General features: G+C 37.8%; 2 protein-coding genes across 2 annotated transcripts; both read left to right on the top strand.

Moving 5' to 3' along the window:
* Window positions 1-44,484: 44,484 nt before the first annotated feature.
* ASZ1 (ankyrin repeat, SAM and basic leucine zipper domain containing 1) lies at window positions 44,485-156,171 on the top strand. Its single transcript, XM_090286769.1, has 13 exons — window positions 44,485-44,591; window positions 44,991-45,090; window positions 49,822-49,944; window positions 51,784-51,895; window positions 116,570-116,681; window positions 117,182-117,316; window positions 124,170-124,294; window positions 125,265-125,340; window positions 126,387-126,443; window positions 127,413-127,522; window positions 147,827-147,932; window positions 152,346-152,459; window positions 155,637-156,171. Exons 1-13 carry the CDS (start codon window positions 44,487-44,489, stop codon window positions 155,787-155,789), a joined length of 1,428 nt encoding a protein of 475 aa, XP_090142895.1. The 5' UTR covers window positions 44,485-44,486; the 3' UTR covers window positions 155,790-156,171.
* Window positions 156,172-198,538: 42,367 nt separating this feature from the next.
* On the top strand, window positions 198,539-252,272 carry WNT2 (Wnt family member 2). Its single transcript, XM_090286768.1, has 5 exons — window positions 198,539-198,624; window positions 200,721-200,947; window positions 211,096-211,373; window positions 225,749-226,013; window positions 251,638-252,272. Exons 1-5 carry the CDS (start codon window positions 198,542-198,544, stop codon window positions 251,865-251,867), a joined length of 1,083 nt encoding a protein of 360 aa, XP_090142894.1. The 5' UTR covers window positions 198,539-198,541; the 3' UTR covers window positions 251,868-252,272.
* Window positions 252,273-253,758: the final 1,486 nt, after the last annotated feature.

Genomic DNA, 253,758 nt, shown 5'->3' with positions numbered 1-253,758 from the left:
CAGGAATATAAAGCAGGTAGGCATCCATGGGGAGGGAAGACGAGAACTAGACCTTTCTCTACTCTTTTTTTTTTGAAATTCAACATAGTTAAAATCTATCTGTTGAATTGAGATGACCCTAAATGAAATGCTCAAATATGAACTCAAACGATCCCCAAAGAGCATGTGACACACCATGATAGGAAAAGTTTTGACCATGCCTACAACTTGGTGGGAGATTGGCCACTTTGCAACTAAAACTGTAAGTTTGCTGTGGACCAGGGTGCATCAGACTCCATCGAAGGACCTATTTTCATCAGTGACAATGGTGTGGTGACAGGCTCCTGTAGCAGAAAATGGATAGAGACATGTAACAAGTCAATTGGTAAAATCCTCCTATTCTCCATCTCTCTGGTGTGTCAGGATGATGAAAACCCTGGAGTTCTTGGATAGTTCGGGGGTGAAGGAAGAACTTAAAAAAAGTTTCTTGACTTCTTACTAACTTCAACATTTAAACATTAAAAAGAGTTTTGACCTTATTTGTATTCCAAGAATTAGGTGAAAGGAGACATACAGGTTGCAAACATACAGATGTTTGCAAAAGAGGCCTGGAAGGATTATGCCATAATCAGGCCATATTCTTTTTTACTGTTTAAATATTTTTTTAAGCAAAACAAAAATATGCACCCTGTGAAGTAAAGTGACTTTGACTCAATTTCACAAATGTTTTTTAATTGAATATTTTATTGTTGTTTTATTACATTTGTCCTAATTTTCCTCCTTTGCTATCTTCCATCCAGCCCACCATCTGCTCTCACATTCAATCCTCACCCTGTTGCCCATGTCCATGGGTCGTTTACACATGTTCCTTGACTAGTCCCTTCCACTTCTTTCCACCCTTATCCCCCTACCCCTATCCCTCTGTTCGATGTCACTATGTTCCTTATTTCCATGCTTCTGGTTCTACTTGGCTCATTTGTTTGTTTTGTTTATTAGGTTCCTCTTATAGGTGAGATCATATGGTATTTGTCTTTCACTGCCTGGCTTATTTCACTTAGAATAATATTCTCTAGTTCCACCCACGCTGTCCTGAGAGGTGGGAGTTCCTTCTTTCTTTCTGCTGCATGGTATTCCATTGTGTAAATGTACCATGGTTTTTTGATCCACTCATTTACTGATGGGCACTTGGGATGTTTCCAGCACTTGGCTAATTGTAAATAATGCTCCTATGAACATAGGAGTGCATAGGTTCTTTTGAATTGGTGTTTCAGGATTCTTAGGGTATATTCCCAGAAGTGGAATTGCTGAGTCAAAAGGCAGTTCCATTTTTAGTTTTTCAAAGAAATTCCATACTGTTTTCCACAGTGGCTGCACCTGTCTGCATTCCCACCAACATTGCACTAGGGTTCTCTTTTCTCCACATCCTCACCAGCACTTGTTGTTTATTGGTTTATTAATGATGGCCATTCTGACTGGTATGACATGGTATCTCACTGTCATTTTAATTTACATCTCTCTGATGGCTAGTAATGTTGATCATCTTTTCATATGTCTATAGGCCATCTATATGCGCTCCTTGAAGAAGTAAGTGTCTGTTCAGGTCCTTTGCCCAATTTTTAATTGGATTGTCTTCCTGGTGTTGAGTCATATGAGTTCTTTATATGTTTTAGAGATCAAACCCTTGTGCGAGGTATCATTGGCAAATATGTTTTCCCATGTGGTTGGATCCCTTTTCATTTTGATGTTTCCTTTGGCCATGCAGAAGCTTTTTAATTTGATGTAGCCCTGTTCGTTTATTCTTTCCTTTATTTCCTTGTTCTAGGAGATATCATAAAAAATATTGCTGCATGGGATATCAAAAACTTTATTGCCTGTGTTTTCCTCTAGGACTTTCATGATGTCATGATTTATATTTAAGTCTTTTATACATCTTGACTTTAGTCTAATGTGTGGTGTAAATTGGTGGTCTAGCTTCATTTTTTTGCATGTACCTTTCAGGTTCTCCAAACACCATTTATTTAAGAGGTTGCTATTACTCTATTATGTGCTTCTGCCCCCTTTGTCAAAAATTAACTGACCATAGAGACATGGGTTTATTTCTGGGCTCTCTATTCTGTTCCATTGATCTGTATGTCTGTTCTTATGCCATTACCAGACTGTTTTGATTACAGTAGCTTTGTAGTATAGTTTGATATCAGGTATTGTGATCCCGCCTACTTTGTTTTTCTACCTCAAGATTGCTGAGGCTATTTGGGGTTGTTTTTGGTTCCATATAAATTTTTAAAATATTTTTCCTATATCTGTGAAATATGTCATTTGTATTTTAATAGGTATTGCATTGAATCTATAGATTGTTTTGGGTAGTATGGATATTTTAATGATGTTGATTCTTACAATCCCTAAAGATGTTATATGCTTCCATTTATTTGTATCTTCCTCAAATTCTTCAGTGTTCTGTAGTTTTCCAAGTACAGGTTTTTTACCTCTTGGTTAAGTTTATTCCAAGGTACTTTATTTTCCTTGTTGCTATTCTAAATGGGATTTTTTATTAATTTTTGTTTCTGATATTTCATCGTTGGTATACAAAAATGCTGTAGATTTCTGAATGTTGACTTTGTATTGCTCTATTTTGACAAATTCACTTATTAAGTCTAGTAGTTTTTTGGTGGAAACTATAGGGTTTTCTATGTACATTATTATGTGATCTACAAATAATGAGAATTTTACCTCCTCCTTTCCAATTTGAATGTCTTTTGTTTATTTTTCTTGTCTGATTGCTATGGATAGAAATTCCAGTACTATGTGAATAAAAGGGTGAAAGCAGATGCCTTTTCTCTTGGTCTCGATTGTAAGGGGAAAGCTTTTAGTTTTTGCTCATTGAGTACGATGTTCGCTGTAGGTTTCTCATATACAGTCTTTATTATGTGGAGATATGCTCCTTTTTTTCCCACTTTGCTGAATGTTTTATCATAAATGGGTGCTGGGCTTTATGAAAAGCCTTCTCAGCATCTATTGATATGATCACGTGCTTTCTGTCCTTGATTTTGTTTATGTGATGTATTACATTTATTGATTGGCAAATATTGTACCATCTTTGCATCCCTGCGGTGAATCCCATTTTATTATGGTGTATACTTTTTAAAAATAATTTATTTATTTGTTTGTTTGTTTGTTTATTTTTAGAGAGAGGGGAAAGGAGAAAGAAAGAGAGAGAAACATCACTGTGTGGTTGCCTCTCACTCGCACCCCCAACTGGGGACCTGACATGCAACCTAGCCATGTGCCCTGACTGGGAATTAAACCAGAGACACTTGGTTCACAGGCCAACACTCAATCCACTGAGCCACAGCAGCCATGGCCTGTTGTATCTTTTTAATCTATTGTTGGATCTGGATTGCCAATATATTATTGGAAATTTTAGCATCTATGTTCATCAGTGATATTGACCTGTAGTTTTCTTTGTTTTGTCTTTACATGGTTTTGGAATTAGGATAATGCTCACCTTGTAGAAAGAGGTTGGGAGTCTTCCCTCTTCTTGTATTTTCTGCAATTGTTTGAGAAGGGTAGGAGTTAGTTCTTCTTTAAATGTTTGGTAAAATTCACTAGTAAGCTGTCTGGTTCAGAACTTTTGTGTGCTGGGAGTTTTTTTTATTACAGCTTCAATATCACGAGTTGTTTTTGCACTATTCAGGCTCTCTGTTACTTCTTGATTCAGTTTTGCAAGATTGTCTGTTTCTAGAAATCTGTCCACTTTTCCCATGTCAAGTTTCTTGGCATATAGCTGTTCATAGCATTTTCTTACAATCCTTTGTATTTGTATTTCTGTGGTATCAGTTGTAACCTCTCTTTTATTTCTAATTTTACTTATTTGGGTCATCTCTATTTTTTTCTTGATGAGTCTTATTAAAATCTTGTCAATTTTTTTATCTTTCAAAGAAATATGTCCTAACTTTATTGATTTATTGTATTATTATTTTAATATTATGTCATTTAATTTTGCTCTGATCTGGATTATTTTCTTCCTTCTACTTGCTCTGGGCTCTGTTTGTTGTTCCTCTAGTTCTTTTAGATCATGGTTAGGTTGCTTATTTGAGATTTTTCTGTCTTTTTAAGGTAGGCCTGTATTGCTATGAATTTACTTCTCAGGATTGCCTTCACTATGTCCAATAAGTTTTGGGCTGTTGTGTTCATCTTCATTTGTTTCAAAAAATTTTTTGATTTCTTCCTTGGTCTCATTGTGGACCCATTCATTATAATAGCATGTTATTCATTGTCCATAAATCTGAGTGTTTTTGAGTTTTATCCTTGAGGTTGGCTTCTAGTTTTAAGCCATTGTGATCCAAGAGGATACTTGATATGATTTCAATTTTCTTGAATTTGTTGAGGCTTGTTTTGTTTCCTACCATGTAGTCTATCTCTGAAAATGTTCCATGTGCATTTAAAAATAATGTATACTTTGCTTCCTTGGGATGAAAAGTTCAGTATATATCAATTAAGTCCAACTGATCTAGGGTGTTGTTCAATACCAAAATGTCCTTGTTGTTTCTTTGCTTGGAAGATATGTCCTTTGTTGACAGTGAGGTGTTAATACCCCCTTGAGGAGTGAGTTGCTATCAATATTTTTCTTGAAGTCCTCCAAGATTTTCCTTATCTATTTAGCTGCTCCAGTGTTGTGTGCATATATGTTATTAATATATATGTTATATAATAACAAGGGTTATTATATCTTATTAGGGACTACTCCCTTAAGTATACTGTAGTGTTCTTCTTTGTGTCTTTTTATGGCCTTTGCTTTTAAATCTATTTTATCTGATATACATATTGCTATCCTAGTTTTTTTACATGTTCATTGGATTGAGTATTTTTTTCCATCCCTTCACTTTCAGTTTTTGTAAGTCTTTTGTTCTGAGGTGGGTCTCTTGTAGAGAGTATATATATGGGTCATGTTTTCTTATCCATCCAGCTAGCCTATATCTTTGTATCTTTTGATCTGTGCAGTTAATTCACTTACATTTAAGGTTGTTATTGATAGGTATTTATTCATTGCAATTTTTCCCTTTGTACCTGTGTTGTTCTCCCCCCAACACACATTTTCTTCTCCTTAAAGTAGTCCCTTTAGCATCTCTTGTAATGCTGGTTTGATGAAGATGTACTATCTTAGTCTTTTTTGTCAGGAAATCTCTTTATTTCATCTTCTATTTAAATGAGAGCCTTCCTGGGTAGAATAGTCTTGGTTGCAGGCCTTTGATTTTCTTCATTTGGAATATTTCTTGCCATTCCCTTCTGGCTTGTAGTATATCTGTTGAGAAATCAGCTGACAGCCTTATCAGAGATCCCTTGTCTCACCTTTGCTGCCTTTAAGATACTCTCTTTGTCTTTAATTTTTGCCATTTTAATTATGATATATCTTGTTGTGAGCCTCTTTGTGTTCATCTTGATTGGAATCCTCTGTGCCTCCTGGATTTGTGTGACTTTTTTCCTCATCAAATTAGGGTAGTTTTCTGTTATTACTTATTCAAACATGTTTTCTATCCTTTGCTCTTCTTTTTCTCCTTCTAGTATCTCTATAATATGGATATTATTGTGTTTCATGTTGTTCTGCAGCTCTTGGAAACCCCCTTCTTTCTTTTTGAGTCCTATTTGTTTGTTTTTGTTTGTTTTGTTGCTCTGTGTGGGAGTGTTTTTCTACCTTGTACTCTAGCTCACTGGTTCAATCCTCTGCTTCATCTAGCCTGCTTTTAACTTCCTGTAAGGTATTCATCACTTCAGACATTGTATTCTTCATATCGTCCTGGCTCTTTTTTATAGTCTCTATGTTTTTTTTTTTAATGCTGATGTAGTTCCTAGTTAGTTCCTTGTAGCCGCCACAGAGTTTCTTGTAGTTTTCACTGAGATCCTTGAGCATCTTTATAACCATTATTTTGAACTCAATGTCTGATAGTTTGCTTGCCTCAATTTCACTTATTTGTCTTTCTGGGGATTCTCCTTTCCTTTCAATTGAGGGTTGTTTCTTTGTCTCCCCATTTTAAGTGACTCTTTTTGTTTGTTTCTGTGAATTAGATTGATCTGCTTTGACTCCCTATTTTCATGGTTTGACCTTCTGTGGTAAGAGAGTCAGGTACTCAGTGGTACAGTTGCTTATATCTCCAGAGCTGAATGCTCTTGGGATGCACTTTATGTTGTTTATGTGGGCTCTTTGTTTGTAATTGAATTTTGATTATTGTTGGGTCATTTTTTGGTGGGTCCTTCCCTCTGGCTTACTGACTCAGGGTCACACAACCACATCTTGTATGATGTTGTGCAGGTCCTTCCAGAACAAAACAAAACAACTTAAGAAGCAAATCCTACAAATATAACCCCTAAACACAACTACAATATCAACAGCAAATGAGCAAATATTAATAAAGGTTAAAGATATTAAGACGATCATAAGAAAAAAATGAATATGAGATGACCAACTGAAAGATAAATGACTTTGAGGGGTAGAAGGAGTAGAAATAATAAGTGTAATGAATAGAAACAAAATGAAGAAAGAATTTACATCATAAAAAATGGGAGGAAGAAGGCAAAATAAAGTAAGAAAATGGAAAAGTATAGTATGAGATTTATATAAAAATTTAAAGAATATAGTAAAAAACAAGTAACCATTTTGGAGGAAAAGACCCACCACAGCACAATCAACAACAAATGAGGAAATGTTAATATTGGTGGAATGGAAATAAGAAGGCATTAAGAAAGAAAGAATAAGTTATGATATGTCTAGAGGAAAGGACATTGATTTTGGGAGGATAGAGAGAGAAGAAATACTAAGAGTGAAAATGAAAACCAGACTGAAACAGGAAATATTTAAATTTGAAACAAAAAGAAAAATAAAAGGCAGGAGGAAGGCAAAATGGACTAGGAGGGAGGAATAGTAAAATTGGGATCTGAAATACAAAAATAGTTAAGATCTGGAAATAAAATTGAAGAAATGCAACAATCACCATCATATCAACAACCAATGAGCAAAGACTGATAATGGTGGGGAGAGAATAAGGGTATTCTAAGAAAAGGAAAAAGAATGTAAGATGATAATGACAAGAAAAATCATTTTGAAAGGCTGGAGAGGGGAGAAATAGTAAAAGTACAGAATAGAAACAAGTTGTAGCAAGAGAGAAATAAAATGTAAAACAAAAATAAAATGAAGGAAGAAGGTAATATATAGTAAAAGAATAGAAGAGCAAAATATGAGGTTTGAAATAAACTGAAATATAAAAGCTTGTGAAATAATAGGCACAAACTTGAAGAGAAAGAAATGAATGTCAAAAAACTATGCCAGAGAGAAAATAAGGCAAATCATGAAAAAGACCAAGGAGGAATTTGTTTCAGTAGAATCCAATGTTTACCATTGTTTAATCTTTCTGGGTCCACTTCTGGTAATGTCAGATGATGTCCTAATCTGGCCCTGGGTAGCCTGTTTGAGACTACAAGCGATCCACAGTCTGTGGCTGTCTCCTTCAGATTTGGCTGGTCCCCACTGTTCTGCCCTGCCAGCTTTCCTTCAGCCCAACACCCTGGTGTGGTCCATTTAATGACCCAAGAGGACCAGAAGTACCTTCACCACCTGCCTCCAGAGGAGGACTCTGGTGCTGCCAGGAGGCTAGGAATCCTGGGTCATCCCTGGAGGGTACTGTCCAGTGTTCAGAAAAGGTGGTGGGAGTGTTTCCCTGCCTCCTCACCACACATCTTGGTCTGTCCCAAGCTCTTTCGAATAATGTATGGTTTCTGGTAAATTAGCTGTCCATTTCCTGTGACAGGCCAATCAGTGTAAAGGGGGCAGATCTTTCTTGCTTGGTGTACACGTCAGCTCTCCCTAGGTGCTGAGGCTGGGTGGGGTCCTAAGTACTCCTTGTTGTGCTTGTCTCTAATCTCTCTCTTCTGCTATTTTCAGTTGATCTGGGCCCAAGGAACAATTTAGTGTCTGGCAGAAACGGCCCTTTCAGAATTTTTTCTTCTTTACCCTACAGAAATGCACCCAGCATTGGGCTCCTGAGCCTGGCCTCACTGATCCATAATCCTACAGGTGGGGGTTGGGCTTGCCTGTCTGTGATGGGTCCTGTCTGGCTGCAGCAAATCTCAGGTGTTCAGCTCCTGGCTGTCCAGTCTCCAGCCTGCTGTTCTCTTGCAGGAGACTTGGGCCAGAACTCTCCACTTTATACAGTCCCCTGCTTGCCAGCCATGCTTGGTTGGGTCCCAGTCCCTTCAGCCTGACTCTACCCCTCTTGAGTTCTTTGTTGGCAGAGCCACTACACAGATGTACACATTCTTGCTAGTACTGGGTCCCTGCTGAGTCTCAGATCTCACCTCAGCTCCCCTTTTAAAAGTTTTCTGTGTGGCCTCCATACTGCAGCACCAGTCCCTGGGGGGCCTGTTCTCCATGTACTCTTCCTCTCCCAAAATCACAAAGTCTCTCAGTGGGGGCTGGCCACAGCCTGCAAGAGCCTCTGACAGGTTTAGATAAGGTTTCTGTCTGGATCTGTCCCAGATGGTGCTGGGAAGAGTCCTGCAGTGATACTGTAACATGGGGCAGTCGCAGGGTACTCTCCATGATCCCCCCAGTGATTCTCAGCCTTGGGCAAGCCAGCACACTTTCTGCAGCCAGCACTTCCCCGGCCATCTCTCTCTGCACCCAGAGTTCATGGCTCCTGAGCCTATCCACAGCTGCCCTGAATCTGCATAGCTCAAAGTGCAGGGCTGGGCAGCAGTGGTGGCAGTTGCTCCACTAGAAGAGCCCAGACCTCCCCACTCCTGAGTGCTCTGCAGGCAGACTGGTTCTTGTCCATTCCAGCACACTCCTTGCACTCTCATCTGTACATGTACTCACACGTGCTCTCACTCACTCTGAGCTGGATTTTGAGGTGATTGCTCTGTGGTTTATCTGCAAGAAACTCTGGAGGTCCTGGGGCTGGGAGCAAGGGTATGGAGCTTCCAGCAACTCTGCAGGCATCTTGGATCTCCCACAAATATTTTTGGAAAGCCGATAGTGTTCCCGGAAAAGGAAAAAGTAAACAAAGTAGAATTCTGCTAAAATTTTCAGGGGGCTTCTTAGATCTAAACTGTTAATAAAACTGACAAAACAAAGCCCGAAGGATTCTCCTTGGCCCTGCAAAATCTACAGTTACTGCTTCAGTATCCTTCAACTCTTTTTCTTTTGCCCCACCTCAGGCTTATATTCCTGATTTTAGGACTGAAAACAAAATCTTCTCAGGAGATCCTTATAAATTGTCACAAATATGTCCTGTTGGGAGTAGAAGAAAGAAACTTCCATCAGGTAACTTTAAACATTTGACCCATAACCAGCTCCTCGACTACAACTTTTTTAGAAGTTAATGTTCTTGTAAACCCTATGTAACTTATATAAGTGCCACAGTTACACTACATTCCATTTTTGGTGTGTTAAAAGCATTAATTTTTTAAAATGTAAAACAAAACACAATTTTCGCATTATTTTTTGGCAATTTTTTCTTAAAGAACACTAGAAACCTCCAAAATGGAAGTGCCTCAGTCTTCTATTTGTCCAGAGGACTCTAACAACTCGACACTCATCTGAGTCCAGCTCAGGCTTGTGAGGAGCAGCAGCAGGTTCTCACAACCCTCCACCCCAGTCAATGACCTCCCGCAAAGCAGAGCAGGAGCTCTGTTCCCCATGCCTGTCAAGGCCCGTTGGGTACTCTGGGTACTGGTCTTGTTTCCTGTCAGATGACCTGCATTCCCTCAACGGAAACTTTGAGCCTTTGTGCACCTGCCTAGTGCTTGGCACTGGTGGGAACCCAGCACTGACAGCTCCCTGGAAAAGAGCCAGGCAGGGTGGAACACCCAGTCCCATGCCTCCAGCTCATCCACCAAGTTCAGAGCCAGCTACCAGCTGTGATTGCACTGCTTTGTTTTTCACGTCTCAATTTAGACATGATTCTAATTGCCCTTAGGAATTCTTTCTGTTAGTAACTATTGAATAATAGAACAAATGACTCCTGAAAATTATTTGTCTGGTCCAAAACAGGGTAGGGGAAAAACAGCCAATTTAATTATTATGTTATATCTTGCTTTCTTTTAAGAAAGTGAAGGTTTTTTTTAATGATGCAAAATAAATTTAGATTTAAATACCTGCAAAAAATGTAGACCTCTGTTCAATCACCTGAAAAAACTCATACAAACTTGAGGGTTATCATTTGAATAATTCAAGAAAACGGACTTTTTTCTGGAATCTGTTTCTATGCTCACTTATAGTTAAAATATACTTTCATTTGGCTGTATAAGAAAACAGACTTTATCATCACATTTTAAAATTTATTGACTATCATACAGCATAGCATAGGGAGTTAGAGCCCCTTAACTGGGAGCTGAGATTTCCTCATTTGTAAAATGGAGACAAGAATTTTCTATTACATAGTTGTAACAATTAAATGAATTGATAAAAGTAAAAAAAAATAACAAATTATCTGGCATAGGATAAATGCTCAATTAAATGGTGTGTGTGTGTGGTTGGGGTAGGGGGGTTGTGTACATACACCCATACTTCAGATTTCACATCCTCACATTAGTGGTTCACTGAATGCTGAACTAGTTCTTCTATGATTTTTTTTACAATAAAGAATGAAATACATATTTGATAATCCTTTATTGTTTTTTAAATGCACATCTTCTCAATCAGTTTTATTTTTTGCTTATGTCCTTCAAAAGTAAGGGGAAATAAAACTTAACAATAAGAAAACAAAAAACCCAAATTTTTTAAAAGCCAAGCCTATGAACAGATACTGTAGCACAGAAGATATGCAGACAGCAAATAAGCATATGAAAATATGCTCATCATGACTTGTCATTAGGGAATTGCAAATGAAAACAACAATAAGATACTACTGCTCACCCTGTAGAATTACTAAAATCTAAAATTCTGATTATACCAATCACTGGTGAGGACTGATGGTTAGAAATGCAAAATGGTGCAACCACTTTGGAATATAGTGGTGGTTTCTTTCAAAGCATAATATAGTCTTACTATAGAATCTAACAGTCAAACTTCTAGGTATTTACCCAACTGATCTGAAAACTTACACACACAAAAATCTGCATGCAAATGTTTATAGCTGTTTTATGCATAATTTCCAAAACCAGCAAATAAACAAGATAGACTTCAGCAGTGAATGAATACACAAACTGTGGTATATGTACATGATGAAATACTACTCAGCAATAAAAAGGAATAAACTATCAAGCCACAAAAAGACATGGATAAATCTTAAATGCATATTGTTTGTGAAAGATGCCAGTGTGGAAAAATATACATACTGTATGATTTCAATTATATGCAACTATATAGAAATGGTAAAAGATCAGTGGTTACCAGGAATTTGGGGTAAGGAGAATGGTTAAATAGGCAAAGCATGAGGAATTTTTGTAGGTCAGTGAAACTATTCAGTATGACACACAACACTATTTATTTGTCAAAACCCATAGAACTTTACAGCACAAAGAGTGAACTTTAATATGTGTGAATTTTTCAGAAAAAAATCAGGGTTGGGGGAGGGAACTTCAAGGTGGAATATAGAATATGACAAGCAAATATAACTGTATTATAATATATCAAGCAACTTTATTGAAAGGAGTGGGTGAAGGTGGGAGGAAGGTTCTGGACTAAGTAACTTTAGATATGAGTGGAGTTTGTAAAACTGAAGATCAAACTAAAGATATAAGCACTCCTCTAGTTGTTAAACTTGTACCCCATAGGGGTAGAAGTTAACAATTCTGAAACCACTATACATGTATAAATGGAAATAAAAATTTTTAGAGTGTGGATGGTGGAAGTCAGGTTTCTCACTGTTGGATGGGGAAGTTACAGATAACCAAGGGGGAAAAGTTAGAATGATCCATGTGGTCACGGATTAGAATTAGAAACAACATATGAACTCATGTTTAGCTAATAAAGATACAGAGGGTTTCATATAGAAGTATTTACAGATATATGTATATGTAAGTTATTATACATGCATATATTTTTTTGCTCTGTCAGCTGGGATGGCTTAAAAGCAATGACATCTCAATAGCAACCAAAACAGCCTCGCACCCAGAACTTGGTTTCTAACAACATTCTCCAACAAAAGGAACCAGGGTTCCTTTTAGGACTGGGATAATAAATATAAAAAATATGTAAGATGAGCCTGGAGCATCTTGTAGTGCCAGAAAATAAGGAAGTGCTAAAATACATACATACATACATACTACAATGATGGGGTATTTCAAAGGAACACAAGAGCAAGGTGAAAGAGCCCCCTAATGGCCAAAGTTGGAACAATTTCAGCATAAAATATAATCCAAGTATAAAATAAATATCCATGAATCCATACTGACATAAATAAATGTTTGAATAAATTAATGGGAGAAGAGACAAATTTCCTATACAGAATAGTTCCAAACAATTTATTTAAATATTTCACTCTCAAAGAGGTAGAACTCAACTCTCCACTCCTTAAGTGTGGGTTGACTTCCTCCCAAAGAGTACATACAGTCTAGAGGGTAGAAAGAGTACTTTCACAGAAGAGGAATCTGACAAACATTATCTTAGCCAAATAAATCAAGGTAAAAATGAACAGCAATAGGTCACTGTTAGTATGTACCATTAATTTTATATGATGAAAATGGCACTTTATATCTTTGATCCTTTGCTAGTCTAATCTCCCCCCACTCAAAATCAGACAAATCCCAGTTAACAGGCGTTCTACAAAATATCTGAACAGTAGTCATCAAAACTGTCAAGGTCAGACCCTGACCAGGTAGCTCAGTTGGTTAGAGTGTCCTCCAGATACACCAAGGTTGCAGGTTCAATCCTGGGTCATGGCACCTAGAAGAAAGAGCCAATGGATGCATAAATAAGTGAAAAAACAGATCAATGTTTCTCTGTCTCCTCTATCTCCCTCTCTCTCTAACCCCCCCCCTTCTTTTCTCTCTCTTAAATCAGTTTTTAAAACTTGAGGTCATTATAAATAAGGAAAGTCTTACAAGTTATCATAACCAAGAAGAGCTTAAACAGAGAGGACTAAGTATAATGTGCTGTCTTAGATGAAATCTAGAGCAGAAAAAAATTATTACATAAAAATTGGGGAAATTTGAATACAGACTTCAGCTGACAATAACATATCAATATTGACTCATTAATTGTGACAAATATTCCATACTAATGTTAATAATAGAAGAAACTGAGTATGGGGTGTACTGAATCTCTGTAGTATCTACAAAATTTTTCTGTAAATCTAAAACTATTTTAAAATTAAAATTTTTACTGATCTTTGGTACATTTTCCATACAACAACAAATTACTAACAATTTGAAACTCCAGCAATCTTTAAAATTCAATAATAATATCTCATGCCTAGTCAGATCCTTTTATGTCATGTTTAGCATTTTCAGAATTATTGTATTTATTTTTCTCAATTAATGATTTCTCTTATAAGGGTGACCGTGGAATCTAGGGCTTAGGACATGAACTGCATAAGCTTGGAAAACTGGCTTCAAATTAGGTTACTTTTAATGACCACAAAAATCTTTCTACCCCAGTGGGAAATGTCATGTACAAAGCAATAGTTAATGAATATTGCTTTAAATAAATCAAAACAAAATAAAATTACTGAATATCTTGGTCCCAAGAAAACTTACAAGAAAAATAAAATCTTCATGTTCTCTTGTCAACTCAGCACCATCGAACTGGGTTGTAGTACTCAATAATCTGGAGCTGTATTAATATAAGGAATTCATTAACCATGTCAAAGTTTCAAGGTAATATTAACTACTCTATGAGAATTGTGTGATTTAAAAATAAAAATGAATTTGGCCACAGAGTGGTGGCAAATTTTTACTCCCATTGTATTATATAAATAACACTGGATTCTAAAAAACAAATTGCATTAAAACAGATTTAACTTTAAGATTCTATTATTTATTTTCTCTAGGAAAATATTTTCCTTAAATAATTATATTCTATCTGTGTGATTCCCTTTCCATTCCTACTCACTCTGTTCTCTCATTCTTCTATATTTAATATCACTGACTTACAGCTTTTTTATGCGATATTACTATGAACAAAAAAAAAAGCGCTCACATTTCATGAAAAAAAAAATCATGGAAATAGTTGAGGTTTCCAGTTATCTTTATTGGAAAGTGTATAGTTAAACGTGTTTTGAAAATAAAATATTTTTTGTTCAACAATAAGTTAAGACATTGAAGCATAAAACACGTATTTTTTGCCTCACTTGATTGTTCCTGTTTTGTTTTTCAGTCTGCGTCAAAACCACAGTGTATCCAAGATAAACTAAATGCAGGAAATTCATTAGTACTGAGTTCCTAATGTGTTAAGCCTTTTATATGCTTTCCGTCATTTAATTCTCTCAATACCCTTATGAGATAATTACTATGCCATTTTACACTTGGGGAAAATAGGATTCAAAAGAATTTTTAATATACTTATCTAAAGCCTTACATCTAGTACAGATTGTCCTGGATTAGATCTAACTGATCCCAAAACTATTCTCTTTTACTACATTGATGTGGGATAAAATGTCATTCAGTGAACTAAAACCATTGAGAATAAAAATTGTAGAATTAATTTTCTTTATATTTTTAATGAGACCTTAAATGGAGAAAATAATTAAGTTTTTATTTGAACTGAAAAATTCAACCATCAATAGCTTCTTTTGGCATTTAGCAAAGGAGATTCTGTGGTTGTTCCCTTGAGTTCCAAGGGGTCCATGCTACAGAGCAAAGGGTAAGAAAAGAGAGAAGTAAGGAGAAATATCTTCTTCTTACCCTTCCCATACTCAGAAGAAGCTCAGTTGTTGGGGCATCTCCCATCCAAAAATTCAGGCCAGAGTTCAAACCAATGTCCACTGGCAAAAAGTTATGAATTTGGAGAGTAATACAAATTTTGTGGACTGAACATGGAATTCTATGTGGTTATCTGTAAATAAGGGCACATAGTGGGTTTTGTTTTGTAACATTGTACAGAAATATTTAAACTTACAGTTTAAAAAAAAAAGACAAATTCTAAATTCTTATTGGGATCTTTGAAATGTTTGGAACTACATTGCATGTTTTACAACTACTCAATTAACAGAGTTTTGTACACAAATAAATGCTATTTTCAGATGCCTGTTGGCCATACATACGCCAACTCAACTGGAAACTGTTGGTCATTAGGTTTTTATTAGAACAATCTATTTCCATATTTTCATATGTGCAAATTATACTCTTGACATCTGTCCTTAAGTTTTATAAAACTATCTTCATTTTTTTCATAAATCTTACATTAATAACGTTTGCATGTTAATGCTTAGTTTTCCTAAGTTTAAGTTCTATTGAAATTTATTTAAGTGTTTTCATGTGAGATTCACAGCCAAGATGGGGGCATAGGTAAACATGTCTAGCCTCCTTGCATAACTACAGAAAAAATTACAACTAGACTACAGAACAAATATTACTCAGAAGTGTCAGAAAATTGAGCTGTATGAAAGTCCAGCAAACAAGGACTTAAAGAAACCACATTCATCCAATGGGTAGGAGAGGCAGAGACAGAGAGATGTGTGGAGATGCATGGAGAGGCACAGAGACACGGAATGTGCAGCTGCACATCCACATATCGTGGATAAAAATTGGGAGGGATCCCAGCCTCAGACCAGACCACCCAGCCCAGGATTCCAGTGCCAGGAAGTTAAGTTCCCATAACTTCTGACGGTAAAAACCAGTGGGGGTTAGGGTGGCAGAAGAAACTGCAGACCTCACAGGAGACTCCTCTTAAAGAGCCCGCAAGGGACTTAAGACTTATGCAGACACACTCCCTATGGATTTCAACACAGGGTAACAGCTGGAAGGGTACCAGTGGCATACAGAGAGAAAGTGAAGTGACTGGCATCAGGGCAAGTGCCAGGATACAGCTTCCTTCTAGGCAAAACTCCAGAGGCTAGGAAGCAGCATTGTCCCTTTCCCAGCCCTCCTCCACAGAGCTACATAGCAGTCACACAAGTTGTCCCACCCTAGCCATTACCTAAGGCTCTGCCCCATATTACTTATAGGTGCACTTTTCTATAATAGGCAACACTACTAAGACAAAGAGTCAAAGCAGCTTTACTTAATACACAAAAACAAACACAGGGAGGCTGCCAAAATGAGAAGACAAAGAAATATGGCCCAGATGAAAGTATAGAACAAAACACCAGAAAAAGAAATAAACAAAAGAGAGATAAGCAACCTGTCAGATAACACTGGTTATCAGGATGTTCCAGGAACTCATTGGGTACTTCAACAGCATAAAAAAGACCCAGGTAGAAATGAAGGTTACATTAAGTGAAATAAAGAAAAATCTGTAGGGAACCAACAGTGGAAGAGATGAAACCAAGAATAAAATCAACGATTTGAAACATAAGAAAGAAAAATACATTCAATCAGAACACCAAGAAGGAAAAAGGCTTTTAAAAAATGAGGATAAGCTAAGGAGCCTCTGGGACATTTTCAAACATACCAACATCCAAATCATAGGGGTGCCAGAAGGAGAAGAGAAAGAATGAGAAATTGAAAACTTATTTAAAAAATAATGAAAGAAAACTTCCCTAATTTGGTGAAGGGAATAAACATGGAAGTCCAGGAAGCACAGAGAGTCTCAGACAAGATGGACATTCGTTGGCAGCCGTCCGTCTCGAGAGACGATGGTGTAGCTTCTTAAGAGTCTATCTGCACCGCCGAGAATGGCTGTGCAGTCCGACTCGGGAGTGACACGGTATCTGTCTCCTCCCGTGTTGAATCGACATCTTGCGATGACGCTGGAGTGTCCTCTCCAGTGAAGCTGAAGCTACAGAGCCTGGGCAGGGTGATATGGAGGGTCTGCTGTTGCCCATGCAGCAGACCCCCCCTCTCTTCGCAGCTGAAGGGTCCAAGGGAAAGACGGAGTCAATACAGCTTGGCTTCAGGTGCGCCGCAGGAGTTGCCGGTGTTGACTACAATGTCAAACCGCCTTAGGGACTCCGGCTCCGGATTTTCTGTCGGGGTTTACTCCCTTAGCCTTTCCCCTGAAGAGGTATGCCGCAAGGCAGCGGAGGTTTTTTGGAGTCAGAGTTTTCCTTCTCTGATAGATGGACATTAAGACACACCATAATTAAAATGCCAAAGGTTAAAGATAAAGAGAGAATCTAAAAAGCAGCAAGAGGAAAGCTGAGAGTTACCTACAAAGGAGTTCCCATAAGATTGTCAGCTAATTTCCCAAAGAAACTTTGCAGACTAGAAAGGACTGGCAAGAAATAGTCAAAGTGATGAAAAGTAAGGACCTACAACCTAGATTACTCTATCCAGCAAAGCTATCATTTAGAATGGAAGGGCAGATAAAGTGCTTCCCAGACAAGCTAAAGGTAAAGGAGTACATCATCACATCACAAAGTCATTATTATATGAAATGTTAAAGGGAATTATATAAGAAAAAGATCAAAACTATGAACATTAAAAGGGCAATAGATTTACAACTATCAACAACTGAATCTAAAACTAAGCAATTAGAACAGGAACAGGATCATAGATATGGAGATCATTTAGAGGGTTATCAGTTGGGAGGAGGAGCAGAATGGGGAAAAAGGTGCAGGAATTAAGAAGTAAAAGATAGACAGGAGGATGTTAAGAACCCTATAGGAAATGGAGAAGCCAAAGAACTTATATGTATGACCCATGGACATGAACTAAGGTGGTGGGGGCAGGGAAGGGGGTGGTAATGCTAGAGGGAATGGGAGTACTGGGTAGAGAGGGGTAAAGGAGGAAAAATGGGACAACTATAATAGCATAATCAATAAAACCTATTTAAAAATAAATGTTTTCACGTGCTACCCTTAAAAACAAAATGTAGGTTCACAAAATGCTTTTAACTTTTAATTAATTAAAAAATTTATAGGTCAAAAATGAGAATATGAAAGACATGCCAGTCTTAAAATCCTTTAGTGCTATTATAGATTTTTAAATGTTTTTAATGTATAATAAAGTTCAACTAAGTGTAAATAAATTAATATATTTAAAATAAGTAAATCAATAAATTTGACAATGTTATCCTTTAAGTTTTTATATACTTAATTATCTACCTTTTAGAAATGATTTTTATGAATGATATTTCAAAATCACCTGCATTTAGTATAAATTAGTCACTTCTATTTTTACCACTCCTGTGTTCCCAGTCCATCTCCACCCTTGCTATTTGAACTATTAATATTTATGGGAATGTATCAAATTTATCAGGTACCAGGATTAGGGAAAAATGCTGATGCCTAATGCTTAAATAACCAAATTTTGTTTTTTATTAGTGAATTATCACAAGTAACTGGGTCCTCTTATATCCTTTCTCCTTTTAAAAATAAAATACTTTTCTAGAAAAGGTTGGGTTTATATTAATCTAATGAAGTAAGACTTAAAACACATCATTCTATAAGTTAGTCTAAGAGAAGAAAATTTTATCAGAAAAGAATACCTCAATACATATAACAAAAAATAAAAAAACAGTAATTCTAGTAATGAGATCATGCTTCTAAGTGGGCCTGATTTTATGCACTATATTAGAAAGAGAATCACATAGATAAACAGTTCACCTCAGAGTGGTAATATCTCTAAGTGGGCAAATTTAAGTTGTTGTGTCTAATAGCAGAGAATGATTTAGAATTGATATCAACATTAACCCATATGGCAATGAATTCTAAACAGTTTGGAGTCTTCATTACTTTTTTGTTTCTTAGTTTCAAGGAATTAATCTTGCTAATTCTGATTAAGTGTTCATCATTGTTTCTAACTTAGGAGTCACAGAGAACATGATTCTCCTCTTTATATGCTTCAGAGTACACACGACATTAGTCAATCAGTCAGTAAGAATCAGTACTTTTTCTCCTCCCCAGTGTCTAGGTCTTTAATCTGACAAGTGTAAAACAAGTAAAATTTAAACTATAGGCATTAAGTTAAAAGTTAATAATGACTTTCTATCTTATTTCTCAATAATATTCTGACCAAATAAAGAGGAATTAATGTATTATATTTATATACAGCACCCTTTTTAATACAATTAAATTTAACTTACTCCAGTGAACATTTATTAGGTATCGACCATGTGCCCTTCACACAGAAAGTCGGGGGGTCCTTTGGCCGAGGTCTCAGATGATGCACGAGCCCAGAGATAAAGTGACAAGACTGCATCAACTGAAGTGTACTATTAGTTAAATGTTTCAGAAATCCTATGATTATCTTACAGATAAAAAAATTACTTTGGTGATTATTGTGTGCATGTTTGTGTTTTAATCACATCCATTTGCCTAATGTAACATTTGAAATATAGTACAATTTTGTAACCCTGGCATTTCCTCAGTTGTTAATATACTAAGGACCTCAAAAATGCAAATGACCTTCTGAATATCTGACAGGTTCTGTTCAGCAAGGCACCAATCTACTCTCTGGCGACAACAAGACTTAATCCCTGCTCTCAAGGAGAATATTGTCAAAAAAACAACAACAACCAGAATTACCTACTATAGATGAAAGAATAAGATGAGGGCCATTCTAGAATGCAAAGAACCATGAGATTCAATAGCATCAAAGATCATTTCCAGTTAAGAATTCGAATATCTCTCTGACCGGTGTGGCTCAGTTGGTTGGAGATCATTCCTTGAAGTGAAAAGTAACTGGTTTGATTTCTGGTCAGGGCATATGCTTGGGTTGCAGGTTCAGTCCCCAATTGGGGTACATATGGAAGGCAATCAATCTATGTTTCTCTCTCACACCAATGTTTCTCTTGCTCTCTTTCTCCTTTCCTTCCATTCTCTCCGAAAGTAAATTAATTAATTAATTAACTTTTAGAAGAATTATAATATCTTCAAGAGGAGGTGTAGTTGAAGATGATCTTGGAAGACAAGTATCCATTGACAGTGAAAGATTAATAGGAAAGACATCAACAGAGAGAGGCATATTTGGAAAGAGCACCTTTTGGTTGCCATGTGAAAAGTAGTGGAGGAAGTGAACATGCAAAATCAGATTGGGACCATGTAGTTCATAGTCACAAATGGCAAAGTAGGAGTCCCTCTTCTACTATTGTTGGCAAAATAAAACGAGTATAGGATGTTGAACAAGGAAGTAGCATCATCATATTGCATTTTAGGGAGATAAAATTGGAATAAATATGCATGGTGACTTAGAGGAGCAGGAAGAGATGATATGGGAAATAAGTGAGGAGGTTGCCACAGAAATCTTAAGGCTGAAAATTTCATCACTCTTTACTTTACCAAAAGAATTTCCTTTTTCCTCAGTCCTGAAGCCCCTTTTCTTGTATTCTCTCTTAATCTGTTTCCCAAGCTATAAGCTTACCTTCCTTTAGTGGGTGATCAGAAGTTCTCTTCTGTTCAATGTTTTGAAAAACTCAAATACTCATTAAATGTAAAACTTTTCTTCCTCATACAGCTTCGTTCCTTCAAAAGAACTAGATCTTATTCTATCACATACATATACCCAGGAAATTCAATACCAATTCACTATATCAGCAAGCATTCAGTCTAAGATATCTAAGTGACAAACAAAAGTGCTCCCCCTTTTGCTCAATAAAGTTAGTGTTAAGAATCAATCAAGTCAAGGTTTTTCTCCCCTTAAATAAATGAAGAACAGAATTAGCGCTTCTGAGAATGAGATTTTTCTAGTTTTTCCTTCTATTGAAGAATAAATTTTTTTCAACTATACATGATTCTTCAGGCTAGTTCAATAAATGGATTATTATATGATTTTATAATAATAGCTAACACTTATAAAGCACTTACTATGTGCCAGTAGTGTTCTTAGTACTATATATAATTTTGCTTGATGATTTAAAAAAAAAGAGTTCTTCAGATGAGGTTCATAGTAAGAAGAGGAGGGAAGGAATTCCCAGCACTTGGAATAAGCAGTATGGAGAGTTATCTTCCCAGGAACAGAACTGATTCAGTTTCTCCCTGCTCCTGTACTTCCAGGACAATTGTATTATACAAGTGGAGAAGGCAAAAGACCAAGCTGCCACTTGACTTTTTATTTAACAAAGCTTACATGCAAGCTGTCATGAGCTGTTGAATTACATAGTTTATCATATCATTTAATGCTTTGAAAGGATCTTTTATTATTGATTAAACAAATGTAAAGTTGCAAGAGAAAATATCTTAATATACCTACCAAAACTGCATTTAAACATTCCTGTGGAGTACACTATTGCAAAAAAAAAAAAAAAATTTCTATGGAACTGCTTTTGAGTTTCTTTCAATTATGTTATAAAAGACACATTACTTGATTAATGAAACTTTGAATTATGCTTAACAACTCTGTATATTAAAGTAATGACCAAATGGCTGTATTAAGATATTTATGGAAAATATACACGGACTTCCGGCCAAGATGGAGGCTTAGACGGACACGCTAGGTCTCCCTCTACAACTATAGTGGAATACAACTACTTCAAAACAAAGGATAACTAGAAATTCCAGAAAATAAAGCTACACGGAAGCCCAACATATGAAGTTATAAACCAGCGGTGCCATTTGGGCAGGTAAGAGTTAAAGAAGGCAAAGCTGTTTGCGGAGCGGCGGGGCGGGGCGGCGAATCAAGCCCCTGGCGTGCGCGACTCCAATCAAGCCCCTGGCGTGCCCGACTCCGGCGCTGGGGAGCAGCCGCAGCATCGCCTTGAACAGTGAGGCCCAGGGGGGCGGGAGGACGGATCCCGGTCTCCTAGCTGAATAACTGTGTGAATCCATCTTGGACCCCCGCCCCCACAGAAAGCACCACAGGGCTGCGAAATAGGTCGCGCGCCTGCCGGTCGCTGATTTGTGACGCGTACGCAGGCACTGCCCCCTACCCCCGACAGCCAGCCCAGGAAAACAAAACGCATCTGTCAAAATGTGGCAGACAAATATAGAGATCCCGGTGGTGCAGCTCACCAGACAGCAGATAGAGAACCTGACAGATGAACAGATAAGAAACCTGTCAGAGGCTCAGTTCTGGGCCATTGTTATCAGGTGGCTTACAGAATTCACAAAAGAGCAGGAAAAAGATATGAAAGAAGCGAAAAACTTTCATAACGAAAGGAACAAAACCACATATGAGACAGATGGTGAGGAATCCAGAGTCCATTTCAACAAACTGGAATATGGAGAAGGAACAAGCAGTCAACCAATGCAGCGAGAGGAAATGGCAAGCAACAATGAGAGGATCAGAAACCTCTGGGACAGCTATAAAAGGCCCAACATAAGAATCATTGGTTTGCCAGAGAGTGAGGAAGATGAACTAGAACTTGAAAAATTGAGTGAAAATATAATAAAGGAGAACTTCCCAGACTTGGGGAAGGGAATAGACTTGCAGGTCCAAGAAGCAAGGAGAGTTCCCAAGAGACTGGACCCAGGGAGAACCACTCCAAGACACATTATAATCAAAATGTCAAAAATTAAAGATAAAGAGAGAATCTTAAAAGCAGCAAGAGAGAAGAAAAGAATTATGTACAAAGGGGTCCCAATTAGACTATCAGCTGACTTCTCAAGGGAAACCCTACAGACAAGAAGGAACTGGCAAGAAATATTCAAAGTAATGAAAATCCAAAACCTACAACCACGAATACTCTATCCAGCGAAATTGTCATTCAGAATAGAAGGACAGAGAAAGTGTTTCCAGGACAAAATAAAACTGAAAGAGTTCATTAGATCCAAACCACTGTTATATGAGAAGTTAAAGGGACTGGTTTAAAAAACAGAAGCTAGGGAGATGAAACAAAGGCAAACGAAACAGGCAACGAGAGTGGAAAAGGAACTGTGGGTAAGGGAAATATAGTGGGGGGAGGTCAACAGGGAGGGGGAGTGGGGAGAGGGAGGGAGATGATATAGGAATTGGGGATCATGGTAGGAGGGAATGGAATAGACGGAGAGAGGTTGGGAGGAACTGTAAGCACAACTAATGGACATAATCTAAAAGGGGGGGACAACTGGAGGGAGGGGGCCACCGGGTGGAGGGGAGCAGAGGGAAGGGAAAGTGGCACAAATGTAATATTTTAATCAATAAAACACATTAAATCTTAAAAAAAAAAAAAAAAAAAAAAGAAAATATACACATGAACATATTCATAATTGAATTTAAAAATCTATACAATCAGTATTATCCAAAATAAGAGGGATATTTCAGACATATGATCTTGAAATATAAATAATATTTATATTTTAATATATCACTGAGTTATAAACTGAATTAAAAATTCAAAGTACTAATTTCATTTGAAATTCATTAATTAATCCAAATGTATCCATAAAAATTAAAATTTATTCTTAGATAAATTATTTTCAAAATAGAATAATTAAAAAGAAAACAAAATAAATTGCTTTATAAACATTTCAGAGAAGTCTTTAAAAAGTTAGACTCAATACTAAGAAGAAATGCAACTTCTTTCTTCTCACCTTCCCTCTGTTAGCAGAGAAAAGTGAAAAGTTAAGGAAGCTTCACACACAGCATAGTGAGAAAACATATTTTTAAACAAGAAGTGTACAGCGTTAAAAAAATTTTTATAAGGCCGCATTAATTTGCCATCATATATTTTTGCTTTGTTCTATTTATGTCCTTTCATGGGGCGGGTGGTAAAGAAGTTTTATTTTTGCTTCAGAGAGTTTCCCAGAGTGGTGATTCATTTCCATTATGTATCCTTATAATGAACACTGTCCTCCTGGCTTTCATAATAGTGTGAATTCAAGGCCATGTGTATAACCTGTTTTTCTGAAATCCAGTGCATTCATTTTAATTTGTCATCATATTATTCCTCCACTTATATGTGCATTAATACAGGAGTAAAAATTAATATTTAGAACTGGAAATAGTTTGCTTTAACATAGTTCAGGTAAATAACTATGTTAAAATAAGAATACAAACATCTAAAAATGTCAAAATGAAAGACATTTTGTGTCATTTCTATATTTACTGACAAATTAAACATGAACTGAGAGTTTCATTAGCAATATTAATAACTGAATGATGACCATATCCAAAAAGATTTGATTACTGTATCACTGTGAGCCAGAATAGTTAATGAGGATGGTTTGCAGGGCTTTATCTGTAGTCCTCCCTGAGTAATATTCCCATCAACACTGAGAATGAAGACTAGTGAATCCCAATCCATAAAGATCTCAACAGAATGGACACTGAACAATTGTATCAAGGTAAAATAAAACAGGAATTCCTACAGTGCTCTGAAAGTTGCACAAGCATGAGGTCATAGAGGTACCTTTTGTGAAACGGCCTTGAATGGTTTAGTTATTAGCAAACTCAATAATAAGTCTGCAGTGTGATACAAGTGCCAAAAAAAGTTAACAATACCTTCATTGAGTGTTTACTGTGTATCAGATCAACATGGAGTTCTACACATATATTATAAAACCCCAGAAAAATGCAAATTTGAGTTTGTGATTGTCCCATTTATTGTCCAGCTCGCACTCTCAAAAGGCGATAAGCTAGAAGAACTCTTTTTCTAGGGAAAAGGAATTGGGAAATGATAGTTTCTCAATATTTTCAAACTTTCTCAATACAAAATTTAATTTGTGTGTACAACAAAAGTTTCAGTATCTTATTGTGCTTATAATGAAAATTCAGACTTATTAATCACAATATGACAGCATGCATTTTAAGTAACTGGAATTTTTAGACCATTTATGGCAATTTTTAAAAAGTTAACTTTTTAAAATTTAATACCCATACAGAGAATTTCACAATATGTATAAAATTTGAAGAATTTTTATAAAGTGAATATACAGAATAATTACTGCCAGATCAAGAAATAAACAAAACAGAAGCATCCCTTTTGTGACCTCTCAATCTTACCTTCTCCCCAAAGAAATTGTCCTGACTTCTACAACCATAGATTTATTTTGCCTGTTTTTGAATTCCACATAAGTGGAATTCTACAATACGTCCTCTTTAGAATCTGACTTCTTTCACTTAAATTTTGTTTGTGAGAAAATTTATCCACATCATTGTATGTAAAAGCAGTCCACTCATTTTCATTGCTATATAGTATCTTACTAAATGTGTATTCTTAATAAATTTGTGCATTCTATTTTCAATGAACATTTGGATTTTCAGTACTTTAAGGAATATCTAAGAAGGAAAAACCTGGGTTCTGGGTTTTGCATATGTCCATAAGTCATTTATATAATTATGAACTCAAAATTTTAATTTAAGTGCCTAATTTATAAATATTTTAAATATCAGGACTTCCGAGAGAACTAACTACCAAACTTTTCTTTTTAAATAAGTGACTGTCCCAACGTTTTGTTACTTGTTTCCAAGTTAGTTCCTAAGCAAAACAAACTTTTTCTCCAACTCTATAGATGTCTTAAGAAATAGTTTGTGTGTTTCTGCATGTGTGTGTGTGTGTGTGTGTGTGTGTGTTGGTCTATGTGTGGGAAAAAGAAAACTTTGTCAAAGGTATTTTTTTCTAATGTTAATAAGTTACATATACTTGTTCCCTTTTTTGAGATAGTTATTTTTCATTTCTTTGAACTTAATTTGATGGAGTGGCATGTATTCCAATTACATAAATCATACTGTTCATCCCAAAATAGATTCTGTTTGCTTAAAGTTTCAACAATTATACTATTCATTACAAATCCTATCAACTTCCCTGGTCTTGAAGTAAAAGCAAGCAATCAAAATGGACCTCCTCTGGAGTGCTTTGTGTGGATTGATTACACTAAAGTGTAATACATTTAGGCTAGGCATTGGTATTACATTAATGTATGCTTGGGCAAATGAATACTTCATGAGCACCACCTAGCTAAGTTATTTTGTTGCTTACTCTTCTTTAGTATTTCCAATTCCTAGTCAGACAATAGATCCTTATTACTACATATATATTTTAAAATCCTGGATTTACAGGCAATTTGCTTCGCAAAAACTATATATTACTTCCAGAAACTAACAGGCACTTGAAAAGGTGAAAACCAATAATATGATGGAATGGAGAAAATATATGCTCTCGCAGGATAATTTCCTGTTATCACAGACTATCCTAATTTTGTTTTTAGTGATGTAGTTTTCATTAACTGCAAGAAATGCAAAATAGTAATCCTAATTCTACCCAGGATACATTGTTAAATTTTCACTGGACTAGCAGTTCACAATGCTGATTAAAAAGACTTATTTATGTTTAGCTTTACAATACTCTCAGGGTTAAGAACATAGTATAAGAGCAACTGAGCCTGCTCACAAAACATTCATCATGGGAATTCAGTCTACTGTCTTATCCATTTACGTGAGCAATTGAGTAGCCTTCTGGGAGAGAACTTATACTAAGGAAAGAGAGAACTAAGTAAACTATTGGTCCAACAACAAAAAAAGTCAGTGTATTGTGCTGGGAATTAGGGGATTATTTTAGGTTAGGTTGCCTAGAAGAGCCAGATATGAGTTTTATCAGGGGTGGGGCGGTCTTCCAATAGTGAAGGAAATAGGAGAGGTCAGGGGAGCAAGAATGTGGTTCAAATGGAGACTGTTTTCAGTTTGCTCCCACAAGAAAGCTCTGGTGCACAAATGGCACCACAGAATTAACTTCAGCTTGAAGCAAGTGGTCAGCCTTTTCTTTTCTAAACACTATAATTCAGTCATTTAACAAGACCTTCTGTTAGGGATAGGAGGAATCATAGTTTCCAAGGTGTGTGGCAAAGCTCTACAAGTAAGAAAATATTTTTTGGGTCCTCTTTCAGCAGAGCATTACACAATAAAGGTATTCTTGCCTGTTTTTACAAATGTTTGGGTAATCAAGTCTCCAGTGACTCAATAGTAGCACTCTGTGAAAAAGCTAAAGTGGTGGGCTTAGGGCTGTGATTCTCATGAGGACAGCAAATTTTCCCAGAAAATATAGAGTAACCAGCAGAAGCTGCAACACCCAGCAGAAGGGAACTAGAATGGGAAGAAAAGAGAAAATGATAGAATCCATGCCTTATCTGACTATATTTATTTGCGAGGAAAAATGAAATACTTGGGGGCTGGGTAGGGGGCATGCCCAGTACAAGACTCAGGTTCTACAATGGGAGAAAGGGGAAAAGTGTTAGCTAAAGAAGAGCAATATACCCCTAGGGACTACTGCTCTGTCATTTTTATTGGTGTTGGGCAAGTCTCACTAGCCTAGGAGAGCACAAGTTCAAGAGTGATGCTTATGATTGGTAACAACTCCAGTCAGCTTGCCAGGAGCAGTATTCTAAGGTCATAGGTTATATCAGAGAATAAAACAGTTGCATGCTATAGGAACTTACACTCCAGTAGGAGATAAACACAGTAAAAAGCAAGTAATATACTGTAGTGTGTTAGAAGGTGGTATCTGTTACAAAATAAAATTTTTAAAAAGAGTCAGGTAAGGCATGTCAGAAGGTAAAAGAAGCAGGTTGCTGTATTAAATAGATTGGCATGATGACTATAGTTAACAATACTGTATTGTATATTTGAAAGTTGCTAAGGCAGTAGATCTTAAAAATTCTTATCACAAAAACAATTGCAACTATGTGTGGTGATGGATATTAACTAAACTTACTGTGGTGACATTTTTAACACATATATATCAAAAACATGTTATACATAAAACAAATACAATATTATATGTTAATTACATCTAAATTTTAAAAATATAGGGTGGCTCCGACCAGAGTGGGTCAGTTGCTTGGGTGTCATCCCATAAAGTGAAGGGTCACCGGCTTGATTCTCGGGCAGGGCACATGCCAAGGTTGCAGGTTCCGTCCCCAGTTGGGGCACATATGAGAGGCCACCCATTGATGTTTCTCTCTCACACTGATGTTTCTCTCCTTTCTTCCTCCCTCCCTTCCCTTCTCTCTAAAAATAAATAAATAAAAATACAGAATGATCACAATAGGCCTTGGGAAGAGGTTAAAATTTAAGTAAAAACATGAAGGAGGTGAAAGAATTAGTCTTGGGGAGAGTATTTCAGACAGAAGAGACAGCTACAGCAAAGGACATAAGTCAGAAAATCGAGTGTGTTTAAGGAAAAGCAAGGAGAGAAATGAGCAACTAGGGAGTGGTATGAAATGAGGTCAGATGGGTAACAAGAAGGGACTTGTGCAGCAGGGGATTAAGGGGGGGGGTACTTTGCAGGGTTGTTGCTGACCCTCGCTTTTGTGGACACACACCTGCCACATTAGATGAAGCCACCACTATTCTGTTGTTCTGTCCTTAATTATCATCTCTTGCCTGCACTTGCCTTTTGTTGTGTTTTGGATTAGACTGGATTAAATTCACAATCTTCCCTCCCATGTCCTAATGTTAATTTTTACTAAAGTTTGTGCCACTATTGGGATTTACCTACAACTAGAACATATTTCTCCTTAACCTTTCACCTCCCCACTCTCCCACCACTTCCACCACCTCCATGTTCCCCTGGCCCAACACTTTCCTTTACTGCATTCTTCATCATGCTACTGAGTGAATCCTGCAGTCTGACTCTGAGGCTACTCTCATTAAAACGTTAATGAGTTAGGACTTCCGACCAAGATGGAGGCATAGACAGACATGCTGCATCTCCCTCCACAACTAAGAAGAAATACAACTACTTCCAAACTAGAAACAACCAGAAGTTCCAGAAAATCAACCTGCATGGAAGCCCAGCAAACAAAGATATAAAGAAGAAATACTAATCCAGACAGGAGAATTTCAATAATACTACAATGACAGCCAGTCCAAATTTCAGCAATATCTGGCTTTATATAAAATAATCAGGAGACTTCCGGCCAAGATGGAGGCGTAGACAGACATGCTGTGTCTCCTTCCACAACTAAGAAGGAATACAACTACCTCAAAACTAGAAACAACCAGAAGTTCCAGAAAATCAAACTGCATGGAAGTCCAGCAAACGAAGATATGAAAAAGAAATACTAATCCAGACAGGTAGGAGGGGCAGAGCTGGGATGGAAAGGACGTGGTGTTATGGTGGCAACAGCAGCAGCAGCAGCAGGTCAGCAGAAAGTGCAGTTACATGTTTTAAAAAGTTGGGAGGGACACCTAAGGAACATTCCCAGCTCCTTACTGGACCACACATTTCATGGTTCCAGCATGGGGGAAAATAAAGCCTCATTGCTTCAACTGTGCAGACCAGTTGGTGTTGGGGTGGAGGCAGAAACTGCCAGTCTCTCAGCAGAGTCCACTTGCTTGAAGGACCCCCACAGTCCTAGAACATCCACAGACCCACCTACTCTGGGAATGATGGCCAGGGCAACAGTTAGAGTGGTGCCAGTCCCATATGGAAGTGGGAGAAGTTCCTGGAAAAGGGGTGAGTGCTGGGCAGGCAGCATTGTTCCCTCTCAGAACCCTCCCCCACATACAGCAGCACAAAGTGGTGAGACAGGTCGCCCTGGACTGATGAATCCCTAAGGCTCTGCCCCATACATTGTAACAGGAGTGACAGCTCTACCTGGGATGTGGAGGCAAATGAACACAGGAGCCTGTCAGAATGAGGAGACAGAGAAGTATGGCCCAAAAGGGGGAATGGATCAAGGTTCCATGGGAAAACTAAGCAATGAGGAGATAGCCAACATAACAGATGAGGAGATAGCCAACCTGAGAGAAGCAGAATTCAAAACACTGGTGATAAAGGTGCTCACAGGCTTGACAGATATGCTTGAGTACAACAAATGCATAAGAGAGGAAGTGAAGGCTATGCTAAGTGAAACGAAGGAAAATCCACACAAAACCAATGGTGAAGGGAAGGGAACCAGGGTTCAGATCAATGATTTGGAACATAAGGAAGAAAAAAAATAGTCAACCAGTGCAGAATGAGGAAGCAAGAGTTGAAAAAAATGAGGAAAACCTCCCAAATTTTGTGAAGGAGATGGACATACAAGTCTGGGAAACATGAAGGGTCCTGGGCGAGCTGGACCCAGAGGGGACCACACCAGGACGAATCATGATTGAGATGCCAAAGGTGAAAGATAAAGACAGAGTCCTGGGGGCAGCAAGAGAGAGGCAGAGAGTTGCCCTCAGAGGGGTGCCTATAGGACTATCAGCTGACTTCTCAGAGAACACTTTGCAGGCAGGGAGGGACTGGCAAGCAGTATTCAACGTGATGAAAGGCAACCTGCAACCAGGATTACTCTATCCAGCAAAGCTATCATTTGGAATGGAAAAGCAGATGAAGTGCTTCCTAGACAAGGTAGCGCTAAGGGATTTCATCATCACCAAGCCATTAGTATATAAAATGTGAAAGGGACTTACTTAAGAAAAAGAAGATCAAAACTATGTACACTAAAATGACAACAAACTCACAACTATCAACAACTGAATCTAAAATATAAAAACAAAATCCAACTAAGCAAACCAGAATAGGAACAGAATCATAGATATGGGGATCATTTGGAGGGTTATCAGCTGCGAGAGGGGACAGAGAGAAATGGGGATATGGTGCAGGAATTAAGAAGCATAATCGGTTGGTACAAAATAGACAGGGGGAAGTTAAGAATAATATAGAAAAGGGTGAAGTCAAAGAACTTATATGCACGACCCATGGACATGAACTAAGGGGGGTGGGATTGCTGGAGGGAAGGGGGTACTGAACAAAGGATATCAAAGGGGAAAAGAATTGAAATTACTCTAACAACACAATCAATAAAATATACTTAAAAAATTAAGGATAAAGAGAGAATCTTAAAAGCAGCAATAGAGAAAAAGAGCATTATGTACAAAGGGGTCCCAATAAGATTCTCAGCTGATTTCTCAAAAGAAACTCTGCAGGCAAGAAGGGACTGGCAACAAATATTCAAAGGAATGAAAAGCAAAAACCTACAACCATGATTACTCGATTCAGTGAGGCTGTCATTCAGAATAGAAGGGCAGAGATAGTGCTTCCAGGACAAAGCAAAACTGAAGGAGTTCATCAGATCCAAACCACTGTTATATGAAATGTTAAAGGACTTGTTTAGGAGGAAGAGGATCAAAACTATGAACATTAAAATGAAAACTGTATCACAACAACCAACAACAGAAGCTAGGGAACCAAAACAAGGGCAAACTAAATAGGCAATGAGAGTGGGAAAAGAATTATAGGTATAGGGAAAATATTGGGGGAGGTCAGTAGGGATGGGGAAAGGGGGAAAGGGAGGGAGATGGTACAGGAATTAAGAAGCATAGTAGGAAGGGGTAGAGTAGACAGGAAGATGTTGAGAAGAACTATATGCACAACCAATGGGCATGGACTAATGGAGGGGACAACTGGAGGGAGGGGTGTCACTGGGTGGAAGGGAACAAAGGGAAAAGAAATTGGGACAACTGTAACAGCATAATCAATAAAGCATATTAAAAAAAAAAAAGTTCGGCCTGCGAATCAAGTGTCGCTGGTTCAATTTTCAGTCAGGGCACATGACTAGGTTGCACATCAGGTCCCAGTTGGGGGCAAGAGTGAGAGGCAACTACACAGTGATATTTCTCTCCCTCTCTTTCTCCTTTCCCCTCTCTCTAAAAATAAAAAACTCAAAAACAAATAAATATATATTTTTAAATGTTGATGAGTTAAACAGGGCTTTTCTGTGTATCTTGACCAGCAAATAATAGTTCACCTTTGCTTTCTAAAAATGGAGAATTTGATGAAATGACTATATTCCAACAGGTAATATTTTAAAGTATAATAGATATATTTACTACAAAATAGTAAACAGTCCTTTGTGTTTCTCAAAGCCTATCGTGGTGTAAGACAATATTTGGACAGCTGCACCAAAAGAAAACTGGGTTTGAATCTAAACTTAGACTTAGTGATTTTGGTCAATGTATTTAAACTTTCTGAGCCCCAGTTTTCTTAAGCAAAATTGTGCTGGCACATAATTCTCTGGGTAATTTTCCAACTTAAATAAAATAGCATGAAAAAAAAACCACATGTTGTAAGTGATCAACGGCACCTTAAATTTCTATCTTAAATATGCCTTCCTTGTTTTGTTGTTGCTTTCAATTTATCTGCTCGTAACACTCAGCCTAAACTTTAAAAGCTTCAAACAATCTATTCTTTAGCTCATTTCATATTAGTGACTAACATAAGTCTGGTCAATTTGGATACTGTAAGAACATCAGAAAAGCAATGGCCATAAAACCAGGTCAGCTATTTCTCTCTCCCAAAATATAAGAAATACCATTCAAATAGTCCCTGTTTGAAGATCTGTTTATTCTCCAAATAACAAATTATGACAGAGATATTTCTGAAATTTTTCTTGGAAGCCAAAAAATTCTATCTATATCAGTGATCCATATACATGTCACAATTCCAAATACAGCTTTAAGCCAAATACATGCAGATTATAGTTAGCTTTAATCACTATTACATATGAGTAAATATAAATATTAAAAAATAACAATATATGTAAGAGATCATATTCTACAATTTCATAACTGTTTTATGAGCATTCTATGGCAGCAACGACTGCATAAATTAATTTTCTAGAGTTAAACGACATCTTGCATATCCTTACAACACTGAAAAAAGAAAGCTATTTGATACAGTAGTATGTGAACAAGTATTTCCTGCATAGAATTTACAATTACTCAGGTAATACATTCTAATAAATAGAACCATAAAATGTATCAAAACTTCAAGTAACCAATGGAACCAGCTTTTATAAAATATGCATACCTTAAAGAACATTGATGAGAAAAATATTTAAGATATATTTAAATGATTGATTTTAAAGTTTTAAGCCTTTGCTATGTGGGAAAAGTTATACTATAATACAGGGTTTAGAGTCTTCCGTAAATTTAACTTAGAATTATACTAAAGTAAAAAACAAAACAAAAACAATCAATTCTTGCAGGTGTCTAATGAAGTAAGAATGGCTTGACTCTATGTAAATATAAGTTTAGGTTTCAGATCTCTTTGACACCTTGATCTAGTATTCCCAATTACTAAATGCAAAATGTCATATTTACTTCTGTTTCTCATAGGATTTATGAAGAAATGACAGGTATGAAAATACTTAGAATTTTTGAGTGGTTTTACAAATTTGAGCTATTGTTTTTTTTTATTGGCTAAATAAGAAAATATAAGAACAATAGCAAATATTTATTTAATTTTTAGGTAATACTTTACCTATTATAACACAAAATGTACCATCCATGAGAATGTTAGGAAGTTTTATAAAAGATCATTTACACAAGAAGGCACAGTGTTAGGTCTAAGGCTTCATTTTCCTACTGTAGTGGAGTGGTTGAGAAGAGGGTGAACCCTGAAGACAGACCACTTAAGTTGACTCTTAGTTCCGTCATCTTTTAGTTGTTTGACCTTAGTCAAGTTTCATAACTTCTCTATGTTTTAGTTCCTCATTGTAAAATGGTGATAATACCAATTTGGTAGAGTTTTCATAAGGAAGGCATGGATTTGTGGCAGTCGCTGTTAGCTGTTTAACACAACACCCATTCTCAACCTTCTTTTACCTTCTCCTGTTCCATTATAAAATCTGGAAAAGCATAATACTTGATTTTCCAATATCCTTTGCAAGTTGGGATGCTAGGTGATAGTGCCAACAAAGGAGACAAAAGCAGAAGTCTTTTGGAACTTCTATGAAAGCTTTGACTTCCTTGATGAAAGGGGACAGATATCGCTGAAACCATCCTTTACTTCCTTCCTTGCCTTCAGTACAAACATGCTGCTTGGACCTGGAGAGACATCTTACAACTGTGGGAAGGATAAGGTCAATGAACTTGTGCCAGGATCCATTGTACAACTGAACTAATGCCATGCTACTTTTAACATAAAAAAAAAAAAAGAAAAGAAAAAGAACCAAGTGTTTTGAAGTGACTGATATTGAATATATTTACTTATAGCTAAAATTATTTCTGATACAGAGTTAATGCATGTAAAATGTTTGGAACAGTTACTAGCCATGCATGGTAAATGCTCAATAAATGTTATTGCTAAGTATTATTTTCCAGTTAATCTCATGCTGTGCGTTATCAACTTGATATTTATTAAATCTGTGATATGTAATTTTCTGGTTTATGTGTCTTGTCTTAAAATTTTACCATAGTTGTAATACTATTTAAAATGCATTGTGTCTTAAACATACGATAAATCTGATAATTTCTTGTAGCAATTAATCTAAAAGCTCTTTTTTTGATAGTTATTTTAAATCAGGAGCCCATTACACTTGTTGAGCTATTCTTCTTGGTGTTCATCAATATGTTACTTATTTAAAAGCACTCTTTAGTTAAGTAAGTTTTGGAAATGATGCTCTGGAATTTCACAATTAGCAACGTTTCAATCTATTTTGTTACTTGTATTTTTTCTACAATATTTTTAACACAAAAATGTTTAGACATTTATGAGCTTCTACTGTTTCCCAGGAGCCCACAACTATAATGTTTTCTTGGAAGTAAGGGTTACCATAGTTTTAGGCACTCTCTTCCACCATGCCTATCTGCAGTGCAGTAGCTTTATGGGTATAAAGTAAAAATACAGGAAGAAAACAATAAAATTACTTAAGTGATAACAAATCCAGAAAGGCTGCCTTTACAAGTGAAGTGAATAACTGAGCACATTTCCTAGTTAATGTAAATAAGAAACAGATATAAAATCAAAGAAAAATATTCCAGGAAACTCATCATTCAACTGTGAACCTATATCTAATTCTCTATTTAATGTCTCATTTCAGAGTTTATTAACACTCTCTACATGAAGTGTAAGCCAATACTCCTGATTTCAATACCCCCACACACCTACACACACACCTCTGCTCTTCTACCCATTTTCCCCCACTAGAATAAATCAACCACCATTCAACCCATTTCTGAAGCCTAAAATTTATCCCTGAGTTCCTCTTTCCATTTCATCCCACCTCCCATCTATCTGCTCTCTCCACAAAACATTTTATGTACATATATAAATATGTATATTTTAGGAGATATATATTTATCTTCTGAATCTGGCCCCTAACCACTTCCAAAGATAACTGCTCTAGACCTGGCTTCCCAGATCCTTCTTCCACAATGATTTTCAAATCTGGGCTACATATTAGAATATTTGAAGAAATAAATATGACAGAAACAAATGTTTCATTAACCATTACTTTCTGGTATTTTTTTTGGTTAATGCTTTTTTAACAGATACCCATTTTTATCATTTCCTGATGATTGTTTTTCCTCTTGAGGATTTTTGTTTTCTGATCCAACCCCATTCCTTAAAGAAATTATAAATCCAGATAAGAATCTATTTTTGTTTTAGTAGCTTAGCCTTAACATTCTGGTTCTTTATTTATCTATTTGTTATATTGGACTGGCCAAAAAGTTTGTGTGGTTTTTTTTTTTAGTAAAATAAAAGACACATCTTTTGTTTTCACCAATAACTTTATTGATTTGATATTTTGAGTATGTAGGCTATCGCCCGTGTAGTATAAAGTTAGTTGTTCTCAATTAATGTCTCAATTTTATCTCTATCAACTTCAACTGATCTACCCACCCATGGAGCATCATCCAGCAAGAAATCTCTAGCACGAAACTTCACAAATTATTTTTGACACATTTGATCAGTCACAGCACCTTCTCCATACACTGCATAAATCTTTTTTTTGCACTTCAGCTGCATTTTTACCTTTATTGAAATAATAAAACATAATATGCCAAAAATGTCGGTTATTTCCTTCCATATTCAATATTAAAATGGCTACACAAAAAAAATCACCAATTCTGATGTTTTTCTTTAAATGCACACTGATGTGACACCTGTCACAATACAATCTAACAAAATTGTTTCAAATGAAGTTAAAGACAACTAAGCACTACTAGAGCCATCATTTGGGAAAAAAACAAACACATTTTTTGATGAATCCAACAAATAACTGCCTAGACATAGCCCCAACGTCTTTCTTCTACAACCTTTTTCAACCCTAGATACATATTAAAATCACCAGAGGAGCCTTGAGAAATATCAGCTCTTAGACCCTAGTCCTTGAAGTTTTGATGTAATTGATTTAGATTGGGGTTAGCGCGAATCATTTCCTGAGGATTCTAATATACAGTCAGGGTTGAGGACCCAGACTGTTGGAATATTAGGATTCTTAACTGGTATTCCTAATTCTACTCTTGCTCTCCTAAAATCTTTTCCCTTTGTAGCCAGAACAACCTTTTAAAATGGGAAATCAAATCCTTTTACCTTTCTATCTTACTAAGAAGCTTTCTCTGAAATTCCTGTTTAAAATTTTCATTTTCCTCCCATTACTATCTATCCCCTTTACCTTATTAATTTCTCCTTATGGAACTTACCCTTACCTGATATTTCATTATATATTTATTTGTTTCTCTGGCTAGACAATAAACATTCTAAGATCAAAAGTCTTATATGTCTTCTTTACAGCTTCATCCTCCATGTTTAGAAAATATAGTTGGAACACAGTACAGTATTTGTGGAATCAATTAATGCTAGATAATTCTTTTAAAAATTGCTTGACTCTCCCACTGACTGTTTTGTGCACATAAATTTTAATTATTGAAAAAAAACCTGTTTGCCATTTTCATGCCTCCAAAATTATCTTTAAAAGAAGTAGTTAACCCAACTGAATCCCAGACATAATTAAGAATTAAGAATCTCAACCGAATTTTTCAAAATTATTGACAGTACTACCACACTTTTGATAGAAAATAAACAAGAATTATAAAAATGTAATAACATTAAGTTTAAAACAAGCTCTCCACAAAATACAGCATTATCATGTGTAATGGTAAAGTGAACCGTATTAGGTTGTCATTACTAATGTCTGAGTCAAAGCTCAAAAGTAAAAAATAAAAGAAATCCAAGAACTAGGGGTTGCCTAAATTCAAGTAATATTTATTTCTCAGATTCACCTGGTTTCCTGCCCTCTTTGTTTTACCAGTCTCCTACCATCAGTGAACCAAGCAGAACACTCTAGTCATTAACAAAATGGGTGGGTGACTTTCTGATCTATTACTTCAGGAAATCACCCTGGGGGAATCCCCAAATCTCTTCAGACAAACCCAAAGTACTGATTTCTCATCTGGCCAGGAATGAAGCTTGTGATTAACCTGTAAATGAATGAAGGTTTATTTCAAGTCTGGTTTACTAGTTAGAAGATGATATCTGCTTTGTAAAGAAGTGCTTCAGAGACAGTGCTATAGTGTGAGTGAAACACACAAGAGAAATAAGCATCCTTCTAAGAGAGAGTGTCCTTTTGTGGGCATCGCACTGAGTTAAACCTGAGCCCCACTCCAGAGCCAGAAGGCCTATGGTGAGTTGTTACCATCCCACTTAGCAATTGTATTATCTTGGGTGGTTTATATAACCTTTGTACTTCAGTTTCCTCATCTGTAAAATGGAGAAAATAATTTTACCTCAAAATGTTACAGTGAAGATTTTGTGAATTAATGGATGTAAGGTGATTAGGGAAGTGCTACATAAGTGTTAGATAGTAGCAACTGAGCATGGACTACAGTGCTGTTTCCTGCCTTTGAATTCCAGCCCTGCCAGGTAGGTGACGTTGGGCAAGTGACTTTACTTTTCTGTGTCTCCATTTCCCTTTCTGTAAAATTGAGATAGTATTTACCTCAATGGGGCTGTGTGAGTATTAAATGATTTAATATAGGTTAAGCCCTTAGAACAGTGGCTGGAATGTAGGAAATATTATAAAATGAATTTACTGTTATTATTATTGATAGTATTATTATCTTAGGTTACAATTCAGTGCAATATTTTTGAGACATTGATCTCTTTCAAGTTTCCTGCTTCTTTCATCTCTGTTTCTCAGGTCCCTTTGTTATTTCCTTTTCTTTGCTGGCTTTCTAAAATAATAGTCATTCTCTAAGGATAGACCCTCTGATCTCATCCTATCCTTTCTCTGTTGGCAATATCATTGCTTTAATATGTTCCTTATTACCTCTTAGAAAGATGATTTCCAAAGCTGAACCGATAGCCCAGGTCTCTCTAGAAGATCCAGATCTTATCTGAACATGGATATTCCTCAGGCATTTCAGACTGTCTCTGTGCAGAACAAAGCTTATCTCTGTTTCCTCAAAATGTTTTCCTTTTCTGGTGTTCTTGTCACATTAGCTTTGACTCCTCTCCCCTTTATACTTCATACACAGCCACCAAATCTTATTGATTCTAATTCATGAGAAATTTTGAAGGTATGCTCTCCCATTCATTTTCCCTGCCACATTCCCAATTCACAATTACAATAGCCCTTCAATGGGTCCTGCCACCTCCTGAAACCACCTTCTAAAATCAATACAGCACATTATCCAGCATAAAAGGAATGGAATATGCTACAATGTTGATTTTGAAAACATTATGCTAAGAGACTTATATGATATACTGGGTTGAACTCTATCCCCCACAAAATTTTTGTCCACTCAGAACCTGTGATTGTAATCTTGTTTGGAAACAGGGTTTTACAGACACGTTTAGATGAGCTCATACTTGTAAGAATTGAGTCATTCAGAAAACCATCAAGACACAGTGAGCAGGAAAAAAAAAGTTTATTGAGGGAATTACCAAGCAGGGAGAAAGCCGTGCTGCAAATGGCTCCAACTCCAGACTCTTAGGGAAGGAGGGGGCTATCTAACAGCTGTAAGCATGACAGGCAGATCAGGGCCAAATGGGGCTTGGCTCGATGTATCCCTCTATCACAGGAAACTCCCAGACAGCTGCAAGCAGGCAGGGGTTGGGGTGGGGAGTGCGTGGGAACCGAGGCTATCAATACTGAATTAGGGTGAACCCTAATTAGAGAGGCAGAGATTAAAGTGATACATCTATGAGCCAAGGAATGCCAAGGATTGTGGCAATCACCAGAAGCTATGAAAAGGCGAGAAAGTATCCTCTCCTAGAGTTTTCAGAGGGTGCATGGTGCTGTTGACAGCCTGACTTCAGACTTCTAGCCTCCAGAATGGTGAGAGAATAAATCTCTATGGTTAAAAGCCATGCAGTTTATAGTAAATTTTTATGGTGGTTCTAGGAAACTAATATAAATGGTATGGATATACCACATTTTGCTTATCCATTCTTCAGTTGATGAACTTTTGGGTAGTTTCCAGTTTTTGGCTAATAACACTGCTGTGAACATTTGTGTACATCTGCGATCCATTTTGAGTGAATTTTTGAAAAAACATAAGGGTTAGGTAGGTTTGTTTTTAATCTATGGATATTCAATTGGTCCAGCAACATTTGTTGTTGTTGTCGTTGTTTAAGATTTTATTTATTTCTTTTTAGAAAGAGGAGAAGGGAGGGAGAAAGAAGGGAGAGAAACATCAATGCATGAGAGAAACATCAATCGGTTGCCTCTTGCACACCCCCAACTGAGGACCTGGCCTGCTACCCAGGCATGTGCCCTGACCAGGAATTGAACCAGTGGTCTTTCAGTTTTCAAGACAATGTCCAACCCACTGAACCACACCAGTCAGGACTGGTCCAGCATCATTTGTTGAAGATGACCCAACCTCCATTGAATTGCTCTTGCATCTTTGTCAAAATTATTTGGATTTACTTGTGTGGGTCTATCTAGGCTCTCTGTCCTGTTCCATTCATTTGTGTATCTATTCCTTCTCCAATACAACACAGTCCTGATTACGATAGCCACATAATAAGTCTTAAAATCAAGTAGAGGAATTTCTCCTACTTGATTCTTCTTTCTCAAAATTATTTTAGCTATCTAGTTTCTTTGTCTTTCCACATAAATTTTAAAATAATCTATTGTCATAGTCTGTTTGGGGCTACTATAAGAGAATATAATAGATTCAGTGGTATATAAATAACAAAAATTTCTCACAGTTCTGGCGGCTAGGAAGTCCAAGACCAAGGTGCTGGCAGATTTGGTGTCCAGTAAGAGGTCACTTCCTGGTTCACAAGGCATCTTCTTGTTATGTCCTCACATGAAGGAAGAGGCAAGGGAGCTCTCTGGAGTCTCTTTCATGAGGGCACTAATCCCATTTATGAGGGCTTCCACTCTAAATAACATCATTTTGGGGATTAGGTTTCCATATATTAAATTTTTTTTTTGTGGGAATACAAACATTCATTCTATAGCATCTGCATTTACAAAACTATCTTGCTGGGTAAATCCCAAAGTCTTAAAAATAAATTATGTATGGATAACTCCTATATTTATACCTCCAAGACCACGCTTTCTCCTAAGATACATACTTGAACATCTAACTAATCACTAGACAGCTATACTTGAGTATTTTGTTTTGAATATGCTAATTCTGAGATGCTCATTTTATCTTCAAGTTTATCCTCTCGTCTTCCTCCATCTTAGTAAATGACACCATTATTTATCCAGATGCCCCCCCAAAAAAACCACCTTCTCTTCAAAAAAGTTTGAGTGTCTTTAAATACACACACACACACACACACACACACACACACACAGAGAGAGAGAGAGAGAGAGAGAGAGAGAGAGAGAGAGAGATATGAACATGCCTTTCATCAGTTTAAAAACATTGCAAGGTTCCAGTCAAGTTGGCAGAGTAGGTAAATGCAGTATTCACAACCTCCCACAACCACATCAAAATAACAACTAAACTGCAGAATGACCACCATTCACAAGTGCCTGAAATATAGATGAACAGGAGTCATAAAACTAAGGAGATACAGAAGAATGCACATCAAGACTGCTAGGAGGGGCCAAGAAGCAAAACATGCTGGTCCTACAATTTTTACCATGTATGGTGGTAAAAATTAGGAGAAATATCTCATTGTTGGAGGTCCCCCATGAAGAGCTGAGGAGGAAGGGGTTCTAACCCCACACCAGATCCCCCATCCCAGGGTCCCAGTGCTGGGAAGAAAAGTTCCCATAACTCCTGATGGTGAAAACCAGCAGGTATTATGAATGAGTGAGATGGAGGGTTTCTAGAATCACAGGTGTTCCTCTTAAATGGCCCATGCCTGATTTACTCGGACTCACTCATTCTGAGCTCCACTGAATGAGGAAGTAGCAGCTCAATAGATTTTGGGGGCAATGGTTGGGGAGCAAGTTTTTCCCCAGAGAGAAGCACTGGCAGAGGCCATTGTTCCTTTGCTGAGCCCTCACCCAACAGAGGAGATGCCATATCTGAGTCTCCATTAACCTGGCTAACACAGTTTGTCCCACCTTGGTGATTCCCTGAGACCCTGCTCCAATGAAAATTTGGGTCCACACAAGCCATTATCAGTGGATATTCCATACGAACAGCCTGTTCATGTTGAAAACTTTTCTAAAATTTCCCAAAGGTTCACAACCCCCCAAAAAGGAGCATCTGGTCACAACATCTTGTACCTCTTTCTTGCTAAACAGTCCCAGGCCCAGCACTAGTGGCATCTGGTCTTGGTTCACAGCTTGGACTCTCATCAGCACCTCCAAGTCCAGCACAAGTAGCAGCCATCTGCAGATCTCTCTGTAGTTCATGCTGAATAAGGCACAGGTGGTGGCTGATCTTGGCCTGCAGCTATTAGAAGGTCCCAGAGGCAGCACATCCAGTAGACAGCTTCAGATCACACCAGAGCACCACCCATCCACCTCTGTGAATGACACACTCAAGGGGTAAATTTGTACAGCACCAGAACCCCTCTGAAGTGAGTCCTGTTCTATGGGGTTGGCCCTTGCACACAAACTCCTTTGTTGCAGTCTTGGCTAGTTAGTTCTCAAATCCAACTGGCCTGTGGGTAAACCCTTTCTATTGACATGCCAACAGCAATCAAGGCTCAACTACAACAGGAAGGTGCACACAGCCTACACACGGTATGCACCTGAAGAACCCAGTTTGAGTGACTTGGGAGGCCACATGTGCCACAGGACACCTACAACATAAGTCCACTGTACCAAGACTAGGAGACATAGAAGCTCTACCCAATACATAGAAACATACAGAGGGGAGCAGCCAAAATGAGACAAGGAAACATATCCCAAATGATAAAACAGAACAAACCTTAAAAAAAAAAAAAAGAAAAGAAAAACTAAATAAAGTGGAGACAAGCAATCTACCAGTGAAGAGTTCAAAACAATAGTTATAAGAATTCTCAATGAATTAGAAGAATACGTGAACTTAGTAATAACTTCAACAAAGAGATAGGAAATATACTAATGGATATAGAAGACATAAAAAAAAGAACCAGTAAGAAATAAAAAATACATTAAAAGAAATTTAGAATACCTTACATGGAATCAACAGTAGAATAGATGAAGCACAGGATCAAATCAGTGATTTATAACATAAGGAAGCAAAAACACCCAATCAGAACAGCAAAAAGAAAAAAGAATCTAAAACAATGAGGACAGTTTAAGGAGCCTCTGGGAAAACTTCAATCATATCAACTTGCATCATGGGGATGCTAGAAGGAGAAGAGAGGGAGCAAGGAATTGAAAACCTATTTGAAAAAAATAATGACTGAAAACTTCACCAAACTGTTGAGAGAAACAGGCCTCTAAGTCCAGGAAGTACAGAGTCTCAAACAAGATGAACCCAAAGAGTTCCACACCAAGACACATCATAATTAAAATGCCAAAGGTTAGCCCTGGCCAATGTGGCTCAGTTGATTGGAGCCCTGTCCCATAGACAAAGAGGTCGTGGGTTTGATTTCCAGTCAGGGTACATGCTTGGGTTAAGGATACAGTTCCTGGTCTGGGTGTATACTGAAAGCAACTGATCAATGTTCTCTCACATCAGTGTTTCTCTCCCTCTCTCTCTCTCTCTTTCAAAAATCAATGAACATATCCTCAGGTGAGGATTTAAAAAAAGAAAGAAAGAAAGAAACTGAGCACTTGTTAATTTCCTTTTGGTTACCTATGATCTGCAATAGTCTTGTTTGTTTACTTGCTTATTGTCTTTCTTCATTAAAATGTGAGCTCCGTGAGGCAGCTTGGTTTGTCTTTGATGTTGTTTCCCCAGACCTAATTGTGCTGGGCTGTGTTCAATGGTCCATAAAATTATTTATTTATTTTTATTTACTTATTTACTTATTTTTAGAGAGAGGGGAAGGGAGGGAGAGACAGAGAAATACATCAATGCGCCAGAGAAACATCCATGGGTTGCCTCTCACATGCCTCCAACTGGGGGACCTGGCCTGCAACCCAGGCATATGCTCTTACTGAGAATCAAACCAGCAATCTTTTGGTTTCTATGACAACACCCAACCGACTGAGCCACACCAGTTGGGGGATGATCAATATCATTTATTGAATAAAGGCATTCAGAAAGATATGCATGGCTCCCAAATAACCAAACTAATTAAAAATAGTTATGTGAAAATTTCTGAACTAAATAACTTCGATCTCTTACATCAGATTCCTTAAGAAAAAAAAATTATTGTGAAACATTCAAAGAATGGTGCATGGCTACATTCCTTTTAAATCAGCTTGAGATACATAAATATTTGCTATTCCTTGATGGATCTACATTTCTGTGGTGGTAAAGATAATTGTAAGAACAGTGTCGCTCAGAGAACCATGAGGAGGCAGCAAGCAGACAAAAAGAAGTTTATTGAGGGAAATTAGCAAGCGGGGAGGAAGACATGAATGGCCCAACTCCAGGTTCCTAGGGAAGGAGGGGGCTGTTTTATAGGGGGGAAGAAAAAAGACACTATTGAACTCAGTTGTTTTTCGTGCAGCTGTGTGTTGGGGGGCTGACCAAGGTCAAACGGAGCTCGGCTTGACACTCCCGGCTATCATGGGAAACTCCCAGACAGCTGCAGGCAGTCAGGGGAAGGAGGAAGGCGTGGGAACCGAGGCTGTCAATAATCACCAAGTCACCAACATTTCACAGACATCAGATGCAGAAGAGAATTTAGAATGTTTTCACCTGGAGTTACTTGTATTTCTTGCTCTCTGAAAATTTAAATCATTTCTTATTCCCAGCTCTTTTGATCGGCTCTCTCCCGTTCCCTTACTTGGCTTAATTTTTCCTTTAGTGCGTCTACACTACCTAGTTGGCAAAGTGTTTTGTTGCTCTTAAGTTTCTGAATCTATGAGATCTGAGATGACACGAACTTTAAACGAAGAATTCTCCTAGCTCCATTTGTCTAATAGCTTCTTGAATGTATGGGCGGTGCTCCTTGGGGATGTCTTCTGATGAACAGTAGCCCCTCCCACATCACACGGTACCATGTTTAACAGTGGATTTGGCGGGGGTCGGGGGGCAGTTTAAGGAGATAGGGATGAAAGCATAGTCTTACTTGGCATAAAATCCCAATTTTGTTCCTGGTACAAGTGGGGCAACCCCTAAACTGTAAGAACTTCATCAAACAAATACCGTGCCAGCCTCACTAGTGCTGCCAGAGACGCGCGTTTCCATTTCCCGCAGCCATGGTGCTGTGGGAAAGCATAAGGAAGGGTAGCAGGGCCAGGCCACGAACCTGCGCCTGGAGGCCCAGACCTCCGGCATGCACGTCGCGCCTTCCCTCGCAGCCCTTCGTGCAACTCCAGTGCGCAGGCGCAGGCGCAGAGGGACGGGCGGGCGCGCGGAGTTCTGTGGGTAGGGAAGGGACAAGGGGCATGGCGGCGGGTACGCTGCGCGGCATGGCAGTGGCCGGTGGAGGCGAGAGTAGCGAGAGCGACGATGATGGATGGGAGATTGGTTATTTCGATCAAGCATCTCAGGTAGCAGAGAAGGCTGTTTCTTCACCGCGCCTAAATCCGCTTCTCCTGGTTCTCAAAGGCCCAGCCTCATGAAATTTACTTCCTCATCCGTTTCCCTAACTTGTTTTTCTAGTGGAAATACAGGCTTTTGGATTTCAAACCGGCGAAGTTTTCGTTTTCTTTCCTTACTGTGTTTTCCATCGACTGCGCTTCTTTAAATTGTCAGTGTAGTAGCTCTTCACTTGGTTTGGACCTGTTCCCCTTTAAAGATAATTTTAGACATAAATTCTTTACAAGTTTTGTATGTTACCCACCCCCATCTCAGTCAAAAAAAAAATTACCTAAAACCAAATATTGTTTACTGCTGCAGTGGAAATGCAAATATGTATAACAATTTTTTAAAACTTTCTGCTTTTTTAGAAATTAAAAAGACTCTTACCTACTGAAGAAAAGAATGAAACATTTAAGAAAGCATTGACCACAGGAGATATTTCATTGGTCCAAGAGCTCCTAAATTCTGGTGAGAAATAAGGCATAGTTTCAACCCAATCCAACTGTCTGAGTTCACAACCGTTTCTGATTTTAAAAGGTTTGAGTTGCCTTTCTAATGGAATCTAATAGAATCACAGTGAATGTTAATATATCTAGTGGCCTACATATGTTTCTCGACTCTCAGTTCTCTTTGCCTTCTCTTCCTCTAATTTGGATTGCCACCCTTTTATCTCCCATTAGTTCTTCCACGTCTTCAAAAGGGTTATTCTGACTAATCCTACCCCTCTATGATAAGTCTTACTTACTTTTCTCAGCATTTTCTTGATGCATGTTTCTCAAATATTTACTCTAGTTATGTACATTTCAGTTATGTTATTTTCCTGTGCTGTGCTGTGCTGTGTGTGTGTGTGTGTGTGTGTGTGTGTGTGTGTATAAAATGAAGCATGAGGTAGGAATCAGAAGACCTGGATATCTGTTCCATTGGCTAGTCTGTGGTTCTATGGAAAAGTCATTTAAACTTCCAGAGCATCAGTTTCTTCATGTAAAGTATCTTAATTCTGGCCTTGGTACCACAACGTTTTTTCTGTGGATCTAATTAAATATATTATTTTTAAAAATTACCTTGACATAGAAATGTGACTTGTTGATAATAGTGATGGAAATTATCCAAATGAATAACAGTCATTTGCTATCTACTTATAGATATGAAACATTTCCACACAAAAATAGTTAAGTGATATTGTATATAGAAAAATGTTTGTCTTCTATGCTAGAGATACTTCATGGTTTAGCAGAAAGTAAATCATTTTGGAAACAGTATAGTTCTGGGTTTTAGTACTAGTCTTGCCATGGATGGCTCTGGAATCTTGACCAACTTACCAAACCTTCATAAGCTTCAATTTCCCCCCCTTTTTAAATGGGATGCATTATATCAAAGGTATTTTCTTGAGTTTAATTAAAATGAGAGAATACATTAATAAAGTTCTTAAGCATTATGTAAATATCAGCTGTTACCACAAAAGAAGAATCTGTGTGACTGTAGACAGTGGAACTTGAGTTTGTAACTGAAGAATGAAATTGGATGAATTTTGAATAATAGAGCCCTAATACCCCATATAAACACATGCAGGAGTGTGCATAGTGTTGGATGTAATGGCAAAATTTGTTTAGAAAAGAGAGTTTGCCTTAAAAATAGTGGTACTAAATGCAACGAAGTGATGGAGGCTCCTGAAGGGTGAGTACTTGAAAAGAGCCTACTGGTAAAGTAAGAATTTAGTCAACCTTTCAAAATAGTTAAAAGATCATTTAAAGCAGCTCATAATAAATGTTATAAAAAGATACCGTTCACCCTTATTACTGCTAAAGTCTCACTTTCACAAGTAATTCCTGTTTTAGTGTTTCCTGGTTTCCTTCCAAATATCAGTACTTAACACCTCTTAAAATATTTTCAGTATTGCCTTTCAAGTCATTCTTGTTTCTGATACATTATTTCTGCACCAGTTGAAAAGTTTAATAAAGAAATGAAAGCTTTCTTTGAGTCAGCCACTCCACTTTTAAGGGTTCAATCAAATATGTCTCAGTTTTTGTTATTCTGCTAAGTACTATTTTCAGTTCTCTTTAAATTATTAAATATTTCAGACATTCAGAAAGGTATGGAAATGTCTCCTTTCTCCTGGAGATTACAACTCGCCTATAGCTGGTATTTATCTTTCCTATGCATATCTTTAGATTTTTACTTTATATGTGTATAACTCAAAACAATATAGTGTTATTTTGAATGTTTTTGAGTTACATAACTATATTATGTTACCTTGGCCACTGTGGCTTAGTTGGTTGAAACAACGTCCCATGCATCAAAAGTCTGGGGATTTGATTGCTGGTCAGGGTGCACATCTAGGTTGTGGGTTTGATCCCCAGTCAGAGAACATATGGGAGGCAACTAATTGGTGGTTCTCTTTCTCTTCCCCACCTCTTTTTCCCCCTTCCTCTCTATCTCAAGTCAATAAACATACATTTTAGAAAATTTTAAAATATATTGGTCTGGCCAAAAAGTTTGTTTGGTTTTTTTCTGTAAGATAACTCTGGTAGCGCTTAGTTGTCTTTAACTTCATTCAAAACAATTTTGTTAGATTGTATTGTGACAGCTGCCATATCAGTGTGCATTTAAAAAAAAACACATCAAATTGGCAAATTATTGTGTAACCATTTTAATACTGAAGGTGGAATAAAGTAAGCAATATTTTTGGCACATTATGCTTTATTATTTCACAAAAGGTAAAAACACAACTGAAATGCAAAAGAAGACTTGTGCAGTGTGTGGAGAAGGTGCTGTGATTGATCGAACGTGTCAAAAGTGGTTTACTAAGTTGATAGAGATCAAATTGAGACATTAATTGAGAGCAATCAGCAACCACCTTGGAGACAGCCAACGTACTCAAAATATCCAAATCAATAAAGTCATTGGTGAAAATGAAAAATGTGTCTTTTATTTTAGAGAAAAAATACTAGATGGAATTTTTGGCCAACCCAATATATATTGTATCAATCTCCTTAAACTTAATGTTTTAAAATTATGTCTCCTTCGCCCAGTGGCTCAGTTGGTTGGAGTGTGTCCTATGCACCAAAAGGTCGTAGTTGATCCCTGGTCAGGGCACACACCTAAGGTTTCAGGTTCAGTCCCTGGTCGGGCGTGTACAGGATCCAACTGATTGATGTTTCTCACACTGATGTCTTCTCTCTCCTCTCCTTCATCTCTCTCTAAAAATCAGGAAATATATCCTCAGTTGAGGATTTAAAAATAAATAAAATAAGCTATACCTACAGCATAGTAAATGCTTTGTTGAATATTAGAGGTGATGATTATTAAGAATTTTTATACTAACATGCTGCATTTGCTTATCTTTTTCTTTACATTTTTTTTTCTTTTTATCTTTTTACAGTTTCAGCAATAATGTCATTAAGGAAAAAATAATGAGAAAAAATAATTTTTTTCTCTGATCTTCTTCATATGCTTTCAGTTGCAGCCATTTAAAGACAAAAATTTGTTGGAGAAGACAGGTTGCACTAACAGTGTATGCATGTACTAAGAAGGTTTTATGTTTTCTCAGTAGTTATCATGCACCTTCTGTCAGTTAAAGTTAGATAGTTGGGAATAATATTTCAGCAAATTAAAGGTGTGGATATGATCTTCTGTGTGAATGGAACCTTTTATAGCCAGAGGCTATAATACTATAAATTAAAAAGTGTTAAAGGCAGGCCTGTATTCAGTGGTCTTCACATACAGGGGTTTCTTCTTTGAAGCAGAAAAACGTTCTATTTTTATTCTTTTCTTAACATTAGCAAATAGTCCTTAGGTTGAAGGGAGAGATTACTACTTAAATCTTGATCTCTTTATAGAAAAGGCTTTACATAATTTTAATAGGTTGTGTTCACTGCCTCATTGTATCCTGGTTTTCATATCACATCTATGCTCTTCCCCAGTCCTAGATCCAAACCTAGATCAGTTCAACCTTTTTTTTAATATGACCAAATCAGTCAGTGCCATGGAATAAAATCAGACGACTCCAATGGTTTTTACTACTAATAACTTGAGTATGTTAAGGTCAGCTGCCTCAGCTGGTTCTTGTTCTTTCTAAGCAGGTTTTTATGTATTCCTTCCTGTCTGATTCTGGACAGTGGCTTTAAAATTCACCCTGCTCCTCAGGCCTGCTATCTCATCTATGCCTCTGCCTGTTCTAGCACACAGCTTGTCATTCATTTGTCTAAGGCAGAACCTGATCGTCATTCTGATATGTTCTTTTTTATCACTTCTCCTTTTCAAAATAATTTTAAATTATGATGATCCTGCCTTTGAAATGTTTTTTTGTATTCTGTCCTCTTTCTCCCCACTGCCCTTGCTGTGACTTGTACATAGGCTTCTAGTCTCATAACTGGTCTCCCTGCGTCCTGTTCACTCTCAATAGTGGTACCTTTGTTGTCATTATAATAAAAAAAAAAATGGTTTCAATTCCTGGATCACATATACAGTTAACATTTCTTTCTTAGAGCTCTCATTATCTAACCCTAACCTATCTTTTTATCCTCATGTTTGGCCAGGCACCCATGGATAAATTTTGTGTTAGAAAGGAAGTTAAGGAAATTTTAAGAATATACATGGTGCTTACCAACTTAGAAATGTATAATATTCTTTATTTTTTATCTTTTAATTTTTATAGACAGAGGGGAAGGGAGGAAGCAAGGGAGAGAAACATCAATGTGAGACAGAAACATTGACCAGTTACTGGGAACTGAACGTGCAACCCAGGCATGTGCCCCAACTGGGGGTTGAACAGGCGATCTTTTCCTTTGGGGAACAATGCCCAACCAACTGAGCCACATTGGTCAGTACAGAAATGTATAATATTCTAATTAAAAAAGACAAATTACCTCTGTGAAACCTTTTCTAGCTCCCCTAGAGAGATCATGGTAGCATGTAAAACCTGTTGTAATATGCATATAGCAATTTTATATAATACATGATAAAATATTTGTCAGGTAAGGTCTCTTGGAACATAGTACCTAGAGTGAAAATGAAGTTAGCTAATTTTATTAAAGTCTATATTTAACAATTTCCCATCTTGTTGAAGACATTATTACCATAAAATTCCTTTCTGTTATAAAGTATATATGGTAATGGCACATGCCCAGTACTTGAAGCATATTAAGGTGACAGTTTGTGTGTGTGTTGGAGGCTTTTAAAAGCTTGTTTTTATTTGGACAGGCATTAGTGTAGATTCCAGTTTTCGGTATGGATGGACTCCCCTTATGTATGCTGCTAGCGTTTCCAGGGTAGAGCTGGTTCGGGTCCTTTTGGACAGAGGTGCTAATGCCAACTTTGATAAGGGTAAGACATTTCGAATATTTAACATACGTGAAAATTTACTTTGTATATTTCTCTGTTTAGAAGCCTAATTATGTTCTGTTAAGGGGTGGTGATATACACTTTTCATGCTCTATTTTCTTATATTCACTTTAAAATAAACTGTTGTCCATGAAAAAAATAATAAGAGTAAGGTGTTTAGATAATGTAACTGATTATGTTCACTGTGATTTTCTTGATTTCCAAGCAGCTGTTATGCAAAGTGAAAAAAAATTAAAGCAGTTAAAGAATTTTTTTTATAGTTATCTTAGGTGAATGACATACAAAATCAAATTAGAAATCATAGAACTTTTGAAAAACTCTTTCCAAAGAGGTAGATTCCATTTATATTATTTTATAACTAGTTGTGGTATTATATATCTTTACTTCTATGCTAAAGGGTTTGGGTTATTTTTACAAAGGAAAAATGCATTGAAAGAAGACATCAAAAGGCTGATAATTTTATTAAAAATTACTTGAAAATAAGTCCTTGGAATTTAAAACTCTAAATTATTCTAAAGTTGTTTCAAAGATAGTTTATTAAATACATATTTTTCTATCTTTGTTATTAAATAATTTCTACTCAGTACTTCTTTGAGGGCTTTTGAAAAATAAGAGTATATGTGCAAGTCCAGTTTAAGAAAAACTGGTTTTTTGTTTTTAATATGTTTCAAATGAGCAATTAAATTCATTTCATAATTCAGGATAGGTTTTATTTTAGAATTAATTTTCACATTAAATTTGTACCTACATTAGATATTTGTAAAACCATTTATGTTTTGTTTTCTCATTTATATATTTTATATAAATTCCCATCTTAACAGTTTTATGTTTAATCAGCTACTCTTATGAATTTTTCTTTTTATAGTGTCATTTTAAAATATCACCTAATGAAAGCTAAATTTAGGAATGAGATTTTTGAGGGAGATTTTTGAAAGTGTATGAAATAGTCTGCTCAAAATATAATTGTTTTCTTTCTCTGCTTCTTGTAATCAGAGGAATACCTTACTGTTAGAGAGAATTTTATATTTTTCATAAAATGTTCACATAAATTCTCTTATGTACTCAACAACAGCCTCATCAGGCAAACTGGGCAGATATAAGCTCCTATCCGCAGATTAGGTCTACTGAGATATTAAGATATCACTGTAGTCCCAGTTTATTTGTGGCAGAACTGGCACTAGAGTCTGTATCTTTATACTTGATAAAGACTATTAATGTAAACCATGTTGCCATGACCTATTTTGAATTTCCCAGTTTTTACTTAAGAGGGGTTTTTGTTTTTTAAATCTACCCTGATCTCTGCTGATGCTGTAGGAGCCAAGGAAAGAAGTAGTTTGGTAAATAGGGTGAGTTCAGAGAGATCAAATAGAAGAGGATTGAGATCATTTTCAGTAGGGTGGTCTGAGCATAAGCCTGATTTCAGTGAGCTGTCAAGTGAATGGAAACTAGTAAAGAAGTGAAATCAGATAATATCAATCATTGTTTTCAACCATGAGTGCTGCAAAGCAAAGTTTAAACTAAAAAGTGTTCAGCTCTGAGCAATATCTCTATATAGAATCCATGCTTTTTCCTACTTTCCTATTCTCTTGAAGAAATAGGAATAGGGAAAGGAAATTGAGAAGTGAATTATAGATATAATTTGAAGATTAAGGCAGTTCATCCCTAATACCATTTTTTGATGAAGGAAGACCTAAAATTATCTACTGAGATAAAGAGATTTAGGAATAGGTGCACTAATTTTTATTATCTTTTGAATGGTAAAAGAAGTCAGATACATTTATTGATGTCAGAAGGGATTTCTCATTTTTTTATTGACTATAGATAAGCAAACTATTTTGATAATCGCATGTTCAGCTCGTGGCTCAGAGGAACAGATCCTGAAGTGTGTAGAACTACTACTTTCAAGAAATGCTGATCCAAATGTTGCTTGTAGGTAAGAGCCTCACTATCTGTTCAGTAATGATGGATACTTTTATTTGATTATCAGACTTAAAAATTTGATAGCATAATTTTTAAAAAATTATAAACAATGTGTATTTACTCATATAGTTGATGAATGAAAATAGGTCTTAAGGTCATGGTTCCAATTGTATAAGGTTATCAAAGGAAGGGTATATTATCAAGGTCATCTTTTAGTTTTTAAGTTTTAGAACAAGTCCTAAGAATTTGAATGAAAGGGAAAGGAAGACATTAAGCTATTTTCTGTGAATCATATACATTAAAAAATATGTATGAGCTATAGTTGTAAGCCACTTAACTTAGTGTTCTCTCTAACACTTAAACTCACTTAATAATTTTATACAAATGTAAAGTATATATCCAAAATAATACATCAAAATGTTTTCATTTTTTACAATGTTCCCAATTGTTTTTTATATATACATATATGCATATATATGTATATATATAATAGTGCCTAGATGCATAGAAAACAAATAGTAAATGTACCTTGCATATTTTGAAATGTCAGTAATTTTTAAAAAATGAACCAGATTACTTAAAATTTCTATCATTGACTTCCTTCTTCTCTGGCTCCATTTTACTGTTAAATCTCTTTCTGTTTTATTTAATATTCAAAATGAAGAGGAAAGTAGCTCATCCAAAAGAAATATGTCTAGCAGGAATAGAATTCAAATAATAATGATCTAGTTCCTAAAATATCAAAATATCTATGCTTGACCAGATGTATTTTTTATTTTTTTGAAATTTAATTTTTATTGTATTTTTTCCATTAGCATTTAGTCTCCTTATATGCCCCTCCCCCCAGCCATCATCACACTATTGTCCATGTCTATGAGTCCTTTTTCCTTTTTGCACAATCCCTCCACTCCTACCTCCTCTCCCCCCATAGCTGTCATTCTGCTCTCCATCTACAAGTCTGTCCCCACTTTCCTGGTTAGCCAAGTTTGTTCATTAGATTCCACATATGAGTGAAATCATATGGTATTTATCTTTCTCTGATTGGCTTATTTCTCTTAGTATAATGTTCTCTAGGTCCATCCATATTGTCACAAAGGGTAAAATTTTCTTTTTTATAGCCGAGTAATATTGCCTTGTGTAAATGTCCCATAGTTGTTTTCTCCACAATCTAGTGATGAACATTTGGGCTGTTTTTATATTTTGGCAATTGTAAATAGTGCTGTAATGAACATAGGGGTGCTTATGTTCTTTCAAATTAGTGTTTTGGGTTCCTTCAGATATATTCCCAGAAGTGGGATCACTGGATCAAAGGCAGATCTGTTTTTAATTTTTTGAGGGACCTCTATACTGTTTTCCACAGTGGATGCACCAGTCTGCATTTCCACCACCAGTGCAAAAGGTTCCCTTTTCTCCACATCCTCGACAACACTTGTTTATTAATTTATTGATGATAGCCATTCTGACAGGTGTGAGGTGATACACTATTGTGGTTTTAATCTACATTTCTCCGATGATTAGTAATATTAACATCTCTTCATATGTCTTCTGGCCATCTGTAGGTCCTCTTGGAAAAGTGTCTATTTAGGCCTTTGCACATTTTTAATTGGGTTGTTTTTTTCGTATTGAGTTTTATAAGTTCTTTATAAATTTTGCATGTTAACTCCTTATGTGATGTAGTGGTGAATATGTTCTCCCATTCTGTGTGTTGTCTTTTTATTTTGTTGATGATTTCCTTTCCTATGCAAAAACTTTTTAGTTTGATGTAGTCCAATTTCTTTATTTTCCTTTTATTTCCCTCACTTGGGGACTTATATCTGATAAAATATTGCTACAAGCAATGTCTGAGATACTGCTGCCTAAACAAAAATTCTATATTTTTCTGGTTTCAGGTCTAACATTTAAGCCTTTGATCCTTCTTGATATTATTCTTCTTTAAAAAATTTAATTTAATTGTCTTTCTATTACAGTTGTCCCATTTTTCCCCCATTTCTCCCCCCAACCGAACCCACCCCTTCTCCCACAGTCATTCCCCACCCGCTTGTCCATGTCCATGGGTTATTTATACTAGTTTCTTTACTAGATCCTTCCCCTAATTTCCCCTTCTCTCCCCGCCCCCAATAACTGTTTTCCTGTTCCTTGCTCAATTTTGTTCATTTGTTCGTGTTGTTCATTAGTCTCCCGTATTTGTGATATCATATGGTATTTTTCTTTTATTGCCTGGCTTATTTCGCTAAGCATAATTCTCTAGTTCCATCCAAGTTGTTGCAAACGGTAGGAGTTCCTTCTTTCTTTCTGCTGCATGGTATTCCATTGTGTAAATGTACTACAATTTTTTTTAATATTGTTTTTTGATTTTTAATTATAGTTGTCCCATTTTATCCTCCTTTGCTCCCCCTCACCGAGCCCACCCCTTCTCCCACAATCATATCCCTCCCCGTTGTCCATGTCCATGAGTCATCCATACACGTTTCTTGACAAAACCCTTCCCTTACTTATCCCCCTTCTCTCCCTCCCCCTCCCCCCTATTGACTGTTATTCTGCTCCTTGTCCTATTTAGTTCATTTGTTTATGTTGTTCTTTAGTTTCCTGTATTAGGTGATATCATGTGGTATTTTTCTTTCTTTGCCTGGCTTATTTCACTGAGCATAATTCTCTCTAGTTCCATCCACGTTGTCGCAAATGGCAGGAGTTCCTTCTTTCTCTCTGCTGCATAGTATTCCATTGTGTAGATGTACCACAGTTTTTTGATCCACTGATCTACAGATGGGCACTTAGGCTGTTTCCAGCACTTACCTATTGTAAAAAGTGTACCACAATTTTTTAATCCACTCATCTACAGATGGGCACTTAGGCTGTTTATAGCACTTGGCTATTGTAAACAGCGCTGCTATGAACATAGGGATGCATAGGTTCTTTTGAATTGGTGTTTCAGGATTCTTCGGGTATAGTCCTAACAGTGGAATTGCTGGTTCAATAGGTAGTTCTACTTTTAGTTTTTTGAGGTAATTGCATACTGTTTTCCATAGTGGCTTCACCAGTCTGCATTCCCACCAACAGTGCACTAGGGTTCCCATTTCTCCACATCCTCGCCAGCACTTGTTGTTTATTGATTTGTTGATAATGGCCATTCTGACTGGTATAAAGTGGTATCTCATTGTGTTTTTTATTTGCATCTCTCTGATGGCTAGTGATGTTGAGCATTCTTTCATATGTCTGTGGACCCTCTGTATATCCTCCATGGAGAAGTTGTTTGTTCAGGTCTTTTGCCCATTTTTTAATTGAGCTGTTTGTCTTCTTGGTGTTGAGATGTGTAAATTCTTTATATATTTTAGAGATCAGTCCCTTGTCTGAGGTATCATTGGCAAATATATTTTACCATTAGGTTGGTTCCCTTTTCATCTTGCTGAAGTTTTCTTTTGCTGAGAAGAAAGTCTTTAGTTTGATGTAGTCCCATTTGTTTATCCTTTCCTTTATTTCCCTTGCCTTAGGAGATGTATCGGTGAAAATATTTCTGCGTGGGATATCTGAAATTTTCCTTCCTATGTTTTCCTCTAGGACTTTTATGGTGTCACGGTTTACACTTAAGTCTTTGATCCATCTTGAGTTTATTCTGGTGTGTGGTGTAAGTTGGTGGTCTAGTTTCATTTTTTTGCACGTCCCTGTCCGGTTCTCCGAGCACCGTTTGTTGAAGAGGCTCTTCTGACTCCATTTTATGTTACTTCCCCCTTTGTCGAATATTAGTTGTCCATGTAGACCTGGGTTTATTTCTGGCTCTCTATTCTGTTCTATTGATCTATATGTCTGTTCTTGTGCCAGTACAGGCTGTCTTCATCACAGTGGTTTGTAGTATAGTTTGATGTCAGGTATTGTGATTCCTCCTGCTGTGTTCTTCTGTCTCAAGGTTGCTGTGGCTATTCGAGGTCTTTTTTGGTTCCATATAAATTTTTGAAGTATTTATTCTAGGTTTGTGAAATAGGTCACTGGTATTTTAATAGGGATTGCGCTGAATCTGTAAATTGCTTTGGGTAGTATGGACATTTTAATGATGTTGATTCTTCCCATCCATGAACATGGTATTTGCTTCCATTTATTTGTATCTTCCTTAATTTCTTTCTTCAGAGAGATGTAGTTCTCCATGTACAAGTCTTTTATCTCTTTGGTTAAGTTTATTCCTAGGTACTTTATTTTTCTTGTTGCTATAGTAAATGGAATTTTTTCTAGCTTCTATCTTAAATTTTTTATCGCCGGTGTACAGAAATGGCTTTGATATCTGAATATTGACTTTGTACCCTGCTATTTTGCCAAATTCACTTATTGTGTCGAGTAATTTATTAGTGGAGTCTATAGGGTTTTCTATGTACACGCTCATGTCATTTGCAAATAGTGACAGTTTTAGTTTCTTTTTTCCATTTGGATACCTTTTATTTCTTTTTCTAGTCTGATTGCTGTGGTTGGAACTTCCAAGATTATGTTGAATAGGAGTGGAGGGAGTGGACATCGTTGTCTTGTTCCTGATCTCAGGTGGAATGCTTTCAGTTTTTGTCCATTGAGAATGATGTTGGCTTCAGGTTTCTTGTATATAGTCTTCATTATTTGAGGTATGCTTCCTCTGTTCCCATTTTGCTGAGAGTTTTCATCATAAATGGGTGTTGAACTTTATCAAATGCTTTTTCTGCATCTATGGATATGATCCTGTGTTTTTGTCTTTCATTTTGTTTAGGTGGTGTATTACATTTGTTGATTAGCGAATATTAAACCATCTTTGCATCCCTGGGATGAATCCCACTTGATCGTGGTGTATGATCTTTTTGATGTGTTGCTGGATCCTGTTTCCCAATATTTTGTTGAGGATTTTAGCATCTATGTCATCAGTGATACTGGCCTGTAGTTTTCTTTCTTTGTTGTGTCTTGACATGGTTTTGGAATTAGGGTAATACTGGCTTCATAGAAAGTTTGGGAGTCTTTCTTCTTCTTGGATTTTTTGGAATAGTCTGAGAAGCATAGGAGTTAGTTCTTCCCTAAATGTTTTGTAAAATTCACCTGTGAAGCCGGCTGGTCCAGGGCTTTTGTGTGCTGGGAGATTTTTAATTACTGTTTTAGTTTCACTCTTTGATATCAGTCTCTTCAGGCATTCTGCTACTTCTTGAGTCAGTTTAGGAAGATTATATGTTTCTAGAAATTTGTCCATGTCATCTAGGTTGTAATGTGTCTTGCTGTATATTTGTTTGTAGTAATTTCTTACAATCGTTAGTATTTCTTTGATGTCGGTTGTGATTTCTCCTCTTTGATTTCTCATTTTGTTTATCTGGGTCTTCTCTCTTTTTTCTTGATGAGCCTGGCTAAAGACTTGTCAATTTTGTTTATCTTTTCAAAGAACCAACTCCGAATTTTGTGGATCTTTTGAATTGTTTGTTTAGTCTCTATGTCATTTAATTCTGCTCTGATCTTGATGATTTCCTTCCTTCTCCTTGCCCTGGGCTTTGTTTGTTGTTGTTGTTCTAAGTTCTTGTAGCTGTAGGGTTAGATTTTTTATTTGAGATTCTCCTGTCTTTTTCAGGTATGCCTGTATTTGCTATGAACTTTCCTCTCAGGACTGCTTTTGCTGTGTCCCCTAGGTTTGGGGTTGTTCTGTGTTCATTATCATTAGTTCCCAGAAACTTCTTGATTTCTTCCTTGAAGTCATTGTTCACCCATTCATTATTTAATATCATGTTATTCATTCTTCATGAGTTTGAATGTCTTTGAGTTTTTTTATTGAGGTTGATTTGTGTCCTACCAAGTGGTCTATCTTTGAAAATGTCCCATTTTCATTTGAAAAGAATGTATATTTTGCTCCTTTGGGGTAAAAAGTTCTTTATATATCAATTAAGTCTATTTGATCTAGTGTGTTGTTCAATGCCTCAATATCATTGGTGTTGCTTTGCTTTGAAGATCTGTCTATTGTTGATAATGGGTTGTTAAAATCCCCTACTCTGAGTGTGTTGCTGTTGATATCCTTCTTGTAGTCTTCTAGTATTTTCCTTATATATTTGGGTGCTCCTATGTTGGGTGCATATATGTTTACCAGGGTTATATCTTCATGGTGGATTGTTCCCTTAAGTATTATGAAATGCCCTTCTTTGTCTCTTTTTATGGCCATTGCTGTGAAATCCATTTTGTCTGATGTAAGTATTGTTACCCCAACTGTTTTTTCAGGTCCATTTGCCTGGAATATTTTTTTCCATCCTTTTATTCTCAGTCTGTGTAAATCTTTTGTTTTGAGGTGTGTCCCTTGTAGACAGCACATATGTGGGTCATGTTTTCGTATCCATTCTGCTACCCTATGTCTTTTGATTGGAGCATTTAAACCATTTACATTTAAGGTTATTCTTCTAGATATTTATTCATTTCCCTTTAAACCTGTGTTCCTCTCCCTCTCTCTGTTTCTTTTTTTCTTAAAGCATTCCCTTTAGCACATCTGGCAATGCTGGTTTGGTGGAGATGTATTCTTTTAGTCTACCTTTGTCTGGGAAACTCCTTATCTCACCTCATATTTTGAATGAGAGCCTTGATGGGTAGAGTAGTCTTGGTTGTAGGCCTTTGTTTTTCATTGCTTGAAATATTTTTTGCCATTCACTTTTGGCTTGTAGTGTTTCTGTTGAGAAATCAATTGATAGCCTTATCGGAGCTCCCTTTTATGTTATTTGCTATTTTTCTCTTGCTGCTTTTAGGATTCTCTCTTTGTCTTTAAATATTGCCATTTTTATTTTGATGTGCTTTGGAGTGGGTCTTTTTGGGTTCATCTTCATTGGGACCCTCTGTGCTTCCTAGACTTAATGACTTTTTCTCTCATCATGGTAGGAAAATGTCCTGTTATTTTTCAATCAGGTTTTCTTTCCCTTGCTCCTCTTCTTCACGTTCTTGTATCCCCATGATTCTAATGTTGTCCTGCAGTTCTCTTAAACCCACTTTATTCTTTTTAAGTCTTTTTCATTTTATTTTATTGTCTTGGAATTTTTTTCTACATTGTCCTCTAACTCACTGATTCAGTCCTCTGCTTCATTTAGCCTGCTTTTGATCGATTCTACTGTGTTCTTCATTTCAGAAATTGTATTATTTGTTTCTTCCTGGTTCTTATTGATAGTTTCTATGTCCTTTTTTATGCTGGTATAGTTTTCTGTAAGTTCCTTGTAGCTTCCCTGAGTTCTTTGTATTTTCCCTGGAGTTCTTCGTAATGCCCCTGGAATTAATTGTAGTTTTCTCTGAGTTTGTCAAGTTCATTGAGCTTCCTTATAACCATTCTTTTGAATTTCATTTCTGATAGTTTGCTTGCTTATGTTTCATCTCTCTCTCTCTGGGGATTCCTTTTTTCCTTTCATTGGGAGTTTGCTTCTGTGCTTCCCCGTGTTGGATGCTTCTTGTTTGTTTTTGTTTCTTAGATTTGTCTGCTTTGATTTCCTGCTTTCATGGTATGAGATTCTGTATAGGAGAGCTGGGGGATTCAGTAGTGCAGTCTCTTTGATCTGAGCTTGATGCTCTAGGGATGCCCTTTATGTCATTTGTTTAAGCTGTCTGGTTATATTTCAGTTACTCTTTGGAGGATCCTTCTCTCTGGCTAGTTGATTGAGAGTCAGTCTGCCCACCTTGTCTTGAGTTCTTTTGTGAAGATGCTTTGGGTGCTGTCCTTTTTCTGGATCCACCCCTGGTCAAAATTCCATGGGTTTCTAATCTTCTTTGAAAGCTTTGGCTGACTGGCTGTGAGGACATCTAGCTGCTATTCTCTCACTCATGGGCCTGCCGCAGCTCCTCACTCCTCTCCATGTTTGTACTCCAAGTTCTTCCACAATGGGAGCAAGCAAACAACACTGCTACCTACTCCTCTGCCATCTTCTTCTCTCTCTTGAATTTAGTCTTTGTATGGTGTAAGAAGGTAGTCCAGTTTCATTTTTTCTGCACGTATCTGTCCAGTTTTCCCAACACCATTTATTGAATAAACTATGCTTAGCCCACTGTATGCGCTTGCTTCCTGTGAAATATTTTTTGACTGTAAAGATTTGGGTTTATTTCTGAGCTCTGTTCTGTTCCATTCATCTGTGTGTCTGGCTTGGTGCTGGTACCAGGCTGTTTTGATTTCTGTGGCCTTGTAGTGTAGCTTGATATTAGGCAGCATAATTCCTCCAACTTTGTTCTTCGTTCTCAGGATCACTCTTGACATGCAGGGACTTTTGTGGTTCCATATAAATTTTTGAAATATATGTTCTAGTTCTATGAAATACCTCATTGGAATCTTGATAGGAATTGCATGGAACCACATGATCATATCATAGATGTAGAAAAAGCATTTGATGAAATCCAGAACCCATTTATGGTTGAAAACTCTCAGCAAAGTGGGATTAAAGGAAACATAACTAAACATAATAAAGGCCATATATGATGAACCCACTGTCAGCATCATACTCAATGGGCAAAAACTACAAGCCTTCCTCTTAAGATCTGGAACAAGACAGGGATGTCTACTTTCACCTCTCTTATTCAACATAGAACTGGAAGTCCTAGCTACAGCAGTCAGACAAAGAAGAAGAAATGAAATTGGAAAGGAAGAATTAAAACTGTCATAATTTGCAGATGACATGATATTGTATATAGAGAACCCAAAAAATTCCACCAAGAAACTATCAGAACTGATAAACGAATTCAGCAAAGTAGCAGGATACAAAATTAATATCCAGAAATCAGTTGTATTTTTATATGCCAATAGCAAACTAACAAAAAAGGAACTTAAGAAAACAATCCCAGGACTTCTGGCCAAGATGGAGGCCTAGAGAGACATGCTGCATCTCTCCCCACAACTAAGAAGGAATACAACTACCTCAAAACTAGAGACAACCAGAAGTTCCAGAAAGTCGAGCTGCATGGAAGTCCAACAAACAAAGATATAAGGAAAAAATACTCACCAGATAGGTAGGAGGGGGCAGAGCCAGGATGGAGAAGATGCAGAGTGGTGGCAGCAGCAGTGGTGGCAGCGACAGGCTGCCAGAAAGCACAGTCACACGTTTCAAAAAGTCAGGAGGGACACCTGTAGAGCACTCACAGCACCAAACCAGACTACGCAGCTCACAGTCCCAACACCAGGGAAAATAAAGCCCCATTGCTTCTGACTGCAAAGCAGTGGGGGTTGGGGTAGAGGAAGGAACTGCCCATCTCTCAGTAGATTCTGCTTGTTTAAAGGGCCCCCACAGTCCTAGAATGTCCACAGACCCACCCACTCTGGGAACGACAGCCAGGGCAACAACTAGAGAGGCGCCAGTCCCATACAAAGTAGGAAAAGTGCCTGGAAAAGGGAGAACTGCTGAGCAAGCAGCATTCTTACCTCTCAGACCCCTCCCCCACATATAGCGCCACGTGGTGAAACAGGTCGCCCTCTACTGATGAGAAACCTAAGGCTTCGCCCCTTACACTGTAACAAGAGTTACAGCTCTACCTAAGACACAAAGGCAAACAAACACAAGAGCCTGTCAAGATGAGGAGACACAGAAATATGGCCTAAAAGGGGGAATGGGTCACGGTTCCAGTGGGAGAACTAAGCAACAAGGAAATAGCCAACCTCGCAAACGAGGAGCTAGCCAACCTAACAGATGAAGAGTTCAAAACACTGGTGATAAAGATGCTGACAGGTTTCACAGATATGCTTAAATACAGCAAATGCATAAGGGAAGAAGTGAAGACTATGCTAAATGAAACGAAGGAAAATCCACATAAAACCAATGGTGAAGAGAAGGAAACCAGGGTTCAAATCAATGATTTGGAACATGAGGAGGAAAACAACAGTTAACTAGTGCAGAATGAGGAAACAAGAATTGAAAAAAATGAGGAGAGGCTTAGGAACCTCTGGGGCAACTTTAAATGTGCCAATGTCCAAATCATAGGGGTGCCAGAAGGAGAAGAGGAAGAGCAAGAAATCGAAAGCTTATGTGAAAAATAATGAAGGAAAACTTCCCTAATTTGGCGAAGGATATAGACATACAAGTTCAGGAAGCACAGAGTCCCAAACAAGCTAGACCCAAAGAGGACCACACCAAGACACATCATAATTAAAATGCCAAAGATTAAAGATAAAGAGATAATCTTAAAAGTAGCAAGAGAAAAGCAGAGAGTTACCTACAAAGGGGTGCCTATAAGACTATCAACTGATTTCTCAAAAGAAACTTTGCAGGCCGAAGGGATTGGCAAGAAGTATTCAAGGTGATGAAAAGCAAGGACTTGCAACCAAGATGAATATCCAGCAAAGCTATCATTTAGAATGGAAGGGCAGATGAAGTATTTCCCAGACAAGGTAAAGCTAAAGGAGCTCATCATCACCAAGCTATTACTATATGAAATGTCAAAAGGACTTACTTAAGGAAAAGAAGATCAAAATTATGAACATTAAAATGACAACAAACTCACGACTATCATCAGCTGAATCTAAAAAATAAGAACAAAATTCAACTAAGCAAACCAGAACAGGAACAGAATCATAGGTGTGAGGATCATTTGGAAGGTTATCAGTTCTGGGAGGGGAAAGGGGAGAAATGGTGAAATGGTTCAGGGATTAAGAAGGATAATTGGTAAATACAAAATAGACAAGGGGGAGTTAAGTATAATATAGGAAAGGGCGAAGCCTAAGAATGTATATGTACGACTCATGGACATGGACTGGCGGGGGGGGGGGGATTGCTGGAGGGAAGGGGGTACTTGGACAGAGGGGAACAAAGGGGAAAAAACTGGAACTACTGTAACAATATATTCAATAAAATATACTTTAAAAAAATCCCATTCATAGTAGCTACAAAAAGAATTAAATACCTAGGAATAAACTTAACCAAGAATGTAAAAGACCTATACTCAGAGAATTTTAAGGCACTGAAGAAATGAATAGAAGATACAAATAAGTGAAAGCACATACCATGTTCATGGACAGGAAGAATTGATATCATTAAAATGTCCACCCAAACTAAGTATAATGGGCAAAAGGGTTTTGGACAGGTGAGATGTGCCTGGCACACCTTCCTCCAAAGAAGCCCCTTTTTTTTCCTCCTAATGTGGGACATTGAAAAATTAATCCCTGCCTTTTGTCATCTAGTAGTTATGGATTGAATGATGTCTTTTAACCCTTTTGTCAAATCTGTTGCCCCCAGAACACAACAAGGATGCCAGCCTGTTAAACCAAGCAGGCTGTTGTCCGGGGACAGCCAACCGACCTGGAGTCTGCACGATCCTTCCCCATGTGGGAAGGCCACCCTCCCCTCCCCACCCCCACTATTAATACGGATTTCTGGACCCAAGGGTAGGTAGGATGACGACCATGTCCAGCTTGAAGCAGCTAGAGGAGCTTGAGACCTTCGCCCATTGTCCTTTATAAGATTATAAAGGGTCTTAATATCTGAGAGGGAGGGATTGTTATTTTTTATTATTAAAATAATTAATCATTTATTTATTTAAAAAAAGAATATATGAAAGGGTGAAGTGGGAGAGCTTGTATGTATGAACCATGGGCATGGATTTGGGGGGATTGCTGGGGGTTGGGGGGTGCTTGGTGGAGGGTAGCAAAGGGGAAAAAATTGGAACTATTGTAACAATATAACCAATAAAATATACTTAAAAAAAAGAGTTGAGATAAAAAAAAATTTCCATACTACCTAGAGGTATTTTTTTCTAATTTAGTTTGGGTTTGCAACACTTGTACAGCAGCGTTGGAAGGTACCCTACAGCTTTAGATAATCCCCAGATCTTTTCTGACATGCACGGGTTTTGATTTAGTGAAGCTGTTCTGAAGCAAGGTCTATTTTGTCTCCCAGTGGATATTTGGCAATGCCTGAAGAAATTGTTGATTGTCACACCTGGGAGAGGCTACTGGCATCTAATGGCTAGAGGCTGGGGATGCTGCTAAACATCCTAAAAATACATAGAATAGGTCCTTGAAACTAAGAATTATTCATTCTAAAACATCAGTAGTGCCAAGATTGAGAGATTGAGTGTGAGAAAAGTCAAAGATTATATATGGAAAATCAGTATTTAACAAATATTTATTTTAGGAAAGGAATTTCCTACAAATTTTTAGCAAATCAATTCACAGGAACTTTTTTCATGTCATCCTAGTTAGGGTTTTATTGTACTTTGGAATTTTGAACTCTAGAACAACTAGCTGAAATAAACTTCAATGAATGTTATAATTTTTGTATCTTTAGACTTATGATAAGATTTGCCTCTGGATTCAATGGAAAATAGTTTCTTGTGGTGCTCTTCAAAAATGTTTTTCTTTTTTACTACTTCTACAAGGTATTACAGAAAGCAAAGCCTTTATCCTCCCAATCACTTACTTTTTTGTGAATACTCTGAAGAAGGCAAGCAAGCCAGTGTCATAGGTTTAGATTATTCTGCTTCCTTAATAATGAGAAGTCATCTTTTACATGTATAGAGTATATCTGGGACAAACATATTTCATTTAAATTAAAGTAATACAAGGGTAACATCTTAAACTAAAACTGTAAGGCAACCACACAATTTCAAAACTGAAAACCCAGAAAAACTGTTGAGTTTGGAAAATCAAAGATTTAGATTAGTATGTTCTCACCTGAAGTAAATAGAGTACTTTTCATCATGGTTGAAGAGCAATCTGCATCTAATTAATGCATCTGAGAAATATCTGAGAAACTATTCAAATGCCTTTATGTTTATGTTCAAAGCATAAAGCAATAAAATGATTGAATTGTGTTTTTTTGTAAAAAAATGAGGATCTTGATAGATCTGAAAAGAGAATAAGTCATGACAAATAGTCCTTTAGGTTGCATATTTTATAAATTGGATGACATCAGTGGGTGTAGGGGGATACCTTGCTGACAACGTAAAAGAAAAAATCTCAGAACACAAGGGGAATGCATTGAGATTGGGGGAATTTTATAGGTAATTCATTAGTAGTGACCAAAATTGAAACCTATTAGAAGATTTCAAGTTTTATTTTCTTGTGCAAAGTGCCAGAACAGAAGAAACCAAGGATACAGAGATAGATGAGGGAACTACTATTCAGGTGTAAAGGAGAAAAACATTAGAGGAATTTATTTTCAACTTGTCATAGCCTCTTTTCTTGAGTAGTTCTGCTGAGAAAAATTACCTCTTAAGAAAAAGAGCAACAGGAGAAGAGTTGGCCATAAAACGTATAAATGGCTAGATGTTACGAAAGCTCAATGGCCAGTTACAAAGGAAGTTGACCTGTAACTTTATTTTTATAAAAAATTGTATCAGTAGTCTTTCATGAAGTGAAAGTAAATAGAAAAGTCTTACAGATCAAACTCTTAAGTCGCAGTTTCATTATACTCTTCTATATTCTGTAGACATAATTCAAAAGACAGGGTCTTAGTTTATATATAAAATGAAAAGGGAAAAGGAGGGTTTTACCTGTATCAGAAGATTATTCTAGATCTTATCATGGAAGTGACTCAGTCAATCAAATGTACTACTTGATTCTGTTAGCAGTAAAATGAAGAGAAGAAAAATTCAGAGGACACTTCTGAATTCCCTATACTTAGAGATCTTGCTGAATAGTACTGAAGAAATTCTGTAATAGTTTAAAATTTTTTATTGTGTATAATTGATATACAGTAGAATATTCAGATACTTTACAGTCAGATCGTTTTTGACAAATGCAGACATTTATGTAACTCAAACCCAAATCAAGATATTTCTCTCATCCCAGAAAGCTCCCATATTCCTCCTTCCCAGTGCTCTGGACCTTATTTCTACCACTACAAATTAGGTTTTGATATTATAAAATGTTGTTTAAGTAGACTTACACAGTATTGTTGTGTTATCTGACTTCTCTCACTCAGGGTAATTGTTATTTGTATCAGTAGTTTGTTACTTTTATTGCTGAGTTCTGTTCCACAGTATGCATATTACATAATAAATTTAAGAGATGTGAGGAAGTCTTTATGACCTCACAAAAGGAACTGACTGACTTGGGAATTGATTGGCCTGAGAATTGAAAGAAAAAAAATAACAGAATAATAATGAAAGACTTTAATATTTTTAGAATACTTCAATAGGCAGAACTGAAAGCATGTTAAGACTCTATGCTAATGCAGCATGAGTGCTGACAACATAGTGCATGTTCCTCTGTCTCTAGCAGCTCTGATTATTAGGTCCAAGCATCTGTAGCCAGCCAGTCCTTTGGCTTGTCTTCCCCAATGGTTTTCATATCACTCCTTTCTTGCACCCTCCCCAAATTTCCTGTCATTTCCTCCAAAGTTTCCATAAAACTTTTAAGTTCTGCCTATCCTTTTCAGTCCCTCGTATAACTGTCTTCTCTTTCTTTTTTGAATTTGTTTATTGCAGTAAAATACATATTACATAAAATTTGCCATTTTAACAATTATTAAGTGTATGATTCAGTGTATTTTTTTACTATAAATTTTTGACCCAGGCATCTGAGGCTTGTAGTCTTTTTGAGCAATGTCTGCTTTTCTAGCTTGAGTTTCCAGTTAAGCTAGAGACAAGAGCCTTGTGGCAATTTTACATATAGTTGTAACTATCTACTTCTTTGTTTTACCTACTGAGTTGTTTTTTGGGTATTGCACTTGGTATTTGTTGTTTGTTTTGCTTCAGCAAGACATAAGTGTTGAACATCAATATCAGTAAGTGCTCTTATGTTATTTTCAGCTTTTATTTAGCCATTATAGTTCATTATTATAGTGACCATTTATAATATTCAAATTTATCAGATAAAGATTATTTAAAAGAGCAACTCTCATTCACTTTGAAGTTTTATGTTGTCCCCAAATTTTGTATATCAGTAGACTTTTCAATCTGCTAATACCATTAGATTCCTAGGTGTCAAGGTTTTTTGCAAAATTTAGGATTTTTTTCCTGTTACAAAATTTAGTTACTTCTGTTTCATCTTGAAAATGGCTAGTGAAAAAATGGTTAGTGGGGTATCATTACAGTATCTCCATGCCATGTCAAGAATCATTATGACAAGCATCTTCTAAATTTCGGATTGGTGCCTTACTTCTGTAGAAGTCTCATTCATTATTTCTTCAAATATTAACTCTGTTCTAGTCTTTCCTCTTTTTCTGGGTCTCTGATTGTATGTCTGTTAGACGATCTCAGTGTATCTTCTTTGTCTTTCTTCTTTTACATTTCTTGGTTTTACTGTGCCACATTCGGGATAGTAGTTTCTAGTCTGCCTTCTAGATCATCGACTCTCACGTCCCCTACTTCTAATTTATTGTTAAACTCATTAATTGAGTTCATAATTTCAGTTACTGTTATTTCTAGAATTTGTTTGATTCTTTTTAAAATTGGCATGTTCACTTTTTATATAGCTTCTTGTTCCCTGAAAATATTATCAAGCTCTAAGTTAAAACTTCTTTAATATGGTAAACATACACTCTAGATGTCACAGTTATAATATCTGAAATCTTTGTAAGTTTGTTTTTGTTAGCAATAGGTTCTCATGCTTCTCATTCATGACTAGATGCTTGTCATTAGATTTCAAAACTTGTAAGAATAATATGAGGCCTAGGTTACTTCATCAGAAAGGATTTCATGTATTTTTAAAAGGTGCCTAGGGCACTATTAGTCCAGGCCTCAATGTAATCTGAGCTTGGGGTTGAAGTTCCCTGGACCATTCTGGTGATGTAAACTTAAAGCACTGGTTTATTTCTGATTTATCCTTCCTCTGATGGTGTAGCCTTAGAGTCTGACTTAATATGTCTTGTGAATGATTTAGTTAACTCTCCACTTTGTTTAGGCCCAGAGCTTTGAATTTTGTTCCTCTTGATGTTCAGCACCACCAAAGCCATGGCTCACTTTTCCATTGGGTTCCTCAGGACTGAAAAAACAACCTAAAGACAAAAGCAACTGGGAATGCTGAGTTTCTTTACTGCTTTAGGTTTTTACCATCTAGATTTTGGTTAAGTAGTTCCTCAATACAGTTGTGTAATTAGTTTTCAGTTTTTGAGAAATCAACAGTTTTTTTATTTAGTTGCCTTCACAATTTTAGTAAAAATTATCTAGCTTGCCATTACTGGAAGTAGAAATCAGCAACATCTAAATTTTTAAAATATTTTTTTATTTTTAAATTATAGTTAACATACAATATTATATTAGTTTCAGGTGTATAACATAGTGATTAGACATTTATATAACTTAGGAAAGTGACCACCCCAATAAATCTAGTACCCATCTGACACCATACATAGTTATTACAATATTATTATTTATATTCCCTATGATATACTTTATATCTCCATGATTTTTTGTAACTGTCAATTTGTACATTCCCCTTTTTCATCCATCCCTCCAACCTCTATCTCATCTGGCAACCATCGAAATGTTCTCTGTATCTATGAATTTATTTCTGTTTTGTTCATTTATTTTTGTTTTTATTTGTATTTTTCTCCAACCAAAATATTTCTTTTTACTAATATTTTAAAGTAAAATTTTATTTTTTAATTATAATTTATATTCAGTATTATTTTGTATTAGTTTCAGATATACAACATAGTGATTAGACAATCATATAATTTACAAAGTGTTCCACCCAATATTTATAGTACCCACCTGTGACCATATATAGTTATTACACTGTTATTGACTATATTCCCTATGCTGTATTTTACAACCCTGTGACTGTTTTGTGATTACAAGTTTGTACTTCTTAATCCCTTTACCTTTTCACTTAGTCCCTCATTCTCCCTCCCCTCTGGCAACCATCAGTCAGTCTGTTCTCTGTGTCTATGAATCTGTTTCTATTTTGCTTGTTCATTTATTTATTTATTTTTAGATTCCACATATAACTGAAATCATATGGTAGTTTTCTTTCTCTGACTGACTTATTTCAGTTAGCATATTACCCTCTAGATCCATCCATGTTTTTCTCAAATCGTAATATTTCACTCTTGTTTATGGGCAAGTAATATTTTGTGTGTGTATGTACCACTGCTTTTTTATCTACTCATCCATTGATAGACACTTGTATTGCTTCCATATCTTGGCTGTTGTAAATAATGCTGCAATGAGCATAGTGTTACCGAACCCAACCAGTAGCAGGGGGTCTGACTGCTCACTGCCTACCAAGCAAATCTCCAAAGACAGAGTTCAGTGGAAAAGAAATGAATCTTTTATTTAATGGCTAGTTTCTGCCTAAAATATCGGGGTGACAAAAGTAAGAAGAAAGGAAAAGTCAGAGTGTGACATCAAAAATAGCTCTTTAAATATTTGTCATTACAACTACTGTATAGGTTCAAGAATGGCAAATAACATAAGAACAAAAATCTGTTCACAGTGTTGACTATTATCCCCAAGGTCTTTGGAAATAATGGCAAGTTTCTGCCTCAAAGCCCATTCCCTATAAGACACCCAAAGAAAAATCACCCTGTCACCCTCTGCCAGTTCAGTTCAAGGTTGAGCCAGGAACCTCTTCCAACCAAAAATATCATGAACATATGTGGTTTAGCTGGTCTGTAGTCGCTGTCCAGCTCTAGGCATCTTTTGGAGTCTGTGCATGCAGGCCTCTGCTCACTGGCCCACTGGTGACTGTTCACAAGCCCCCCGCCAGGGAAGGGGAAAGAATCAACTGACTTGTCACTTACCAGCACTCTCAGATTCAAAAGTCCTCTCCTAGAATTCCGTGTGTGCAAAAAGCCAGTAGGAGTGTCCAGCTTTTTAACCAATGAAAACCAGTGTTGATGATGTTTGCCATTCTCCTCTTCTGGCTGCTATGTTTGGCAAGGGGGCAAAGTCTCCAGTCACACATGCGCAGCTCAAATCCCTCCCCCATTTCTGGGGGGGGGGTATCCCCCATTACAATAGGGGAATATATATTCATTTGAATTAGTGTTTTGGATTTCTTCAGATATATTCCCAGAAGTGGATTTGCTGGGTCATAAGGCAGTCCATTTTTAATTTATAGAGGTAACTATACTGCCTTCCACAGGGGCTGCATCAGTCTGCATTTCCACCAACAGTGCACGAGGGTTCCCTTTTCTCCACATCCTTGCCAACACTTGTTGTTTGTTGATTTTTAGGCGATAGTCGTTCTGACAGGTGTGAGGTGATATCTCATTGTGCTTTCAGTTTGCATTTCTCTGATTTTAATGACATTGAACATCTTTTCATACGCTTATTGGCCATCTGTATGTCCTCTTTGGAGAGGTGTCTATGCAGGTCCTTTGCCCATTTTTTAATTGGAGGGTTAAATTTTTTGGTGTCTAGTAGTATGAGTTTTTTATACATTTTGGATATTAACCCCTTATCAGATGTATCATTGGCAAATATTTTCTTCCATTCAGTAGGTTTTCTTTTGTTGATGATTTTCTTTGCTGTGTAAAAACTTTTGTTTGATGTAGTCCCATTTGTTTATTTTTCTTTTTGTTTCTCTTTCCCAAGGAGATATATCAGAAAAAAATTACTGAGAGAAATGTTCAAGATATTACTGCCAATGTTTTCTTCTAGGAGTTTATGATTTCGAGTCTTACATTTAAGTCTTCAATCTATTTTAAATTACCTTTGTATATGGTGTAAGAAGATGGTTTAGTTTATTTTTTTTTTCATGTATCTGCCCAATTTTCCCAACAGCATTATTGAATAGACTGTGTTTACCACATTGTATGTTCTTGCCTCCTTTGTCAAGTATTAATTGACCATGTAGGTGTGGATTTATTTCTGGGCTCTCTATTCTGCTCCATTGATCTCTGTGTCTTTTTTATGCTAGTACCATGCTGTTTTGATTTCTATAGCCTTACAGTATAGGTTGATGTTAGGTATCATGATACCTCCAAAGTTATTCTTCTTTTTCAAGATTGCTGTGGCCATTTGGGGTCTTTTGTGGTTCTTTATAGATTTTTTTGGAGTATTTGTTTTAGTTCTGTGATAAGCATCATTGGTATTTTGATAGGACTTGCATCAAACCTATAGATTGCTTTCTGTAGTATGTACATTTTAATTATGTTAATTCTTCCTGGCTATAGCATGGTATATACTTCCATTTATTTGTGTCTTCTTCAATTTCTGTCTTCAATGTCTTATAATTTTTTGAGTGCAGGTCCTTTACCTCTTTGGTTAAATTTATTCCTAGGGTTTTTTTTTTTTCTTTTTGTTTTTTTTTTTTTTTTTTGGTTTCTTTTTTTGATACAATTGTAAATGTGATTGTTTACTTAGTTTCTCTTTCTGATATTTCATCATTGGTGTATAAAAATGCAACCAAGTTCTGAATATTTTTTTATCCTACTACTTTACTGAGTTTATTTATCAATTCTAGTAGTTTTTTAGTGGAATCTTTAGGGTTTTCTATATACAGTGTCACATCATCTGCAAATAATGACAGTTTTACTTCTTCCTTTCCAATTTGGCTGCTTTTTATTTCTTCTTTTTGTTTGATTGCTGTTGAATAAGAGTAGTAAAACTGGACATCCCCTTTTTGTTCCTGACTTTAAGGGAAATGCTTTTAGTTTTTCCCCATTGACTATGATGTTAGCTGTGGGTTTGTCATATATACTTTTTCTTTATTTTGAGGTATATTCTCTCTATTCCTACTTTGCTGGATTTTGTCATGATTTTTGTACAATACATCTATTGATATGGTCATATGATTTTTAGCCTTTCATTTTGTTTATGCGGTATATTACAGTAATTTATCTGTGGATATTATATCCACCTTGCATCTCAGGAACAAATTTCACTTAATCACGTTGTAAGATCTTTTTAAAAATATTGCTGAATTAAGTTTTACAAATAATTTCTTGAGGGTTATTACTGCTATATTCATCAAGGATATTTTATTTTGTTTTTTAAATTTCACATGTAAGTGAAATTCTGTGCTGTGTTTCTTTCTTTGACTTATTTTACTTAGCATAATACCTCCAAGGTATATTCATATTGTTGCAGAAGGCAACAATATTACTCAGTTTATAACTGAGTAATATTCCATTTTTTGTATATGTACCACTTTCTCTTTATTCATGCATCTGTTGAGGGACACTTAGGTTGCTTCCATATCTTGGCTGTCGTAAATAATGGTGCAGTGAAAATATGGGTGCATATGTGGTTTTGAATTAGTTTTGGGATTTCTTCATATAAACACCCAGAGTGGAATTGCTAAGTCCTTCTTTGTTTCTTGTTATAGCCTTTGTTTTAAAGTGTCTTTTGTCTAGTATAAGTATTACTACTCCTACTTTGTGTTTGTTCCCATTTCATGAAATATTTTTTCCACCCCTTTACTTTCTGATCTTTGTGTGTCTTTTGATCTGAAGTGAGTCTGTTGTAGGCAGCATATGTAATGGTCTTTCTTGTTTTGTGAGCCATTCAGCCACCCCATGTCTTTTGATTAGAGCATTTAACCCATTTATGTTTAAAGTAATTGTTGATAGAAATGTAATTATTGCTATTTTATTACTCATTTTTTGATATTTTTCATTCTTAATGAAGTCCCTTTAATATTTCTTATAATACTGGTTTGGTGGTGATGTACTTCTTTAGCTTTTTCTTGTTTGGGAAGCACTTTCTGTCTCCTTAGATTCTAAATGATAGCCTTGCTGGTTAGTGTAATCTTGGTTTTAAATCTTGCTTTTCATCACTTTGAATATTTCATGTCAAGCCTTTCTGGCTGTCAAAATTTCTGTTGAGAAGTCAGTTGGCACGCGTGGGAGCTCCCTTGTAGATAACTAACTGCTTTAGTTTTGCTGGTTTTAAGATTCTCTCTTTGCCTTTAACCTTTGGCCTTTAAATTATATGCCTTGGTGTGGGCCTCTTTGGGTTCATCTTGTTTGGGATTCTTTGCTCTTCCTGGACTTGTATGTCTATTTTTTCACCATTTTAAGGAAGTTTTCCATCATTATTTTTTCAAATAATTTTTCAATCCCTTGCTCTCTCTCTTCTCCTGCTACCCTGTAATGTGAATGTTGTTATGCTTGATGTTGTTCCAGAGGACCCTCAAACTACCCTCATTTTTATTTGTTTATTTATTTATTTATTTTGCTGCTCCAAGTGAGTGTTTTCTACTACCTTATCTTCCAAATTTCTAATCTGATCCTCTGCTTCATCTAATCTGCTAGTAATTCCATCTAATATATTTATTTCAGTTATTGTAGTCTTCATTTCTGACTGGTTCTTTTTAAAAATATTTTCTATCATTTTTTTTTATGTTTCCTATCTCTTTGTTGAAGTTCTACTCTTTTCCTAACTTCACTGAGCATTCTTACACACAGTGTTTGAACTCTGCATCTGGTAGATTGCTTACCTTGGTTTGTTTAGTTCTTTTTCTAGAGTTTTGTGCTGTTACTTCATTTGGAACATGTTTCCTTGTCTCCTCTTTCTGTCTGCATTCCTGTGTTTGTTCTTATGTATTAAGAAGAGCTGCTACATCTCCCATTCTTGGTAGAGTGGCCTTATGTATTAGGTGTCCTATGAGGCCCAATGGCACAGTCTCCCTGGTCACTTGGTCTGGGTGCTCCAGGGATTTCACTTTTGTTGCTTGTGTGTGCACTTCTCGATTGAGATTGGCACATTAATGGGAGGGATTGAACTTCAGTCTGATTGGTTGTGAAGGTTGACAGTTACTAAACAGAAGAGCTGTTATGCAGGGACTAACCCTACAGGGCAAGATTTGCTTTAGCAGGGTTCTTGTGTTTGTAAAGTCAGCTCTTTGTGTGTGTGTGTGTGTGTGGTTTGTTGAAGTGTTTGGGTAATGCTTTGGTGTGGTCTGAAGCTGGCCACCCACTATGCTGATTCTGTGTCCTCTTGGGAAGAGTTCTGGGGCAGGCCAAAGTCACGTCTTGCCTGTGCCCTCCTAGAGCCACTTAGTATGAGCTACAAAGTGATCTGAAGATGCTTCCCTCTTGTGCTGGACTTGGAGGTACCTGGGAGAGGGTTAGGCTGTGAAGTGAGGCTGGCTGCCTCTAGTTCTGGGCTTAGGGGTGTTTGTTAAGAAGTATAGGGCACTATGAGACCAGATGCTTTCGTTTTTGGAGTTGTAAACCTTTCAGAGATTTTAGAAAAGACCAGTGCAAGAGCCAAGACAGGCCATTTGTATAGAAAAGCCTCTGCAGTTTTCTTGGATGGGTCTGAAAGTTGAATGAATCAGGTTCTCAGTGAATCATCATGATGGGATGGGTGGTATTTTAGCCAGTTTGATGAAGACTCATATATAGCTAGGTTGCTGGAGACTCAAACAGATATGGTGCCCACCTGTGTGTGCAGGCTGAATTGCCTGAAGCCAGACAATTCAGTTCCTCCATATATGTCTCTGGTGTCTTGAGCTGCTGTCCCAGTGCTAGAGCTCAAAGTGAGTCTGTCAGTGAGTAAGTGTATTGACCCTTTTAGAGGAATACCTGGGACTCTAGAAGCCAGCTGTCTCACTCAGTGAAAGTTTCTGCTGGTTTTCACAGCCAGAAGTTATAATGACTTCTCTTCCCAATATTGGAACCCGGGGCTGGGGATGCCCAGTGTGGTGTTGGAACCCCTTGCTCCTTAAGGGGGCACCTCTACAGCTGAGATATCGTCCTGGATTTTTAACCACCACACGTGTATAGGACTAGCTCTTTCTGCATCTCTGTTTCTTCTACCATGGCTTCTGTATATCTTTAGCATCATCTAAAATTTTTAATTGTTTTTTACTTATATATATTCTATTAGCTCTTTAATTTTTTTTGTATTCCATGTAGACTTTTCTAATCTTGTGGAAAATACCATTGAGTTAATATTTAATGATCCGCTTTCTATATTAGTTTATAAAGATCTATCTTGTTCTTTTTTTAATTTTTAATTTTCCTTCCTGTGGGACTAATGGTCAAAACATAACAACTTGAAAGCCATTTCAAAATTAACACAAGTCATACCTTATGTTTATCTTGGATCTTGCTACTGACAATACTTAGCACATTGTAGTATGTCTAGAAAATATGGAAATTTAATACTCGTTTATTTGGGGCTTAGAATTTGTTTCTGGGGTGAGGTTTTTAATTTTGTTTTTAAAGGAAACATTTATTGAATGTTTCCTGTGTACCGGTTACTGAGGTTTTTAATTTTGTTTTTAAAGGAAACATTTATTGAATGTTTCCTGTGTACTGGTTACTGTGTTAATTGCTCTTAAATGTGTTATCTAATATATTCTTTACAACTAGAGGTAGATACCATGTTAGTTGTACAGAAAATTGGCACTAAAGTATTTAAGCCTCTGCGTGTAGCAGAGGTTTATTCTGAAGAAGATCTACCATTGGAATGTTTTCATATTCCCCATTTTGTCTACATTTGGGATTATGTTATGTCTTTTTCCAATTGTTGTAAACACGTTTGTGTTAAATTGCCTTATATGTTAGTGTTTTTCCTCTCTTTCCCTAAATTATTGTAGGTTGAATATTTTGATTTTAAAAGTCCACAGATTGCAAAGGGAAGTATGTGAACAGAAAAATATTCTCACTTTAATTCAACTTAATAATATTTAGCCCTGAGAACAAGATGGCTTACAATCAACTTAATTGGAACTTGGCAGTTGTATCAAACTATGGACTTCTCATTCCCTTTTGTCTTTTTGTATTGATAGTGTGGTAACAAAAGATATTATTATAAATTATGAAAGTCTAAAAGGTTTGTATTAGATGATTGGATACATGATAAAATTTGAAACCTTCTTCAGTCTTGCCTTGAATATAGAGTTGACATTTTTATTGTTAGGTTAATAAGTCTTTAAAAAGTATGTATATTCAATAATAAACATTTCTGCTTTTTGGAATCATGAGGTTTTTTTTCCCAGTTTGCAAAAAGATTTTCTTAAATTAAAAAAATTTTTCATTACTTTTAGAAGGCGATTTTTCTGGCAGAAGAGTTTGTTCTATTCAGACTGCTCAGTTATGAGATAAATGTTTTATAGAATGATGTTGTTTTATTACTGTTGATAAGACAGCACACATTAACTAATGTCCAAGGTTTTGACGTAATCATTGTGTGATTGTTAACTTATTGAGTATTATTGCCTGTTTTAATAAATAGAAAATATTCTGGGAAAAATGTTGCTTTCTATCTCAGAATATCGATTTAGTTGTAAATGTCATTAAAGCAGTTTGGAAGATTGAGGTACAATTTTGTATTACAATATTAACTTGCTTTAAGTTATAAGGAAATATGTGACATATCTCTGCTGAAGTCGCAAAAATATTTTCAGAAAGGGTTTTTTTTTAACCGTCACCCAAGGACATTTTTTCATTGCTTTTAGAGGAAGAGAGAGAAACATCAATGAGAGAGAACCATCAGTTGGTTATCTCCAGTACACATCCATACCAGGGAACATAAATGCCTGGACCTGGAATGGGGATTAAACTGCAACCTAGATATGTGCCCTGACCAGGAATTGAACCTGCAGTGGGTCAATGCTCCAACCAACTGAGCCACTGGCCAGGGCCAGAAGGACTTTTTTAATAGCTTATTTAGAAAACATTACTAGAAGTTGTTATTGTGTGATCTTTTTTTTCTTCCTGTATTTTTAAAAATTCTCATCCAAGAACATGCTTATTGAATTTAGAAAGAGCGGAAGGGAGGGATAGAGAGGACAGAAACATCCATACAAGAGAGAAACATCGAGTGGTTGCCTTTCATTCATGCCCTGACTGAGGACTGAACTTGCAACCTAGGCATACAGCCTGACAAGGAATGGAACCTGCTACCACTCAGTTTATGGGAAGACACTCCAACCAACTGAGCCACACTAGTCAGGGTCTTGTTTGTTTGTTTGTTTTTAAATAAATTGCCTCTTCATATTCGATGCTTATCATTTTACTTACCTGTCTTTTCTTTATGTACCTATAGGAGATGATCTCATCTTTTTTAGCAGTTTTACATGTATGCAGACACCAATATCTTAGTGTTACCTTACATGAATAGTGCGTAGCATTAATACTGCTCTTCATATACTTGGAAATCTACTTGATCCTTTTGAAAGCACAGAGTGGAGGTGAAGGAGGCCCTTGACACAGGTAGAGAAGCGAAGACTTAAAATTTTAAAAAAGAAACAAAACTTTCTTCCAGATTCTGATTTGACTTTGTCGTAAGTTGTGTGCTGGCAACTAAAATTTCCACCTTGAAGAGACCCATGCCATTTTTTTTCCGATTAACTGTGGTCACATGGATATATCTAACTTCAAGGGACTGAGGAACTATAATCTTACTGTTTTCACAGAAGGGAAATTAGCAATGATGGGGGATAGCCCTTATTATTTACCACCTAAATATATTTTCTCCATGGCCACACTAATTATATTTTATCTTAAAACAATAACTAATTTAAAATTTTGAACATAAATTTGTACCAAGAAAAATTGTTACTTACCTCAAATTTTTTCATTCAGTTTTATATATACCTTGTCCCTAATTGGTTCTTTCTTTGTAATGTCTCTTAGATTCATTGCAGTTTTGATATTTATAATCCCACTTTAGGGCTACTTTCATTGCCTTCTAATTTATATTTTTGACTGCACTACTGTATTTTAGTCAGTCCTACATGCTACTACTACCTGTAGAACACATTTCCTTTTGTCTATTAGGTGAAGTCCAAACCTCTCCATAATTTGATTCCACCTTATACTCCCTAACTTCTAAAATTTATTTCATTTATACAATTTCAGCATCATTCCTTAGATACATGCTCATTTCTGCCTCTATGTTTTTGTTTTTCTTCAATTTGAAATATCTTCCCCTCCCCTCACTATGCATTTAAATTATTACTTCTAGGACCAAATTAATAGTCTATTAAGCTTTTCCATAAGAGGGCCATTTGTAAGTATTTATAGTGGGTGGTTAGTTTGTTTAGCACATTTTTATAGATTTCATGTATGAAAGTCTTGATTTCACTGCAAGCTACTTGACTACCATTGTACAATACATATTTTTTGGTTCCTTCACAGTTCTTTCATGCAAAATTTATCAAGTTCTTACTGAACTTAATAGATTTGAACTAGAATGATCATTTGTCTATTTTTTAAAAGATTTTATTTCTTTATTTGGGGGGAGGAGGAGAGGGAGAGAAACATCAATGTGTGGTTGCCTCTTGTGCACCCCAGTTGGGGACCTGGCCTGCAACCCAGGCATGAGCCATGACTGGGAATCGAAACAGTGACCCTTTGGTTCACAGGCCAGTACTCAATCCACTGAGCCAAACCAGCGAGGACCATTGGTCTACTTAATTGCATATCTTAACTGAAACACAGAATTTGTGAAATAATTAATACATTAATCCATTTATACCACAGAAGTATAAAGCAGGACTTAGAGTCTAAAGATCTCAGTTCAAATACTATCTCTACAACTTATCCAAACTAATACAACTATTGAGGCTTTTTGTAATCTTTGTGGCTTAGTGTTTTTCAGTAATTGATAGATGTGATACCTAGCTAGCCAAAAGGGAGGCTGTGAGAATTAAAACAAAATAATGAATGTGAAGGTACTTAACATACTGCCATTTTATAATTGGTGTTTACCAAATGTTACATTTACTAAAATTGATATTTTTGTGTTGTGTTATACAGTCACGATTTCTAAGAATACACATTTCTGATTAATTTATGAAACTAAACTAATATGTTATATTTTTATTTAAACATTTATTATTTTAATGGTACCGTTAACCATTTACATAACTATGTATATATAAAATCATCTATCCACATATTCATACATATAATCATCCATCTATAAACATTATATAATTTGGCATATTTTTTATTCCACTTTTTAATTGAGATCTGATTTACAAAATGAAATGTACATATTTTAAGTGTATAGTTTGAAGTATGACAAATACACCCACGTAGCTCACATCTCTTTCTCCCTAGGAAGTTTCTGTAGGGCCCTTCCAGGGCAATCCCCTGGACCCTAGAGGCAACTACTCCTGTTTATATTTTCTATCCTGGATTACTGTTTTAATACATCATCACTCAGCCTAGTATTTTGAGGCACATCCACATTTTTGTATCAGTAATTTACTTTTTTATTGCTGAGAAATATTCGAGTGTTTGAATATGTCACAGTTTTTTATTCTCCTATTTTTCTTCTTTTTCTTTTATTTTTTGGTTTTTCAATTACAGTTGTCCCATTTTTCCCCCATTGCTCCCCCCACCCAGCCCATCCCTTCTCCCACAATCATATCCCCTATTTTTCTTTTTGTTACTGATTTCTAGCTTAAATCCACTGTAGTGTGAGAACATATTCATATATTTCAGATGTTTGAAATTGGTTGAGATTTTCTTTATGACCCAGCCTGTGGTCAGTTTTCACAAATGTTCCATATACATGAGAAGAGAATGTAACTCGGCAATAGTTATATCTATGTGTATTAATTAAGCCACATTTATTAGTTCTATTCAAATCTTCTAAATGACTACTAATTTTTTTTGCTTGCTTTTTCTATCAGTTACTGTGATTTGTATTTTGGTCAACTTTTGCTTATATGTTTTAAGCCACCATATTACTGATGCAGTTACCTTTTTATTTTTATGAAGCATGATTCTCTGTATGTTTAATAATACCTCTTTATTGGAATACAGTTTGTGTAATACTAGAATGGCTATATCAGCTTTCTTTTAGTTTAGTTTTTTGTATAACACTTTCCATCTTTTTGTTTTTAATCTTTCTTGTTGCATTTGTTTAAAGTACGCAACACATAAATTCCTTTTAAAAATTGAAATTGATTAACAATAGTTTCTTTTAATTGGAATATTTAGTCCACTTGTACTTAGGGTACATACTAATAATATCTCTTTTAGTTAGTGCTCTTTTTTCTAAGGTTGTTTTGTTTTGTTTTGTTTTTGTTGTTTTATTTTATTTTATTTTTCTTTTATTTTTTGGTTTTTCAATTACAGTTGTCCCATTTTTCCCCCATTGCTCCCCCCCCAAACCACCCCTTCTCCCGCAATTATATCCCTCCCCGTAGTCCATGTCCATGAGACATTTATGCACATTCCTTGACTAGACCCTTCCCTTATTTATCCCCCTTCTCTCCCTCCCCCATCCGCCCTATTGACTGCTATTCTGCTCTTTGTCCTATTTAGTTCGTTTGTTTGTGTTGTTCTTTAGTTTCCTGTATTAGGTGATATCATATGGTATTTTGCTTTCTTTGCCAGGATTATTTCACTAAGCATAATTCTCTCTAGTTCCATCCATGTTGTCGCAAATGGCAGGAGTTCCTTCTTTCTTTCTGCTACATAGTATTCCATTGTGTAAATGTACCACAGTTTTTTGATCCACTCATCTAGAGATGGGCACTTAGGCTGTTTCCAGCACTTAGCTATTGTAAACAGCGCTGCTATGAACATAGGGGTGCATAAGTTTTTTTGAATTAGGGTTTTAAGATTCATCGGGTATAATCCTAGCAGTGGAATTGCTGGTTCAAAAGGCAGTTCCATTTTTAGTTTTTTGAGGTAATTCCATACAGTTTTCCATAGTGGCTGCACTAGTCTGCATTCCCACCAACAGTGCAGTAGGGTTCCCGTTTCTCCACATCCTCGCCAGCATTTGTTGTTTGTTGATTTGTTGATGATGGCCATTCTGACTGGTGTAAAGTGGTATCTCATTGTGGTTTTTATTTCCATCTCTCTGATGGCCAATGATGTTGAGCATTTTTTCATGTGTCTATGGACCTTCTGTATGTCCTCTTCAGAGAAGTGTTTGTTCAGGTCCTTTGCCCATTTTTTAATTGGGTTCTTTGTTTTCTGGATGTTGAGTCGTATAAGCTCTTTATATATTTTGGAGATCAGTCCCCTGTCTGTGATATCACTGGCAAATATGTTTTCCCATATGGTTGGTTTCCTTTTCCTCTTGCTGATGTTTTCTTTTGCTGAGCAGAAACTCTTTAGTTTGACGTAGTCCCATTTGTTTATTTTTTTCCTTTATTTCTCTTGCCTTAGGAGATGTATCTGTGAAAATATCGTTACGTGGGATGTCTGAAAGTTTCCTGCCTATGTTTTCCTCTAGGACTTTTATGGTGTCACAGCTTACATTTAAGTCTTTGATCCATCTTGAGTTTATTCTGGTGTGTGGTGTAAGTTGGTGGTCTAGTTTCATTTTTTTGCACGTCCCTGTCCAGTTCTCCCAGCACCATTTGTTAAAGAGGCTCTTCTCAATCCATTTTATGTTCCTTCCTCCTTTATCAAATATTAGTTGACCATAGAGGCCTGGGTTTATTTCTGGGCTCTCTATTCTGTTCCACTGATCTATATGTCTGTTCTTATGCCAGTACCAGACTGTTTTGATCACAGTGGCTTTGTAGTATTGTTTTATGTCTGGTATTGTGATTCATCCTGCTGTGTTCTTCTGTTTCAAGATTGCTTTTGCTATTCGGGGTCTTTTTTGGTTCCATGTGAATTTTTGGAGTATTTGTTCTAGGTCAGTGAAATATGTCATTTGTATTTTAATAGGGATTGCATTGAATCTGTAAATTGCTGTGAGTAGTATGGCCATTTTGATGATGTTGATTCTTCCCATCCGAGAACATGATATTTGCTTCCATTTATTTGTATCTCCCTTAATTTCTTTCTTCAATGTCGCATAATTTTCAGTGTGCAGGTCTTTTTATCTCTTTGGTTAAGTTTATTCCTAGGTACTTTATTTTTCTTGTTGCTATAGTAAATGGTATTTTCTTTTTTTGTCTCTGTCTCTGATATTTTATTGTTGGTGTACAGAAATGCTTTAGATTTCTGTATATATATTTTGTACCCTGCTATTTTGCCAAATTCACTTATTATATCGAGTAGTCTTTTAGTGGAGTTTATAGGGTTTTCTAGGTATACTATCATGTCATCTGCATATAGTGATAGTTTTATTCCTTCTTTCCCAATTTGGATGCCTTTTATTTCTTTTTCTTGTCTGATTGCTGTGGTTAGGAGTTCCAACACTATGTTGAATAGAAGTGAGAGAGTGGACAGCCTTGTCTAGTTCCTGATTTCAAGGGGAATGCTTTCAGTTTTTGTCCATTGAGTATGATGTTGGCTTCAGGCTTCTCATATATAGCCTTAATTATGTTAAGGTATGCTCCCTCTATTCCCATTTTGCTGAGTGTTTTCATCATAAATGGGTGTTGTACTTTATCAAATGCTTTTTCTGCATCTGTTAATATGATCATGTGATTTTTGTCTTTCATTTTGTTTAGGTGATTATTGATTTGCGAATATTCAACCATCCTTGCATCCCTTGGATGAATCTCACTTGATCGTGGTGTATGATCTTTTTTATATATTGCTGGATCCTGTTTGCCAATATTTTATTGAGGATTTTAGCATCTATGTTCATCAGTGATATTGGCCTGTAGTTTTCTTTCTTTGTTGTGTCTTGAACTGGTTTTGTGATTAGGGTAATACTGGCTTCATAGAGTTTGGAATTTTTTCCTCTTCTTGGATTTTTTGGAATAGTTTGAGGAGAGTAGGAGTTAGTTCTTCCCTAAATGTTTTGTAAAATTCACCTGTGAAGCCATCCGGTCCAGGGCTTTTGTGTGCAGGGAGATTTTTGATTACTGTTTCAATTTCCTTCTTTGTTATTGGTCTGTTGAGACTTTCTACTTCTTCTTGATTCAGTTTTGGAAGGTTATATGTTTCTAGAAATTTGTCCATTTCTTCTAGGTTGTCAAATTTCTTGCCATACAGTTGTTCGTAGTAATTTCTTACAATTGTTTGTGTATCTGTGGTATCAGTCATTATTTCTCCTCTTTGATTTCTGATTTTGTTTATTTGGGTCTTCCCTCTTTTTTTCTTGATGAGCCTCGCTAGAGGCTTGTCGATTTTGTTTATTTTTTCAAAGAACCAGCTCCTAGTTTTGTTGATTTTTTGGATTGTTTGTTTAGTCTCTATGTCATTTAATTCTGCTCTGATCTTGGTGATTTCCTTCCTTCTTTTTGCCCTAGACTTTGTTTGTTTTTGTTGTTCTAGTTCTTGTAGCTTTAGGATTAGATTTTTTATTTGAGCTTCTTCTATCCTTTTCAGATATGCCCGTATTGCTATGAACTTCCCTCTTAAGACTGCTTTTGCTGTGTCCCATAGGTTTTGGGCTGTTGTGTGTTAATTGTCATTAATTTCTAGAAATTTCTTGATTTCTTTGATGTCATTGTTAACCTATTCATTGTTTAATAGCATGTTATTCATTCTCCATGAGTTTGGGTGTCTTTGATTTTTTTCTCTGAGGTTGATTTCTAGTTTCAAGGCATTGTGTTCTGAAAAGATGCTTGATATGATTTCAATTTTCTTGAATTTGTTGAGGCTTGTTTTGTGTCCTATCATGTGGTGTATCTTTGAAAATGTCCCATGTGCATTTGAAAAGAATGTATATTTTGCTTCTTTGGGGTGAAAAGTTCGATATATATCAGTTAAGTCCATGTGGTTTATTTAGTGTGTTGTTCAGCGCCTGTATATCCTTGATGTTTCTTTGCTTCGATGATCTGTCTATTGTTGATAATGGTGTGTTGAAGTCCCTACTATGAGTGTGTTGTTGTTAATGTCCTTCTTGTGGTCTTCTAGTATTTTTTTTATGTATTTGGGTGCTCCTATGTCGGGTGCATATATGTTTATCAGTGTTATATCTTCTTGATGGATTGTTCCTTTAAGTATTATGAAATGTCCTTCTTTGTCTCTTTTTATTGCCCTTGCTTTGAAATTCGTTTTGTCTGATATGAGGACTGCTACCCCAGCTTTTTTTCCAGGTCCATTTGTTTGGAATATTTTTTTATATCCCTTTACTTTCAGTTTATGTAAATCTTTTGTTTTGAGCTGTGTCTCTTGTAAAGAGCAAATATGTGGGTCCTGTTTTCTTATCCATTCCATTACCCTATGTATTTTAATTGAAGCATTTAATCCATTTACATTTAAAGTTATTATTGACATGTATTTATTCATTTCCCTTTGTACCTCTATTCCTCTCCTCTTTTTTTCTCTTCCTTTTTCTTAGAACATTCCCTTCAGCATCTCTTGCAATGGTGGTTTGGTGGAGATGTATTCTTTTAGTCTTCCTTTGTCTGAGAAACTCCTTATTTCACCTTCTATTTTGAATGAGAGCCTTGCTGGGTAGAGTATTCTTGGTTGTAGGCCTTTGTTTTTCATTGCTTGAAATATTTTTGACCATTCCCTTCTGACTTGTAGTGTTTCTGTTGAGAAATCGGTCGGTAGCCTCATTGGAGCTCCCTTGTATGTTATTTGCTTTTTTTCTTTTGCTGCTTTTAGGATTCTCTCTTTGTCTTGGAGTATTGCCATTTTAACTATGATGTGCCTTCAAGTGGGTTTTTTTTGGTTCCTCTTTATTGGAACTCTCTGCTTCCTGGACTTGCATAACTTTTTCTCTCATCAGGTTGGGAAAATTTTCCGCCACTATTTCTCCTATCAGTTTTTCTATTCCTTGTTCTTCTGAACCTTCTTTGATTCCAATGACTCTGATATTGTTCTTCCTTATGCTATCCTATAATTCCCTTACCTCTTCTTCATAGTTTTTCAATCTTTTTTCATTTTGCTGTATCCTCTGAGAATTTTTTTCCACATTATCTTCTAACTCAGTAATTCGATCCTCTGCTTCGTTTAGTCTGCTTTTGACTGATTCTACTGTGTTTTTCAGTTCAGAGATTGCACTCTTCATTTCTTCCTGGTTCTTGTTGATAGTTTCTATGTCTTTTTCTATGCTGCTGTAGTTCTCTGCAAGTTCCCTGTAATTTTCTTGGAGCTGTTGGTTACTTCCTTGGAGGTTGTCATAGTTGTTTTTAAGGTTGTCGAGTATATTGAGCTTCTTCACCACCATAGTTTTGAATTCCGTGTCTGACATTTGGGCTATGTCTATTCCATCTACCTCTCTTTCTGGGGATTCCTCTTTTCTTTTCATTGAGAGGTTGTTTCTGCGTCTTACCATGTTGGATTCTTCTTCTTTATGTTTGTTTCTTGGGTTTCTCTGCTTTGACTTCCCACCTTTGTGGTATACGATTCTTTATGGGAGATCTGGGGGTTTCAGTGGTGCAGTCTCTTTGATCTCCTGGTCCTGATGTTCTTGGTGTACCCTTTATGTCGTTTCTTTATGCTGTCTGGTTATATTTCAGATGCTCTTTGTTAGGATCTTCCTTCTGGCTAGTTGATTGAGAGTCACTCTATCCACTTTGTCTTGAGTTCTTTTGTGGAGATGCTGTTAAAAACATAAACACACAGCCCGGGCAGGACATCCGCACCCTCAAAAATATCTGCCACCCTCTATCCCGCTATCATCAGCCAACGAGCCAGTATTAATATAAATGTAGAGAGATTAGAGCTTTTATACTTTAGGAAGAATAGATAAGAGTTGTTTTTAGGGAAGAGAAATATTTTTGAGAGAGGGGATAATAGATTAATAATAGTTGAGACTGTGCAAGAAAGTAGGTAATATTTACACTGTATGTTAATAACTATAGAAGAAAAAAGTGAAGAGTGCAGAATATAGTAGGAAAGTGAAATTGTATAGTATTGGGTTTATATAGTAGTTATATTCTATTTATTTAGAGTGAAAGGGAGGCTAAACTAGACCCACAAACAAATAAACAACAATTAAAGAGGAAGGATGAGAAAGATTGTATGAAACAAATTAGAGATATAATTTTTGTTTTCCCTTTCAGGAAGAAAAAGAAAAAGGAAAAAGCAAAAAAAGGAATGTTTTTACTCAATTCAGCCTTTGTTTGTCCTCTTCTTTTTCTGCGTCCACAGCTGGTCTAATGTGGCGGGTCAGAGGTTCCTATTCCTTGCAGCAGCGGTGTGCACACGGTGGCCAGCACGGGGCATTCCTTTGGCGCCCACTGGAGCTAGCTGAGGTGCCCCTGCACGCAAGGCGCCGGAGTGCCCACCTCAGGCCTGCGAAACTGCTCTCCAGGAGTTGGTCTCTCACCTCGCAGTGCTGGGCCCCAGACACTGTGCACAGTGGAAGTGAGCGATTGGCGGGTGCTTTTGCGCTCGGGTGCCTGTGCGCACCCGTGCGCGCCCAAGGTGGCCGGGGAGCTAGCCTCAGGCCTGCCACGCCGTGTTCTGGGAGTTGGTCTCTCGCCTCTTAGGGCGGGGCCCTGGACACTTGTGCTCGCGGGGCCCTGGACACTTGTGCTCGGTAGAAGTGAGTGTCTGTGAGTCGCTGCTGCCCGCTGTTCCCACGCTGCAGCCACCCACCATTCCTGCGCCCACCTGGGCAGGCAGGAGCAGAGCCTGAGCAAGTGCTCTGTGCTCCAGCCTGGGACTCCAGCCTGGTGCCCACTGGAGCTGGCCAGGGGTGACTGCGCACAGTCTTCTGCGCGTCCAGTGGGCCCTCTCTGCATCCATTGGGGCACTGACCTTATGTCTGTTGGGGTGTGTTCAAGGGGCACCTGGACGCGAGGCCCTGCGCACCTGGGCCAGTGAATGAGGGAACTTCCCTATGTGCGCCTGCGAGACCCAAGGGGAGGGTTGGGGAGCGGGCAACGCACTTCTGCGCCTGCGCTCCTTAAGAATGTCCTATCACCCCCAAACTCCCCCCCCCTGCAGTTCACAAGAGAAAAATACAAAGGAAAAATTACGTTTTCACTTGCCCAACAGCACGCTGTGTCCCGTCTTCCAGCGTCAATGCCACCTGGTCGAATCCCGTCTCTGCCAGCGGGCAGAGATCCGCTTTCCTCCTGACTCCCCTCTGGGGAAGCCTGTGGTCGCCAAAAAGCCTTTGTGTCCTTCCAGCTGCAGCTCAGGCAGCCACCCCAGTCAGGAATCCTGTTTCATCCCTTTTTCTTCCACTATCCTCACTAAACAGGTTGTTCCCAGATGGTTTTTCTCTAATCCAGCGGTGCCAGAGCTTGACTCCTGCTAGTGTCCAGCTGCTCACTGAGATGTTCTGTGTGCAATTAGTCCAAACTACAGATGGGTCTTGGGAGTCTGAGAGCACAGCCTTCCCTCACTCCTCTGCCTCTAAGGTTGTTTTGGATTAATGTTTTTACTCAGTTTCCCTCTTTGCTAATTATTCATTCTTCTATTATTCTTTTAGTGGCTACTGTAGAGATTATTACTTGTATGTTTTACTTATTAGAGTCTATTATAAATTATTACTTTTATCAATTCCTGGGAAATAGCAGGAATCTTAGAATATTTTAACTCCATTTAACATCCCACCACTGCCTTTGTGCTATTGTCATATTTTTTAAATTTATATTTATTTTTAACTTCACAACACTTAATCATAATTTTGTTATTATCAATTATGTTGTTATTATCAACTTCTGTTTAGATTCACTTTTGCTCTGCAATCTATTTTATATTGTCATGTTTCAGTTAGGGATTGTCTTCTGAAAACTTTTTGTTAGTGTATTTGCTGGTGACAAAGTCTGTTTTTGTCTGAAACCATTTTTATTAAACAACTGTAGACTTCTCGCTAAGAAAAGCTTTCTTTTGGTATTTTTAAATTACCATTTTGTTGTCTCCTAGCTTACATTGTTTTCTACTGAAAAGTCAGCTGTTAAGTCTTTTATTTATTTTTTGCATGTTTTATTGATTATGCTCTTACAGTTGTCCCAATTTCTTTTCCCTTTCCTCCCCTCCGCCCAGCTCCACCCTCCCTCCATCAGTCCCCACCCTCCTTAGTTCATGTCCGTGGTTCATGCATATAAGTTCCTTGACTTTACCCGTTCCTATACTATTTTTAACATTCACATCTATTCTGCACCCTCCTACTATGTTTCTTAATTCCTGCATCATTTCCCTCCTTCTCCCCATTTCCCCTCCAAGTTGACACCCCTCACCTGCTCCCCATACCTATGATTCTGTTTCTAGTCTGGTTTTATGCTTAGTTTATTTTTGCTTTTATTTTTTAGATTCTGTTGTTGATAGTTGTAATTTTGTTGTCATTTCAGTGCTTATGGTTTTGATCTTCTTTTTCTTAAATAAGTCTGAAGTGTTGATTATGATCAAGGACGCAGAGATAATTCCAGCAAGCAGAATGAAAAAAACAATCGAGGGGCCGCAGCACACTCTGGCAGTCAGCAAAGAGCGAGAAGCCTCACCGTCCTTTTATTAGGATTTCAAAAGTTACAAAAAATAGAATGGGGGGCGGGGGTGAACTCTACAGCCAGCAGTGAAAGAATTTTTACAATGTATCATTAACATGTAAAATACAGCTATGGTAACTTATGGCTTAGATAGCATCTATCAAGGACACATAGCACACACACTAATCCTCAAGGCCTGCTCCAATTAATGACTTTATCTACAAGGAGGCAGATGGAGTACTTAACAGACCTCTTTGTTCTCAGGATTCCATGACCCAGTGGCCTGAACAGCCTAAAGCCACAGGCAGAGACAAGACCAGCTCATCTCCTGAGCCACAGGACACCTGGACGTAGGGGCATGGAAACATGCCCCTACCCAGAGATCTGAGTTCCTGCAACATAAGTTCCTTTAACATTTCATATAATAATGGCTTGGTGATGATGAACTCCTTTAGCTTTACCTTGTCTGGGAAGCACTTTATCTGTCCTTTCATTGTAAATGCTAGCTTTGCTGGAGAGAGTAATCTTGGTTACAGGCCCTTGCTTTTCATCACTTTAAATACTTCTTGACAGTCCCTTCTTGCCTGCAAAGTTTCTTATGAGAAATCAGCTGATAGTCTAATAGGTACACCTTTGTAGGTAACTCTCTTCTCTCTTGCTGCTTTTAAGATTCTCTCTTTATCCTTAATCTTTAGCGTTTTAATTATGATGTGTCTAGGTGTGGTTCTGGTGTGGTCCTCCCTGGGTCTAGCTTGCTTGGTGGTCTCTGTGCTTCCTGGACTTTTATGTCTATTTCCTTCCCCAAGCTAGGGAAGTTTTCCTTCATTACATTTTCACATAATTTTTCAATTTCTTTCTCTTCCTCTTCTCCTTCTGGCACCCCTATGATACAGATGTTGTCATGTTTAAAGTTATCCCAGAGGTTTGTAAGCCTCTCCTCATTTTTTTCAGTACTCTTTTCCTCCTTCTGTACTGGTTGACTGTTTATTTCTTCCTTATGTTCCAAATCATTGATTTGAACCCTGCTTTCCTTTCTTTCTTCACTAGTTTCATGTGGATTTTCCTTCATTTCATTTAGTATAGCCTCCATTTCTTCCTGGTTCTGCTTAATGTGTTCTGTCAAATCTGAGCACCTTTATCACCAGTGCTTTAAAATGCGCATCTGTTAGGTTCGCAATCTTGTCATTTGTTAGGTTCGCTATTTCCTTGTAGCGTAGTCCTCCCACTGGAACCTTGATCTGTCCCCGCTTCTGGGCCATATTCCTCTGTCTCCTCATCTTGACAGCTTTCTGTGTTTGCCTCTGTGACTTAGGTAGAGCTGTAGCACCTGTTACAAGGGGTGGAGCCTTAGGTATTCATTAGTGCTGGTGACCTATTGCACCACGGCTGGGGCGCTGTATGTGGGGTAGGGATCTGAGAGGGAGTAATGCTGGTTGCTACTGCTTTTCCAGGCACTTCTCTCCTTTCTTGTACTAAGCCAGCTGCCTCCTTTAAGAAACTAGCAGTTTCTTCCTCTGGCACAACCCCCAACTGGCTTTTACAGTCAGAAGCGATGTGGCTCTGTTTTCCCTGGCACTGGAACCGTGTGCTGTGCAGTCTGGTTTGGGTCTTGGATCGGTCTGGTCTGGGGCTGAAATTGCTTCCCAAGTTTAAAATGTATGACTGTGCTTTTGACCACAGCTACTGTCTCTGTGCCACTGCCGAGCTTCGCCCCCACAACCAGGAAGCTGCACGCCTTCCTCTCTTCATCCCAGCTCCACCCCTCCTACCTTTCTGGCTGAATATTTCTTCTTTATTTCTTTGTTGAACTTTTATGTAATTTGATTTTCTGGATCTTCTGGGCTTTTTTTAGTTTTGAAGTGATTGTAAATTCCTTCTTAGTTGTGGGGGAGATGCAGCATGTCTGCTTACGCCTCCATTTTGTCGGACCAGCTCTTAAATCTTATTGTTAATCCTCTGAAGGTATTATATTTTATCCTGTGGTTGTTCAGATTTTCTATTTGTCTTGTTTTGAGTAAGTTTGCTATGATATCCCGAGATATAATTTTCTTTGAATTTGTTGAGCTTCGGGTTCATAGAACTTCTTGGATTTATTTCATACGTCTGGGAAATGTTTCAGCTAGTAGGTCTTTAGATACTGCTTTTACCTCATTCTCCCTCTTCTCTCCAACTGGAATTTAGACCATTACACCCCTATCACATACATATAACTTTTCACACTCTTCTCTATTTTCCATCCTTTTCCCTTCCATATTTCATCTGGGTATTTTCTCCTGGCCTATCTCCCAGAATAGTAATCCTTGTTTGCTATAGCTAATCTGTTATTAAACCCAGCTATTAACATCTTAATTTCAGTAATTCTATTTTTCAGTTGTAGAGTTTCTGCTTACCTCTTTTTTCCCCAAAATTCTGGTCTCAAGTTTTTTCATACTTGTTTTTAAGTATGTTTCTGATAACATATGTGGATCTGCACTTACTGTCTTTCTCTTTTCTTTTGGTCACTTGGTTTTGTCTTCTAGAATGCCTAGTCAGTTTTTATGGAATGCTGGATATTAAGTATAAACACTTATACAGGTCTCTTTGCTTCCAGAAAAATATTTAATTTTCCTCTCACTGACAGATTCTTGTTCTAATTAAGGATTATAATGGATCAAGGCTGTGTTTTGGGATTAGTCTATTTTCTCTAGCTTTTCAGTGATCTCAACTCAAAGTGGGGGCATTAACCTGAGCCACTTGGGTAGATGAATGGTCTAAACTTTGGGTGTGAGGTATATTTCAGGTGGCCTAAGTAGGTGAGTCCTTCAGGGGGGCAATTAGAGGGTTATCCAGAGGGCCAACTGTATATCCAGGCATTGATGCAGGACTGACAAGTTCAAAAAACTTTAACTTTCCAGGCAAATTAGATTAAGCATGGAGTCTTTTCTCATGATTCATCTTTCATAATGTTAATTTTAACAGCTTGATTATAGTGATTCCATTTTATATATTCCCTACCTTCACTTTCCTCAGGGTCACAAATGCCACAATTTGTCTCCTCAGCTTTATAAAAATGATGAAAGCCTTCTTAGCTTTTCAGCCTCTTAACAACTGGTTAATAGTCTTCCTGCCTCCCACCCCACACATGCTTTGTGTATTTTAGGAATCTGCAATGCTTGAAGATATTTTTTTTTAAAGCCCAGTTGAAGATCACTTCTCTGCAGGGTCACTTTTCTGCTATTTCCTTTTTCTACACTTAATTCTCTGAGTTCTTGGTTGGTAGCCCTAAACTCCAATTTTTGTGTCTCCAGCCCTAAAAGAAGGCGTAGGGAACAGGCCATAGTTTTCTGCTTATGCTACCCAGGAACTGGCAAATATCTTAAGGGAAGAAGTGGTAGAAAATATAGGACCCAATTCAACAAATGCTTCTTTTCTACCCAGGATCTTGGTTTCTCATGTTCTGACTGCCTTGGATTTTCTATAATGTCCTCAAATATAGTGTATATTTTATCAGCTTTTACAACCTTTGTTAGTGGAAGGGTTGATCCAATAAAACTACTATGTTAGCTGGAAGTAGATGTACTATTTATAGCATTTTACCATTCTCAAAATCTCCTTTGTCATAATTTTCTTTAACCTCCCAGCTAAAAGATGATTAAGTAGACTAAAAACAGATAATACTGAACTATATAGTAAAAATGTGACATGAACACAAACCAACCATTTTTTTCCCCTGTCACATTGAGAATTTTGCTTCTACTGTTTCATGTGTGCCATCTAGTGGAGATTTTATTGAAATGAAATAACAAGAAAGTAATGAATGAAAGAGCTCAGTATCATTCAGAAATAATTTTTTAAATTATGGTAACATACATAAACCTTATTCTTTTTAACCAGTTCCTGGCCATTAACAATTTTGAGGAAATTTGACAGATGAAGGAAAAAACAATTAGTATCACTAATAAATTCATCTGAGTTTTGTTAAACATTATATATTAAGCAATAGAAGATACAAGATTAAAGACCCTGCCTGAAGAATTTGATAGTATAGTAGGTGAGATTACAAAACTTTAAGGTATTTACAACATAGTAAGATTAGAGGTAGTACAGAGTGTCCCTAGAAATAGAAATTAAGAGGATTCAACTTAGATAAAGACAACAAATAGAATAAGCTCCTTAGAGATTTATCCTTTGAACTGAGGTTTAAAGAATGAATAGATGTTAACTCACTAAGTATGGTAGAAAGGAATATTCAATGTATGTTCCTGTTCAGGTAGAGAAAGCAGGTTTCATTCAGGCAGTTATAGGTATGTAACCAGATGGTATGATGTTGGAATAGAAAATGAGCAGAATTCAGCAGTGGCTAGATAATAACCTGTGTAATCTATGCTAAATACATGGATTTCATCCTGAAAGCTATTGAACAATTTTAAGAATGAACATATTATTTTATAAAAGTTATTGGGACACTGGGTTGAGGATAAACTGGAGCCAAAAGGTTTAGTTATAAAACTATTGTTCTAAACAAAGGCATGAACTACATATTCCATATTGAAAATAGCAAGTAATTTTGTCTGAATTTGAAGGACATTAGTTCTGTGGTACCTCAAGATAGTTTTTAAAATTGATTTTTAATTAAATATTTTATTGTTCTATTACAGTTGTCCCAGTTTTTCCCCAGTTGCTCTCCTCTGCCCTGCCCATGCCCCTGCTCCTGTAGTCAGTCCCATTCTGTCGTCCCAGTCCATGGGTCATTCATACATGTTCCTTAATTAGTCCCTTCCCTTTTTTTCACCCTTATCCCCCACCCCAAACCCCTCTGGTCACTGTCAGTATGTTTCTTGTTTCCACGCCTCTGATTCTATTTTACTTGTTTGTTTGTTTTGTTCATTAGGATCCTGTATTAGGTGAGATCATATGGTTTTTGTCTTTCGCTGCCTAGCTTATCTCACTTAGCATAATATTCTCCAGTTCCATCCTTGTTGTCACTAAAGGGAGGAGTTCCTTCTTTCTGCTGCTTAACATTCCATTGTGTAATACCCTACCACTGTTATTTGATCAACTCATCCACTGATGGGCACTTAGGCTCTTTCCAGCACTTGGCTATTGTAAATATCGCCACTATAAACACAGCGGTGCGTAAGTTCTTTGAATTGGTATTTCAGGATTCTTCAAGTATAATCCTAGCAGTGGAATGGCTGGATCAAAAGGCAGTTCCATTTTTAGTTTCTTGGGGAAATTCCATACTGTTTTCCACAGTGGCTGCACCAGTCTGCATTTCTACCAACAGTGCACTAGAGTTCCCTTTTCTCCACATCCTCACCAGCACGTGTTGATTTGTTGATGATGGCCATTCTGACCGCTGTGAAGTTGTATCTCTTGTGGTTTCTATTTGCATCTCTCTGATGGCTAGTGATGATGAGAATTCTCTCATATCCCTATGGACCCTCAGTATGTCCTCTTCAGAGAAGTGTTTGTTTAGGTCCTTTGCACATTTTTTTAATTGGATTGTCTGTCTTCTTGGTATTGAGACATATATGTTCTTTATATATTTTGGAAATCAGTCCCTTGTCTGTTGTATCATTGGCAAATATGTTTTCCCATACAGTTGGTTTTCTTTTCATCTTTTTTTTCCTGTGATTTTTTTTAATTTTTTAAAATTGTTTTTATTTTTATTACATTTTATAGATTATATTGTCACAATAGTTCCATTTTTCCCCTTTGCTACCACCCGCCCAGCACCCCCCTCCCCCAGCAATCCCTCCCCTCCCTAGTCCATGTCCATGGTTCCTGCATGCAATCTCTCCAGTTTCTCCCTTTCCTATGTTACCATTATTTTAGGATTACTTCATTAATTGATTTTTTTTTATACCCATAAAAAAGTAGCATTCCCCCCCTCTCAGACTTTAGACCCTTTGTATCTTATAGAGGACAGTGGGCGATGGTCTCCTGCTCTTCTAGCTGCTTCAAGCTGGGCGTGGTCGTCGTCCTACCTATCCTTGGGTCCAGAAATCCCTAATAAGAGTGGGGGTGTGGAGAGGAGGGTGGCCTTCCCACATGGCGAAGGATCTTGCAGACTCCAGGTCAGCTGGCTGTCCCCAGACAACAGCGTGCTTGGTTTAACAGGCCGGCGTCCTTGTTGTATTCTGGGGGCAACAGATTTGGCAACAGGGTTAGAAGGCATCATTCAATCCATAACCACTAAAGGACAAAAGGCAGGTATTAATTTTTCAATGTCCCCAATTAGGGAAAAAAAGAGGGGCTTCTTTGGAGGAAGGCGTGCCAGGCACATCATATCCATCCAGAACCCTTTTGTCCACTATATTTATATTTAGCTTGGGCTGAGGGAAATATTTTAGGTTTCCCACCTCTTAGACCTCTGGGTCTTTTCTGTACAAGCCATTGGAATAGAAAAGAGAACCTGTTTTAAGGTGAAGCCCACAGACCATCCCGTTCTTCACCAACCCAGCCACTTGGTACAGCCAAACCATTCAGTCTCAGGAGGCAGCGATGCAGACAGGATTAAGTGAGGCCTATATGTACAGACAATCACTCAGTGAGATCCTAGGCTTATAGCCTTTGAAAACAGAAAACATATGTTAATTTATGTAGGATAACCCACAAACCATTCTCTAGTTCTCTAAGCCTGTCTTAATGGGAAGACATCCAGTTGCAAGGTGTTTGACATTCTTCTTGCCTGTAAATTAAGCATCTTTGATGATGTCACAGATCTAGTTTAATTTACAAATGCAAGGTAACTTTAAATTAAGAGACTTTAACAACGGTTAGCTGTATTACTTTATAGTCTACCACTAAGCATTGTGATTCTTTGTTTTTTGAATCACGTTTTTTCTCCCTAAGATTACCCTCCGTGTCATTAAATGGACTGCATTAGGTACATTTTTAACTTATCCTGTTCATTTGCATCAACACAACAAGAGCAGTAAATGATCACTTATGATCTTTAAGTCTGCTTTGCTGGAACTTACACACGGAACATATAGGGTGACCTTCAGTCTGCCCTTCAGGGCGCCGAAGTTGAGCAACGTACATGCCATTCAGCCTTGTCTGTAGACACCTGTCTTTTCCAAGTCCTTCAGGTTTTCCATTGTGCTTTTAGGTCCCTTTTAGCCATCTCTCAGGAAAGCAACCTTCATTTCTTCCCTAAAAAGATTGCCATTGACCGCACATCTAACCTAGGTAACAGGCCTTTTTCCTCATGGGCTTTTATTACCTTCTAAGGTCACCCTTCTTTCTTTAGGGCATTTGGTAGCAACCAGAGCCCAAGCATATCTATTTTAGACATGACATTCCAGTCAAAGTCTTGATTGACAAGACCTCTATTAACAACTGGTCTTATTATTTTCATGCAAAGAACCTTATTTCATTACTTACTTCTTCAGGGTGCCAATTTCTGGAGGGATCAGGTAGGGAGAAAAATATACAGCATGAAGGAGAATCTTTGTCCTTCTAATATTCACTGGAATTGCGTTTCCATTCCTTATATTTTCTTTTTTTTTTTTCTTCTCTCTTCCCCCCACTAGAGAGGGAAAGAGAAAAAAGTAAAAATTGTTTATCTATTACATTTGTCCCACATTTTTTTTCCTATTACTTCCCCTCTTCCTGCCCACTCTTTCTCCCACAGTCATTCCCTACCCAGTTGTCCATATTTATGGGTCACATATACATGTTTTTTGACTAGACCCTTCCCCTTCTTTTTCCCTTCTCTCCCTCCCCTCTTCCCCCTTGTCATTGATAGTCTACACCTTGTTCACATACCTCTGTTACAATTTTTCTCACTTGTTCATGTTGTTCATTAGTGTCCTGTAATAGGTGATAGCATAAGGTATTTTTCTTTCATTGCCTGACTTATTTTGCTAAGCATAATTCTCTCGAGTTCCATCCATGTTGTTGCAAATGGTAGGAGTTCCTTCTTTCTTTCTGCTACGTAGTACTCCATTGTGTAAATGTACCACTGTTTTTTGATCCATTAAACTACAGACGGGCACTTAGGTTGTTTCCAGCACGTGGGTATTGTGAATTGTGCTGCTAGGAGCATAGGAGTGCATAGACTCTTTTGGATTGGTGTTTCAGGATATTTCGGATATAGTCCTAGAAAGGGAATTGTTGGTTCAAAAGGCAGTTCCATTTTTAGTTTTTTGAGGAAGTTCCAAACTGTTTTTCATAGTGGCTGAACCAGTCTGCATTCCCACCAGCAGTGCACCAGGGTTGCCTTCTCTCCGCATCCTCACCAGCACACGTTGTTTGTTGATTTGTTGATGATGGCCATTCTGACTGGTGTGAGGTGGTATCTCATTGTGGTTTTTTTATTTGCATCTCTCTGATGGCTAGTGATGTTGAACATCCTTTCATATGTCTGTGAACCTTCTGTATGTCCTCTTTGGAGAAATGTTTGTTCAGGTCCTTTGCCCATTTTTTAATTGGGTTGTCTGTCTTCTTGGTGTTGGGTTGTATAAATTCTTTATATATTTTAGAGATCAATCCCTTGTCTGAGGTTTCATTGGCAAATACATTTTCCCATACGGTTGGTTCCCTTTTCATCTTGCTGATGTTTTCTTTTGCTGCACAGAAAGTCTTTAGTTTGATGTAGTCCCATTTGTTTATTATTTCCTTTATTTCCTTTGCCTTAGGAGATATAGCAGTGAAAATGGTGCTACGTGGGATATCTGAAATATTCCTCCCTATGTTTTCTTCTAGGACTTTTATGGTGCCACGACTTACATTTAAGTCTTTGATCCATCTTGAGTTTATTCTGGTATACGGTGTAAGTTGGTGATCTAGTTTCATTTTTTTTGCATGTCCCTGTCCAGTTTTCCCAACACTATTTATTGAAGAGGCTCTTCTCACTCCGTTTTATGTTTCTGCCCCCTTTGTTGAATATTAGTTAACCATATAGACCTGCATTTATTTCTGGGCTCTCTATTCTGTTCCATTGATCTATATGTCTGTTCTTATGCCAGTACCAGACTATTTTGATTACCGTGGCCTTGTAGTATTGTTTGATATCTGGTACTGTGATTCCTCCTGCTGTGTTCTTCTTCCTCAAGATTGCTTGGGCTATTCGGGCTCTTTTGGTTCCATATAAATTTTTGAAGTATTTGTTCTAGGTCTGAGAAATATGTCGTTGTGTTTTTAATAGGGATTGCATTGAATCTGTAAATTGCTTAGGGTAGTATGGACATTTTAATGATGTTGATTCTTCCCATGCGTGAACATGGTATTTGCTTCCATTTATTTATATCTTCCTTAATTTCTTTCTTCAGGTTATGTAGTTTTGTGGGTAAAGGTCTTTTACCTCCTTGGTTAAGTTTATTCCTAGGTACTTTATTTTTCTTGTTGCTATGGTAAGTGGAATTTTTTTTTTAGTTTCTATCTGTGATGTTTTATTGTTGGTATACAGAAATGCCTTTGATTTCTGAATATTTACTTTGTACCCTGCTATTTTGCTGAATTCACTTATTAGGTCGAGTAGTTTTTTCATGTAGTCTATAGAGTTTTCTATGTACACTATCATGTCGTCTGCAAATAATGACAGTTTTACTTCCTCTTTTCCAATTTGAATGCCTTTTATTTCTTTTTCTTGTCTGATTGCTGTGGCTGGAACTTCTAAGACTATGTTGAATAGGAATGGAGAGAGTGGACATCCTTGTCTTGTTCCCAATCTCAGGTGGAATTCTTTCAGTTTTTGTCCATTGAGTATGATCTTGGCTTCAGGTTTCTCATATATGGCCTTTATCATGTTGAGATATGCTCCCTCTATTCCCATTTGATGAGTGTTTTTATCATAAATGGGTGTTGTACTTTGTCAAATGCTTTTTCTGCATCTATTGATATTACCATGTGGTTTTTATCTTTCATTTTGTTTATGTGTTGTATTACATTTATTGATTTGCGAATATTAAACCATCGTTGCATCCCTGGGATGAATCCCACTTGATCGTGGTGTATAATCTTTTTAATGTGTTGTTGGATTCAGTTTGCCAGTATTTTGTTGAAGATTTTAGCATCTATGTTCCTCAGTGATATTGGCCTGTAGTTTTCTTTCTTTGTTGTGTCTTGACCTGGTTTAGGAATTAGGATAATACTGGCTTCATAGAACGAGTTTGGGAGTTTTCCCTCTTTTTGGATTTTTTGGAATAGTCTGAGAAGGATAGGAGTTATTTCTTTCCTAAATGTTTTATAAAATTTACCTGTGAAACCATTCGGTCCAGGGCTTTTGTGTGCTGGGAGTTTTTTTATTACTGTTTTAATTTCTCTGGTTGTGATTGGTCAATTCAGGCTTTCTACTTCTTCTTGATTCAGTTTTGGCAGATTATATGTTTCCAGATATTTTTCCATTTCATCTAGGTTGTCACATTTCTTGTGGTACAGTTGTTCTTAATAGTTTCTTACAATTGTTTGTATTTCTATGGTATCAGTTGTGATTTCTCCTCTTTCATTTCTGATTTTATTTATTTGGGCCCTCTCTCTTTTTTTCTTATGAGCCTATTTAAAAGCTTGTCGATTTTGTTTATTTTTTCAAAGAACCAGCTTCTACTTTTGTTGATCTTTTGAATTGTTAGTTTAGTCTCTATGTCATTTAATTCTGCTCTAATCTTGATGATTTCCTTCCTTCTATTTGCTCTGGGCTTTGCTTGTTGTTCTTTCTCTAGTTCTTGTAGCTGTAGGGTTAAATTTTTTATTAGAGATTCTTCTATCCTTTTAAGGTCGGCCTGTATTGGTATGAACTTTCCTCTCAGGACTGCTTTCGCTGTATCCCATAGGTTTTGGGCTGTTGTGTGTTCATTATCATTTGCTTCCAGAAACTTTTTGATTTCTTCCTTGATGTTGTTCTTTACCCACTAATTATTTAATAGCATGTTATTCATTCTCCATGAGTTTGAATGTTTTTGAGTCTTTTCCTTAAAGTTGATTTCCACTTTTAAGGCGTTGTGATCTGAGAAGTTGCTTGATATAATTTCAATTTTCTTGAATTTGTTGAGGCTTGTTTTGTGTCCTATAATGTGGTCTGTCTTTGAAAATGTTCCATGTGCACTTGAAAAGAATGAATTTTTCTTCCTTGGGGTGAAATGTTCTGTATATGTCAACTAAGTCCAATTTGTCCAGGGTGTTGTTTAATACCTCAATATCTTTGGTGTTTCTTTGCTTCAAAGATCTGTCTATTGTTGACATGGTGTGTTAAAGTCTCCTACTATGAATGTGTTGCTGTTGATATCCTTTTTGTAGTCTTCTAGTATTTTCCTTACATATTTGGGTGCTCCTATGTTGGGTGCATATATGTTACTAGGGTTATATTTTCTTGATGGATTGTTCCCTTCAGTATTATGAAATGTCTTTGTCTTCTTTTATGGCCTTTGCTGTGAAATCTGTTTTGTCTGATATAAGTATTGCTACCCCAGCTTTTTTGCGTGACCATTTGCCTGGAATACTTTCTTGCATCCCCTCACTTTCAGTCTGTGTAAATATTTTGTTTTGAGGTGTGTCTTCTGTAGACAGCAGATGTGTGGGTCCTGTTTTCATATCCATTCTTCTACCCTATGTCTTTGTATTAGAGCGTTTAATCCACTTACATTTAAGGTTATTATAGACAGGTATTTATTCATTTCCCTTTGTACTTGTGTTCCTCTTCTCTTGTTTTCTTTTTTTTCTTACAGCATTTCCTTTAGCATCTCTTACAGTGCTGGTTTGTGGAGATGTATTCTTTTAGTCTTCCTTTGTCTGAGAAACTTTTTTTTTCACCTTCCATTTTAAATGAGAACCTTGCTGGGTAGAGTATTCTTGGTTGTAGTCCTTTGTTTTTCATTGCTTGAAATATTTTTTGCCATTCCTGTCTGGCTTGTAGTGTTTCTGTTGAGAAGTCAGTTTCTAGCCTTATCGGAGCTCCCTTGTATGTTATTTGCTGTTTTTCTCTTGCTGCTTCTAGGATTTTCTCTTTGTCTTCGAATGTTGCCATTTTAATTATGATGTGTCTTGGAGTGGGCCTGTTTGGGTTTATCTTCCTTGGGACCCTCTGTGCTTCCTGGATTTACATGACTTTTCCTCTCATCAAGTTAGGAAAATTTTCTATCACTACTTTTTCAATCAGGTTTTTTATCCCTTTTTCTTCCTCTTCTCGGTCTTGTATTTCTATGATTCTAATGTTGTTTTGTCTCATGTTGTCCTGCAGTTCTCTTAAACTCTTTGTTCTTTTTTAAAACTTTTATCATTTTGTTGTATTGTCTGGGAATGTTTTTCTACATTGTCCTCTAATTCACTGATCTGATCTTGTGCTTCATTTAGCCTACTTTTGATTGATTCTACTGTGTTCTTCAGTTCAGAGATTGTATTCTTCATTTCTTCCTTGTTCTTATTAATATTTTCTATTTCCTTTTTTATGCTGGTGTAGTTCTCTTTAAGTTCCTTGTAGCTTCCCTGTAGTTCTTTGTAGTTTCCATGGAGTTGTTGGTAATTTTCCTGAAGTTTGTTGTAGTTTTCTTTGAAGTTGTCAGGGTCATTAAGTTTCATAATAACCATTTTTTTTTGAATTCTGTGTCTAATAGTTGGGTCATGTCTGTTCTATCTAGCTCTCTTTCTGGGGATTCCTCTTTTCCTTTCATTGGGAGGTTTTTTCTGCATCTCCCCATGTTGAATTCTTCTTGTTTGTTTTTGTTTATTAGATTTGTCTGCTTTGATTTCTCACTTTTGTGGTATGAGATTCTTTGTAGGAGACCTGGAGGATTCAGTGGTGCAGTTTCTTTGATCTTCTGAGCCTGATGCACTTGTGTTGCCCTTTAGGCCATTTGTTTAATCTGTCTGGTTGTATTTCAGCTACTCTTTGGTGGGTCTTTTCCTCTGGTTAGTTGATTGAGAGTCACTCTGCCCACCTTGTCTTGAGTTCTTTTGTGGGGGTGCTGTTAAAATGTAATCACACAACCCAGGCAAGAAACCCACTCCCTCCAATATCTCCCCCAACTACAATCTCAGTATCAGCTGCAAACGAGCCAGTATTAATATACCTGTATGTATATTAAGACTCTTATTTCATAGGAGAAACAGGAGTTGTTTTAAATGAAGGAAGGGTGATTTTTGAGAGGGAAAGTGATAGAGTAATAATATTACCACTTGGGGTCAAGACTATGCAAGACAGCAATTAACATTTACACTGTATGTTTGAAAAGGAGGAGAGTGTTGCAGTATGGAGTGAGAAAGTGGAAGTGTATAATACTGTTTATATAGTAGGTATATGCTATATGTTAAGTGTGGAAGGAAGGATAGACACAACAGACATCCAAGCAGACAGACGGCCAAAAATTGAGGCAGAGGGATTTGGGGGTTAGAAGGTAGGAAACAGATTAGAGAAAGAATTTTTCAAGAATAAAAATACAGAATAGAAAATAGCAAGAAAAGAAGAGAGAGAGGAGAGAGAGAACATAGAGAAGAGGAAGGTAGGAAAGAGAAAGAAAGAAGAAGGGGAGGGAGAAGAGGGAGGGGAATAAATTAAAATTAAAATTTTAAAATAAAAGATTAAAAAGTGATATAAAATAGAAAGAAAAAGAATATAGAGAGAGGAATAAGAGATGGGAAAAGGAAGAAAAAAGAAATGAATGGATGAGAGGAGGACAAAATAAAGAAAAAAGTAATAAAATTAAAAGTACTTAGAAGGAAAGAAAGAAGAGGAGGGAGGGAGGAAGAGAATAAGGGGCGGAGGAAATAGAAAGGAAGAGGAGAGAGTAGAGAGGGAGAACAATTGAAATTAAAGAATTTATAAAAGATAGGATGAAGGTTAGAAATACAAGAGAGAGAGAGAAAGTAGAAAAGGGATGGGGAGGAAAGAGAAAAAGGATAACAAGGGGAGAGAAGAGGTGGGGGAATAGATTAAAATTAAAATTTAAAAATTAAAAGATTAGAAAATAAAGTAGAATAGAGAGAAGGAAAGAGTATAGAGAGAGAAGGGAAAGAAGGGAAATGGAAGAAAAAAATGAATGGAGAGGGAAAGGGGATGAAATAAAGAAAGAAATTAATAAAATTGAAAGTACTTAGCATGAAAGAAGGAAAGAGAGAGAAAGGAAAGGAGGGAGGACAAGGGTAAGGGGGAGGGAAGGAAATAAGAAAGGAATAGGAAGGAAAGGGGAAAAAATTAAAATTAAAAATTTAACAAAGAATAGGACGAAGGAGAGACATACTAAAGAGAGAGAAAGGAGGGAAGAGGAGGGGAGAAAAGAAGAGAGAATAGGAAAGGAAGGGAGGGGCAGTAAGAGAGAGAGTAAGAAATAAAAGAATGAAAGGATTTTAATTCAACTTTTAGGCACAGTCTCTCTTTTTTTTTTTTCCCTTCCTTCCTGGGTCCGCCCCTAGTCAAAATTCCATGGGTTTCAAATCTTTTCTGGTTGGTTGGCTGGCTATGGGAAGATCCTGATTGATTCTGAGGTTGCTAGTCTTTTATTCGTGGACCTACCGCTGCTCTGCTGTGAGCTGTGTTTAGTTGTCCTCTCCTGTGGCACCCTCAGCCCTCCTCAGGCTTGTCCAGCTATGCCTTCCTACCCTTGGGCCAGCCTGCGCCTGCCAGCAGTCTCTGCCCTGCCTCCAGTCATGTCTCTATTCCCGAGCTACACCTTCCGCTAGCTTCCGCGTCTATATGCCTGCACGCACTACCTCTCTCCCTACCCCAAGACCATCCCTTTGTTCTGCAGGACTCTGGCGCAATAGGTCAAAGCGCCGGGCCCACTGGCACTCTCCTGCCCAGGAGCTCTCCCCCAGTCTGGAGCTCCTCAGCGGCCTTTCCACGTGGGCCCTTATCCCCACCCCAAAACCGTCTCCACTCTTGAGCCACAGCCTCCGTTCACCTCCTAGCCTATATGCCTGCGCGTGCTTCCTCTCTCCCTGTTCCAAAACCATCCTTCTGCTCCACAGGACTCTAGCGCTACCGGTCGAAGCGCAGTCAAAGCGCTGGGGCCAGCAGCGCTCTCCTGCCCAGGACCTCTCCCCCAGTCTGGAGCTCTGCAGTGGCTTTCCTATGTGGGCTCTTCTCCTTGCCCCAAAACTGTCTCTATTCCTGAGCTACAGATTCTGCTTACTTCCCCATCTATATGCCTGTGCGGGCTACCTCCCTCCCCACCCCAAACCTGTCCCTTTGTTCTGCAGGACTCTAGCATGATCGGTCAATGCGCAGGGTCAAGCAGCGCTCTCCTGCCTAGGAGTTCTCACTCCTTCTGGTGTTCCGCAGTGGTCCTTCTGTGTGGGCCCTTTTCCCCACCCCAAAACTGTCCCCACTCCCATGCCACAGCCTCCGCTCGACTCCCTGCCTACATGCTCTGCACACGCTACTTCTCTTCTTGCCCCCAAACTATCCCTTTGTTCTGTGGGGTTCTAGCGCGATTGCTCAAAGTGCCGGGGGCAAGCGGCGTTCTCCTGCCCAGGAGTTCTCCCCAGTCTGGAGTTCTGCAGTGGCTTTCCTGTGTTGGGCCATCTCCTCACCCCAAAACTGTCCCTTTGTCCTGTAGGGCCCTAGCACAAGCACCCCACATGCCCCGAATGCCGAGCTTTCGGTCGGGGGTTGCAGCTGAGGCGGTTTCTCCCTAGACTCAGATCACACAGTTTCTCCCAGTCCTGGTTGTTCACTGTTCTCCCATGCCTCTTCCTTTTTCAGCCAAATCCTCTCCCTAACTCCCTCTGAGATCTCACTGGTCAGTGCGCCCCTAGCAGGGGGAGCCTCCAAGCAGCTTCAGGCTAACGAGCCCTCCGGCATCATGGTATGGCAGATGCAAGGGTCCTGGAGCGACTCAGCCTGTAGTGCGCGGTAGACCCCTCCACACCCCTCCATGCTGCTCCCACACTCCCTTTCCTGTTCACACTATCCGAGATCCACACTCACTCAGTCACTCCTCTCCACATTCGCTCCTGAAGTCCCTCTGTAACAGGAGCAAGCAGAGAACACTGCCCCTACTCCGCCGCCATCTTTCTATTTCCCTCCCTTTTCATCTTGCTGTTGTTTTCTTTTGCTGAGCAGAAACTCTTCAGTTTTATGTAGTCCCATTTGTTTATTCTTCCCTTTATTTCCTTTACCCTAGGAGATATATTGGTGAAAGTATTGCTATGTAGGATATCTGAGATTTTCCTACCTATGTTTTCCTCTAGGACTTTTATGGTGTCATGGCTTACATTTAATCTTTGATCCATCTTGAGTTTATTCTGGTGTATGGTGTAAGCTGGTGGTCTAGTTTCAGTTTTTTGCATGTCTGTGTCCAGTTCTCCCAGCACCATTTTTTGAAGAGGCTCTTTTTACTCCATTTTATGTTCCTTTCCCCTTTGTCAAATATTAGTTGACCATATAGTGCTTGGTTTATTTCTGGGCTCTCTGTTCTATTCCATTGATCTGTATGTGTTTTCTTATTCCGGGACCAGACTCTTTTGATTACTGTGGCCTTGTAGTATAGTTTGGTATCAGATACTGTGATTCTTCCTACTGTGTTCTTCTTCCTCAAGATTGCTGTGGCTATTCGGGGTCTTTTTGGGTTTCATATAAATTTTTGAAGTATTTATTCTAGGTCTGTGAAACATGTTGTTGGTATTTAAATAGGGATTGCATTGAATCTATAAATTGCTTTGGGTAGTATGGACATTTTAATGATGTTGATTCTTCCCATCCATGAACATGGTATATGCTTCCATTTATTTGTATCTTCAGTGTTATGTAGTTTTCCAAGTACTGGTCTTTTACCTCCTTGGTTAAGTTTATTCCTAAGTACTTCATTTTTCTTGTTGCTATAGTAAATGGATTTTTTTTTTTTTTTAGTTTGTATCTAATATTTTATTGTTGGTGTACAGAAATTCCTTCAATTTCTGAATTTTGACTTTGTACCCTGCGGTTTTGACAAATTCACTTATTAGGTTGAGTAGTTTTTTAGTGGAGTCCATAGGGTTTTCTATGTACACTTGCATGTCATCTGCATATAGTGACAGTTTTATTTCCTCTTTTCCAATTTGAATGCCTTTTATTTCTTTTTCTTGTCTGCTTGCTGTGGCTAGAACTTCCAAGACAATGTTGAATACGAGTGGGACAGTGGACATCTTTGTCTCATTCTTGATCTTAGGGGGAATGCTTTCAGTTTTTGCCCATTGAGTATGATGATCGCTTCAGGTTTCTCATATATGGCCTTTATTATGTTGAGGTATGCTCCCTCTATTCCCATTTGATGAGTGTTTTTATCATAAATGGGTGTTGTACTTTGTCAAATGCTTTTTCTGCATCTATTGATATTACCATGTGGTTTTTATCTTTCATTTTGTTTATGTGTTGTATTACATTTATTGATTTATGAATATTAAAGTTTCCTTTCATCCCTGGGATGAATACCACTTGATCATGGTGTGTGATCTTTTTAATGTGTTTTGGATCCGGTTTCCCAAAATTTTGTTGATGATTTTAGCATCTATGTTCATCAGCAATATTGGCCTGTAGTTTTCTTTCTTTGTTGTGTCTTGACCTGGTTTTGGAATCTGGGTAATATTGGCTTCATAGAAAGAGTTTGGGAGTCTTCCCTTTTGTTGGACTTTTTTGGAATAAATTGAGAAGGATAGTAGTTAGTTCTTCCCTAAATGTTTTATAAAGTTCACCTGTGAATCCATCCCGTCCAGGACTTTTGTGTGCTGAGTTTTTTTTTGTTATTACTGCTTCAATTTCACTAGTTTTTATTGGTCTGTTCAGGCTTTGCTTCTTCTTGATTCAGTTTTGGAAAATTCTATGTTTCCAGAAATTGTCCATTTCATCTAGGTTGTCAAACTTCTTGTTTTACAGTTGTTTGTGGTAATTTCTTACAGTTCTTTGTATTTCTGTGGTATCGGTTGTGATTTCTCCTCTTTCATTTCTGATTTTGTTTGTTTGGGTCCTCTTTTTTTCTTGATGAGCCTGGTTAAAGGTTTGACAATTTTGTTTATCTTTTCAAAGAACCAGCTCCTTCTTTTGTTGATCTTTTGAATTGTTTGTTTCGTCTCTATGTCATTTATTTCCACTCTGCTCTTGAGGATTTCCTTCCTTCTACTTGCTCTGGGCTTTCTTGTTGTTACACTAGTCCTTGTAGCTGTTGGGTTAGATTTTTTTATTTGCGATTCTTCCTTCCTTTTTAGGTAGTACTATTGGTATGAACTTTCCTGTCAGAACTGCTTTCATTGTGTCCCATAGGTTTTGGGCTGTTGTGTATTCGTTATCACTTGTTTCCAGAAACTTTTATTTCTTCCTTGATGTCATTGTTAACCCATTCATTATTTAATAGCGTGTTGTTCAGGCTCCATGAATTTGAATGTTTTTGAGTTTTTTTCTTGAGGTTGGTTTCTAGTTTCATGTCATTGTAATCTGTGCAGATGCTTGATATGCTTTCAATTTTTGGAATTTGCTGAGGCCTGTTTTGTGTCCTACTGTTTGTCTATCTCTTTGAAAATATTCTATGTGCATTAGAAAAGAATGTATATTTTACTTCTTTGGGGTGAAAGGTTCTGTATATGTCAATGAAGTCCATTTGATCTAGAGTGTTGTTCAGTGCATCAATATCCTTGTTGATTCTTTGCTTGGAAGATCTATCCATTGTTGACAATAGGGTGTTAATATTTCCTACGATGAATGTGTCACTGTCGAGGAAGTCCTCCAAGATTTTCCTTATATATTTAGGGATTCCTCTGTTGGGTGCTTATATGTTTACAAGGCTTGTATCTTCTTGATGGACTACTTCTTGAGTTTTATGTAGTGACCTTGTTTGTCTCTTTTTATGGCCTTTGTTTGAAATCTCTTTTGTCTGATGTTAGTGTTGCTATTCCAGCTTTTTTTAACTGTGCTTTTGCTTGGAATATGTTTTTCCATCCCTTCATTTTTAGTCTGTCCAGATATTTCATACTGCAGGGGCTCTCATAGACAGCATATATGCAGGTCATGTTTTCTTATCCATTGAGCTACCCTATACTTTGGATCAGAGTTTCAATCCATTTACATTTAATGTTATTATTGATAGGTACTTATTCCTTGCCATTTTTCCCACTGTACCTGTGTTCTCCCCCCCCCACCCCCCATTTCTTCATCTCCTTAAAGCAGTCTCTTTAGCATTTCTTTCAATGTTGGTTCAGTGGAGATATATTTTTTTAGCCTTTTTTTTTGGTCAGGGAACTTCCTTATATCGCCTTCCATTTTAAATGAGAGCCTTGCTGAGTACAGTAGTCTTGGTTGCAGGCATATCATATGCTTTTCATTACTTGGAATGCTTTTTTCATTCCCTTCTGACTTGTAGTGTGTCTGTTGAGAAGTCAGCTGATAACCTTATTGGAATTACCTTGTATGTTACTGGTTGTTTCACCTTTGCTGCCTTTAATATTCTCTTTGTTTTTATAAATTTTGCCACTTTAATTATGATGTGTCTTATAGTGAGCCTCTTTGACTTCATCTTTTTGGGGACCTTCTGTGCTTCCTGGACTTACATGACTTTTTCCCTCATCAAGTTAGGGATGGTTTCTGTCATTACTTTTTCAGACGGGTTTTCTATTCCTTGTTGCTCTTCTTCTTCTGGTATTCCTCTGATAACAAATACCGTTACATTTCATGTTCTGCAGCTCTTTGAAATGCTCTTCTTTTTGAGTCTTTTCTTTTTTTTTTTTTCATTTTGTTGCTCTGTCTGGGAGTTTTTTCTACCTTGTCCTCCAGTTCACTCATTTGATCCTTTGCTTTATCTAGCCTGCATTTGACTTCTTCTGAGGTATTCTTTATTCCAAGTATTGTATTCTTCATTTCCTCCTGGCTCTTATTGATACTTTCTATGTCCTTTTTCATGCTGATGTAGTTCTCAGTAAGTTCTTGTAGTTTCTATAGAGTTCCTTGTAGTTCTCAGTGAGCTCCATGAGCATCCTTATAACCATTATTTTGAACTCAGTGTCTTAGTTTGCTTGCCTCAATTTCATTAATCCGTGTTTCTGGGGATTCCTCCTTTCCTTTCAATTGGGGGTTGTTTCTTTGTCTCCCATTTTAGGCAACTCCTCTTGTTTGTTTCTGCATATTAGTTGGGATTGCTTTGATTCCCTGTCTTCATGGGGTGGTTTCCATGGTAGGATACCTGTGGGACTCATTGGTGAAATCACCTTGATCTCCTGAGCTGGATGCTCTTTATGACGTTTATGTGGGCTCTCTCTCTGTAATGGAGTTTTAGTTGCTGTTGGGTCATTCTTTGTTTCATTTTTGCTTTCAGCTGGCCTCTGAGAGTCACTCTGCCTGCCATGTCTTGTATGCTGTTGTACAGATGTGCAGTGTGATGTAGGCTAAGGCTGAGTGCAACTCTGAAGTGAGAGCAGCTGCTCTTCTAGAGAGAAACTGGGACTAGTCAGCTATCTGGATCCTTCCCAAGTCCATAGGCTCTCGGCTGAGTAAGAAATCTCCCTCAATGCTTAAGTTCTCCAGAAGAGTGTAGCTTCTCACTACTTCTTCAAAATTGATTTTTATTTAAAATTCTGACCATACAAGATTTTTGTTAAAAAAATTGAAAAACTGTAAATTAGAAAGCGAAAAATCTTCTTTCCCTTCTTTTTAGTTCTTATAGAAGGTTGTTACATATTCTTGCAGAACTTCTTCCATGTGTTAGCATTTTTCTTTTGTTTTTAACTGGTTCATTGGAGCATTGTCCCATACAATTCCCAGTCAGGGCACATGCGTGGGTTGTGGGTTCAATACCTGGTCAGCACATGTACAGGAGGCAACCAATCAATGTTTCTCTCTCACATTGATGTTCTCTCTCTATCTATCTTTTTATCGCTATCACTCTCCCTTCCTTTGTCTCCTAAATCAAAACTCAAGTGAAGATTTAAAAAATTAAATAGAATTATACAGGAAGGAGCAAAAGTAGGTTCAGAGTTTATTCTAGTATTATATTTATTAATTATTGTATTATTTGCCATACAAATAACTGTAAACCTACTTTTGCTTCATCATGCATATACTGTAATGCAACTGGCTTTTGCAACTGAACAGTGTTTTATGGACACTATACTTGCCAGTATGTATAGATATAGTTCTCTTTTTATAATAGATGCATAATATTCCATTGTATTGATGTAAAATCATTGCTTAACCTCATATTTTATTGAAGAACATTTGGATTTTTTTCAGTTTTTAGTATTACAAAATATAATACAGTGAACATCTCTGGCAACTTGTGTAGGTTTTCTATAGAACACATTCCTAAAGCAGAGTTGCTGACTCACAGATATACTCATATGTGTATTTAGAATAGTGATAGGTGCTGCCAAATTATCTTTTGAAAAGATTGAATCACTTTACCTCCAGCATGATTTGCAAGGATCCATACATTCATATCACTGGATATTTTTAATGTTCTAAATTTTTCCATCTGATTTATAAGTAACGACACTTCATTTTAATCTGCATGATTTCCAATAATACTTAATTGATTTGTCTTTCACATTTTTGTTAGTTGTTTATTTTTCTTTGTGTATTAATTGCCTGTGACCTTTACCATTTTTCTATTTGGTGGTCCACCTGTTTCTTAGTGAGTTATAAGACCATTTTGTATATGGATTTTTAGCTTTTTATTCTTATATGTGTTAAACTGTTATTTCTAGATCATTTTTGTTTATGCTGTTTTTGTTGTTTTTTAATTTTTATGTTGTGATTTCTATCTCTTGAGAAAAATTGTGAGAAAGCTAACTCTCCAAAAAAGTCCTGGGCTCACAGGGTTTAACAGGTTACTTCTTTTAAACTTTCAAGGAATAGATTACATGAATATAATTTAAATAGTTACAGAGCATAACGAATGATCAAAGTATAATGAATAAATCAGCAAAATAAATTTCATCAGCATATTATATGAATAATATCCAGTGATTCAAATGGGATGTATGTTAACTGAAAAAATGGCTCAATATTTGAGAAATAAGTTTTATAAATGCATCACGACTTTTTTCTTTTTTTCTTTTTTTTTTACTTAATTTAATAAATATTTATTGAGCATGAAATTTATGCTAAGTACTGGTCATTAAGGATTTCTTTTTTTTAATTATATTTTATTGGTTATATTGTTACAATAGTTCCAATTTTTTCCCCTTTGCTCCCCTCCACCCAGCATCCCCTCTCCCCCAGCAATCCCCCACCAAATCCATGCCCATGGTTGATACATACAAGCTCTCCCACTTCACCCTTTCATATTTTCTTCTTCTTTTAATAAATAAATGATTAATTAATTATTTTAACAGTAAAAAATAACAATCCCTCCCTCTCAGATATTAAGACCCTTTATAATCTTATAAAGGACAATGGGCGAAGGTCTCAAGCTCCTCTAGCTGCTTCAAGCTGGACATGGTCGTCGTCCTACCTACCCTTGGGTCCAGAAATCCCTAATAGTGGGGGATGTGGAGGGGAGGGTGGCCTTTCCACATGGGGAAGGATCATGCAGACTCCAGGTCAGTCGACTGTCCCCGGACAATGGCATGCTTGGTTTAACAGGCTGGCATCCTTGTTGTATTCTGGGGGCAACAGATTTGGAAAAAGCATTAAAAGACATCATTCAATCCATAACTACTAGATGACAAAAGGCAGGGATTAATTTTTCAATGTCCCACATTAGGGAAAAAAAGGGGGGGGAGCTTCTTTGGAGGAAGGTGTGCCAGGCACATCTCACCTGTCCAAAACCCTTTTACCCATTATACTTAGTTTGGGATGAGGGAAATATTTTAGGTTTCCCCCCTCTCAGACCTCTGGGCCCTTTCGGTCCAAGCCATTAGGATAGAAAAGAGGAACCAGTTTTAGAGTGAAGCCCACAGACCACCCCATTCTTCACCAACCCAGCCACTTAATTCAGCCAAACCATTGAGTCTTAGGAGGCAGCGCTACAGACAGGATTAAGTGAGGCCTATATGTACAGACAATCACTCAGGTAATGAGATCATAGGCTTATGCCCTTTAAAAACAGAAAGCACATGTTAATTTATATAACATAACCCACATACAAGTCTCTAAATCTGTAAGACTGTCTTATTGGAAAGACACCCAGTTGCAAGGCATTTAACATTCTTCTTGCCTGTAAATTAAATATCTTTGATGATAGCACAGACATAGTTTAACTTTCAAGTGAAAACATATTTTAAATGAAAATAAACTTTAAACACGGTTAGCTGCACTACTTTATAGTCTACCACTGATCATTGTGATTTTCCTTGAATAATGATTTTTCTTCCTAAGATTACCCTCCTTGTCATTAAAGGGACTGCATTAAATCCATTTTTAATTTATCCTGTTCATTTGTATAAACACAACAAGAGCAGCAAATGATCACTTATGATCTTTAGTTCTGCTTTGCTGGAACTTAGGCAAGGAACATTTAGGGTGACCTTCAGTCTGCCCTTCAGGGCACAGAAGCTGAGCCACATACCTGGCATTCAGCTTTGCCTGTACACACCTGTCTTTTCCAAATCCTTCTAGTTTTTCATTGTGCCTTAAGGTCCCTTCTAGCCATATTTCAGGAAAACAACCTTCATTCCTTCCCTGGAAAGATTGCTGTAGACTGCACAAGCAACCACGGAACCAGGCCTTTTATCTCGTGGGCTTTTATTACCTTTGAAAGTCACTCCCAGTTCATCAGGGCCTTTTGGTAACAGCTGGAGCCCAAGCATGTCTCCTTTAGGCATAACATTCCAGTCAAAGTCTTGGTCAATAAAACCTCTATTAACAACTGGTCTTATTAGTTTTATGCAAAGAACCTTATGTCATTACTTACTTCTTTTGAATGCCAAACTCTGGAGGGATCAGGTAGGGAGAAATATACACAGTGTGAAGGAAAATCCTTGTCCTTCTAATATTCACTGAACTGGCATTTTCATTCTTCATATTTTCATTTCTCCCCCACTAAAATTTTTTTGTTTGTTATTCCATTACAGTTGTCCTACTTTTTTTTCCCCTCTTGCTTCCTTGCACCCTGTCCCCTCCTTCTCCAACATGGGTCACGATTTTTTAAGTGGATTATTGTTCTGATAGGTGCTAGAAGGGTAATTTTATTAAAGTTAAAAGTCTGATTTTTGTATATCTGAAAACAAAACAAGTCATATGCTTAACGGAAAAACACTAGCAGCCTTTGCATTAATTCAAGGACAAGACAGGATACTTGTTCAATGTTCTTTTTTTTGGTTCTTTTTTTGAATTTACATTGTTTTGGGATCTTTAAGACAATTAAGTTATTCAAGAGAAGAAAATAAGACATACAAATAATACTACAAGTAGCTAATAATGCCAGAACATTTACTTTTTGTCTAGTACTATTCTCATTATTGAACATTGTTATCTCATTACCACAGATTATGATAATATCACAAATAGATGCCACTAAAGTAGAAACTGTTATTTTGACCATATAAAGTTGTAGGAATCGAGGCAATAAGAGTTTAAGAAAGTTGCCTAAGGTTGTACAGTCAATAAGTGCTGAAGACTAGGTTTGATTTAGACAGATTGAATTTATGTACACTTACATGAATACCACTTATACTCTAAACTAGGAATTTACAAATCCCTAAAATATGATTAGAACAGAGTCATGCTCATTTGTTTATGCATTATTATGGCTATTTTCATGCTATAATAGAAGAATTGAGTGGTTATGCCACAATACTGTATGCCCCATGAAGCCTATAACATTTACTTTACAGAAAAGAAAAAAAAACTACAGAAAAAGTTTGCCAACCCCTGTTCTAAACCTTTGGGCTATGTTATCCTTGATCCAACTGCTAGGCCCTTTTCATTAGGAAAGAGGGGACAAAATTATGTGAATATATGTTTGGTAAAGCTAAGATAATCAATTAAGAAACTCTTAGCAAAGGAACTAATATAAATAACCCATGAACATGGACAACAGGGTCGGGATGGACCGTGGGAGAAGGGGTGGGCTGGGTGGAGGGGAACAATGAGGGAAAAAGTGGGACAATTGTAACAGAAAAACAATAGAAATAAAATTAAAAGAAAAAAGAAACTCTTAGCTTTACCAAGCATATAGTCATATAAAGTGAGCTAGTTTTTTAATACCAATATGCAAAATTCAGATTGTTTCCAATTTAGAAGTAATAACCAGCTTGATAATACAATGAGATAATAGATCCCAGTCTCAAAAGCAAACAACCTAAATAACTGAAATTGAGTGTACAAGAAATGCAAAGGACCCACATCAAGAGAAGTTTAAAACCACACGGAGTTAATAATAAGAGATTGAATAAATAGACACATTAAGTTCTTGGCTAGGATGACTCAGAATTTTTAAAAAATTTAGAAAAAATTAGTTTGTGAAATTAAACTTCTTATTCAAGTACCAAGGGTATTGTTTTAACTTGATGAAATGATTCTCAAAATTCTGAGAGAAAACTGTGACCAAAAAGACCAGGAATTTTTTGAAAATAGGTTTATAACTTCAAGATATTAAATGGGACATATGCTAAAGTCTTTCCCTTTCACCACAAATTTTAGACATTCATAAAGTTGAAACAGAAAAGGAATTATTTATCTCTGGAATGGAAAAGAAGTAACTTCCTATAGAAAGGAACATAGGAACCCTCTCTAGCGATCTATAAGAATTGTATTACTGATAGGCCTGGCCAGGGTTTCTGGCTTGGGTCTTCCATGCATGGAGGGACTTAACAAGCCAGAAGATGAGTGCACAACCACAAATCACCAAAATCTGGAGAATGTAAAAATTATGAAAGAGAAACAAGTTCAACAAGAGTAACTTACACTAGAGAAACAGAGGGGGAAAAAAAGAACCAGAAGAATCTAAATACAACTTCATTCCTCTGAGCAATAAAAAGAGAGATTTGCCTCCACAAAGTAACAAAGAGGAATTATGAAGCAAAAGTACCAATTAATTATGAAAAATTTAAACTGTTGTTGAATATTAAAACTAAGTATATATGAAAAACAGCAGAGGGGGACTCTACTGAAGAGCTGATTAGTGGACTGGAAAATGGATGTGAGGAAATCTGCAAATACAATACAAAGAGTTACAAAGGAAAAAGTAGGAGACATGGAAACCCTTACCAGAAGTTCTAACATCTGTCAAATAAGAGTTACATTTTGTAAAATACTTGTTCTGCATTTATTGAGATAATCATGTGGTTTTACTTTTTAGTTCAAACGTCAAACTAACCTTCCTAGGATAACTGTGCTAGGTTATGATATATGATATTAACCTTTTAATGTATTCTTGGATTCTATTTGCCAAAATTTGTTTAGAATTTTTGAATATATGTTCATTGAAGATTATTGACCTATAGTTTTCTTTCCTTGTAATGTCTCTCTGCCTTTATTATAGTACTTCTTGACTCAAAGAGTGAATTGGGAAGCATTCTCTCCTTTTCAATTTACTAGAAGAGTTTTTACAGAATTAGTATAATTTTTTCATTAACTGTGCAGTGAATTTACCAGGGAAGCAATCTGGGCCTGCTGTTTTCTTTGTGGGAGTTTTTTAATTACCAATTATTGTGAGTGTTCTTTGATAGTTTGAGTCTTGAGGAATTTGTCCATTTCAAAAAAACTGTTTATTGGCATAAATTTGTTCATAATATTCCCTTATACTTTTAAAATCTGCAGAATCTGTACTAATGTTACCTCTCTTATTCCTGATATTGCTTATTTGTGTCTTCTCTCTTTTTTATCATTATCGATTTGGCTATAGGTTTGTCAATTTTATTGATCTTTTCCTCTTAATAAGAATCTGAATAAGATGAAGTATACAATATGAAGATTTAGGGAATGGTAGAGGGAATAGCACTTGCCATTCCTTGAAAGGAAAATAACTTGGCATTTTCACAGAGAATACACTGGAAGTGGCCAAAAAGGAAGCATGGAGAGCAGTTATGAGACTTTTGTAGTAATATACATCAGAGAAAGATAATGATAGCTTTGACTGCTTATAATGGCTAACAAAGTGGTGAGAAGTGGTTAGATTCATAATAATGAAGGTAAAGCCAGTAGAACTTGCCGATGACTTGTAGATGGAGTGATGGAGAACAGACATGAGTAATGCTTATTAGCCTTAGGTGTAAGTAATACAGTAGTCCCTCTCTATATCGAGGTTCACTTATCACAGCCTCACTGTATCACGGGATTTTTAAAAATGTTATAGTTAATTATCGTGGATTTTTCACTATATTGCAGGATTTTGCAGTACTGTATACGTATGTTGTTAAAGTTACGTAGGTTTAAGAGTGTAGAATATGTTTAAGAACATAAGTAGTGTTTATAAAAGTGTGGAAAAGGTTAATAAGGGAGTGGGAAAGGTTAATAAGGGACTAGGAACGGTTTGTAAGTGTGTGGGAAGGATTTATAAAGCCTTAAAATATATATTAATACTAAAATAAATGTAAGGTTCCTACTTCATGGATTTTCACCTATCGCGGGGGAGGTCTAGAACGTAATACCCACGATAAGTGAGGGAATACTGTTTGGTTAATAGTAGCTTTGTGAAATAGGGAAGATTGGAAGGAGCAGATTTGGGCTATTGTGGGGGAAGTGGGGTGGAAGAGAGGCAATAGAGATTCGATTTATACTTTTGAAAATTTTGAATGATTAGCTGATTCAAATGATTTTTTCTATTGTATATATATTTTCTATATATTTGCTTAAGTTATCCAGGAAATACAATCTTCATCTTGTACAAATTGTCTATCTAATGAAGCCACTGTATAGGAGATATTCAAGGTAAAAGAGGCATGTAATTTCCAATAAAACATTGAAATTGTAACATGCTAGGAAAGAGAAGAAACAGATAAATATGTGAATGTTTTTTGTGCTAAAGACATTGGTGTGGAGTGATAAGAGTCAGGAGAGATTCTGTACCTTATGTTAGTAAGAAAAATATTCTGTTTATAGGTAGCTAATGTAATGTGAGTAACCAAGTTGAACTTCCTTAATGAAATCAAAATGGAGAATTCCGAAATTTGTTATTGTGTGAAGTTCTTTGAATATAAATCGTATATTTGAGGTGACTCGAGAAGATTGGGCCCAGAATACCAGACCTCCTTTAAAATAGACCACAATACCAAGTTCAGTCCAAGTAGAACTGATAGAATCCTTTTTGTGTCCTTTGTAATAGAATCAGGAGATGATTGAATCTCTAATTTGGGAAAATGATAAACTATTCTTTCCCAGAAAATAGTCTCAGAGGATCTAGCTAAACTATTAGATTTATCTCTTTCTTGATTAAAGTAAAATTCTTTGCATCTAAACTAAAGTAGAATTGTAATAGAATACATTAAGAATTAGAGAAAGTTTTAAACTTACATTTTTATTTCAGCAAACTGCTAAATAAAATATAGTAAGCATTTAATATGAGCAGTCCTCAGAGGAGAGGGACGTTTCTTGTGTCATTAATCTCTGTATTTCAAGAATAAGCATAGTATGGGAACTCTGATATTTTTCTACATGAATATGTAAATTAATGAAACCTCAAATTATAAGTATGGTTTATTTAGTGATTTTTTTTTTCTTAAACACGTTTATTCACTAGAGGGTGCTGTGTAAGCATGCTATACTTTAAAGCGTTCATTTCCTTATTTGCTGTGAGATTGGATTTTTAACTCACCTGATTTATTAATTTTTTTCTGTTTTTGCTTTCAAAACAATATTGATGGTGTTGTATATGGTAAAATTCATGAACTTCAGTAACTGTCAATGGCAACATTAACGCTAACATTTTTTTTCTTCCTCCTCTTTAGGAGACTAATGACTCCAGTCATGTATGCTGCACGAGATGGCCACCCTCAGGTTGTTGCTCTCCTTGTTGCTCATGGAGCAGAAGTTAATAGCCAGGATGAGAATGGTTATACTGTGAGAATCAGTTATACAATGTTCCTTTTTATTTCTAAGATATTGATACCTTGTTATTACTAGCAGTAGGCCACACAAATCTTTTTAAGAAAAATAACAGAAGGGATGGGATATAATTTCTGTTTGGTACAGAAAAGCAAAAACCTGACTCTCTTTGTCTTCACTGTTGACACAGAAGACATAACACAGAACAATGCCTGGGCTCTATAATACACTTAGAATTTTTTTTATACAAAACAGTTCAGTGATTGGCAGATAAATTGTGTTATTATATAATGTCACTTGAATGTGTAAAACATTTGGTTTTATAACATCAGTCAGCACTGGAAGTCTGCTTTGCAATTACAACTTTAGAAATATGTTTACATTAAATTGTGAAATGAAGGGATTGCATCATTTTATTAATTAACCATGTTAACTTTATTATGACATAAATACTGTTCTCTCTCTCATATACAGTCTTTCTTTTAAAACAATCTTCTTTTCCCTCACTTATATAGGCTTTAACTTGGGCAGCACGTCAGGGTCATAAAAATGTAGTTTTGAAGTTGCTTGAACTTGGAGCTGATAAAATGCTACAAACCAAAGAGGGAAATACACCAAGCGAGATTGCAAAAAGAAATAAACATCTAGAGGTATTCTTCCGTATATTAAAACAATTTTCTATAGCATGTTATATTGTCATTTGTAGAACTTTTATGTATTTTTTAGAACTCACAACTGTAATAATAGTGTATCTGACTATTAAATATTTAAATGTGTAGTTTTCCTTCAGTCAAGTAAGGAAAACTTTTACTAGGATATGCATCTTGTACGAAATAAGGGATATCTATGATGTGGTAATTTAAAAGCTGTAAAAAGAGATAATGTCATATTTTGGCCCTAGAAATAAAATTGTAATAGACTATATAAACATTTCATAATGGTCTATATTTTTAAAAATGTATTAGTGTATTGAAAAAGCAAATAAAAATTTCAAAATTTGAACATATAATTAAAATGTTTTTATATTTTCACTAATACATATTGGACAATTTAAAAATTAAATCCTTTAAATTGCATTTACTCCTATATGTATGATGAGGGATATAACATACTTGAATATATGATCTACTGTCATTCAGATATTAAAGTCAATGATAAATATTTGTCATACATTAAATTATTGATACAAACTTTTGTTCTGAATATTAAAACTTTTGGCCAAAGGTCTGTAGTATTTCTAAGCAAGGATTAAATACAATACAACTGTAAAACTAAGTTATGTCACTCAAGAACTTCTAAAACTGAGTTTCCAATTTGACAGCATGTGTCATTTCAAATATTCTATCATATGATAATCAAACCATGCCACTTTTAATGCATGCAGAATAACTTTCTGTATTTTTTAAGTTATCTGATAATTATGCCTCTCATTTGCTATATCAAAGGTATATTTCCAAAATTATTCTAGAGTAAATGCTGATCATTAAAGCCTTGAGAAACTTTAAGAAAATATTTGCAGTTTTTTTCTAAGCTTTGAAAATGTAAAGACTTTTAATTAGTTTACTGCATCATTAAATTTATTGTACATGACACTGAATTTTACATATTAAAGAAATTTATCGAATATCCAAGATGGCAGTGGAGTAGGTGGAAGCCACACTAACCTTCTCTCAAGACCAAGCTGGAATTACAGCTAAATTATCGAATAATCAATTGAACACTAGCTGGAAGAAGCCTTATAACCAAGGTCTTACAGAAGAAACGACACCATCATGAGACTAGTAGGATGTGTGGAGGCATAAGAGGGCTGGCTGGACTCCCATGGGAGGCAGCTGAAGTTCTAGAGGTATGCAGGGAGGTTCCCCTTGAGAAGTGTGGGGTCTAAACTCCAAGCTAGGCTGCCCATCCTAGAGGACTAGAACCAGAAAAGGAATGACATTTGGCTATGAAAAGCAGCAGGGTTTCTGTCCACCAGGGAGAGGTGGCTGGAGATGCAGAGAGGTTCTTAAAGAGCCAACACACAAGATTTCATTTGCCACCACTTACCCTGGCCTCCAGCAGAGAGAGGGCAGAGTGGACTAGAAATGCTTGAGGAGAGGCTCGTGGTTCTGGGGAGAGAGCTGAAGGATCAACCACTATGATGATCCCTGTGCTGAGTCTTTCCCTGTACTGCAGAAACATGTCTCTTGGGCAGAGCACTCCCCTCCATGCAGCATCAGCTTGGAGGAAGCAATAGCCCCACCCTCTAGAATTTAACTGGGCTGCTGCGGAGTACAGGTGGAGGCCATTTTAGTGATTAAGCCTAACAGAAAACCTGCCAACAAAGGCAGATCTCTGGGAGCTCTGAGACTTTAGCAGACCTCCCCCAAGTCAGTGCTGGTAAAAGCCATCCTTGGTGCACAGCTTAGTTCTTTCTGTACACACCCAGGCTTAGCAGAGGGAGACACAAGCTGTGGATCACTGATAGCTCCAAACAGGTTGTTCAGGGCCAGTCAAGGGCAGTGTCTGACATAGGGCTACACCAGAACCTTTTCAGATCTTCCTAATTCTTAGAAACAAACACAAGAGGCAGCCAAAATGAGAAGGCAAAGAAACAGGCCTCAAATGAAAGAATAAGAGATTTTTCTTTTTTCAGAAGAAGAACTAAATGAAATGAAGGCAAGCAATTTATCAGATATAGAGTTTAGAGTAATAATTATAAGGATACTTGCTCAACAGCTTGAAAAAGACATAGAAACCATAAAATAGGGGCCAGTCACAAATAAAGAATATAATATCTGAAATAAATAATACACTGGAAAGAATAAACAATAGGTTAGATGAAGTAGAAGATCGAATCAACAATTTGAAAGACAAGGTAGAAAAAAAACTCAATCAGAGAAGCAAAAGAAAAAAAAGACTTTTTCAATGAGGATCATTTAAAAACCTTTGAGAAAATGTGGAGTGAAATAACATCTACTTCATGTGAATAGCAGGAGAAGAGTGAGCAAGGGATTGAGAAACTATTTGAAGAAATGATGATCGAAAACTTCCCCAACTTGGTGAAGGGAAAAGACACACAAGTCCAGGAAGTACAGAAAGTCCCAAACAAGATGAAATGAAAGAGGTCCACACCAAGACACATCATAATTAAAATGACAAGGCTTAAAGACAAGGAGAGAATCTTAGGAGCCACAAGAGGAACACAGTTAACTACAAGGGACCTCCCATTAGAATGCTCTGATTTCTCAACAGAAACATTTCGAGCAAAAGGGCTTGGCATGAAATATTCAGGTTGATGAAAAGCAGGGACCTACAACCAAAGCTAATTTACCCAGCAAGTCTATCCATTTAAAATTGAAGGAGAAATAAGGAGCTTCCCAGAGAAGAAAAAGCTAAAGGAGTATGTTAACACCAAACTAGTATTGCAAGAAATGTTAAAGGGCTTGCTTTAAGAAAAAGAAAACAAAGAAAAGAAAAGAAAATAGTTAAAAATAAAATGGCAATAAATACTTACATATCAACAAGCACTTTAAATGTAAGTGGCTTAAATGCTCCAATCAAAAGACATAGTGTAGCTGAGTAGATAGTAAAACCAGACCCATATATATGCTGTCTCCAAGAGAACCACCTCAGAACAAGAGAACACACAGACTAAACATAAAGGGATGCAAAAAGATATTTTATGCAAATGAAAAGGAAAAATAGCTAGGGTAGGAATACTTATATCTGACAAAATAGACTTTAAAACCAAGGCTATAGTAAGAGACAAAGGACACTACATAATGAGAAGGGAAATAATCCAACAAAAGGATATAATCCTAGTAAACATTTATGCAACTAACATAGGAGCTCCTAAATATGCCAAGCAAATCTTGATGGACGTGAAGGGAGAGATTGACAGAAATATAGTCATAGTAGAGGATTTGATAGCCCATTGACATCAGTGGTTAGATCTTCCAGACAGAAAATCAACAAGGAGACAGTGGTCTTAAATGACATATTAGATCAAATGGATTTAATTAATATTGTTAGAACATTTCACTCAAAGCAGCAGAATATACATTCTATATAAGTGCACATGGAATGTTTTCTAGTATAGACTACATGTTAGGACACAAAACAAGTCTCAGTAAATTTAAGTAGATTGAAGTCATATTAAATATCTTCCCTGACTATGATGTTATAACTAGATATCAGTCACAAAAGAAAACTGAAAAAATACATAAAGACATTGGGTAAATAACATGTTTTTAAACAATGAATGGGTCAACAATGAGATCAAGGAGGAAATCAAAAGTTACCTTGAAACTAATGAAAAGGAGAACACAACATCCAAAAATTTGTAGGACACAGGGAAAGCGATCCTAAGAGGGAAATTAATAGCATTACAGGCCTACCTCAAGAAACAAGAAAAAGCCCAAATAAACAATTTTACTTTACACTTACAAGAACTTGAAAAAGACCAACAACATTGAAAGTGAGTAGAAGGAAGGAACAATAAAAATAGAACAAGAGGCATGTAAACAAGGAACAGACTAACAGTGATCAGGGGGGAAGGGAAGGGGGAAAAGAAGGGGAAGTGTGTAGTCAAGGAACTAGTATGAATGACCCATGGACATGGACAACAGGGTGGGCATTGATTGGGGGAGCAGAATAGAGGAGAGCAATGGGGAAACTATGAGACAACTGTAATTAAAAAACAATTTTAAAAAGTTTTTAAAAAAGGATAAGTAAAATAGAGTCTGAAAAAATTATAGCAAACATCAGTGAATCCAAGAACTGGTTCTTTGAAAAGGTAAATAAAGTTGATAAACTTTTAACCAGACTCATCAAGAAAGACAGAGAAAGGACCCAAATAAATAAAAAATGAAGAGGAGAATTAAGAACAGACATCAAAGAAATACAGAGGATTGTAAGAAAATATTATTAACAACTATATGCCAACAAATTGGATGACCTAAATGAAATGGATAAATTACCAAAAAATTAATAATCTTCCAAAACTAAATCAGGAAGAATCAGAAAATCTGAATAGACAGATTATGCCTAGTGATTGAAGCAGTAATCAAAAAAAAAAAAGCCCAACAAACAAAAGCTCTGGCTTCACAGGTGAATTTTACCAAGCATTCCAAAAAGAACTAACACCTCTCCTTTTCAAACTATTTCAAAAAATTCAAGATAAGGGAAGATTTCCAAGCTCATTTTAGGATCCCAGCACTATCCTAATTCCAAAACCAGCTAAGAACACTACAAAAAAAAGAAATTACAGGCCAAATTACTTGATGAACATAAATGCTAAAATCCTCAACAAAATATTAGGAAACTTATATAGCAGTACATCAGAAAGACCATATCACAATCAAGTGAGATTTATTCCAGGAATGCAAGGTTGGTGCAACATTTGAAAATCGATAAATGTGATACACCACATAAACAAAACGAAGGATAAAAACCACATGATCATGTCAATAGATGCAGACCAAGCTTTTGATAAAATTTAGTTCCTATTTATAATTAAAATCTCTCAGCAAAGTAGGACTAGAAGGAACATATGTAAACATCAAAAGGCCATATGTTACAAGCCTGGGAAGTCCACTTTCACCTCTCTTATTTTACATAGTAGTGGAATTCCTAGACACAGCAATTAGATAAGTAGAAATTAAAGTCATTCAAATGAGAAAGAAGAAGTAAAACTGTTCTTATTTATAGGTGACATAATACTGTATATAGAGAACCATAAAGATTTCACCAAGAAACTATTGGAACTGATAAATTCAGTTTATTAACAAGATACAAAATTAATATCCAGAAATCTGTTGCCAATAATGAACTATCAGAAAGGAAAATTAAAGAAGTAATCCCATTCACAATTGCCTCAAAAATAATAAAATACCTAGGAATAAATCTAACCAAAGATGTAAAAGACCTGTACTCAGAAAATTATAAGACACTGAAGAAAGAAATTTAAGAAGACACAAATAAGTGGAAGCATACACTGTCTTCATGGATAGGAGGAATTAACATTAAAATGGCCCTACTACCCAAAGCAATCTATAGATTCAATGCAATTCCTATCAAGATTCTAATGAGGTATTTCACAGACCTAGATCAGATATTTCAAAAATTTATATGGAACCACAAAAGGCCCCGCATAGCAACAATGATCTTGAAAAAGAACAAAGCTAGAGGAATCACACTACCTAATATCAAATTATACTATAAGGCCACGGTAATCAAAACAGCATGGTACTAGCATAAAAACAGACACATAGATCAATGGAACAGAATAGAAAGCCTAGAAATAAACTCACACCTTTATAGTAAATTAATATTTGACAAAGGTAGCAAGCACATACGATGGGCTAAAGTAGTTTATTCAATAAATGATGTTGGGAAAATTAGATACATGCAGAAAAATGAAAATACATCACCTTATACTACACACAAGAAGAAATTCAAAATGGATTAAAAATTTAAATGTTAGACTCAAAACCACAACAATCTTAGAAGAAAAAAATGCAGTAAAATCTCAGATATTGCTCATAGTGATATTTTATCTAATATATCTCCTCAGGCTAGGAAAACAAAAGAAAAAATAAATGGGACTACATCAAAGTAAAAAGATTTAGCACAGCAAAGAAAACCATCAACAAAATAAAAAGATAACCCACTAAATGGGAAAACATGTGCAACTACATCTGATAAGGGGTTAATATCCAAAATTTATAAAGAACTTATAAAACTCAACATAAAAAAATAATACAATTAAAAATGGGCAAAAGACCTGAATAGACACTTCTCCAAAGAGGACATAACCCTGAGGGGAGGTTAGGGAGTGGAGAAACTGAACAAAAAGGAAAAAGGACTCATGGACAAGGACAGCAGTGTGGTGATTGCAAGGGGGAGGGAGGTATAGGGGAGAGAAATGGTAATAGCAAAAAATGCAATAAAAATAATTTTTAAAAAATTTATGAACATCAATGATTATTTTGAGTTAGAAATTGTTTCTTAAAATGAGATCTAATTTTGTATTTTAGCTGATTATGTAACACAACCTTGACTTACTAAAAGGGTGGATTTTAAAACTTAAGGAGTTTTTCATGATTTCTTTGAAGTGTACAGTCAAGATTTGTATATATTTAGTCATGCTGCTAACTTCCTCCCTTCTTAACAATGTATTTTAAATACTACCTTAGTTCTTAATCTTAGTCACTTACCAAAATGGAATTTTTAGTTTTGTTATAACATATGGAAAATATTATTAATTACTATATTTCTTTAATTTTTACTATATTTAATTATATGTCATGTTTTTCTTTTCTGATTATTATTTTAATCAAATATTTACTTGATTTTTTAAAAACATTATTCTCACGGTAGTAAATTGTGAAAGTTCTACCCTTCTCACCTTGGAAAATTTTTCTTTCTAGATATAAAATAATCACATGTTTAGTTTCCTTTAAATGTAAATGACAGTATATAATATTGTTTACTATATTTGAATGGCTCAACTTTTTTCAGATCTTCAGCTTGCTTTCTTTGAGTTTAAATCCATTGAAAGGAAAGCTTCAACAGCTAACTAAAGAAGAGACTATTTGTAAACTACTGGCAACAGCTTCTGATAAAGAAAAAGATCACATATTTAGGTAACAACTTTTCTTTTGTTCGACAAAACACCTATAAATTAATAGAAGTTCATATTTTTATTCTAGTGAATGTGATAATAATTAAAATATATGCTATTTTAAACTTAAGGCATTTAAAAATACCATCTAGAAATGTCTGAATATTAAGTGTTTTGTTCTCCAGAATTTTAGAAAAATTTTGTATATGTGTACTAACAATAAGAATAATTTGTGAGTTTACAGAAATTATCCACAATAAAATTTATTTCAAAAAGGTTTTAAGATTATGTTTTTGTTAGTGTTCAATTTGTTTGAACACTAATTTTTTTTTAGCAGATATCTGATTTAGTAAGCTAAAATTAAAAAGACATATACACACTGGCTGGTGTGGCTCAGTGGGTTGAGCGCTGGCGTGCGAACCCAAGGGTCACTGGTTCCATTCCCAATCAGGGCACGTGCATGGGTTGCAGGCCTTGTCCCCAGTTGGGTGCACGTGAGAGACAACCACACATAGATGTTTCTTTCCCTTTCTTTCTCCCTTCCTCCCCCTCTCTCTAAAAATAAATAAGTAAAATCTTAAAAATAAATAAAAATGCTTTAAAAAATACACATATTTTTCTCTGAACACTGTTCAGCACAGCCCACATATTTATTCTCTACTCACATTTAAAATTATTATTAAATTCTTACTTCCTATAATTAGATTTTCATGTACAAGATCTCACAAGGAACATACACATTGGCAGATATTTTCATTATTAGGAAAGATGAGCTACATTTTACTATCACGATTTACGATCACACACTTATTTACATCTTCGTTCAAGAAACCTTTCTTGTTCTTGATGTAACAGAGATCTAGTATGTAAATATGCAGATATATTTTACATACATTTATTTTTACTCATTCTTATTCTCTCTGTATTATAAATGTGTTGGTTGTTCATGCATTTATAGTCTTTTTCTGAAATTGACATTGCTCTAAATATAGTTCATTTACACCATTTGGAGATCTGGAAGTATTTTTACATGGTCTTGGACTTGAACATATGACAGACTTATTAAAGGTAAGATATTGTGTAAGCTACAGTAAGTTACGTGTGAATATTTGTTGGCTAACATAACATTAAATATCCATAAACATGCTTATGAAAGAGTCCCAAATATACTTTTCTCTGTAATTTGTAATTATAAGCATTTCATAAATCTTTACTTATAAGTGTTTCAAAAATGTCTACTTATAAGCATTTTGAAAATTTATTATTTTAGAAACTTACATGAATTAGAATCTGGCTGGATTAAGCAGCTTTTACTCACTGCCTAAAGCTTCACAGGACTCCTGCTTGTACATCTAAGCCCTTAGTTTGTTTCTGCAGTTGCTGATCTTAATAGAATATTAGAAGCAGCATGATTTTAAACCATACAAACCTGGCATCAGATTCTTGCTTTAATGATTAGTAACTGAATTATGTTACTTAAATATCTGACTTTTTTTTCATAAGGATGATGATACCTAGTGTGGGGTTGTCATAAAGATTAAATTCATATGCCAAGCACTGTTATTGGTACTTTAGGCGTGCATTATGGGATTTGAGTAGATGACAGTTATCAGCCAATTAGCTGATACTGAAGCATTAAAGCGCTGTTTAAGATCAGTTGTCCTTAGGAATTATGCACATTCTGTTTAGGTAGTTTAGAATTGGACTTCATTTTACAAACTTGAAACTTCTTATTTGAGATATAGTGAGTAAAACTAAATATTAATGATGCTTTAAGGTGATACAGATAGAAATTTTAAACATTCTTAAACAATTTATCCAATTTTATAGAGCTACTTTTCTTTTTATGTAAGCAAATGTAAATTGTAATCATTTTCTTTGAATCTGGAAAACTAGCCGTGTTTATACTTTTTAAGGTAATTATACATATTATGATATTTATTACTTTCTACCCAGTAATGTAATTCTATGTCTGTATATTCTTTCCCCTCTAGAACACTGGAAGTTGTTTAGGAGGGTAGCATGTAACTGACTAACTTAATATACAAATGACTACTTCCTCTTCTGTTTTATTTATATTGAAAGGTGGTGTTTTTTTTTTTCCTTTTCTACAGGAAAGGGATATAACTTTAAGACATCTTTTGACCATGAGAAAAGATGAGTTTACAAAGGTAGTAATAATTTCAAAAACTTTAGATATTATCTTTCATGTTTTTTAAATTGTGGAGCCTTTTATTTACTCTTTTGAAAATCCTAGGGCTGTGAGTGATCTTTTGCTAGGTTCTTTATTAAATATGATTATAGATAACCATATCTGAAATCTTCTTTTACAGTATTAAGTTTCTTTAAGAACACTTAAAGTCTTAAGAGTTGTTTTTTTCTTTAGATTTGGTCATGACATTTCAACTAAAAGTGGTGCTTCATTTCTAAATATGAGTTAAATTTGCAAAACAGGTTACTTAGAAATGAGGTGTATTTTTGCGTATGTGGGCACGAACATGTGTCATCCAAATACTGCCTTTTGCTGAGTTCTTACAATGCTCAAAACCTGATATTTTATCATCTAGTATTATTAAGTAACAATTTGAAAATACTGTGAGAAATATTAGAGATACTTTAATAAATTGGGCTCCTAAAAAGTAATGATTTTTCTGAACATGGAGCACACTGGCATGAACACATTAGAAACTTAAAATCTTTAGTATTGCTAAAAATCAAAACAAACATACTAATTAGCTAAATACAGGATAGAAAACTTAGTTAACACTAAAGGAACAATACATACAAAAAGAAGACATTTCTCCTTTAATCCCTGATACTTTAAATAATATTTTGAATAAAAGATTATATTACTGAGGTTTTTTAGAAAGTCTGTATATTAAAATCTAGTCATTTATTTTTATAATTATCATAACTTTTATGTATTGTAAAAAATTACTCAAGTTACTACATATCTAAATATTTTAATGATGTAAGCTTCTTAGTCACAGTTACAAGCAAATCATATATTTTTCAGTGTTATTTTTCAATATGTACTTTTTTCCAAGATATGAATTAATCAAGTAGAAAATTTATTTAGTAATTTTGAATATTATTCAAGTATGATTATCTTATTGCACCTTGAAATTATTTCTGTTTAGAATGGAATTACCAATAGAGATCAGCAGAAAATTCTGGCTGCTCTTAAAGAACTAGATGTAGAAGAGATCAAATTTGGACAATTACCTGAAGTGGCAAAATTGGAAATCAGGTAAAATTAACTTACTGGTTTACATTAACATCATTAAAGCCAGTTGTTCAATTTTAGTTTAATTTTGATAATGTCTCAGTCATTTTACTTGATGCCATCATTTCTCCAGGGAAACAGTTCATTTTGAAATACCAAGTTCTAAAGTGGGATATACTTTATAAAGTCAATTTTGAAAAAGTTATTTTACCAAGAAGCAAAACAATGCATCTTCTTGTTAACTCCCATAAAAACATGTTTTATTTTTAATTACATTTTATTAAATGAACTATATAAGAGATTCCATGTTTTTCATAGTATAACTCTTAGTCTCTTTAAATCATTTTGTGCCAAATTGAAAATTCAAAGTAGTGATATTTTTACTTATGGCAATAAGAAAGTGTTTCTGAGGTAATTCAACTCTATCTTCAGCTCTATTCTGTAAGAAATTATGTTATCAATATGTAAAGCTCATTTTCAACATTATAAACTTGTCAAGTACTGATTATTAGTAATATTAGTAATTTTAAATTATTTCAAAAAGAATATTTTATTGCTGTATTATGGAGCATTAAAGACTTTTTAACTTTTTATTTGATGTGATTATAGAGTCACAGGAAATTTTACAGGAGGATATACCAGGAAGTCTCCTTCACCCAGTCTCACTCACTGTTAATATCTTGTTTCACAATATATTACAATATCAAAATATCAGAACTAGAAAACTGATATGTACAATCCACACAACTCCTTCATATTTCACCATTTACAGTATTTCCTCACTTATCACGGGTATTACGTTCTAGACACACACACCCCCGCGAAGTAGGAACCTTAAACATATTCTACACTCTAAAACCTACGTAACTTTAACAACATACATATACAGTACCACAAAATCCCGCAATATAGTAAAAAAACCGTAATAAATAATAAAATATATATATATTTTAAGTATATTTTATTATGTTGTTATAGTAGTTTCAACTTTTTTCCCTTTGCTCCCCTCTGCCCAGTACCCCCCTTCCCTCCAGCAATCCCACCCCCCTTAGTTCATTTCCATGGGTCCTGAATATAAGTTATTTGGCTTCACCCTTTCCTACACTATTCTTAACTTCCCCCTGTCTATTTTGTACCAACCGATTATGCTTCTTAATCCCTGCACCATTTCCCTATTTCTCCCCCTCTCCCCTCACAGCTGATAACCCTCCAAATGATCCCCATACCTATAAATCTTTACCTGTTCTGGTTTGCTTAGTTGGATTTTGTTTTTATTACTTAAATTCAGTTGTTGATAGTTGTGAGTTTGTTGGCATTTTAGTGTTCATAATTTTGATCTTCTTTTTCTTATGTAAGTCCCTTTGACATTTCATATAATAACAGCCTGGTGATGAAGAACTCCGTTAGCTTCACCTTGTCTGGGAAGCACTTCATCTGCCCTTTCATTCTAAATGATAGCTTTGCTGGGTAGAGTAATCTTGGTTGTAGGTTGTCTTTCATCACATTGAATACTGCTTGCCAGTCCCTTCCTGCCTGCAAAGTGTCCTCTGAGAAATCAGCTGACAGTCCTATAGGCACCCCCCTGTAGGCAACTCTTCGCCTCTCTCTTGCTGCCCCCAGGACTCTTGTCTTTATCTTTCACCTTTGGCATCTCAATCATGATGCATCCTGGTGTGGTCCCCTCTGGGTCCAGCTTGCACGGGACCCTCTGTGCTTTCCGGGCCTGTATGTCCATCTCTTCTCAAACTTTGGAAAGTTTTCCTCATTTTTTTCAATTCTTGCTTCCTCATTCTGCATGGGTTGACTGTTTTTTTCTTCCTTATGTTCCAAATCATTGATTTGAACCGCGGTTTCCTTCCCTTCACCATTGGTTTTCTGTGGATTTTCCTTCGTTTCACTTAGCATAGTCTTCACTTCTCTTACGTGTTTGCCATACTCAAGCATATCTGTCAAGCCTGTGAGCATCTTTATCATCAGTGTTTTGAATTCTATGTCTCTTAGGTTCTATATCTCCCCATCTGTTAGGTTGGCTATCTCCTCATCGCTTAGTTCTCCCACTAGAACTTTGATCCGTTTCCCATTTTGGGTCATACTTCTTTGTCTTCTCATTCTGACAGGCTCCTGTGTTTGTTTGCCTCTGTGTCTTAGGTAAGGGGCAGAGCCTTAGGGATTCGTCAGTACATGGCGACCTGTTTCACCACGTTATAGTGCTGTATGTGGGGGAGGGGAGGGAACAATGCCGCCTGCCCAGCACTCGCCCCTTTTCCAGGCACCTCTCCCACTTCTGCACCGGAGTGGCGCCCTTCTAGCTGCTGCCCTGGCCGTTGTTCCCAAAGTAGGTGGGTCTGAGGACGTTCTAGGACCATGGGCGTCCTTTAAACAAGCGGACTCTGCTGAGACCGGCAGTTTCTGCCTCCACCCCACCCCCCACTGGTATGCACAGTCAGAGACAATGAGGCTTGATTTTCCCTGGTGCTGGGACTGTGGGCTTCAAGGTCCGGTGAGGAGCTGGGAACGCTCCCCAGGTGTCCCTCCTGACTTTTTAAAACATCGGCTGTACTTTCCACTGGGTTGCCGCTGCTGCCACTGCTTCTGCTGCCACTGCTGCCGCCACCAGACTGCATCCTCTCCACCCCGGCTCCACCCCTCCTACCTGTCTAGATGAATATTTCTGCTTTATATCTTTGTTTGCTGGACTTCCATGCAGTTTGATTTTCTGGAACTTCTGGTTGTTTCTAGTTTTGAGGTAGTTGTATTCCTTCTTAGTTGTGGAGGGAGACACAGCGTGTCTGTCTACACCTCCATCTTGGCCAGAAGAATAATTAAATATATTTTTCAAAATCCCACGATACAGTGAGGCACAATAAGTGAACCATGATATAGAGAGAGACTACTGTATACATGTACTAATTTGTGTGTATGTGTATAGCTCTATGCAATTTTATGACATGTGTAGCATCATGTAACCACTGTCACAATCAATATACCTAACATACCATTATTGCAAGGTTTCCTCATACTATCCCTTTATAGCCACACCTCTCTGTCCCCTCATTCCTACCCGCAAGCAATAAATAATTTGTTATCCATTTTTATAATGTTTTTATTTCATGAATTTTGTATAAATGGAACCATACAGGATATATTTTTTTATTGGCCTTTTCAGTCAGCCTAATTTCCTCAAGGTTCAACTAAGTTGTATTCTACAAAGTATAATACTTACAAATTCAGTAGTATTATCACTAGTTAGCCTGCCTAAAACTAACATTGTAACTATGATAACCATTAAACACATGAATAATAGATTTCCATACTTCTAAAATTTAGAGAAGTCTTCCAGGGAATAATTTAGATGATCCAGATTTTTTAGAAAACTTTATTGCAGAGTTCAGTTATTTCCCTTTCTCTTAATATATCTGCTTATAGCAAGAAGATCTATTTTCAAAATAATGCCTCTTAATTGTTTTAAAATAACATTATAGCTCTTAAATATTTGAACACATTGTGAAGGATTTCTGTTGTGCGGACTTAGAATCGGTGAACCTTGATTACTTTGTTCATTTTCTTGTTTAATTTATTGCTTCTGTGATGAAATATTCTAAGTTTTACATGCTGACTTGCACATTAAATATTTTAATATAACTTAGTTGTATGATGGCAGAACCACCTGTATGAATTCATTTTGTGGATTTAATACACTTAAAGAATGTGCAGAATCCTGATTGGTCCACTTATTAAAACTGCTGAATTTTTTTATAAAGTAAAACTGGCAGACATATATTTCAGGAATTTGACCTTGTTATTAAATCACAGACTTTGTTTACATGCTGTTATGGACAAGGTTTTACTTCCCATTTGTTCAAAATCATTCTTTAAAGAAGAAATTAGTCATTAAGTCATAGGAAAACTAACAGCAAGAAAAGTTGAACTGATTGATTATAGTCTTCTAGTAATGTGATTTTAACAATTTAGCTACCAATTTATTTTAAGATACTTTTCTTCTATGTGTTACATTCTCTAAAATAATCTCTTCTACAAGAACACATGCACAGTACATTTACATTTTTCTATATTTAGTCTTAGTATGTTTATAGATTTATAGATTGCAATTTACAAGTATTAGTAACCATTCTATTACTACTTTGAGATATTTTGAACATCAGTAGTTGTCTCCATTCATGTCTTGACATTTTTAACAGTTTCTGCCCAGACCTTTTCTCTAAACCTATCTGACATCTACTTAAATGTTTCAAAGGTATCTTAAAATTATATCCATTAAGGAAACTTTACCCTCCAAAAGAAAAATTCTGTATAGATACAAAATTTTATGTAAAAAATATATTATTCACATCTATTATTTATAAACATTCTAAAATTAGAAACTAAATATGTAACATTAGAGAAATTATTGAATTATATTACATTAATATAATTATTTTTTTCTGTCACTAAAATTATTTTGAGACTTAATATCATGGGAAAATACCGTGAATATAAAAAGCACAGTATAAAAGGGAGTATGAGGTATAATGCCAGTTGTGTATTTACATAAGAAAAATACTGGAAGAAAATGTCTACTATAAGAAAATATTCTGAAAGAATATAATACCAGTCGTTTAGATGATAAGAGTTTAGTAATTTTATTTTTTTAGATATTCTATAATGAGCACACAGTACATTTATTTGGAATGCCTTAATTTAAAGTATAAATTTTATCCTAATACTTGACTTAACATTTTATTTAATGTGGCCTGTTGTTTTAGTCAGCTTACACTATGTTATGCTGCGGTACCAAATAGCTTTAAATTTAAATGAGTAATAGTAACAAAGTTTATTTCTTGATCACCTCTATTATATGTCAGTTGACAGTGGCCCTCTCCCTTTTTTTTTCTGAAAACAGGGTAGAAAAATAGCTCCAACCAAGACATGCTGCTCTTGTATTGAAGGGAAAAGAGAGCTGGCAGAACTAGTCAGTTGACCTTAAAGTTTCTGTTCAAAACTCTTTCAGTCATATTTTATTTGCCAAAGCAAGTCACATGGCCAACCTTAAGCCACTGTGGCATGAAGTATAGTCCTCTGACAGAGAGAGGTCTTATAGTATTTGGCTAAGTAGAAACTACGTGATAATTTCATGAAGAAATACAGTCTACTATGCATTTGCCATATCTGTGAATTTTTAATTCTTTGAATAGGTACAGAATTATCAGTGTTGCCATGTAAAGGTATATAGGGGGGAATCCTGTACAGCTCTGGGGTGGGGATGGGCAGTCATTCACATAGTGTATGATGTATCACTATAAAGCTGTGTTACTTAAAACTTACCTATCCATAGTCAGTGGCTCTGAACATTTTATCCATCTCAAGAATGGTATATGTTTTGCTTTCATCTGTTAAGACTTTAATGTTCATAATATTACTTGCTTAATTGAACTGAGTTCTTACCATTCTTTCTTCTGAAAAAAAGCTTATAAGTTTATATTCCATCTGTGTAAAGTGCCTGTCTAGAATTATATAACTGCTCTCAGTTTATTTATTTTTAATCCTCACCCGGGAATATGGTTATTGATTTTAGAGAGAGGGGAAGGGAGAAAGAAACACTTATGTGAGAAACATTGATCAGTTGCCTCCCATATGTTTCCTAACCAGAGATCAAATACACAACCTAGGTATGTGTCTTGACCAGGGGTCAAACCCACAACCATTTTGGTGTATGGGATGATGCTCCAACCAACTGTGCCACCTGGCCAGGGCTCAGTTGATATTTTGAATTACAGTTCGAAATGGATTTTAATTTCTTTGAGCTCAAATAAAAAATACACAGGACATTAAGGAATTACTCTCTGAGTAATTACTCATTCTTTTCATTAATAATAAATAAAATTTGAGTATTTAAAGAGCACTAAGTGTATCTTATATAAATATTACATGGAAACAATTGATATAAGTAATTACTACTGTTGTTTTGAGTAAAGATCAGAAAGAAAATGAAATTAAGAATTATATTTATTTTGAAAATACCACTTTTGCTAAATAGAACAAGAACTTATTCAGTTTTTTTTATTTTAATAGGCTTCTATTATTTGAATTTGCTTTTATAAAGCAGCCATGAGACACTTTTGATTGTTGGCAATTTGATTACATATACTATGTTCATCAAGTTTAAACATTTTTTTATTAATTTTATTTTTTTTTCAATTATAGTTTATATTTAATATTATTTTATATTAGTTTCAGGTGTGCTGTATAATGGTTAGACAATCATGTACTTTACAAAGTGTTCCTCCTGATATTTCCAGTACCCACCTTTCAGCACATATTGTTATCACAGTATTATTGACTATGTTTTCTTTTTATTTTTTTAATATGTTTTATTGATTATACTGTTACAGTTGTCCCAATTTCCCTTCCCTCTGATCCCCTACACCCGGTGGCCCCCCACCCTCCAGTTGTCCCCCCCTTTTAGTCCATGTCCATTGGTTGTGCATATAGTTCTTCTCAACCTCTTCCTGTCTACTCCATTCCCTCTTACCATGCTTCTTAATTCCTGTACCATCTCCCTCCCTTCCCCCCTTCCCCCTCCCTGCGGACCTCCCCCCAGTATATTCCCCATACCTATAGTTCTTTTCCCACTCTCGTTGCCTATTTCGTCTGCCTTTGTTTTAATTCCCTAGCTTCTGTTGTTGGTTCTTGTGATGCAGTTTTCATTTTAATGTTCATAGTTTTGATCCTCCTTTTTCTAAACCAGTCCCTTTAACATCTCATATAATAGTGGTTTGGATCTAATGAACTCTTCCAGTTTTATTTTGTCCTGGAAGCACTTTCTCTGCCCTTCTATTCTGAATGACAATTTCTCTGGATAGAGTATTCGTGGTTGTAGGTTTTGGATTTTCATTACTTTGAATGTTTCTTGCCAGTCCCTTCTTGCCTGCAGGGTCTCCCTTGAGAAGTCAACTGGTAGTCTAACTGGGACCCCTTTGTATATGATTCTTTTCTCTTGCTGCTTTTAAGATTCTCTCTTTATCTTTAATTTTTGACAATTTGATTATAATGTGTCTTGGAGTGGTTCTCTCTGGGTCCAGTTTTTCTGGAACTCTCTGTGCTTCCTGGACCTGTAAGTCTATTTCCTTCCCCAAGTTTGGGAAGTTCTGCTTTATTATATTTCACTTAATTTTTCAATTTCTAGTTTTTCTTCTTCACTCTCTGGCAATCCTATAATTTGTATGTTCGATCTCTTATAGCTGTCCCAGAGGTTTCTGATCCTCTTCTCACTTTCCTTGCTTTCTGTTTCCTCTTTCTGCACTGGTTGACTGTTCCTTCTCTATGTTCTGGTTTGTTGATTTAATCTCTGGATTTTATTTCCTCACCACTTGTCTCGTATGTGTTTTTGTTCTTTTCAGTATGAGTGGCTTTCAGTCCTTTCTTGTCTTGTTCCAAATCTTTTGTTCATTCTGTAAGCCACCTAATAACTATAGCTCTGAATTGAGCCTCTGATAGGTTTCTTATTTGTTCATCTATCAGATTCTTCATCTGTTGCCTGGTGAACTGTGTCACTGGGATTTCTATAGTTGTCTGCCTCATTTTGACATTTGCGTTTTGCTTTGCTTCTGGGGCAGGCTATAGGGGGCGGAGCCTGTGTATTCGTCACAGCCCGAAGACCGGTGGCAATCCGCAACCTTTTTCACTGGGCTGTGGTGCTTTGTGTGGGGGCGGGGGTCCAAGGTGGATTCCTGCCGTTATTCTCTGCTGGGAGACCGGGATCCATCCTCCCGCCCTCTGGGCCTCACCATCTGAGGAAATGCGGTGGCTGCTTTTCCCAGCATGGGGGTCAGGAGCTGCTGGGGGCTCGACTGCAGCCAGGATTGCTCTCCCTGCCGCTGTCCCTGGTGCTACCACAAACAGCACCGCCCACTTTTGCTCTTCCTACCTGTCCGACGAGCACTGCTAGTTTATAACTTAGTATGTTGGGCTTCCGTGTAGTTTTATTTTTTGGAATTTCTAGTTATCATTTGTTTTGAGGTAGTTGTATTCCTTTCTAGTTGTAGAGGGAGACCAAGCATGTCAGTCTAAGCCTCCAACTTGGCCGGAAGTTGACTCTGTTTTCTGTGTTGTACTTTATATCCTAGTGACTGTTTTATAACTACCAATCTGTACTTCCCAGGTCCTTCAACTTTTCACTCAGTTTCCCAACCTCCCTTGCTTCTCGCACCCATCAGACTGTTTGCTGTATCTATGAGTCTGTTACTGGTCTGTTTTTGTTGGTTTATATTGTTCTTTAGATTTCACACATAAGTAAAATCAAGTGGTATTTGTTTTTCTCTGACTAACTTAGAGTAATGCCCTCTAGGCCATCCCTATTGTCAGAAATATTAAATTTCATTCTTTTTTATTGCAGAATAATATTCTATTGTATATACATACCACAGTTTTGTTTTGTTTTGTTTTTTATTGATGGGCACTTGTGTTGCTTCCATAGCTTAGCTATTATAAATACTGCTGCAGTGAACATGGAGGTGTATATGCTATATTCTTTTAACTTAGTGTTTTGGGTTTCTTCAGATAACATATGCAGAAGTGAAATTGCTGGGTCAAAAGGCAGTTCCATTATTTAATTTTTTAAAAATAATTTATTTACTGGTTTGTTTACTTATTTTATTTTTAGAGAGAGGGGAAAGGAGAAAGAGAGGGAGAGAAATATCTCTGTGTGGTTGCCTCTCACTCACGCCCCCCAACTGGGGACCTGACATGCAACCTAGTAATGTGCCTTAGCCAGGAATCGAACTGGCGACACTTGGCTCGCAGGCCGACATATTTAATTTTTTTGAGGAACCTCCGTACTGCTGTTCACAGTTGCTGCACCAATCTGTATTGCCCTCAGCAGTGCACAAGGGTTCCCTTTTCTGCACATCCTCACCAACACTTGTTTGATGATTTATTGATGATGGCCATTCTGACCAGTGTGAGGTGACATCTCAGTGTGGTTTTAATTTGCATTTCTCTGATGATTAGTAACGTTGAGCATCTTTCATATGTCTGTTGGGCATTTCTATGTCCTCTTTGAAAAAAGTGTCTGTGCAATCCCTTTGCTCAGTTTGTACTTGTATTGTTCATCTTTTGGGTATTGACTTTTATAAGTTCTTCATAAATTTTGGATATTAACCCCTTATCTTCTCCCATTTAATGGGTTGTCTGTTTATTTTGATGATGGTTTCCTTTGCCAAAGCATTCTATAGAGGCAGCGCAATTCCTATCAAGATACCATTAACATTTCACAGAACTATTTCAGAGATTTACATGGAACCACAAAAGCCCTGCTTAGCAACAGCAATCCTGAGAAAGAAAAGCAAAGTTGGGGGAATTATGCTACCTAACATAAAACTATACTATAAGGCCATAGTAATTAAAACAGCATGGTACTGACATAAAAACAGATACATATATCAGTGGAACAGAATAGCCCAGAAATAAATACACACTTTTATAGTCAATATTCCACACAGGACACAAGTACATCCAATGGGCTAAAGATAGTTTATTCAATAAATAGTGTTGGGAAAATTGGACAGTTATGTGCAGAAAAATGAAACTATACTGCCTTCATACTCCACATGCAAGAATAAATTCAAAATGGATTAAAGACTTACATGTTAGACCTGAATCATAAAAATTCAAAAAGAAAACATAGGCAGTAAAATTTAGGGCATTGTTCATGGCAATATTTTATTTGATATATCTGCTCAGGCAAGGGAAACAAAAGAAGAAAAAGGAACAAATGGGACTATACCAAACTAGTTTTATTTTTAACATGTTATCTAATTTTCCCAACACCATTTATTGAATAGACTGCCTTGACCACATTGTATGTTCCTGCCTTTTTTTTGTCAAATAATAATTGGCCACATAGGCATGGGCTCTATTCCACTGATCTCTGTGTCTGTTTCTATGCCAATACCATCATGGTTTGATTAGAGTGGCTTTGTAGTATAATTTGATATCAGGTAGTGTGATTCCTGGAACTTTATTCTTCTTTCTCAGTATTTTTGTGGTTATTCAGGGTCTTTGTGGTTCCATATAAATTTTAGGATTACTTGTTCTAGTTAAATGAAATATTCTGTTGGTATTTTTATAGGGATTGTGTTGAATCTATAGATAATTTTTGGTAGTATGAACATTTTAACAATGTTAATTCTTCCTATCCGTAAGCATGATATACACTTTCATTTATATGTAGCCTCTTCAGTTTTTCTTCAGTGTCTTATAATTTTCAGAGTACAGGTCTTTTACCTTCTTGGGTAAATGTATTCCTAGGTATTTTGTTTAATTTTTTTTTGATACAGTTGTGAATGAGATTGTTTTCTCAGTTTCCCTTTCTGATAGTTCATTATAGTGTATAAAAATGCAACCAATTCCTGAATATTTATTTTGTATCCTGCTACTTTACTGAATTCATTTATCAGTTGTATAGTTTTCGGTGGAATCCTTAGTTTATATACAGTATTATGTAATCTGCAAATAATGACAGTTTTACTTCTTTCATTCCAATTTGGATGCCTTTTATTTCTTCTTGTTTGATTGCTGTGGCTAAGACTTTCAGTACTATGTTGAATAAGAGTAGTGAAAGTGGCTGTCCCTTTCTTTTTCCTTAAGGTAAATGCCTTTAGTTTTCCCCCACTGAGTATGATGTTAGCTGTGGGTTTGTCATATATGATCTTTATTATGTTGAAGCATGTTCCATCTATTCCCACCTTGCTGAGAGTTTTTGTCATGAATGATGCTCTATTTTGTCAAATGTTTTTTATTTATTGATATGATCATAGATTTTAATCCTTCATTTTGTTTATGTGGTGCATCATGGAAATTGATTTGGATGTTATACCAGCCTAAATCCCACTGGATCATGGTATATGATCTTGTTAATGTCTTGCTGGATCCAGTTTGCTAAAATTTGTTAGGCTTTTTGCATCTTTGTTCAGCAGGGATATGGATCTATATTTTTTTCCATTGTAGTATTTACTAGTGTTGTAATTAGTATAATACTAGCCTTGTAAAATTAGTTTGGGAGTCTTTGCTCTTCTTGAAATTTTTGGAGTAATTTGAGAAGGATAGGAGTTAGTTCTTTGACGGATTGGCAAAATTCACCTGTGAAGCCATCTGTTTTTTGGAAGTTTTGATTACTGCTTCAGTTTTATTAGTTGTACAGTCTGTTCAGATTTTCTGTTTCTTCTTGATTCAGTTTGAAGAAATTGTATATTACTAGAAATTTACACACTTCTTAGAGATTGTCCAATTTGTTGGCTTACAGTTGTTTGTAACATTTTCTTATAATTCTCTTTGTTTCTATGATGTCAGTTGTTACTTCTCTTTCATTTCTTATTTTATTTATTTTGGTCCTCTTCTTTTTTCTTGATGAGTCTAGTTAAAGGTTTGGCTCTCTTGTTTATCTTTTTAAAAAGAACAGCTCTTAGTTTAATTGATCTTCTGTATTTTTTTAACTCTATTTTGTATATTTCTGCTCTAATTGTTATTTCCTTTTTCTACTTTGGGCTTTGTTTGTTGTTTTTTCTCTAGTTCCTTGGACTGTAAGATTAGATTGTTTAGTTGAGATTTTTCTTGTTTCTTGAGATAGGCCTGTAATGATATGAATTTCCCACTTGGGAATGCTCTTGCTGTGTCCCACAGATTTTGGGTTGTTGTGTTTTCATTTTCAGACTCAGTTTGTGTCAAGTTAACTTTTGATATCTTCCTTGAATTTATCATTAACCCATTTATTGTTTAGTAAATGTCATTTAGCTTCCATGTCTTCATGTGTTTTTCAGGTTTTTTTTTTTTTCTCTTGTAATTGATTTCTAGTTTCATACCATTGTGGTCAGAGATGATGGCTTGATATGATTTCAGTCTTCTTAAATTTTTGAAACTAATTTTGTGTTCTAACATGTGGTCTATCCTAGAAAATATTCTTCCATGTGCCCTTGAAAACACTATATATTCTGCTGCTTTGTGATGAAATGCTCTAAAGATATCAATTAAATCCATCTGATTGAGTGTGTTCCTTTGATCATGAAGTGTAAAGTACCTTATATAAATGTTTTAAAATTTATTTATATTTAATTGTCTTTCTATTACAGTTGCCCCACATTTTCACCCATTGCTCCTCCCCACCACACTCCTTCTCCCACAGTCAATCCCCACTTCATTGTCCATGGCCATGGATCATTTATACTAGTTCCTTGACTAGATCCTTCCCCTTCTTACCCCACTTCTTTTTCTCTCCCCTCCCCTCGATCACTGTTAGTCTGCTCCTTGTTGACATGCCTCTGATTCAATTTTGCTTGTTTGCTTGAGTCGTTCATTAGTTTCCTGTATTAGTTTCCTTATTTTGCTAAGCTTAATTCTCTCTAGTTCAATCCATGTTTTTGCATACGGTAGGAGTTCCTTCTTTCTTTCTGTTGCATAGTATTCCATTGTGTAAATGTACCAGTTTTTTGATCCACTCATCTACAGATGGGCACTTAGGCTGTTTCCAGCACTTGGCTGTTGTAAATAGTGCTGCTATGAACATAGGGGTGCATAAGTTCTTTTGAATTGGGGTTTCAGGATTCATCGGGTATAATCCTAGCAGTGGAATTGCTGGTTCAAAAGGCAGTTCCATTTTTAGTTTTTTTGAGGTAATTCCATACTGTTTTTCATAGTGGCTCTACCAGTCAGCATTCCCACCAACAGTGCAGTAGGGTTCCCATTTCTCCACATCCTCACCAGCACTTGTTGTTAGTTGACTTGTTGATGACGGCCATTCTGATAGGTATAAAGTGGTATCTCATTGTGGTTTTTATTTGTTACTCTATGATGGTTAGTGATGTTGAGCATTCTTTCAGGTGTCTATGGACCCTCTGTGTATCCTCCTTGGAGAAGTGTTTGTTCAGGTCCTTTGCCCATTTTTTAATTGGGCTGTCTTCTTGGTGTTGAGATGTGTAAGTTCTTTATATATTTTGGAGATCAATCCCTTGTCTGATGTATCATTGGCAAATATATTTTCCCATATGGTTAGTTTCCTTTTCATCTTGCTAATGTTTTCTTTTGCTGAGCAGAAACTCTTTAGTTTGATGTAGTCCCATTTGTTTATTTTTACCCTTATTTCCCTTGCCTTAGGAGATATATCAGTGAAAATGTTGCCACACGGGATATCTGAAATTTTCCTGCCTATGATTTCCTTTAGGAGTTTTATGGTGTCACGTCTTACATTTAACTCTTTGATCCATCTTCAGTTTATTCTGGTGTGTGGTATAAGTTGGTGGTCTAGTTTCATTTTTTTGCACATCCCTATGCAGTTCTCCCAGCACCATTTGTTGAACAGGCTCTTCTCACTCCATTTTATGCTCCTTCCCCTTTGTCAAATATTAGTTGACCATATAGGGCTGGATTTATTTCTGGGCTCTCTATTTGTTGCATTGATCTATATGTCTGTTCTTATGCCAGTACCAGACTATTTTGATCACATTGGCTTTGTAGTATAGTTTGATGTCTGGTATTGTGATTCCTCCTACTGTGTTCTTCTGTCTCAAGATTGTTTTGGCTATTCAGGGTCTTTTTTGTTTCCATATAAATTTTTGAAGTATTTGTTCTAGGTCTCTGAAATATGTCACTGGCATTTTAATAGGGATTGCATTGAATCTGTAGCTTGCTTTGGGTAGTATGGCCATTTTAATGATGTTGAGTCTTCCCATCCATGCACATGGTATTTGCTTCCATTTATTTGTATCTTCCTTAATTTCTTTCTTCAGCGTTATGTAGTTTTCCAAGTACAGGGCTTTTATCTCTTTGATTAAGTTTATTCCTAGGTACTTTATTTTTCTTGTTGCTATAGTAAACGGGATTTTTTTTCTAGTTCTATCTTATATTTTATTGTTGGTGTACAGAGATGCCTTCGATTTCTGTATATTTACTTTGTACCCTGCTATTTTGCCAAATTCGCTTATTATGTCGAGTAGTTTTTTAGTGGAGTCTATAGAGTGTTCTATGTATACTATCATGTCATCTGCAAATAATGACAGTTTTACTTCCTCTTTTCCAATTTGAATGCCTTTTATTTCTTTTTCTTGTCTGATTGCTGTGGTTGGAACTTCCAAGACTATGTTGAATAGGAGTGGAGCGAGTGGACACCTTTGTCTTGTTCCTGATCTCAGGTGGAATTGTTTCAGTTTTTGTTCATTGAGTATGATGTTGGCTTCATCTTTCTTGTATATGGCCTTTATTATGTTGAGGTATGCTCCCTCTATTCCAGTTTTGCTGAGTGTCTTCATCATAAATGGGTGTTGTACTTTATCAAATGCTTTTTCTGCATCTGTTGATTTGATCATGTGATTTTTTTCTTTCATTTTGTTTATGTGATGTATTATATTTATTGATTTGCAAATATTAACCATCCTTGCATCACTGGGATGAGTCCCACTTGATCGTGCTGTATGATCTTTTTAATGTGTTGCTGGATTGTGTTTGCCAATATTTTATTGGGGATTTTAGCATCTTTGTTCATCAGTGATATTGGCCTGTAGTTTTTTTTCTTTGTTGTGTCTTAACTTGGTTTTGGAGTTAGGGTAATACTGGCTTCATAGAATGAGTTTGGGAGTCTTCCCTATTCTTGGATTTTTTGGAATAGTTTAAAAAGGGTAGGAGTTAGTTCTCCCCCAAGTGTTTTGTAATATTGACCTGTGGAACCATCCTTTTCAGGGCTTTTGTGTATTGGGAGTTTTTTTTATTAGTGTTTCAATTTCACTCTTTGTTATTGGTCTATTCAGGCTTTCTACTTCTTCTTGATTCAGTTTTGGAAGGTTATATATTTCTAGAAATTTGTCCATTGTATCTAGGTTGTCAAGTGTTTTGCCATACAGTTGTTTATAGTAGTTTCTTACAATCCTTTGTATTTCTGTGATATCCATCATGATTTCTCCTCTTTAGTTTCTGATTTTATTTATTTGACTCCTCTCTCTTTTTTCTTGATGAGCCTGGCTAAAGGCTTGTCAATTTTGTTTATTTCTTCAAAGAATCAGCTCCTACATTTGTTGATTTTTTGAATTGTTTGTTTAGTGTCTATGTCACTTAATTCTGCTCTGATCTTGATGATTTCCTTCCTTCTACTCCCCCTGGGCTTTGTTTGTTGTTGTTCTAGTTCTTGTAGCTGTAGGATTATATTTTTTATTCAAGATTTTTCTATCCTTTTCAGGTAGGCCTGTATTGCTATGAACTTCCCTCTTAGGACTGCTTTTGCTGTGTCCCCTAGGTTTTGGGTTGTTCTGTGTTCATTATCATTAGTTTCCAGAAATTTCTTGATTGTTAACCCATTCATTATTTTAATAGCATGTTATTCATTCTCCATGAGTTTGGATGTCTTTGAGTTTTTTTTCCTTGAGGTTGATTTCTAGTTTCAAGGCATTGTGGTCTGAGAAGATGCTAATATAATTTCAGTATTCTTGAATTTATTGAGCCTTGTTTTGTGTCCTATCATGTGGTCTACCTTTGAAAATGTCCCATGTGCATTTGAAAAGAATGTATATTTTGCTTCTTTGGGGTGAAAAGTTCTATATATACCAGTGAAGTCCATTTGGTTAGTGTGTTATTCAGTGCCTCAATATCGTTCGTGTTTCTTTGCTTAAAAGATCTGTCTATTGTTGATAATGGGGGTTAGAGTCCTCTACTATTAGGGTGTTGCTGTTCATATCTCTCTTGTAGTCTTCTAGTATTTTCCTTATATATTTGGTTGCTCCTATGTTGGGTGCATATATGTTTACCAGGGTTATATCTTTTTGATGGATTATTCTCTTAAGTATTATGAAATGTCCTTCTTTGTCTCTTTTTTTATGGCCTTTGCTGTGAAATCCGTTTTGTCTGATATAAATATTGCTAACCCAGCTTTTTTTTTTCATGTCCATTTCCTTGAAATACTTTTTTTCCATCCCTTTACTTTCAGTCTGTTTAAATCTTTTGTTTTGAGGTGTGTCTCTTCTAGACAGCATATATGTGGGTCATGTTTTCGTATTTATTCTGCTTCCCTATGTCTTTTAATTGCAGCATGTAAACCATTTACATTTAAGGTTATTATTGACAGATATTTATTCATTTCTCTTTATTCCTGTGTTCTTCTCCCTCTCTCTTTTTCTTCTTTTTCTTAAAGAATTCCCTTTAGCATGTCTTGCAATGCTGGTTTGGTGGAGATGTATTCTTTCAGTCTTCCTTTGTCTGAGAAGCTCTTTATCTCACCTTACATTTTGAATGAGAGCCTTGCCGGGTAGGCCTTTGTTTTTCATTGCTTGGAATATTTTTTGCCATTCCCTTCTGGCTTGTAGTGTTTCTGTTGAGAAATTAGTTGATAGCCTTATCAGAGCTGCCTTGTATGCTATTTGCTGTTTTTCTCTTGCTACTTTTAGGATTCTCTTGTCTTTAAATATTGCCATTTTTATTATGATGTGCTTTGGAGTGGGCCTTTTTGGGTTCATCTTCATTGAGACCCTCTGTGCTCCTGGACTTACATGACTTTTTTCTCTCATCAAGGTAGGAAAATGTTCTGTTATTTTTCAATCAGGTTTTCTATCCCTTGCTCCCCTTCTTCACGTTCTTGTATCCCCATGATTCTAATGTTGTCATGCAGTTCGCTTAAACCTTATTTATTCTTTTTAAGTCTTTTTCATTTTGTTGTATTGTCTGGGAATTTTTTTCTATATTGTCCTCTAACTCACTGATCCAATTCTCTGCTTTGTTTAGCCTGCTTTTGATTGACTCTACTCTGTTCTTCAGTTCAGACATTGTGTTCTTCATTTCTTTCTGGTTCTTATTAATAGTTTTTATGCTGGTGCAGTTCTCCATAAGTTCCTTGTAGCTTCCCTGCAATTCTTTGTAGCTTCCTTGGAGTTGCTGGTATTTCCCTGGAGTTCATTGTAGTTTTCTTTGAGATTGTCAATGTCATTGAGCATCTTTATAACCATTCTTTTGAAGTCCATGTCTGATAGTTGGCTTATGTCTATAACATCTATCTCTCTTTCTGGGGATTCCTCTTTTCCTTTCATTGGGAGGTTGTTTCTGTGTCTCCCCATGGTGGATTCTTCTTGTTTGTTTTTGCTTATTAGATTTGTCTGCTTTGATTTCCCACCTTCTTGGTATGAGATTTTTTATAGGAGACCTGGGGGATTCAGTGGTGCAGTCTCTTTGATCTTCTGAGTCTGACGCTCTTGGGATGCCCTTTATGCCATTTGTTTAAGCTGTCTGGTTGTATTTCAGTTACTCTTTGGTGGACCCTTCCCTCTGGCTAGTTGATTGAGAGTCACTCTGCCCAACTTGTCTTAAGTTCTTTTGTGGAGATGCTGTTAAATCATAAACACACAACCCAGGCAAGAAACCCACATCCTCAAAGTTATCTCCCACCCACAATCCCACTATCAGCAGTAAATGTGCTAGTATTAATATAAATGTAGAGATGTTAAGACTATTATACTATAGGAGAAACAGATAAGAGTTGTTTTAAATGAAAGACAGATGATTTTTGAGAGGGAAGGTGATAGAATAATAATAGTAGCAAGTAGGGCCAAGGCTATGCGATACAGTAAGTAATATTTACATTGTATGTTTAAAAAGATAGGGAAGAATGCAGAATGAAGTGAGAAAGTGGAAGTATATAGTGTATAGTATTAGGTTTATGTAGCAATTATATGCTCTATGTTTAGTTGAGAGAGGATAAACAAAACAAACAAACAAACAAAAATTAAGAAGGATGAGCATGAGAGAAGGTAGGAAACAGTTTAAAGAAAGAGTTTTAAAAAAAGAAAGAGGGAAAGAAAAAAGAGAGAAAGCGAGGGAGAGAAAGGAAAAACTGGAAGGAAAGAAAAAAGGGAAGGAAAAGAGAAAGAAAAGAAAAAAAAGAAAGTTTTTACTCAGTTCAGTCTTTGGGTACAGTCTTCTTTTTCTGGATGCGCCCCTGGTCAAAATTCCATGGGTTTCAAATCTTCTTTTCTGGCTGGCTGGCTGTGAGGAGATCCAGCTTAATTCTGGGGTTGCTAGTCTCTTACTCGGGGGCCTGCCACTGCTCTGCTCTGAGCTGCACTTAGTTGAGTCCTCTCCGGCGGCACCCTCAGCCCTCCTCAGGCTTGTCTAGCAACGTTGTTCTGTTGGTGGGCCAGTGCGCACCTGCCAATAATCTCTGCTCAGCCTCTAGTCCTACCTCCATTCCCTAGCTGCAGCACCGGCTCATGCACCACCTGCCCACCTGGAGTCCCTACCGAGTCTGCAGTTCCACCGCAGCTTTCCCGTATGGGCCCCTCTCTGTGGCTCAGATCTTCCCCTTTGTTTGGTGGGGCCATGGCGTGAGCGCCCAGAGCGCAGAGCTTTCAGCCCCTGGTTACAGCCAAGGGAGTCCCCACCTAGACTCAATTCATACAGGTTTTCATAGTCCGGGCTGTTCGCTGTCTTCCCATGACTATGGCTATTTCAACCAAACCTTCTCACTGACTCCCTGCGGTACTTTGCTGGTTGGTGCGCCCTTAGCAGGGGGAATCCTTCAAGCAGCTCCCAGCTAATGAGATGGTCAGCAGCTGCCCTAAAGTCTTTGTTCTTAATCATTATGTCATAATGTTTTAACTTTACCCTACTTTTTTCCATACATCCACCCCAAGATTCTGTTCTCTGCTTCATGGTACCAACTTCCATTGAAATCAAACAACAGAATCATCCTAGACTCTTTCTTTTCTTTTACATGCAACCCATCACCAAGTTTTCCAACTTATTATTCAAAATATTTCTTAAACCAACATTTTCCTCCTTCCCTGAGACTACCAGTGCCAGATACTTAGTTTAATCCTTTGAGTGGCCAGTGTTGCTGTGAGCAAAGCTGACAAATTTTCCTAAAAGTGCCAGCATGACTCCCAGCGACTTTTTTCGATAGCTATAAATGTAAATAACAATGGAATAATTTGTATTTTATGTTTTGTTCTCTTTTTTTGTACCCCAGGCTATATATTGATATAATTTTTTCTCATGTTGATCCAAATTTTGAATTACGCATGGCACTCAGAGGATTAAGCTTTTCAAATTGTATCGTATCTTATATCAGTGATGTTCAGCCATTTTCATCTCATGACACACACAAACTAATTACTATAATTTTGCAACACACCAAAAAAATATATATTTTGCCACTCTCACACACAAAAAAAAATAGGTATAATTTTGATTTATTCACATTGGATGGCTATTATTGTGTTAATTACTGTCATTTTTTATTTAACAGTCTGAGGGAGAAGAGGTCAGTGTCCCTGACTAAATAGTCAGGTATTACATGTTTTTTAAATTCTTGCAGCATACCAGATGAAAATTGCTGACACTGTCTTAGATGGATGTTTCCATTAATCTCCTAATTATTCTCTCTACTTTTATTTTTATATTCCTTTAATCCATACCACTTCTCAAGCTTTCTTATATAAAAATCTGATATTCTACTTTTCTGTTTAAATTCCTTGAATAACTTTACATTATCAAAAGGTAAAATTCAGTTCCATAGAACATCACAAAATTTCTTTAAACAAATGGTATGTCAATCCTCCTTTCTTACTATTTTCCATAATTGTGATTTAGTTATATCCTGGTGACCTCCTACTTTCCATACTTTTGCACCTACTATTCTCTCCATCCAGAATTACTTCTCTTCCTTACCCACCTGGCAAACTTACTCTAAAGCTCTAGACTCAGTTCAAGTTATCATCTCTATGAAGCACTATGAATTCCTAGTCCCACTATACTAAATAAACTTATTATTTCTGAGTTTTTAATGCCTCAGCTATAAACTTAGGTTAACAACATCTGTCCTAAAGGAGTTGTTAGGAATAATTAAAATAATAATAAATGTAAAATAACTAGTGCCATGCCTTTAGAGGAATTGAACAAAAAGGAAAAAGAGAAAAAGAACTCATGAACACAGACAACAGTGTAGTGATTGCATGGGCAGGGTGGGGGGGCGACAAGGAGTTATTGGAGGTGGAAGAGGGTATTGTAGGATAAATAGTGATGGAAAACATAAATTAAAAATACTCAAAATCAGTACTTTCATATTCCTTCCTCATATGACTAAATAATGATGTTACAATACAATTGTGTATTTGCCCCACATTGTGAACTTGCAGATCCTCAAGATCAGAGATTTGCTTTACTTTGTATACTCAATGTCTATTTCAGTTGCTGATACATATTAGCTATTCTATAAATACATTTTAGAGATGTTATGTCTAGACATTGAGTAGCCCAGTAGAATGAGTAAATGGCTCCTATGAGTGATTCCTGTTTGTTTCCTCTTTTTAGTGGTGATGAGTTCCTCAACTTTCTTCTGAAATTGAACAAAGAATGTGGCCATTTAATAACAGCGGTACGGAACATCATTACTGAGCTGCCTGTAAATTCTCACAAGGTATTCTACAAAAGTTCATAAATGAAGAAGAGTATGAATGCTGAAGAATATTCCAGATAAGTCAGTGATAATTCAGTAAACAGCAGTGATCTGATAAAATTGTATTTTTCTTTAAAAAATCATATAAGCTCTAAATAAGTAAATATGCTTAATTTACTCCCTTATATACTAGTTAATTGAAAAAAAAATTGTCTTCCGGACCTCCAGAAAAGGAAAATGAGCCAGACTAAAAATTAAACTGATCAGTATATTGAACTTACTATTTGTTTTTAAAGGAAATTAATTGTTTAAAATATAAAGTGACAGGAAACGCAAGTGAAAGTTGAAACAAAACAGAGGGTTGAGTGTTATGAAAAACCCTATCAATATAAGGATTTTTTAATGAAAACAATTTATGTTTTTAATCATTTTTTATTTTTCAATTACATTTGACACACATTATTTTATTAGTTTCAGGAGTACACGCCAGTGATTAGACATTGCAGCACTTACTAAGTGATCATCTATATAAATCTCGCACCCATCCAATATCATACATAATTATTAGAATATTATTGACTATAATTCCTATGCTATACTTTACATCCCCATGACTATTCTGTAACAACTAATATGTACTTCTTAATCCCATCACCATGTTACCATTGTGCCAACACCCCTTTCATCTGGCAGCTGTCAAAATGTTCTCTGTATCTATGATTCTGTTCTGCGTGTTCATTTTTTATTAGATTTAGTTATTGATAGATATGTATTTATGGCTATTTTATTGTTCATTTTTTATCTTTTTTCTTTTTAAAGAAAACTCTTTAATATTTTATATAATACTGATTTGGTGGTGATGAATTCCTTTAGCTTTTTCTTGTCTGGGAAGATCTTTATCTGTCCATAGATTCTAAACAGTAACTTTGCTGGGCTGAGTAATCTTGGTTGTAGGTCCTTGCTTTTTATAATTTTGAATATTTCTTGCCACTCCCTTCTGGCCTGCAAAGTTTCTGTTGAGAAATCAGCTGGCAGTCTTATGGGATCTCCCTTGTAGATAACTAACTGCCTTTGTCTTGCTGGTTTTCAGATTCCCTCTTTGTGTTTAACTTTTGGGATTTTAATTATGATGTGTCCTAATGTGGGCCTCTTTTGGTTCATCTTGTTTGGTACTCTTTGAAATTCCTGTACTTGTATGTCTATTTTCTTCGCCAAGTTAGGGAAGTTTTCTATCATTATTTTTTCAAATCGGTTTTCAATTTCTCGCTTTTTCTCTTCTCCTTCTGATGCCCCCATGAATCAAATGTTAATACACTTGAAGTGGTCTGAAAGGCTCCTTACACTCTTCCCCCATTTTTTGGATTGATTTTTCTTTTTCTGTTCTGATTGGGTGTTTCTTGCTTCCTTATACTCCAAATTACTGATCTGATTTGGCTTCATCCACTACTCTACTGTTAAGTCTCTGTAAATTATTCTTCTTTTCAGTTAGTGTATCCTTTGTATCTCATTGGTCCTTTTTTATGCTGTTGAAGATTTCACTAAGTTCATTGGGCATCCTTATAACCAGTGTTTTGATTTCTGCATCTATTAGATCGCTTGTCTCTATTTTCTTTAGTTCTTTTCCTGGATTTTTGTTTAGTTCTTTCATTTGGGACATGGTTCTTTACCTCCTCACCTTTGTAGCCTCCCTGTGTTTGTTTGTATGTGGTAGGTAGATCTGCTATGTCTCTAAGGCTTGGTACTGTGGCTTAATGTAGTAGGTATCCTGTAGGGTCTAGTGGTACAGCCTTTCCCATCACCCAAGCTGGGTACTCAAGTTGCACCCCCTGTGTGTGCTGTGTACACCTTTCTCTTATAGCTGAGACTTGATTGCTGTTGACCCATCAGTGGGCGTGACTTACCCCCAGGCCAATCAGTTGCAAGGACTGGCTGTAACCACTGACCTCCAACCACCATGGAGGATCAGCTGTACAGGGGCCCACCCCACAGAGCAGGACTTACTTCAGCAAGGCTCTGGTGCCAAGTCCACCCCTTTATTGTGTCGTTTAGGAGGTGGTGGGGTGGTGGTGCTTTGATGTAGTTTGAAGCTGTCCACTAGGTGTGCTGTCTCTGGGGACTCCTGGGTGATGCAGCCCAAGGTCAGCCACAGTCTGTGTTCTGCCCAGGGCCACCCAGCATGGGTTATAAGGTGATTTGCTGACGGCTGCTACTTGTGCTGGACTTGGAGGTGCCCAGGTGAGACCATGCTGTCAACTAAGACCAGCAATGCTAGTACAAGGCCTGCAGCCTCTTAGGGAGAGGTACAGGACATGCTGAGGCTATATGCTGATAGTTTGAGAGATTTTAGGGAAGTCTGAAGCATGAACGAAGACAGGTCATTCATTTGGAAAAGACACTAGATATAGCTTGGGTAGGCCCCAGATTTAGGTGCGGTGGGGCCTCACAGAATCGCCAGGACAGGGCAAACGGTGTTAGTCAGGTTGATGAAGTCTCAGATATGCCACCTGCTGCTGGCTCTTTGTCGGGGAAGGCTTATTAAAAGGACAATGGTCTCTGACAACACTTCTGTCTGGGAGAAAGCTGATGCTACAGTTCTCATCCTGATGCCGGACAACTTGGTTCCTCCTCCTATGTTTCTGGTGCCTTTCAAACTGCTACCCTAGCACTGGAGCTCAAAGGAAGTGTATCTGTGTAAGTTTGTCCATGGGCCCTTTAAGAAGGACTGACTGGAGCACCAGAAGCCCTCCATCTCTCTAAGCCTCAATCTCCACTCGTTTTTACAGCCAGAAGTTATGGGGACTTCTCTTACTGGCATTAGAACCCTGGGCTGAGGCCCCTGGTTTGGGACTGGGACCTCCCATGCCTCACGAGGGGCCTGTACAACTGAAATGCCTCCTGATTTCTGTCTCCCTCCAGTGGGACCAGCTTGTTCTGCATTTCCATCTCTCCTGCCAGTCTTGATGTGGCTTCTTTAATTCCCTAGTTGCAGAACTCATATTCAGATTTCAGGTGGCTCTTTATGATGGTTGTTCTGTGGGTTGTAATTTTGATGTGATTGTCGGAGGAGGCCAGAAATTTTAAATAGAGAAAATATAAGTGACTCATAAAAGCAAACTTATTTTGGAGAATTTTTCATGTGATTTGGCTTTAGCTATTTGTTCTTTTTTTTTTTAATATGTTTTATTGATTATACTGTTACAGTTGTCCCAATTTCCCTTACCTCTGCTCTCCTCCACCCAGTGACCCCCCTCCCTTCAGTTGTCCCCCCCTTTTAGTCCATTTCCATTGGTCGTGCATATAGTTCTTCTCAGCCTCTTCCTGTCTACTCCATTCCCTCCTACTATGCTTCTTAATTCCTATACCATCTCCCTCCCTTACCCCCTTCCCCCTCCCTGCTGACCTCCCCCCAGTATGTTCCCCATACCTATAGTTCTTTTTCCACTCTCGTTACCTATTTAGTTTGCCTTTGTTTCAATTCCCTAGCTTCTGTTGTTGGTTCTTGTGATGCAGTTTTCATTTTAATGTTCATAGTTTTGATCCTCCTTTTCTAAGCCAGTCCCTTTAACAACTCATATAATAGCGGTTTGGATCTAATGAACTCTTTCAGTTTTATTTTGTCCTGGAAGCACTTTCTCTGCCCTTCTATTCTGAATGACAATTTCTCTGGATAGAGTATTCGTGGTTGTAGGTTTTGGATTTTCATTACTTTGAATGTTTCTTGCCAGTCCCTTCTTGCCTGGAGGGTCTCCATTGAGAAGTCAGCTGATAGTCTAACTGGGACCCCTTTGTACATGATTCTTTTCTTCTCTCTTGCTGCTTTTAAGATTCTCTCTTTATCTTTAACTTTTGACATTTTGATTATAATGTGTCTTGGAGTGGTTCTCCCTGGGTCCAGTTTTTCTGGAACTCTCTGTGCTTCCTGGACCTGTAAGTCTATTTCCTTCCCCAAGTTTGGAAAGTTCTGCTTTATTATATTTTCACTTAATTTTTCAATTTCTAGTTCTTCTTCTTTGCCCTCTGGCAATCCTATTATTCTTATGTTCAGTCTCTTATAGCTGTCCCAGCGGTTTCTGATCCTCTAGCTCTTTGTTGATAGTGAGAAAATTTTAATGTACTTGTTTTCCTGTGATTTTATGTAATTAACACAAGAATCATATCATTCTTAAAACTTGCATGAATTTATTTTTCACTATAAATATTATTATTACTAATATTAGTCTCCATAAAGTTATATATGCTATGTATATTTAGTAATTACATTCAGAAAGCTGATTTGACTATTTATATAAAATTGCTGATTTCTTTTTGGTGTCAGGATTTATCCTGAACAAAAAATGCTTTTTAGTTAAATAATATAATGTATAATTTTTGTGGACTTAAAGTTCGAAAGTTGTTTCCCATTCTTGAAAATGCAACTTTTGAAAATATTAACAGATAGTACTTGAATGGGCTTCTCCTCGGAATTTTACTTCAGTTTGCGAAGAACTGGTTAGCAATGTTGAAGATTTGAGTAAAGATGTCTGTAAACTAAAAGATTTAATTCAGAAGGTATGTATTTAACATAAAAAAGGGGGAAATAATTTGCAGCATAGTATATCGGACAATGAAGTAACTCTGACAAAAGCAACTTAAGCTCCCACTAAGCTATTGGAAAGAGGACAGTTTCCAAAGGAAGAAATATACATAGGAAACAAACTTTGTCAGTCATCAAAGAAAGGCATGTGAAAAGAACAATGATATATCATTTTCATCTTTTAAATTAGCAGGGATAAATGTTTCTCTACCCATTTCTGATTAGAGTTCACCACATTGATAATTATCATGTGAGACAGATGTCACAACCCCTTTCAGAAACAGTTTGACAAGATGTGCCAAGAACCATAAAAATATTTGTATCTTTCAGTAGTAGTTAAATGATTCCAAAATTGTATGTACCATGAATATCCTGTACTAGCAGAATGATTAAATAAATTATGGTATACTTTTCTACTATAATGATATGCAGCCAGTTGAGAAAATAATGAAAATAGAATATCAACCTGTTAAAAATATGAACTTATATTTGTAGGTTTTACTTATATGTAAATGTGCAAAACAAAAATTACCAAAATGCAAGTTTATTAGCTGTGTTAATGAGGAAGTATTGTGGATAAAATAATCTATTTTTTAGACTTTCTATAATATCTTTTATAATTTTTTTAAAAGTATGAGCTATTTTAATTCTTGTTTCCATATGCACATGCACGTATAAATCTGGATTCAAAGATAGGTGATTTTTTTTCACCTTTAAGAAAATAGGCTGTAACAAAAGCTAAGTTCCTGAAATAGGGAACTCTTGAAAATAGGTAATAAAGGAGAACACTTTCACCTGACTTAAGAACTCACTTCTGAGGTCTCCAAATCTATTTATAAATAAGTTTAATATATATGAAGTTTTTAACATATATGCATTAAATTTTTACAGCACCAACCCATAAATTATTTAATATTTTATTTTTTTCAAAAAAATTTCCCTCAAAATAAATTTTATACACGGCCCAGGTAATTTGTCATTCTAGCTACTAAAATATGTTCCAAGTAAAAGGAGTCTTTTTAAAAAGTGAGTGAATTGTGAAGCAAATTCTACAAAAAAATAGGGAAACATATTTCAAATGGGGCAAATGAGCAATATATTTCAAAATTATTGTAGATGAAAGTTCCATTCCAGAGAAAGAGGCATCTTAGAAATTATATTATCTCTCACATTTGTTCATTCAGTAAACATAAGAATGCCTTCTGTATGTCAGGCAAATTGTGCTACACAGGCTAGGGAGAGCCTGACTTGCTGAAAACATGAAAATTACACCACTGTTCATCTTCGCTCCCTGTACCATGTAGAAGGATTTAAGGAAAATGGTATTGATTTTACTTAGTATGGTATTTTTTATGGGAATCCAAGGAAAATTGGGAAGGATTTCTATAAAAATACTTTCTGCAAAGCATCAAGCTTTAATGTTTAATGTGGAGAATTCCCTAAGACATCTTTGCCTCAGATTGATAATTATTTGGTTTCTTCAAGATGAACTAAAAACATGTTTGGGGTGGGGCTGGAGGATTGAGATGAAATTGAGAGACCAGATTTTTCTTAAAGGAATGAAATTAAGAAACACTGCTCTAAGGGGTGAGTTTGACTCTAAAACATAAATAATCAAATCAGGTACCATAATATTTATTTTACTAATGTGTACTATAAACAGAAATTCCAGCTTTCTCTAGCTAACTGGAAGGCTTTTTCTATGACCTTCTTTACCTCAAATCTGTACACTTCTATATGGGGACTAGCCTTGGAAACACATTTATTGGTTTATAATAATAGCAGATACAGTTCTTTGGGCAAGAAAGTATTAATTTTGGAGCAAGCTAGTGCATTGGTTTTTCTGGATTAGTCTTAAACAAGTAGTAATCACCATAGTGAGATTTGACTTTAAAAACTATATATGAGGGCTTCCAAATTTGGAAATATGCTATGGTGCCTATTTACCTTATGATATTTCCAAGTTTACCAATAATAACTGAAGGGAATTTTTTTAAAGAACTGTATGAGTTCTCATAAGTATATGGAGGAGGTAACAAAGCAGGTGGGAGAGGTCAAGGCTGGACTTTAGCACCACATCACTCTCTTTCAAACCAACACACTGACAGGCTCCTGTCAGAAAGGGTCATTCTAAGTAATTGGTTAATAAAAGGAATGACTGTTTCAGGATTCAGTAAATGGAGCATGAATGTCAAAAAGGAATCTGTTGCTGAATGAAGCCATTTGGAAGTTAGACCAAGAATATAGTATTAATGAGATTGGCACTGAAGTCTGTTTCTACTATAAATTTAAAATTAATTTTGCAGGCTTTTTAAATTAAATATTTACACTGTAGATTTTAGAAGTTGTTGTTCTTGCTAATGATGAAAGTATTTGTCATTGCTCCAGCACAGGATGCTTCTAGTAAATATCACTCTATAAATGTGCCTGATTGTTTTTATCTTTCAAGGATCTTTTGGTTTCTGTTAATTCTCCCTCTTCTGCCCTTGCTCAACAACTGTCTTCTGTCTCTCTCTCTCCCTCTTCCGCTCCTTCTCTCTCACACTGTCTGAGTGCACACACTCACATGAGTTGGGAGACCTTCTTTAGCAAGAAAGGTTTGGGTGTAGAAGTTGAGAAACTAACTGAGTCATATACTTTCATTGCAGAAAAGTACTAGAAGAACCCCTTAAGATCTTATTGACATTTGTTCCTGCAATTAGATTTAAATAAAGGATTAAATTTCTAATATTACCATCAAATCTTACAGATTTTGTAAAATTTTACATATTGCAGGTATAAGAATGGTTAACTTTTGTTAAGAAATCAATTAATATGTAATACAGAAGGAAAAAAATTAAATTGTCATTTCTTGGGTAGCAATAGAAACTTTTAACATTATCTCATGATAGAAAAATATGGTATTAAAAAATAATAACTAAGAGCAATTATTTTTAATATGAAAGTTATGATTTACTATAATGGGATCCTGGTGAAAGAAAGACTCTTTAAAGACATATTGGTCACTTTGAGTCTTCCATAAGAATCAATGTAGTATTGGCTACGTTTAAATCATACATTAACATGGATATATTATATTTATTTTTAAATGAAATATATTTATATTTTTAGTGTACTGTACGTTAACTCTTTTTTCTCATATAAAATATTAGTTGCAAAATGAAAGAGAAAATGATCCAACTCATATACCATTAATAGAAGAAGTATCTACATGGAATAGTAGAATTTTGAAGAGGACGGCTATTACAGTATGCGGATTTGGATTTCTTCTTTTCATTTGCAAGCTAACTTTCCAGAGAAAATAATTCTAATATTTATTTTGAGTAATGTATGTATATGTTATTCAAAATACCTTAAAATGTTACTTTTAACTGTTTGTGGTCCAGTATAACTACATTCTTTGCCAATACTCCCCGGGAAAAAATTATGATAGCATAGAACAGGAAGTTTTTCTTTAGAAAGTGGTTTGTCAGTTTGAGTTAAAATGTAATTTGTTTTATTTTATGTTAAATTTTTAATTAAATTTATTGAAGTGACATTGGGTCACAGGGTCATGTAGGTTCAAGGTGTACCTTTCTGTGATACATGATCTGTATATTGCATTGTGTTATTTTATGTTAATTTTGATGAAGCAGGAAGTTGTAAGTGATTCTTAAGTTTGACTCTAAATAACATTAAAAATAAAAATTTTATCTGATACTCTGACATTTAAAAAAGTGTATTCATTTGTCACAGTGGATCTTTCAAAATCTGTGGTGTTCATTAATCAATAGTTTTCTTTTAGTTCTTTTCCCTTTCATTATTATGTAAAAAAGAATTTCTTACTTAATGTTGTAGTTACATAACATTATTAGGAAATTATTAACTTTGAAAGTATTCCATAGGATTTAAAGGATGATGGTAAAATGTAAAATTTTTGAAATTTAGATTAAAAGTCTAGAGAAAACATTTTAAATGTAAAGTAAAAAAAAGAAGAAAATGTATATAATGTACTTAATGGGAACATAAGACATGCGGTGTGTGACATTCTTGAGGATGTTATGAAAATGACTGACATTTGGCATATAATTTCTTAGTAATCTAAATAGGTAATACACAATTTCTCTTTTTTTCTCAAAATCAAAATATTCAGATTTTAATAGTGATGTTAATCAAAGGGCAGTCCCAATTTAGCAGGGAGTACAATAGTTAAATCTTGCTTAACTTAGTACCATGCTTAGAAAAGATGCAGTTGATCTACAATTACTGAAAGGTAAACATTAAGCAAAGGGAAGAAATTGCGGAAACAGTAAACCATATAAGGAACTATGATTAGTAACAATTTCTGCTTTTGGTTATACCAAAGTAGCAAGACTTGAATCATCATTCTATTTCTGAGAGTATAATCAACCACATATCATTGTAAAGAATTGATATTTGACATTTTAACCTGAGTGCCATAGCAAGACAATTTTTTCTGATATCTCTCATTTAAATGGGCTCTAGACTTAGTACTAAACTGGAATATGAGTAGAATAGTTACTTCTTTCAATGCACATTTCACTTTTAGCACAGAACTTAAATAAATAGAAGGCATTTAATAAATGTTTAGTTTCCTTAAAAAAATGTAAGAAAATGACAGACATACTACCTGATTGTCTACTTAACAACAGTCTTTCACTTCAGGTCATCTTAAAGATAATATTTCTTCTATTGGCTGGATGAGTCGCTTTTTTTCCTCTAGTCAAACCAAACTCTATGCATCTCTCAAATCTAGGATAGACTGACTGTTGAAGTGAAAATTAACAGGGTATTTGCTTTCTGAAAGGATTTATCACAGAATTCCTTAAAATAGTGACCTGCCCTAATGTACTTCAAATATGATTAGCTATTCAGGAGAAAGAAATACTGTAACGTCCATTGCATCAGCATATTCTGAGTATATTTTTATTCCCTTGACACAAAGGATAATTTTCAAGTTACAGGCTGAGGATAAGTAAGGCAGCATTTATTGTGATTAATTCTCTTCTTCATGGGTAAAGTATTAATAAAGTAAATAAGATTATCTGAATGATTTTATATTGGTTAGCATATAAGCCTCTTTCCATTCTGATTATTTGGCTTGATTAAAATGGTTTACTTTGAGGGAGAGTATCACTCCTAAAATATTCATTCTTTTACAGGATCACTCAATACAAATTATTTTTCTTCTTGTGTCCAAACAAGTTCCATAGAAAACTCCCTAAAACCACAGAAAACTATTATGAACTAAGTTTTAATTCTATGCACCTGAAAGTAGTAAAACTTGTTTTATTAATTGGTATTTAATTTTTAGTTAGTGGGAATCAGAAATGTTATTTGAGCTTTGGAATCAACTTGGGAACTCAATCCATTAAAATACCTGTTTGGATGCAAATATCTTTGAAAGAGAAGCATGCTTACTTGCCACTAATTTTATTTCCTATGTAGAAAATGTTGCAAATTTTTTTTTATGACCTGATAGTATTCTCATTAGAGGAGATACCCGGAAAGTTTCTGAGTTTAGTCGAGAGAATAATTGCTAACAGGAATTATAATCACAAGGCTAAAAGACAACCCAAAGTAGTAATTAGAATGTATAGCCAGAAGAGTGGACTGAATCTATGAACACCCAATGAAGAGAGAACTAGAGAAAAATACTTACAACCACTATAAAGTAAGAGAGGTAGGCATCAGACTTTGATAGGTTCTCACACATGAGGAGCTTTCTAATTGCTGTTTAGGCAGGAACCAACCATGTATGGGAATTCCAGAAACTGTAGGATAGCAAGTATTTAAATGCTACTGACCATAAGGGGACAGGTCTTATAGTCTGTTACAGTGACTAGGTTTCTATTCACTTTCTCAAGGGTTCCTAATGTATTTGCATGTCAAAAGCAATCCAGCTCTGCTTACCACTATTAGACAGTATGTTTAGTGCTCTCTGGCATCTATTATGTTTTCCTGGTACACTCACTAACCTTTTTAGTTGATAACTATGTATGCTTCTCTGTCCTCAAAATCCTAAGACCATTTCCTCATCTCACTCTTAAATTATGACTTTGCTTCTTATTGCCCTGGGAAACAGAATCAGTTGAAGAACTTCCACAGTGGATTTTCTTCAGGTAAGTCAGCAAACTTTCTGTGTTTTAGATAGTAAATATTGTAGGCTTTGCAGGTCACATAGTCTGTGTCACTACTTCTAATACTGCCATTGTACCACAAAAGCACCTGTAGACAATACATAAGTTAATAGATATAGCTATGGTACAAGAAAGTTTTTTTACAAAAAAAAAGATTCAGCACACCAAGCTATAGTTTGCCAACCCTAATCTAATGTCACATAGTTAAAAATGAGTTATTTTTAAATTTTTATCCTGTCTGACAGTCCCTGCCTTTTGATTGAATTGTTTAATCCACTCACATTCATTGTTATTATTGGTATATTGGACAGAAATATCTGTCACTTTACTTTTATTTTCTATATGGCTAATACAGAAAAATCTCTAATGATTTTTTTCACCATATTCTTTGTGTTATTTTCTTAGTGGTTGTGCTAGGGCTTAGCATATACATCTCAATTTACAATAATCTACTTTAGATTTATACTAACTTAATTCCAGTGAGATATAGAAACGTTATTCCTATATAGCTCTATTCTGTCTTCCATCTTTTTGCACTACTGTTGCAATGCAAATTACATAATTTGTATGGCATTGTGAAGATTATGTGTGTTACATTAACAGTTTCTAGTTCTCCTTATTTGTTCCTGTGGGTTCAAATTACCATCTGGTGTTACATCGATACTCCACTACAACTCTACTCTCACCTACTCCTTTGTGCTGTTATTTTCAGATATACTACATTTCTATCAGGCGTAAGTCCAACAATATATATACATATATAAATATATACATATATATGTATACACACTTAATATATAATCACTAAGAATAAAGGAGAAGAAAGATACATTTATATTGTCTTTCATATTTACATGATTACCTTTACCACTGCTTTTGGTTTTTGTGTGGATTTAGATTTCTAACTAGGTTTACTTTCTTTCTGTCTAAAGAATTTTAATATTTCTTGTAAGATGGGTTTCCTAGCAATTCTCTGTGTATTTGTTTACCTGAATATTTCTTTTTGCCTTCATTTCTGAATATAAATATAAAACTGTAACTTAACAGTCTTTTTTTTTCTTTCAGTACTTTGAATATGTCATCCTACTGCTTTCTAGTCTCCATGTTTGTTTGTTTGTTTTAATGAAAATTCAGCTGTTGACCTCATTGGCGTTTCCTTGTACGTGGCAAGTCGTTTTGCTGGTTTCAGGGTCCCTTCTTTGTCTTTCTCTTTCAGCATTCTTATTATCTTCTGTCTGGGTATGGGTCTCTGTATCCTACTTGGATTTCATTGAGCTGCTTGGATGTGTAGATTAAGGTTTTTCATCAGATGTGGAAAGTTTTCAGCCATTATTTCTTTGAATGTATTTTATCTTCAGGTTCAGTGATTCTTCTGCCAGTTCAAATCTACTGTTGAGCCACTTCAATGGATTTTTTATTTTAGTTATTGTACTTTTCACCTCCAGAATTTCTAGTTGGTTCTTTTTTTATGATTACTATCTATAGGTATTCTCTTCGATGAGACATTTTCAATTTACGGGATGATGTCGTCGTCGTCGGCAGCCGTCCGTCTCGAGAGACGATGGTGTAGCTTCTTCAGAGTCTATCTGCACCGCCAAGAATGGCTGTGCAGTCCGACTCGGGAGTGACATGGTATCTGTCTCCTCCCGTGTTGAATCGACATCTTGCGATGACGCTGAAGCTACAGAGCCTGGGCAGGGTAATATGGAGGGTCTGCTGTTGCCCATGCAGCAGACCCCCCCTCTCTTCGCAGCTGAAGGGTCCAAGGGAAAGACGGAGTCGATACAGCTTGGGTTCAGGTGCGCCGCAGGAGTTGCCGGTGTTGACTACAACGTCAAACCGCCTTAGGGACTCCGGCTCCGGATTTTCTGTCGGGGTTTACTCCCTTAGCCTTTCCCCTGAAGAGGTATGCCGCAAGGCAGCGGAGGTTTTTTGGAGTCAGAGTTTTCCTTCTCTGATGTACCCTGACTGGAAGATCGAACCAGCGACACTTAGCTCGCAGGCCGACGCTCAATCCACTGAGCTAAACCAGCACGGGATGATGTACAACCAACTGAATCACACTAGTCCATAGTTATGATGAGACATTTTCTTCATACCTTCCTTCTTTAAGCATGGTTTACTTTAGGTCTTTGAACATATTTATAATGGCATATTTAAAATCTTCATAAAATATGACACCTTGTACCTCTCACAGTTAGTTTGTTATCTGCTCCTTTTCTTGTGCATGGATTACACTTTCCTGTTTCTTTTCATGTCTCATAATTTTTTGCTAAAAACTGGTTATTTTAGATAATATAGCAGTTCTGGAAAGCAATTTCTCTATCCTCCTCCCCACCCACAAGGAATGTTTGTTATTGTTGTATGCTCAGTTATTTCTTGAGTGACTTGACAGGTCTACTTCAGTAAAGTCTGTTTCCCCTAAAGTGTGAAGCCTCTGATGTAGCCCCCCAGAGGGTGCACTCTTGGGCACACAGTCACCCTGGGATGAGAGTGATTTTAACAGGGTTATTTTTAACTATGTCTTTTCCTGATCTCTCTGGAAAGCTGTTGGCCTCATTGGGTATTACACCCCATCCTCTGTTCCCACCAATTACTGATTGAGTGCTTTATTGTTTTTGACATTGTTTTGGCATGAATTGCTCAGCAGTCTGGTAGAATTTAATTTTTAAAAGACTACCTTTTAAGGTTTATTCTGACCCTTTTTAGCTGTCTCATTCCATGATTTTCTCTGGTAAAGCAGCTGACCTACAGTTTAGCTTGTTTCTTCTGATTGAGAGATTTGTCTCCAAGGGTGCCCTTAGGCTTAATTTTCTTCCCTTTCTTTTTCAATAAACTCAGTTCCTTTGGGGAAAACTTTTATGCTCTCCTTTCTTATGAACAGCTTCTCCCTATGGGCAAAATCTCTGAACCTGGGTGCTAGGTGGGGCAGTAGCCTCTGATCCTCTGGGTTTGCTTTACACTGCTGTACCCTATGAAGAGCTGGGATGAGGGAGGTCAGGGTCCCAGTATTCTGGCCTGCCATCCCTGGGTAGTCCTCATCCTGTTGGACTTGGTGAAAGGAGCCTCCTACCTCTCAGACACAATCAGCAGAATTTAGCCATGTAAGCTTCAAGTCGGAGGGGATATAAAATATTCTCAATTTCCCTTTCAGGTGAGATATGATAATCCTTGTTTGGAAGCTGAGAAGCAAAGGAGCCCCTTGTTCTTGGCCACATTATACCTAGAATGGAGTTTCTCTCCCATGCTGAGCTGATTTGGGATTGGGGGTAGAGGGCTTGTGGTAAGGGAGGGAATGGGTCATGGCTTAGTAGGTTTCCTTGAAAAACTTCATTTTTTCCTGAGCCTGTAGGACTCTTTCCAGAGACTTCACAAAGAGGTTGTATTTTTATAGCTTTCTCTAGTTTTGCTTGTTTTTCTAGGGAGCACATCCATGGAGCTCCTCACATTTTCATCCTGTCACTGAAATTCCTTAACCAATATGTCTCAGGTATCTGCTCTGTACTTAGTATAGTGCTTGGCCCAGAACAATGTGCAAGATGTTTTTTTTTCAAAGTCAGAAACTTTAGGTAAATACTTTTCATGTAAGCTTTACTTAGCTCTAGCTTAATATCATAGGATGCTGAAATTCTAAGATTATCTAAAGCCTATTGGAAACGAAAGGCAAAGATCACCTAGGTTTGACAAGGATATATTAGGACTAAATAAATGATGGATAAAGCAAGGCTACACTCTTAATTTTAAAAATTTGCCTGTGGAAGGTGTTTCAGCTGACACCTAATTTTAATTAATTATTAAATATGGAAAATGGGATATTTAAAAGTCTAAAAGGCTATCATTCAAAAATAAAGCCAGCTACAATTTTAAGCATCAGATCAAAATTGAGTTTTTTTTTTTTATGGGATGATTTTATAGTGCCAAACTTTTTTATCTTAATGCTGCAAAAGTTAATATTTGAGAACAGATAACCACGGTGACTTCTGTTTTGCACTCCAAGCCACTCTGTCACTACTTAATAAATAATCATTTGTAGCTCAGTTGGGGTGGAAGTAGGGTGGGGATTTTCCTTTTGGCACATCCACTAGTGAGTAATACATTTATTTCAAGTGCCAATAAAAATGTTATACTGGATTTATGTGACACATTTGTTAGTTATTAGAAACACTACATTTGAGCAATGCTCTTATATTTCTTTACCTGTAAGCTTATTTTTAACAAAAACAAATTTTTTAATACTACATAACATTTTTGGAGAATGGATAAATAAAATAAGGACATTTTTAGGAGTGACAACCGTCTCTGGACTTATCTCAAAAAGGCAGTATTATTAACCTTTTTCTTCTCAACTACTCTTTCATAATTGTTTCCATGAACTTTCTTCCTTGCCAGAATCTTTCTAACACTATTATCACCTTTATTTTTTTCCTTTTGAAGTGCATGTCTACTGTTAATGCCGCCTCTTCCCTCTCAACCCCTAACCTGCCCTTCACTTCTCTGCTGACAGTGAGATAAAGTAGAAGGTAGCTAGGTTCTAGCCTTATGGTCAATAGCTTGTACATTCTGTGGGTCTCTGTTTCCTCATCTTCAAAATAGATTATGTTTAAGACTAAATGAATCAGAATAATGCCATCTTCAGAAATGGGTCCAATTTGCAATTCTGAAATTAGAACGAAACCTTAGGAGTTTTATGTAAGAGCATCACTGCATACTAGACAAATTGAATCCCTCAGTAAGCGGTTTTGCTTTTGATCTCACTTTCAGAGATCTGATAGGAGAATTGCTCTTAATATTCAGTTATTGCCAATATTTTATAATATTTTGGGACACTAGTAATGACATTTCAACTCTTAAACAATTACTAAGTGTTTAGTATACAGAGATGAGCAAAAGCAAGTTTACATTTAGAATACAAATAATACAATAATTACTAAGTAATAATACAAGAATAAACTGCATGCTCACAACTGTAAATCTACTTTTGCCCAACCTTGTATTTAAGAGACTAGACCCATACATTATATATTTTAGATGATATCAGAAAACCTAAACATTTTGGCTACTATGAAGAGAGAAAATGGGATTCCTGATGTTTTAACATTGTAAACTTTTTTTTTAAGAACCACTTGGTAAGACTTTCATAGGATAGGGTGTGGTTGAGCATTTTCTAAAAATTTCCACAGCTGAGTGTGGAGATAGTCACTTATCTTTCCTTGTGGGAGTAGGGCTCAACCTCAACCAATGCTCTCCTACAAAAAGAACAGCTACAAAAGGGAAAATAAACACAGTTCCTCATGTGTGAAATCTGCTAGAAGTGATTTAGACCAGACTTAAAGTAAACTACTCATCATGGATTCAATTATTGTTAAACCAGTTTTGGGAGTTGCATATGTACAATATCTCCTGGTCCCAGTGTAACCTTTAGTAGCTATCCAGATAGTGGTAATATTACAGTTAGCCATTATGTTTGTGGTAATATCACAATCAATTGTGATGCTAGTAGCATTATTACAATAGCACTCATGGTTAGCTGAGGCTTACCAAGATTCAATTTATAATGTGGAAATGAAAGATGAGTTATTATGCAAAGTCAGTTTCTAGATGAAATAGGAATAGCATAGTGAAAGAAAAGTTGTGGGTTTTCTTCTTAGTAGGTTATGTATACTGACGTGGATACTGTAATGTGACTTCCATATCTCCCTTCAGAAATAAAGAACTTACTCCCACTGTGCTGGAAGTGCAGCTAGCAGACAGCTCTCTTGGTTCATTTTGTCTGCTAAAGAAAGCTGCTTCCCAAAAGTAGGTCCTATTCCCAAGAATGCTTAATTAATGTAGGACCTTAAAAGATCCCAATTCAAGATAACTCTGAAGGACCATCCTGCTTTAGAGCTCCTGATGGGGCTGGCTGAGGCCTTCATTGAGATTGTTATCACAGCCCATCTTCTCCCTATGCCCAATCCTGCTTCCTTCCCTTCCCTTACACAGGTGTTGCTCTCCAGAACATTCCCTAATCACTGCCCTGTATGCTAATCTTCACCTTCATATTTGCTTCTCAGGGAAATTGTCACTGACTAGCAGTGTCTTGCAAGAGTCATGGAATATTATTAATAATTTTTCTCTCTGAAACTTAGTATTCTAAGATGAAAATCATTCTGAGCTCAGGTTATGGTTAAAGTGTTAAATGCAATGACAAAGAAATGGTAATAGTTTTATAATTAATGCAGACTTGTGACCAGACAGATCTGAGTTCCAATTTTAGCTTTGTCACTTACTAGCTTACACCTAAGCACTCTAAATCTCAGCCTTCTCATCTGTAATATGAGAATAACAATTATAAGCATACTACAAATAATTAACTTTAATTGGGCATTTACTAAGTGTCATTAAACTAGTTCAACAAAACTTGTTTTAATCAATGTAATTAAACCTACAAGGATTAAGTGAACTAAGGCATATATAAGGGGTTTTCTATGATGCCTTGTATGTGGCATACACTGAATAAATAGTAACCAGTATAATTTCTATTGTTGTTATTCACCATAAAGCATTTATTACAGTGCTTTGCATCAAAAATGATATTCTACATGAGAAAAAAAAGTCAGATGTTTCTAATTGCCATCCCCTCTATTTTCAGGGAAATATTTTCTATCATGTGATGACAATTAAAAATGCTTCAATTCTCTAAACTGAAACAGATATAGTCACAATCCACACAGTAAAAAGAGGTACTAGGTCAATCAGACAATAAATATCTGATAAGACTACCTCTGTTTTCTCTCTCCCTATTTAACAAATAGTACTCAAATGCAGCTATAGGTTAGAAATAGAAACCCCTTGTCTATATGTAAAGTCAAACTTAATTAAACTAGCACATGATAGTGGAGAAAGCTATAGAGTTTGAATCCCTACTGTTCTGTAGATGAAGACTCAGGGTGGTGTGAGGAAGTGTGTGTGACTCAGTCTTGGTCAGACTGCTTCATACCTGCCCTAATACACTTTCACCTCCTCCTGCCACAAAGAGAACCTCATCTCCCTGAAACATTTTACACAACACATGAGCATCAGAGTTTATCCATCTGGGAGGTATACATTTTCTCAGCTTCTTATTCATTAAAATCACCTGATTTTTAAAATATTTACCCACTTCATGTATACTACAACTAGTACTAATGGCATGGGTGGAAAGTCAGCATTAATTTAGAATTGCTAAATAACCTGAAGTAATTCAATTTTAAGCACAGAAAGGGGGCTTCTACCAAGTACCTGGAAGCCATAAGATGGTGCCATATACCAAGAACAGTGAAAGGACCCTGTTTGTAAATATCCTGGAGCAGCTGCACCAGCTCTGGATGGTATACCTGTCCTGTGAGAAAAATAAAACCCTCTCTTCTTTAAACCACTGTGGTTGGGTTTTCTGTTTATGGTGCCAAAGGCATTCCCAACTAATACAGAGTTATACTTAAATGTTGCCTCATTTGCAGTTTGTTTTTTCCTTCAACATTGTTTTGAGATGCCTTCATGTTAAAAAGTGAAGATGTAATTAGTTCTTTTTAGCTAATCTATAATATTCCACCATATATATGTCCGCCCCACATTTTTCCTACCTGGTCCCCCATTGATAACATTTTGAGTTATTTCTGACTCTCCAATAATTTTGCACTGTACATACTTGTAAGTCACAAATATTTTCATTTTAATTAACTATGTTGCAAGATATTTCTGCTTGCCACACCCCCCACCCCAATCTTCTCTCCACCTAACCACTCCCTGGGAAGCTGAAACTATGAATGACATCAGTGGAACCTTCAGCTCCTGATAAGGTACATCCAACAGGGAACCCCAGAAGAATACCTGAGAAAGATAGAGGTCCAGGTATGCACCTGGCTTTACTCTTTGCAAGATTGGTATCTGTGTTCCTCAACTGAAGGACACAGCTCCTCAAGACAATTTCTTTAAGATTTGCTCATTCTGTGAACCTTCACGCTCTCTCCCTATCCCTTCCAGTTTGTGTGGGGGTGGGTAACAGCTCCTTTGCCCACACCTTCAAAAATAGTCTCCTTGTAAATCAAACCTTGAATAATCCTGCCATCTTTTTCCAGGTGACAACATGACTACATCACTGCTGTCCGGCTCTCCCAGGAGCCTCCATTAATTTATAGACCTGTCAGCAGTGGATGAGTGTGGGTTACCCAACAGCCAGAATCAACACTCAGTAGTAACTGGTGTGCATTTTCTCTTTTCTAATAGATTCAATAGAGTTAATTGTTTTGATTTTATTTTGTACTTATCTGACAGCCAGTGAAATCAAACACTTGTTCATGTTTATAGGCCATTTTTTTCTCCCTATAAATAGGTTTTTACTATCATCTCCCTATTTATCTTTTTCTTCTTTGTTTAAATAATATTAATTATAATTTACAGTTGTCCCAATTTTCCCTCCTTTGTCCCCCTCCCAGGAAGCACCCCCAATCCCTCAGGCAATCCCCACACCTTTGTTTATGTCCATGGATCATGCATGTAAGTTCTTTGGCTACTCAATTTCCTACACTGTACTTTACATCCCCATGACTATTCTGTAACTACCTATTTGTACTTCTTAATCCCCTCAACCATTCCCCCAAACCCCTCTCTCAACTGACAACCATCAAAATGTTCTTTGTATCCATGATTCTGTCTCTTCTTGTTTGCTTAGTTTGTTATTTAAATTAAATTGTTGATAGATGTATTTATTTTTATTTTATTGTTCATAAATTTGATCTTTTTCTTAAATAAGTCCCTTTAACATTTCATATAATAATGGCTTGGTGATTATGAATTCCTTTAGCTTTTACTTGTCTGGGAAGCTCTTTATCTGCCCTTTGATTCTAAATTATAGCTTTGCTGACCAATCTTGGTTGTAGGTCCCCACTTTACATGACTTCGAATATTTCGTGCCAATTCCTTCTAGCCTGCAAAGTTTCTTTTGAGAAATCAGCTGACAGACTTATGGGAACTCCCAGTAGGTAACTAACTGCTTCTTCCCTGCTACTTTATTATTATTTTTTTTTTTTTGCAATTGTACAGTTCTTTTTCTGTTTTTTTAAAGTATACTTTATTATGTTGTTACCGTAGTTCCAATTTTTTCCCCTTTGCTCCCCTCTATCCAGTACCTTCCTTCCCTCTAGCAGTCCCACCCCCCTTAGTTCATGTTCATGCGCCATGCATATAAGTTCTTTGGCTTCACCCTTTCCTATATTATTCTTAACTTCCCCCTGTCTATTTTGTACCAGCCGATTATGCTTCTTAATCCCTGCACCATATCCCCATTTCTCCCCGTCCCAGCTGATAACCGGCCAAATGATCCCCATACTTATGATTCGGTTCCTATTCTGGTTTGCTTAGTTGGATTTTGTTTTTATTTTTTAGATTCAATTGTTGATGGTTGTGAGGTGTTGTCATTTTAGTGTTCATAGATTTGATCTTTTTTTCTTAAGTAAGCCCCTTTGATATTTAATATAATAATAGCTTGGTGATGATGAACTCCTTTAGCTTTACCTTGTCTGGGAAGCACTTCATCTGCCCTTCCATTCTAAATGATAGCTTTACTGGATAGAGTAGTCCTGGTTGCAGATTGCCTTTCATTACATTGAATACCGCTTGCCAGTCCCTTCCTGCCTGCAAAGTGTTCTCTGAGAAATAAGCTGATAATCCTAGACACTCCTCCTGTAAGCAACTCTCCTCCTCTCTCTTGATGCCCCCAGGACTCTGTCTTTATCTTTCACCTTTGGCATCTCAATCCTGATGCATCCTGGTGTGGTTCCCTCTGGGTCCAACTCGCCCAGGATCCTCTGTGCTTTCCAGACCTGTATGTCCATCTCCTTCACAAAATTTGGGAAGTTTTCCTCATTTTTTTCAATTCTTGTTTCCTCATTCTGCAGTGGTTGACTGTTTTTTTCTTCCTTATGTTCCAAATCATTGATTTGAACCCCGGTTTCCTTCCCTTCACTATTGCATTTGTGTGGCCTTGCCTTCGTTTCACTTAGCATAGCCTTCACTTCTTCTCTTATGTGTTTGCCATACTCAAGCGTATCTGTCAAGCCTGTGAGCATCTTTATCACCAGTGTTTTGAATTCTGCATCTGTTAGACTGTCTATCTCGTCATCTGTTAGGTTGGCTATCTCCTTGTCTCTTAGTTCTCCCACTGGAACCTTGATCCATTCCCCCCTTTGGGCCATATTTTTCTGTCTCCTCATTCTGACAGGCTCCTGTATTTGTTTGCCTCCACGTCCCAGGTAGAGCTGTTGCTCCTGTGACCTAAGGGGCGGAGCCTTAGGGATTTGTCAGTACAGGGCGACCTCTTTCACCACGTTGTAGTGCTGTATGTGGGGGAGGGGTCTGAGAGGGAACAATGCCACCTGTCCAGCACTTGCCCGTTTTCCAGGGACCTCTCCCGCTTTCACACTGGACTGGCGCCCCTCTAGCTGCTGCCCTGGCCGTCATTCCCAGAGTGGGTGGATCTGCAGATGTTCTAGGACCATGGGGCCCTTTAAACAAACAGACTCTGCTGAGAGACCTGCAGTTTCTGCCTCCACCCCAACCCCCACTACTCTGCACAGTGAGAAGCAATGAGGCTCGATTTTCCCAGGTGCTGGGACCATGAGCTTCTAGGTTCAGTGAGGAGCTGGGAACGCTCCCCAGATGTTCCTCCTAACTTTAAAACATGTGACTGCACTTTCTTCCAGCCTGCTGCTGCCACCACACCGTGTCCTCTCCACCCTGGCTCCACCCCTCCTACCTGTCTGGATGACTATTTCTTCTTTATATCTTTGTTTGCTGGACTTCATGCAGTTTGATTTTCTGGAATTTCTGGTTGTTTCTAGTTTTGAGGTAGTTATATTCCTTCTTAGTTATGGAGGGAGACACAGTGTGTCTGTGTATGCCTCCATCTTGGCCGGAAGTTTCCCCTGCTACTTTTAAGATTCTCTCTTTATCTTTAACCTTTGGCATTTTAATTACGATGTGTCTTGGTGTGGTTCTCTTTGCATCTATCTTGTTTGGGACTCTCTGTACTTCCTGCCCTTGCATGTCTATTTCCTTCACCAAATTAGGGAAGTTTTTTTTCATTGTCTTTTTCAAATAGGTTTCCAATTTCTTGTTCTTTGTCTTTTCCTTCTGGAGAAGAGAGAATCTTGGTATGCTTGAAGTTGTCCCAAAGCCTCCTTATACTCTCATTTTTTTTTTTATTCTTTTTCCTTCTTGTTCTGATTGGTTGTTTTTGTTTTCTTATGTTCCAAATTTTTGATCTGACTCTTGGCTTCATCTACTACTATACTATTGAATCCCTATACATTGTTCTTTATTTCAATTAGTGTATTCTTCACTTCTGTATGTATCTTTTTTATGCTGTTGAGGTACTCACTGAGTTCCTTGAACATCTTTACAACCAATGGTTTGAACTCTGTATCTGATAAATTGCTTATCTCCATTTTGTTTAGCATTTTTTCTCAAGTTCTGATTTGTTCTTTCATTTGGGTCATGTTTCTTTGTCTTCCCATTTTGACAGCCTCCCTGTGTTGGTTTCTATATATTAGGTAAAGCTGCTATGACTCCCTGTCTTGGTATCATGGCCTAATGTACTAGGTGTCCTGTAGGGTCCAGTGGTATAGCCTCCCTATCATCCAAGCTGGATACTCGAGTGTGCCCTCTATGTGGGCTGAATACATCTCCTCTTGTAGTTGAGCCTTGATTGCTGTTGGCAGGTCCATGGGAAATATTTACCCAGGCCAGTCAGCTGCAACGACTGGCTGTGACCACTGACCACCAACCTCTGCCTTCCATGGAGGATCAGCTGTGCAGGCGCCCACTCCACAGAGCAGGACTTACTCTGGAGCCTGCTGAGTCTGCCTCTTGAGTGTATTGCTTGTGGAGGTGCTTGGATAGTGGTGCTCTGACGTGGTCTGTAGCCATCCACCAGGTGCGCAGGCTCTGGAGTTTCCTGGGTGGTGCAGGCCAAGGTCAACCACCACCTGTGTTCTGTCTGGGGCCACTTGGAATAAGCTATAGTGTGATATGCAGGTGGTTACTACTTGTTATGGGCTTGGAGGTGCCCAAGGCCAGGCTGTGAATCAAGGCCAGTTGCTACTAGTGCCTGACCTGTGGCCACTTACAAGCAGTGTGGGTGCTGGAAGCTCTCTGAGGCTGGCTGTTGCTAGTTTGAGAGGATTTAGGAAGATCTGAAGCATGAGCCAAGACAACCCATTCATATGGAAAATCCACTGTTAACAGCTTGGATAGGCCTGTAAATTGGTTGGGGCAGGGCCTCAGGGACGTACCAGAGTAAGGCATACAGTGAGCCAGGTTGATGGAGTCTCAGATATGGCACCTGTCTACTGGATCTGTGGCTCTGTAAGGGGAGGGCTCAGAAAAGGGACAATGGCCACTGCTCATAGTCCCGTCTGGAAGAAAGCTGTCCCCCAGCTCTCGCCCTGATGCCAGATACCTCAGTTCCTCCCCATATGCCACTGTTGCCTTTCAAGCAGATATCCCGGTGCTAAAGTTCAGAGGGAATGAGTCTGAGGAAGTCTGTGTGCAAGCCCTTTAAGAGGAACTGCTAAGGAATCTAGCAGTTTCTTCCATCAACTCAATCTCCACTAGTTTTCACAGCCAGAACTTACAGACATATTTTCCTGGCACTTGAAACCTGGGCAGGGGGACCTGGAATGGGGCTGGGACCTCTCACTCCTGAGAAATTCCTCCCAATTTTTATCTACCACATGTGGCTGTGGAACCAACCTATTCCACATCTCTGCATCTCTGCTTCTCCACCCCCTCCTACCAGTCTACATGGATGTGGTTTATTTAATTCCATAGTTGTCAGACTTCCATTCAACTTGATTTCAGATGGATCTCAGTGATAGTTGTTCTATAGTTTAGTTGTAATCTTGATATGGTTGTGCAAAGGGATGAGCCATGTTTAGCTACAACTCCATCTGACCAGAAGTTCCCTATTATTCTACTGGATCATCTTTTTCTTTGCTTATAGTACTTTAAGTATTTGAAATACTAATCCTTTAACTGTAACTTAATTGACTATCTCCTACCTACTGCATTTGTCCTTGGTGTTCTTTGTCACTGAGACATTTTTAAAATCTACCTATTTTTCTTCTGTTTTTAATTTTTACTTTTATATTTTGGTCTTTAATATATCTGAAAATTGTTTTTGTATCATACAATGTGAAATAGGAATCTAATAGCATTTCCTTCTTTATAGTGAACCAATTTTTACAGCGCTATCATTATTGAACAATCTACTTTTTCCTTATTACAGGAAGGGGTGATGCTAAAGAATTTATATGCATGACCCATGGACATGAACTAAGGGGAATGGGATTACTAGAGAAAAGGGGGGTGCTGGGTGGAGGGGAGTAAAGGGAAAAGAAATTGGGACTACTGTAACAGCATAAACAATAAAATATACTTAAAAAAAAGAATGCTCCAGTTGGAGTCCACATATGTTGCCCCAATTTTTTAGACTTCCACCCAAGAGATGGGTCCTCAAAACATGTAGCTTTGAAATCCAATGGGGTTTGCATCCATGAGACCTACAAGGTTATAATAAACTAAGAGACAGTTCTAAAATGGCTCACCATGGCTAACCCCTGAGAGCCCAGAGGAAAGGCAGCAGACTGAAAGTCCCTTTCTTTCCCTAAAAGATTATATGCATACCTCAAAAGCTTCAGCCTTTGAGGCAGTCTTCTAATTAATCCAATCAGAGGAGCCTAAAGAAAAAAAAATGAATAAAAAAGAGTGAAGATAGCGTAAGGGACTTCTGGGACAACATCAAGAGGGCCAATATTTATAATATAGGGGTCTAAGAATAAGAAGAGAGGTAAGGGGGTAGAATACTTTTTGAAGAAATATTGGCTGAAAATTTCTTTAACCTGGGAAAGGAGACATATCCAGATACAGGAAACCGAGAGTGTTCCAAGTAAAACCAATCAAAGGGACTCACACAAAGGAATAGTATAATTAAATTGTCAAAAGTTAAAGACAAGAAGAGAATCTTAGAAGCAATAGAGAAACGATGTGTTACATAAAAGGGAACCCCCATATGACTATCAGACAGTTTTTCAACAGAAACTTTGCAGGCCAAAAGGGAGTGACACAATATATTCAAAGTGCTGGGGAATAAAAACACTACCAACCAAGAATACTATACCCTGTGAAGTTGTACTTCAGGATTGGAGGAGCAATAAAGTTTTCCAGAGAAGCAAAACTTGAAAGAATTCAGAACTACTAGGCTGTCCTTACAAGAAAGGTTAAATGGGCTTCGGTAGGCTGAAATGAAAGTAAGAGGAAAACATATGGAAATATAAATATCACTTGTAAAGGTAAACATACAGTTACATTTAGAGTAATCTAACAATGGTTGTGGGTTACTTATAAATTTAGTATGAAGGTTGAAAGATAAAAGTAAAAATAACTATAACTTCAACAATTTGTTGATATGGAAGATAAAAATATATAAATTATGACATAAAAGCATAAAATGGAGGAAGAGAAAAATGAGCTTTATGATGCATTTGAACTTAAATTGTTATGAACTAAAAATAGACTGTTAAATATATAAATGTTTTATATAAGCCTCATGATAACCACAATGCAAAAACCTGTAGTAGATACATAAAAACTAAAAAGAAAGGAATCGGAGGACTTCTGGCCAAGATGGAGGCTTAGACGGACACACTAGGTCTCCCTCTACAACTAGAGAGGAATACAACTACTTCAAAACAAAGGATAACTAGAAATTCCAGAAAATAAAACTACACGGAAGCCCAACATATGAAGTTATAAACCAGCAGCGCCCTTTGGGCAGGTAAGAGCGAAAGGGGGCGGCGCTGTTTGTGGTCGCACCTGGGACAGCGGCGGGGAGAACATTCCCGGCTGCAGTCGAACCCCCGGCAGCTTGCGACCCCAACGCTGGGGAAAGCAGCCACCACATCGCCTTGAACAGTGAGGCCCAGGGGGGCGGGAGGACAGATCCCGGTCTCCTAGCGGAATAACTGTGTGAATCCATCTTGGACCCCCGCCCCCAAAGAAAGCGCCACAGGGCTGCGAAATAGGTCGTGGACAGGCACCGGTCGCTGGATTGTGACGACAAAGCACCACGGCACAGCAAGAAAGGTTGCCCAACGGCGCCGGTCGCTGGGTCATTACGAGTACACAGGCACTGCCCCCTACAGCCGGCCCAAGAAAACAAAACGCATCTGTCAAAATGAGGCAGACAACTATAGAAATCCCGGTGGCACAGCTCACCAGGCAACAGATGGAGAACCTGACAGATGAACAGATAAGAAACCTGTCAGATGCCCAGTTCTGGGCCATTGTTATCAGGTGGCTTACAGAATTCACAAAAGATCTGGAAAAAGATGAGAAGCGAAAAACACTCATAACGAAAGGAACAAAACCACATACGAGACAGATGGTGAGGAAAAAAAATCCAGAGTTCATTTCAACAAACTGGAATATGGAGAAGGAACAAGCAGTCAACCAATGGAGAGAGAGGAAATGGGAAGCAACGATGAGAGGATCAGAAACCTCTGGGACAGCTATAAAAGGCCCAACATAAGAATCATTGGTTTGCCAGAGAGCGAGGAAGATGAACTAGAACTTGAAAAATTGAGTGAAAATATAATAAAGGAGAACTTCCCAGACTTGGGGAAGGAAATAGACTTACAGGTCCAGGAAGCACAGAGAGTTCCAAAAAAAACTGGACCCAGGGGGAACCACTCCAAGACACATTATAATCAAAATGTCAAAAATTAAAGATAAAGAGAGAATCTTAAAAGCAGCAAGAGAGAGGAAAAGAATTATGTACAAAGGGGTCCCAATTAGACTATCAGCTGACTTCTCAAGGGAGACCCTGCAGGCAAGAAAGGACTGGCAAGAAATATTCAAAGTAATGAAAATCCAAAACCTACAACCACGAATACTCTATCCAGCGAAATTGTCATTCAGAATAGAAGGACAGAGAAAGTGTTTCCAGGACAAAATAAAACTGAAAGAGTTCATTAGATCCAAACCACTGTTATATGAAATGTTAAAGGGACTGGTTTAGAAAAAGGAGGATCAAGACAATGAAATCTAAAATGAAAACTGCATCACAAGAAACAACAAAAGCTAGGGAATTGAAACAAAGGCAAACTAAACAGGCAACGAGAGTGGAAAAAGAACTATAGGTACGGGGAACATATTGGGGGGAGGTCAACAGGGAAGGGGAATGGGGAGAGGGAGGGAGATGATATAGGAATTAAGAATCATGGTAGGAGGGAATGGAATAGACAGAGAGAGGTTGAGAAGAACTGTATGCACAACTAATGGACATGATCTAAAAGGGGGGGACAACTGGAGGGAGGGGGGCCACCGGGTGGAGGGGAGCAGAGGGAAGGGAAATTGGCACAAATGTAATATTATAATCAATAAAACACATTAAAAAAATAAAAAGAAAGGAATCTAAGCATGCCACTACAGAAAATCAAATCACAAAAGAAGGGAGCAAGAGAAGAAGAAAAGACCAAGAATTTCAAAGCAGACAAAGAACAATAAACAAAATGACAGTATATCTTATCAATAATTACTTTTAACGTAAATGGACTAAATTCTCCAGTGAAAGAAATAAAGTGGCTGAATGCATTTTTTAAGACTCAATTATATGTTGCTTTCAAGAGACTCACTTCCGCTTTAAGGACACACACAGACCAAAAATGAAGGAATGTAAAAAGAAATTCCGTGCACATGGAAACCAGAGGAGACTTGGGTAGCTCTACTTATATCAAACAAAATAGACTTTAAGACAAAGACTTTAATAAGAGACAAAGAAAGTTATTGTATAATTATAAATGGGTCAATGCAACAGGATATAACAGTTTATAAATATGTGTTTACCAATAGGAGCACCTAAATATATATAGAATATATTTTCTAAAGGGAAAAATAGAAAATAGACCGCAATACAAAAACAGTAGGAGGCTTCAGTACCCCACTTCCATCAGTGGATAGGTCATTCAGAAAGAAAATTAACAAGGAAGCATTGAACTGAAATGGCACACTAGACTAGTTGGGCTTAATAGATATTAAAGAACCTTCCATTCCAAAGCAGCAAAATACACATTCTTCTCCAGCATACATGGAACATTTGCCAGGATAGGTCATATGTTAGGCCACAAAAAAAAGTCTTGAATTTAAGAAGGCTGAAATTGAATCAAGCATTTTCTCCAACCACAATGATGATAAAAGTAGAAATCAATTACAATAAGAAAACTAGAAAATCAATGAATATGTGGATATTAAACATCATCCTACTAAGTAACTGATGGGTTGGAGAAAAAAATAAGAAAAAAAACTATCTTGAGACAAATGAAAATGGAAATTTAACATTACAAACCATATGTGATACAGCAAAAGGCTAAAGATAAATAGAGACTATGAAAAGCAGCAAGAGAAAAGCAGAGAGTTACCTACAAAGGAGTTCCCATAAGACTGTCAGCTGATTTCTCAAAAGAAACTTTGCAGGCAAGAAGGGACTGACAAGAAGTATTCAAAATGATGAAAAGTAAGGATCTACAACCTAGATTACTCTATCCACCAAAGCTATCATTTAGTATTGAAGGGCAGATAAAGTGCTTCCCAGACAAGGTAAAGCTAAAGGAGTTCATCATCACAAATCTATTATTACATGAAATGTTAACAGGACTTATTTAAGAAAAAGAAGATTAGAACTATGAATATTAAAATGGAAATAAATTCATAACTCTCAACAACTAAGCAAACAACCAGAACAGGAATAGAATCATAGATAAGGAGATCATTTGGAGGGTTATCCTCTGGGAGGGGAAGAGCAAGAAGGTCGACAAAGTTACAGGGATTAAGAAGCATAAATTGGTAGGTACAAAATAGACAAGGGGATATTAAGAATAGGATAAGACATGGGGAAGCCAAAGAACTTATATGCATGACCCATGGACATGAACTAAGGGGAGGGAATTGCAGGAGGAAATGGGGGTAACAGATGGGGGGGTAGAGGGGAAAATTGAGACAACTGTAATAGCATAATCAATAAAATCTATTTTTAAAAAATATGCACAAATAATATACACCACATAATAAAATGAAGGATAAAATTATATAATCATTTCAATAGATAAAGAAAAAGCATTTAACAAAATTCAATTTCTATTACTGATAACAATTCTCAACAAAGTGTATATAGAGGGAATATACCTCAAAACAATAAAGGTCCATGTTCGATAAAATCACAGCTAACATCATTCTCAGTGGTGAAAAGCTATAAGCTTTTCTTCTAAGATCAGGAACAAGATGAATGGATAAAGAAAATATCATGCGTGCACACAAACACACACACGCACAGGAATGTTATTCAGACAGAGAAAGGAAATCTTGTTTCTGCAATATGGATGGACCATGAGGACATTATGCTAAGTGAAATAAATCATACAGAGAAAGGCAAATACTGTGCGATCATTATCTGTGGAATCTTAAAAACAACAACAACAACATAGAACAAGTTGTTGGGTGCCAATGGTGGGTTTGGGGAGTGGGTGAAATGGATGAAGGCAGTCAAAAAGTATAAAATACATAAGTCCTGGGGATATAATGTATATCATGGTGACTACAGTTAACCATACTGCATTGTATATTTTAAAGTTGCTAATACAGTAAATCTTAATAGTTCTAATCACAGGAAAGAAATAATTGTAACTATGTGTGGTGATGGACTTTAACTAAACTAATTGTGGTCATCGTTTTGCAATTGTACATATATCATTACAGGCATATTTCATTTTATTATGATTAACTTTCCTGCACTTCACAGATACTGTGTTTTTTACAAATTTAAATTTTGTGGTAACACTGCACCATTCTAATGTCATTATGAACATTTGTGATTCATTGGAAGAGGTCAAAATATCAACATGAGCAAAAGTTTGGAAGAAGCTGATTCCAACCTTCATGGATAACTTTGAAGAGTTGAACATTTCAGTGGAGGAAGCAATTGCAGATGTGGTGGAATTAGCAGAACCAGAACTGTTAGTGGAGCCTGAAGATAGGACTGAATTGCTACAATTTCCAAATAAAATTTGAATGGATGAAGAGTTGCATCTTACAGATGAGCAAAGAAAGTGATTTCTTGAGATAGAATTTACTGTTGGAGATGCTGTGAAGATATTGAAATGACAACAGAAAATTAGAATATTACATTAACTTAATTGATAAAACAGTGGAAATGTTTGAGAGGATTGACTCCACTTTGAAAGAAGTTCTGTAGGTAAAATGCTATCAAACAACATTGTGTGGTACAGAGAAATAATTTATAAAAGTCAGTCAATGCAGCAAACTTCATTGTTGTCTTATTTTAAGAAATTTCCACAGTCACCCCAACCTTCAACAGCCAATACCCTCATCAGTCAGCAGCCATCAACACTGAGGCGAGACCCTCCACCAGCAAAAAGATTATTAACTCATTGAAGGATCAGATGATGGTTAACATTTGTGGCAATAAAGTCTTTTAAATTAAGGTATGTACATTTTTAGACCTAATACTATGTTGCAAACTTAAAAGACTACAGTAAAGTGTAACAAAACTTTTTTATGCACTGGGAAATCAAAAAATTTATTTTATTTGCTTTATTGTCTTATCTGCTTTATTTCAGTGGTCTGGAACCAAACCCACAATAACTCTGAGGTATGCCTGTATGTTGTACACCTAAAACTGATACAATGTTACATGTCAGTTACATCTCAGCTTTTTAAAAGCTGTTATTTGGTTGGTGGTTTATTGGAAAACTTATTTATTATATTATTTCTTTAGTGGTTAACCTAAAGATTACAATATGTATTCTTAGAATATATATTAAATATAGTTTATTATAATGTATTTTATTCAGTTCAAAATATTTTCTTGTAGACTTTGTGATATATTCTCTCACCATGTTATTTAGAGGTATGTTGCTTAATTTCTAAAAGTTGAGAGATTTTCTGGATTTCTCTTATTGATTTCCACTTAATTCCATTATGATCATGGAACATACTTTGTATGGCTTCTATTAAGGTTTATTTTATTACTCACATATTTATTCTAGTGAGTATTTTATGTTCACTTAATAAGAATCTATATCTACTGTTGTAGAGTGACTTATTCTATACATGCCACTAGATCAGTTGGTGGACGCTGCTGTTGAGTTGTATATATTGCTGCTTTTCTATCTACTCATTCTATCAACTACTGAGAGTGAAGCGTTGACATCTCCAACTACAATTTTGCATTTGTCTGTTTTTTCTTTCAGTTCTATTCATTTTTGCTGCATATATTTTGAAAGTGTATCATTCGGTACATACACATTTAAGACTATTTCTTCTTGGTGAATTGGCCTTCTTATCATTATGTCATGTCTCTCATTTCAGATAAATATTTTTGCTCAGATACCTATTTCAATATTGATATGTCTACTTCAGCTTTTTAAAAATTATATGATTTACCTTTTTCTATCCTTTTACATACTCATATTAGTATATTTGGTGTGACTTTCTTGCAGATATCATATATTTGGGTCTTATGTTTTCACTTATTCAGACAACTTTGCTGTTAAATTTTTGTGTTGGCATTATATATATTTTATATAATTATTGACATGTTTTGATTGATACCTACCATTTAATTATTTGTTTCCTGTTTATTCTCTGTGCATTCTTCTGGTTCCCCTTTCTTGCCTTTTTTTGGAGTAGTTGAACATTTTTATTTTAATGTATTATGTTATTTATTATATTTCTTTTTATCTTTATTTTTTCATTACCACTTAGTCCCCTTATAGTCCCCTTCCCCCAACAATCCCCACATTGCTGTCCATGCCCATGAATCCTTTTTCCTTATTGTGTAATCCCTCCACCCCCTCACCACCACCACCCACTAGTGTACTTAGAGCCAACATTTTACAAGTTCAAAAAAGAGGCAGTAGAATGTAGAAAGCTATCACCATATAAGTCCCTTTACCCTCCTGGCTTGATATAGTTTCTCATGTTTTACCTCTCCATGCAATAACAACACTATCAGACAATATTACTATTTTTGCCTTCAACCATCAAACATTTTAAGTAACTGAAGAGAAGTGGAAGTTTACAATAGTTACCATTTCTTCTGCATTTCCTTCATTCCAGATTTTCCAAGTTTCCTTCTTGAACTATTTCCCTTTTGTTTTAAAAACTTCCTTTAGCATTTCTTTTAGAAAAAGTCTGCCAATAATGAATTCTCTTTGTTTCCCTTCATCTGAGCATATCTTTATTTCACTTTCATTGATGAAGGCTATTTTCATCGGATATGGAATTCTGGGATGATGGTTCTGTTTTTCAGAGTGTTAAAAAATAATTCTTTCCTTGTATTTTCATAATTTCTGATGATAAATCTACAATCATTCAAATCACTATTCTCCTCTGTTCCCCATAAGTAACATATCATCCATCTCTGTCAACATATAAGATTTTGTCTTTGTCTTTAACTTTCAACAGTTTTATTATAATGTATTTTACATGGATTTCTTTGGGTTTATCCTGTTTAGTGTTTGCTGGACTTTTAGAATCTCTAGATTTATTCTTTCGATGAAATTTAGGAAGTTTTTAGGCATTATTTCTGCAAATATTTTTTGTTGCAATGGACTGTTTCTCATCTCTTTCTAGGATTCCATGAAGCAATGTTATAACATGTAGAATTGTTCTAGAGGTCCTTAAAGCTTTTTGCATTTCCTTTCGATCTTTTTTTCTTCTTTTGTTAGGACTGAATAATTTCTATTGATCTGTTTTCACTTTCACTCACACTTTCCTCTGTCGTCTCCATTTTGATGTTGGCCTTATCCAGTGAGATAGATATTTCCCTATTTTCCTGTGAAGGATAGTGCATATATTTTTCAGTTCTAAAATGTTCTTTGTGGTTCCTTTTTCCATTTTATGTTTTTTTGCTGATATTTTCTATTGACCATTTGTTTCAAAAGTGTTTACACTTATTTCTTGGAGCATTTGAAAAATAGCTGTTTTAAAAGTTGTTGTCTAATAAATTCAGTATCTGTGTCTTCTAGAAGTTAGTGTCTATATATTGTATTTTCTATTTGAGTTGGAACTTTCTTGCTTCTTTGTATGCCAGTTAATTTTGATTCTGTCCTGGACATTTTGACTAGAATATTAAGAGACTCTGGGTTTTATTTAAATCCAATGGAGAATGTTAGTATTCTTATTTTAGTATACAATCAACTCAATCAGGTCAAAAATTCTGGCCAGCTTTCTGTGGGTTCTTGTTTTGATGTTATTTCCATTTTTATAACCTTTACAATGCTATTTATGCCTGAATCACAGTGTTTTATCTGGGGCTTGGGAAGTAGCCTATCCCATAGTTCTGTTCTCAAAGTTCTTGGTGTGATCTTTAGAGTCATATATATCTATATGTGCACAGTCTGGGGGGTAAAAACAGCAGTTCACATGTAACTTTTGTCAGGTAGCCTTCCTCTGAGAAATTTCCCGGGGACCACTCTAGGTTTGAACAACAGGTTTATTGAGGATAAAAATGGGGAAGGAGAGTAGAGAAAAGAAGAAACTCTTGGACAAACTGGAGGGCCCGAGTTCCAAGTACCTGTAGGAGAAAGGGAAGCAGGGTAAAGGTAACTCCCAGTCCACCTCGAGGGCCCATAGGAGCAAGGGAAAGGAGAACGAGACTCCTGGTCACCCACAGGGGTTATAAGAATCACCTGCTTGTGTGTCTGCAGGCGCCATCTCCACACCTTTCCAAAGATTCATTTCAGTTAATGTGAGTTTACCCATCAACACTTTTGACAGGTTAATTTGCACATGGTCCATTTACATACATCAAAAGTCCAGGCAGGCAGTCCAGCCACAACCATCTTTTGACAACTTTATGGAATTACTTTCCCAAGCTCTTGATCTTTCATTACTTTCCAAAACGTTCTGGTTCTCAGTGATTCCCCATTTTGGTCCTTTGGCCAGAATCTGTGGCTTTTGTTATCTCACTCTGCCATACACTTGTGGTGACTGCATCCATGTCTGAAGCACATAGCAGCAGAGAAAGAGAGAGGAAGTTAGTAATGGAATTTTGTTCCACCTTCTTGGGACCTCAGTTCCCATCTCTTGAAGTTTTAGGCACATGTGGGCTCTCACTGCTGCCACTGTCACTACTGCCAACATCCAGAAAGGAATCCCCAGGGGTCAGAGGTATAAGAAATGGAGGTGGGCAGAACCGAGGGGGTTTCTTCCACTATGAGGATATTAGGAGTCCCTTTTGTGCTCTTTAAATAAAAACTAGATGGCGTCTCTGGAAATTTCTCCTGTAGATCACTCTGCATATGCAAGGTCCCCACATCAAGGATTTGGCTGCTGTGGGACTAAGCTTCAGGATATCAGAAGAGAGTAAAAAAATAAGAAACTCACCATCATTTGGTGCTACTTCAAATTTTGGTCTTCCTCAATCCAACTGCTACCATTTACTTTTCAGAATCCTCAAATAGCTTTTCCATACATTCATTCCAAATTGTATGGCCATATTCAGAGGGAGAGGTAGGATATCATGTACTTACTCCATCTTACCTGGAATCACTTTCCCCTCCTGCTTTTTTGTGCTAGTGATGTCATATTGTTTCCAACTATAGGTTTTAAACCTCACAAGATATAACAACCATTGTTTTAACAGTCAATATAATTTCATATTTTCCTACAAATTTATCCTCCCCAGTGTTCATTCCTTCCTGTGATTCCATAATGACATTTGCCATAATTTTCCATTAGCCTAAAGAACTGGCTTAATGTTTCTTTTCTTAGCTTTTGTTTGAAGGCATCTTTATTTTTGCATTTTGAAGGAGGATTACAATGATAACAGAATTTCAGTTTGGCAGCCTGTCTTTTTTTGTTTGTTTGTTTTAGAGCCCCACTCATTTTTAAAAATTGTTTTTCCGTTACAGTTATCCCATTTTTTCCCCATTGCTCCCCACCACCCAACCCACCCCTTCTCCCTCAGTCATGCCCTACCCCATTGTTCTTGTCTATGGGTTATTTATACTAGTTCCTTTACTAGACCCTTCCCGTATTTACTCCCCTTCTTTCCCTCCCTCCCACCCCCTGATAACTGTTATTCTGTTCCTTGTTCAATTGTTTGTGTTGTTCATTAGTCTGTATTACGTGATATATTCTATTTTTCTTTCATTGCCTGACTTATTTCACAAAGCATAATTCTCTATAGTTCCATCCATGTTGTCGCAAATGGCAGGAGTTCCTTTTTTCTTTCTGCTGCATAGTATTCCATTGTGTAAATGTACCACAGTTTTTTAATCCACTCATCTACAGATGGGCACTTAGGCTGTTTCCAGCACTTGGCTATTGTAAACAGCACTGCTGTGAACATAGGGGTGCAGAAGTTCTTTTGAATTGGGGTTTCAGGATTCTTCGGGTGTAATCCTAACAGTGAAATTGCTGGTTCAGAAGGCAGTTCCATTTTTAGTTTTTTGAGATAATTCCATACTATTTTCCATAGTGGCTGCACCAGTCTGCATTCCCACCAACAGTGCACTAGGGTTCCTGTTTCTCCACATCCTCACCAGCATTTGTTGTTTGTTGATTTGTTGATGATGGCCATTCTGACTGGTGTAAAGTGGTATCTCATTGTAGTTCTTATTTGCATCTCTCTGATGGCTAGTGATGTTGATCATTCTTTCTTGTGTTTATGGACCCTCTGTGTATTCTCATTGGAGAAGTGTTCAGGTCCTTAGCCCATTTATAATTGGATTGTCTGTCTTGGTGTTGAGATGTGTAAGTTCTTTATATATTTTTGAGATCAATCCCTGTCTGAGATATCATTGGCAAATATGTTTTCCCATAAAGTTGGTTTCCTTTTCATCTTGCTGATGTTTTCTTTTGCTGAGCAGAAACTCTTCAGTTTGATGTAGTCCCATTTGTTTATTCTTTCCTTTATTTCCCTTGCTTTAGGAGATGTATCAGTGAAAATATTGCTACGTGGGATATCTGAAATTTTCCTGCGTATGTTTTCTTCTAGGACTTTTATGGTGTCACGTCCTACATTTAAGTCTTTGATCCATCTTGAATTTATTCTGGTGTATGGTGTAAGTTGGTGGTCTAGTTTCAGTTTTTTGCACGTCCCTGTCCTGTTCTCCCAACACCATTTGTTGAAGAGGCTCTTTTCACTCCATTTTATGTTCCTTCCCCCTTTGTCAAATATTCCTTCCCCCTTTGTCAAATATCAGTTGACCATATAGACCTGGGTTAATTTCTGGGCTCTCTATTCTGTGCCATATGTCTGTTCTTATAGCAGTACCAGACTGTTTTGATCATAGTAGCTTTGTTGTATAGTTTGATGTCTGGTGTTGTGATTCCTCGTACTGTGTTCTTCTGTCTCAAGAATGCTGTGGCTATTCGGTGTCTTTTTTGGTTCCATATAAATTTTTGAAGTATTTGTTCTAGGTCTCTGAACAAATACTGTAATTTGCTTTGGATAGTATGGACATTGTAATGATGTTGATTCTTCCCATCCATGAACATGGTATTTTCTTTCATTTATCTGTATCTTCCTTAAATTCTTTCTTCAGTGTTATATAGTTTTCCAAGTACAGGTCTTTTATCTCTTTGGTTAAGGTTATTCCTAGGTACTTAATTTTTCTCATTGCTATAGTAAATGGGATTTTTTTTTAGTTTCTATCTCTGATATTTTATTGTTGGTGTATAGAATGCCTTCGATTTCTATATATTGACTTTGTACCCTGTTATTTTGCCAAATTCACTTATTTGTTGAGTAGTTTATTAGTGGAGTCTATTGGGTTTTCTATGTATACTATATCATTTCATTGGCAAATAATGAGTTTTGTTCCTCTTTTCCAATGTGGATGCCTTTAATATATTTTTCTTGTCTGATTGCTGTGGTTGGAACTTCTAATACTATGTTGAATAGGAGTGGAGAGAGTGGACATCCTTGTCTTGTTCCTGATCTCAAGGGGTATGCTTTCAGTTTTTGTCCATTAAGTATGATGTGTTGGCTTCAGGTTTCTCATATATAGACTTTATTATGTTGATATATGCTCCCTCTATTCCCATTTTACTAAGTGTTTTCATCATAAATGGGTGCTGTACTTTATCAAATGCTTTTTCAGCATCTACGGATATGATCATGTGATTTTTGTCTTTTATTTTGTTTATGTGGTATATTACATTTATTGATTTGCAGATATTAAACCATTCTTGCATCCCCGGGATGAATCCTATTTGATCGTTGTATATGATTCTTTCAATGTGTTGCTGGATCCTATTTGCCAATATTTTGTTGGGGATTTTAGCATCTATGTTCATCAGTGATATTGGCCTGTAGTTTTCTTTCTTTGTTGTCTCTTGACCTGGTTTTGGAATTAGGGTACTACTGACTTCATAGAAAGAGTTTGAGAGTTTTCCCTCTTCTTGGATTTTTTGGAATAGTTTGAGAAGAGTATGCATTAGGACTTCCCTAAATGTTCTGTAAAATTCACCTGTGAAGCCATCCGGTCCAGGGCTTTTTGTGTGCTGGGAATTTTTTGATTACTGTTTCAATTTCACTCTTTGTTATTGGTCTGTTCAGGCTTTCTACTACTTCTTGATTCAGTTTTGGAAGATTATATGTTTCTAGAAATTTGTCCATTTCATCTAGGTTGTCAAGTTTCTTGCCATACAGTTGTTTGTATTAATTTCTTACAATCCTTTGTATTTCTTTGATATCAGTCATGATTTCTCCTCTTTCATTTCTGATTTTGTTTATTTGGGTCCTCTCTTTTTTTCTTGATGAGCCTGGTTAAATATGGTGGAGGTGCCACACACACCCTAGGTTCGGTTGGAAGTTGCTCTGTCCAGCATAGGCTTCGTGATCATGACGGAACAAACTTTTACCCAGGACACTTTATTATGTCTGGGGGAAGGAAGGTGACTGCCTCTCTAGTGGAGACCAGCAGCCAAACATTCATCCCTTATGCCTTTTACTGAGGAGGGTATATGCCAGAGATACAAGGCTAAAATTCATAAATCGTCAACAGTCATTAGGTGTTTGACAGTAATAGATTACACATACCAATATAGGGGTCGCAGTGACCAGTCTGTATCAGGGTCTATAAAACATTTTGACTAGGTGCAAGGTTTCATATACTCCTTGCTAGAGATTATTTATGTTACATTACTGATAAAGAAAGCAGAGCAAGTTCTAAAGCATAATGAGCATAATGAGCATCCTTTGATCCAATTCCCATGGTAACCCTCTGAGTGGTTGTCAGTCATGTTCCACACACAGCCTTATGTTGAGACTTAGAGGCAAGCGCAGCCAGAAAGCTGGCAGCTCGTCATGCTCAGGCCGTGGCTACAGTTCCTTAAACCATGAGGAGTGGTTGCCCACAGTTAAACGTTTGTCAATTTTGTTTGTCTTTTCAAAGAACCAGCTCCTACGTTTGTTGATCTTTTGAATTGCTTGTTTAGTCTCTATATCATTTAATTCTGCTCTGATCTTAATGATTTCATTCCTTCTATTCACCCTGGGCTTTGTTTGTTGTTATTGTTCTAGTTCTTGTAGCCGTTAAGGTTAGATTGTTTATTTGAGATTCTTTTATCCTTTTCAGGTAGGCCTGTATTTCTATGAACTTTCCTCTCAGGACTGCTTTGGGTTTCCGGCTGTTGTATGTTCATTGTCATTAGTTTCCAGAAACGTCTTGATTTCTTTCTTGATATCATTGTTAACCCATTCATTACTTAATGTCATGTTATTCATTCTCCATGAGTTTGAATATCTTTGAGGTTTTTTTATGGAGGTTGATTTCTAGTTTCAAGGCATTGTGGTCTGAGAAGGTATCTGATATAATTTCCATTATTTTGAATTTGGTGAGGCTTGTTTTGTGTCCTATCATGTGGTCTATCTTTGAAAATGTCCCACATGCATTTGCAAAGAATGTATATTTTGCTTCTTTGGGGCAAAAAGTTTTATATATATCAGTTAAGTCCATTTGATATAGTATGTTGTTCGATGCCTCAATATCCTTGGTGTTCCTTTGCTTTGAAGATCTGTCTATTGTTGATAATGAGGTGTTAAAGTTCCCTACTATGCGTGTGCTGCTGTTGATATCCTTCTTGTAGTCTTTTAGTATTTTTCTTATATATTTGGGTGCTCCTATGTTGGGTGCATATATGTTTACCAGGGTTATATCTTCTTGGTGGATTGTTCTCTTAAGTGTTATGAAATGTCCTTCTTTGTCTCTTTTTTATGGCCTTTGCTGTGAAATCCATTTTGTCTGATATAAATATTGTTAATCCAGCTTTTTTTTTTTAATGTCCATTTCCTTGAAATATTTTTTTTCCATCCCTTTACTTTCAGTCTGTTTAAATCTTTTGTTTTGAGGTGTGTCTCTTCTAGACAGCATATATGTGGGTCATGTTTTCGTATTTATTCTGCTTCCCTATGTCTTTTAATTGCAGCATTTAAACCATTTACATTTAAGGTTATTATTGACAGATATTTATTCATTTCTCTTTATACCTGTGTTCCTCTCCCTCTCTCTTTTTCTTCTTTTTCTTAAAGAATTCCCTTTAGCATGTCTTGCGATGCTGGTTTGGTGGAGATGTATTCTTTCAGTCTTCCTTTGTCTGAGAAGCTCTTTATCTCACCTTACATTTTGAATGAGAGCCTTGCTGGGTAGAGTAGTCTTGGTTGTAGGCCTTTGTTTTTCATTGCTTGGAATATTTTTTGCCATTCCCTTCTGGCTTGTAGTGTTTCTGTTGAGAAATCAATTGATAGCCTTATCGGAGCCCTCTTGTAATTATTTGCTGTTTTTCTCTTGCTGCCTTTAGGATTCTTTCTTTGTCTTTGAATGTTGCCATTTTTATTATGATGTGCCTTGGAGTGGGCCTTTTTGGGTTCATCTTCATTGGGACCCTCTGTGCTTCCTGGACTTGTGTGACTTTTTTTCTCATCAAGTTAGGAAAATTTTCTGTTATTACTTTTTCAATTAAGTTTTCTATCCCTTGCTCCTGTTCTTCTCCTTCTTGTATCCATATAATACAAATATTTTTTCTTTTCATGTTGTCCTGCAATTCTCTTAAGCCCTCTTCATTTTTTTCAATCCTTTTTCATTTTGTTATAATGTCTGAGAATTTTTTTCTGCATTGTCCTGTAACTCACTGATCTGATCCTCTGCTTTGTTTAGCCTGCTTTTGATTGATTCTACTGTGTCCTTCAATTCAGAAATTGTATTCTTCATTTCTTACTGGTTCTAATTGATAGTTTCTATGTCTTTTTTTAAAGTATATTTTATTGATTATGTTGTTACAGTAGTTTCAATAATACTCCCCTTTGCACCCCTCCACCCAGTTCCCCCCTTCCCTCCAGAAATCCCATCTCCTTTAGTACATGTCCATGAGTCGTGCATATATGTTCTTTGGCTTCACCCTTTCCTATATTATTCTTAACTTCCCCCTGTCTGTTTTGTACCAACTGATTATGCTTCTCAATCCCTGCACCATATCCCCATTTCTCCCCCTCCATCCTCCCAGCTGATAACTCTACAAATGATCCCCATACCTATGATTCTGTTCCTATTCGGGTTTGCTTAGTAGGATTTTGTTTTTATTTTTTAAGTTCACTTGTTGATAGTTGTGAGTTTGTTGTCGTTTTAGTATTCTTAGTTTTGACCTTCTTTTTCTTATGTAAGTCCCTTTGACATTTCATATAATAATAGCTTGGGGATGAAGAACTCCTTTAGCTTTACCTTGTCTGGGAGGCACTTCATCTATCCATTCTAAATGATAGCTTAGATAGAGTAATCCTGGTTGCAGGTTGCCTTTCATCACATTGAATACTGCTTGCCAGTCCCTTCCTGCCTGCAAAGTGTCCTCTGAGAAATAAGCTGATAGTCCTATAGGCACACCCCTGTAGGAAACTCTCTGCCTCTCTCTTGCTGTCCCCAGGACTCTCTCTCTCACCTTTGGCATCTCAATCCTGATGTGTCCTGGTGTGGTCCCCTCTGGGCCCAGCTCACCCGGGACCCTCCATGCTTCACAAAATTTGGGAAGTTTTCCTCATTTTTTTCAATTCTTGTTTCCTCATTCTGCAGTGGTTGACTGTTTTTTTCTTCCTTATGTTCCAAGTCATTGATTTGAACCCTGGTTTCCTTCCCTTCACTATTGCATTTGTGTGGCCTTGCCTTCGTTTCACTTAGCATAGCCTTCACTTCTTCTCTTAGGTGTTTGCCGTACTCAAGCATATCTGTCAAGCCCGTGAGCATTTTCATCACCAGTGTTTTGAATTCTGCATCTGTTAGGTTGTCTATCTCCTCATCTGTGAGGTTGGCTATCTCATTGCCGATTAGTTCTCCCACTAGAACCTTGATCCGTTTCTCCTTTGGGGCCATACTTCTCTTCTCCTCATTCTGACAGGCTCCTGTATTTGTTTGTCTCTGTGTCCCAGGTAGAGCTGTCACTCCTGTTACGTTCATCGTATGGGGTGGAGTCTTAGGGATTCATCAGTACAGGAAGACCAGTTTCACCACATTGTGGCGCTGTATGCGGGGGAGGTGTCCGAGAGGAAACAATGCCACCTGCCCAGCACTCGCGCCTTTTCCAGGCACCTCTCCCACTTCCGCACCAACTGGTGCCCCTCTAGATGATGCCCTGGCCATCGTTCCCAGAGTGGGTGGGTCTGCAGACATCGCAGGACTGCTGAGACCGGCAGTTTCTACCTCCACCCCAACCTCCAGTGGTCTGCACAGTCAGAAGCAATGGGGCTTTATTTTCCCTGGTGCTGGGACTGTGAGCTGCTAGGTCCAGTGAGGAGCTGGGAAAACTTCCCAGGTGTCCCTTCGGACTTTTTAAAACGTGTGACTGCACTTTTCCGCTGGCCTGCCACTGCCACCACCGCCAATGTTGCCACCACCACACCACTTCTTCTCCACCTTGGCTCCGCCCCTCTTTCGTCTCTGGTTGAGTATTTCTTCTTTATATCTTTGTTTGCTGGAATCCATGCACTTTAATTTTCTGGAACTTCTGGTTGTTTTTAGTTCTGAGATAGTTGTATTTCTTCTTAGTTGTGGAGGGAGATGCAGCATGTCTGTCTACACCTCCATCTTGGCCAGAAGTCCAAAATTTCTTCTCTCTATATATTTTTTATGCTGGTGTAGTTCTTCAGAATTTCCTTGGAACTCCCTGGAGTTCTTTGTAGTTTCCCTAAAGTTCGTTGTAGTTTTCTCTGTTTGTCAAGTTTATTGAGCTTCCTTATAACCATTCTTTTGAGTTCCATGTCTGATAGTTTGCTTACCTCTGTTTCATCTAGCACTCGTTCTGGGGATTCCTCTTTTCCTTTCAATGGGAGGTTGTTTCTGTGTCTCCCCATGTTGAATGCTTCTATTTTGTTTTTGTTTCTTAGATTTGTCTGCTTTGATTTCCCACCTTCATGGTGTGAGATTCTGTATAGGAGATCTGGGAGATTCAGTGGTGCAGTCTCTTTGATCTCCTAAGCTTGATGTTCTTGGGCTGCCCTTTATACCATTTGTTTAAGCTGTCTTATTTTATTTCAGTTTCTCTTTGGTGGAACCTTCTCTCTGGCTAGTTGATTGAGAGTCCCTCTGCCCACATTTTCTTGAGTTCTTTAGTAGAGTTGCTATTAAAATATAAACATACACTCCAGGCAAGAAACCCACACCCTCCAAAATATCCTCCATCCACAATCACACTAGCAGCAGTAAATGAACCAGTATTAATATAGATATAAGGAGATTAAGACTATTATACTATATAAAAAATAGATAAGAGTTAACTGAAAGAAAGATGATTTTTCAGAGGGCAGATGGTAGAATAATAATAGTAGCAAGAAGGGTCAAGGCTATGCGAGACAGTAAGTGATATTTACATTGTATGTTAACAAAGGGAGGGAAGAATGCAGAATTAAGTGAGAAAGTGGAAGTGTATAGTATTAGGTTTATATAGTGGTTATATGTTATATATTTAGTGCAAGAGAGAAGATATACTAAACAAACAAAAAAAATTAAAGAAGAAGAATAGGAAGGAGAGGAGGTAGGAAACAGATTAAAGAAAGAGTTTTTCCCTGGTACAACATTTGGGCGCTGTTTTCTTTTTCTGGATCCACCCCTGGTCAAAATTCCATGGGTTTTAAATCTTTTTTTTCTGATTGACTGGCTGTGAGGAGATCTAGCTGGATTCTGAGGCTGCAATTCTCTCACTCATGTGCCTGCCACAGCTCTCTGCTGTGAGCTGCACTTAGTTGAGTCCCCCCGCACAGCATTGTCTAGTAATGCTGTTCTGCTGGTGAGCCAGTGCACATGCCCATAGTCCCTGCCCAGCCTCAGGTCCTGTCTCCACTCCTCCACAAAAGTCTCTCTGTTGCCTCCAAGCTGCAGCACTGGCCTGCACCCCTGTCTAGCAGGGCCTTTTTGTGCACCTACGTATACTGCTTGCCTGCCTGGGGTCCCTATCGAGTCTGGGGTTCCACCTCAGCTTTCCCATATGGGCCCATCTCCATGGCTCAGTTCTGCCTTTTTGTTTGGTGAAGACTTGATGTGAGCACCTCGGGCACAGGGTTGCCAGCCCAGGGTTGTAAGTCCAGGGGGTCCCCACCAGACTCAGTTCATACAGTTTCTCATAGTCTGGGCTGTTCATTGTCTTCCCACGCCTCCAGCTGTCTCAAACAAACCTTCTCACTGACTCCCTCGGGGACTTTGTTGGTCAAGGCGCCTATGGCAGGGGAAAGTTTCCAAGCAGAACCTGGCTAATGAGCTGGTCAGCACCTGCCCCTTTAGGGTGCGGTGCAGTGAGGCACTGGGCTGGGAAGCCCTGTGACTCTGCTTGGAGAGCACGGGCCGATCTTTCTGCTCTCTTTCATGTCACTCCCACACTCCCGTCCCTGTTTGCCCTATCTGAAATCTGCACTCACCCACTTCACTCTGTGTTTGTACTCCAAGTCCTTCTGCGATGGGAGCGAGCAGACAACACTGCTACCCACTCCGCCATCATCTTCCCCTCTTTCCAGCAGCTCCTTTTTTAAAGACACTATCCTGTCTTCTGATTTTAATAGTTTCTGTTTAAAAGTCAGTCATATTTTATGGTTTCTGCCATGAAGCTATTGTGTCTTTTTGTGCACTTTTAATATTTTCTCTTTGTCTTTGTTTCTTATGGCTTCTATTTCTCTATTGTGATTTCCTGTTTGTTTACTGTGACCATGTTTTCCTTTAAATACTTGAACATAGTTATGTTTAACATAAAAGAACTACTTTGAAATTTCTTTCCTGACAGTTCCTACATCTGGGTCATCTCAGAGTAAGTTTCTTTTGACTGCTTTCTCTCAGGTATGGGTCACGTTTTTCAGGTATTTTTACTTGCCTATTGATTTTTTATTGTATGCTTGACATTGTAAATGATACAAGGTTATCTACCTTTAATGGATGTTGTTTGTATTCTTGTAAATTCCCCTTGGCCTATTTATATCCTTTGTTAGAGTTGTAATATAGGGACAAAATTTTGAATTTTTTGCCTTATGACATGCTTTTTACACAGTCATGACCCTTACTTTAGAGGGGTAGCCTTTCTAGCATCTCAGCTGAATGTCTGAAGTGCATAATGAAGTACACTGTATCTCCACCCTGCTAAGTGGCAACTCCAATGTCTCTCAACACTGCATGACATGAAGCAGGCAGTCTCTGCTAGGACTTGCAGAGAATCTCCATGTAGAATTGTAGGGCCTCCCTTTTCACAGCTGTCTATTTTCAAATATGCTACCCTACTAATTTCAGCTGCTTCAAGAGTGTAAAACTCTAATCTTTTCCTCCTTAACTGAGTCTATTTCTCTTCTTGGATTCCACTTGCTTGCACCCCGGAAAAAGTGCCTGTCAGCATAAAAACCAGGACAATTATGGGAAAGTTGTGGAACACACCTCATGTGTTTCCTTTTTCTCAAAGGTCACAGCTGTGCTGCCTATCAATCCCTGAAAAAAAAAACTTGCCTCATCTAGTCTTGTCCAGTCTTAGAGATTTTTTTCTAGTAGGAGAATAAATCAAGTATTTATTACTCTCTGGTAGCTGGAAGTAAGTTTCTGGGGCATATTTATTTAAATGCACATTGATATTTAAATCACAGATATTAGAACTTTTCCTAAAAGCAATTTCTGTTAAAGAATAGGTAAGTGTGCTTAATAAAAATTTTAGGACTGACTAAAAGAGAAGGGAGCAATGCTTCCACCACCCCCCCCAAAGAAAATGCTGTTTTATTTATTTATAAGTATATTTTATTGATTATACTATTAAAGTTATCCCAAATTTTCCCCTTTGCCCCACTCTACCCAGTATCCCCTTTCCTTACCGCAATCCCCCACCTTAGTTCATGTCCATGGGTCATGCATATAAATTCTTTGGCTTCTCCATTTTCTTTACTGTTCTTAACAACCCCCTGTCTATTTTGTGCCTACGAATTATGTTTCTTTAAAAAAAAAATTATTTACTTATTTGTTTGTTGTTTTGTTTATTTATATATTTATTTTTAGAGAGAGGGGAAAGGAGAAAGAGAGGGAGAGAAACATCACTGTGTGGTTGCCTCTCACTTGCGCCCCCAACTGGGGACCTGACGTGCAACCTAGTCATGTGCCCTGACTGGGAATCGAACCAGCAACACTTGGCTCACAGGCCAATGCTCAATCCACTGAGCCACAGCAGCCAGGGCTGAATTATGCTTCTTAATCCCTGCATCTTTTCCCCCTTTTTCCCACTTCCCCATAACTCTCCAAATGATCTTCATATCTATGATTCTGTTCCTGTTTTAGTTGTTTGCTAATTTTTTTTTGTTTGTTTTTTAGATTCGGTTATTGATAGTTGTGAGTTTGTCATTTTAATGTTCATAGTTTTTATCTTCTTTTTCTTAAATGTGTCTCAACATTTCATATAACAAGGGTTTGATGATGATGAACTCCTTTGACTTTACCTTGTGTGGGAAGCACTTTATTTGCCCTTGCATTCTAAATGATAGCTTTGTTGGATAGAGTAATCTTGGTTGTAGGTCCTTGCTTTTCATCACTTTGAATACTTCTTGCCAGTCCATTCTTGCCTGCAAAGTTTCTTTTGAGAAATCAGCTGATCGTCTTATGGGAACTTCTTTGTAGGTAACTCTGCTATCTCTTGCTGCTTTTCAGAATTTCTCTATCTTTAACCTTTGGAATTTTAATTATCTAGGTATGGTCTCCTTTGGGTCATACTCATCTGGGACTCTCTGTGCTTCCTGGACATGTATGTCTTTTTTTTTTTTTTTTTTTGCCGAATTAGGAAAGTTTTCCTCCATTATTTTTTCAGTTAAGTTTTCAATTTATCGCTCCTCCTCTTCTCCTTCTGGCATCTTTATGATTTGGATATTGGAGCTTTTAGAGATGTCCCAGAGTCTTCTTAAACTCCCCTCAGTTTTTAAAAAAAATCTTATTCCTTCATTTTGTTCTGGTTAAATGTTTACTTCTTCCATGTATTCCAAATAGTTGATTTGAATCCTGGCTTCCTTCCCATCCATGTTGGTTCCTTGTATATTTTTCTTCATTTCAAGTTGTATAACCTTCAATTCTTCCTTTATTTTTGGGCCATACTCAATCATTTCTCTGGGCATCCTGATCACCAATGTTTTGAACTCTGCATCTGATAGGTTGGCTCTCTCCTTTTCACTTAGTTCTCTTTCTGGAGTTTTGATATGTTCCTTCATTTGGGCCATACTGCTTTGTCTCCTCAATCTGACAGACTCCCTGTGTTTGCTTCTGTGTATTATGTAGAACTGCTGCATCTGTTACTTTGTAAGGGGCAGAGCCTTAGGTATTCATCAGTGCAGGGTGAACCATTTCAGTGATTTGTGGCACTGTATGTGGAGGAGGGGTCAGAGAGGGAACCATGCTGCTTGCTGGTCACTTGCTCCTTTGCCAGTCACTTCGCCGGTTTCCTATAGGCGACTGGTGCCCCTATAGCTGTTTCCCTGGTGATGGTTGCCAGAGTGGGTGGGTTTGGGTACATTCTGGGACTGTGGGGACCCTCTAATTGGACTCTCCTGAAAGACAGGCAGTTTCTTCTGTTGCACCGATCTCCCACTGGTTTTCACAGCTGGAAGCTATAAGGCTTTGTTTTCTTGGTGCTGGAACCGTGATCTGCATGGTCTATCCTGGGGCTGGGTTCACTTCCCAGGTGTCCGTCCCAGCTTTTATCTGCCACACATGAATGTGGGTCTGCTAGTCTGCTGGCCACAGCCGCTGCCTTGCCGTTGCCTTGCCACTGCCTCACCTCTGCCACACTGTGTCCTCTCCACCTCAGCTCTGCCCTTCCTACTCATTTGGATGAGTAGTTCTTTAAATCTTTGGTTGTTGGACTTCCATACAGTTCAGTTTTCTGGCAGTTCTGGTTGTTCTGTGTTTTGGGGTTGTTTTTCTTCTTCTTATGATTGTGTGAGGAGATAAAGAATGTCTACCTACACATCCATCTTGGCCAGAAGCTGGGAGCAATGTTTTAAGGGCATTGCATACAAACTTCAAATTTCAAACTTAACCTATGTTGTTATGTATATGATACTCTTAGAAGAAAGTTAAAAAGATACATATTTTTTTCTTTATCATTCTTGACCTGTCCTGTTACACATTGTTCTCTGTTACGGTCATGGAACTTAAGTTGGAGATATTTGACCTTTGAATCATTGGTTAGTGAGTAGCTAAATTAGGAGACACTGCCTTAAGAAGAAGTCAGTTCAGACTGAAAGACAAATGACTATTTGGTTAGAAGTAACTCTCCATTTTTAAAGGGTGGAGATAGTTTGGTAGTAAATTAGTTCTTTCTCTCTGCCTTGGGAGATTAGACAAACAATGGATCTAACTAAGAAAATAGACTGACTCATTTGGCTCCAATGCTGTACTGAAGTTACAAGGAAACTAACATTAATCTTCAAAGAAAGAATTGGGTTTTGTATATTGTAAATGAGTTTTACAGTCAATGCTGATATTTCTCATTGAAGAAACCAAAAATCAGAATTAAATTCATAGATCTAAAGGCACTCTGAACCCTGTCTTTTCTTACCTCATTATCTGCTATAGCAAAGCTGAAGTCATATGCAATTTACTTCATTATTTATTAATCTTCTTTAGGATGGTAGTTTTTATTGCAAGAGAAGTGAGGTTTGCAATAACTCTCTTTCCTTATTTTCTTGAGTATTTCCAAAGTTCTAATAGTAAACACCCTATCTTCCAAGTGGAATGTCCATTAAGAGAACAGGTACAGATGAGAGAGGAAAGTCAGACCTGTTGGGCAGGAAAAGAAGTTGTACAGAGCTAATAATGGGTCATAAATGAATACGGGTGGAGAACGTGAAGGAAATAGAATCACAAATCTGGAAGAAACAAGTCATCTGGTCTAAACTGCCTCTAAACAGGTCAGGAAGGGGTGTTTGGCTGGACCTTTTTCTACATCTGGATTTAGCTTCTCTTAACTTTTTCAGCCTTTTGCCTTTCACCAAGCCTGATTTCTTGTTTGCAAGTCATGTGTTACTTCTCCTCCTGCCCCAGGATGAAGTCCTTTGGGGTGGATTTAATTGATTTGGGGGAAAGGTCCATTCTTTTTTCCAGAGGCCTGTTTCAGGTTTAGGTCATTTCATTGGCCTCACCAACCACTGAAGGGCAGATCTTCACGCCAATGGATAAATTCCCTGGGCAGAGAGAAAGGGCCTCTGAGCTGATAGTTACACTCTATGTATTTTTAACTCCCCTTAATTGTGAGTACACCATATGCCCAGGTGGGCTGAAGAGTTTTTTAGTTTCAAGTCTCCTTTTCTATGAGAGAAACATACAACTGCCTAAGTTTTCCAACATACACATACACACCCCTACATTATTCACTGGTAGAAGTGGAATGTTGGCAACTTATGATTCCTCTGGAGCCACCCATCTCTTCTCCATGTCCCACGTGTCTGGATTTTATACTGCAAGAGACCGTGGGTAAAGGAGGGTGTAATTAAAGTTTACCTTATTCTTCTGTTTCACCCAGGAAAGCGGTTCGTGAGCATAAAAGCATAGAGGTAAATGAGATATTTGCTGCTGTTTGATGCCTATCACATCACACCCCTTCCCGCTCCACCCCACCACCTCCACCAGTGTGTTCACACACTGTGAGAAGAAATGCAACCAACCACCCCTCCCTCGCGACCAGCACGGACCGAACCAGAACTTCCCCTGGGTCGTGGCCCAGCGATATGAGCTGAACGGCCCTGGCACGGAGCCCTGCTTTTCCCGAGTCGTGGGTGGCGCGATGCTTGTTTCCCTCCCCTCCCTTTCCGGACCCAAACGGGGATGTATCTGGGTCAGCCTGGGAGGGGCCGGACCTGCCTGAAACCGGCAGGGGAAAAAGGAGTGGCGATGACAGCATCTTTCAGGTTTTTGGCGTTTCTGAGCTTCGCCCCTTCCAGCCCCTCACCACTCTCACGCCCGGCGGGGCTGCAGTACTCGCCCGAGGACTGGGTGGGGGAAGAGGGGTTCTTCCTATCTGGAGGGCCACCCCTCCACGCCCTGCGAACAATGCGGCACTCGCCACCACCCCCAATACTCTCCTCCACCCTCTCTCAGTACCCCCTACCCCCAACCCTGGTTCCCCAAGCCACGCTCCCTGCGCGGGTGGCGGGTCCCTCCGCCCCAGGAAAATAGCAGTGAAACAGTTCAGGGCCACCATGAGTTCCTGGTCTTCCTTTCTGGTGATAAACAGCGGGGCTATGAGCCAATTGCTGCTCAAGATGCTACACCCGCACTCTTTCTCCACTCTGCAGGGCCGGATCCAGGACCGAGAGGGTCCCGTTACCTCCACAAAGCTCAAAGGCTGAGCGCCAGGGTGGCGGGAGGCGCGACCCCCGGCTGGCCCCTGGCTGCCTGGGTTCCTCCCCCCGAGATCTTTTGAGCTTCACAACGCCGGGGCAGGAACTGGGTGTACGTCAAAACCGCATCTTCCCGGGACGCTTTGGCTGAGGAGGTCTGGGTGAGGTCGGGAGGGTCATGGACCTTCCTGGCTCCCCTCCCTGCGAGCTCTATATATAAGCCCAGCAGCAGGAATCAAGGCCACAAGTCTTCGTTTTCCTGAGGCCCTGCCCCTCCTTCCCCATCCTTGCCCTGCATAAACTCAGCAGCACCAAATTTACAACTGCTCGCTCTTCCTCTCAGCATTAGGTAGAACGATGGCTTGAAAATCGTCTTTGGGTTCCTGCGTTCTGTACAGTTATCTCCTATCCCTTCCCTCGATTCCCCACTCGCGCTCTTGGACTTCTGTTTGCCGGAGGGTAGCCTAGCCTATCCTGAACGCGCGTGCCTGTGGCCGGAGCCCACTGATGTTCTTTGGTTGGAAGCTTCCCGAAAGGTGCCTGCCTCCGCCAGAGTTCCGGGCCATGCAGGGGTGTTTCTCCTTCCCTGCCTCACCTCGCCCGGAGACATCTCTTGCCACCCTTGGATAATCCCTGCGCCCCTCCCCGCCAGCGCCCGGCAGAGCGCCCCCTCCCTCAACTGAGCCCAGGCGAGTGGGGAGCTGAGTGGACAGGGGCGCGCGGGAGGCGCGCAGAGCTCTCCGGCTGCCTGCGCTCGCGGCACCTGGGGAATTGGGCTGTGGGCGAGGTGGCCGCGCCGGCCTTTATCGCTGGCCCTGCTAGTCGTTTGAAACTTTATCGTCGAGTCTCACTACTCGCCACAGACTGAGTAGGGGATTGGGGCACGGCGAGACTCCGCAGGCAGTGAGGGGCGCCCCGGGTGCCGAGCGCTTCTGCTCCGGGCACGCATGGCGCCCGCACACGGAGTCTGACCTGATGCGGACGCAAGGGGGTTAATATGAACGCCCCTCTTGGTGGAATCTGGCTCTGGCTCCCTCTGCTCTTGACCTGGCTCAGCCCTGAGGTCAGCTCTTCATGGTGGTAAGTCCACGCGTGAGGGCACAGTGGGGGTGGGGGTGGTGATTTTCAATTTGGGAATGAGGACGTACTGGCCACATTTCCCGCAGCACTCGTGGATTCCAGCCCCAAATCCTGGCTGCTGCCCTCTCCTATCGCCCCATCCTGAGCGCCTTCTCTTTTCCTCTGAAGACCATTCCAACTTTGACAACTCCCAAAAAACCCACATGTCCCCTGAAATGAGAACTCTGATGTTTGGTTTATTTGGATCCAGCTGAGTGGCAGCAAAATCACCCAATTTCTTATCCCATAAAAAGACGCAGTAGCTGGGTCTCTAGCTGGGTGTGTGTGTGTGTGTGTGTGTGTGTGTGTGTGTGTGTGTGTGTTCATTGACAGTTGCTCTCCCCCTCGTCCCCAACCCTTCCCCGCAAAACTCAAGATAAACCTAGGGGCCCATTCATCCAAGCAATGAGGAGCTGAAGAACCCAAAGTGTGTGATTTTTTATTATTTCCCGTCCTTCCACATTCCTAATGTTTGGCCCCAGTGAGGCGGAAGAACATTGTGCTGCCTGCCTCCAGGTAGAGACCTATTGCCTCAATGAGAAGCCAAGGCGCGGAGGGGGGGGGGGGGGGGGGGGGGCCGCGCGGCGGGGGGGGGGGGCGCGGCGGGGGGGGGGGGTGCTAAAGACAACAGTCCCCTCGAAGAGTAACTTCGCTGCTGTCCTGTGAATGTTAATCAGCGATTTTTTAAAACTTATTTTGCACAGTGAATATAACATAGCTTAGCATCATTACAAAGAGAGATTCTGTACCCACCTAGAAGCTCTTCTCAATCTCCCCACCTAAAGATCTTGAAAAGGGAGGGAATTAAGAGCTCTTTAATATCCTTTCACCTAAAACTTCCCCAACAGATATTAAAATACTGATTCAGAAAGACCTGTTCCCTGGGGTATTTTTTCAAGAATCTGGCAAAAGTACGGAGTCTCAGTCAAATGAAAGGCTAGAGCAGGGAACTTCAGGAAGGCAGTGGAACTCTTCAAAAGAGCAAGGTAGAGCATTGATGGGAAGTAGGATTCGATTCCTTTATAAGGCGTTTTGAACAGGAAGGCGTTTAGTCTTGACATTGCTGACATATGATCAAAGATTGATTTATCAGAATGACCATTTTTCAATAAAATTACTATTTCTGTTTCCATGATAAGCATTATTTATTGCCCAGTCTTTTTGTCACATTGTCTCTCAGCTGTCACTTACATATATATTTTGGAAATCACAGCTGTAAAAATTTTATGATCATAGAAAATAATGAAAATACAAGAAAAGACATTCTCCTTGTTTGATTGCTTCAAAAGACACCTATGGCAGCTTGGGTTATATAAAAGGTACCTTTCTAAACATTTCACAACTAATAGAGAACATCTGGGCAGAGATGATGATGTAATTTTTTTGTAAAAGTTTCTTTTCAAACGTACTTTATGGAGCTATAACACTGTTTGATTCTTCCAAACATTCAGTGTCCTTAATAACAATAGAAATAATTTTTTCCAAAGGTTCTCTATAAATGCCAAAAACAGCTGGAGAATGGAAATATTTAAAGGACACTTTAGTGAGGAAAGAATTTCATATCTATGAGGAGAGTGTAACGTCAGATACCAGCAGGTGTCGATTAGACAGATACAGACAGTTTCTTAACACATTTAAACATTAGGGTCAAATAACTGGGGGTGAGGAGCTTTAAAGGTCGGCTTTCCCCAAAGCCACATCCAGACACATTTCATCATTAAGATCAGAGCCTTCTTGGAAACTTTTAAGGTTCTTCCCAAAAGATGTTGTCCCTCCCCACTCATTCTGTTCCCTGACTGCCCAGAGTGTCAATTGCTGGCCCTCAATTCATGTCCAAGACAGTCATCACTCCATTTTTGGGGTGGCTTCTACCACATTACACCCCATGCCTGCAGTGCCGCTTCCCCATGGAACTAAAATTAAATAACCTTTTCTTTCTAATATCCCTAAAAGTACAAGGAATTAATATTTGAAACATGCTTTCAACTCCTCAGTCTCCCAGGAAACATGGGAGACCTCAAGTTCAGTGTTCTCACCTCTGTGTTGGTCCTTCCCAGGTACATGAGAGCTACAGGCAGCTCATCTAGGGTGATGTGTGACAATGTTCCAGGCCTGGTGAGCCGCCAGAGGCAGCTGTGCCAGCGACACCCGGACGTGATGCGTGCCATTGGCTTGGGCGTTGCTGAGTGGACAGCTGAGTGCCAGCACCAATTCCGCCAGCACCGCTGGAACTGCAACACCCTAGACAGGGACCACAGCCTCTTTGGCAGGGTCCTGCTCCGAAGTAAGTCTCCTGCCTTCAGGCTGTTCCTAGGGCTCTCCCCTCACACACTCCACCCTTTATTTGTCCCTCAGAGTCCCTGCTCAGTTTTCCTTGCATTTTATTCAGTCAGAAGCTTGTTGTTAGGGTCATTGTCCTTGTTTTACAAATGAGGACTTAAGAAATGAAGGAACTTGTCTAAAGTTTTGTCAGAGGCTAGTCATAAATTAGAATATAGACTCCAGGCTGGTGTCTTTTTACTCTTTGCTCTGTCCATCCATGTCATGTCACAGCTCTGCCTGTCCCTCCAGGTTCCGATTTTGTCTTTTGGAGAAAGGAGGCAGCAGCCACAAGGCTCTTTTGACTTTTCTTTTGGGGGCATGAATCTTTCAGAAAGATTTGAGCATAAGATGAGTTTGGAATGCCTGAATCTTTTATTGGTCATAGACAGTCATTATTTCAATAACACTTAAATGTTATTGAGAATCAGGGACAAATCTTTTCACACCCCCTTTGATCTCCCATTCAGGTTTTCAGCTTTGTGTCACACAGTGTCTGAATTAAACATTTTTTTTTTTTTTCCGGTAGACTGTAAATTCTATATGGCAAGACTAGCCTGCTGTCCCTGCACCTCAGTCGGTGCCTTCTGTGTTACAGAAACCATTCATTCATTGAGTGGTTGAGTAAATGAATGAATGAACTTGAAGTGAATGCCTAGCATTTCCCAGGTACATTTTAGGCAGAAGAGTATTTATGGAGGGTAGGGGTTCGAACTATTACTACTTAGAAGGAGCATTAAGCATTATCTAATTATGTAATAAACATCTTAAAAGTCCTGAATGTGGAAAGTAGCTGCCTAGCTGCTATACCATCATAGAAAATTAACTGAAAATCACATTTTATTTTCAAAAAATGTTTGTTCCTTAACCTGGTGTTATTACCATTGTCCAAGAAATAGCACAGCCCATTTGCTACTGAGAAATCTAACTGAAAACACAAAAGTTTTGTGTGAACCCCAGAAACAGGAAACTTTACACTTGTTTTTGCCCACCCCACCCCCCATTCCTAAGAAAATCATCCAGGCTTTGCACTTGGTAATGCTTAACAGAGGGTGTTTCTATCATGTAATCATCACAGCCCTAGGGTTTTATGAGGCCAAATGCATAACTGAATGTCTCTGAAATCCTCCAAGGGCGTAGTGCACTCACTCTCTGTGTATCCCTGAAGTAAATTTACTGCCATATTCTGCGATTTTATTCTCTAGTTTAAGAACTGTATCCTTCTGTATTCTTTTTGGAGTTTCAATATGACATGGCAAATTTTTGAAAGGTTAATAGTAAATTTCAACAACATGGAATTTTAAAACTTCACCTAGATTAGCTCACCAGTGAATCAATTAAAGTGCCGGAACTTGTCAAAGAGAATTTGCAAATATTTAGCATGAGACATCTTTGGATGTTATTATGTACACTCTCTCAATGTTTAAGATGTATCAGGGTTTTTCCTTTTCAAAGTGCTCATAACAATTTTACAATGTTTACAAATTAAATGTCCTTCTCATTTATATAATAAAATGATCACCTCTAAATTCTGTCCATGAAAATTTATTAAGATACCCGCATATTGAAAAAACCCTTTAGATCACAAATCAAAGGACATAACTTTGGCCACTGATCCTAAAGGTCTACCAAAGCTGGGGATCCATTCATAAAATACTTTAACTTAATCTTGACAATGTTTGTTTCTTCAGAGCTGTGGAGTGCTGAGGAAGAAAAGGCTGGAACTAGTTTGATTTATTCTAAGGCCTCAAGTAAATAAGAGATTCTCACTTGTACTTCTTCAGAGTTCTTTCAGATGAAGCTTGAATGCTTTGCCAAAGTACTCAAAACTTAAAACACTCATGCTACACTATTTCTTTCCATTTTTCACAGAAGGCCAGATTTCTTCCTGGACATTTATGTAAACTCCTGTGACTGTCAGTGATGATTTTGCATTGGTTCTGGGAGGGCTGAATTTGGCCTAAGGTAGCTTATCCTGGAAATAATCATGAAATTCCAGTGGAGCTATCCAAAGATTTTTATAATTAATTGCTTGGTGGGAAAGTCACATCTTAGAATTGCAAAGAGCTCTCCTATGGAAACCTAAATGTCCTGATAGATGACTTGGAGGGCAAAAGACAATACCATTTATAGGGAGAACATAAAATTTACTAACATATCCCAGGGTCATAGAGGAATGGAGAACATTTTCCTCTTTTGCTTCAGACAGCATAGAATAAGACAACAATTTTTGGGAACATTTGCATTTTACTCGTTAAACAGACTGTCACCAGTAACAGGCAGAGAAACTTAAACCCATAAATATTTTCTGCAAGATATATCTCTAGAATTATAGAATAAGCCTTAAACAAAAAGGTGATTAGGTCTCATTCTTATACATGTAAAAATAAAATAAAGAATTAGAAAGCAAGGGTTTTAAAAGACTTGAACCCATAACATTCCAGAAAGCCTAGCTTCTAGTGTTTTGCCCTTCCACATAACAATCCCCCATGCCAAACAAAACCTATCCCTATACACTTAGTAGACATTGCTTGACTTTCTCAATCCAAAAATTAGAGAAACTTTAATAATAACACACCAGAAAGTCTAAATATCACTATTTAGATTTGTATTTTGTTTCATATTGTGATGGCTGTAAAAAATATCTTTTTCTAAGGAGTCTGAAGATCAAAATGTGTTTTTTTAGAAAGCCAACTCTTGAAGTGTGCTACTATTTCACACATAGCATTTTAGTGATTCATCTAAGACACTTAACTGAAAATATCTTAAGGCCACATCTAACATGATACCAAAAGATTTGGGAGTACAATGAAAAGTCAGTCCACACTTCTGGTCAAGATGAAGACATGGTAGACATGCTTTGCCTTCTCCAACACCACAGAGAGAATTACAACTATATCTCAAAAAAAATAAAAATAAAATAGCAACCAGAACCATTCGGAAATTGAGCTGTATGGAAGTCAGACAACCAAGGATTTTAAGAAGCCACATTCATCAAGATGGGTAGGAGAGGTAGATCATGAAGATGGATAGAGAGGCATGGAGAGGCTGTGTGGCACAGAGAGGCAGCAGCAGTGGCAGAACTGGTAGTCCCACATTCACATGTGGTAGATAAAAATCGGGAGGGACACCTTGGGAGCAAGTGATCCCAGCCCCAAGCCAGACCACACAGCCCAGGGTTCCAGTACCAGGAAGATAAATCCCCAGCTTATAGATGTAAACACCAGTGGAGGTTGGGGAGGTGGAAGAAAACCACCAGATTTTCAGGAGAGTCTGTTTAAGGGACCCTCATAGACTTAGACATACACAAACCCACCCATTCTGGGAATCACCATCAGGGCAACAGCTAGAAGGGTGCCAGTTACATACAGGGAGTGAGCGAAGTGACTAGAAACAGGGCAAGTGCTAGGCAAACCTCCAGAAGCCAGGCAGCAGCATTCTCCCCTCTCTGAGCCCTCCAACCACTCTGAGCCACAAAGCAGTGAAGTGGGTTGCCCCACCCTGGCGATTACCTAAGGCTCTGCCTCACACAATTTATAAGTGCCTTTTACAGGGACTCAAAGCAGCTTTACCCAATACACAGAAACAAACACAGGGAGGCTGCTGAATTGAGGAGACAAAGAAATATGGCCCAAATGAAAGAACAGAACAAAAACCCAGAAAAAGAACTAAAGGAATTGGAGATAATCAACCTGAGCTCAGGATGCCCAAAGAACTCATTGAATATGGCAAAAACATAAGGGAAGAAATAAAGGTTACACTAAGTGAAATAAATAAAAATATACAGGAAACCAACAGTGGAGAGAATGAAGCCAAGAATCAAATCAGCATTTTGGAACACAAGGAAGGAAAAAACATTCAATCAGAATAGCAAGAAGAAAAAAGAATTCAAAAAAAAAAAATGAGGATAGGCTTAGGAAACTCTGGGACAACTTTAAACATATCAACATCTGAATCATAGGGGTGCCAGAAGGAGAAGAGGAAGAGCAAGATTGAAAACTTATTTGAAAAAATAATGAAGAAAAACGTCCCTAAATTGGTGAAGGAAATAACATACAAGTCCAGGAAGCATAAATAGTCCCAAAAAAGTTGGATCCAAAGACGACCACACTGAGACACACCATAATTAAAATGCCAAAGGTTAAAGATAAAGGGAGAGTCTAAAAAGCAGCAAGAGAAAAGCAGAGAGTTACCTACAAAGGAGTTCCCATAAGACTGTCCGCTGATTTCTCATAAGAAACTTTGCAGGCAAGAAGGGACTGGCAAGAAATATTCAAAGTAATGAAAAGCAAGGACCTACAACCAAGATTACTCTATCCAGCAAAGTTATCATTTAGTATTGAAAGGCAGAGAAAGTGCTTCCCAAATTCCCAGACAAGGTAAAGCTAAAGGAGTTTATTATCACCAAGCTATTATTACATGAAATGTTAACGGGACTTATTTAAGAAAAAGAAGATCAAAGCTGTGAACATTAAAATGACAACAAATTCACAACTATCAACAACTGAATCTAAAAAAAAAACAAAAACTAAGTAAACAACCAGGAAAGGAACAGAATCATAGATATGGAGATCATATGGAGGATTATCAGCAGGAAGGAGGAAGGGGAAGATTGGGGAAAAGGTACAGAAATTAAGCATAATTGGTAGATACAAGGTGGACAGGATTTAAGAATAGTATAGAAAATGGAGAAGCTAAAGAACTTATACACATGACCCATTGACATGAATTAAGGGAGATGGATTTCTGGAGTGAAGAGGGGTACCGGACAAAAGGGGACAAAGGAGGAAAATTGGGACAAAGGTAATAGTAATATCAATAAAATATATTTTTTAAAAAGTCAGACCATGTGCTAAATTTTTTATTTAAATAAATATACATCTAGCTATTTAGTAATGTGTTTGAATAATAAGTGACAAATATTTCAAAAGGTGATATTTGTGCTTTGGAAATTATTTCTGAAATTTTAAGTAGCAGATTTTAAGTAATTTTTTTCTTTCAACCTACTGCTAAGTACATTCAGCATTTGGGAATTTTCCCTCTATGTGATATCTCTAAATGTGGACACTGAATTCCAGTCCAAAACCAGGCTTTAGCAACTCAGTGGAGCAACTGCTGACAAGATATCTTTCTTTTTTTTTTTTTTTTTTTTTTAAGTATATTTTATTGATTATATTGTTACAATAGTTCCAATTTTTTTTTCCCCTTTGCTCCCCTCCGCCCAGCACCCCCCTTCCCCAACAATCCCCTCTCCAAGTCCATGCCCATGGGTCGTACATACAAGCTCTCCCGCCTCACCCTTTCATATATTCTTCTTCTTCTTTTTTAAAATTAATTAATTAATTAGTTAAATATTTTAACAATAAAAAATAACAATTCCTCCCTCTCAGACTTAAGACCCTTTACAATCTTATAAAGGACAATGGATGAAGGTCTCGAGCTCCTCTAGCTGCTTCAAGCTGGACATGGTCGTCGTCCTACCTACCCATGGGTCAAGAAATCCCTAATAAGAGTGGGGATGTGGAGGGGAGGGTGGCCTTCCCACAAGGGGAAGGATCGTGCAGACTCCAGGTTGGTTGGCTGTCTCTGGACAACGGCATGCTTGGTTTGACAGGCTGGCATCCTTGTTGTATTCTGGGGGCAACAGGGTTAAAGGACATCATTTAATCCGTAACCACTAGATGACAAAAGACAGGTATTAATTTTTCAATGTCCCACATTAGGGAAAAGAAGGGCTTCTTTGGAGGAAGGTGTGCCAGGTACATCTCACCTGTCCAAAACCCTTTTGCCCATTATACTTATTTTGGACTGAGGGAAATATTTTAGGTTTCCCCCATCTCAGGCCTCTGGGCTTTTTCTGTCCAAGCCATTAGGATAGAAAAGAGAAACCAGTTTTAAAGTGAAGCCCACAGACCACCCCGTTCTTCACCAACCCAGCCACTTAGTTCAGCCAAACCATTGAGTCTCAGGAGGCAGCAATGCAGACAGGATTAAGTGAGGCCTATGCATACAGATAATCACTCAGGTAATGAGATTGTAGGCTTATGCCCTTTGAAAACAGAAAACACATGTTAATTTATGTAACATAACCCACATACAAGTCTCTAAATCTGTAGGACTGTCTTATCGGAAGGAAAATCCTTGTCCTTCTAATATTCACTGAACTTGCATTTCTATTCTTTATATTTTTATTCCCCCCCCACTAAAAAATTTTCTGTTTGTTTGTTTTTCCACTACAGTTGTCTCACTTTTTTTCCCCCTCTTGCTTCCCTGCACCCTGCCCCCCCCCACAGTCAGTCCCCACCCAGTTGTCCATGTCCATGGGTCATTCATACATGTTCTTTGACTAGACCCTTCCCCTTCTTACCCCTTCTCTCCCTCCCATCTCCCCCTTTGTTACTGTTAGTTTATTCCTTGTTTACATACCTCTGGTTCAATTTTGCTCATTTGTTTGTGTTGTTCATTAGTTTCCTGTAACAGGTGACAGCATAAGGTAATTTTCTTTTGTTGCCTGGCTTATTTCGCTAAGCATAATTCTCTCTAGTTCCAATCATGTTGTTGCAAATGGTAGAAGTTCCTTCTTTCTTTCAGTACTTATTCATTGTCATTTTCCCCCTTTGTACTCGTGTTCCTCTCTGTCTCTCTGTTTCTTCATCTTCTTAAAGCAGACCCTTTAGCATCTCTTGCAATGCTGGTTTGGTGGAGATGTATTCTTTTAGCCTTCTTTTGTCTTGGAAACTCCTTATTTCACCTTCCATTTTGAATGAAAGCCTTGCTGGGTAGAGTATTCTTGGTTGTAGGCCTTTGTTTTTCATTGCTTGGAATATTTTTTGCCATTCCCTTCTGGCTTGTAGTGTTTCTGCTGAGAAATCTGATGATAGCCTTATTGGAGCTCCCTTGTATGTTATTAGTTGTTTCTCTCTTGCTGCTTTTAGGATTCTCTCTTTGTCTTTGAATGTTGGCATTTTAATTATGATGTGTCTTGAAGTGGGCCTGTTGGGGTTCATCTTCATTGGGACCCTCTGTGCTTCCTGGACTTGCGTGACTCTTTCTCTCGTCATGTTAGGAAAGTTTTCTGTCATTAGTTTTTCAAAGAGGTTTTCTATCCCTTGCTCTTCTTCTTCTCCTTCTGGAATTCCTATGATACGGATATTATTACGTTTCATGTTGTCCTGCAGCTGTCTTAGAACCTCTTCAGTCTTGTTCAGTCTTTTTTCATTTTGTTGCATTGTCTGGGAGTTTTTGTGTAGGTTGTCCTCCAGCTTGCTGATCCGATCTTCTGCTTCCTCTAGCCTGCTTTTAATTCCTTCTACTGTGTTCTTCAATTCAGAGATTGTATTTTTCATTTCCTCCTGGCTCTTATTGATAGCTTCTATGTCCTTTTTCATGCTCACGTAATTTTCTGTGAGTTCCTTGTAGTTTTTCTGGAGTTCTTTGAAGTTTCCGCTGAGCTCATTCAGCTTCTCCATAATCCATGTTTTGAATTCCATATCTGATAGTTCGCTCCCCTCTATTTCATTTAGCACTCTTTCTGGGGATTCTACCTTTCCTTTTGATGGGAGGTTGTTTCTCTGTCTCCCCATTTTTTTGACTCCTATTGTTTGTTGGTGCTTCTTGGAATGATCTGCACTTCCTGGATCTGCCTCTGGTGGCGTCAGATCATGTACCAGTCTGGCCCTAGGCAGCCTGTTGGAGACTTCCAGGGATCTACTGCTGTTGTCTGTCTTCTTTGATTGTTAATCTATTCAATCTGTGATTAGCTGTCAGGCTTAAGGACTGTGGGTGTGGCAGCTTAATTCCTATAGGCAGGGCTTTTGCTTCCCCTCAGGCTGACGCCACTTGGAGGGGAATGGTCTACCCGTAGTACTGGGGATGAGTCAGCACTGGGACCCAGTCAGCTGCTCCTCCAGTTCTCCCCTCAAAGCCACCGTGCCAAATTCTCCCCAAGTGTCTCCAGCCCTCATTGCCTTCCCTCTGCTTGAGCCCAGGGTAAGTGGTGGCCAAAATATTTTCGTATGTGATCCACTTAAGAGCTCTTTTTCTCCTGCTGTTTCTCTCCGGCTAGCAAGAAAGCCTGTGGCTTTTCGCTTTTCACAGCTGATACTATTTTACTTTCCACTCTGTCGCTGTAGGCTGGGAAGCCCAGCTGGGGGTTTAGACCCTGCCCTTCTCAGGGGGAATCCCCGGCTGCTGAGCTGTTTCTCAGCCCCTTCAGCTGCCACCCGTGGGAGCCCAGCCAGCCCTTCCACGTCTCCGCACTCCCTACCGGTCACGTTGTGATGTAGCGGCCTTTTCTGTCTCTCCGTGGTTATAAGACTTCTCTCCAGCTGGTGTTCGGTTCGTTATTCCAGATGATTTCTCCAAAATTACATTGTAAATCCAGACTAGTTCTAGGAGGAAGTTAGTGTAGCTTCCACTTACTCCTCCGCCATCTTGTTTCCAAGATATCTTTCTAAACTATAAAATGGGTGTAATAAAAATCTCGTTTATCTTAGAGCCACCACCTGAGAGTAAGCCACATTAGCATTTATTAGTCACCATCTTTTACAGAACATCTCAATTCCACTTAAAAAATCTGTGATCCTTATAATATAACCTGGGACTCTATAAGAGCTCTCACAACCATCACATTTCTCTCTGGAGAGCACTACCTGCTACCTATGGCAAATATTCATATAATTGATTTTACCTAACTACAGAGTGAGACTGATTTCTTTTTATGATCGTTAGAGGTTTATGGGGAGATATTTTTGGAAGGCTGAGGTAAGTGCCATTTAATATGGTGTAGATATGTTTCCCTGATTTTTAATAATGAGGCTAGCAGAGCAAATATTGCAAGGGGCATATAATAAATTTTAGCTCTGAATGACAAACGGAACCAAGAAGGGCTTCAATGCAAAAAGGCAGTTTGTTCTCCCAGCTGTGTGGTTCAAAAAGTCACACTAGTCTTGACTTACTGAATCACCAAATGGCTGTTTTCTGCCTTGCATTGGCATGAAGTTGTTCAGCTTCTATTTTGATTGTTAATATATTTGCTGCAGCAACCATTAATAAAAAGGCATGCTAATAACAATGAAATATAGCCCCACTTGAAAAATGAGGTGCACTCAGACCCTAAAGAGCCTTATATATGTCACTATACCACAACACTGTGTTATGAGTTATTAAAGATTATTAAAATAATTTAATGTAGTTATTGCACTGAAATATGTATCTTTCAGCCTGTAAGTAAAAGTAGCCTGTGTGCTAATAAAGAACAATTCTAAGAGAGCACCCCAAAGGGTTCTTGCCCAAGTCTAATTATAGGCGGTAAATTTGTTTCCTTCCAGAAAAACCAAAGAAAAGCTTTTCACTGTCTTTTATCCAATACCAGCGATTAGTGCAGGTGTTCCAGAAAAAATTAAATTCACCTTAATAGTTAGACATACTATGTAACTCTAGGATATTGCATATTGCCTGCAACAATCTCTCAATTACTTGTGAAAGTTGATGCCAAGCCAGAGTTCTCCAGTGTTAGCACAGGGTCTGGTTACTGCCTTGAATTCTCTCCCCAACTCAGCCCCTAGAATTTTTTGAATTCAGCATTTCAATTTCAATCATTTAAATGCATATGCATGTCCTCAGTAATGCCTGCAGGCTTGAGAGGTTTTTTTAAGGTTTTATTCATGTAGTAGCATGAATACAAAAATACATTATGGAATGATGGAATTGAAAAATTCAGAAAGTATGTTACAAATGAAAAAGCAAAGATTTTATGCTCCTCTCTTCTAGAACATGTAGGATTCTAGGCTAAGCAAGTACGTGTATGAGAGACTAAGATGAAGTCAGGAGCTAGGCAAGGCAGGCTTTTGCTGCATTTTCTTTTATACTCTATTTCAATTAAGGGTAGTTGCCATACTGGTATCTTAACTGGCAACAATTTATATTAGATGGTAGTGATTACATTAAAGATCAAGCTTTGGCTGCAGAAAAGAATCCTTCAACAATATCAGTACTTTTTTGTCTGGTGTTGAAGTACATCAGAGGCAGAACAAGTATTAACCAGCCATCATGTGAAAGTTATTCAGAACTAGCCACTTCAGACCACTTTTAAGAAAAGCATTTTTGTTTCAGGTAGTCGGGAATCTGCCTTTGTTTACGCCATCTCCTCAGCTGGAGTTGTATTTGCCATCACCAGGGCCTGTAGCCAAGGAGAATTAAAATCCTGTTCCTGTGATCCAAAGAAGAAGGGAAGCGCCAAGGACAACAAGGGCACCTTCGACTGGGGTGGCTGCAGTGATAACATTGACTATGGGATCAAATATGCCCGAGCATTTGTGGACGCCAAGGAGAGGCAAGGCAAGGATGCCAGAGCCCTGATGAATCTGCACAACAACAGAGCCGGCAGGAAGGTATGGACTGCAATGCTGCTCATTTTGTAGCTGTACAGCCTTGTAGTCACTTAGGCCAAGCTTATCTTAAACTTTCATAGAGTTGATAAAAAATGCCATACAGTCACAAGTTCCCACTGTCCCCCAGCCCCAAGCTGCTTGTTCTAAAGAATACCACCGACTGGGTTGAAATATCCCACTCGTAACTCCACCTTCCTTTCCACAGCTGAGCTGAAAGAGTCCACCCATTGCTTTTGGCATTGCATAGAGTCAAGTGTTTTATGGTCCCTTTGGATCCTCTATCATCTAGACAGAAGATATAATATGTGGGTGAAGCTAGCTAGTGCTTCATCCATGCACCAGTGGGATGTTGAATGCTTGTATCTAAAGGATATGAAGATCCAAAACATCTCTCAAACATATCATGAAAGAAACTCAGTAGGCATTGGCTTACTGGCTTTTCTAGAGTCAGGGATGCTCTTTTTAGAACCAAACTTACTTTGAGATTCCTGTTACTGCATGAGTAAATAGACCAGGGAGAACACAGCCCCAAAGGGGTACTTTAGCCCCTTATCCCCTTGTCCTTATGAACCTACTGGGCTATGGATTCACTGGTCAGTGTTCATTCTCTACCACCCATTTATTAGATGAGGAAAAAGTCCCCAGGTGCTCAAGGTCACATGCAGAATCAGTAGAAAGGTCAGAACTAGATCTCAGCTTTCAACTCCTAGTCCTGGGGATTGATGGCCTAGGATGAAACCATTAAAATGACAGTCTTCAAATCCATTGATAAGCCATGTCTTTCTGCATGGCGGTGTGACCAGAATAACTAGAGAATCTACTACTCATTTTTCCTTCAGTAAAAAGCATGAACTGGCTGGGCTAATCAAATATTTAGTTAGAACAATCCTAGAATAATGTGACTGCCCATGAAAAAAGATAATCATAATTTGTCTTTTGTCAACACAAAATTAAAATGTGCTTGATAGTAATATATAAAGGAAGATCAGCATAAAATTGAAAGATCCTGGGGGGTCTTTAATATGAAAAAAAAAATAGAAAAAAACCGCAGAACTGTTTGGATGAAAACTCTTTTACTAAGGTCATAGAGACACCAAATCTTAATTAACAGGCAAAAGAAGGAAAGAACTCTTGTTTAGTACATGGAATGAGAACATGTGACCTGCACTGTTTACAAAGAGTACCTTTCTTGAACTTCAAAAGTCAACATTAGTTATTTTTCATGAATTTAAGAATTTATAGTGACTACTGCCAAAAATACAGACTGTGGTTATGCAATCCTACAACTATCGGTAATTACTATTTGTGCAATAGTTTAGATAAAGGAAAATTTACATTGACCTTTGTTTGGACATCGATACCACGTGTATAAGTTATAAAGTGTGGTGTCTTTGATAGGAGTGTGCTGCTTAATTACTCAAGCAGGAAATATAGTTAGATCTCTCAGATTATTTGTAAAGATAAAAGCATATGGTCATACATTGTATCCAAAAGAATGTTGACTCATCAAACTAAATGTTAATTTTGCTTAATAGGTCATTAGATATTGAATGTTTCAACTGTTAAGACAACAGATCTTAGTTATTATCTTGTAGGCTCTGAATAAACTTGACTTTTAATGTAAATCACATGATACCTCACTGTGTAGAGGTGAACAGCTGTCAGGCCTCAGATACTCTCCTGCCTACTCTGCAAAACTGAGGAGGCTACTTTGGATTGGAATAAAAGTGCACACACTGACTTTTGAAAATGTGGCTTTAATTAATGGTGGGTGGGCAGACTTTTTCAAGGAGATGCATGATGTCAGTGAATATGAACTTTAATGAGAGTAAATGTATTGAGATAAACATGCGTCTCTAATTCTCTTCCTGCAGTCATTAGAGCCCTAGTCTCTACTCCCCCTTCATGCAAGCAGAAGGTCTCTGGAATCAAAATGAGAACAGGCTGGGTTTATGTTTGAAGGCAGGCCTCCTGAGTTAAGCCTCCAACTGGCCTGGTTCTAGAAAACCCTATCCACTCAGGGCTGACTGAAACATCAGTTCATTTTTATTTCTTCTTTATGCTTTGCAGTATTTCCCAAATTGTCCAATATAAGTATCTTCTTTCTACAATGGTAGTGGTGAGGGGGGCAAGGAAACCAGTATATTTTATTTAAAAGAGAAAGCATCTATTTCAGGATTATTCTGTGTAACCAATGCTGTAATTCAGATTCACAAAAAACCCTTAATTTTTCCCTAATGTTTGAGCAGTTTGATTCATTTATTATAACAGCTGGTTAGAGCACCCTCATGTGTCTCAATATGGTAATATCATTTTAGATCTTCAGTGCCATTATATCATTTTATTTTAATCACAGCTTCAGCAAAATTTGTAATGATGTTTCTTTCTTTTATGTTTACTTGAAACTTATCCTTGATTGAGTATTGTTTTCTACCTCCAAAGAGTCCTAAAAAGATAAATTTACCTTGTTCAACACAAACATTCTTTCAAGAAAGACATTCCACACCTTCTCCCAGTTCTTTTTAGGTCTAAAGAAGCCATTTTATGAAAACTTCTAAATTATATTTTAGGATAGGTTTAGGTAAATTACAAGCAAAAGGTTGTTGGTAGACAGCCACCTTTTGTTCCCTTTCAGGAGTTGAAAATGGCTTTTAAATTAGGCCATTCCTTCCTCTAGATGAAATAAACTCACAACTTCCTTTACCTTTCCTAAAATAATCTCTATCAAAATAATCCATGTATCCAACCAAACACTGTCCTTCAATCACTGGACATTTCCAAAATAAGAATAAGAGGATTCATAAAAATACTTTCCCTAAAAGGTATCTCTTACTATGTAAAGATAGAACATGGGATTTGAAATGAGACCCACCTTAGTTTGTGGGAAGACATGCATAAAGCAAATAGCAGGGAGCCTGGCACTTAGTGGGTGCTCTATAAAAGTTTATTCTTTTCCCTTTAGTGAAGTAAAGGTTATGTGTAACTTATGTAATAGAGGTAGGCACAAGTTCAATTTTAACTGTTACTTAGTACAGATTGAACTATTCAATCTGATTTCTCCATGTATCCATAGACTCATCTTTGGTACAGTTCAACATACTAATAAAAACCAGGCATATAATATTTGCGAATGTGCAACCTACTGTTTTATAATTTGATCTCTCAAAAACCCATATAGGATTTAAAATCAGTATTAGTAGTTAGTCCTATTTTTCAAATGAGAAACTGGGTCTCAGAAGGCTGAAGCGACTAACCCAGGGTCACACAATTACAAAGTACTGGGCCTGGGGGTTCAAACTCAGTTGTATTCACCTGTATGTACTTACCTACCTTTCCACGTTGTCTCTGTTGAGAATTTCTGAGAAACACACACACACACACACACACACACACACACAGGGAGTATTTCTGTACTTTTAAAAAAGAAGTAATAGCAGCAGCCACTACCTTTGGAAAGTAGTCTACCAATTATTTTTTTCCTTTGTGTGTGTCTTTATCTTACAAGTTTTCTAAAATAAATATGTATTCTTAATGTTTTATTTAAATGTTTATTGATTTTTAAAAAGAGAGGAAAGGAGGGAGGGAGGGCAGGAGGAAGAGAGGAAAGGAGGGAGAGAGACAGAGACAGAGAAAGAGACATCAATCTGTTGCCTCCCGTATTCTCCCCAGTCGGGGGTTGAACCCACAACTTAGGTATGTGCCCTGACCAGGAATTAAAACTGCAGCCTTTTGGTGTATGGGACAATGCTCAAACCAACTGAACCAGCAGGGCTGTGTAATTTCTTTTTAAACAAAAGGGGAAACATTCTAAATGTCAGATACATAACTGCTAATCATTGTGAACAGCTCAACACAATTTAGCCTTTTTCAGTAGATGCACAAAATTTCAACTAATGACCCTGCAAGTTTGAGAACTCTATTTCTATATGCCATTGGACTAAATTTGTTTCAACAGTTAATTTATTATGGAATTACTTTGGGAAAAGCACTATTTGGGGTAGTAAGTTATATGTGAAAAAGAGTAAGATTAAGACAAAGAATCCTGACCACAATACACTAAATTTTAGTCAGGGAGACAAGTAAAATACAACTGTGGGGCAAGCTCTAAGCTAGATGGTGGAATAGGAAAATCCGCAGAAGAGCCAGTTAGCTGAGGAGAGATAAGACTGATCTAAAATAACTGGGTGTTTGAGCTGGAGATAATGATTTTCCTTGGTTGAGACAGGGAAAACGCTTTCCAGGATGGAGGGACTATAGGAACAAGAAACATACTGGGATGGAAAGACCATCAGAGTTGAGGAATGACAAAGGGCTTTAGGGTGGAGCTCATGACTGAAAAGTAATAGGAGCTGAGGCTGCTAACTCAAGTCTCAGCCACATCTGGAAAGCTTTGAATGCTGTCTAAAGACACTTGGATATCACTATGAAGCAGCAGGCAGGTATTGAACAATGGCAGGGTGGGGCAAATTAAGTACTTAAATTCCATTCTTATGCATTGCTAATTTCCCTAGAGTCCCCTTTAAGTGATATATTTCAGAGTTCAAATTTCTGTGATATGTTTGAATTAATGATTTAAAAAAATACTTACTAGAAAAATTATGAGAAATTTCTACCTCCCTGCGTTTTATTTTCAGCATTAAATAAACATAGAGGCACTGATGTAGATAGTAAGCTTCCCAATGTTTATTAATTAAAAATTGGCATATGGCAATGTGTTGATATTTATATTTTTAACATAATGTTTACATTATTATTGGCTACTTTACTCATTAGGGGTTCTTAGCTAGTAACATCATCTTGACTGGGGCAATATGGTGACTGAGGTTCTGGAATTAGAACACTGGCTCTAATACTCGAGCATGATCTTGGATAGGTTACCTAACAAGAATTTCTATCTAAAATATATACACATATGCACGAGGTTTTGAGCAAGCCTGAGAGGTAGGTAGCATTATTATCGACATTTTTCATATGAAGAGATAAAGGTGTATAGGGTGGCCACAACTAGCAAACAAATTGAATTTATTTGCTGGCTGAAATTCAAGCTTTACTTGACATCCTGTATTTTAAATGGAAGAAGTTTCAGAGGGTAACGGGATCCAGAATTTCTAGTTTCATGACCCACCCAAACCAGCACCACTCAAGATCAGTGCTGCGGAACATTGGAGTGCCCAGACAAAGCAGATAGTTCTAAGTTCTGTCTACAGAAAATGCCTCCAAAGTCAACAGGAATTGATATTGTATAAGATGTAAACACAGCCTTGTAGGCAAGTAAACCTAGGGCCTAACAAAGACTTCCAAGAATAGAACCTATGATACCATTTAAAATACATAAAATAAATAATGGGTCTGAATCAAGAGAACTGGGCAGGATTCAAAAGCAATTGCCCTCAAAAAGGAATTATCAATACAGAAGGAAATGATAATGCTGAACTGAACTACAGAGCCAGATAGCTTAATGCATTTTGAAAAAATGACATTACCTCTACAAGCCTCACCTCTGTCTTGTTGGACCCAGAAGTAGAATGTGCTTGGTACTATAGATCTTTAAATAGCATATGAATTTAAAACTAACCATAATTAAAGTTCCAAAGCAGAGAATAACTCTTAGCAAAATTGTTACAGTTCCATGTAAAGTCCTATTACTTACAGAAAAATGTTTTTTAGACTGGCCTCATTAGTCAATAAGAATTATTATATTTATGGTTAGTCAATAATAATGTTCTTGAATTCCACAAATATAAATCCTACACCTTATATTTTCTAGCTAAACCCACCCATACTCACTGTTTTTAAAGGATGACAGTGCTCAAGAAATCACAATGTCTTATTTAAGTTAGTAAATGATCATATAAGCAAATCAACTGCATGGTCCAGTAATAAATATTCCCTGTTTTCCTAGTTTCAGAGCATATATGTTTGAGAGATATAAGTTGGTCTGATTTTCAGTTACTCATAGACATGGACCTGTTAAAAGGATTTAATTGTTATAAATATACTTGGTTTTAAGCCAGCATCTGAAAATTAAATAATGTTGTTAATGTGTATTTCCCTCAGGAAACCTGATATAGGTCCAGAAATATGTTAGTTGCTTTATGGCATACACCCAACTAAAAAGTGAAGTATTAAAACTCCTTTGAATGCTCAAGTTAACTAAATAAGTTAGTTAAAACATGGTATCTAAGGACCTAAAATAAATTCTAGGCAGAATTTCTAAGGCAAGGTCAATTAAGTTGGCACACCTTTCAAACAGATGGAGTGCCCTTTTTCTGACAGGAAGAGAATACATGTGGCATAATACAGAAGTTGTAAACTTAGCAAAATGCAGGAACTTACAAGAAAAAAGTTCTCATGTAAGAAGTATTACAAAGACACACTGGCATTGGTTAGGCTCAGTCTTCAAAAAAGCTGACTTAAGAAGCCAAAATTTAATTCTCCTGGGGAGAAATTTATCTTTATAACTGGCAAAACAATTCTTTGTAGACTAATTAGATATGCAAACACTAAGTATAAAAACTTTTGTAGAATCCACTGAACCCAGAGAACATGAACCCCTAGGGGGTTGGAAAACTCTTGTGTTAGAAATGCTGGTAGAGTGATTTAAGGTGTTGACTTGCTGTCAGATGGGCTTGGGTTACATCCTTCCTAAGGCACACTGTGTACCTGAGGTCCTCAGCTTCTTGGTGTCTGAGTAACCTTGTCTGTACAACGGAATGAAAATAGTACATCCTTATATGCTTGTGTGGATTAAGTAAAATAGTGAAAGTAAAGCACTTAGCATGGTTCGACATATGGTACAGTCTAATGATACCATGCCTCCTTATTATGCTCTGACAGTAAGCTGGGGCAGATAAATATAAAGTAGGGTTGTTCTAGCCTGAACAATGCATGTATTTACTTCTTCCATAGCATCTGTTTTTAAATTCAGACTTCTCTGTGGTATAGAATGCTAATATGTATAAGTTTCTTAAACTCCAAGAGTAGAGAATAGCCTCTACAGACCTGAAAGTTTAAAATGCTCAAAATCAAAGATTTAAGGACCATGAAAAATCTGCTGAGATATTAGCATTGAAGCTACTGAGTTTATTGAAGATTTTTATTGAGAAAAGTTGTATGTTAAGATAAAAATGGCTTCTATGAGGCTAAACACCAAGAGTCTTTTTAAAAGTAGTCATATCAAATGAGCAAGTATTTGTTGACAGGATGCCACAGAGTAAACATTAGATGGGATGAAGCAAATGGTGGGGGGAGAGGGGTTGATGAAGAATTGTGCTGGCCAAGAGAGTACTATAAAAAGTCATGAGGGCTGCGAGAATGTGAAGAAAGGAGCGAAAGGGAAGGCTGAAAGCAGAATCTTGACAGCAGCCTGCTCTAGAAATCAAAGAAAAAGGAAGTAGAACAAGAGACCCTTTAGCAAAGATTCGAGTCAAAATAGAAAACAGGACCTACCTGTGTCATGAGCTGTGGCCTAAGTTTCTGGAAAATGCTTTCAGCATCACTCACTGGAGAGAGACAGCAAGTCATTGTAATGGATTCTTTCTCATGTTCTTTATCTCTTTTGTAAAAACAATACTTGCACAAACAAAAGTAGCAAAATGAGCCATTCAGTTTTGCATTATAAAATGGACCATTTCCTCCCCTCACAATCCTTGTCTCCTTCCAGAACATTTCACAGTGCAAGCAGTATCAAGGATGTGGACACAACATACACCATTTCAACTCTTCCTCCCAAAAACTTCATTAAAGATATAGTAATGGAATAAAAATGGATTTAAATTAACAATAAAGAGAATGGCCAAAGAAATAAGAGAGCGCAACAAATTTCAGGACAGTGGAAAGCAGATAAAGAACTTGGAACTCATAAAGAGGGATGGAGAAGCCATAGCAGATGGGGAAAAAAAAAATTGCAGATGGGGCAAAAGCCTAAGTGGGAACCAAGGTGCCTTGAGGAAAGTTCATATATAAGTGAGCACTGGAGAAAAGCATAGGCCTAAAAATTGGGATTAACTGAGAAACCCATAGATAGAATACTGAACCCCATCCCCTCTTCTCCACCCATGAGCAGAACTATGGAAATCTGGCAGAACATCACAAGCTTTCTGGAGTTAGTCTCCAGCATAACATCCAGTGTCCTCCCTGCTCACCAGAAAGCAAACCTCTCTGCCCCACAACTCTAACCCATATAATCAACACTCCTGGTTATGGCTTCATTCTTTGATGTGAAGAGATTCTCCAATGGATGATCATATGTTCGAGGAAATTCAGCAGTATGAAAGAAAAAAAAATGGCCAGAATAAGAAAATCAATAAATGAGGGGTGAGAAGATCATTTTTAAAAGCCTAATTAATCTCACAGAGATTCAAAAAGATAATAACATCCATAAATAATAAGAATGATGCTTTGAAAAAGTGACAACTAGAGAACAAGAGAAGAACTTGGAACAGAAAGCCAAAGAAATCTCCCAGAAAGTAAAACAAGCAAACCAAAAGAAAAAATGGAGTTTAAGGAGATCCATAAACAATGCCCATCTTTCCTGCTTGAATTTGAAACCAGCTAAAAAATGGACAAGAAAATCAGATAAATGGAGTAAACATGTCTGTTGCACTACTGGGGAAAAAAAAAAAAAAGGCTGCATTGGAGGATGTAGCTTCAAACTTCAAAGTGCTTCCTAGCACTCTACCCCTGAACTGAGCAGCCTTACTCATCCTGTCACTGGCTAGGCACTGGAGCTTCTGCAGGGATCCCTTTGCTGGAGGGTAGGAGCTGATTATAACTCATCTCCATAGGCTGGCAGATGCCCAAAGAGAAGAAACCCAGGAACACAAGTCCCACTCCTTCCTCTAAACTCACCATTTGGACAAGTCACTTCCTCACTCCCAGGGGAGAAATAAGTAAGAGGTTGGAGAAAGCCAGGAGTGTTACTCTAATGGAATTTCTTCCTCAAGCAGCCAGGAAGAAACCATTAAAAATATTAGAGAGAAAATGTAAGAGACATGGAAGATGGATTCAGAAGGTTCAGCAACTGAGTAATTAGAATGCCATAAAGAGAAACTAAAAAAAATGGAGGGGAAGAAAATATTGAGAATGTCTCAGTGCTGAAGGATATGAGTTTCCAGATTGAAAGAGCCCACTGAGTGCTGAACAGGATTAATTTTTTTATTCATATATATATCATTGTGATATTTCATAACACCAAAGATAATGGAAAGTTTCTAGAACCTTTCAGGAAGAAAAAAAAATCAGTAAGACATCAGACTTCCTATCCACACACTACAGGCCAAAGCCTATGGAGCAATACCTCCACAGTTTTCAGGGAAAATTATTTTCAACCCCGAATTCTATACCCAGCCAAATTATTAATCAAGTATTAAGGCTGAATAAAGATATCTTAATATTAAAGAATTCAGAAAATGTATCCCCTGTATACCTTGAAGGAGTTAATGAAGAAGGGGCTGCAGCAAAAGAATAAAGGAGGAAAAAAAGAGAAAACATGGCACCTGACAGAGCATGTCCAACCTAGGAGAGCATTATGATAGGTCTCAGCTGTGTAGCCAGTCCACACTGGAATAAGAACATGGAGCACCATGGACCTCCCCCATCCCCAGGAAATAGGAAAAGTGATAGAGTAGGTGTAATACTTGAGAAAGTAGAAACATTAAGTTATAGTAAATGCAATTAGTTGTAAGTAAAAAGAGAAGACACCAAACTCCATTCCAGGAACATCCTTCTTTGTCACAGAGATTGTGATATTGGACCAGGCATTGTAAATTTCAGTCCTGGCATTATACATGGTTGTACAGTTAACAGTGTTACATAGCTATTTATTGTTTTCAGTTTATATAATCAAAGTCTAGACATATTGTGGGCGACTTAACTATAGTTACAAAGGAGAACTTTAAAACTATCATCTTTGTCTCTGCAAAAGGACAGGCACTTCTGACTAAGAATGAGGTAGAAGTTGGGGAGGGACTGCAGTATCGTCATAAGAGATAGCACCTATGACTTCTGGAACAAGAAAGGAAGTGTAAGTTTACTCCTTGAAGTTGCAGAGATCACCAGAATCATGATGCAGCAGGTTGAAAGTTGGGGTGAAGGAAGTGAGGGCTGAGTGAAATTCTTCCTCTCCATAATGAGAAGTCTATTAGGAAATAAGGAACATTGATTGGCAGATAAACAGTGACATGCAGAGCTGCCACATTCAGTTGTGCCAGGTTTGCATCACACCCCTCCAGAGGGCTCCATTCACCTCTTGTTATTGTAGATTTGCTTAGTTATGATGGTGATTTCCTGGCAGATCTCCATCAAGTGTCTTGAGGATGGGATGCTTTTCTCTGTTTCTCACAAAGTTGTCGTTGGCTGCAGAAGCATTTAGGTAACCATCAAAGGGCTAAAAGCAGAATTCATTAAAAGTGACTACCTCTGGGCTGGGCTCTGTGGACAGGGAGAAGAGTGAGGAGAGATGAGGAAAAGGGAACAGCAGGGGGTTATTGCTTTTCACCCTGATCCTTTCTGAATTACTTGAGTTTTCAAAATCATGTGCACATATTTCCTTAATTAAAAATTTGGAAGTAATAATTAAAAAGAAACATGCTTTGGCAGTTGTGGCTCAGTTGGTTGGAGCATTGTCCCTGTAGCTGAAAGGTTGCAGGTTAGATACGTGGTCAGGGCACATATCTAGGTTGCAGTCCACCCATGGGGACACGTACAATCATTCTAAGAGCAATGAAAAAAAAAATATCCCTGGGTGAGGTGAGGATAAAACAAATAGTACATACACACACACACACACACACACACACACAGCTCCAGACTGTCTGGCAGCCCATGGGACATCCACAGGTTCTTATTTGCTCACTATTTCCTTTATGGAGCAAATAAAACATCTGCAGCCGCTCTATCAATGGCCTGCATGGAAGCCCACCGCCCCTCACCAGCTCCTCCCAAGACCACCAGGGTGGGGGTGGGGTGCGTCCTTTCAGGAACTTCCTCTGCAGATTATTCCCTAAAAGCAGTGGTCAGCCCCATCTTTCATTCCCTCCAAGAAAGCACTAGGGTAAATTGTTGCTTGTGGCTATTTTTCCCTGGAGACCTAGGGTAGGACCCAACTTCTAATTCAATAGTCATATATCTCTGTTCCTGGCACTGTAAGGCCTCTGGGTCCACTGGGATGGCTCACCTGCTCTGGCCCTCCGTGGGCCCCTGCGGGTGGTGGTGCTGAGCCTCCGCAGATCCTCCACAGCACTCCTGGGTTTGAAGGGAATTCTCTCAACCTTGGCTGCTATAAGAAGCACCTTGAGAGCAAGGCAGGGCCCCACCCCCTGCCCAGGTTCTAATTTGTTCAGTCCAGAGAGAGACAGTGTCTGTGTACAAGGAAACATCCCCAGCTGATTTTAATGTGTAATCAGAATGAGAACCACTGCTCTGCTCTCTCCAGGTGCCAGGGAACAGTCCCCGATTCCTGTAGTTTACTGAACAGATGGTTGGACTTTTTTTTTTACATCTTTTTCCACATCATCCAACTCCTCAGACTGCAGCCAAATTATAAAAAATATATATATATTTTTTTTCCTTCCTCCTTTATCTATAAACACACATGTAGGCCTTATATTGTTCTGCATTTTGTTTCCATCACTTGACTTCCTTTTATGCCTGTAAGCCTGATCTACTTCATTATTCAAAGACCACATAATATTTCATTAGTAAACATATGCCATAAAGTGCTTAACCACGTTCCTATTGATGTCATTTGGGGTTTTTCCTAGTATTTTGCTATTGCTAATTATGTTGCAATGAACATTCACGTGGGCATGAAACCTTCGAAACTTTTGCAATTGTTTCCAAAGTGGAATCACCAAGGTCAAAGGACACATACACTGGAAATTATTACAGTGTTGCAAAAATTCTTTCCACTTAAATAGCACATCAATTTACTCTCCCACCAAAAGTTTGTTAAAGCATTTCCTTCCTCATACTCTTACCGACACCCTTATTATCAATCTTTTTACTATATGCTAATCTGCTAGGCAAAAGAAAATGGTGGTGTATAGTTTCGGTTTGCATTTCTCTAATTACTACTGAAGTTGAATGTCTTTTTGTTAGTACTTTGTATTTTTTCTGTGAATGGCTTTTTTAATAGATTTTTGATGAGTATTAGTTTGGAAGAGTCAATGTAATCCCTTGTATTTCTATCCCTACTTTTCCCTATTATAATAGGTCTTAAATTTATATAGTCAATTACTGATGTATTCAAAAGAACTGAGGGAAGCAGAGTAATCATAATTCAAAACTTGCAATTTCTATTAGGATTTTAAATATGTTTTTCAAAGAGTGAAGAAACCTTTCATACAAGTCCCCTGACAGATTACTCCTGACATTATATTGGCCCAAATTGAATTATCAAATGCTCTTTGCTAGAAAAGAGTCAGGGGCAGGACAATGAGATTAATATTATTGGTTTGGTCTGCTCTGAAGCATGTGGCTGCCCAGCATCTGAACAAAACTGAGGAAGGAAAAGGGGAATGGCCATTTCCTTTCAATAGTGGGATGATCAACAGTGTGTACCATTGCCACATGTATTTTCAAGGATTCATAAGGTGTACTTTAAGATCCAATGTGAAATGAATATGTAAATACTCCAGTTAATCATATAAAAATCTCAGCTTTGAAGTTTGCAACCTGGGAACTTAGTATTACAAAGGGAGGGCAGTAATATTTCCTGTCACTTCTAAAGCTAGGAGTATTAATTTATGAGTCAATAACTCATCTTTAAAAGGAATAAGCTGTGAAGAATGAGCATTCATTATCAATTCCCAAGCTCAAGAGAGAGCACAACTGACAATTGGGGGCTGTCCCCATCAGATACCCAAAGCAATGTGACAAGAAAGGAGGTGATGAGCCATGGCTTTGGTCCTTGGTTCAGTCACAGAGCAAAGGAGGAGAACCCCCCCCCCCCCCCCCCCGGTAAGAATCCCCATCCTCAAGGATCTACAAGACAGAGGGGGCAGGGAAACCCCTTCCTGATATTTTCCGAGAACAAAATTCTTAGGGTAACACATTGAGAGAATTATTTCCAAGAACTTGGAGGTGGTAGTTGGAAGCCTGCTCAGCCTATGCCCAATATTCTGGTATAGTATAATTACTGTGGGTGTGGGATGTGAGTGAGTGGATCCAGCAGCAGCCCAAGTGGAGCTCCCTGAAGCACTCGTGTTCACCCCTCCCCCAACCCCCAAACACACGTGGATCCAAATATTCCAGGTTGCCCCTCCCCAGGGCCACATCCCAGGTAACTTACCCCTAGTGTTGTAACCTGGTTTACCTCTTCCACAGACTCAGTTTCTGACCAAGGCTCAGTAGAACCAAATGTGCTGAAATGTTCTTTATTCCAGCAATTTATTCACATGCCTGGAAATGTGTCAAAGTCATTCTAGAGCCAAAGGAGCCAAGACATCATGGTGGCCCCAAGGTTGTTAATTCACTCACACCCTTCCCAGGTTGGGCCTCGTCACCCAGATGTTTCCTGCTTAGCTCATCAGAGCGGACTGAGCCCTGTTACATTTGGAATCTGTCCTCATCAGCATGAGCCAGTTTTGGAGGGCAAGGATAGCAAAGTGAGCAGGAGGAATGTCATTAGTTTGGTATGCCAGGTCACAGGGATCTGGGCATTTTTAAAGGATATCAGAATGAACTTCTCTGTTCTAGAAATACAACTTGCCCATGTACCCCTGCCCCAATATCTTTATATTCCAGGTGTTTGGTATGAGGCTCACTGGGTGACCTGGATGGCAGGCCTCCGCCACAGATAGAGGAGGGCTCCCCCATTCTGCCCCATTTGGGTCCCACCTGTCCAGGAGCTTTTCTTCCTAAGAGGTGAAAAATAAGTAGAGGATGGTAGCATAGGATTGTTGTGAAGATTAAGGTCATTGAGATCGAATGCAGAAAGTATTTGCACAATGCCTGGACTTAGAGCACACCCCATAAATAGTAACAATCACTATTATGGGCTTAGCAATTACTTTGTTCATCTAATTTGAGTAATAGCATACATTTTTAATATAACTAAATTTATTTAGAAAATACTCTAATTCACTGCCTTACTCTTCAAACTGGCCCCATACCTATTAAATTAAAATTAGTGAGGTTTTTGTTGTATCAATGGCCTAATAGGCTCCCAGTCAGGCACAGCTTCCCACTGTCTCCCTGCCTGCCTGCATGCCAGTGCCTTGTGGCTGAAGTGACCAATAAGTGACCTGAGACATCTCCCAGTCCTAAGCCCTGGGGTCCTATGTCTTCAGTCACTTCTTGGTTGCTCAGAAAGTTGTAGCACATGTCACAAGCTTGAGTCTAGCTTCGCTGACCTTGCCTGTCTTTTCTGGCAGGCTGTGAAGCGGTTCTTGAAACAAGAATGCAAGTGTCATGGGGTGAGTGGGTCATGTACGCTGAGGACATGCTGGCTGGCCATGGCCGACTTCAGAAAAACAGGCGATTATCTGTGGAAGAAGTACAGCGGGGCCATCCAGGTCGTCATGAACCAGGATGGTACTGGTTTCACTGTGGCTAACAAGAGGTTCAAGAAGCCAACGAAAAATGACCTCGTGTATTTTGAGAATTCTCCAGATTACTGTATCAGGGATCGAGATGCAGGTAAGTTGAAAACAGTTTTTTCACAGCACCTAATTCTTCCAGCGATAGGTACTGCTCAATTAGAGTGCAGTTCTGTGTTTTCAACCTGCTAATTCTGTAAGTACAGCCTGCTGCCTTCAGGGTCAAAGCTCATGTTCTTATCACTCATGTTTAAAGTGCACCGGGAGCTCTCCTAAGATTCTGGAGAAATGGGAACCTAACAAGAATGTTTTTGGCCAGAAAGTCAAAATACGCATATTTCCAAAATTCTTCAGCCTGGACAAAACTCAAATTGGTAGATTAACCTAAATGACATATAGCAACCTTGTACCTTCCCTGTGATCCTGAAGCTGAGAGGAGGATGGCTTTGCCATGTATATTCCCCTTTACAAATTCCACCTCTGTGACTACAGAAGAGAGTCCCAGGGCTTTGAAGTCTGCCTGTTTTGAAATCTTTCCAGTGTGCTCAGAAGTTGCCAAATACTAGAAAAAAGAATTCATCCCCCCTGGCTTGACTGCCAGTGGGCAGAAGATGAGGGCTGTGTAGGAGGCACTGTGTTTATTAAGGCCACACCTTCCATTGCACACAGTATTTTCTGTCACAAACTCACTCGGGTGCAGCTCCATCAACCTCAGCACAGCTGTTCCCTGTGCGTTTTATACCTGTACTGTTCTCCACCTCTCACCCCTCCCAGTCTTCACTGGACTCCCAGCTTAGCACAGTCTTTCTAAAGAATCTGGTACAAAATAAGAATGAATACAAGCCTCAATGGATAGGAGGTGATAGGGAGCCTACAGCCAACTTTGCCTCAGGCCAACTTCTCAGACTTAGTAGAAAGCAAGGGAATTTATTATCAGAAAAACATCTTCAAATGTAAGTTCTGCATTTGTTTTACATTCCAAAGTAATTGCAAAGGAACCAGTAAAACAGGGCAGATGGCTGGCAGCTCCTACCATTAGACTGACCAAGAAGTATGATTACCAGGAAATGTCACAAGAAGTCCAAAGCCTCTTCTTTGTCCTGAGTGGTTCAATTTCCTTCATGGTTGATGAGCTAGTTCTCTGCAGCACTTGAGTAGGTTGGTACAAGCAATCTATGGATTAATAACTACCAGCGAAAGAGCCAGATGCTGTGCACTGCCACATTCCTGACAAGCTTTGGGACCTCTGACAAGTCATCCTTCCTGTCAGGCCACAGTTTCAGTGGAATCCTCATGAAACCTGTGCTTTGATACAAATTGTCCTAGAGGCTTGGGTCCCTCTCTGCTATTAACCTCAGGATCCTCAGACAGAACATGGGGATGATAATATCAGGACCATTTTAGGAACTATGTATTGACCCCTGTGTGCCAGGTACTAGGCTAAGATCATTGCATACGTGGTTTTATTTAATCCTTAGAGCTGCCCTATGACATCAGTGCATTGGAACTAGTTACTGAAAAAAATAGAAGGAAAAGGAAGAAGGAAGAACATCTTATGTTTTTAAGTCAGATAAGCAGCCCTAGATGTCATCATTCCAATTGTATGGGTGGGAAAGTGAGTGACCAGCTCAAGATCTCATTGGTCTTAGAGGGGAGAGATGTCTGGCTGTCTGACTCCATGGCCTGTGCTCTTGACCCTGACACTACAGCTTTTCCTTACCCACCTCCCAGGGCATATATATAAAGAGGACCTTTGAAGCAAAAACCTCATTTCAAATGTAAGAGGACCTGCTTCCCTGGGACATGTTTTCTGTGCTTTTTTTTAATTTTTATTTTTTTCCTTGAAGCTGTTTGCACAGGAAAGTAAGCAGTTATGCTTAATGATCATTTAACTGCTTCCTAAATATTCAGTGAAATAAAAATCTTATTTTCTCTTCCTCTCAGAGGAGATTCTGTATCTAACCCCTGATGCTTCGTCAAGATACTGTTGTTCCTGAACACTTTGCTTTATCTACTCCCTATATTAGAACACAATTCTATTTCTTGACTAAAATAACAAACACATCTGCAGTATCTGCCAGATGTTAGGGCCTGATCTACATTCTCTTATTGATTCTCATGTGAAGTCTATAAGGTGGGTATGTTATTATCCCATGTATGGGAGAGGAAACTGAGGCTCTGACAGTTTATGGATATTGCCCAAGGACTCTCAGTTGGTAAGAGGCAGAGCAAGGACCTGCCTCTTCATCACTTTACTCTGCCTCCAGATGTGCCAGCCACAGAGCACACAGATGCATTTGTGAACTTTATGAGGGAAGCTGTATAATTTATTCATTCTCTTAATTTACTTCTCCTTTAGGCTCATGTTAGTTTAGCTGACTTGAGAAGATGCGAGTCACTGGTTGGCATTGATTAATCAGAAGTCACCCTATTCTCATTTTTTTAAGTAGTCAGTTTCAATGTATTAGATCAGATTTTCACTAAGATTCCTAGATTATTCATAAATTACCTGAACTATACTTAAGGCCCTTTTGAGCTGAACCTAAGAAAATACCAAAGTTATCCACTCAGACTTGCATTATTTCTTTTTAATTCTCCTGATTGTCAGATGATTGTTTTAATTAAAATATGATTCAGGATGTTTGACATTATGTAAGCAGTAGTTCAGATTATTGACAGCATATATTTTACATTGTTCCTATGTGGAGTCATGTACAAATAGCCTCATGTATAAGATGTAAATTTTCCCTGGGAAAGCCTGCTTTAACCCACACAGCTACTGAGGGCCTTGTGCCTGTTTGTGTAGTCGATGGCATTCTAAAGACGAGGCTTTATCCTGGCCATCATGCACATTCTAGCAAGTCAGTCCAAACAGTCAGAGAAATGTGGCTCAGAACCATCCTTGAGCAGCTCCCAACTTCTCTTTGTGGAGGCAGTGAGATGTGACAGAGTCTGAGCCCTGCAAGAAGCAGTTATTCCTGAATCTAAATCACATTGGCATTTCTTCTCTGAGCTTGGTCCTCTCATCATGAAACAAAGGTGTTGGGTCAAGGCTAACATCCTGTCAGCATATACACATCACTGAGTGAGCATAACACTGAAAGACCCTTCCCTGCACTAGAATCATACTTTGTTAAGAATGGCCTGTTTTTTGGTAAACGAAACTCCCACATGTTCAAAATGGATTACCATCAGATATACCTAGGCTCTTAAATAAGTCAGGAGTTTGCAGTAAAATTTAAAGCATGTGTATATAGATTTTTTTCATTTTCTCTATTAAAATATGCATGCCCTTTCCCTAGAGTACATCTCACCCCACCCAGTCTGTTTTCTTGTGATAATATTGCTTTATTTTGCATTTTTAATATCAAGCACATTTAATATTCAACTTACTGGGCACCTTTGACTTGCCAGCACTAGAAAAGTAATGGTGGTGAGCCAGTTGAATATTGTCAAGTAATAGATACTTGGAACTCACTGCCTTTACTCTTCCTAGTCAGCACCTGCTTCCTGTTAAAATTAACACATGATTTAACTGGAGTGAGCTATCTTGTTTTTTCAATTCAGTTTGCAGATAAAGTCTACAGGTCTAGTCCACTATTTTCCAAAGTGAGGGCCTCTTCAGAGACCTAATGGAATTAAAATCGCAGGCTCTTGTTCCTGAAATTCTGTATGCAATTCAAACTTACGCACATCAAAGCCTGAAAAATCAATGTTTTAGGTAATCCCTGATTCCTGATTTTTCCATACATATGAGGTAAGAAGAAGTCCAGGGAGACATTATTTTGGGGGGGGATACCTGATCTCTTACAAAGGAAAAAGTGTTTTTTTATTTGAGACTCTCTAAATAAATTTCACCCCAAAAATACCCTCTTCCCCTGGCTTTCCCAATATAAGAGGGTGTTCTTTCACATTTAGGCCCAGCATTTTCAGAAACCCTCTTTTACTGTGAGTAAGCACATTAAAATTATTTCAGCCTTCAAGCTTTCCCTGAAATTAGTTTGACAGAGGTTATCAAGTCACCCTTGTAATGAAGTCCTGAAATAATAATACCAAGATGAATTTTGATGAGAAAAGCAGAAGGGTGAATAAGACCTTGAGGTATTCCTGGGTGAGGACAGATCCAGACCCCAGGTGGGAAGGGTGAGAGGAACATTGGGTGAAGCTCTGCTAAGAGTTGCCCTGTGCTATACACCTCATGTGCATTTTCTCTGAATATTCATGGCATTTCCCTCTATTTACAGAGAAGGAAACTGAGGATCTAAAAAGCTACTTAACTTGCCCAAGATTCTGTGGCCTGTAAGGGGTAAACAGAACAAATCTTGAAAAATCAAAACAAATCCAGACGTTTCCCACTATATCACTTTACTGCCTGAAATTTGGGAGGTGTGGGGAGATCTGTGAAATAAAGAGGCAGCATGACAACATGGGAACAGGTGCCAGCAAAGCAGGGAGGTAGAAAGTGGTCAGGCTCAACCTTCACCCACATTTGGGCCAAGTTGCCTTGACTCTCCTTTCAGTTACAAGCCCTTTAAGATTTGAAGAGTGTTTAATGTTGTTAATAGCATGTAAGAAGTGAAACGCTCAAAAACAAATTAAAGAAGATATGGCATCAACAACAACAAAAGGCATTTTTTCCTAGTCTTCAACCGAAAAAAATGAGTGCTCTGATGTTCACCTATAAACTCTCTCCTCGATGTGAAGAGTACACACAACTGTGTAATGCTGTACATGTGAGACTCTGCAGGCCATATTGGAGGCTTGATCTGGAGGCTGGGCTTCTGGATGGGTATTCTGGCAGTTTGGTGTTATCTGCTCTGGTTATTGCCCCAGGCATCCATAAATCAAAGAAGCCCTTAAGTTAGAGATAGGTTCATCTCTCACTAAGGAATGCTGCTGTCCTCTCCAGAGTAGCGTCTGCACCTAATCACAGGCCACTTTCACTGGTTATGATGTAAAAGCCCTGACCTGGGCCAGAGGTCACCCTGAGGTCTCCTCACCAACTAGAGCAGTGGTTCTCAACCTTTCTAATTCTGCGACCCTTTAATATAGTTCCTCATGTTGTGGTGAACCCCCAACCATAAAACTATTTTTGTTGCTACTTCATAACTGTAATTTTGCTACTGTTATGAATCATAATGTAAATGTCTGATATGCAGGATGTATTTTCATTGTTACAAATTGAACATAATTAAAGCATAGTGATTAATCACAAAAACAATATGTAATTATATATGTGTTTTTCGATGGTCTTAGGTGACCCCTGTGAAAGGGTCGTTTGACCCCCAAAGGGGTCGTGCCCCCACAGGTTGAGAACCGCTGAACTAGAGGAAATAAGTAATGCTCCACCCTTCTCCTGTCAAGTTCAGAAAATAAATGGACTCTCACAGTTTTTTAACTCATTAATGCTGAAAGCCCAGTACCTGGCTGACAGCTGTAGTCTGTGAACAGTGTAAGCATTCTCATATCATGGTTTTTTTTCCACATAAATCATATTTTACAAACACCTCAGAACCCAGGGGAACACAATGCCAACTGTGGTTTAGAGATTGGTGTTCTAGATGTGCCCTTTGCTGTGGCCAGATTTTCAGAACCTTTGAACTCTGACTGTTACCTGATTAAAAACAAGGGAGCAACATATGAGCAAATAGCAATGGGTGGATCTTATTTTGATACCGAATGTACAATTACCACCAGTACATCTTAAGTCCCTCATTCTTCACAAAACAAGTAATTATTGAGCTTGTTCTATATGCCAGACACCATGATAAGCTCTAGGAATGCAAAGATGAGGAAGACACACTCAGTCTATGCCTACTTTGCCTCAGAGGCCTCCCGGTCCCTGTAGATGAGTCAGGTTGACAGGCAATGAGACACAGCCCTCGAGCCTGGACAAGAAAGTGGTGTTTCTTAGGTTTCAGTCCTCACCGCATTGCTCTATTAGAAGGTCTTACCTTGCATTTGTCATTTTGAAAAAGTTATTCCTCTCTTTCTCTCTTGAAATTTGTTGTAGACATTCATGAATTGATATATAAAAAGTGCTAAGACAGCTAGACCAGAAGAGAACAATATGCAAAACGTATTTGTGAGGCTTATAAGTCACCATTTCAGACTTCCAGCCAAGATGGAGGCATAGACAGACAGCTGCGTCTCCCTCCACAACTAAGAAGGAATACAACTACCTCAAAACTAGATACAACAAGAAGTTCCAGGAAACCAAACTGCATGGAAGTACAGCAAACAAAGAAATAAAGAAGAAATACTCATCCAGACAGGTAGGAGGGGCGGAGCTGGGGTGAAGAGGACACGGTGTGGTGGCAGCAGCAGCAGCGGCAGCAGAAGGCTAGCAGAAAGAGACAACTGGGGGTCCTCACTGGACCTCACAGCTCACGGTCCCAGCACTGGGGAAAATCAAGCCTCATTGCTTCTGACTGTGCAGACCATTGGGGGTTAGGGTGGAGGAAGAACCTGCTGGTCTCTCAGCAGAGTCCACTGGTTTAAAGGGCCCCCATGGTCCTAGAACGCCCACAGACCCAAACACTCTGAGAATAATGGCCAGGGCAATAGCTAGAGAGGCACCAGTCCCATACAGAAGTGGGAGAAGTGCCTAAAAAAGGGGCGAGTGCTGGACAGGTGGCATTGTTCCCTCTCAGACCCCTCCCCAACATACAGCGCCACAACATGGTGAAACAGGTCGCCCTGTACTGATGAATCCCTAAGGCTCTGCCCCTTACAATGTAACAGGAGCAACAGCTCTACCTGGGACCTGGAGGCAAACAAACATAGGAGCCTGTCAAAATGAGGAGACAAAGAAGTATGGCCCCAAACGGCAAACAGATCAAGGTTCCAAAGGGAGAATTAATCGGCGAGGAGATAGCCAGCCTCACAGACGCAGAATTTAAAACACTGGTGATGAAAATGCATACAGGTTTGACAGATATGCCTGAGTACAGCAAACACGTAAGAGAAGAAGTGAAGGCTATGATAAATGAAATGAAGGCAAGGCCACACAAATGCAATAGTGAAGGGAAGGAAACCGGGGTTCAAATCGATGATTTGGAACATAAGGAAGAAAAAAAACAGTCAACCACTGCAGAATGAGGAAACAAGAATTGAAAAAAATGAGGAAAACTTCCCAAATTTTGTGAAGAAGGTGGACATACAGGTCCTGGAAGCACAGAGGGGCCCGGGTGAGCTGGACCCAGAGGGAACCACACCAGGATGCATCAGGATTGAGATGCCAAAGGTGAAAGATAAAGACAGAGTCCTGGGGGCAGCAAGAGAGAGGTGGAGAGTTGCCTACAGGGGGATGCCTGGAAGATGATCAGCTGATTTCTCAGAAGACACTTTGCAGGCAGGAAGGGACTGGCAAGCAGTATCCAATGTAAGAAAAGGCAACCTGCAACCAGGATTACTCTATCCAACAAGGCTATCATTTGGAATGGAAGGCCAGATGAAGTGCTTCCCAGACAAGGTGAAGCTAAAGGAGTTCATCATCACCAAGCCATTATTATATGAAATGTCAAAGGGACTTACTTAAGAAAAAGAAGATCAAAACTATGAACACTAAAATGACAACAAACTCACAACTATCAACAACGGAATCTAAAAAATAAAAACAAAATCCAACTAAGCAAACCAGAATAGGAACAGAATCATAGGTATGGGGATCATTTGGAGGGTTATCAGCTGGGATGGGGGAGGGGAAGAAATGGCAATATGGTGCAGGGATTAAGAAGTATAATCGGTTGGTACAAAATAGACAGAGGGAAGTTAAGAATAATATAGGAAAAGGTGAAGCCAAAGAACTTATATGCACGGCCCATGGACATGAAATAAGGGGGGGTGGGATTTCTGGAGGGAAGGGGGGTACTGGGCAGAGGGGAGCAAAGGGAAAAAATTGGAGTTACTGTAACAACATGATCAATAAAATATACTTAAAAAAAGAACCCTAAAAAAAAAGGGGGCACCATTTCATATGCAAATTAGTATGTTGTATGATTAATGTTATTAACCAGTGGACCATCTATTCAAACTCTTAGTGGCATATAATGTAATTATTTTCTCCCTCCCTCCTAAAACACTCTATTTCCTTATTTTCCTCCTGCCCCAATAGCTGGCTTTTCTCAATTTCAGTTGCTAGCTCCTCGTCTTCTACTTCTGAAGTCCCAAGATACGGAGTGGTGAACACACAATACAATGTAACCTTGTACGGATGATGTATCATAGAATTGCGTACCCCAAACCTATACAATTTTATTAGACAAGTTCACCCCAATAAATTAAGTTAAATTAAGTTAATTAGTTAGTTCTGAAGATCTTCTAAGTTCAGTCCCACCCTCTTCTCTCTGTATTTTCTCCTTGGGTGGTCTTTTCCATTAAATTGCTGTTCAATTCACATCTCTGTCCTCTCTCCTCATCTTATATCCAATTCCATTCTTCACAGTTCATTCAGATTGCTCACATTTCTCCCAACTTACTTCTGTTCACAGCTGAACTCTTGGTTTGTCCTACTCCCAAAGCCTGTTTCCTCAGGTTTCCTCTTCTCAGAAAATGGCACAACCATCCACTTCACTGGCCAAGCCATAAGCCTGCAAGTCAGTTGTTACACTACTTTTCCATTTCCATATCCATCCATTACCACATCTTCTTAAAATTTATTCAATGTCAACCATCTATCTACCTGATCCTCCATTCCAGAAAGCCTTGTTCTTTCATTCTTAGCACGTGCCTCAAGTTTCAGTTAATTTGTTTAAATATTTGTTTGTTACCCGTCTGTCCCACTGGACTCTGGTTCCATGATGGCAAGAACTATTATATCTGTCCACTGCTGAATCCCCAGAACCTACCTTATAAACATGTTGAATTGAATTGAATGACAAAATATAAATAACAAAAAATGCATTCATCAAAATGTTAGTTGAATTCTTAGCTATGTTGGTATAGTGTCATAGCTTAAAGATAACTTGATTTCTTCTATAGTCACACTTTGTTTGGTTCCACTAAGAACATCTTCACTCATCACTGATTACTTTATGATTCAGAGTTTATGAAAATTCCTATTTAAGTTCAACTGAAGTGTTAAATGGAACTTTTCCTCACATTCAAGTGCCTAATGGAGCATTTCCTGAGCTGAAGTTGTTGCTGGCTGCCCATTTTGCTGGATAAAATAAAAAGTCTCAAATGGAGCAGCAGTCTATATCTATTGCTGTTAGCTGCTACCAAATACTCAATTCTTTTACTTCTGGGTAGCCTTTTTTTTTTTTAATGTGTTTTATTGATTATAATGTTACATTTGTCCCAATTTCCCTTCCCTCTTTTCCCCTCCACCCGGTGGCCTCCCACCCTCCAGTTGTCCCCCCCTTTTAGACCATGTCCATTAGTTGTGCATATAGTTCTTCTCAACCTCTCTCTGTCTATTCCATTCCCTCCTACCATGATCCTTAATTCCTATATCATCTCCCTCCCTCTCCCCCTTCCCCCTCCCTGCTGAACTCCCCCCAATATGTTCCCCATACCTATAGTTCTTTTTCCACTCTTGTTGCCTGTTTAGTTTGCCTTTGTTTCAATTCTCTAGCTTCTGTTGTTGTTTCTTGTGATGCAGTTTTCATTTTAGATTTCATAGTTTTGATCCTCCTTTTTCTAAACCAGTCCCTTTAACATCTCATATAACAGTGGTTTGGATCTAATGAATTCTTTCAGTTTTGTTTTGTCCTGGAAACACTTTCTCTGCCCTTCTATTCTGAATGACATTTTCGTTGGATAGAGTATTCGTGGTTGTAGGTTTTGGATTTTCATTACTTTGAATATTTCTTGCCAGTCCCTTCTTGCCTGCAGGGTCTCCCTTGAGAAGTCAGCTGATAGTCTAATTGGGACCCCTTTGTACATGATTCTTTTCTTCTCTCTTGCTGCTTTTAAGATTCTCTCTTTATCTTTAACTTTTGACATTTTGATTATAATGTGTCTTGGAGTGGTTCTCCGTGGGTCCAGTTTTTTTGGAACTCTCTGTGCTTCCTGGACCTGTAAGTCTATTTCCTTCCCCAAGTTTGGGAAGTTCTGCTTTATTATATTTTCACTTAATTTTTCAATTTCTAGTTCATCTTCTTCGCCCTCTGGCAAACCAATGATTCTTATGTTGGGCCTTTTATAGCTGTCCCAGAGGTTTCTGATCCTCTCATCCTTGCTTCCCGTTTTTTCTCTCTGCACTGGTTGACTGTTTGTTCCTTCTCTGTGTTCTGGTTTGTTGATTTGAACTCTGGACTTTCTTTCCTCACCATCTGTCTCGTATGTGGTTTTGTTCCTTTCATTATGAGTGTTTTTCGATTCTTTCACATCTTTTTCCAGATCTTTTGTTAATTCTGTAAGCCACCTGATAACAATGGCCCTGAACTGAGCCTCTGACAGGTTTCTTATTTGTTCATCTGTCAGATTCTTCATCTGTTGCCTGGTGAGCTGCGCCACCGGGATTTCTATAGTTGTCTGCCTCATTTTGACAGATGCGTTTTGTTTTCTTGGGCCGGCTATAGGGGGCAATGCCAGTGTACTCGTCACGACCCAGCGACCGGCGCCTATCCGCAACCTGTTTCGCAGCGCTGTGGGGCTTTGTGTGGGGGCGGGGGTACAAGATGGATTCACACAGTTATTCCGCTAGGAGACCGGGATCCATCCTCCCACCCTCTGGGCCTCACTGTTCAAGAAGATGTGGTGGCTGCTTTCCCCAGCGTTGGGGTTGCAAGCTGCCGAGGTTTGACTGCAGCCGGGATTGTTCTCCCTGCAGCTGGGATTGCTCCCCCTGCCGCTGTCCCTGGTGCGACCGCAAACAGCACCACCCACTTTTGCTCTTCCTACCTGCCCGAAGGGCGCCTCTGGTTTATAACTTCATACATTGGGCTTCCGTGTAGTTTTATTTTCTGAAATTTCTAGTTATCTTTTGTTTTGATGTAGTTGTATTCCTCTCTAGTTGTAGAGGGAGACCAAGCGTGTCTGTCTAAGCCTCCATCTTGGCCGGAAGTCCCTGGGGAGCCTTTTTAATTTATGTATAATTAGTGGGATTACTGGGTAGTTCATCTGATTTCATTGTTAACATAAGCAAAAATATTTTTACATCCAATTCTATTTGGTTATAGACATGCTCTATAAATCTGCATTGCTTTTCAGAATATAAACTTGCTAATATTTCTGTACTTTTAGGGTATACTGAAAAGTGACCTAATTTGAATTAATTGACAGTGGCAATCAGGTTCAATTTGTGAAAATTAAAAACCAAAATACTTATTTCTTTCAAAACAAAAGAAAATTTTATAGAAAAAGAAACTTTTTATTTTCTTGTTTTGAAGTTTTTGACATAATTCCAACTACTAACAAAGAATTTACAAAATAGACACCCTTTTCTTAGAAGTAAAGAAATTCATTTCTAATTAGTGCATTAATGTGTTGCAAAAAATGATGTTGAAGTACTTTAAAATAATGTATTTACTTAATTAGACTAAGCTTTCTCCATGAAACCTATTTTGTGCTGGTGTGGTAAATCTCCTCTTTAAAAATGCATATTTTAGCCGTCACCAAAATGGCTCAGTTTGTTAGAGAATTGTTCTATAAAACAAAAAGTTGCGGGTTTGATTCCTGCTCAATGTGCATGCCTGGTTTGTAGACTTGGTCCCCAGTCAGGGCATGTGCAAGAGGGAACCAATCAATGTTTCTCTCTCACAGAGATTTTTCTCTCCCTCATTCTCTCCCTTCCTTTTCCTCTCTCTAAAATCAATGGGCATGTCCTCGTTGAGAATAATAAAATTTAAAATGCTTATTTTACAGTGTACAGATGATGTGTTGTAGAATTGTGCACATGAAACATGTATAATTTTGTTAATCAGTGTCACCCCCAATAAATTCAATAAATATATATATATATAGTGGAAAGCTGTCAGGCTCACAGTGGTAGACACCATAAATTTCCAAAATTCTAATTTTGGCTTGAAAGCTTGACTTTATCATTGGCAATAAATGCTGTCAGTTGTTTTCCTTGAAAAAATTTAAAAGGAAATGGAGTAAGTTGGCATATCTATTGACTTCACCTTAATAAGTAAATTCACTGGTTGAAGAGGACCATAATCCACCAGAATGGAAAGAGCCACTTATGAGCAGCCTGTGGACAGATTTGCAATTCCAGATTGGTTTAGATGATGGCCATGAAATTTAACAACCCAGAGATAAATCCACCAATTCATTATTGATTTAAAACCCAACTGTTTTAAAGAGTCATTTTATTCATAGCATTGAGGTCCACGTCATCAAATTGTTATTTATTTAAATTTAGATGAATAAATTTATTATATATTTGTATAAATGCATATTTTCAAATGCATAATATTTTCTATTCCTAGGGAAAGATCCCTGCAGCATGGATGGGAGACTTTGGGGCTACCTGTTGCTGCCTATTACTATTTCTACTGATTACTAATTGGGTATCCATGAACATATTAACTTCTCTGAGTCTCTTAAGATCTGTGTTTCACCTAGAAATTCCTTAAGGTCCTACAATTCAATAAATGAGTGAGTTGTTAATTAATTTTACTCTGTTTGCAATAATAGAACCTGAGTTTGATGCCACAAACTCTAAGTTGTCATTTTAAATCTATCATTTACAAATGAGCCATAGTTTTTGTATATGTTCTTTATATATCAAGTAATATAATTTGACTAGAACAGACTTTTTAGCTAGTTCACTCTCACCATTGTGTCTGAGAACTGGGTGACTGCTCCCTGGAGAAGTGTGCCCTCATTTGGCAAGGGAAGGCTGATCTTGATTTTTTAAATTATTTTAAATTTAATATGTTGACCACCTGAGCACCATGCAATATATAGAAGAAATATAAGATCTAATTCCTGTCCTTGGGGAGACAAGATACATGAGAAATCATCAAACATTAAAAATTTTTTATCTTCATTTAAGGACATTTTTATATTTTCATTTCTCTTAGAGAGAAAGGGAGAGAGAGAGAAAGAGAGAGAGAGAGACAGAGACAGAGACAGAGACAGAGACAGAGACAGACAGAGACAGAGAGAGAAAGGGAAACATCAATTGGTTGCTTTCTGCTACATGCCCCAGTCCTGAGCAGGCATCAAACCTGCAACCTGGGTGTGTGCCCTGACTGGAAATAAAACCTGAGACCTTTCAAGCTGTGGGATGGTGTTCAACCAACTGAGCCACTCTGGCAAGGGCTCACCAAACATTTTAAAACAGTGAATGAGCCCTATTGTGGGACATGCATTATAGGACTTAGAAAGGAGATCAGCTGAACATGGAGCAGACAGGGAGAGCTCTATGAAGGGTGCAGAATTAGGCATGAATCTTGAAGGATGGGAAGATTCTCAGTCTAAAGGAGTCAGAGGAAAGTCCAGAGCAGCAGATGATAGTAACTCTTATGAACAAACAGTCTACTGGCCTGTGATATCAGAATGTCACTTCAGTGGGATGGTGAGAAGATGGCTTGATTAGAGGACACAGGTGTAGCAGGGGGCAGTGGGAAATAACCTTGGGTGGGCTAGTTAGTGCCAGATGTGCAAAGCCTTGAAGAGTCTGACCTCAACAACTTTAATTCCATGATGGTATTTGCTAAGTTAATGGGACATGCTTTCCTGTGCCAGTCAAACTTTTCCTAGTTATTATGAAAACATTAAATAAAATCTTCTGAGATAAGCGGAGACATAGTCTTTCCTAGCTTTAGTTTGCAATTCTTTTTTTTTAAAGTATATTTTATTGATTATATTGTTACAATAGTTCCAATTTTTTCCCCTTTGCTCCTCCTCCACCCAGCACCCCCCTTCCCCAACAATCCCCTCCCCAAGCCCATGCCCATGGGTCGTACATACAAGCTCTCCTGCCTCACACTTTCATATATTCTTCTTCTTTTTGTTTTTTAAATAATTAATTAATTAGTTAAATATTTTAACAATAAAAAATAACAATCCCTCCCTCTCAGACTTAAGACGCTTTACAATCTTATAAAGGACAATGGACGAAGGTCTCGAGCTCCTCTAGCTGCTTCAAGCTGGACATGGTCGTCGTCCTACCTACCCTTGGGTCAAGAAATCCCTAATAACAGTGGGGGTGTGGAGGGGAGGGTGGCCTTCCCACAAGGGGAAGGATCGTGCAGACTCCAGGTTGGTTGGCTGTCTCTGGACAACGGCATGCTTGGTTTAACAGGCTGGCATCCTTGTTGTATTCTGGGGGCAACAGGGTTAAAGGACATCATTCAATCCATAACCACTAGATGACAAAAGACAGGTATTAATTTTTCAATGTCCCACATTAGGGAAAAGAAGGGTTTCTTTGGAGGAAGGTATGCCAGGTACATCTCATCTGTCCAAAACCCTTTTGCCCATTATACTTAGTTTGGACTGAGGGAAATATTTTAGGTTTCCCCCCTCTCAGGCCTCTGGGCTCTTTCTGTCCAAGCCATTAGGATAGAAAAGAGAAATCAGTTTTAAAGTGAAGCCCACAGACCACCCCGTTCTTCACCAACCCAGCCACTTAGTTCAGCCAAACCATTGAGTCTCAGGAGGCAGCAATGCAGACAGGATTAAGTGAGGCCTATACGTACAGACAATCACTCAGATAATGAGATCGTAGGCTTATGTCCTTTGAAAACAGAAAACACATGTTAATTTATGTAACATAACCCACATACAAGTCTCTAAATCTGTAGGACTGTCTTATAGGAAAGACATCCAGTTGCAAGGCATTTGACATTCTTCTTGCCTCTAAATTAAACATCTTTGATAATGCCACAGACATAGTTTAACTTTCAAATGAAAACAAATTTTAAATGAAAAGAAACTTTAAAGACAGTTAGCTGGACTACTTTATAGTCTACCACTGGGCATTGTGATCTTCCTTGAATCTTGATTTTTCTCCCTAAGATTACCCTCCTTGTCATTAAAGGGACTGCATTAAGTTCATTTTTAACTTATCCTGTTCATTTGCATAAACACAACAAGAGCAGCAAATGATCACTTATGATCTTTAGTTCTGCTTTGCTGGAACTTAGGCAAGGAACATTTAGGGTGACCTTCAGTCTGCCCTTCAGGGCACAGAAGCTGAGCCACATACCTGGCATTCAGCCTTGCCTGTAAACACCTGTCTTTTCCAGGTCCTCCTGGTTTTCCATTGTGCCTTAAGGTCACTTCTAGCCATCTTTCAGGAAAACAACCTTCATTCCTTCCCTGGAAAGATTGCCATGGACTGCTCATCCATCCAAGGTACCAGGCCTTTTATCTCGTGGACTTTTATTACCTTTGAAAGTCAGTCCCAGCTGCTCAGGGCTTTTTGGTAACAACCAAAGCCCAAGCATGTCTCCTTTAGGCATGACATTCCAGTCAAAGTCTTAGTCAAAAAAATCGTTAGTAACAACTGGTCTTATTAGTTTTATGCAAAGAAACTTTGGTCATTACTTACTTCTTTAGAATGCCAAATTCTGGAGGGATCAGATAGGGAGAAAATATATACAGTGTGAAGGAAAATCCTTGTCTTTCTAATATTCACTGAATTTGCATTTCTATTCTTTATATTTTTATTTTTCCCCCCACTAAAAATTTTTCTGTTTGTTTGTTTTTCCATTACAGTTGTCTCACTTTTTTCCCCCTCTTGCTTCCTTGCACCCTGCCCCCCCTTCTGCCACATTCAGTCTCCACCCAGTTGTCCATGTCCATGGGTCATTTATACATGTTCTTTGACTAGACCCTTCCCCTTCTTACCCCTTCTCTCTCTCCCATCTCCCCCTTTGTTACTGTTAGTTTATTCCTTGTTTACATACCTCTGGTTCAATTTTGCTCATTTGTTTGTGTTGTTCATTAGTTTCCTGTAACAGGTGATAGCATAAGGTAATTTTCTTTTGTTGTCTGGCTTATTTCGCTAAGCATAATTCTCTCTAGTTCCAATCATGTTGTTGGAAATGGTAGAAGTTCCTTCTTTCTTTCAGTACTTATTCATTGTCATTTTCCCCCTTTGTACTCGTGTTCCTCTCTGTCTCTCTCTGTTTCTTCATCTTCTTAAAGCAGACCCTTTAGCATCTCTTGCAATGCTGGTTTGGTGGAGATGTATTCTTTTAGCCTTCTTTTGTCTTGGAAACTCCTTATTTCACCTTCCATTTTGAATGAGAGCCTTGCTGGGTAGAGTATTCTTGGTTGTAGGCCTTTGTTTTTCATTACTTGGAATATATTTTGCCATTCCCTTCTGGCTTGTAGTGTTTCTGCTGAGAAATCTGATGATAGCCTTATTGGAGCTCCCTTGTATGTTATTAGTTGTTTCTCTCTTGCTGCTTTTAGGATTCTCTCTTTGTCTTTGAATGTTGCCATTTTAATTATGATGTGTCTTGAAGTGGGCCTGTTGGGGTTCATCTTCATTGGGACCCTCTGTGCTTCCTGGACTTGCATGATTCTTTCTCTCTTCATGTTAGGGAAGTTTTCTGTCATTAGTTTTTCAAAGAGGTTTTCTATTCCTTGCTCTTCTTCTTCTCCTTCTGGAATTCCTATGATACGGATATTATTACGTTTCATGTTGTCCTGCAGCTGTCTTAGAGCCTCTTCAGTCTTGTTCAGTCTTTTTTCATTTCGTTGCACTGTCTGTGAGTTTTTGTATACATTGTCCTCCAGCTCGCTGATCCGATCTTCTGCTTCCTCTAGCCTGTTTTTAATTCCTTCTACTGTGTTTTTCAATTCAGAGATCATATTCTTCATTTCCTCCTGGCTCTTATTGATAGCTTCCATGTCCTTTTTGATGCTGGTATAATTCTCAGTAAGTTCCTTATAGTTCTTCGGGAGTTCACTGTAGTTTTTCTGGAGTTCTTTGTAGTTTCCGCTGAGCTCATTGAGCTTCTCCATAATCCATGCTTTTAATTCCATATCTGATAGTTTGCTCCCCTCTATTTCATTTAGCACTCTTTCTGGGGACTCTACCTTTCCTTTCGATGGGGGGTTGTTTCTCTGTCTCCCCATTTTTGTGACTCCTATTGTTTGTTGGTGCTTCTTAGAATGATCTGCACTTCCTGGGTCTGCCCCTGGTGGTGTCAGATCCTGTACCAGTCTGGGCCTAGGCCTAGTTTGCAATTCTTAATACAAGGCAGGGGTAACTCTTGTGAGTAGATGAATGTGCAATCTCTAACATTTTCTCCTTAACATTCTTTTTTCCCCCTAAATAAATATGTGTCATTAATGACAACATGTATGTCAACCAGAGGGGAAACAGCCTATTGGATGACGGGCTTAAGCGAATGTTGCTTTACACCCTGATGGTCAACGTATGGGCTTCTATCAGCTTGGAGTGGCAGGAATTTCCAAAGACACAGGCCCATCCGCAGAGAGAGAGCATGAGACAGCGCCCTTCCTCCAGGTCCCAGAGGTGCAGGTCTGGGAACCATAAGCAAAAGCCCTCCATCCTCCTCAGCTGTCAGGAAGATGCATATTAATGGAGACATAAATGTTTTTGCATTGGAAACCCTGACTCCATTATTTTATAGCTCTCTAGATGGGATGCTTGATACTGTAAAGTTCCTTCAACATTGCCCTGCCAAGATTACATGATGTGGTCACAAATTCATGTGATATAGAAACTCGGATTCTTCATCTTCCTTTTCCCCATGCATGTATGAGCTCCTGTGTGAGTCATGGTAAGGACAGAGCCTAAGGAAAGGAAAAGAGTAGATCGGGTCAAAACACACAACTTCCCAAGGCATAGACATTACAAGCTGCCTGGATCTTAGCAACACTGAGTCTAGGCAAATGATGTCATGTCAGTGTGGTGTGAAGCTGACAGAAGGTTGAGCTTGCTAAGTCTGAGTCTGCAGCCCTGTCTCTGGGGACTAAGACCTGCACCTAGGCAGGCCACATATTTGAGCACACTTCACAAACTGAAAGCAAAGGGAACTCAGGGAAAAGAGCTTCCAACTTGTCACTTTCTCTTAAGTCAATTGAGTAAATTGAAGTGCAGTAAGAGATTACATTTTTGATAAATATTAATGATTTTTTAAATAAGTAAATTTAATGTGTAATATCTAAATATATGTTTATCCTTTTAACATATCAATTTGGAAGACTAACGATAGGGCCATCACCCAAAAATATTTTTTAAATTTCTCCTTTGGAATATTTTTAGAGCCAGCCACACATGCTTTTGTAGGTACCATGTGATGCAAATATTTGACCTTCAAAGATCAATTTGGTCTTTGGTAATGGCTCAGAAAATTTTAGGATGAAGTGTGGAAGAGAGTTAGATAAGTAATCAGACTATCATTCCATTTTTGGTGAGATACCAATTAAGGTTATGGGCTTTCCTGAGATAGAAAGTTCTGTTTAGAGGGGGCTCTTCCCAAAGTCTTCAGCTGTGGCCACATCAGTACATACTTCTAAACCACCTTGAGGGTACACATGTTGTGGAGATGTCATCTTGGTATTGCAAGGCAATTAGTCTCATTCCTCAAAAAGGTGACAGGAATATTAGCACAGAAAAAATGCAGTATAAGCTACTAACACCATGTTAACAAGTCTTGTTCACTTTTTTTATGTAACTTTAGGAGTCTTGTCTACAGCATATAATGAACTGGATAAAAAAGGTCCCCTCCAAAAAAACAAGTTACATATCAGGACCTTTGCAAGTTCTTTATTTGATAAAATAATGAAGAGAAAGGAGTGGGTAATAGGCAGAAGCACTGATCATATACTACTACATGCTAGCCTGCTTCCTAGGGCCTGGCAGGCATCAAAACCAGGCTCTCTGCCGAGAGGCTCCACATCACAGTGGTCAAGAGCACGAGCTCTGAGTAAGACAATCTGGCCTTCACAACCTCAGCCTGCCACCTGGTGCCTGTGTGATCTTGGGCAAGTCCCTTAGGCTCCCTATTCCTCCAAGTTCTCATTTCCAAAGTGGTAATAATAATACCTACTTCATAAGTCTATGAAAACTAAATGAGATAATGCTGGCAAATGCATTTCAAAGGGCATAGCCCATGTCATTGCTCCATAAATATTGACCCCCGTTATGAACAGAAAGAGGATGAAAAAGAAGATACAGAAGAAAGAAGAAGGGTGAAGGGGGGAAAAAAGATGAAAAGAAGGATGGATGAACCTCAGCTCTATTTGGCTTTGAAAATGTGAGAACGTCCCTTCTGGGCGCAAGGCTGATAGGTGTAGCTGGCTTTGTTTCCCCATTTGTTCTTGCTGTGTGGCCCAAGCAGGGGCGATGGCTCATTAGTAAGTTGATATGTTATTTAGAAAACAGATCTAAAAATATATGGCCCAAATATTCAGGAATAAAAAAGCGTGCAGACCTTAAAACTGAATGGCTCCCTTTCATAGAGTTGTACACATACGCACATACATAGTCTTGGTTCTTACCAGAATAATGGTGCTGCTTTTTGTTTTGGAAAGGAGGGGTAACTGAGAACAGTATATCCCTATCACTATCAATTATAATGACTCCTTATTATAATTCCAATAAAGGAAAGCAATGCCAACAAACTTTATATAGCTCTACACTCTGGAAGTGCTCTTTTCAGCCATTTCAATGAGTATATTTTGCTCAAATGACAAGTGTCAAAACTGCCCTTTTGCCGTATAGTCTGCCATTAGATCTAATGAGATTCAAACCCGAAAGCAGAGCCTATTAACAGCCCATCGCTCTGCAGCCTCATTCTCTCTCTGGACTTTAGAGCCTGCCCCTCCCCTCTGCGGTGGCCCATTTCTGGATGCTGCTGACACCTTACAGGTGCCCATTACCACTCCAAAGTGCACCCATGCTGCTCTCACATCAGTAGCTCTCAACCTTCAAAAACCCCTCTGGTCTTCCTCCTGGTTCTGGGCCCTCTTTGTGCCAGTAGGGCAGCCAGTGGGTTGTGGTATGTTCAGATTACTCATATTTTCAAGAATTCTATAACTGAACATTGAACTACGGAGGTATCCGATTGCCAGTCTTTTTCTCCTTTACTGAAACCACTTCTGGATTAAGCTCTGTCAGTGGCCATTGCTCTGTAGATTCTCCTCAGAATTTCGAGGGGTTGAGGTTATTTCCCTGAGCAATTCTTCTGTTTCAGAGTCCACTCAATTCTCTGCTTTTGGGAGACAAAAACTACCATGATCATTCATTACTCAAGTCTGAGTTAGATGACCAGCTCAGACACCTCAGGCTGTAAGCCACTGGGGAGAGACCACTGAGTGTGATGTCAGGAAAAGACCTTCAGCCCAATTCAAGAGTGAGATCTTTCTGTCCTGACCCCATGCCCCACAGACCCAAGGGGAAGACAAAGTTCTAATTCCATGTTGATATATTCATATTTTGATAAGTGCATTTCAGTAAAAGTGAAGATATTTATTGGTGGGGAGGGCTTATGAAAAAAACATAAAAAAGTAAAAATTTAGAGTTGCCTTGGAGATAGCAGGTGAAAGTGTTCCTCACACCCGCTGGGGGTCTCATTCATGCCCATGGCTTCAGTGGGCACCCCTGAGCAAAAGATATCCTAATCCGCATCTCCATTCTGATCTCCCTTCTGAGTACCAAAGAGCGTTTTCAGTGAGCATTTCTTCCTGGATGACCCAGTCACAGCAAACTCAAATTGTTGAAAACTAAATTTGTTATCTTCTCTTAAAGCCTGTCCCTTCCCAGGTGGTCCCCACCTCACGGAATGTCATCAGCATAAACTCAGTCACTCAAGCCAGAAAACTGGGAGGACTTCTTATCCTCTCAGCAATCTGTCCAATCAGTCAGCACATCTCTTGAGTCTGTTTGTTATAGAAGCAGGAGAGTCCAAAAACAAACCCCAGAGTTTGCTGCTGGGAGATAGGGAAAAGGAAGCAGCTTTCAGGATGCCCTTGCATGCCTGGAGCTAGTGGCTGGAAACTTTGTTGCAAAAAGATCCGCTTTACTTCCAAGGCTCAGGAAGATGGGAGGGGTCTTGGACTGTGGGGCGGTATGGAAGAAGCAGACAGAACCTGCGTAGGGTTCTGTGAATGGTCAGAATTGTTTGCAACGCCCACTGCGTCAGAGGACGCAGTCAGGGATATATAAGCAGCTGCGGACATTTTAGCTGGGGCTCTGGGGCTGGCTCTCTCTGGCTCTCTGGGGCTCACTCTCTCTCTGGCCCTGGCTCTGGTGTGCTCCCTCCATGTGGCTTGGAGGAGCAGGGGTCTCCAGGCTGCTTTAAGAAGAAGCTCTCGTCATGCGGTTTTGAGAAGGAGAGGAGATCCATGTGGTTTACAGGAAGAAGGCAGTTTACAAGGAGGTTGAGAATCCAGGCGGTTCTGCATTGAGAGCTGGTGGGCACCACAGCACAGAAAGGACCTCCCCAATCAGATTTGAGTGATTGGCAGCTACTGGTAAAGCTGAACTGTGCCTAGAAAATAGGGAAACGGTGTTTCTGACTTTCCTAAGACTGGCCAGGTCTGGTAGGGGGAGGCAGAACTATGTGCAAATAAACAATTCTTTTTTCTTTTCAACAAACTCTGGTACTGAGAGTTATAATTCTGGCGGCGGGCAATCGGGCCCCTAACTAAACAGCCCGTGGGTTCTGTTTCAATTGGAGCAGCCCAGGGGTTTTGTTACATGTTCATCTCTCCCATTACCACCAACAGTGTCTCCATGCAGCCACATCATGTCCTGCCCACTGTACTTTATTGGTCTCTAACTTATTTCCTTAACCAATTAGACCCCAGCACCCATAGTGATTCTTCTGAACCACAAATCAAATCATGTTGCCTTTTTGTGTAAAAACTCTCAGTAGCGTTCCACTGGCCTTGGGTTAAAGTTTAAGTCCCTTAACCCACTACACAGGCCTTTAACACAGTGCAGCTTCTACCTACCCTTTTAACTCATCTCTTGCCAGTCTCCTCCCATTGAATGCTACATTACAGCATGTTTAACACTTCTCAGCTCCTCACACATATCCAGGTCTTTGTACTGTAACCGCCTTCTCTCCCTCCTCCTCTGTCTTCTCCTTTTTAGTAAAATATAAAATGCAATCAGTAAAATGCATGTCACACATGTACAGCTCAGTGAATTGTTTCAAATGAGCACACCCATATAATGTGCACAGATGAAGAACCCAAAGAGGACCAGTAGTCTAGGAGCCTCCTTCATGCTCCTTTCCACTGCCCCTCCTAGAGAAATCACTATCCTGACTTCTAATAACAAGAGCCCGCAGAATTGTGTCAGACATCTGCTACGTAACAAGATGCCAATAAGCTTAATGGCCTAAAATAACCTTGCAGTTCCATTTTCAACCTCATCACTGACTGCAGCTATGCGTTTCATCTGCTTTGTCACCAAGCTTCTTGAAAATTGCCTTCACTCAGTGTCCACCTGTCCTCTGCCTACTCGCCCTTCAATCCACTGCACCATCCATATTGTCCCATTGATGCTGCCTTCATCAATGGCACCAGTCACCTCCTTCTTGTTGAGCCAAATGAGCATTTTCAGTCTTTTTATAACTGACACCCCCTGCCACCCACCCCCTAATTCAATGACTGGGAGGTTCCTTCTTGCCTGAAATGCCTTTTACCCCATTTTTCCTGCAAATCTACTTGTGATTTATGTCATATTTCTAATGCCACCTCCTCTATAAAACTGTGCCATTAACAGCTCCTCTTCTTATCATGTTTGCTACCATTAATATTAATGTCAATAATTATTATTATAATATGTTTGGCTCACTTCCCCTAGAACATAAACTCCTTGGGGCAAGATCTTTGTTTTGTTAACCAATAAATTTTAAGCTCCCAGAACTGTGCCTAGCACATAGTAGGCACTCAGTAAACACTTGCTAATTGAATGAATAGTAACATTTATTGAGCACTTATTATGCTGGGCACTTTCACACATTATCTCATTCCATCCTCACGGAAGCCTTATGAGGCTTCCAATTTTGCATAGGAAGAAACTGAAGCTTAATGAAATTAGTAAGCTGGTTAAGATAACACAGTTGATACATAACAAAGCTAAGATTTGAGCCCTGATTTGTTCAAGCCCTAAATAACCTAACTGTCCCATCTTTGAGCTTTGTCTACAGTGGTGCTCTGCACAAAACTTTACTGTAGCAGAGGCTTTCAGCAAATGTACAAAATTTCTCAGCAGCCAGCATGGTGTCTTATACATGTTTGCTTTCACTAAATGTTTATTGAGTTAAAAAATGGGTGTGCTGTTAAGAGGCAACACTTGGCCGTGAATCCTTTTTGCACAATCAGTAATTTTGAGCACTGTCCTGATGGTTGCTGCAAAAGCCAGTCCCAGCTGTTGCCTCTTCTAACTCTTTGTTTCTTCAGCACGATGTAGGAATCAGGGCCATCCCTGGCTGACCCACCCACCACCCTGACCCCAGGCCTTTGCCATCCTTCCTCTCCTCATGAAATTACCCTGCCTGTCTTCCTGCTGTCAGCGGTCTGATCACGCAGAGCTAGCTCTGCCCCTCCCTCTCCTCTTTTTGACCCCACACCCTGCTTGAACCTGGCTGTTTCTCTGGTCATTCTTGACAGTCAGGGCAGCATGACATTTATATAGATAATTGGAACACAGTGCAGATTGTGATAAACACAGAGAAAGTCATGAGGCACTGTAGGAGTTATGAAGAGGGAGAAATTCCTAGTTACATGATGGAAGAAGGGAAAATGAATTCAGTCACTGTCTTTTTTGTCTTGATAAAAGTTTTTTTTTTTTAATAAAGAGTATAGCTTTTCTAGTTTTTCTAATTATTTAGGATTCTTGATTGCAAGTAATAGAAACTGGAGAGGTTTAAGCTAAAAGGGAGAATTAATGTAACTCTCTAGGAATCCAAAGGTTGGAATGCAACCAGACCTTGGGTAGAGATAGAAAGGACTACAAAACAGTTCAGGATCTGAGCAGCATTCTCTTTCCATATCTTACCCTTGCTGTCTCTGTACAACTACCTTGTTCTTGTCTCTCTGTGGACCTCCTCTAGTCCACAAACTTTATTGTGGTACATGGATGGCTACCAATGGCTACTGAGTTTCTACTTGGCAAGAATGACAGTCTCCATCAAAATTACACAGGATGTAATTGTCTAACTGCTATGCTATACACCTGAAACTGATACAAAATAATGTTGACTGCAAACTGTAATTTTAAAAAAAAATTTTTAAAAATCACAAATCCCAAGAGAAATATACCCAATTGACCCAGTGCAAGTCAGGTGCCCACTCCTGATCCAATCAACTGCCACCAACAAAGCAGGGTAATTATAGCTGCCAGGAACCCATCTCTGTTCAGCAGGAAGCAGCAGAAAGGATCATTATTAGCTGAGCAGACTCTCTGAAAATGTCCACTACATTTAGTTCTCTTGTCTGATAATGCCCTTGTGAAAGAATTCTAGGTGCTTCTGCCAAAATTTGGGTTGGCCAAAAATTCATTTAGTTTTTTCCATATGGTGGCTCTAGTAGTGCTTAGTTGTCTTTAACTTCATTTGAATCAATTTTGTTAGATTGTATTGTGACAGCTGTCATATCAGCATGCATTAAAAAAATCAAAATTGGTGAATTTTGTGCAGCCATTTTAATATTGATGATGGAAGAAGATATGCAACATTTTCAGTGTATTATGCTTTATTATTTCAAGAAAGGTGAAAACTCAAGTAAAATGCAAAAAATATTTGTGCAGTGTATAGAGAAGGTACTGTGACTGCTCAAACGTGTCAAAAGTGGTTTACAAAATTTATTGGTAATATTGACATTTTGGCCAAATAATTCTTTGCCATGGGGCTGTCTTATGTACTGGAAGATGTTTAGCAGCACCTCTGGCCTTTACCTACTAGGAGGCTATAGCAGGAGATAGATAACATACTCAAATATCCAAATCAATAAAGTTATTGGTGAAAATGAAAAATGTGTCTTTTATTTTATGGAAAAAAAAAGTTAACAGACTTCTTGGCCAACTCAAAAGAACAAATTAAGAGGCTTCCTGTTTTGGAGGTTCTTTTTGGGGAACAAATACATAAATATGAATTATCATTTAGCAAATATCACCTAATGAACTAAGATGGTGTTCCAGTGGTCTTTCTTAATGGGTTTTTTTTATACCAATTTTGTTCATCAAAGGCCTAGATTCCTGGCTTCACCCAGGCGTCTCACACACATCCAGATGGCCTGTGAGACCGAGCTTGAAAGGTAAACCAGGATGGGCATTGCTCCCTCCTCAAGGTCTTAGGCAAATAATACCCACACCATCCCTTCATCGATGGGAGTTCTCTGCTCTTTCTAAGGAGTTAGGAGTAAACAGGTCTGGGGAAACAGAATCACCTCCCTTTGAGGGCTCCATATCCTCACACATTCCCAGAGAGCCAATTTTGGCCACGACTTACTTAATGTCGTTTAAGTTCGGGAGAGAGGGGACTAGGATAGATCCCTCTTTCATTGTGATCAATCAATCAGTGATCCATCAATTCGAGGCTAGGTAAGGAAAATCTGAAAGGTTTATCTAACTCAGACCTGGCAATGCTGGAGTCAGGTTGCCCAAGGCAGATCCAAAACTCCATTCATGGCCATCCTTCCTGGACTTGGCCCTCTAGGCACCACTGTGTTCCCTGTGGTTAGCACCTGGAATTGGTGCTGCAGCCCCAGGCTATGGTGAGTAGGGGTCAGTGCCCTGTTCTAGAGGATTACTTTGTAATTCTTTTCCTGAGGCATGTTGCATTCCACTCACACCTTTTCAGTGACACCTCTGGCTTATCTTCCAGGCTCCCTGGGTACAGCAGGCCGTGTGTGCAACCTGACCTCCCGAGGCATGGACAGCTGTGAAGTCATGTGCTGTGGAAGAGGCTATGACACCTCCCATGTCACACGGATGACCAAGTGTGAGTGTAAGTTCCACTGGTGCTGTGCTGTGCGCTGTCAGGACTGCCTGGAGGCCCTGGATGTGCACACCTGCAAGGCCCCTAAGAGTGCTGACTGGGCAGCTCCCACATGACCTCAGGGAAGGTTGCCATCCACCTTCCCTCACACAAGGACTCCATTGGATCTGCAAGGACACTGGGCTTTTGGGTTCTCTCTTGGGAAGCATGCACCCTTTGTCTCAACAGAAGCCTCTCTTCCCTCACTGAGGACCCCAGGACTGGGGTGACATGCTGCATGTGGAGCATGCCTACCCTCCCCACCTCCAGCATTCTGGGACACATCTCTTCCTGGCCAGGATAGGCTGTTAGAGAGGAAGGGCTGTGGGCCCAGATCACTGTCTCTACCCACCCAGATGGTTCCTCTTTGCAGAGCAGCTGGCTGGTGTGAGGGGAAAGAGTGTCTCAAAGGAGTGTTCTCTGGTTTTCCAACAAATGCTCAAGTTCAATTCCATACTTCTCTATGAAGGGTAATGTAAAGAAAGCAGGATCAACTGCCACTGAATTAACTTTAGTTTTTAAAAAGACCAAGAAAGGGGTTTTTTGTTTGTTTATTTTTGTTTTTTGGCCTGATCAAGTGATTTTCACAGCCTCCCGGGGTAATTGGTAATGACCTGGAGAAGGGTGGTTTTCAGTAAACTTTAGGTTTAAAATGCAGCTATTTCAAGGCATTTATTGCCATATTAAAATCTGATGCGACAAGGTGGGACTGTTATCCTTTGGTACAGCAACAGCAAAAGCCTCAGAAAGTGATTGCTTTGCATTACTGCCCCCTCAATATAAAGAACTTTTAGGCAATAGACTTTTTTTTGGTTAGGATCTGAAGAGAGTTAAAAAGAAAATTGACATCTGACAGTATTTTGTAACTATCAGGTGAAGATGGAGGAAAATAATTTAGTGAGTAGAATATCAGAAAATGTGTCTGTACAAATTGAAGGGATAAAATTCCTGTCTGATATGATGCATGTGACCTATGGAATTTTGTAACTAACACAGCTTTGAGAATGAAAACTTTTGGGATGACAAGAACAGGGAACCAAAATGCTGACAGAAAGGTTTCCAGAGCCAAGTCAAGCCTCGGCAGCTTCTACCATAAGCAAATGCCTAAAAGAAGTTGGCCACGTCTGCAGAGGAGTATTAGCTAGTACCCATCACCCTTCAAGCACATTTTAAAGACCTGTCATATGTAGTTGTGCTCATTTGATGCTTACAAGATGACAAAACACCATAGCCTAAAGCAAATTACACATAGCCTTACTTATAAAGTCAGTAACCCTAGTATATTATATTGCAAACAAATTGTAACTTGGAGACTATATTTAAGAGACCCGGGTGTAATTATGGGAACACCAGTATGAAAGTTGTGTTTGACTTCTGCCACCAGCTAAAAGATGACAGCTAGGGGAAATAGAGAGGCTACTTGGCCCACTTTGTATGTTACATAGAAAACAAAAGGTGAAATATACGAAGCTACTTCTACATTTAGTTCCTTCTTCAAAATGGGATCTCTTCACAGAGCTATGTTAACTAACAGGATGTTTTCTTACATGCATCTGATGTCAAATTATTAATACTTGCTCATTCTGTACTAATTTGCCCTTCAGTTTCTCTGTCCTCCCTTCACAGCAGGATATTTAGACTGAGGCTTGTGAAAAACAACCTACTGGAATACTTTCTCATAAGTGAGGTTTGCGTTATCCTCTTTTAAATGACAGCATTCACGTATTTTTCCCTCACTTCCTAAACCCAAAATTAGTTGTATGGTTTTTCCAAAGTGGCTCCTCCTTCTTTTTGTCCTATGGATTTAAAGCAGGAAAGAGTGGGTCATGACAGCTGCTGTTTTGAGCTCAGGGGCCCGCAGGAAGTAGGAAGGCCAGGCAAGCAGGCTCAGTCTCAGTTACTCTGAGGCTTGCTGTCAGTGCCTTCCTGGGAAGACAAAGGGACTTTCATGGGATCCCAAAGCCATTA

The sequence above is a fragment of the Furipterus horrens genome, unplaced genomic scaffold, assembly GCF_987537825.1.
Source record: "Furipterus horrens unplaced genomic scaffold, mFurHor1.1.pri manual_scaffold_9, whole genome shotgun sequence".
In the NCBI taxonomy this organism is placed as follows: domain Eukaryota; kingdom Metazoa; phylum Chordata; class Mammalia; order Chiroptera; family Furipteridae; genus Furipterus; species Furipterus horrens.
The sequence above is the reverse complement of the archived record's forward strand: the minus strand, read 5'-3'. Positions and strand labels throughout refer to the sequence as shown.

Coding starts and splice junctions, on each gene's coding strand:
- WNT2 (XM_090286768.1), top strand. CDS start 198,542: ATGAACGCCCCTCTTGGTGGAATCTGGCTCTGGCTCCCTCTGCTCTTG. Junction 211,374..225,748: donor ACAACAGAGCCGGCAGGAAG/GTATGGACTGCA, acceptor CTTTTCTGGCAG/GCTGTGAAGCGGTTCTTGAA. Junction 226,014..251,637: donor TATCAGGGATCGAGATGCAG/GTAAGTTGAAAA, acceptor CTTATCTTCCAG/GCTCCCTGGGTACAGCAGGC.
- ASZ1 (XM_090286769.1), top strand. CDS start 44,487: ATGGCGGCGGGTACGCTGCGCGGCATGGCAGTGGCCGGTGGAGGCGAG. Junction 125,341..126,386: donor ATATGACAGACTTATTAAAG/GTAAGATATTGT, acceptor CCTTTTCTACAG/GAAAGGGATATAACTTTAAG. Junction 152,460..155,636: donor TAAAAGATTTAATTCAGAAG/GTATGTATTTAA, acceptor ATAAAATATTAG/TTGCAAAATGAAAGAGAAAA.